At 50.4% G+C, this 286,839-nt stretch overlaps 1 protein-coding gene across 5 annotated transcripts; it reads right to left on the bottom strand.

Annotated features, from left to right (window-relative positions):
* Positions 1-95,008: 95,008 nt before the first annotated feature.
* Positions 95,009-223,406, bottom strand: BCOR (BCL6 corepressor). Of its 5 annotated transcripts, none has more exons than XM_025373027.1 (15): positions 223,018-223,347; positions 121,569-121,694; positions 120,145-120,223; positions 116,041-118,872; positions 115,336-115,389; positions 114,670-114,856; positions 108,094-108,357; positions 107,366-107,608; positions 106,505-106,830; positions 105,894-106,148; positions 100,898-101,064; positions 98,790-98,935; positions 97,696-97,773; positions 97,328-97,484; positions 95,009-96,167 (listed from the first exon to the last, which is right to left on the bottom strand). In XM_025373027.1, the coding sequence occupies exons 2-15, from the start codon at positions 121,652-121,654 to the stop codon at positions 95,876-95,878; spliced, it is 5,166 nt and encodes a 1,721-aa protein (XP_025228812.1). In that variant the 5' UTR covers positions 121,655-121,694; positions 223,018-223,347; the 3' UTR covers positions 95,009-95,875. The 5 variants fall into 5 exon arrangements, with proteins under 5 accessions (XP_025228812.1, XP_025228809.1, XP_025228811.1 ...); XM_025373024.1 differs by lacking the exon at positions 223,018-223,347 and adding an exon at positions 140,859-141,573 and having other exon boundaries at positions 107,366-107,710; XM_025373026.1 differs by lacking the exon at positions 223,018-223,347 and adding an exon at positions 140,859-141,573.
* Between the last annotated feature and the right edge of the window lie 63,433 nt (positions 223,407-286,839).

Raw genomic sequence — 286,839 nt, 5'->3', positions numbered from 1 at the left:
AGGTGAGTAATCTGAGGACTGGGAAGCTACAGCAGTGAGCTGCCTTTCTGTGGGAACCACTGTCCCGGAGGCCCAGCTGGGGCACACGTATTGGGAGAGGAATGGCTTCCTGAGAGCAGGCAGAGTGGGGACAGGGCCAAGGAGTACCTCAGGCCTTTGTCATGTCTGAGGCCCAGATATGTGAGTGCACTGGGATTTGCCAGCTCACAGTAGGAGCCTCCCACGCTATTAATGGGCCCTGAGTTCCATACCCACAATTCCATGGTGCAAAGTATTTATGAGCCTCCCGAAGACTTCTCTCTTCCCTCAAAGCCCTGAACAGGGCTTTACTCCCCACCCCAGGTGTCCACCTGAGGGAGCGGGAACTATGAGCCCTCTGAACTTTGTTCCCAGAAGCCCCTGCACTGAGGCCTGCCCTCATGCCCACGCCAGGGCTCCCAGGCTGCCCACTAGCCTATCCAAGAGGCAGCCTGCAGACAGGGGCAACCTAGATGTACCACCCGCAGCCTGACTGTGCCCCAGGAGCCCCCTTCTCCCCCAAACCCACCAGTGTTTGTGGACCTCAACACTCCTATAGCACTCCTCACTCCTAAGATGGCCCACTTCTAGGAAAACCCTGGCTGTGGCTTCTACATACCTTCAACCAGCAGCAGAACCCATAGGGCCAGGCCTTGGCTAGCTGTGTTTCATTCTACAGCCTCAGCCTATCCTCTTCCCTTCAGTCTCTTGGAGCATCCACAAGAGTAGATATCTCAGGCCGGGCGCGGTTGCTCACACCTGTAATCCCAGCACTTTGGGAGGCCAAGGCAGGCGGATCACGAGGTCAGGAGATCGAGAACATCCTGGCTAACACAGTGAAACCCCATCTCTACTAAAAAAAAAAAAATACAAAAAATTAGCCGGACGTGGTGGCGGGCGCCTGTAGTCCCAGCTACTCAGGAGGCTGAGGCAGGAGAATGGCGTGAACCCGGGAGGCAGAGCTTGCAGTGAGCCGAGATCACGCTACTGCACTCCAGCCTGGGCAACAGAGCGAGACTCCATCTCAAAAAAAAAAAAAAAAGAGTATATATCTCTGCACCTATGAGCACAGGCCTACTGGACTTCTTTTTTAGGAGAGTGGTTCCTCACAGCCTGAATCAGCAATTTACCCTCAGAACTCTGAGAATGACAGTAGTCCCTGGTAGGCACTCAACAGCCCTCATTGGCAGCCATGTTGGAACTGGTGGCCATGTTAGAACTAACTGGTGGCCCTTTCACAAAGGGTCCATCCAAAAGCAGGCATTGAGATCTCATCACGGAGGACATAGAGCTCTTTGCAGAAACGCTGCTGCCACTGTATCTCCTCACAACCCCAAACTCGGTCTCAGGGAGTCTAGGTGTATTCAGCTGGGTGCAAAAGGCACTGCCTTTGACTTTAGAGTCTATTCCTAAATCCTCCGCAACAATAAAGTTTAGTCTCCCTGCTTGCCTTATGAAAGTCGACACTTTTGTACTCTACATAAAGTTGAATGTTAAAAATAATAGCTTTTGTGTCGGAGTATACACTTTCAATATTCATTTTCCATGCTTCAGGATAAAATATATGACCATTAAGTCACTACAATAAGTTGAAAAACAAGATTACTGCTTTCACATCTTGTGTGAGTTGCTAATAATCTTGCTGTTATCCTGACATTATGGTCAAAAGATATTGCTTTTAAAGTTATTGGGATGCAGTGTGCCCAACATGATGGGGTTTTTTTCTTGAAAACATACAGCAGGGAAAGATGAAGGAGGGGGAGTTTTTATTTTATTGGGGGGCGGGGGTGATGTCTTTTTAAATTTTTTATTACGGAGAATTTCAGACACATGCAAAAGTCCCGGGAATCGTATAAGGAATACTGTGACCTCATCACCAGCTTCAACAACCTGCAGCCTGGGGCCAATCTGGCCCTACCCTCACCCCATGTCCCAGGAGGCTGTGAAGTAAGCCCCCAACAGCACAGACTTCACCCAGACGGCACCCATTTGGCTTAATAACGTAGAGGATTATTGTTGAGGGGTAAGATCCTTGTTCCTAGGCTTCTCTCTGTACTTGGGTGAAACAGAGATGAACTTCATCCTGGCCAATCCCCGGGAAGCCTGGGACATTGCTTCCTAGACCTTCATACTGCCTGGACCTTTGTGGCAGCTGCTGGAACAGAAGATGTGTCTGCAGCTTAATGAGGGCCCGAGAGGGGAGCTGGGAGGGAGACTGCATGCAAGGCCTTGCTGCCAGGGCCGCCCTCCATCCCTGCTGCCCGTGGGAAAAACACTCCATCTGCAAGAAATGACCTTTTGAAAAAAGCTCATCTGACCCCTTCGTTTAATATCAGCTTAATATTATTTATGGGACTTTCCATGCCCCTCAGGAGAAAGGCCAGAGAGCCTGGTGTGCTCCAGCTCTGACAGTCATTCCCCCACACCATCCCTCCACCTTCATCTCTACCCTATGGGCCTCCCACTCCGACACACATTGAACAGGTCACTCTGGGCACCTAGCGGAGGCGCTTTGGCTGGGTCCCATGGGCCAGGTTCCAGGACTTTCGCATTTGCTAAGCTCTCCATCCAAAATACACAAATCCCTTCCCACTAACTGTATACCTCCTGGTCCATCAAAGCTCAGCTCCTGTCACCTCCTCCAGGAAGCCTTTACTGGGCTCCCAAAAGAAGAACCAGGCCCACTCTCTGTGCTCACAGAACACCCAATATTGCTCGTCACTGAACTATTTTTTCCAACAAATATTAACTGAGCAGCTACTATATTTCAGGTACTGTTCTAGCCACTAGTGATGTAACAGTGTCAGGAAAAACTATAAATAACTGTGTTCCCTCAAGGAACTTCTACTCCAGGGGTGAAGACAGAAAATAAGATACTCATACAACAAATAAGATAAGCTGGAGTGGTGGCTCCCACCTGTAACTCAGGGGCCTCAGGAGGCTGAGGCAGGAGGATCGCTTGAGGCCAGGAGTTTAGGACCAGCCTGGGCAACATAGTGAGACACCTCCCCACCCCACATCTAAAAAGAAAAAAAATAATAACCTTACCAAGTGTCAACAGGATATGGAGTAACTGATGATGGGGGTGGAAACTCTCCAAGAAGGAAACGCCATTCGAGGTCAGGTAAATAGTCCAGTGTTGGCCGGGCGCAGTGGCTCATGCCTGTAATCCCAGCACTTTGGGAGGCCAAGGCGGGTGGATCACCTGAGGTCAGGAGTTCGCGACCAGCCTGGCCAACATGGTGAAACCCCATCTTTACTAAAAATACAAAAATTATCCGGACATGGTGTTATGTACCAGTAGTCCCAGCTATTCGGGAGGCTGAGGCAGGAGAATCACTTGAACCTGGGAGGCAGAGGTTACAGTGAGCCAAGATCGCACCACTGCACTCCAGCCTGGGAGACAGAGAGAGACTCTGTCTCGGAAAAAAAAAAAAAAAAAATAGTCAAGTGTTGCTTCTCTCATGAGGTCCCCAGGAGACACTGGCTGTGAGGGGCAGCATGCCATCCATGGCTTCTCCCTGAGCACCTCCTGGGGCCTCTACCTCTGATGGTCTGCACACCTAGGCCAGCCCATCAGTGGCGCTAAGCAGTCTGCATTTCCCTTACCTTCTCACCTTCTTCACTGCCTCTCCTCTTCCTCTTTTCTCACCTGTAGCCCAGGTGAGCAAAAGCTTTCTGCCTTCATCTTACTGCCTCATTGCTCACTTGACCTATGACGTCAGCCTCCCCACAAGTTTGCCTTCCTCTACCCTTCCCACACATCCATTCTCCATACAGTTGCCTAAGAGATTTTTACAAAGAAACTTTTTTTTTTTGAGACAGAGTCTGGCTCTGTCACCCAGGCTGAAGTGCAATGGTGCAATCTCGGTTCACTGCAACCTCCACCTCGCGGGCTCAAGAGATCTTCCCACCTCAGCCTCCCGAGTAGCTGGGACTACAGGCACATGCTACCATGCCCAACTAATTTTCGTATTTTTTGTAGAGACTGGGTTTCTCCACATTGCCCAGGCTGGTCTCAAACTCCTGAGCTTAACCAATCCACCCACCGTGGCCTCCCAAAGTGCTGGGATTACAGGTATGAGTCACTGCTCCTGGCCAAGAAACTTCTAATTGAAGCAAAATGTACATAAAGAGAAGTGTACATGTCACAAGTGTACAGCTTGATGACATTTCACAAAGTGAATTTACACCCCTGTAACCAGCATTCAAATCAAGAAGCAAAGGAGGCTGAGGTTTGAATCCAGGAGTTGGAGTCTGCATTGAACTATGATTGTGTCACTGCACCCCAGCATGGGCAACAAGAGTGAGACACTGTCTCTAAAAGAAGAAGAAAAAAAAAGAAGCAATGGAGCCAGACCAGCACTCCAGAAATACCCTGGGGCCCCTTCTGGAGACTCCTGCAAAGCCAAGGATAGCCATTATTCGACCTTTCAACATCATAAATTAGTTTTGCCTGGTTTTGAACTTTGTATCAATGGAATCATACAGCATACAGTATACGCTTGTCTTAGTCTATTCCAGCTGCTGTAACAAAATGCCATACATTGAGTAATTTATAAACAACAAAAGTGTATTGCTCACAGTTCTGGGGACTGGGAAGTCCAAGAACAAGGCAGATTCTGTGTCTGGTGAGGGCTCATTCTCAGTTTCATAGATGATGCCTTCTCCCTGCATCTTCACATGGCAGAAGGAGTGAGGGAGTTCTCAGGGGCCTCTTTTAAAAGGGCACCAATCTCATTCATTAAGGCAGAGCCCTCATGACCTAATCACCTTCCAAGGGTCCCACCTCCTAATACCATCATATCTGGGATTAAGCTTCAGCATATGAATTAATGAGGGTGACACAAACATTCAGCCCATAGCAGTGCTCCTTTGTCTCTGGCTTCTTTTGCTCAACATGATGTTTCTGAAAGTTTCCATGTTGTCCTAAGGGGCAAAGTTTGCTCATTTTCATTGTCATTATTACTCTATTGCATTAATATGCCACATGATTCATTGATTCAATCTGTTACTGATAGCAAGCTGTGTAGTTTTCATGTTTTTTACTTGTGTCACAAGTAGTGCTATAATCATATATGGACCCTGAAGGAAGCTGTCTCAAGGAGGGCTATGATTTGAATGTTTGTCCCCTCCAAAACTTATGCTGAAATTTAACTGCAATTGTAACAGTATTAAGAGGAAGGACCTTTAAGATAAGATCAGATCATAAGGGCTCCACCCACATGAATGGATTAATTCCAAGATAAAAAGGGCTTTGGGAATGGGTTTGGCCCCTCCCTTCCACTCTTCTGCCTTGTGAAGAATAGCGTTTCTCCCCTCTGGAAGATGCAGCATTCAAGGTGCCATCTTGGAAGTGGAGACTGGGCCCTTACCAGACACCAAGCTTGATGATGCCTTGATCTTGGACTTCCCAGTCTCCAGAACTTAAGCCAATAAACCTGTTATTCATAAATTACCCAGTCTGTGGTATTCTGTTATAGCATCAAAAACAAAGACAAGGTGTCAGGTGACATGCAAAAAAAAAAAAAAAAGCCAAGAGATTGTCAGATAAATGGAGTTGGAGCCCTGATCACACCACACCTGAAGCTCAACATACTGCTGGGTTTTTTAGTTACTTGAGCTTTTACATCCACTTTATTGTTTAAGCCAGGCTGAGCTGGATTTTCTGTCGTGTGCAGTTGAAATCATTCTAGTTGGTACAGAGTGTAGGAAGGAAAGAGCCTTAAGGAAGTATAAGAAAAGCATATATAGGATGGGAAAAAGTTAGAAGTCTTGGGTCAAGATAAGTAGGAAAGAGGCTATAAGGGTTTATTCCAAGGCCAGAGCACCTCTAGAAAGGGTGGTCATTTCAATTACAGTTTAGTAAATAGTCACCTCCTCTCCCTCCCTCTGTGGGGCAGGGTATACTGTCCTTCCCCATTGATGTTGTGCCAGACCTTGAGGCCTAGTTTGTCCAATGAGATGTCAGAAGACTCTAAGGTTAGCAAAGGCTTGAAATGTGCTGGTGCAGCTGGGCTTGGCCTCTGATGTTTCTGCCATCAGCATGAGAAGAAAGTGCCCTAGGTGGTCCAATGGTCTTGTGAGAATGAGAGACACAAGGAACAGACCTGAATCCAACACACAGCCTGGAGCCAAAGCTAGCTAACCAGCAGATGCACAAGTATAATTAAATGCTTGGGGTCATATGCCACAGATTCTGGAGGTGGTTTGTTACACAGAATGATGACAATAGCTGACTGATACACAAAGAAAGAAGAAGGATCAATATAACCAGGGGAAATTTGCCTAGGAGAGTGGATTTGCTTGCTAGGGCTGCAAAACCAAGTACCACAACCAGAGTGATACACAATAGAAATTGTGGGGTGGTAAGCAATGGAAGTGTATTTTCTCATAGTTCTGGCAGCTAGAAGTCCAAGATCAAGGTGTCAGTAGGGTTGGTTCCTTCCGAGGGCTGTGAGGGAAGGATCTGTTCCACGTCTTTCTCCTGGGCTTTAGATGGTTATCTTCTCCCTATGTCTTTTAACATCATCTTTTCTGTATGCATGTCTGTATCCAAATTTTCCCTTCTTATGAGGACACCAGCTATATTGGATTAGGGCCCACACTAACAACCTCACTTTCACTTGATCATCTCTGTACAGACCCTGTTTCCAAATAAGGTCACATTCTGAGGTATTAGGGGTTAGGACTCCAACATATGAATTTTGGAGATACACAATTCAGCCCATGTCAGTGAGAATGTTTATGATCATGGCAAGAACACCAACCCCAATAATAAGGAAAATTCTCTCTGCTACCTCTGGGTCTTATGTCCAACATTGGTGTCCTGCTCCATATACTAGTGTCCACCACTGGGTTGATGTAGTGGGTTCTCCACTGCATGGAAGAAGTCAGTATAGAAACGGTTTACAGTCAAACAGTCCTGCACTCAAAACCCAACTCTACAACTAACTAGCTGTCTGACCTTGATTATTAGAACCCTCTGAGCCCTGGTTTCCTTATCTATGAAACAGAGTTTCTAATTCTATCCCATTGAATTGTCCTAAGGAAAAAATTGTGTGTGTCCTTTAGATGAGCATTTGGTCAGTGACAGAAAACACAACAAACCATCGCTTAAACAAGTAGAGGATTTGCTTGCTTCGTACAAAAAGAAATGGAGAGGATGGTGATCTCAGACTAGTATGGCAGCCCAACAATATCTCTAAAGACCAGATTTCTTCTCTCTTCCTTCTCTAGCATCCTCAACATATGGCTTTTGTCCTCATGAACACAATATAGCTGCTGCACCTCCTGGCATCAAGTCTGCATTCCAGACAGGATGATAGGGGGAGGGGAAAGTATAAGGAGCTGAAGGGGCATGCCAGCTGAGATGGCCTTTTGTCAAAAGGTTCCTAAAAAACCTGCCCTGCAGCTTTTGCTTATAACCAATTGGCTGGATCTGGGTCATGTGGGCACCACCAGCCTGCAAGGGAGTCTGGAAGATTGCATGTTTGTGCTTTCCAGTCTCTATAATAGAAGAGCACAAGGGAGAAGGCAGTGTGTACAGCCAGTCCACAGTGTCTGCCATGTCAGATAGACCAAAAATGCAAGCATAGCACCAATACATACAGGTTTTTTTAAATAAATGTTTGCTGAAGCTTATTTTGCTGAATAAAACATCTGGATGAAGTACGGGATGCCATGTGATCCACACCCCCTTATTCACTGTAATACCTCCAAACCCTATACCAAATTCACTGTAATAGCTCCAAACCCTATACCAAAATGTCCTCATCACCAGTTAGATTAGAGAGTTGCAGAGACAAGTGTGAACATCCTTGAATCTGATTCCAACCCCTCGTCTCCTTCAAGCCTGGGGTCACCAGCAGAGGTTCTGGATGCTACAAAAGACATTGCAAAACCCTGTCCCAGAGTCTAGAGACAGCATCCAAAATCTGCAATTGCCAGCCAAGAGCCGGGGACATTTGAAGGTGCTGGGCTGTCGTAGAAGGGGCCCCACCCACAGAAAACCAGCTGGCATCTCCGAACACCCTTCCAGACCACAGGTGTTGGCTGACCTGACACGCAGACTCACAGTAAGAGCACAGTCCCCAACCAGAAGGGGTCGGCTCTCTGAACAGGGCTTCCCAACCTTCTCATACCCAAGGCCCACTTTTTGTAAGGTCCAAAAATTCCCCTCCTTGCTGCACTTTTAGTATATGCTAAGAACAGTACATGGTGACATAAAGCAACTCAGAATTCTGGACGACCTGGTAATGACATATTTTACTCATCACAGCAGCACTATAGACGTTTAGAAAATAGTCGTATTTCCACATCCAGGACATAATATTTATTCAGCCTACATATGTAGAGGCTGCCTAGCACAGATATGGATTTGAAGACCCCTTGCTCTAAGCAGACAACCTAGGCATTGAGTAACGAAGTCAGCTGCCAGGGAGTCCCAGGAGGCATGGGAGGAAGAAGGCAGCTCATAAGACGAACTCAGCTTGCTCTCAGAGAGAAGCCAATGTGTGTTGGGAGGCTGAAGGCTGCAGCGAGCCCTCGTGTTGGAGAAAATGTCTTCCAAAAGCTCTCTTGGGAGAGGTGTGAGATTGCACTTAATATGTCAATAAAGGTCAGAGACCAAATAATGAGACTGTGGCACACTACATATGTAGCTCCTTGATTAATGAACACCACTTTCTCAAAAATGTTCTGTGCTCACCCCTGTGCCTTTTACCTTTCCGGATTGGTGGAGTAGCCTGGGGAAAGTCAACTCTTCCAAATGCAGTTTGAGGAGATGACTCCGGGAAAGACAGCACGTCTGCTGCCACCACCTCTGCCGTCTATGCTGTGGAGGCCAGGATCGCCTTTGTGTCCCTCCTCTGTGAGTTGAGTCATTTCCCAGGTTTACAGCTCAGGCAAGTTTCCCTGCTACAGGGGGCCTCTTCCCCTTCTACTCAAACCAGCTGGGGCCAAATTGGCAAGGAAGAACCAGGTAACTATGAGGTGGCAAAAAAAAAACAAAAAACAAAAAAAAACCCAGGCACACACTCACTAGTGACCGAGAAGCAACCTTGCATGTTTTTTTTTTTGTTTTTTGTTTTTTTTTGCGGGGGGACGGAGTCTCGCTCTGTCGCCCAGGCTGGAGTGCAGTGGCGCAATCTCGGCTCACCGCAAGCCCCGTCTCCCAGGTTTACGCCATTCTCCTGCCTCAGCCTCCCGAGTAGCTGGGACTACAGGCACCCACCACCGGGCGCCCGGCTAATTTTTTGTATTTTTAGTAGAGACAGGGTTTCACCGTGGTCTCGATCTCCTGACCTTGTGATCCGCCCGCCTCGGCCTCCCGAAGTGCTGGGATTACAGGTGTGAACCACCTCACCCGGCTCCTTGCATGTTTTTTTGTTTTCTTTTTTTTGAGACATAGTCCTGCTCTGTCACCCAGGCTGGAGTACAATGGTGTGATCTCAGCTCACTGCAACCTCCGCCTCCAGAGTTCAAAAGATTCTCCTGCCTCAGCCTCCTGAGAACCTGGGATTACAGGCACCCACCACCATGCCCAGCTAATTTTTGTATTTTTAGTAGAGACAGCTTTTTGCCATGTTGGCCAGGCTGGTCTTGAACTCCTGACCTCAGGTGATCCACCTGCCTCAGCCTTCCAAAGTGCTGGGATTACAGGCGTGAGCCACCGTGCCCAGCCTACCTTGCATGTTTAAATGCAGCTGGGTCTCCAGGCGCAAGAGCTTCCCTTCACCTCCTGTCCTCAACCCTGATCCAGGCCTAACAGGTCATTCTGCTTTTAGTCTTCCTTGTCCTTCCGCACACTGTTCTCTTGCAGTTATTTGAAATGTACAACTCATTACCTCACTCTTGGCTTAAAACCCCAGCCTGGAAAGCCCATCCCATAGTGCTCATCTAGTTAACCCCTTCTTACCCTTCCAATTTCAATGCAAATATGGCTTCTGCAGGACAGACTTCTTAAGCAGGTGCCTCAGACCAACACCTCAGACTGAGTCAAGGCCTTTACACCGTCTTAGCTATCCCTCCCCCACCCAATCTCCCATGTCATGGACTCATGGCAGATGGCAAGTTTCTACACTCCTAGGTCGCCTAATGACTGTCACCCTGAGGCTGTCAACTCTGGGAGGCCAGACATGGGCTCTATAGCCCCAATGTCAATGAATGCCTCCTATATGGTTGGCACTCAATACATATTTATTGAAGGGATAAAAGTAGAAAGAAAAAGACATTCATTTTCTTTTTTTTTTTTTTTTTTTTTTCCTTAGTCGGGGTCTCACTCTGTCACCCAGGCTGGAGTGCAGTGGTGCAATCTCGGCTCACTGCAACCTCTGCCTCCCGGGGCTCAATCCATCCTCCCACCTCAGCCACCTGGGGCTACAGGAGTGCATCACCACGCACGGCTAACTTTTGTATTTTTTGTAGAGATGGGGTTTTGCCATGTTCCCTGGGCTGGTCTCGATCCCCTGGACTCAAACGATCCTCCCGTCTTAGCCTCTCAAAGTGCTGGGATTACAGACGTGAGCCACTGCGCCCAGATCCAATACGTTCATTTTCAATTACTTTTTCCTAATTTCAAAAAGTAATGTGTTCCTGGCCGGGGGCAGTGGCTCACACCTGTAATCCCAGCACTTTGGGAGGCCGAGGTGGGTGGATCACTTGCATTCAGGAGTTCGAGACCAGCCTGGACAACATGGTGAAACCCCATCTCTACTAAAAATACAAAAAAATTAGCTAGGCAGGGTGGCACGTGCCTGTAATCCCAGCCTCTCAGGAGGTTGATGCAGGAGAACCGCTTGAACCTGGGAGGCAGAGGTTGCAGTGAGCCGAGATCACACCGCTACACTCCAGCAGGGGTGACAGAGCAAGACTCTGTGATAAAGAAAAGAAAAGGAAGAAAAGAAAAGAAAAAAGAGAAGAGAAGAGAAGAGAAAAGAAAATCAACGATATGTCTAGAGATGAACACTGACAACAATTTTATGTGTTTCCTTTCATCCTTTCTCTATATACTTTTTGTTTTATAAAACTGAGATTCTATTGAACATAGTACAGAGCATTATAGAACAATTATTTCCCAAAAACACGAGTGTACATTCCCTCTATTCTTTTTTCTGTCACTTTTTTTTTCAGATTTAACAATAGTACGTGGCCACTGTAGAAAATTTGGAAATTATCAAAAAAAAAAAAAAAAAAAAAAACATAAAAAAGAAACATGAATTACCTATAATTGAATGCTAAGGATTTTCTATGGGTAAAGTAGCCCTGTGTTTCCTTTTAGTATTTTTTTCTATGCACAAATTTTGCTGCATTTATTTCTGATAAAATCACAACAGTAAATTTCCAGGTGTTCCTCACCCAGAAAGGGAAAAAGGTGTTTCTTCTCCAAGCTGCTTAATGTGAAGGATGTCCTCTGGGGTGAGTGGGCTACTTTAGGGCCCTGGTGGGAGTGGCTTGCTCTGCCTCAGCCTCCACCTTCACTCGCCTCTGGCCGCAGGGCCTTTTGTGTGTCCCAGGCCTCCCATGAAGCCATCAAGGCCTGGAGTGCTTTTGTAACCTGATCACCTTCAACCCTAACCATCCCTGCAGGTTTTCTTAACAAGGCCAAATTTATGCGTCCCACAGGGAACCCAAGCTGCCGACCTCCCCCAGCCCGGAGCCCACCCACCGCCGCTCCCAAAGCCACAGGGCATTTACAAGGGGGTCGGGTGGGTTTTGATGAAACTGAAGTAGCCCCTGGTGTCAGGTCGGACGCCCCACCTCTCTGAGTTCTGGATTCATAAGACACAGTCATAAACAGGAAGCATTTCCACCACGCCTAGCGGGAAGGCAGGCGGGGCTGCTGGATGGATTCAAGTCTGAAAAATAAAGAGGGGCTAGGTAGGTGCTTGAGGCCACCTCAGTCACAGAGCTCTTGTCCTGCAGGGGATTCCAGTTGTCGTTTAGACAGACTTGGCAGTTAGGTGACATCAGGGGAGTTATGATGTTCAGCTCAGCCAGCAGGCAAAGAACAGGGCAGGCAGACAGCTGCTATCCACCCCTGGGGTGTGGGGATAGCTGGGCACTGTGGGCATGCAGATATGTTGGGAGTGAGGGTAACCCCAACCCCCAAAGCCCTGATTGAGTCTTCAATGGCCGGTACCTGGCTCCCAGCCTAGAGAGAAGGGGAAAGGCCAATGGCACCATGCCAATGCCAAGAAAGGCTGTCCCAAAGTCAAGCCTCCAGAAAAAGTCTTCCTGGAGTAACAAAACACAGGAAAAATGAATTTCCCGGTCCAGCCCGACAGTTCCTAGAACTATGCCTCTCAGGAAGTAATGCTTCCGGGAGGGCTCTGCTCACCCCCACCAAGGGCCGGGCAAGACTCGTAGGTTGAGGTGAAGAAGATGGGCATCACAGGGCGAGCTGGCAGGAAACCCTTCTGAAGGGAACTTCCCGCAATGGACCGTCAGACTCAAGTTCTACCACCACCTCTGGTCTAATTCCATCCAATCAGAATGATCCAGGTTTGCTATCGGCGCCTTCCTGAAACTACTCAGAGCGCAGAATCAGAGAATCAGAACTGCAAATGACTTTAAGGATTGCTAGGCTGGTGTTCCCCGAAGCATGTATTGTGAGATCCAGTCATATGAACAAAGGCATTCCTTGGTCAGGAGACTTTGGAAAACACTTCATGGTAGAGCACCTTGATGTCCCCAGTTTTTTACCCCTCCCGGAATCCACGCCCTTTGCCACAGAACTTTGCAATGCACTCCCGTCATGGGCGGGGTGACCTACTCCACCCCTTGACACTGCCTTATGATTTGACCAACAGGATGCAAGCAAGCATGAGGGAAGCAGAGGCTTGCAGTGAGCTAGGACTCTAGGACAGGTTCTCTTGAGCATCTGCCATCACCAGGAGTGCATGCCAAGGTGGCCTGCTAGAGGCTGATAGACAGGTGGAACAGAGCAGACCTACCCTACTCATCCCAACCAGAACCAGCTGAGATGGACCTCCGGCCACATGAGCATACCTCACCAAGAGCTGTAGAGCTGCCCACACAAACCCCAGGTGACTCCAGACACAGGAGCACTAACTATGCATTGTTGAAGGCCCTACCATTTGTGGTTGTTTTGCAGCATTGTTGAAGCAAAAGACAACTGAGACAATACTGCATACCATTACCCTCCTTGAGGAGAGTCACAACACACATTAGTGTAGTAAAGGTCCTGAGAAGACCTGTAGTAGAGAAACCTGTTCGACTCTGCTCAACCCAGCATTTCCCAAACCCATTTGCTCATGGAACCTTCTTTTCTCTAGTAATGCCTTAAAGAAGTAGTTAGTGTTCAGATGAATGCACAGCAGGGAACACTAAAGAAGACCCACCCTTCGTTTTATAAGTGAGGAAACCAGACCCAGAAAGTGAGCTGTGGTGGCTTCTGGGCCACAATTTCTTTTCCTTGGTGATGCTGCCATTTGCTCTAAGCAACATTGCTATCTCCCTTTACTGTATTGAGTTTTGAGCCACACAACTTTGCATTTGACTATTTGCCATACGATATCTTCTAATTCAACAAGAACTTTTTATTGAGTACCTACTGTGCTATGCAAGGAACTGTGCTGAGCACCAGGCACAGCAGGAGGAAATATTGTTCTTACCCTCCAGCAGCTCACAGTCTAGTGGCAGAGGAAGGCAAAGAAAAAGATGATGACAATCTAACGTGAGAAGCACTGTGATGGGAAGCTTTGGACGGTATGGGGCACAAGGGATGGGGAGGTTACACATATCAGAGAAAGCTCCATGGAGGAGACAATATCTGAACTGCATCGTGAAGAATAAGTAGGAGTCACCTACACGAGAAGGATGGCATAGGAGGAGACAAGGTAGGGTGGAGCCATGGGGAAGATGTTGGAGGCATTGGGAGTAAAAGCTTAAATGAGCAGAGCTGTTAGGGGTCAGGGATCAGTTGCAGAGAATAAAATCCACTCCAGCTAGTTGAAACAGACAGGGATTCCTTGTGGGGTATTAAGGGGCTAACAGGATTATTTGGAGAGCTAAAGAGGCCCACATGGTGCTGAAAGTCCCCCACAGCCACACCCACAGAACTGAGCTGCCAGCACCAGGGAGCCCTGACACAATTGGAAGCCATCCCCGCCAACTTGAGAACCATGTGGCCTCTGTGATGACCCATAGTAGCAAAGTGTGATCCTCTCTCTCTTTAACTGGGGTCCAAACTCCAGTTTCACACAAAACATCTGATCAGGTGAACCTCCTTATACCTGGAACCCTAGCTGCAAGGGAGTCTGGGAAATATGTGATTCAGCCATCTACAAGAGGTTGAAATGGATGCCTAACATCAAGCTGTTGTATCTTTCTCAAAAGCACATTCTAAGGAATTTAGGGCTTATCTTCATAGAAATATTCTCACTCCTTAGGGCTTCTTTTTCCTGTCTCCCTCATGGTGCCTCCCTCAACTTCTGGGCATGCCATAGGCACTCATTAAAGGCCTCCAGAAAGCCTGAGCTTATTAACTGGCCTCCTCACTACTTGATCTCTGGGGTGGGCAAGTATCAGGATGAATAAAGACAAACTTTTTTTTTTTTTTGGTCTTGCCTAGAATAAATTGCTGCTTTCCTGAACACACAGAAGGCTGTATTATTACAAAGCTGTTCTATATTATTACTGAGAACAATTATTCAGAAGCCAGAAGCCCAGAGCTGACTAGGGTATAGGGTATATTCTCAGAGGAGAAATTCCAGAAACCATTACTCATTAACTTTTGAGCTTGTGAAAATAACCTTTTCCTTCCCTCTTCATGGCTCTCCACCCCAAGGAAGGACTCAACCCTCCATGGTCATGCTGCATGGGAGAGTTCAGGCTAGAAGGCAGTAATCTCTATTCAGAGCCCAAACTTACCAGCAGTCCCCGGATGTGCTCCACAGAGGAGGACTCTGGGAATAAAGCTTTGGCTTGGGAATACTGAACAACTGTTTTTCCAGAGAACTCCCATGAGCATTCCTAATGAGTGAATCCCCATTTGCCCCAGCCTCCCTGGCAGTGACAGGTCAGGTGGTATGACACATTCCTCACCGTCCAACCAAACCACCCTCACTCTGCCATGGTATCAAGAAGGTGGCACCCCTGGAATCAGACATCTGTCCAAACCCCACAGGAGGCACAGGAATCCTAATTAATTAATGTCTGTGGGGTACCTATACGGCCTCAAATGAGAGGTGTGAGGTGACCACAAGCCCAATTAATTACCACTACTGATGGAAGCTTCTAGCCCCACCTCCTCTTTCATTTCACCCAGCTTGCACTGTCGCAGGGCAAAGTCAGACAGAAGCTGAGGAGGCTACTGAGTGGGAAGAAAAGCCAGCCGAGAGAGCGTGGCCAGAGTCTCAGCTCCACCTGGCAAGGGGCCACTAGCTCTTGAGTCCTGGAGGTTTTCTGAATTTGACCTTTTTTCCTCAGAGAAAATGACTATATTCCTCAGAGAATGAGTTTCTTCTTTCACGTGTAAGCCTTTTTCCTCAGAGAAAGGCACTAGCGCCAAGTGGAGACATGTACCTAAAATTCTGGCCCCTCCTTTAAAGTGAACTAGAGGCCAGACATGGTGGCACATGCCTATAATCCCAGCACTTTAAGAGGCCGAGGTGGGAGGGTTGCTTGAGCCCAGGAGTTCAAGACCAGCCTGGGCAACATGGAAAAACCCTATCTCTACAAAAAATTCAAAAATTTCCTGGGTGTGGTGGCACACGCCTATAGTCCCAGCTACTAGGGAGGCTGAGGTGGGAAGATGGCTTGAGCCCGGAAGGCAAAGGTTACAGTGGGCCAAGATCACGCCACTGTACTCCAGCCTGGGTGACAGAGTGAGGGAAAAAAAAAAAATGTGGACTAGATCTCTCCCGGATGTCTGCAAAGTCCAACCAACTCCAAGGACTGTGTTTAAATTCACCAGAGTCAAATGCAGATTCCAACACACATCTATTTCTCTGCTCTTATCTTCTATATTTCTTTCCCACGCTCCAGCATCACCCCCTGGGGAGAGGGGAGGAAAAGGAAAAAATGTCCATACAGGAGAACACAGTTTTATTAAAGCAAAGTGAATGCACAACCATCCATAAATGGAGTGTGGAAAACAGGGCTATGTCACATGTGATTCCTTGTACATTTTATTGTGTGAAAGATCTTTGGTTGTTTAATTTTTCAGCTCCAAGCACAGGCTTCCGCCGGCTCAACTCCCTGAGTGGAAGTTCAAGGTTGCCTTGGCCTTCCTTTGTCCACAGGCCACCGGGGCTAAGCAGGTCTGGCGGCTAGCAGGGCTGACACTGGAGCATGCAGGGAAGGGAGCAAGGTGAGGGTCAGCAAGGTCAGGGAGTGTGAGGCCAGGGCTTGCACGGCCAGGGGCTATGTGGCCCAGGGTTGCATAACCAGATTCTGTCTGGCCAAGGTCTGCATGGACAGAGTCTGTGTGTCACGGCCATTGCCACCCACCTAAACCAGTCTGAGGCCTCCTGACCCAGAAGAGGGAGATGCTTTGCAGGCTCTACAAAGCTTTGTAGCTAGAACTACAAAGCTGTAACGCAGCGGGAATGGGGGCCACACTGGGGAGGTGTTAGCATGTATCTAAGCACTCCCGGGGAGTGACGACCCCCTGGAGGACTCCCAGCCCCTCTTCTCTTTAGGCAAGAAGCCTTGCCTTGGACCTCTGAGGCTGAGGTGGTTTCCTTCCCAGCCCCACGGTCCATTCCACCTTCAGCATCCACCTCCTGCTTTTCCCTCCACCTCCCCCCACCCCACCCCCAGCTGCTTTCCTGTCGACATGGAAGACAATGAGCTAGGAGCTGTGTGCGCAGTGGCCTGGGCAGGCAATCCTGCCTCTCTGGGTGACAACAGAGGGTTGTTTTCCTTACCTTCCCTGACCTCAAAGCAAAGGGGGCTCCCGCCACATTGCTCTGGCAGGGGAAGGGCCGGGGGCCTGCTGGGCTTGCAGACTGGGGAGAGACATGCTCTGAAACACCGCGAAAGGAACTGTCAGCCTTCATTATTAATACCCAGTGTTAATATTTAATGTCAGAAAACTGCAGCTCCCTTCTCTGCACCGTCATCAGACCTGCATGGGTCACACCAACCAGAACTCTTCCAACTCAGCACCCTCTGTAGCCCCGTGCCAAGACCAGCAAAGCAGTTTAGGCTTACTTGAAAGAGTAGGTGCAAAATGAATTCTAAACAAAGAAAATTCATATGAAATAAGACTAGGAAATTATTTTCTTACTTTTGAAATCAACGCTATTCTTTAAACATCTCTAATACTCTGTGTTCAAGTGCGAGAAAATTTAGAAATGGGGTAAGGCATAAGTGTAACCCTTAATACAGGAAGGTTTCCACTCCTCTGAGTATTTTGTCTGTTGTTGATATTCCAGTCGTATTTCTTAATCAGCAGCAGCAGTACAGTATAGATGCAACTAACAAAATCCAAAGGATCAGGAACTGACAGACATCCCAAGATGAATGCGAGATATTGAAAGAACAGGAATATCTACCACTTAAGCAATCAACTAATTCTTACCTATTAAAACTAACTTGTTTCTCAACTTGGGGCACCATCAGCATTTGGAGAAGAATGTTCCTTCATGGCACAGGACTGCCCCACACACTGTCCCTGACTACTAACCCCAGAATGGCCCTCTGACATTGTGACTACCAAAAACCCAAGGACCCATTCATTTCCAAATGCCCCTGAGCGGTGCCAGTGCAGCCTGAGAGTGGGAAGCCCAGATCCAGGTGACTAGGCTGCCGGGGTGAATTTTTTGGCAGGCACAGAGGTAGAAAGGCAAACTCAGAAATGATCAAAGCACAAGGGAAGGCCAGAAGGTCTGGATCATCCTCGCGCTGAGGCCCTGGGAAAGGCAGAAGGGTCTGGAGCTTGGCTCCACAAGGTGAACTGAAGTGGTACCCCACCCCCACTCCAGGGCAGTGGCCTCCTCCCCTGTCTGCTGAGAGCAGGCTGCCACCTTCATCTGCGATGGGGAGTGGCCATGGCTTGCAAAGCTTTCATCTTTATGACTTCAAAGAACAGCCTCAAAAAAATGCCCAAGGCATAATTTTCCAGGATCCAGGAAACTGAATGACTCACCTGTGCTGGCACCAGCCTAGCCGCCCGGCTTGCCTCTCCAGACTCGAACCGCACCTACCAGGCCTCACCTGGCCACCAGCTCGTGGCAGTCATTCTTTTTTTTTTTTTTTTTTTTAGATGGTCTTGCTCTGTCACCCAGGCTGGAGTCCAGTGGTGCAATCCTGGCTCTCTGCAAGTTCAGCCTGCTGTGCTCAAGCGATTCTCTGGCCTCAGCCTCCTTAGTAACTGGGACTACAGACCCAGCTAAATTTTTGTTTGTTTGTTTGTTTGTTTGTTTGTTTGTTTGTTTGTAGAAATAGGGTCTCATTATGCTGCCTAGGCTGGTCTTGAACTCCTGGGCTCAAGCAATCCTCCCTCCTTGGCCTCCTGAGTAGCTGAGACTACAGGCGTGAGCCACTGCACCCAGCTAGCAAGCTTTTTGTTTTGAGACAGAGTCTCGCTCTGTCGCCCAGGTTGGAGTGCAGTGGCACGATCTCAGCTCACTACAACCTCTGCTTCCCAGATTCAAGAGATTCTCCTGCCTCAGCCTTCTGAGTAGTTGGGACTACAGGCGCACGCCACCATGCCTGGCTAATTTTTGTATTTTTAGTAGAGACGGGGTTTCACCATGTTGGACAGGCTGGTCTTGAAATCCTGACCTCAGGTGATCCTAGCAAGCATGTTTTAAACAGCCTGTTATCAGAGCTTGTCCCTGACTTGGTTGGGAAGGCCATTTAGAGAGCTATAAATAGATGGTAATTTAATTTCAAGGGAATCTTCTCCCTGTAAAATTTTTATGGTATTTTATTGAGAAATAATTTACACACAGTAAAATGCAGAAATCTCAAATGTGCAACTTGATAATTTTTACATATGTATACACTCACTTGCCTTATAAAGTTTTAAAGGACCTAAAAAGAAATGTTAATTAAAATACACACAGAGACCAGCTGGAATCACTAAAATCAAAAAGAATGACAACACCAAAAGTTGGCAGGCAGGCAGAGCAACTGGAACGCCCATACATTTCTGATAGGAATGCAAAATAGTACAACCACTTTGGAAAATAGTCTGGCAGTTTCTTATCAACTTAAACATACACCTATCCTATGACCTAGCCATTCCACTCCTAGGTATTTGCCCAAGAGAAAAGAAAGTATATGTATATAAACGTGGTGCCCAAATGTTCATAGCAGTTTTATTTGTAATAGCCAAAACTTGGAAACGACCCAGATATCCAGCAACAGATGAAGGGATAAATGAATTGTAGTATATCTGTACAATGCAATGCTTCTCAGCAACAAGAGGGAACGAACACAATGCATGCAACCTGGATGAATCTCAAAGTCATCACACTCAGTAAAAGAAGCCAGAGTACATGCTGCATGATTCCATTCACATATAATTCTAGAAAATGCAAATGACAGAAAACGATCAGTGGCTGCTTGGGGATAGGGGACAGGGAGAGGCAGCAAGGATCAGAAGGGGGTACAAGGAAACTTTGGGGATGATGAATATGTTCATTATTTTGATGATGGAGATGATTTCACGGTTGTATGCATATGTTAATCCAATTGTATACTTTTCTTTTCTTTTTTTTTTTTTTTTTTTGAGACAGAACCTCACTCTGTCACCCAGGCTGGAGTGCACTGGCGCGATCTCGGCTCACTGCAACCTCCTCCTCCCAGATTCAAGCGACTCTGGTGCCTCAGTCACCCGAGTAGCTGGGATTACAGATCTGTGCCACCAGGCCCAGCTAAATTTTTTGTACTTTTAGTAGAGAGGGTTTCACCATGTTGGCCAGGCTGGTCTCGAACTCCTGATCTCAGGTCATCTGCCCACCTCAGCCTCCCAAAGTGCTGGGATTAGAGATGTGAGCCACCGTGCCCAGTTCCAATTGTATACTTTAAATATGTGCAGTTTATTGTATATCCAGTATACCTAGATAAGGCTGGGGTTTTTTTGTTTGTTGGTTTGTTCTTCGAGACAGAGTATCACTCAGTCTCCCAGGCTGGAGTGCAGTGGCGCAATCTCAGCTCACTGAAACCTCCACCTCCAGGGTTCAAGTGATTATCCTGCCTCAGTCTCCCAAGTAGCTAGGACTACAGGCGCCCGCCACCACATCCAGCTAATTTTGTATTTTCAGCAGAGACAAGGTTTTGCCATGTTGGCCAGGCTGGTCTCGAACTCCTAACCTCAAGTGATGTGCCCGCCTTGGCCTCCCAAAGTCCTGGGATCACAGGCGTGAGTCACCGTGCCTGGTCAATAAGGCTATTTTTTTAAAAGAGATATGTGTTCTACTGTATGAAAAATACACCTCCATTTTTTTTAGGTGCTGGAATCCTTCACCAAGCCCCTCAAAAAAAAAAATCCAAACACATACAAAAAATGCAGTTTCCAAAATTCCTTATATCATCCCTTCTTTGGGATAGAGCAAGAAAAATCCTACTTTAAGCCCAAGGCAGTGATATAACTGTCGCCGCCACACTGCAGCAGTGACAGGAAGGCAAGTCTACACAGCTGAGCCCAGACCTGCCTTCCTGTGATGTGGCCCTGGCTCTCACTTACATCACAGGCTAAGAGCACGTTAAAACCAAGCAATTATTCCCAGAGTTAAGCACATATAATGCACACGTTTCCACCTTTTCTTCTCTCTGCCTCTTCCTGTGGCCTTTCCTTTTGGGTGACTATTCATGGCAGGAACTCCAAACCAGCAACCGAAATACTGCACCGTGACAACTTCATCTCTTAATTACAGTAAACATTTACATAATGCTTAGGCCCAGCCAGTGAAGAAAGATTCGTTAATGCAGAGACATGCCCTTTAACCATCCCGTTTTATTACACAAACCCCCCGGGACCTGAGCAGCCCAAGATTTGCAAAAGATGATGGAGAAATTGGCTGAGATATTAAGCCCCTTTCCAGGTGCAATTAAAAGTGGGACCGAGAGACTCCTGTTCTCACAGATATATAGTATTTTTTTTTTCATTCTGAATTCGCATTGTAAGGATTCCAAGTGCCTGGTTGCCCATCAGATTTCTGACATTCACTGGAGATGGGGCTGTGTTTTTATTCTCATCTTTACCTCTCCATTTCTGAATTGACAGCCCTGCAAGTTTTGCCGTGGAGTCTAATATTTCCACAGCTGCCCAAGCACGGGGCCTATGAAATAAGCCTGAGTGGCAAAGATTCCCATAAACAATCTGAACATTCTCTTTGCTTGAAACCTTCAATTCCTTAACACAGACCCTCTCTGGAGGGACCAACTGTAATCAGAATTCCTAGAGCAACACCCAGCTAGCCCCAGGCCGGGCTTAGAGCAGGTGAGGAGGTGCTGGAATGCAACAGTGGGCTCCCCACTTTCAGGAGGATCTAGAGGGCTCTGGGAAAAGTCAAACCGGAGCTGTCTCGTAGGCGCCCCAACTTCCTCCCCACCCCCAGCCTCTCCCTGGCTGTGTGGCCTTTCAAAAGTGACCCCTCCCCGCCTCTCTGTGCCTTAGTTGCTTCATCTGTAAAGGACCGATAATGGTACCCACTTTGCCAGGATGCTGTGTGGCTCTAGTGAGATGGCTCTGTATACAGCCTGCAGCCAGGGCTAGCGGGTCAGCCCCATGCCGGGCTCGCTGGCTGCTCAGAGGTGCCATTAGTATTTTCTGACTATCACCGATATTATTGCCGTATATCTTAAACCTTAGGCAGCAAAAAGGATCCTGCATGTCACCTTCCTAGCAATGAACTGACAGTCGAGTGCTCTTGCATCCCCCTTGAGAAATCCTTGAGGCTTAAAAGATGGGGCCTACAGCAAATCAGCTTGAGAAGGCTGAGAGGGTCCCCACCCAGGTTGGCAAGAGAGACTCCTGGGCTGAAGCTGTGGTGGAAGAGGTGGCTCTGAGCCGTGGGCAGCTGGGGTTGGGTATGGCCATCCAGTGGGAGAGTGGCTAAATGGAAGAGGGATGGAAAGGGAGGAGAAAAGACTGAGGACAAGGCCACCCAGGAACCTAGAGAGAAATTCAGGACCTTGGAAGAGACGGGCACGGTGACTTGCACCCATGAGCCCAGCTACTCAGGAGTCTGAGGCAGAAGGATCAGTTAAGGCCAGGAGTTCAAGACCAGCCTGGACAACATAGTGAGCCCCTCAGTCTCTACAAAGAATTTTTTTTTAATTTAGCCAGCCTTGGTGGCTCATGCCTATAGTCCCAACTATTCAGGAGGCTGAGGTGGGGAGATGGCTTGAGTGCAGGAGGTCGGGGCTGCAGCAAGCTATGATCATGCCACTGCACTCCAGCCTGGGCAACAGAGCAAAATCCTGCCTCTTAAAAAAAAATTAAAGAAAATAAGACCCCAAAAGAGCAGGAGTGGCCGAGCGGCAACACCCAAGGACAATCCTTGGGAGAGGCAAGAGCCCTGGAGGTGGCTTTGATTCAGGTGCAGACACATGCAATTGGGGATTCCCTCCCCTTTGATAACTTTCAGTTCGGTAATTTATGGCACAGACATTTATAAAGCACTTTGGCTGTGCCGGGCACTATTTTAGTGCCTACAAATCCTCATAACTCAGACGGATGCGGTGGTTCACACCTGTAATCCTAGCACTTTGGGAGGCCGAGGCGGGCAGATCACTTGAGATCAGGCATTTGAGACCAGCCTGGGCAACGTGGTGAAACCCTGTCCCTACTAAAAATACAAAATTAACCAGGCGTGGTGGCACACAACCTGTAATCCCAGCTACTCGGGAGGCTGAGGCACGAGAATCACTTGAACCAGGGAGACGGAGGTTACAATGAGCCGAGATTTCACCACTGCACTCCAACCTGGGCAACAGAGCAAGACTCTGTATCCAAAAAAAAAAGAAAAAAGAAAAAATCCTCATAACTCTTTGAGACAGATACTGTTATTATTCCCATTTTACAGATGCAGCAGCTGAGGCTCAAAGAGGTTCACTAACTTGTCCAAGATTGCAGAGCTAGGAGGTGGCAGAGTTGAAATTCGAATCCAGGGAGTGTGGCTCCAAAGCCACACACTCTAAACTATTACAAATATCAAGGTAGAGGCCCAGCCAGCCTAAGCTGGAACTGGAAGGATTGGATAGGATGGATGGGGGAGGAGAGAGAAGCAAAGGGCTCTGCAGGTGGGAGGAAGAATGTGAACAAAGACTTAGGGCAGAAATGAGGGTTACTGTCAGGAAGAAAGGGGCTAGGGTGGAAAAGAATTTGTGTCATTGGGTGGGGGATGGGAAAACGGATGTCATAGATATTTTTGACTACAAGTTACAGAAAACCTCCACTCAAACTGGCTTAAACCAGTGGCTTTAGAACTCTTTGGCCATGACCCACAGTAAGGAATACAGTTTCCACTTTGGCTCTGAATGCACTAGACAAAAGTTTCACAAAGCACTACTACATGTGACATACTCTGATATTTTCCATTCTGTTCTTCCCTATTCTAGCTCAATTTTTTCATTGGTGATTGTGAGCCATTTAATTGATTTCATAGCCCACTAATTGGTTCTGATCCACAATTGGAAAAGTACTGGCTCAAATACTAAGGAAATTGATGTCAGTAACATGGAGTGCATTGGTGGGCTGACTCCAGGTAGAGGACATTGAGCAGCTCAATGATGTCAACAAGGACCTGGTTGTCCCCATTTGCGCACTCAGCTGGCCTCCTGTCAGCCTCATGCTAAGACTGGTTTCTCTTAGCATGATTGTGAGGTGCTCACAGCCATCCCAGAGGACACATCTAGGCAGACACAAGTCCAGAGGAAGAAAAGTGTAGGCTAGCCAGGCATGGTGACTCACGCCTGTAATCTCGGCACATTGGGAGGCCAAGGTGGGTGGATCGACTGAGCTTAGGAGTTTGAGGCCAGCCTGGGCAACATAGTGAGACCTCCGTCTCTATTAAAAATAATAATAATAATAACTGGGCATGGTGGCGTGTACCTGTAGTCCTAGTTACTCGGGAGGCTGAGGTGGGAGGGTTGCTTGAGCCCAGAAGGTTGCAATGAGCCGAAATCATGCCACTGCAGTCCAGCCTGGGTGACAGAGTAAGACCCTGTCTCAAAAGAAAAAGAAAAGAAAAAGGGTAGACTAGACTCTGACCTTTCTTCAGAGTGAGTCACTATTTCCCCAAAGCCTCCATCCAGTAAACCCCCACTCATTGGTCAGGGTTGAGCCACAAGTACATTCCCAACCCAGTCCCCAGCAAGAGAAATAGATGGAGCAGGCAGAGGGGTGATAAGTGTCAAAGAGTCAGTCACCATGCCCTCCACAAGCCCACAAGGACATTCTCTCATTATAGATGCCAGCCAAGAAATGCAACTCATGGGGTTTTCAGCAGAGGTGACTGACAGGGTTAAATGTGGCAATAGACAGGGATCCACAATGGCCGCTCTGAGATAATGCTGGACTGTGGGTGTGGAAGGCATGCTGGGTATCCACCAACATGGAGTAGGGCTGTGAACCAGGAATGGGCAGAGATCAACTTCCCCCAGGGCCACCCTGACCAATACATGGAGGCTGGCTCTTGGAGGGCAGCCTGGGACTGTGTGCATGTTGGCACACAGTCCCAGTCCTACCTCTGGGAAAGACCTGCAGGGAACATCCAGTTGAGGCAAGGGAGTCAGGTGTCAGCTTGTGGGCAATTGAGAGCAGAGAGCTGTCCAGAGGGATCAGGCCTGAAAAAGTAGGGTGGGAAGAACTAGGTTGAATTTGAAGGGGGGCTCAATCTGCAAGAAGGAACATGGAAGACATCTTAGCTTTCTGCTGCTATAACAGAACACCTGACATTGAGTAATTTATAATGAACAAAAATTTACTTCTCAGTTCTGGAGGCTGGAAAGTCCAAAATCAAGGCACTGGCATCTGATGAGGGCTTTCTTTCTGTGTCTTCACAGAGTGGAAGAGCAGAAAAGAGAGGAACCTACTCCTGCAAGCCCTTTTTATAACGACATAATCCATTCGTGAGAATGGAGCCCTCATGACTTACACACATCTCATTAGGACCCACATCCCAACACTATTGCATTGGCCATTACGTTTCAACATGAGTTTTGGAGGGTACAAAAATATTCAGACCATAGCAGAATAAGATTTTTGGAGTGTTCCCCCAGAGGAATACATTAAGACAAGGATTCCAGTGCAAATAGTGCATACATGTTTCAGTTATCTATTGTTGGGCAATGAACCACCCCAACACTTGGTGGCTTAAAACAAACAACAGCCATTATTTGCTTACAATTTTACAACTTGAGCATCAGCTAGGGCAGCTCAAGTGGGGCTGGAAGGCTTGTTTTCTAAAGAGCTAGCAAGTTGGCGCAGGCTGTTGCCTGGCAGCTTGACGGGGGCTATGCAGGCCTCTCCATGCAGTTGCCTGGACTCCCCCAACAGCACAGCGACTGGGTTGCAAGGCAGATGAAGTGAAAGCCACCATGCCTCTCAAGGTCTAGGCCCAGAACCAGCACAGCATTATGTTGCCACATGCTATTGCTCAAAACCATCCCAAGCCCAGCCCAGGTTCAAGGGAATGGAGAAAGACACTTCGTTAGTTTGCTAGGGCTGCCTTAGTAAAGTGCCACACAGACTGAGTGGCCTTTTTTTTTTTTTTTTTTTTTTTTGATCATGTCTTGCTCTGTCGTACAGGCTGGAGTGTAGTGGTACGATCTCGGCTCACTGCAACTTCCACCTCCCGGGTTCAAACGATTCTCCTGCCTCAGCCTCCCAAGTAGCTGGGATTACAGGCGCCCGCCATCACGCCTGGCTAGTTTTTGTATTTTTAGTAGAGACGGGGTTTCACCACGTTGGCCAGGCTGGTCTCGAACTCCTGACCTCAAGTGATCCACCCACCTTAGCCTCACAAAGTGCTGGGATTACAGGCATGAGCCACCACGCCCGGCCAATACTGAGTGACTTTAAACAATAGAAATTCATTCTCGCACAGTTCTGAAAGCCAGAAGTCTGAATCCAAGAGGTCAACAGGGTTGGTTCCTCCGTGGGGGCTCTGAGGAAGAATCTGTCCCAGGCTTCTTTCCTGGCTTCTGTGGTTGCCAGCAATCCTTCGCATTCCTCGGTTTCAGTAGCATCACCCCGTCGCCACCTCTGCAGTCACGTGGTGTGTCTCTGCGTCTGTGTCTGCCTTTTTGCATGGCCTTCTTCTCTCTTTGTGTTTGTGTGTCTCTGTGCCCACATTTCCTCTTCTAATAAGTACATTCGTCCTTAGATTCAGGGCTGCTCGCCCTAATCCAGTATGACCTCATCTTAACTCGATTACATCTGCAAAGAGCCTGTTTCCAAACGAAGTCACATTTACAGGTACTGGGGATTGAGATCTCAACATATCTTTTTGCGGGACACAATTCAATCCATAACAACACCCGACCTCTTAGTAGCGGGGGATGACAAAGAATTTGCAACCATCGCTATTCCACCCCAATCAGAATGATCCCAGGAAAGGAAGCGAGGAAGCCAGCAGGGAAGGGAAGGAAGCCAAGAAAGCTTATGTAATCAAGGCAGCTGTTACTGTGGGCAACTGGGGCTCAATCCTACCGGGGATCTCTGGGAGACGGCGTAGAACACGCCTCAAAGTTTCCCCAACAGAAGGATGAGGCAGCTGGAATATTTATCTGCTGATCCCCCCATCAGGGCTGCATTTCTGGCCTGCCCTGCGTGCAGGAAGAGTGCACAGCCAACAAAACTCCCTCAGGCAGAGGCATGGGTGTTTGAGCGCAGAGGCCAGGCTACAGGCAGGCGGGTGGGGCACCAAAAGTGTCTGCTACAAAGAGCAGGTCAAGGCAAGCCACCAGGAGGAGCAGAGATGCTCCCTGGCAAAATTCCAATCCCACAGGTTGAACCACTAGCGAGGGCTGCGGGGTACATGGGGCTACAGAGATGAACCCTAGGGGCCACCCCACAACCATGTAGCTAGGGAACCAAGGCAACCAAGCTCCAGGCTGAGCCTTAAGGGAGCAGCTTCCCAGCCTGGGAAGACAGAGCAGGGCAGTGGGGAGCTGGGTCCGCCACAACCACATCCCCTACTGTGGGGGCTAAAGTCCGAGATGCGTCAGATCGGAGCATGGCTGTGCCTCGACATTCACCCTAGCAGCTTTTTCCTGTCCCAAACAGCTCTTATGACCTAAGTCTCAGGAAAAAAAGAGGAGGCGGCAGGTCACAGAGAAGAGAGCTAAATGTTTTTCGCTCCCTGTTTGTCACCTCCCCTTGCTCACCCCACAAACCCTCGCAGGCTCTCGTGGCCTGCAAAGCCGCCTGCAGAAATCACAGCCATGAGTTTCTCATGAATGATTTTAAATGATTCTTGCTCTGTCCATGGAGGGAAATCACTTATTGAAAATCCAGCAAAAGCCTGGCCAACTGAGGGCTGCTCTGTCAGCGTGGCCACTGGCGTTCAAACCACAAGGAGTCCTGGGAGAGAAAGGGGATCCATGGGCCAAGGCAGGCAAGAGCCCGAGGCCATACCCTCAGAAAATCAGGCCACTGTGCCCCCACTCCGTGCCTCGCACGCATGGTCTCATTTAATCCTTCCAACCCGTCATTCGCTGGCTCAGTCATTCGTTATGCAACGAATAATCACCCAGCACTTGCTATATGTCACTCGCTGTTGTGGGCCCTGGGAAACTGTGGTGAGCAAAACAGATTTTTTTTTAAATCCCTGCAGTCAAGAGCTTACATTTTTGTGGGAAAGAAAGGTAGCAAACAAATAAATAAGCCAAACATGTAGTTTTAAGGTGGTGAATGGGAAGGAGAAAAGGAGACAGGGAATATAGGAGCTGGGGGTTTGGGGAAAGGTTGCAGTTTTCAAAAGAATAACCAGGGACTGACTTACTGAGAAACTGACACTTCAATGAAGACCTTGAGCAGTGCAGGAGGGAGCCCTGCAGACAATACAGAAAGAGCAGGCCAGGGAACCGCATAACAGCAGAGGGAATAGCCGGTGCAAAGGCCCTGAGGGAGGAGTGAGCTCAGTGTATTCCAGGAATGGCAAAGCAGCCCATGTGGCTGAAAGGGAGGAAGGGAGGGGAGGTGAGTGGCCTTCAGCTCAGAGAAGGGAGGGGGGTAGGAACCAGACCAGCCAGGGCCTTCCTAACACCCTTGACTTTCACTCATATAACACAGGAAGGCTCTGGAGGATTCTGTGCCAAAAGGGACAGGATCTGACTCGGGTTTCAGGGCATCCCTCTGGCTGTTGTTTCCAGAACAGACTGTAAGGGGTGAGGACAAAAGGGAGGACCTCAGTGACCAGTCATTCTCCATATCCAGATACTCTGAACCATGAATGTAGTCATAAATATGATTTTAGCAAGAAGTATTTTTTTTTTTTTGAGGCGGAGTCTCCCTCTGTCGCCCAGGCTGGAGTGCAGTGGCTGGATCTCAGCTCACTGCAAGCTCCGCCTCCCGGGTTTACGCCATTCTCCAGCCTCAGCCTCCCGAGTAGCTGGGACTACAGGCGCCTGCCACCTCGCCCGGCTAGATTTTTTGTATTTTTTAGTAGAGACGGGGTTTCACCGTGTTAGCCAGGATGGTCTTGATCTCCTGACCTTGTGATCCGCCCATCTCAGCCTCCCAAAGTGCTGGGATTACAGGCTTGAGCCACCGCGCCCGGCCTAGCAAGAAGTATTTTTAACTTCACTACCAGCATTCTACAAAACCTACCTTCAGTATTCTCATTTCAAAGATAAAGTAACCGGCCATTTGGTGGGTACTTTAACCAGGAAAGCTCTGGTATGAATTTCCCATGAGGCCCAGGAATATGAAAACCCAAATTTCTGACTTTTTTTTTCCCCGCTGCTTCCTCCTTCCTTCAGGTAAAACACACCCACACCCATAAACACACACACACACACACACACACACACACCTGTTTCATCCCCTGGTCTTTGAGTTCATGCCCAGTTCCTTCTGGTCTTTTCCTTGGGAGGCAAAATGGCATGAACACCAGCTGAGGAATCAGATAGGCTGGGCCAAACCCCAGCTCTGCCACCACCCATGGGCAGGGCAGTTTACAGAAACACGAATCTGGGCTTTACCTCCTCCTGTTGTAGGGTCCTTTCCCCTCCACAGCCCTAGACAGAAGCCAGACCTCCGTGTTCCCCTGCCTTTGGGCTTTATGGGCAGGGCTGCATCTGATGTTCTCAGGCACCCACGAGCCAACCCTCCTTCCCAGGCTTTTGTTTTCAACTGAAACCAAAGCATCAAAAGGATTATATGAGATCAGCCATTCCCAGAGCCTGTTTTGTATACCGATGGAGGTACACGGACCCATGTGTGTCTATGTATTTGTGTGTGTGTGTGTGTGTGTGTATATATAGAGAGAGATATATATATATGTTTGTGTGTGGGGCGACCTTGCTGGGATAGACCTTTTTTTTTTTTTTTTTTTTTTTGAGATGGAGTCTGGCTCTGTTGCCCAGGCTGGAAGGCAGTGCTGCAATCTCGGCTCACTGCAGTCTCCGCCTCCGAGTTCAAGCAATTCTCATGCCTCAGCCTCCCGAGTAGCTGGGATCACAGGTGTGCACCACCACGCCCATCTAATTTTTGTATTTTTAGTAGAGACAGGTTTTCACCATGTTGGCCAGGCTGGTCTCGAACTCCTGACCTCAACTGATCCACCCGCCATGGCCTCCCAAAGTGTTGGGATTATAGGCATGAGTCACCACTCCCAGCGAACTTGTATTTTTTAATAATTATAATTATGTATTTTGATGTGCTAGGAGAAACAAATGGAACAGCAAACGCATAACTTCATGAATATTATTGCTCAGGAGGAGGCTAAAGTATTTAGGGTTCTTCCTTTTTAAGAGAAAAAGGTGATTATAAAAAATATTATGTTAATAATAATATATGTGGTACAAGATACAGCAAATATCATGGAAGAGGTAAAGAAGAACCTGTGGTAGGTTCAGGAGAAAGGGAGAAGATGAAAGGGAGTGCTTTCCACCCAGTTTTCTGAAAGATTTTTTTTAAATCTCCTTTTCAGGCCGGGCACCGTGGCTCACGCCTGTAATCCCACCACTTTGGGAGGTGGGCAGATCACAAGGTCAGGAGATCGAGACCATCCTGGCTAACACGGTGAAACCCTGTCTCTACTAAAAATACAAAAAAAAATTAGCCGGGCGTGGTGGCGGGCGCCTGCAGTCCCAACTACTTGGGAGGCTGAGACAGGAGAATGGCATGAACCCAGGAGGCAGAGTTTGCAGTGAGCTGAGATTGCGCCACTGCACTCCAGCCTGGGCGACAGTGCAAGACACCATCTCAAAAAAAAAAAAAAAATTTCGCTTTCAGGCCAGGCACAGTGGCTCATGCCTGTAATTCCAGCACTTTGAGAGGCTGAGGCAGGAGGATCGCTTGAACCCAGGAATTCCAGACCACCCTAAGCAACATAACAAAACCTTTATCTCTACAAAAAAATTAAAAATTAGCCAGATGAATATACAAGCCTGTGTTCCCAGCTATTCAGGAGGCTGAGGTGGGAGAATCGCTTGAGCCTGGGCATTCGAGGCTGCAGTGAGCTGTGACCACGTCACTGCATTCCAGCCTGGGTGACAGAGTGGGAAGCTGTCTGAAAAAAAAGGCCTGGCATGGTGGTTCATGCCTGTAATCCCAGCACTTTGGGAAGCCAAGGCCCAGGGATAATCTGAGGTCAGGAGTTCGAGACCAGCATGGCCAACATAGTGAATCCCCATCTCTACTAAAAATACAAAAATTAGCCGGGTTTGGTGGCAGGGGCCTGTAATCCCAGTTACTCGGGAGGCTGAGGCATGAGCATCACTTGAACTCAGGATGTGGAGGTTGCAGTGAGCCAAGATGGTACCACTGCCCTCCAGCCTGGGGGACAGAGTAAGACTCTATCTCAAAAAAAAAAAAAAAAAAAAAAAAAAGAACCTTTTAATATAACAGAAGAACAAGCACACTGTTCTAGAACATTAGCAAATATAGACCATCAAAAATATTAAAATAAAAATATCTCACTGTCACCTCCCAGGTATCCCCACCATCAACACTTTAGTGTATAGGTATCTTTCTGTCTGCTGCTGTATAACAAATTACTACAAACTTAGTGCTTAAAACACCACCTATTGCTGGGTGGGGTGGCTCACACCTGTAATCCCAGCACTTTGGGAGGCCAAGGCGGGCGGATCACGAGGTCAGGAGATCAAGACCATCCTGGCTAACACAGTGAAACCCCATCTCTACTAAAAATACAAAAAAATTAGCCGGACGTTGTGGCAGGCGCCTGTAGTCCCAGCTACTCGGGAGGCTGAGGCAGGAGAATGGCGTGAACCTGGGAGGCAGAGCTTGCAGTGAGCCGAGATCTCGCCACTGCACTCCAGCCTGGGTGACAGAGCGAGACTCTGTCCAAAAAAAAAAAAAAAAAGCACCACCTATTTATTACCAGTCCCGTAGGTCAGAAGTCTGGGTGGTTTTCTGCAATGGGTCTCAGAAGGCCAAAGTTAAGGTATCAGCCAAGCTGGGCTTTCATCTGGAGAGGCCGGGGGAAACCCCACTGCCAAACACATTCAGGCTATTGCCAGAATTCAGCTCCTCATGGCTGCAGGATGGGAGTCCTTATTTCCCTGCTGGCTGCCGACCAAGGACTGCTCTCTGCTTTTAGAGGCCACTCTCAGGTTCTTGCACATCTTCAAGCCAGGACCAGCACTTCTAGTCCTAATGCTCCAAATCTCTCTGACTTCTCCTTCTGCCTTTCTGGTTTCTTGTTTGCATGTTTTGTTTTTGTTTTTTAAGACAGGGTCTCACTATGTTGTCCAGGCTGGTCTCAACTCCCAGGCTCAAGTGATCCTCTCACCTCGGCCTCCACAAAAGTTCCAGGATCCCAGGCCTGAGCCACTGCTCCCAACCAATCTTCCTGTTCTGCTACCAGCCAGAGAATATTCTCTGCTTTTGAAGGGCTCCTGTGATTAGATCAGGCCCATCTGTATAATCATGCCACTGAATATAACACAGTCACAGGAGTGAAATCTCATCACATTCACAGGTTCTGGGGATTAGGGTGTGGAATCTTGAGGGACTATTTTTTGGAATTCTGCCTTCTACAATATCTTTCCAGATCTTTATCTGGACAAATATATTTATAAATACATATATGTATTACAGATACAATAAATAACGTGTTTTTCCCAGTCAGTGATCTCCACTGGCACCCTCTCACCTCTAAGAGGAATGTCTGGGGTGAATTGAACCATACAAGTTGTGGGCTCAGGAGCCATGGCAAAGATCCCCATCAATGAGCCCAACAGGAAAGCACGCATGGTGGCTAAATGCCCCGGCTCCATGCTCCTTGGGTGGGTCAGCTTTCTGCTGACTTCCACAAGTCCCAGCTAGACTGGGCTCCACCTGGCCACAGTAATAACTTGCCTGATAACCCTCTGATATGGCTTGGCTATGTCCCCACCCAAATCTCATCTGGAATGGTAGTTCCCATAATCCACACATGTCATGGGAGGGACCCAGTGGGAAGTAATTAAATAGTGGGGGCAGTTACCCTCATGCTGTTCTCATGATAGTGAGTGAGTTCTCACAAGATCTGATGGCTTCATAAGGGGCTTTTCCCACCCTTCACTCTCATTCTTCTCCTTCCTGCCACCATGTGAAGAAGGACATGTTTGCTTCCCCTTCCACCATAATTGGGTTTGCTGAGGCCTCCCCAGCCCTGTGGAACTGCAAGTCAATTAAACCTCTTTCCTTTATAGATTACCCAGTCTCGGGCAGTTCTTTTTTTTTTTTTTTTTTTTTTTTGAGACGGAGTCTCGCTCTGTCACCCAGGCTGGAGTGCAGTGGCCGGATCTCAGCTCACTGCAAGCTCCGCCTCCCAGGTTCACGCCATTCTCCGGCCTCAGCCTCCCAAGTAGCTGGGACTACAGGCGCCCGCCACCTCGCCCGGCTAGTTTTTTTGTATTTAATAGAGACGGGGTTTCACCGTGTTAGCCAGGATGGTCTCGATCTCCTGACCTCGTGATCCGCCTGTCTCGGCCTCCCAAAGTGCTGGGATTACAGGCTTGAGCCACCGCGCCCGGCCTCGGGCAGTTCTTTATAGCAGTGTGAGAACGGACTAACACACCCTCCTTTATGGGTTTCCTTCCTTTTCTTTCCCTTCCTTTTCCCTGGTCATTTATTTGTCCCCCTCATTGGTGCATCTTGATGCTACCACCCAAATAAATGACTTGCACTCATATTCGTATGTCAGAGCCTCCTTCCTGGACCCAAGCTAAGATAGAAGGGTGCAAGAGATTGGACTTGGCATGAGATAGCTTCAATGTTTTACATTTTTTTTATGCTGGCATATATTCATTTATTATTAATGCAATTAGAAATCAATTTTAAATAATAAATGTTGTAAGAGGAGAAACTACAGCTGGAGGACACAGAAACCACTGAAAGAGACCACACCCTGCATCCTCCATTCCCTATCCTCTTGCACTGACTGAGACCTCACAGACCCACTGACTCCCACACCTGCCTCCACACACCCTTGGACATGACAATAGCAGGTCATCATTTTAAGAGGAGCTGACATTTGTGGAGCAGATACTGTGCAAAATGCACTGTGCATGTTATCTGTTTTACATACTTGGGGCACATGCATTTATCTCCCTTCTCCCTCCCAAGATCCCTATAATAGGATGGTGAAGAAACAAAAAAAGTATAAAGCCACAGCAAGGAAGGGGAGGTGTCAGCAGATGAGCGATTTCAACATGTTTCTGGAAGACAGAGAACAGAAGGAAGGGTGGCGACAGGTGAACAGAGCAGGGAGAGCCACAGCTAGAAACTTCCCAGTCAGGGAGATATGAGGAAGAGGTTCCTGGTTAAGATCTGGGGGGGTCCCTGAGGGAAGGACTGTGCAGTGTGGCTGGAAACTGGACTAACCAGGGGCCTTCAGCTGGATTGGCTGGTTACCCTACCACGGTCGCCATCTGCCTGGAGGAGGGGGACACAGAGAAGAGCCAGGAGCAATCTTCTTGGTTTCTTGTTTGGTTTCGTTTTGTGATGGTGTCTCACTCTGTCGCCCAGGCTGGGGTGCAGTTGCCCAATCTAGGCTCACTGCAACCTCCACCTCCCGGGTTCAAGTGATTTTCCCGCCTCAGCCTCCCAAGTAGCTGAGATTACAGGCATGCACCCTGTACCCTACACCCTGGCTGATTGTGTGTGTGTGTGTGTGTGTGTTTAGCAGAGACAGGGTTTCACCATGTTTCCCAGGTTGGTCTCAAACTCCTGACCTCAAGTGATCTGCCTGCCTCAGCCTCCCAAAGTGCTGGGATTACAGGCGTGAGCCACCGAGCCCGGCCACTTCTTGGTTTCTTAGTCAACCACTGGAGTCTATGCTTACACTTCCTGATAACTGCAACAACAAAAATGGGAAAGACACTTTTCTGAAGAACTGGAACACATTTTCCAAGAACTGGAACCACCTGTGTGTTTCTTAGTGCCTTGAAAGAAAGCTCCCCAACAATCCATCATTTGGGAGACCCCAGCTCACCCACCAGCGCTCCCCACCCCCGTGCACATGACGCTTATGGTCCATGTTCCTCTTGCTCCGCAGGAAGTCGCAGCCACCATGGTTGCTCATCTAAAGAATGCCTGCAACATAAAAGAGAAAGACAAAGGTGAACAACAGAAAAATTGATCCTGGAAGAAACAGAGATAATTTAAAGCACAGAGGAGAACTGTTTAAAAAAGAAGAAAGCTTTACACAGTACCCTCAGAGAGATTTGTGAGGCTACTGCATCCATAAAACAAGAAGACGGTGCTAACAATTAGAAAGAAAGCAAGAGCCCTTGGAAATTAAAAACATGGAGACAGAGTGAATGACATCGATTGAAGGCCTGACAGAAAAAAAAAAAAAAAAAATCAAGAGACGCTTCAAGAGCATAGAGCATAAAGAAAGAGACAGAAAATGTAAGAGAAAAGATAAGAGACATAGAGAATCATTCTGGGAGGTCCAACATGTGACTAATAATAGGATTTTCTGAAAGAAAGAATATAGATGGCAGAGAGAAAGAGCCTGCGGACGGTACTGGGCAGGCTCTGTGGGGCTGGGTGTGACCCCTGTGCTTTGTAAGCCAGGGTGCTTTTATGTTTTTTGTATTCTGTGTCGATTTCCCTTTTGTCCTCTCCCTCCTTCCCTATTTAGTGGTCTCAGCTGAGCAAGGAGGAGCCAATGAGGGAAGAGTGCGTCCATGCAGGGGACCCAGCGTTGTAGTATCAGAGGAGCTGAAAATGAGGGTCCCCTAGGGGAAGGGGACTCTGGGGGGGGGCACAAGGTCGGAACTGTTCACTTTTCACCCTGCTAAGAGATTGTCTTTCCCAAGCTAGGTCCTGGAGGCCCTCGGTTTTGTCTAAAAAAGGAAAGCCTGGGTTTTCCCTCACAAGCTATCTTGTGGGTAGGGAAGTCAACTTCTTCTCCACGTCTTCTATCCAGAGGGCACTAAGGTCAGTAGATGGACCTGATGGGAATTGATTGGAGCAGAAATTATTTTTTAAAAAAACCTTTTTAACCACGTGATTTTGATACTGGAATGGGATGTCTGCCGAAGGACTGAGCCCTCTGTCACTGAAGGTATTCAGGCAGAACTCATACAGACATCTGTCAGGAAAACTGTAAAAGGACTTGGAACCCGAAAATAAACAAATTCACAGACAGAAGGTAGAATAGAGGTTACCAGGGATTGGGGCAAGGGAGAACGAGGAATTTTTGTTTAATAGGTATAGAGTTTCTGTTTGAGATATGGAAAAGTTCTGGAAATAGATAGTGGTGATAGCTACACAACATTGTCAACAGACGTAAAGTCACTGAAATGTACACCCAAAGATGGTTAAGACCGTCAGTTTTGTGTTATGTATGTTTTACCCCAATTTTCAAAATAAAAAACAGAAAGATGCCGGGCACGGTGGCTCACGCTATAATCCCAGCACTTTGGGAGGCCAAGGCGGGCGAATCACGAAGTCAGGAGTTCGAGACCAGCCTGGACAACATGGTGAAACCCCGTCTCTACTAAAAATACAAAAAGTTAGCTGGGCACAATGGCAAGCACTTGCAATCCCAGCTACTCGGGAGGCTGAGGCAGGAGAATCGCTTGAACCCAGGAGGCAGAGGTTGCAGTGAGCCGAGATCGTGCCACTGCATTCCAACCTGGGCGGCAGAGCGAGACTCCATCTCAAAAAAAAAGAAAAAAAGAAAGAAAGGAATTGGAGCTCACATACACTACTGGTGGGGATGAAAAATAGTACAACCACTGTGGAAAACAGTCTGGCAGTTTCTCAGTGAGTCAAACATAGAGTTGCTATATGACTCAATGATTGCACTCCTAGGTATAGACGCAAGAGAAATGAAAACATACATCCTGGCCGGGCACGGTGGCTCACGCCTGTAATCCCAGCACTTTGGGTGACTGAGGCAGGTGGATCACCTGAGGTCAGAAGTTCGAGATCACCCTGGCCAACATGGCAAAACCCCGTCTCTACAAAAAATACAAAAATTAGCCAAACATGGTGGCAGGCACCCGTAATCCCAGCTACTGGGGAGGCCGAGGCAGGAGAATCGCTTGAACTGGGGAGGCGGAGGTTGCAGTGAGCCGAGATCGTGCCACTCCACTCCAGCCCAGGTGATATATAGTCACATAAAACGTTTATACAAATGCTCATAGCAGCATTATCCACAATAGCCAAAAAGTGAAAACAACCCAAATATCCACTAATAGATCAATGGGTAAACAAAATGTGGTGCATCCATACAATGGAATATGATTCAACCATAAAAAGGAATGAAGTACTGATGCGCACTACAGCACGGATGGACCTTGGAAACACTGTGCTGAGCTAAAGAAGCCAGATACAAAATGCCTTAATTGCATGATTCCATTTATATGAAATGTCCAAAATAGAGCAATCCATAGAGATAGAAAGTAGATTAAAGGTTGCCTAGGGCTGGGGGTTTGGGGGCAAATTAAGAGTGACTGTTAATTGGTATATTTTGGGGTGATAAAAAGTGGTGATGGGTGCAGTGGCAAGTGCCTGTAGTCCCAGCTGTGTGGGAGAATCCCTTGAGCCTAGGGGTTCAAGACCCACCTGGGTAACATAGCAAGACCCTTTCTCTACAAAAAAAATAAAATATATTAGTTGGGTATGGTCCCGGCTGCTCGGGAGGCTGAGGTGGGAAGATCACTTGAGTTGAGGCTACAGTGAGCCATGACCGCACCTCTGCACTCTAGCCTGGGCAACACAGTGAGACCCCATCTCAAAAAGAAAAAAGAAAAAAGAAAAAAAAAGTGGTGATGGTTGCACAATTCTGAATGTACTAAAGGAAATCCCTGAATTGTACACTTTAAAAGGATGAATCATTCGGTATGTGAATTATAAACTGTTTTAGGTTTGTTGTTTTATTTTTTGACAGGGTCTCACTCTGTCACCCAGGCTAGAGTGCAGTGGTACCAGCTCAGCTCACTGCAACCTTCACCTCCTGGGCTCAAGCAATCCTCCCACCTCAGTCTCCTGAGTAGCTGGGATTACAGGCACGTGCCACCACGCCCAGCTAATTTTTGTATTTTTAGTGGAGACAAGGTTTCACCATGTTGGCCAGGCTGGTCTCGAACTCCAACCTCAGGTGATCCTCCTGCCTCAGCCTACCAAAGTGCTGATATTACAGGCGTGTAATGCTGGGTTTAAAAAAAGGGGGGGGGCGGGGGGAATAGGAGCTTCCTACCAAGATGGAGGTGGGGGCAAATGTAACGTCTTTCCATTCCAAGGCTCCTGGATAGATCTCTCATGTCTCTCCCTCCTTCAGGTTCCGGGCTCCTGGAGAGCTTTCTCAGCAGCGCCCCATCCCTCCCTGCCATGGTGCCTGCTAGCGGCCAGGATGGAAGCTTCAGCAGCACCAACAAGGTACACCCTGCATCTCATCATCAGCCTGGCCCCCCGGGTTGGTTTGTTTTTCCAGGGCATAAATGTATTTTATGGAGAAATAAAATGCACAATAATAAAAAGGGGGAGGGGAGTGTTTCCACAGGCTCACATTTTATCCAAAGGGGCTGTGATTTGGCATCCCTGGCTCGAATATGAAATTATTACACAAGAATTGACTCTCGGTGTCTCCGATGCTCCCTGGGATGATTGCTTCTATAACTTATGGAGACAGCTGAGCGTTTGTATTCAAGTGATCACATAAATTAATATCCATATGTGGAAATGGTGTGCTGGGAGCTGGCCTGGTTTAAGAATGCTTTCCTTGTAATGATCGTTGCACCTGAAGAAAAATGCCCATCCAAGGGCCCCGAGCGTAGGTCTGGAATACTCTCGTCATGGCTCAGAAGGTTTGAAGTAAAATAAGGCGTGCAAAGTGTTACCCCTTTAAAGTGGTGAAGAACTGGGTGCTGTTTTCAGCAGTGATGTCATCAGAGGGAATGAAGGGAACTGCTTTATTTAAATAAATAAATACGCATGTGCCTTAAAATGTAATGTTTCGCTCCTCAGGGATGGGTTTAGCCCAAAGTTCTAATTATACGTGTGGCAGCAAAGGCCTCCCAGTCTTCATGCTTGCCAAAAGCTTTTATTTTGCTACGTGACAGAAGACAACATTATTCCTTTCTCCTTAGGAGATTGCCAACACCATGCCAAAGGATCAACGGGGGTGGCAGCAGCACCAGCAGGAACTGATGAAGGCCTTTGTGTGGGCCAGGCAGGGGACGGGGAGGTAGAAAACCCAGGCCCTACCCTTAGATCACGTAGGTGAGGCCGCAAGCCACAGCCAGGCAACACTGCGCAATCTGGGGCCCAGGGATCCATGGAGGCACGGCGCCTGGCACAGATCCAAAAATATTTACTGAATGAAAACACAAAAGAAAAGGAGCGGAGTCATCTGAGGCTCCTTCCACCCTCACTTGCTCACTCATTCATTCATTCACTTATTCATTCAGTAAACGTTTCTCGGGCTCTCACTGTGTGTCGGCAAAACCCTAAACAGTCCTGACTTGAGATAAAGGGGTGTGAGCCAACAGAGCCCTCTCACATGGCCAATGTTTAATTTCACCCAATTCATTCTGGAGCCTTCCAATGCTGGGTAGATTTATAGCCTTTCCAGGTGATGGATGATGAACGTGTGCTCAATAGAAAAAGATGGCTATGGGTGGCCCCTACAGATCTGGCCACTTCTTCCTATTCTTCCCCAAACAAGTCTACCTCTGTCCAGGGCAGCCAATCAGCCTCAAATGGGACTTGGCTAAATTTAAAAATAAACTGTTGCTGGGCACAAGGACTCATGCCTATAATCCCAGCACTTTGGGAAGCTGAGGATGGAGAATCACTTGAGCCCAGGAGTTTGAGACCAGCCTGGGCAACATAGCAAGACTCCATCTCTAGAAAAAAATTAAAAATGAGACAGATGTGGTGGTGCACGCCTGTGGTCCCAGCTACTCAGGAGAATGAGGCAGGAGGATCACTTGAGCCCAAGAGATCCAGGCTGCAGGGAGCTGTGATCTGCCCCACTGCACTCCAGCCTGGGTGACAGAGCAAGACCCCATCTCTAAATAAATAAATAAAAAGTGTTTGAAGGCTTCCTTTTTGTATCAAGAGCCAGACAAACCTGGGATAGTGGGACTTCTTCATTCACACACACACACACAATCACACACACACACACACACACCTTGGTTCTCCTATATCCATCCCTTCACCCCACCCACCTCCATCTCACAAACTTTCACTTTGCCTTTGCAAGGAGGACGGCAGACTTCTGAGAAACCTTAAGAAAGACTCTTCTAAGGTTTCAAGGCCATGGACTTTTCCCTCAGCAGCAGCAATGTGCCGGTAAATATTAAACAACTGAATCTCCAGCGTGTGGGGTGGGGGGAAGCCCGATTGTAGCATTTGCTGATTTCTGTGGTGTAAATACTCCCACCAGGGCCGATTCCAAGCTACCAACATCACATCACTGACTGCAGGGGTTGGGAAGAGACATGTGTCATCAGCTCTCATCGTCTGGCAAGCGCCAGCTCCCACTTGAGAGCTTCAGAAACAAGCCTGGCATTTCCCAGATGCAGCACGAAAGCAAAGAGGAGCGAGGGAGCGTGCTCGTCAGTGGTCAGAGGGCCAGGTCTCTCTTTCCCCGGGACTCTGAGATGCAATACAGTCATCTCAGGGGCTGCCTTACTCCCCCGTGAAATCTGTTCCCATGAGAAAGAGAAAGGAAAACCTGGGATCACTCCAGCAGAACCTCAGCTACTCCCTCCAGTGCAGACAAGATTCCTGGCTTCTCTCTCTTCTTGCTCTCGAAGGACCCAAATGGTAAACACCCAGGAGAGAAGACTCCACACTCCAGAAACTGAATTGTGAATTGTGATTTCCTTTAAAAGCCTATGCATTCCCACAGTGCAATATTTCATAATAAGAAAATGGGAATCAAAATTCTTCCCCACTAAGAAGGAACAGTGGAATGAGAGACGGAGAAATCACTGAGGTGGAAAAATTGATTTGCAATATCCACAGCAGATTCGGCGGCTTTAACAGCACCTGGATGAACCTAGCACTTCTGCCGGAGCCGGGATGTTTTTAAAGCAGTGTGCAGCTTCACTACAAGCGATTTGCATCCAAGCCATAAAGGGTATGTGGCGGGTTCCAATGCCAGCCTCCAGCTCCTCTTCACTGGCAACCTGCTGATAATCTTTACCGGGCCCCTCTTCCTTTTGGAATTCCTTATGTGGTCCCAAGCAGGTTGGGACCACCCCTCTGGCTTCCAGCCCTCGTAACTGGAACCTTGGTTTTTGCTCGTGCACTCTGGCAGACTGTATGGTTGCTCAGCAAACTTTACTTCCCTGTCCCTACTCCGACCCCTCCGTGGAAGAAGTATACTTCCCAGCCCCATGGACATTAGATTCAATTCTATTACTTAATTTGGCCAATGGAATACAAGTAAATGTGATCCAGCTGTGCACAGTGGCTCATCTCCATAATCCCAGCACTTTGGGAGGCTGAAGTGGGAGGACGGCTTGAGCTCAGGAGTTTGAGACCAGCCTGGCCAACGTGGCGAAACCCTGTCTCTACAAACAATACAAAAATTAGCCAGGCGTGGTGACTGACACCTGTAGTCCTGGCTACTTGGGAGACTGAGGTGGGAGAATCACTTGAGCCTGGGGGAGTGGAGGTTGCAGTGAGCCAAGATTGCACCACTGCACTCCAGCCTGGGTGACAGAGGGAGACCCTGTCTGGGAGAAAAAAAAACAGTAAATGTGATCCAATTAGAGGTTTTTGATGTACTTGCTTTGTTGGGCCTGGCCTCCTACACTCCCACTGTCTGCCATGAGAAGAACATTCCCCTAAGGTAGCTGCTGCTACTTGAACCTGGGACCGACCCTGGAATGAGAGATGGATGGTGCTGACCTAAATCCAACCCAAAGTCTGAAGGAGAGAAGCCACAGCCATCCATGAGTGAGAAATGAGTGTCTGTGGTAAGCCACAGGGATTTGGGGTCATTTGTTAGGCAGCTGGTTTGCAGTGATAGTTATTACATCCACTCCAGGTTATGTTTAAATATAGAGCCTTTACCAACTTGTTTCTGCAGAAGACTTGGCCTCTCACCAATATAGTGTCAGAGACCTTGCAAATCAACTTCCAAATATACCAGTACTTCAAGGATGTATGCGTGCCTTTGGCTACAGTAATTACACACACATATGCCTGCCTGAATTAGCAATGGTGTTTGGTTTATGCTTTATCTCTGACAATGAATCATTTGCTAAGCACCTACTGTATACCAGACACTACGTGTCATGTACCTGGACCCTATAATCAAGAACTCATGGCTACAGTTGGGAACTCGAGTTCATCAAAAAGAGAGTATTTTAAGGCCCAAGTGAATTACACAGAATACTGAGAATTCAAGAGGGGAAAAAAATCACTTCTAGGATTAGGGAGAGTGTTGGGAACCAAGAAAGGTTCCACAGAAAAGGAAGAAATTGAGATAACCCTTAAAGAAAGAGTTGGTCTCAGATGTAGGCTCAGGACCAACATTCCAGGCAATGAGTCCAGGTGTGCTCACGGAAGATTTAAGGCGTGCTGCATGGAACAGACCAGTTAAGGAAATGGTAAACTGAGCCAATTCACAGAGGCTTTCAATGTCAAAAGGCTCACAATTCTGTTCTGTGGGCAAGAGCCATTAGCAATTTTCAAGCATGACAAAGCAGTCCTCCTATACTTTGGGTTAATCTTGTGGTAACGTGTAAAATGTGGAAGGTAGAGCAGACCTGGACATCAGGAGACCAGATGGCAGCCTCAGACAATAAGGCCTAAATACAAAGTAGAGACAATGGAAAAACACAGAAAGCTACGCTTATAAAATCAGAATAGGCCGGGCACGGTGGCTCACACCTGTAATCCCAACACTTTGAGAGGTTAAGGTGAGAGGATCACTTGAGCCCAGGAGTTTGAGATCAGCCTGGGCAACATAGGGAGACTTCATCTCTACAAACAATTTAAAATTAACTAGGCATGGTGGTATGCACCTGTAGTCCCAACAACTCAGGAGGCTGAGGTGGGAGGATCACTTCAGCTCAGGAACTCAAGGTTACAGTGAACTCTGATTGCACCACTGCACTCCAGCCTGGGCAACAGAGTGAGACATTGTCTTAAAAAAAAAAAAAAAAAAAATCAGAATATATTAGAGTCAAAAAATCTTCTAAAACAAGTACTCACAAATATTCCCTTTACAAATGAAGAAACAGAGGCCCATAGAGGTGAAGTCACTTTCCCAGGACCACATAGTGAGTTAAGAGCTGAACTGGGAACAGAGTCCAGGAATATCAGTTAAGAATGCTAGGGCCTGGGCACAGTAACTCATGCCTGTAATCCCAGGACTTTGGGAGGCCAAGGCGGGCAGATCACTTGAGCTCAGGAGTTTGAAACCAGCTAGGCAACATGGCAAAACCCCACCTCTACAAAAAATACAAAAATTAGCCGGGCGTGGTGATAGGCGCCTGTAATCCCAGCTACTCAGGAGACTGAGGCTGGAGAATCTCTTGGACCTGGGAAGTGGAGGTTGCAATGAGCCGAGAGGGAGCCACTGCACTCTGGCCTGGACAACAGGGTGAGACCCTGTCTCAAAAAAAAAGTCTTCTGGCCAGGTACAGTGGCTCACACCTGTAATCCCAGCACTTTAAGAGGCTTTGGCGGGCAGATCACTTGAGTTCAAGAGTGCAAGACCAGCCTGGCCAACATGGTGAAACCCCATGTCTACTAAAGAATACAAAAATTAGCTGCGCGTGGTGGTGGGTGCCTGTAATCCCAGTTACTCAAGAGGCTGAGGCAGGAGAATCACTTGAACCTGGGAGGCAGAGGCTGCAGTGGGCCGAGATGGCTCCACTGCACTCCAGCCTGGGCAACAGAGCAGGACTCCGTCTCAAAAAAAATAGTCTTCTCCATTGAAGGTTTTGCCTTATTTGGGAAGGGAAACCCTTCCCAGTGATTTTTGCTTACCTCTAATTGACCAGCACTGAATCACATGGCTACTACTAGCTCTAAAGGAGCCTGGGGACTTGAGAATTTCACTTACGTAGCCTCTGTGGTAGAGGATAAGAAGGCAGAAAGGAGCTGGAATGGGTGTGAGTAAGACTAACTAGAGTATTTGCCTGACGCCAGCTCTCTTATCTCCTGGTCCAAGACTTGTCATATTTTACATCATGACAGGGCTGGCTGCAGTGGGGTAAAGAGGAGAGGGGGACCACACACATTTATCTAGACCAGAGCCAGGGAAGATGGCCACCTCTTTCCTAGATGTTGATAACACCCCTCTGGGGACATTAGGAACTGCTCAATAGAAGGGAGACAAGTTGCTAATGTATGGTGGACAAGGAGAAGGAAGCAATGTAATTCACCCCACGACAAACTAATGATTACCAGGCATTTACTACTATGTGCTAAGCACTGTATTCAGATCCAGATCTGAGTAGAATATAGAAGATCAAATTAACAGAAATGGCCGGGCATGGTGGCTCACGCCTGTAATCCCAGCACTTTGGGAGGCCAAGGTGAGCGGATTGCTTGAGGTCAGGAGTTCGAGACCAGCCTGACCAACATGGAGAAACTCCATCTCTACTAAAAATGCAAAATTTAGTCTGGTAAGGTGGCAGACACCTGTAATCCCAGCTACTCGGGAGGTTGAGGCAAGAGAATCGCTTGAACCCAGGAGGCAGAGGCTGCAGTGAGCCAAGATGGCGCCACTGCACTCCAGCCTGGGCAACAGAGCGAGACTGTACCTCAAAAAAAAAAAAAAAAAAAAAAATCAAAGTAAGATACTGGATAGAAGTCAAGAATATGTCCTTGGAAAGAGGGCAAGAAAACAAAACAGAAAACCAAAAGAAGAGAACTTCATCTTAGGAGAACAGCTTAGGAAAGGGTTTGAAAGCAAAGCATGAAATCCTGAACAGGCTCCACCAGAAATAAAAGCAAACATTCTCCTTGGCACCAACTAGGATAAAAGATGCCCCAGCACACCAGGCTCCCTTCTGGGTGGGTCCTTCAGAAAGATGTAAAAGGACCAGAAAAACAACTAAAATAATGACAAAGCTTCTTGAGCTATGCACTGTGGTAGACAGAGAGATCTGGCTTTTCATCCAGGTTCCATGCCTCTTAGATCTCATTTCTCCAAATCTCTACATTTCCCTGAGGTGGCAGGTAAATCAAGACTCTGTCAACTGCAAGCGACAGAAAACTTAAGTCAAAGTGATGTAAGTAAAGAAAGGGAATTTATTGGCACAAGTAACTGAAATATCCGGGGACAGGGCTAGCTTCAGGTTCAGCTGGATCCAGGGGCTCAAACAATGAAGAATCTGTTGCCGGCCTCTACTCTGTCTTTGTTGGCTCCGTTCTCAGGCTGCCAGTCATCCCAGGCTTATAGCCTATCTTTTTGGTAACCCCAGTAGGAAGTGCAACTCTCTTTTCCACTAGAAACAGCAAGTTCTGGCCAGGCACGTTGGCTTATGCCTGTAATCCCAGCACTTTGGGAGGCCGAGGCAGGTGGATTACCTGAGGTCAGGAGTTCGAGACCAGCCGGGCCATCATGGGGAAACCCATCTTTACTAAAAATACAAAAAATTAGCCAGGCATAGTGGCAGGCACCTGTAATCCCAGCTACTCGAGAGGCTGAGGCAGGAGAATCACTTGATCCTGGGAGGCAGAGGTTGCAATGAGCCGAGATCATGCCATTGCACTCCAGCCCAGGCAAAGAAAAGAAAAGGAAGGAAGGAAAGGAAGGAGAGGAAGGAGAGGAAGGAAAGGAAGGAAAGGAAGGAAAGGAAGGAAGAAAAGAAAGAAAGAGTGAGCAAGTTCTGAAATTGTCTCTCTGGGACCCCCTTGGGGCCCACACCCACCTCTGAGCCAACTGTTGTGACCCAGGGTGGGGTGAGGGAGCAGGTTCAAATGCTCCATTCATCCCACTTCTTACAGCCAGGAGGAGTCGGTTCCCTCCCCACAAAGCACAGAGACTGAGAGTCACAGAGCAGTAGTTCCCCCAAAGTGTGGGTTCTGAATCTAGAAGGGGGGCCAAATGTTAAACAAGCAAAGCCAAGGCTGTCTGCCACAGAGGAGTTGCCAAAAAAGCCATAAGTACCAAAACCTCCCAATCCATCAAAAGCTGCCATTCGCCTCTACCCAGCTACATCCAGTTTTGGGGATTAGAACCCTAGCTACATCTGGCCTTATCAAAGAGAATACCAGAATGTCTAAGCTGAAAAGGCCCTTGCAAATCATCCCCCTCTGCACCCCTCAGCTCAACAGGGTACAGAGAGGGGAGGAGGCCTGCCTAAGTGTGCAGGAATAGCTCAGCTGCAGAACAGGACAAGAACAGACCTACAAAATTGCAGCCAAGCGTTCTTTCACTTCCTCCTGTAGCCTCCTAGGGAATGGTGCATAAAGGACTAAACAAAACCCCAGAGAATGTCACCAGAAATGGGAACAGGTTCTGGCCAGCCTACTGTGATAGCTCAGTGAAGAATTTCTTTGGGGAAAACAAAATCCTCTTGGACTGAAGGAGGCCAGGGCTGCACAAAAGGCTGGGATGTCCAGGGCCCTTCCGGCCTGGATCAGGAACGGACCTAGCATTTTTCCACGACAGGCTGATCTGGGTGGAGGAGGGGAGGTCCAGGGTTGAAAGACCCCCTCATGGATATCATAAAACATACACCAATGAGAAAGAGCTGGCTGAAGCAGCTCAGAAAACCACACACCTTCTTCCTGAGAACAGCAGTCCTGGTATCTGATCAGTAGTATCTCAAAGGCCTACCACTCTGACCTGCTCCCTGCAATGACATCTGTTTTCCACCTGCCCCCAAGGAGGCCACACGTCCCCTTCATGTTTCCACCAAGAGGGAAAAGATGGTCTCTCACCTGGCTTCCCTTTGATCTTTCCCTTCCTGGCCAACATCCAGGCCTGGCAGTAGCATTTCTCAGAAACCTGGGGACAAGGTAAGTTTATCTGAGCACCATATCCATGTCAGGGGGGATGTTTTCAGGGAGATGTGTTGCAGTGTTCTTTATTACATGCTTTTTCTCTCCTTGTCTTTTTTTAACAAGACTCCAGTGGGAACACCAAATGGCCTCAGACCCTAAGGAATTTGAAAGGATTATCATGATTACTTAAGCAGGGGTTTTCTGAAACTCCCAGCCAAGTGGGAAAGAGAATGAAACTTCTAAAGTTATATCCCTTCAGCGATTGGTTAGATAAGTGTGGGGCCTGAGCAAACAGACAAACCAGGAGCAGCATTTCTCCAATTAACTCTTTCAAGGCCTAGAAAACACACACTGGAAGCCTCTGAAAGTCCCTCGGGGCACTGGTACTCTATAATTTACCAAGACAAGCCTTCATTCCTTAAATAAAAGTTCATGAACCGATCCTTTCTTCATCTGCTTTGATGCCTGCCCGATCCCCCAAAGCACTACAACTCCATCCACCCCAGGCCATCTCATTCTTCCAAGCAGAAAGCAGTCCCTGAGGGAGGAAGGCAGCTGCTGCAGGGCTGGCCAGAGACTGTCCGAGAAGTCTCAGATCTCGTGGCCATGAGAGGCATCCCATCTGCAAGTCACCCTAGTATTGGAACCAGACGGAAGGCCTGGCCTGGTGGCCATTCTGGTCTGGCCTCCCAAGATGGCATCACAGACCTCCCCTGGGTCTGAGAAGCACCTGTGAGAAAGCCTCAAGGCACATACAGTGACAGGAGCCTTTGCTGCTAGAAAACTGCAGGAGACAAATCTCCCTAGTTCCAGAGATATCCCGGATCAACATGACAAAGGTGGAGGTGGTTGCTGGCCTGTGCCCAGGCATGCAGGCCCCAATGTCAGAGCATAAGAGCAGGGAATCTCTGCTTTCACATTCCCATCGAGTTTGCAAAAAAGGAAGAAAATATCCCACAAAAAGTGACACAAATTTGTGTAAACCCGAGGATTCAGGATCCAGAGTCCTGGCCTGTCTGGATCTGGGGGAACCCTGGTTAGCTCACGGGACAGGTTTTATCTTATTGAGGGCAGACCCAACCCCTGCAGCTTGGGTTTGGGCAACTAAAGAGAAATGGGTAAAAGACAATAATATAATAATAACTGTATAAAAACAGGTGCTTTTGAATTCTGGAAACAATCCCTACAAAGTACGAGGGGCACCAAGACAGGCTGGAGCAATAACTTTTCCAGGAATTGACGACCCCCCTGAGTCTTGCCAATCCTGGACCCAGGAAAGAGGATGGGGCAGGAGGGGTCTTAATCTGCCGCTCTACAGGCTTCCTACGAAGGGAACCACCCAAAGTCAGCCCCAGCCCGCCCGCAGGCCTCCCTCCTACCCTACAACAGCCCCGAGGGGCCTCAAGTCCCACTGCCTGGGACTCCACAATCCACCCCCGCCCCCGCGCCATTTCCAGTCCTCTGGGCGACGGGGGTCAATGTCGTTCAAGTAATTTCTCTGCGAACACAAGATGGCAGCCTTAAATAAATGCAACCCTGCGCAGCTTTTAATCTTACACATCATTAAATTCCTAATTTACACATTATGTTTTCGTGGGCCAACCCATAACTCATTAGTGTTGAACTCACGAGGTATAAAGACCAACGCACGACGGGCGCCGGGGCGCCGTCACCTGCCTGGGTTAACAGTTCCTGCCGAGGGGGCAGGGAGGAAAGCGCTAGAGGGGCGCGGGGTGCCGGCGGGGCCGAGCCCGGGGCGCGGGCGAGCCCTGGGTGCCAGGCCCTGAGCTGCACGCCACTCTCGCAGCGCTGCCGCCGGGAAAGTGCCGGCGCTGGCTCTCCCTCCCCTCCCGGGAATAGCGGGCGCAGGCACGCACATCCCCCCCCCCCACACACACACATACACACACACACACACCGCACACTCACACACCCGGGTGGCCGCGCGGGGCTCCGAGCCGCGCAGGCCTCCTTGGCAGACATCTTCCTGTGGGAGGATTTCAAACGAGCCGTGAAAGCCAGAAACTACACGGGTTACAAACTCCGGAATCCCTGGCCTGCCCCGGCCTCCCTCCCCACCTCCGGCCCGGCCCCCTCCGTTCGGCCCGTGGCCAGGAGCCCCACCAAAGGACAAAGCTCACAAGCCGAAAGCGTGGGGGAGATCCGGGGGCGCAGGGACTGCCTCGGCGGCCCTTCTGCCTTCTGACCCGGGGACCCACGGCCAAGTGCCGCGCAACTGAAGTCGGCCTTGCTGATCTGTGGTGGCCCAGGGCGACCCGAAGCGCACCGGCTTCAGGGTGCGCCCTGGCCAGGGCGCGGGGCGGAGGGTCACATAAGTCACCTGGCATCCGAGGGTGGCCGCCTCGCCCCCTCAACGCCGCTCTCCAGGGAAGGAGGCAGCGGGGTCACCGGGGTGCAGCTGACAGCCCCAGGCCCCGGCCAGGGCGCACCCTAAAGAAGAGGGAGGCTACTGCCTGAACTGGCCTGGGGGCAGAGGGAAGTGGGCCCCGCGCTGTGGAAGGCCCCAGGCTGGAGCGCCGGGGACAGCTGTCCAAGCGGCGAGGGCTAGGAGTGGCCTCGCCTAGCGCAGAGCTGGCCAGGCCCTGGAGGTGCTCCGCGCCTTCTCAGCCAAAAACCACCTCCGCGCCGCCGGCGGAGTCGGAGGGAGGAGGCCGGGTGAGCGCCCCGCCCTCGCCGCCCGCGGTCACAGGGGCAATTACACTCCTCGCTGCAGACGGTTACCAGCTCGCCCGCGCATCCCTCTCTCGGCTCCCCTCTCCTCTCCTCTCCTCCCCTCCCCTCCTCCGCGGAACTGCTGGCTCCATCTTAGCGAGGGCGCCGTGGCAGCGCGGCCGAGGCCAACTGCCCCTGGGGACCTTCCCGAGGCTCCCCGCACCCTGCACACCCTCAAGATCGCCAAGGCGAGCCTACCGCACCCCACAGCGCGTCCCAAGGGCACCACAGCCGAGGAAGCGACTTTCGCGGTCGCGAAAGGGTGGCAGTACCCATCTCCACGGGCTGCAAGACTCTAGCAGCCGCGCTTCACCCCAAAACTCTGCCCCTAGCCAGCACAGCTCCCCGAGCGCCCCAAATCCCCAGTGCGCCTGTTTCTCTGGCGTCCCGCCGGCGTGCTTTGCTATTCGCAGCTCGACGCCTAGACCTTCTGACTGCAACCTCCGAGGCCTCTGCGCTCCCAGGCGTCCTCTGCTGCAAGCAAACAGCCCCCCAACTGCCCCCTATGGTTTGTACTCTTCTGGAAGGTGTCTTTGGCGCTGTGAATGCAAACACAGGCTTTGGATTAAGGGCTTCATTTTCAACTAACTGTGTGATTTGAGGCCAGTTTCTTAACCTCAGTTTCTTTATCCACAAAATGGGAGGGATATTCGTGTAAGTGTGACTACGAGGTTTAAAGAAGATACAGGTATATGTCAAATGCTTAGCACAAAGTCCTGGTGGTTAGCATTATTATTACCATATGGCCAGAACTGTGAGGACATTAAAAGTGAAGTGGGCTTTTTCCCACCAGGGGTAAGCCTCGCAGAGTCCTAGGACACATCTCACAAACCAAGGTGAGCCCAAGCCACGGGCTACGTCTGAAGGGAGGACCGACGAGGCGAGGGGCAGCCAACTGAGCGAATCACTCTGCCTTCCGCCTTTGCAAATGAATAGGGCTCTGTCTACCGCTTCCGCCATTCCTACGCCAGATCTGCAACGCCTAAGGCTTAAACTTGGCGCGGCGGTAAATTTAGCCTGAAGGCAGCAGCTCCTAAGGGGCGGGGATGTCTCCTTGGAGGAAGGAAAGGGAACAGGGTAAGAAAATGGAGTTGCCTCTAGGAAGAAGAATCAGGGAGAGGAAATATTCAGGGCCGCTGGCGGACCACTGACAAAAAGAAATCGGACGCAAAAGAAACCTCCCCAGAAGAAACTGGGCCACCGTGGGAGCCGTGTGAGACAGACTTCCCATCTGGGAAGGGCTGCCTACGGGTAATTGGGTTTGCTCGAGTTGCCTCTATAATTAATAAGTGATTTGACTTGGAGATTGGAAATAGTCATGAAAGGAAGCCGCGGGCGTAGGGGTGTGAGGCCCAGGAGCCTCCCTCCGAAATCCAAAGACCGCGGAGGAGGACGGTTTAAGGAACAGGACGAATGTGATAATATTGGCATCTAACCTTCTAGTGTTTGAGTAATTCGTTGCTTAGCTACTTTGGATAGGCCATTATTTTGCAAACTGGAAACATTTGCAAGTGGTGATATTTTGCTCTTGCCTGACGCAGGGGCTGCAAACCTACGCCGGCTCTGCTGAACTCTTCGAAATATATATGCATAAATTGTTCCTAATGAGACCATCTGTTTTTTATGGCCCCTCTGGAAGCAGGAGGAACCCGAAGCCTGCTCCGTCTTGCAGAAATCTGTGGCCAGGCAGGCCTGGGAAATAAATAGGGGAGATTAGAACGGTGTGCGTGATTTAACAATACGCAGAACGGCAAGTTCGGTGGTCGAGATGTGTGCTTCGATTCCCGGGGGTGCGGGTCATTTAGGGTGACTCCAGACATGGGGGTTCTTCCTAGGAGGCCCAGGGACTTGGCAGAGTTTCACGGCACACAGGAACCTCGTGTTTCCATATCTGGAACATCGCCAGAGCCACAGCGCGAAACCAGGAGCCTGTAGCTGCTCTGGGGACCCGGAACAAGCACCCAGGTTGTAGGGGGTCCCCGACGTCGCCCGCTATCTAGGGCCTCCTTCTACGGTGGTGAAGGGAGCCGAGCCTGGGCGACAGAGACAGAGAATGAGCATCACTCCACCCCATACCCGGGTCAGAGCACAGAGCTCATTCCGGGCCTGTCCCAAAGACTGAGCTGCTCCGCGAGAGTCTGGCAGGCCCAGCGCCCCGGCCTGAGACCGCACTGAGGGTGGCAGGGCAAACACTTTGCACATTACCGCGTGGCTGTTAATTGGGGCAGTGCAAAAGACGCCGTGGCTACCTCTTTGCGGCGGGGGAGGGGGAGGGGAGCGGGTCAGGAGTAGGCGGTGGGGGCTGTTTATAATAGAGGGGCTGCCCTGGGGAGCCTCAGATATCGGTAACCCCCATGATTAATTCATAACTCTCCACTGCGCCTGGCACCGTCTCGGGTCTTTAATCGGTTCTGAATGTCAGCGAGGCTTCCCCGACAGCCTGAGCACTGCCTTTTGAATGTGTTGAAAGTCGCTGAGCGCACACCAGGAGACAAAGTTGCCATCTGCTCCGGGGACCAAGGCAACTGGGCGCTGGGAGGGGCCTTCCTCCCGCGGCTCCCGCTGCCCCGGGCGGCCTCCTCTTCCTGGCCTGCCCCAAAGCCTCACTGTCACCCGGAACGTCCCCGCCCCCCGCCCCGGGTGCATGCATGGTGGAAACTCCGGCTTGCTGCGAAACAGAGCGCTGCGCGCGGGCGCGCAGGGAGCCTCGCGGTCACCCAGACCGAGGCCTATGCTAATAAGATTATGCGCCCGGGTTGTTTGTGTGCGCGGACATGGAAGGGGGGGCGCAGATAAAGTGTGGAGACCGGGATGACTTGGAGGGGGGAGGAGAAGGGAGGAGGGGGGAGGGGAAGGGAGGAGGGGGAAGCCCCGGGAGAACAAAGCTCCCGGCCGTCGGCCTCCAAAGAGTCGCAGAAGTGACCGCCACTGGCTCGTGCGCAGGCGGAAGCGGGGGAGGGCGGGGGACGCCAGGCCTAAAGTGCCTCGTGGGTTTAGAGAACTCAGAGAGGGCACCGGGTGGGGGTGGGGGGAAGGCTCAACCCGTAGCTAAATGTTTGGCCTTTGGCTATTTTTTAAGGAAACGAATCTCAGGGAGGTCGGGGCGCGGGGGGTGGGGGCATCATCGCACCCCGGAGAAGGAGGCGAGTTCCCCTCCGCTTTCTGGGAAAAGCCTTGTCCCCCTTCTTTCCCCTCCCCCCATCTCTGCAGAAGGTTTGCGTTGACCCATCTCTCCGCTCGTGGCCGGTAGGAGGACGGAGCCGCAGGGGGCTGACCGCGGCCCAGAGGCGGCCCAGGGGTCGCGCTGCTGCCGGCCTGCGCTTCTGCACTCCCGGGTTCGGTGCGTTGCCTCTTGCGGCAGCGCCTCGCTTCCTCCAGACTGTAATTCCACACTCCCGCAAGCGCTAGGGCTGCGGAATCGTTTGAGGGAGTTGGAACTGCATCAGATGAGCACGCCGGGAGGTGAGATCGGGAAGGAAATAGCCGAAACTTTGAGTTGTGCGCCACCCCACCCCCCCAACACGCACGCACACACACACACACACACCATTTACCCTCCTCCTTCCCAGCCGCCACCTCCCCCACCCTCTCGATTCTTCAAGGTTTGCAGCCCAGTCCTGTCATATGGTTTTGTTTCTGTGCTGCTGCTTTTTTTCAGACACGAAAATTGGACACGTGGAGAATTAGCCCTGCTGGAGAAGCGCTGGGTGCAGACTCAAACAATGGTTTCCAGCGCCAAAGCTGAGGCAGCACCTTCCCCACCTCCACCCTCAAATGTCAGCTGCCTCTATATACAGCGGGCTCACCCCTTCACTGCCCACCCCCTACCCCAGAGCCTGGGAAGGGACCTACGTGGGCTGCACGCTCTGGAACCCCTTGCCCGGACACCAGCCCTAGGTGGGCCTGGGCTGCCGGCTGAGTAGGTCATTGTGCCTGGGGTCCCCTGGGATTTAGAAGTATAGGGCTCTCTATTTTCCCTAGAAAGGTCCTGTCTCAAAGATACCACCCCCAAAAATTAATGTTTAATAACCTAACCAAGCTCACCAAGCTCCAGACTCTATGTCCTTTGGCAAATCTATCTTTCCTAGGGCATACTTTCCTAAGCTGCTGGGACCTTGCCCCCCATCTGATAAGCCATACCCATGTGGTCTGGCCTCTTCAAAGCAGCTTCCTTTAGCTATTGTCTTCTACAGAGGCCCCATCCTCCACGGCAGCCCTAACCTTAGCCCCCCAGCCTCTCTGAGCCCTCACCCCACCCCCACACTGCACTGAGCTGGCAGAAGCCACAGCTCCCCCAGGCAGTTCCTCTCTCACTGCTCGGCCTGTGCATCTCACTGGGGCACACACACCGCACAGAAGCTCCCTTGCCTCCTGGAGCTGGTTTCCTCTTACAGGCTCCCCTTAGAGCTGCTGGGGCTGTGGCAACGCCTGCATCTCTGTGTCTCCCTGCAGCGCTGCGAGCTGTGAATCTGCCTTCTCTTCCCTTCCTGCAAAGGTCAAGCTGCCTCCTTCTCTCGCAGGGCCGCAGTTCAGTTCTGGCCTGCAGAGCTTCTACACTGCAACTTGAATACGAGAATGGGGTGGGCATCATGCAAGGGAGCAGTCACACTCAAGCCAGGGGGCAGGGACAAAAGGGTGTGTGATTCAGGGAGGGAAACACTGAGGACAATCCTCAGAAAGCAGTACAGGATTTGCAGCTAAAGACTCAAAAGAGGGAGAGAAAACCAGGAAAAGACTGTTATTAGGTCGTGAGTCCTGAAGTGTAGGCCTTTCTCCTCCCACTCCCGTGTGTTGCCCTAGGGGAAGGCCAGAAAAGGCCTCGAGTGTCTGCACTGTGTCCTGTGCAGTTCCTAGGGCCATGCACTTCCGGTGAGGCTGCACTTTATTCCAAGCAAGAGTCAGAAGCATGGAATTCGTGGCCGCAGGAGCTCAAGTCCGCTGCAGCCCTTTCAAAGAGGGACCCTGAAGAGGCCTTTCTGCCACCCCAGCCCCGGGAGAGGCTATGAGGCTCTGCAAGCAGCAGAGAGAATGATGTGGAGAAAAATGAAAGGAAACGCCATTAAACTTGCTTCCTCCAAAGAGCGCTACCCACCGTTTTCTCTGAACTGTACCTAAAAAGTCAGGAGAGAACTCGTTAACTTTTGTTTGGTTTAACATTGCCAGCTTCAAGTCAACCGTAGGCCCCCCGAAGGTTTTGTAAAATATTTAATCTAGCTCAGACAATTTCCTGCAGTCCCTAACCAGACCACCCCACTTACTGAGCCGCTGCCAAAAAGGATGCTTGACTGCAGACTGGCAATCAGAGGCCTTCCAGTCGCCTGGCTGGCCTTGACCTCCATGAAAGACCCTTCCCGGAATCCAGAGAGACCAAGACCTGGGTAACCCTGCAGGTCTAAACCCGAGAGGAAGAAGCCCAAGAAATGGAGTTAAAGACCCTTTTCACACAACCGATTGTTGTCTGCGTGACCTTCTGGGGCCCTTGCCCTCTCTGAACCCTCTAAAATGGGCGTGAGGATGTCTCACCTTCCTCTGGGTGTTATGCATTTTGAAGCGTGGGCACTACGGGAGAGGCTGACACTGTGTGTCCCCCAGCGCCCTCCACTCCCACCCCTTCACTGTTTTCTTCGACATTATCTCCCTAGAGAACACAGCAAGCGGGAGTGGGATCCTTCGACTCGGCTGAGTCTCAACTCCTTCCAAACGTGAGGCTGACGGGGAGAACTCCTGCTCTGCCCAGTTTCCATTCCCGCCTCCAGAATAACGAGCCGAAAACATGTGTACTGTAAATAAAGCCTGTCTAAATAAAGCACTCGGGTAAAGGCTACCGAGAAAACACTCCGCATCGCTCTGTGCTCAGAGCGTGAGTCAGCTTCCCAGCCCCGGGGGAACAATGGGGACCTTGCCAAGGGTCCCCTTCTGTCGACCCCTGACGGCCCCCAGGCCCGTTTGGGTGGCTGCAGTGCCGGCACCCTGGGACCTTCCGGCCCGAGGTTCGGGAGAGCCAAGGGCGCTCCTGACGACCAGGGTTGGGGTCCAGCCCCAGGATTAGCGCGGCCAGGAATCCCTCTGCCCGCAGCTGCCGCGGAGGGGTTGAGGGTTAAACAAACACTGGGCAGAGGAGCGAGCCTGTCGGCTGCGGCCGGCGCGGCGCGGCGCGGCGCGGGGAGGGGGCGGGAGAGAAGGGGGCGCACGCTACCGAGCCTCCGGACGGGAAGACGCCTCCTCCCCACGTCAGGCTGGGCTCTCGCCCACTCGGCTGGCCGCCTCTGCTCCCTGGCCTCTCAAGTCTCAGCGAAAAGAAACGTAGCGGCTGCCAAAAGCACCCCACTCCTTTTAGTGTCCCCATAAGTCCATACACGTACACTAGCCACCCCTCCACACACACACACAACACGCACACGTGTGCGGGAGAGTCGAGGATGCCCTGCCTCCGTCGCTCGCAGAGTGAGCACCAAGGCCGAGCGAAACGGCACCCCTTTGGTGGAGGACACAGTGTTGGGCCTAGTGGTGGCCTCCCCGCTAAAGGTCTTCTATCGCGACCTCTGGGTTTCCTTTGCATAACTGCACACCCCAGGGCAGAGGCCATGTGGAGACCTGCGGCTTGGTCCCGACTGGCTCAGTAGCCTCTGCTCTGGTGTGGGCTGGCGGTTTCCCCGTGCCCGGTGACCTTAAGGGTCAGAGATCCACCCGGCAGGCCCGTGGTTTCCGGAGTCGCGCGGCCAGCCCTTCCTCCAAGCCTCTCCGGCCAAGGCCGCCCTCGGCCGCCCAGCCTGGTCGGGCTCGGCTAGCGGCTCCTCGCCCCGGGCAGGAGCGCGGTTGGCGAAAGCACCCGGGGCTTCACCTACGCTCTGTGCACACGCGTCCCGCCGGGGCGGGAGCCGGAGCCGCGCTCCAACAGCCTGAAATTGCCAAATGGTCGGTGGGCAGGGTTGGGGATAGAGGCTTTAGGAACCGGGTTTGAGCTAGAGAAGACGAGGAAAACGAGTGAAACGGGAGAGGCGGGGTGGGGTGACCGCTCATAAATCATCCAGCCCCACCCTCGGGCCTCAGTGCAGAGGCGCCCTAGCCCCGCGAGGAAGAGGAGGTTCACTCGGCCACTCCTGGCCGACCTCTGAGCTCTCCGGGAGCCAGCGCCCCACCCTAGGCTCAGGCCGCGCTAGGACCAGATCCCGGCCCAGATCGTAAACCACCCGCCCGATTCGGCAGAAAGCCGCCCTTGGACACAGCGCGCATCCGCCCAAGGGGAAGTTTATTTATAGCTTGTAAACGTAAAGGAAACCAGACCGCGCTACCTCGCCGCGCTCCAGCTCCTTCGCTCCCCACCTGCCCACCAGGAGGGCGCGACGGGAGGAGGGGGATGGGGTTGGTTCTATGCACCCCTCCCCCACCTCCCGCTCCACTGCCAGGGGAGGACAGGGTTCTAAGAGGCTGGCAAGCCTTACATTCCTCTCGGGACGCCTATCCAGTGCCATGAAAGCCGAAGGGGGCTGAGGACAGGGCCCGGGCACCGGAGTGGTTAGAGTGGGGGTGGCCGAGCTGGCCCACTTGGCACGCAAGGGCAGGCAGGCCAGGCGACGCGGCGTGGGATTCCACAGCTCCCACTCCGGACCGGGGGAAATCCTGGAGTGCCAGCGAGCCCGGGGAGGGGGCGCTCCGGGAGCCTCTCCTTGAAAGGCGGAATGCTTTCCCCGTTCCTCCCGCGCACGTGTCCTCAGCGGAGCAGGCAAGCGCTGCGCGCATGGGGCTGCGATCCTCGGGTGACAGCGACTGAGAGCGCGCCCTCTCCACCCCCCACCCCCGCCGTCGCCGCCTCTCCCGGGGAGCTCCAGTCTCCAGGGTGCGCTTGGGGCAGAGGAGCCAGAGAAACGGAAAAGTGCTGGGGAGGCGATTAGGAAGAGAAGACATTAAAAAGCCCAGTCCTGAATAGACAGGCAGCCGAGCTGAAAAAGACGCCTGCGAGACCCCACCCCGCCGCCCCTCGCGCCCCGCGCCCCGACGGCCCCTCCCTGTCCCGGCTGAGCGCACCCCTCACCGGCCTCGGCCGGGGCGAATTCCTGTGTGTGTGTGTATGTGTGTGTGTGTGTGTGCGCGCGCGCGCGCGCTCCAGTGCCGGGAGGGCAGTTGCGAAACAGGCTCTTGGCTGCAGCGCGGCATAATGGAGGTGGCTGGAACAATGCGCGCTTTGTGCGCGCGGGGAGTTGTTTTCCACCCGCCTCGCCCCCCTTGCTCGGGCCGTATGGCACTTTAATCCCCGCCACGGCTCGGCACAAATGCACTTGTGTCCTGCGGGTCACTGGGGGCCGTGCGGCTGGAGCCGCCCCCACCCCGACCCCCGAGGACCCCACTACTACCGGCTGCCCCATCTTCCCGCCTGAGCACCCCCCACCACCACCTCAATTCCCGGCGTGGGCCGGTGAGCTGGCTTGGAAGCTTCCGGGCCCGCCGGCCACTTTTATTTTCCGTGAAGACAGCCCCTCCCCCCCCTCCGCAAGCAAGCAAGCAAGCAAGCGCGCACACACACACACACACACGCCGCCCACAGGCCCCACACTCGCCGCCCTCTCTGGCCTAGCCTCTCCTCGGCCCGCCCGCCCCCGCCCCCGCCCCCGCCCCCGCCTCCGCCCCGCGCTCCGGACTCCTGCGAACAATAGTAAATGTCAACAGATTCCGCGCGGCGAGTGTCTGACTCGGCCGAGATAAGGGCGCGCGGTTGGCCCCGCGCTCCTCGTCGCCGCGGGGGGAGCCCACCCTGACCCCAGCTGTAAAGAACCGGCTGTGACTAAACCCGTGCCGGGGGAGGGGGGCGGGAGGGCAGGGCACCAGTCCCAGCTCGGTGGGGCAGCCTCGCCAGGAGACCAGGCCCTGCCCCACCCCCACCCCGCTTAACCCGTTGCCGATAGGGGAACCGATGGGCACCGTAAAAGCCACGGGGTCGACGTGGCGGTCGGGCGTGCTCTCGCCCCAAGACTACAGTCTCCAGAGGATGCCGGCAAAACGCTGATCCGCGTGAGGACTCAGGCAGTTTTCGACCTGCTGGGAGCCGGCACCTGAAACGCAAAGGATTCGAGTCCTGATGTCCGGAGACTCATTAAAATATTTTTCTAAGCACGCACATACTTGCAGGTCCTCCTCCTTGGTCGTCGGTAACCCACCACCCAACCGAATTAAAATTCGCAAATTGATTCCCACGCGTTGGTATTAATGGGTTGTTCCTCTTAAATTGTTGCCAACTTTGCTAATGGATTATTATTTAAATGATTTCTTTTTCATAAAGTACGTGTTGTTTTATAGATGCGTATTTACTTAAAGAAATCAACTGCATGTATTAACATATTAAAGAGAGAATAAAGCATCGGGGCCGGTGTAATGTACTGTTCAGCCTTACTTTGGGTGCTCTCGAAGATAGGAAAATCTTATTTGTTTAATAATAAGTCACTCATGAATATGCAAATGACATCGGTGCAGTACCTCACTTCTGTCACTATTAATGAGTTGCAAATTAATGTGACAACAAAAGGAAAATCTATTTAGTGGAGGTACTCGGGTTCCTACCTGGGGAGATCACAAGCAAGCGTGGAACTTGCGTCTCCAGGCAGGAGAGGACTGGGGATGGACACCTCCTCACCTAGCGTTTTCCTGGAGCCTCCACTATTTGGTTTCAGGGACCTGCTTTGTCAGGAACCCCTTAAAATTCCTGCTCCAGACCAGAGGAAGAAAGGCTGCTCCAAGGTAATCAGGGCCAAGTGTGATTAATGGAAATCAACCCACAGTTTGAAGTAAAGCAGTTGGTCAAGCAGATTTTGGGGGGTCTCCTCCCCCCAGCTTAAAGATTCCCCAAAGCCTTTTTGACCTCTGTTGCTTTGGACAGGGTTGAGGACGTAAATAGCGAATTAGCCTTCACAGGCCTGATCACAGGTATTAAGACAGCACCCTATGCACTTGAATTTTACGAGGTGACTTTGCTGATGGGAGATTTAAGAGCAGATCAACTCATTTTCCTGCCGACCTCCTTCCCAGAGGTTACAGATTGAAGTCTGGTTGTCTTCCATTAGAGCCTTCGTTCTTTTCTGGCCTACACACCAGACCTTATTTTTATTTCACCGATGATGCTGAAGAGAGTGTTTCTAATTCACTTAAGTTTGGAAACATCGCTGAGAAAAAATAAATGTTGAACTGCCCAGAACTGTGAACGAATAGTTCAGGTGCCTGTACAGCATTTCAAAGAAGCTGTTTGACTAGGGAAACTTCTGGAAAGATGCACATATTCTATATCTAACCTGGTTAATGGTTACATGGTTTTATACATATGTAAAAATTCATCAGGCTAAGCATTTAAGATCTGTGCACTTCACTATGTCTAATCTATGACTATGTAAAGCCACCCCAAAGCTTAGTGGTCTAAAACAACAAATCTAAAACAACAATTATTTTGCTCAAAAATCTGCAGTCTGGGCAGGGCTTGGCAGGACAACTCACCCGTGCTCCAAGCTGTCAGCTGGGACAGCTCAACTGGGACTCCACTTTCAAGATAGCTCACACACATTGTTGGCAGGTTGTTGCTGACTGTGGGTTCTCCATGTGGGCCTCTCCACAGGGTGATTTGGGCTTCCTCACAGCATGGTGGCTGGGTACCAAGCATCCCAAGAGAGAGGAAATGAAAGCTGTCAGTTACTTAAGGCCTGAGCCTGGAAGCAGATTTTTGGGGGGATTTCCCCCACCCAGCTTAGATATTCCCCAAAGCTTTTTTGGCCTCTGTTGCTTTGGACAAGGTTTTGGACTATAAATCCGGAATTAGACCTAACATGCCTGATCACACCCACTCAGACAACACTCTATGCACTCTATGGCAGTACCATATCTGCCAAGTTCTGCTTTTCTAGTCTTTCTTTTTTTTTGTCTGTGTGTTTGTTTGTTTTTTTGAGGCAGAGTCTCGCTTTGTTGCCTAGGCTGGAGTGCAGTGGCATGATCTGGGCTCACTGCAACTTCCACCTCCCAGGTTCAAATGATTCTCCTGCCTCCGCCTCCTGCATAGCTGGGATTATAGGCATGCGTGACCACGCCTGGCTAATTTTTATATATATATATATATATTTTTTTTTTTTTTTTTTTTTGAGACGGAGTCTCGCTCTGTCGCCCAGGCTGGAGTGCAGTGGCCAGATCTCAGCCCACTGCAAGCTCCGCCTCCCGGGTTCCCGCCATTCTCCTGCCTCAGCCTCCCGAGTAGCTGGGACCACAGGCGCCGCCACCTCGCCCGGCTAATTTTTTGTGTTTTTAGTAGAGACGGGGTTTCGCCGTGTTAGCCAGGATGGTCTCGATCTCCTGACCTTGTGATCCGCCCGTCTCGGCCTCCCAAAGTGCTGGGATTACAGGCTTGAGCCACCGCGCCCGGCCAATTTTTATATTTTTAGTAGAGACAGGGTTTCACCACATTGGCCAGGCTGGTCTCAAACTCCCGACCTCAGGTGATCCGCCTGCCTCAGCTCCCAAAGTGCTGGGATTACAGGCGTGATCCACCGTGCCCGGTCTTTTTTTTTTTTTCCTTTCTTTTTCTTTTTTTTTTTTTTTTTTTTTTTTGGCAATCTCACTCTGTCACTCAGGCTGGAGTGCAGTGGCAAGATGGTGGCTCACTTACAGCGTCAACCTCCGGGGCTCAAGCAATCCTCCCACCTCAGGCTCCTGAGTAGCTAGGACTATAGGCGCGTGTGACCACGCCCAGCTATTTTTTAAATTTTTTTTTTTTTTGTAGCGATAGAATCTCAATATGTTGCCCAGGCTGATCTCAAACTCCTGGCCTCAAGTGATCCTCCTGCCTTGGTCTCCCAAAATACTGGAATCAGACATGAGCCACTGTACCTGGCCCACATCCGCCATATTCTATTGCACAAGTAGTCACAGAGCTCAAACTCAAGGAGGAGAGGACATAGAACCCTCCCTCCCACTTCTCAATATAAAGTGTATCAGAGATTTGAGGGGCTATTGTTTTTAAAACTACTACATATCTCATTTTAAAAGAAAATAGAATATGTGACATTAGCCGGGCATGGTGCTCACACTTGTAATTCCAGCATTTTGGGAGGTTGAGGCAGGCAGATCCCTTGAGACCAGGAGTTAGAGACCAGCCCAGGCCACATCTCGAAAACCCATCTCTACAAAAAACAAACAAAAAATTAGCCGGGCATGGTGGTGCCTGCATATACTCCCAGCTACTCAGGAGGCTGAGGTGGGAGGATCCTTTGAGCACAGGAGGTCAAGGCTGCAGTGAGCCGTGATGGCACCACTGCATTCCAGCGCCTGGACGACAGAGAAAGAGTCTGCCTCAAAGTAAACAAAAAAAAAGAATATGTGACTTCATTTCTTGCTTCATGTCCCAGCCCACTTTGACTTTCTTCCACATCTCTTTTCTCCCAGTCATCAATGGGTTGCTATCCCACTAAATTTGTGTGGGTGTGTATAGAAAAAGACCACTTACATTTGGGTTTTAAGTTGTTATTAATTTATCAAAGTTCCAAATTTTAAAATCTAGACTTTTACAAGTCTTAAAATTGAGTTTATTTTATTATTATTTATGTATTCACTTATTTGAGACAGGGGTCGCACTCTGTCACCCAGACCAGAGTGCAATGGTGCAATCACTGCTCACTGCAGCTTCCACCACCCAGGCTCAGGTGCTCCTCCCACCTCAGCCTCCCAGGTGTGTGGGACTACAGGCTTGCACCACCATTCCTGGCGAATTTTTGTACTTTTTGTAGAGACAGAGTTTCACCGTGTTTCCCAGGCTGGTCTGGAATGCCTGGGGTCAAGCAATCCACTCACTTCGAACTCCCAAAGTGTTGGGATTACAGGCATGAGCCACCACGCCTGGCCAAATTCAATTTATTAACTTTGTTATTTTTACATAAAATTAGAACAGTCATTTTTCAGGAGGGCTTTCTTTTTGTTTTTGAAGACAGGGCCTTGCTCTGTCACCCAGGCTGGAGTGCATTGCCACAGTCATAATTCACTGCAGCCTCGAACTCTTGGGATCAAGCAGTAACATTTGTAAATTAAATAAACTAAATACTTAAATATTCTGAATATATAGTTATCTTAAATAATGCAATTCTGCTATCCAAGTCAAATTGCAATTCATTTTACCTTAAAATCACAAATGTTACACAATTTTAAGGTGGAACCATAAGGATAATCTATCAAAGTCTGTTTTTTTTTTTTTTTTTTTTTGAGACAGAGTCTCCCTCTGTCGCCCAGGCTGGAGTGCAGTGGCATGATCTCGGCGCACTGCAAGCTCCGCCTTCCGGGTTGCTGCCATTCTCCTGCCTCAGCCTCCCAAGTAGCTGGGACTACAGGCGTCCACCACCACACCTGGCTAATTTTTTATATTTTTAGTAGAGACAGGGTTTCACCGTGTCAGCCAGGATGGTCTCAATCTTCTGACCTCGTGATCCACCCGCCTTGGCCTACCAAAATGCTGGAATTACAGGCGTGAGCCACCGTGCCCAGCCCTCAAAGTCTTTAATACACACAAATTGTCATAAACACTGGAAATTAAATCACAGACATAGATTGTTCCTGAACTTAACACTAAAATATCATTACAGTATATTTGATTCATTTCATCTTCTCCATATTCAATTCTCAACCTTCCCAAGGTTAAAAGGACACCCTCTGAAGAATGTGTTTTGCCATCTCAAGGGAGTTGAGGTTACTTGATGTAAGAAAAACTTTAAGGCTTTGGAACAAGCAAAACAGATTACCGGCTATTTTTTCAATGGAATGCTTCGTGGGGGTAGAGGGGTAGATTGTCTGAGCCTACAGGGATATAAGTCTTTGTCTTTGACTAGGCTATTTCACAACTCTGGAAGTGTAGATAACTAATAGCAATGTGAATACTTCTTGCTCTAGACAAGCAAATAACTTCTATCTAGGGAGAGGAGAACCCCCACCCCCACTCCAAAAGCCAGTTTTTCATCCATATGCAAATTTATTTCAATATTCTTGATGTATAAATATGGCTGTTCTTTGAATTCCTCTTTGAATTAGTTGTACTATCTTACCCATTCCCTCATTTAGTTAATGGATTAAACAAAATCTTTGACATGTGCTCATTTTATATTTGTATGAAAGTCATGATTTTGCCTTTTTGGTGAGAATTATCAGCCAGGCACACTGGCTCATGCCTATAGTCCCAGATACTCTGGAGGCTGAGGTGAGAGGATTGCTTGAGCCTGGAAAGTGAAAGTTGCAGTGATCACGCCACTATACTCCAGCCTGGGTGACAACATGAGATTCTGTCTGAAAAAAAAAGAAAAGTATCCTTTAACATTGGTCAGGCAGGAGGCGGTGTCTCACGCCTGTAATTCCCAGCACTTTGGGAGGCCGAGGCAGGCAGATCACCTGAGGTCAGGAGTTCAAGACCAGCCTGGCCAACATGGTGAAATCCAGTCTCTATTAAAAATACAGCAATTAGCCAGGCATGGTGGCGGGCACCTGTAATCCCACCCAGCAGCTACTCATGAGGCTGAGGCAGCAGAATCTCTTGAGCCCAGGAGGCAGAGGTTGCAGGTTGAGATCGTGCCACTGCATTCCAGCTTGGACGTCAGAGTGAGACTCCGTCCCAAAAAAAAAAAAAAAAAAAAAAAAAAAAAAAAAAAAAAAAAGGTCAATAGGTTATCATTCCATATAGATAATATTTATAGCCAGCTATAAATTAGAAGCCAAGATGTGGGATATGGGACCTGTAAATATTCAAGGAGGCTTTTCCTATACCCCAGACAGATCAACAGAGCTCTTTTTATCCTGTTTATAGTTGCTATGACAATTGAAGATCCAAGGTCATATCCTTCAGGTGGAACGTTTTTCTCAAGCTCAGGTGCTCAGTTCAAGGTAAATCTTTTTTTTTCTTTTCATTTTTTGGAAACAGGATCTCACTTCAACACCCAGGCTGGAGTACAGTGCCACAATCACAGCTCACTGCAGCCTCAACTTCCTGGACTCAGGTGATCCTCCCACCTCAGCCTCCTGAGTAGCTGGGACCACAGACATGCACAACCACCCCTGGCTAATTTTTTGTATTTTTGTAGACACGAGGTTTCACCATGTTGCCTAAGCTGGTATCAAACTCCTAGGCTCAAGCAATCCACCTGCCTTGGCCTCCTAAAGTGCTGGGATTATAGGCATGAGCCACCAAGCCTGGCCCAAAGTAAATTTTTACCTGATTCATTCTAACCTCTTTTCTCTCTCAGCTCTGTCATCTAATGGGTGGAAAGGAAAATATGTAGCTACTACCCGTATTGTTGCAACACTTTTTTTTTTAGAGACAAGGTCTTGGTCTCTCACCCAGGCTGGAGTGCAGTGGTGTGATCACAGCTCACTGCATCCTCGATGTCCTGGGCTCAAGGGATTCTCATGCCTCAGCCCCTGAGTAGGTGGAACTACAGACGAGTGCCACCACACGTAGCTAAATTTTTTAAAAATTTTTTTGTAGAGATGGAATCTCCCTATGTTGCCTAGGCTGGTCTCGAACTCCTGGGCTCAAGTAATCTTCCCACCTTGGCCTACCAAAGTGCTGGGATTGTAGGCATGAGCCACCACACCTAGCCTAGCTGTCGCAACTCTTGATTGGATTCCAGTAACCTATTTACCACCTGTAGTGATTTTTAAATACGTCCACAAGCTATTTGATACTCCTCCCTTCAAAAGGTGGAGACTAATTTTCCTCCCCTGAGTTGTGGGCTGTACTTAGTGACTTACATTTAATGAATAGAATGTGACACAAGTGATTGTACTGACATCCATTATTAGAATATAAAAGGCATTGTGGCTTCCTCCTTGCTATCTGAGGGAAGCCAGCTGCCGTGTCAAAGAGGCATTTAAGTAGCCCTACGGAGTGAGTAATGTGTCAAAGAATTAAGGCCTTCTGGCAACAGCCTTGTGAGTGAACCATCTTGGAAGCAGATCCTGCAGCCTCAGTCGAACCTTCAGGTGACTGTAGCCCTAGCCAACATCTCAACTGTAACGTCATGAGAGACTGAACTAGTACGATTTAGCTACACTCCTCCTGAATTCCTGACCAACAGGAACTCTGAGATAATAAATATTTGCTGTTTCAAGCCACTGAATTTTGGGGTGACTTGTTACACAACAATAGATAACGATAATAATACAGAAGTCAATCTTGCATTTGGGCATAGCTCTAAACCAAATAACACTGAACACAGTTCTATTTTGCTCAGGGGATTGGCTATCCCTTTTCCAACCTCCAAAGCAAGACATTCACCTATTTTTCTCAACCTTGAGAACCATTTTCTAAAATCCTTTAGAAATAACCTAAATTACATTGCTAGGAGCAAGAGAAAAGCATGAACATGTATAGCAAAATAAAGTTTCCAGCAATAACAGTGACGGTAAACTTGCAGAAAGAGTAAAACAGTTTTAAATAGTTCTTTTGATCACTTTGCAGTTGAAAGTCAGAGCTTTGTAAGAATTCATTAGCATTTTAACTTAAAGAAAGGAACCATCCTTGTGGGTAGAGTCAGAACGAAACCAAACACACATTCATACCTTATAAGAAGCCCCAAAGGTGTGAAGAGCAAAACTAGGATGATTAAGTTCTGGAGGAGTGAATCTCCCATAGGCATGCCCTGAAGAGTTACTTAAAGATAAAATAACTTCCTTTCTATCTGCATTGGTATTTTTCAACAACTGAAATGGTAAAACATTTGGAGTGTGACCTAAATGACTCAGGTTCCTTCCTGTCCCAAGAGCAGGGACATTGCACTCTAGCTAAGACATTGTCTTCTAGCTAAAGAAGTAGGTAGACCATCCCATATTCAAATTACTTAGTCCCACTCTTTCTGTGAGCTCAGATGGAAAAAGGGAAATCGTGTGTGTGAGTGTGTGTGTCAGGTACTTCCACAAAGGATTTGAGTAAATATATAATAAAAATGTAACAAACTGATATAAAAGTATACGTAGTAAAAGTCCAAAATCTGGGTGAATTTAACTAGGAGTAGAAAGATGAGACAATACGAAGGCCAGAAGAGGAATACTTTTTTCCTAGCAATTTGTCAGCATTCAGTATTAATTTATTTGAACACTATTAAGCAGCTACTACAAACTACAAACCAAAGATAACAAAAAACATACAAAGCACAGCCCATTGTTAAAGATGCTTGCTGGACACAGTGGCTCACGCCTGTAATCTCAGCACTTTAGGAGACTGAGGCTGGTGGATGCCTTGAGCTCAGGAGTTTGAGATCAGCCTGGCCAACATGGTGAAAACCCCATCCCTACAAAGAGTACACACAGATTAGCCAGGCATGGTGGTGCATGCCTGTAGTCCCAGCTACTTGGGAGACTGAGGTGGGAGGATCACTTGAGCCAGGGAGGTCAAGGCTGCAGTGAGCTATGATCATACCACTGCACTCTAGCCTGGACAACATAGTGAAACCCCATCTCCACACAAAAATACAAAAGTTAGCCAGGCGTGGTAGTGCACGCCTGTAGTCCCAGCTACTCGGGAGGCTGAGGCAGGAGAATTGCTTGAGCCCAGGAGGTCAAGGCTGCAGTGAGCCGTGATTGTGCCACTGCGCTTTAGCCTGGGCAAGAGAGTGAGACCCTGTCTCAAATTAAATAAATAAATAAATAAATAAGTCTTGGTAGGTTAGTCAGCATATGTGCCCCGAGAATTGTATATACCTGTATAGCATCACACCTGACAGCAATTAACTTAAGCATAGCTTAAGCACTCTTAGACTGAAGGGTCATGGTCTAAGAAGAATGTGTGTTTGGAGCTCCGAACTAAGGAATCTGGGAGTGGCCAAACCTGAGATTTATTCCTTATCTATGAAGGACATCTGAACCCCCAGCCCATCCCTTGGAATGCAGGCTGTACAGCGGATCGAGGCCCTTCGTTTGGGGTTGGATGGAGGTTGCTAGGTGGAGGGTGCTAGGTGGCGGGTGCTAAGTGAAAATGCCATATGAACAGCATGCTTGTTACAAATTGTGGCATTACAAGCTTGTTACAAGTTGTCCTGTCCAGCCCGCAGTCACTGGACCACCCCTGTATGTAAGTCCTCAATAAGCCCTATGACTCGTTTGCTAGCTCCGAGTCTCTTCTTCAGCCTCTAGGGCATGGTACCATCCCTATTGGAGTCAACAGGCGTCCAGCACGACAACATGTTCATCAACAAACATGTTCACCAAAAACCTGCACTATGGGTAATGGCCTCAAGCTGGCTTTTATCTCAATGCCCACCCATAGCAGAACACGAGAAGAAACTGCGGTGTCGACACAATGAGATATTGCACAGCAGCAATGAGAAGAAACAACCTACAGCTACACACAACAACCCAGAGGGATCTCATAAACATAATATTGAGTGGAAGAAGCCAGATAGAAAAAGGCACAGTGGCCGGGGACCGTGGCTCTCGCCTGCAATCCCAGCACTTTGGGAGGCCAAGGAGGGCAGATCACCTGAGGTCAGGAGTTCAAGACCAGCTTGGCCAACATGGCAAAACCCCATGTCTACTAAAAATACAAAAAAAATTAGCTGGGCGTGGCGACAGGCACCTGTAGTCGCAGCTACTCCAGAGGCTAAGGCACAAGAATAGCTTGAAGCCGGTAGGCAGAGGTTGCAGTGAGCCGAGATCGCACCACTGAACTCCAGCCTGGACGACAGAGTGAGACCTTCCCTCAAAAATAGATACATAAAATACAAAAGGGCACAGACTGCATGATTCCATGCAGATAAAGTGTGAGACCAGGCCAGACTAACCTATGCAGTTAGAAGTCAGGAAAATAGTTACCCTTTGTGGGGAGGGGTATAGTGATGGGAGACAGCCCAAGGAGCACCTCTGGGAGACTGGGAATGTTCTGTTCCTTCATTTGGGTGTGGCTTATGTACAATTGCAACAAGTCTCTTACTTAGGAAAGTCTGTTGAACCATACACTTTTTTCACCTTTTTCTTAATTTTTTTTTTTTTTTTGTTAAGAGAGACCAGGTCTCACTATGTTGCCCAGGCTGACCTTGAACCCCTGAGCTCAAGCAATCCACCTGCCTTGGCCTCCCAAATTACTGGGATTACAGGTGTGAGCCACCAAGCCCAGTCTGAGCGATATACTTAGAATACTTGCAGTTTTATGTACATGTGCAGTACTTCAATAAAATGTGCTAAAAAAAAAAAAAATGTCCACCCTTCAATAGAGTGGGTGGGCCAATGAAGAAGGAGTGGTTAGGGTGGAGAGCACGGGAAAAGCTTCCTGGAGGTGGTGAGGCAAGCCTTGTCTTCACAGATAAGTCCACCTTAGCCTTGGGGGTGGATAAGGGAAGGTGTTCAGAGAGAGGGGAAGCACAAAAGCAAAACCAGAGAGGCCAGAACAGACTGAGCCCCAGGGAACTGTAAGGAAAGAGTTGCAAACTAACAGTGACCAGGACAGAGGGGCCAGCCTCTGGCAAGCGCTGTCAGAGAAGCTGCTCCTTCCCCATGCTTACCAGTGTCCACTAGGGTGTCAGAGCTGGAGGGGACAGAGTGACATTTGTGCTCTCAAAATTTCCCTCAATGGCCCGTCGTGGTGGCTCATGCTTATAATCCCAGCACTTTGGGAAGCCGAGCCAGGCAGATCAATTGAGGTCAGGAGATTGAGACCGGCCTGGCCAACATGGTAAAACCCCATCTCTACTAAATATATAAAAACTGACTGGGCGTGGTGGCACACACCTGTAATCCCAGCTACTCAGAAGGCTGAGGCAGGAGAATTGCTTGAACCCGGGAGGCAGAGGTTGCAGTGAGTTGAGATTGCGCCATTGCACTGCAGACTGGGCGACAGAGCAACACTCCATCTCAACAACAACAAAAAAAGCCAAGCCCAAGCAGTGGGGTGGGTGGCAGGTAGCACCGGGCAGGACTGAAGGCTTAGAGAACCTCCCAAAGTGAGGTCCAGGCCAGAAGCAGGGGGGTGTGGCCTGCTGGGTGGTGGAGCTGGAGAGGAGCAGAGAACACGAAGGAACTCGAAAAGGAGCTATAGAAGCTTCCAAAGAACATCAGGGAGCAAGGAGGAGCACGAAAGGTGGGGTATTTTTAAAGCTTCTGGTTACACATAAAAAATATGGTCTGTTCAGCTATCCATAAAGGCAGCTTCACTGAATTCTTAAGGACAGAATCAGTCATCAAAGGGATGCTCTGATTTCTCTAAAATAAGGCTTCCTAACTTGTGATCTGTAGATAGAATTTTGGGGACTTGTGAATTTGGATGGGAAATACTGGTATTTTTCTTTTCATTAACCTTGAACTGCAGTTCTGCATTTCCCTTGGTCACGCATGTAAGCAACAAATACAGTTGTTTTAGCAGCACCTATGACTGTCACCATTCGAAAGCGCAGAATTTTCATATTCTATTACAGTTGATGCTAATATCTCAACATACTGATCGCACTCACCACTAATTCAAAATCATATTTATCAGGCCTGCCGTTAGATCTTACTATTTAATTCACAATTGATCTTTGCACATCTATTAGTGTTGTGGTTATCTATGCCATGTAACAAATTATCCCCAAAACTTAATGGCTGAAAACAGCAACAATCATTTCTTTACCTCCTGAACCGGCATCTGAACAGGGCTTGGCAGGATGTTTCCTATCTGCTCCAGGCAGTCAGAAGCCTCAGATGGGATGACCCAAATGACTGGAGGCTCCTTGGGCATCTCCACGGATCTGTCCCTCTAGGCAGTCTCCTGGCCTCTCTCTGTTGTCTCTTCAAATGAGCTCTCTGGCATGGTAGCCTCTGGGTAAACAGACTTCTTACATGATATCTTACAGTCCCCAAAAGAGTGCTGTGGCAAACAAGGAAGAAGCTGCAAGGCATCTTCTGACCTAGCTTTGAAGTTCCAGAATGTCACTTCTGCCATGTTCTATTGGTCAAGTAAATCTCTTACTAAGCTCAGCCTAGATACAAGGGGAGGAGACACCTCCCCTCTTACCAACCTCTTAATGGGAGAAGTATCAAAGAATTTGTGGCCACAATGATTACATCACAAATATGTGATTTTTCAGTTTTTTGTTTTTTGTTGTTTTTTGGTTTTTTTTTTTTTTTTTGAGATGGAGTCTCGCTCTGTCACCCAGGCTGGAGTGCAGTGGTGCAATCTCAGGTCACTGCAACCTCTGCCTCCCAGGTACAAGTGATTCTCCTGCCTCAGCCTCCCGAGTAGCTGGGATTACAGGTGTGCGCCACCATGCCTGGCTAATTTTTGTATTTTTAGTAGAGATGGGGTTTCGCCATGTTGGCCAGACTGGTCTCGAACTCCTGAGCTCAGGTGATCCACCCGCCTTGGCCTCCCAAAGTGCTGGGATTACAGGCATGAGTCACTGTGCCCAGCTGTTTTTTTTAGTATTTCGATAACTGTATTTCAATATAATTGGCTTTTTTTTGTAACCCTATTCTTTTATTCTATGCATTTTTTTTTTTTTTTTTTTTTGAGACAGGGTCTCGCTCTGTCTCCCAGACTGGAGTGTAGCAGCGTGATCACTGCTCACTGCAACCTCCACCTCCCGAGCTCAAGTGATCCTCCTGCCTCAGGCTCCTGAGTAACTGGGACCATAGTTGCAGGCCACCATGCCTGGCTAACTTTTTTTTAAAAAGTTACTTGTAGAGGCAGTGTCTCGCCATGTTGCTCCGGCAGGTCTTGAACTCTTGGCTTCAAGTGATACTCCAGCCTCGGCCTCCCAAAATGTTGGGATCACAGGCGTGAGCCACTGTGCCCAGCCCATATGATCTCATTTAAACCTCACAGCAATCCTGTGGGGCAGGCATTATTCTTATTCTGGTTTACAGAAGAAGAAACTGATTTGAACCCAGATCCCAGTTGAAGGGTAGATCTGATCATTATTCCCTTTACTTTTATTTAGTTATTTTTTCCTACTACTCATTTTCAAGTTAACTTGTGATCTTCTCCTTGTGTGCGTATGTCTACTATATCAATTAGTACTAGGGTTGGTTATGTGACATAGAAGTCCTATAACAATAATTGCTTGACAAGAGAGATGCTGATTTCTTTCACTGAAAGATGTATAGGGCTGATATGGCACTCCATATCAGGGACCTGTCTTGTATTGCTCCAGCATCCTAGGCATGATGTGGCTGCCCGAGCTGCAGCCATCATGCTCGCATTCCCATCTGTAGGATGCAGAAAAAAGGTGTTACTGTTTCATTTCTGCTTCTTGCCACTTGCCCTCAAATCCAGCGTTTTCTGGGATCTTCTCCCTGTGCTATCATGAAATATATATTTGGTGTTCTCCCCATCTCTTGGCGTACAACTCCTACAATACTTGGAATCTCCAAAGCAATGGTATCTTTTTGTATGCTAATGAGATGACTGCTGTCTGGTAGCCCCTGTGTAGCTTTGGAATAGGGGCTGGTCACCAGAAAGACCAAGACAGGATTAGAGGGTTGGGACTTTCAGCCCTACCCCCAACCTCTGGGGAGGGGAGAGGGATTGAAGATTGAGTTGACCACCAGTGACCAATGATTTAATCAATCACGCCTACATAATGAAGCCTCCATAAAAATGCCAAAGGACAGGGTTTAGGGAGCTTCCGGATAGCTGCACATGTGGAGGTTCCTGGAGGATGGTACACCTAACCCCATGCCTCACCCTATGTATCTCTTCATCTGTATTCTTTGTAATATTCTTTATAATAAACCGGTAAATGTGTTTCCCTGAGTTCTGAAAGTAGTTCTAGCAAATTAATTGTACCCAAGGAGGGGGTCATGGGAATCCCGATGTACAGCCAGTAGATAAAACAACCTGGAGCTTGCAATTGACATCTGACATGGCAGTGGGGACAGGGAGCAGTCTTGCGGACTGAGCCCTCGACCCGGTGGGATCTGACGCTGTCTCTGGGTAAGTGGTGTTGGAACTGAATTGGAGGGCACCCAACTGGTGTCCACTGCAGGGCTGATTGCTTGCTTGCTGGTGGGGACCAAGCCCCACACATCTGGTCACGGAATTCTTCTGTGCTGATTGTTATGGTGTGAGAGCAGAGGAAAAAGAGTCTGTGTTTTTTCCACTCACTCTCCCACTAGACGGTAAGCTCCAGGAAGTTGGGAACTGTGTTTGACATTGTACCCCAGCTCCCAATATGTTGCCTGACCCCTAGTAAGTGTTCAATAAGTAGTTCTGGAATAAAGTGAATATCAGGGTGCAAGCAGCTCTGCGACTTGTATTCTATTGACTGCCTCTGTCTCTTGCCTCGTGCGTCTGCTTACAAGGGCCCTTCTCCCAGGCTTTGCTTTTGAAATGCCATTGTCCTTCAAGACCCATGTATTTTGTCGCCTCTCTAGAATACATCTGCTGTGAGTTGAATTGTGTCTCTCCAGTACTCACATGTTGAAGTCCTCACCCCCAGTACATCAGAATGTGACCACATTTGGAAATAGTAGGTTGCAGATGCAATGAGTTAAGAGGAGATCATGCCAGAGTAAGGTGGCCCCTAATCCAATGTGACTGGTGTCCTTATAAAGAGGGGGAATTTGGAGACATATGCACACAGAAAGAAGACCACACGAAGATGAGGGCAGGGCCGGGTGCGGTGGCTCACACCTGTAATCCCAGCACTTTGGGAGGCCGAGGCAGAAGAATCACTTGAACCAGGGAGGCAGAGGTTGCAGTGAGGCAGAGATGGTGCCACTGCACTCCAGCCTGGGCGACAGAGCAAGACTTTGTCTCAAAAAAAAAAAAAAAAGAAGAAGAAGAAGAAGAAGATGAGGGCAGAGATCAGCTTGATGCTTCCACAAGCCAAAGAACCCCAAAGATTGTCAGCAAGCCACCAACAACGGGGTGAGAGACATGAACAGATTTTCCCTCACAGCCCCCAGAAGAAACTAACCCTAGCATCACCTTGATCTTAGACTTCCAGACTCCAGAACGAAGAGACAATAACTGAGACAATAACAAAGTATCATAAATATGGCACTTTGTTACAGCAGCCCTAGGAAACTAATATAAAGTCACACACCAAGCCATTGAGAGTGCTGGGCTCTCCATTCCCCTGGGCCCTTTCTTTACAAGCAGGTAGCGAAATTAGCTTTGGACAGGGGCCTGTCTGACTTAGTCCTTTATGTAAGTTCCTGAGGAATGGGCATTGTGGATCCTCCAGCGTGTAGCCATCTTTGCCTGATACCCTGCAATTCACAGATATTTATGAATTTGGCAGAGTCACACGATTGTGCAGAGCCCCAGGACTTAGGCTGTGTTTGAGGTGGTAGTGTGACTTAGCCATATTTTTCTTCCTTTTAATTAAAAAATAAAATCAAGCAGGGCACAGTGGCTCCCACCTGCAATCCCAGCTACTCCATGGGCTGAGGAGGGAGGACTGCTTGAGGCCAGGAGGTCAAGGCTGTAGTGAGCCATAATCACACCACTACAGTCTAGACTGGGTAACAGAGCAAGACACTATCTCAAAAAAATAAAAAATAAAAAAAAAAAAAATACGTCAGGCAAGGTGACTCGCACATGTAATCCCAGCACTTTGGGAGGCCGAGGCAGGTAGATCACCTGAGGTCAGGAGTTCGAGACCAGCCTGGTCAACATGGTAAAACCCCATCTCTGCTAAAAATACAAAAATTAGCTGGGCATGGTGGTGCGTGCCTGTAATCCCAGCTACTTGGGAGACTGAGGCAGAAAAATCGCTTGAACCCAGGAGGCAGAGGTTGCAATGAGCCGAGACTGAGCAACTGCACTCCAGCCCAGGAGACAGAGCAAGACTCCATCTCAAAACAAATAAAATAAAATAATAAATAAATAATAAAATCAGCAGCCTCCAATGCAAGAGAAGTAGTGTCTTTTTAACTGTTTTAAAACCAAGCAATACAATCCAAGGAAATCTTTTTTTTTCTTTTCTTGTGGGGTGGGTGGGGGTGGGGTAGTATTACAGCTTTCAAGAAAGATTTGTCTGCTTTGTGGATTGCCCAATTAAAATGACAGAAGCCTGGGCAACATAGTGAGATCCTGCCTCTACAAAACAATAATGGTAATTTAAAATATTAGGCAGGCATGGTAGCACATGCCTGTAGTCCCAGCTACTCAGGAGGCTGAGACGGGCGGCATGAGCCTAGAAGGTCAAGGTTGCAGTGAGCTGTGACCGCACCATTGAGCAGCAGCTTGGGTGAAAGAGTGAGACCCTGTCTCCAAAAAAAAAAAAAAAAAGAAAGAAGAGGAGAATAAATAAACTTGGGGAAATGATGCAAGAGGACTGGAAAGAACAGAGGTGAGTGTGAAAAGAGCAGCTCAAAATCCAGCTGGAGAAGAGAATGGAAACGTTCTAGGTATTGGTGAGCTGGCAAATACAGCACACAGCTCCCAAGGTCAAAGGCACTGCTGCCTTGGCATGGGGACCTCAATTCTGAAATGGCTGAGCCTCTTCTTTCCAGAAAGATGATGGATAGTTTAATTAACTAGTTCATAAACAAACAAACAAACATAAATAAAAGTGAAGGCATTCCTGCTTTACGCTTCTCAGAGGGACCAGTGACTCCCTGTGATTTCTCTTTGCTGAGAGGGGAAGGGTACAATTCTGCACTTTATTTATTTATTTATTATTACTATTTTTGAGAAGGGATCTTGCTTGCTCTGTCGCCCAGGCTGGAGTGCTGTGGTGCGATCTCAGCTCACTGCAACCCCCCACCTTTCCGGCTCAAGCAATCCTCCCACCTCAGCCTCCTGAGTAGCTGGGAATATAGGCACCATGCCCAGCTAATGTTTGCACTTCTTGGTAGAGATGGGGACCTTGCCATGTTGCACAGTCTGGTCTTGAATCACTCCTGACCTCAAGCGATCCACCCGCATCAGCCTTGGATTACAGGAGTGAGCCACCACACCCAGCCATTTCTGCACTTTTAACCAGGGCCGTCCCTGAGTCAGGCCTGGTACTAGGGCTGAGGGAATACAAAGAGAACTCTCTTCAGCCTGAAAGATCTTGCAATTTAGTGATAGACAATACAAATTCCTCCAGGTAGGTTGCCTGGGATACAAAGTGGCCAGTGTATAGAGCATGTACAGAGAGTGGCGGAGGGCTGAGAGACGGGATTGTCTCCCTTCTTTTAACCGGTAATTAAGGAACCCAGGCCAAGTCTGCCCACATCGTTGATGGAGGGGCCATTGTGTGCAGAGGGTTGAGGAGGCCTTGGTGGCTGTCCTCCGGGAACTTAGAACACACCAGGGCAGAAATACAGTGCACCTGTGCTGCTCCCAGACCTGAAAAGAAATCGGCCAAGACACCCCACCCCCGCCTCCGTTTCCAGAAACTTCATTTTAAGCATGGTGGCTTAAATTTCACTTGATTTTGTTTTGTGTATTTTTAGAACTGCAGGGTTGGGAAGGGTTTCCAAAAGGGCTAAGAGGCCAGTTTGAGGGAGAAGGTGACATTTGGAAAGTTTTGCGCGGAAGAGATGGTGGTAGTGGTGCCGCGCAGGAATTTGAAGGGAAAAGGGGCTGTGGGAGTGTGTATTTGAGGCCACACAGCCTTGCTGCCCGGCCCAGAATGGCCTGGGTTTTGGCTTTTCTGGGGGCTTGGAACTGGGGGAGGAAGAGGAGGGCAGTTCTCAGGGAGGTGTCTGCCAAACCCAGGTTGGTTTGGAGGATGACCTGGAGGGCCTCAGATATGAATACACTATGAGGGGAGCTGACAGCTGGGATTGGGGGACGTGTAAAGGAGTGGAGGGACGTCTGACTGGGGATTTCAGGAAACAGGGAGTCTTGAGCTGGGAACTGCAGAGCGTCACATGGGCCATAGGCGGGGAGAGGCTGGAGTTGGATAAAGGGGAGTGGGAGGAGACTGGGCCTAGTGTGTGGAAAATGGGGCTCTTCCGGCCTCCAGAGAGTTTTTCTCAGCACGCAACTCTCCCCACCATACCCAGCCACCTGGCCCACCAAGGCCACGCTTATACACACCTCCCTCCCAGCCACTCCTTCAGCCTACCCTTAGGCATACCTTTCCCTTTCAATATGCTAAGACCTTGCAGTCTGACATTAGACTGGGGACACACAGTGAGACAGAGCCAGGCCTAACCAATGGGCCTGGCAAGGTGGCTCACACCTGTAATATTAGCACTTTGGGAGGCCGAGGTGGGTGGATCACCTGAGATCAGAAGTTCGAGACCAGCCTGGCCAACATGGCAAAACCCCGTCTCTACTAAAAATACAAAAATTAGCTGGGCATGATGGTGGGTGCCTGTAATCCCAGCTACTCGGGAGGCTGAGGCAGGAGAATCACTTGCAGTGAATCAGGTTGCAGTGAGCCATTGCACACCAGCCTGGGTGACAATAGCGAGACTCCGTCTCAAAGCAAACAAACAAACACAAAAAACAGGCCCAATGGAAGTCTAGAAGCAAAGGCAAGAGGGCAGGGCTAGTGGTTGGAGATTTTGGTGGAGAACAGGGGTTTTGTGCAGGGCAGGGACAGAGGAGAGGGGAAAGGCAGAGAAAGGAAGGAATCTGAGGGAAGGCAGAAGTTTCTAGAAGACCCAGGTGACAGATCTGTCAGGGACTAAAGGGCCTAAGGCTAAGCCACATTTTAGTCCAGAAAGTGGGGACTTTAGGGCTCTCATGAGCTTTCAGGCCTAACCATGTGTCCTTGTCCTTTGTTCCTGGTTGCGGCTGTGTCTGATCTTTAGTCTACATGTTAGGTGTGGGAAATGACCCTGATGAGCCATAGAAAGGGTCAGGGTGGTGGTAGTGGGGTGAGTGTGGGGAAAGGATCCAGGACTCAGGGGACTAACATTCTTTTTTTTTTTTTTTGAGACAGAGTCTTGCTCTGCCGCCCAGGCTGGCATGCAGTGGCATGATCTTGGCTCATTGCAACCTCCACCTCTCCGGTACAAGAAATTCTCCTGTCTCAGCTTCCTGAGTAGCTGGGACTACAGGCACATGCCACCACACCTGGCTAGGTTTTGTATTTTTTGGTAGGGACAGAGTTTCACCATGTTGGTCAGGCTGGTCTCGAACTCCTGACCTCAAATGATCCACCCATCTCATCCTCCAAAAGTGCTGGGATTACAGGCGTGAGCCACCACACCCTGCCAGGGGACTAGCATTCTTATAATAAAGTGAGAAGGGTAATTTACGACCCAGCATTGGGGTAAATTGGTGTGTTGAAGAAGCCAGATCATTTGTCTCGAGAGCATTCTCGAAGCTGGGTTTTGCTGATGGCATTCCTCAACATGGTGGTTGACATGTTCTGCTGACATGTATTTCTTAGAAACTGGTATTTAGAATGCAAGGTTTGCTCACATTTGGATTTGAATTCTCATTTTCATTTCTGGCAAGACTACATCATAGATGCTGTTATGTTCCATCAAGTTGTCATCTCTGGCCGGGTACGGTGGCTCACACCTGTAATCTCAGCACTTTGGGAGGCTGAGGTGGATGGATCACTTGAGCCCAGGAGCCCAAGACCAGCTTGGGCAACATAGTGCAACCCCGTCTCTACAAAAAATACAAAAATTAGCCAGGCATGATGGTGCATGCCTGTAGTCCCAACTACTCTGGAGACTGAGGTGGGAGGATCCCTTCAGCCTAGGAGGTAGAGGCTGCAGTGAGCTGTGATTGCGTCACTGCACTCCAGCCTTGGTGACAGATCAAGACCCCGACTCAAAAAAAAAAAATAAAAATAAAAATAAAGGAAGAAAAAGAAAAAGAAAAGAAGTTGTTTCTCTGTTTTTGCAACATTAGGCCCTTTGGTAATTACTGCCTGGACTCCTAGTTCATCAGGAGCTGCCAAATGGTGATCTTCTATCACTTCATATATTAGCTAAGATACTTCTATAAAATACAATGGCTCTTCATCACCTGCTTGGTTAGCCTAAAGAAAGGAAAAATAAATGCTTGGTTCTTTCTCTTTATTAGCCAGCCTTCAAAATAATCAGTTTGCTCCCAGGTATCCTGCAAAATGACAAATGGGGTTTCTCTCTCTCTCTCTCTCTCTCTGTCTCTCTCTCTCTCTCCCCCCCCTCCCCCCCTTTCAGTTTCGTCACCACTCATGAAATTGAACATATGCAATATGCTTCAATTCATTGCAGTTGTTCTTATTGATGTATTGATGCTCAAATTGTACTATCTTTAGCCAGTGAAAACCCCTTCAACTTGGGTTGGCTCCTGGTCCCTCCCCCTTTTCATTTCTGAGACAGGGTCTCTCCATGTTGCCCAGGCTGGACTAGAACTCTTAGACTCAAGCAATTCTGCCTCAGCATCTCGAGTAGCTGGGGCTACAGGCGTGCACCACTACACCTGGCACCTGAGCCTTTTCAGCTTAGCTTGTACTTTTCCTGACCCTGATCTTGAATCAGCCAGTTCTCCAAAGAGTACTGATGCTTTCGGTGGAAAATGATATTTAGAGGCCACACTTCAGCCACTAGGACTTCTTTTTGTTGTTGTTGTTGTTTTTGTTTTAAGATTGAGTCTTGCTCTGTTGCCTGGGCTGGAGTGCAGTGGTGCGATCTTGGTTCACTGCAGCCTCTGCCTCCCGGGTTCAAGCGATTCTCTTGCCTCCTCAGCCTCCTGAGTAGCTGGGACTACCGGCGCCCACCACCATGCCCGGCTAACTTTTGTACTTTTAGTAGAGACGGGGTTTCCCCATGTTGACTAGGCTGGTCTCGAATTCCTGACCTTAAGTGATCCACCCACCTCGGCCTCCCAAAGTGCTGGGATTACAGGCGTGAGCCACCACACCCAGCCTGCCACTAGGATTTCTAAAACAGCACAGGACACTCAGAAAAAAGACTACATTTCCCTGCTTCCCTTGAAGCTAGATATGAGGTCTGGTCAGTGGGGATATACAGTCATGTGTTGCTTAATAACAGGAATATGTTCTGAAAAATGTGTGTCATTAGGTGATTTTGTTGTGTGAACATCATAGAGTATACTTACAAACGGAGATGGTATGTCCTACTCCACACCTGGGCTCTATGATGTAACCTATTGCTCCTAGGCTATAAACCTGTACTGAATACTGTAGGCAGTTGTAATGCAATGGTATTTGTGTATCTAAACATATCTAAACATAGAAAAAGGTACAGTAAATAATCTTACAGGACCACAATTGTACATGTGGTCTATTGTTGACCAAAATGTTATGTGGTGCATGACTGTAGATGGAGTTGTTGGAGATGACTTCTGGGAAATGTCCTAAAAGAGGTAGCTGTGTCTTTTTGATCCCTTCCTCCTCCCTGCTGGCTGGAATGTGGATATGATGGCCAGAGCTCCAGCATCATTGTTGTACCATGAGGTAAAAGCTCATGTGCTTTGAGAGAGACAGAGCCAAGAGCTCAAAGGAACTGGGTTCCCTGAATGGTCTACTTACCACACCAACACTATACTGTTCTCTTCTCAACTCCTCCAATGGGACTGAGACTAAACTTCTACTTCATTTAAGCCACTAGCATACATTTGTGTATTAATTAATTAATTAATTAATTTTTGAGACAGAGTCTCACATTCTCATCTGGGGTTGAGTGCAGTGGTGGAATCTCAGCTCACTGCAACCTCCTCCTCCTGGGTTCAAGCGATTCTCCTGCCTCAGTCTCCCAAGTAGCTGGGATTACAGGCACCCACCACCACGCCCAGTTAATTTGTCGTAGTTTTTTTTTTTTTTTTTTTTTTTTTTTTTTTTTTTTTTGAGACGGAGTCTTGCTCTGTCGCCCAGGCTGGAGTGCAGTGGCCAGATCTCCGCTCACTGCAAGCTCCGCCTGCCGGGTTCGCGCAATTCTCCTGCCTCAGCCTCCCGAGTAGCTGGGACTACAGGCGCCTGCCACCTCGCCCGGCTAGTTTTTTTGTATTTTTAGTAGAGACGGGGTTTCACCGTGTTAGCCAGGATGGTCTCGATCTCCTGACCTCGTGATCCGCCCGTCTCGGCCTCCCAAAGTGCTGGGATTACAGGCTTGAGCCACCGCGCCCGGCTAATTTGTCGTAGTTTTAGTAGAGACGGTTTTTCACTATGTTGGCCAGGCTGGTCTCAAACTCCTGACCTCATGATCCGCCTGCCTCGGCCTCCCGAAGTGCTGGGATTACAGGCGTGAGCCACCGCGCCCAACTTCATTCATGTTTTGTGACTGTTATTATTGTTCTGATGGTCTTTGTTGTTTACTTTTTTGTTTTTGCAGTCAAAGCCATGGCTATTCCTGACTGGTAAAGCAGGGCACTGATGAAATAAATCCTGGAGTAGTCAAATACCATGTTAACCATCAAAAATAATAACAAAGGCCGGGCGCGGTGGCTCACACCTGAAATCCCACACTTTGGGAAGATGAGATGGGAGGATGGCTTGAGGCCAGAAGTTTGAGACCAGCCTGAACATAGCAAGATCTGTCTCTACAAAAAAATTTTTAAATTACCCGGGTGCAGTGGCACGCACCTGTAGTCCTAGCCACTTGGAAGGCTTCGGTGGGAGGATCACTTGAGCCCAGGAGTTTGAGGCTACAGTGAGCTATACTTGCACCACTGCACTCCATCCTGGGCTACAGAGCAAGACCCTATCTCGAAAAAAAGAAAGAAAAAAAAAAAAGAGCCAGGCATCCTAGCACTTTGGGAGGCCGAGGTGGGCAGATCCCTCGAGGTCAGGAGTGCGAGACCAGCTTGGTCAACATGGTGAAACCTCGTCTCTACTAAAAATACAAAAATTAGCCAGGCGTGGTGGTGGCTCCTGTAATCCCAGCGACTCGGGAGGCGGAGGCAGGAGAATCGCTTGAATCCGGGAGACGGAGGTTGCAGTGAGCCAAGATCGCACCACTGCGTTCCAGCCTGGGGGACAAAGCGAGACTCCATCTCAAAAAAAAAGAAAAAGAAAAAAGAAAAAAATAGTAATGGAGGAGTGTATTTATGGGCTTGGAAAGGTATTCATGATATATTAATTTTTCTTTTTTTGAGACGGAATCTCGCTGTGTCGCCCAGGCTGGAGTACAGTGGCTCGATCACTGCTCACTGCAACCTTTGCCTCCTGGATTAATGCGATTCTCCTGCCTCAGCCTCCTGAGTAGCTGGGATTACAGGCACCCACTACCACACTTGGCTAATTTTTTGTATTTTTAGTAGAGACGGGGTTTCACCATGTTGGCCAGGCTGGTCTCGAACTCCTGACCTCAGGTGATTCACCCACCTCAGCCTCGCAAATTGCTGGGATTACAGGCGTGAGACACCACGCCCGGCCAATATATTAAACTTCAAAAGCTAGGTATGAAACACTTGTCCAATATTAAAAAACAAAGCAAAACAGATATATGCATAGAAACAGAAAATTGAAAGGATATTCACCAAAACCTTGCCTTTTCCTTCTCTCTTTCACGAGCTGGTAGTTTATTTGTGTAAAAAAGAATGAAAAAATTTTAAATTAAAAACATTTTGGCCAGGTGCGGTGGCTCACACCTGTAATCCCAGCACTTTGGGAGGCTGAGGCGGACAGATCATCTGAGGTCGGGAGTTCAAGACCAGCCTGACTAACATGGAGAAACCCAGTCTCTATTAAAAATACAAAATTAGCTGGGCATGGTGGCACATGCCTGTAATCCCAGCTACTCAGGAGTCTGAGGCAGGAGAATTGCTTGAACCCGGGGAGCGGAGGTTGTGGTGAGCTGAGATCATGCCATTGCACTCCAGCCTGGGCAACAAGAGTGAAACTCTGTCTCAAAAAAAAAAAAAAAAAAAAAATTAAATTCATGTTCTACACTGGATTCACTTATTAATTTACCAGGTAATTAACCAAGACCTGACGCTCAATGAACTCACTGTACTGTTTCTCTAGGGAGCATTTTAGATGGAGGCTCTTGAAATGAGCTCCTTGCCCCTACACAGGTGTGAATAATCTGGATCAAGGACGAGCACATTTCTGTGAACTTTCATTCCATATTTTCATGAGTGAAAAACTCTTCATAGATTGACACGAAAGTTTACAGTCTGGTGGGCCCCGGGCCTAACCTACTTTGGAGATGGTTTTGTTTGGCTTTCTCGGTGTTTGATCAGTGTCATGAATAATTGTGAGGGTTCACATCAAAGTTTACATTACTGACTTCTCTTCTGAAAAGTCCGAAGACCTGGCAGCCCAGAGTGCCATTGCAGCAATGGGCTGGGGCAAAGCAGTGCCCGGTTCCTATAAACAGGGCACGTGCTGTTCGGTTTCGCACAGTCTGTCTCCGCTATCCTCGGGGATAACCGTGAGACAGATGCAGGGGATCTGTTCGCTCAAGTTGCCTATTTACGTGGCCTTGTGGTCTCTGCAGGCATTTCAGTGGGGTACCCTGGTTTCTACGTGCTGTCTGGGTTCCCCTCTGTAAATATTTGTGATGTGTATGGGGAAAGCAAGTGTAATAAGTGTAATGTTTTTAAAACATGAACGCAAATTCTCTGATATTCTTCCCACAAAAGGTGGGGTCTAATTCATCTCTTCTTCTTCTTTTTTTTTTTTTTTAAGACGGAGTTTTGCTCTTGTTGCCCAGGCTGGACTGCAATGGCACAATCTCAGCTTACTGCAACCTCTGCCTCCCTGGTTAAAGCGATTCTCCTGCCTCAGCCTCCCAAGTAGCTGGGATTACAGGGATGTGCCACCACGCCCGGCCAATTTTGTATTTTTAGTAGACATGGGGTTTCTCCATGTTGGTCAGGCTGGTGTCGAACTCCCGACCTCAGGTGATCCACCCACCTCAGCCTCCCAAAGTGCTGGGATTACAGGCGTGAGCCTCCGCATCCGGCCTCATCTCTTCTTGATTATGGGCTGCCCTCAGTTATTGCCCTCTAACAAACAGGGGACGATGTGTGACCATCAAAAGTAGGTCATAAAAGGAAGTACAGCTGCGTGTGGTGACTGATGCCTGTAATCCTAGCTACTCAGGAGGCGAAGGCAGGAGGATCACTTGAGGCCAGGAGTTTGAGACCAGTCTGGGCAACATACTAAGACCCCCGTCTCTTCTTAAAATTAAAAAATTAGCCAGGCGTGGTGGTGTGGGCCTGTGTTCCCAGCTACTCGGCTATGGAAGGAGGATCACTTGAGGATAGGAGTTTGAGGCTGTGGCAAGTCATGATCGAAGCACTGCACTCCAGCCTAGGTTACAGAGCGAGACCACATCTCCAAAAATAAAAAATATATCAAGGAAATGCAGCTTCTGAGTGGCCCCCTGTCTTTTCTATGGATGCTTATCCTTTCTGGAACCCAGCCACCAGGTAGAGAAGAGTCTTAGGCCACACACAAAGTGAAAGTGTTCTGGCTGACAGCCCCAGCTGGAGTCCCAGCCCATACCCAGCTTCAGTCACCAGACATGTGAGTGAATGAATGAACCAGCCCCCAGAGGATTCCAGCTCCAGCCCTTGAACCATCTCAGCTGACGCCGAGTGGAGCATAGGTGAGCTCTCCCAAGGGAGACCTGTTCAAACTGCAGATTCACGAGGAAATTAATGTTCTTGCTTTGAGACACGAAGTTCCTTTTAAAAATCTTTATTGAGATATAATTCACATACCATAAAATTCACTCATTTAAAGTGTACAATTAAATGGTTTTAGTATATTTGGAGTTGTGCAGCCATCACCACAACCAACTGGAGAACATTTTCATGACTTCCCAAAAAGGGTCCAGAATCCTCCTTCTCTCCACCCTCTTACTGCCCCTGGGAACCATTAATCTACTTTCTGTTTCCGTGGATTTGCCCATTTTGGAGATTTCGTATAAATGGAATCACGCGATATGTGATCCTTTCTCACTGACTTCTTTCACTCAGCATGATGCTTTTAAGGTTCACCCATGTCGTAGCGCAGATCAGAACTTCATTCCTTTTAGTGTCAAATAATATTCTTTGCATGTTTACACCACATTTTCTTTTTAAACTGTTTTTTTATTGCCAGACGCGGTGGCTCACGCTTGTAATCCCAGCACTTTGGGAGGCTGAGGCGGGCGGATCACCTGAGGTTGGAAGTTTGAGATCAACCTGACCAACACGGAGAAACTCCATCTCTACTAAAAATACAAAATTAGCCGGGTGTGGTGGTGCATGACTGTAATCTCAGCTACTCAGGAAGGCTGAGACCGGAGAACTGCTTGAACTCGGGAGGCAGAGGTTGTGGTGAGCCGAGATCACGCCATTGCACTCCAGCCTGGACAATAAGAGTGAAAACTCAGTCTCAAAAAAAAAAGAAAAAAAAAGAAAAAAATTATGTTATTTTATTCTTTTTTTTTTTTTTTTGAGACAGAGTCTTGCTCTGTCACCCAGGCTAGAGTACAGTGGCATGATCACAGCTCACTGCAGCCTCTGCCTCCTGGGTTCAAGCCATTCTCCTGCCTCAGCTTCCCAAGTAGCTGGGACTACAGGCGTGTGCTACCACACCCAGCTAAGTTTTGTGGTTTTTTTTAGTAGAGACGGGGTTTCACTATATGTTGGCCAGGCTGGTCTCAAACTCCCGACCTCAGGTGATCCGCCCGCCTTGGCCTCCCAAAGTGCTGGGGTTACAGGTGTGAGCCACCATGCCTGGCCATTGTTATTTTATTTTTAGTTTATTTTTTGAGGCAGGGTTTCACTCCATCATCCAGGCTAGAGTGCAGTGATGTGATCATAGCTCACTGCAGCCTCGACTTCCTGGGCTCAAGTGATCCTCCAACCTCAGCCTCCTGAGTAGCTAGGACTAAAAGCTTGAGCCAACACACCTGGCCACATTTTTCTTATTCATCAGTTGATGAACATTTGATTTGTATCTACCTTTTGGCTCTTATGACTAATGCTGCTTTGAACACTCATGCACATGTTTTGGTGTAGACATATGTTTTCATATCTCTTGAGTGTATACCTAGGAGTGGAATTGCTGGGTAATATGGAAAGTCTGTATTTAACATGTTGAATGTACTGCCAAACTGTTTTCCAAAGTGGTTGCTTCATTTTGGATTCCCACCAGCAATATATGAGGTATCCAATTTCTCCATGTTCTCACCAACACTTGTTATTATGTGTCGTTTTTATTTATTAGAGCTGTCCTAATGGGTGTGAAGTGCTGCTTCATTGTGGTTCTGATTTACATTTCCCTAATGGCTAATGTTGTTGAACATATTTTCTTGTGCTTATTGGCCACTTATCTATCTTCTTTGGAAAAATGTTTATTTAAATCATTTACCCATTTTTTAATTGGTTGACTTAATTTGTCTTATTATTGGGTTGTAAGAGTTATGCACATGCGCACATACATATATATTTACAGATGGGGTCTCTCTGTGTTGCCCAGGCTGGTCGCAAACTTCTGGGCTCAAGCAATTCTCACACCTCAGCCTCCCGAAGTACCGGGATTACAGGCATGAGCCACTGTGGCTGACCTAGAGTTTTTGTTTTTGTTTTTGTTTTGAGATGAAGTCTTACTCTGTCACTCAGGCTGGAGTGCAATGGCGCAATCTCGGCTCACTGCAACCTCTGCCTCCCAGGTTCAAGTGATTCTCCTCCCTCAGCCTCTCTAGTAGCTGGGATTACAGGTGCCAGCCATCATGCCCTGTTAACTTTGTATTTTAAGTAGAGACAGGCTTCACCATGTTAGTCAGGCTGGTCTCGAATGCCTGATCTCAGGGGATCCACCCGCCTCGGCTTCCCAAAGTGCTGGGGTTACAGGCGTGAGCCACCGCACCTGGCCTAGAGTTCTTTATATATTTTGGATACAAGTTCCTTACCGGATACACGATTTACAAATATTTTTCTCCCATTCTGTGGGTTGTCTTTGTTTTTCTTTGTTTTTTAAGAAACGAGGGACTGGGTGTGGTGGTTCATGCTTGTAACTCCAGCGCTTTGGGAGGCCAAGGCGGGTGGATCACCTGAGGTTAGGAGTTGGAGACCAGCCTGGCCAACATGGTGAAACCCTGTCTCTACTAAAAATACAAGAATTAGCCAGGCGTGGTGGCACATGCCTGTAATCCCAGCTACTCAGGAGGCTGAGGCAGGAGAATTGCTTGAACCCGAGAGGTGGAGGTTGCAGTGAGCCAAGATCACGCCAGTGCACTCCAGCCTGGGTGACAGAGAGAGTGCCCCAACTCAAAAAAAAAAGAAAAGAAAAGAAAAAAAAAGAAAAGAAAAGAAAAGAAGGAGGGAGGGGGAGGGGAGGGGAGGGGACAGGAGAGGAGAGGAGAGGAGAGGAGAGGAGAGGAGAGAGATCTCACTGTGTTGCCCAGGTTGGGCTGGGTTCAAGTGATCCTCCCACCTCAGCCTCTTGACTAGCTAGAACTATAGGTACACACCACTGTGTCTGACTGACTTTCTCGATGATTTCATTTAAAGCATAAAAATTGTTAACTTTGAGAAAGTCCAGCTTATTTTTCCTTTGGTTGCTTGAGGTTTGAGTGTTATAATGTCATATCAAAAAAGCCGTTGCCTCATGGAAGATTTACTCCCATTTTTCTTTTCTCAGAGCTTTATAGTTTTAGTTCTTACACTTAGGTCATTGATCCGTTTTGAGTTAATTTTTTTTTTTTTTTTTTTTTTGATACGGAGTCTTGCTCTATTGCCCAGGCTGGAGTCCAATGGCACAATCTCGGCTCACTGCAACCTCTGCCTCCTGGGTTCAAGTGATTTTCCTGCCTCAGCCTCCCAAGTAGCTGGGATTACAAGTGCCAAACACTACACCCAGCTAATTTTTGGATTTTCAGTAGAGATGGGGTTTCACCATGTTGGCCAGGTTACTCTCAAATTCCTTTTTTTTTTTTTTTTTTTTTGAGACAGAGTCTCATTCTATTGCCCAGGTTAGAGTGCAATGGCGCGATCATGGCGCAATCTCGGCCCATTGAAACCTCTGCCTCCCGGGTTCAAGTGATTCTCCTGCCTCAGCCTTCTGAGTAGCTGGGATTATAGGCACGTACCACCATGCCCAGTTAATTTTTGTATTTTTAGTAGAGATGGGATTTCACCTTGTTGGCCAGGCTGGTCTTAAACTCCTGGCCTTGTGATCCACCCACCTCAGCCTCTCAAAGTGCTGGGATTACAGGCGTCAGCCACCACACCTGGCCCATTTTGAGTTAATTTTTGTAGATGGTGTGAGGGAGAGGCCCAACTTTATTCTCTGTGTGTGGATCCAGTTCTTCCAACATCATTTGTGGAAAAGACTGTTCTTTCCCCATTAAATAATTTTGGTACCCTTGTCAAAAGTCAGTTGATTTTTGACAGTATTGTCAATAATCAGTACTGTATAATTAGTTGATTATATAGTATGTGTGAAGGTTTATTTGTGAGCTCTCTATTTTATTCTAGTCTATTCAATCCATTGGCCTATATGTCTGTCCTTATGCCAGTAAAAGCCATGAAGTTTTGGAATAACTCTTATGCCACCATTGTAACTGGAATAGGGAGGCGTCAGGGATTAAGTGAGACATGGGGAGGGAGAAAGGTGAATGAAAGGAGAGACAGGAACCTACCTATTATTTGCCTACATTTGTTTTTTTGTTTTTCTGTTGTTGAGATGGAGTTTCGCTCTTCTTGGCCAGGCTGGAGTGCGATGGCATGATCTTGGCTCACTGCAACCTCCACCTCCCAGGTTCGAGCAATTTTCCTGCCTCAGCTTCCCGAGTAGCTGGAATCACAGGTGCGTGCCACCATGCCCGGCTAATTCTTGTATTTTTAGTAGAGACGGGGTTTTGCTTTGTTGGCCAGGCTGGTCTCAAACTCCTAACCTCAGGTGATCCTCCCGCCTCGGCCTCCCAAAATGTTGGGATTACTGGTGTGAGCCACCGCACCCAGCCTATTTGCTTAAATTTGAATACCCTAAAAGTACCAACCTTGCACAGGCATAAGCAATCATCACCCCAGGGACTAGACCACGAGGACTGCTCGCTTTTGGAGAGCTGAAATCAAGCGGTGGAACAGAACAACTAGACTGACTTCCTAATGTTTGGGACTTGTCCTTCTCAGTCCCACCCTTTTAATCTGAAGCCTTTAGTTGGGGACATTGCCAGGACTTGTATGGACCTTGCAAATTTAGCAGAGTTGGGGTTGGGGTGGTGGAAGCAGAAATAAGTTTTGGGTCAATCAGCGAGCCTCTCAGTTGCCTCCTAAGTGTGTTCAGGGTCAGGATCCCACTCCCTGGCAATATTAATCTGTAAAAGAAAGCCAGCGAGTTAAGGAATAATTGCAAACTCTTACAATATTCCTTCTAGGACTGCAAACATAGGATGTTTCTGGAGACCAGAACCGCTGTTTACTTCTGTTATTTTAAGTACCACTCAGGCTACAGTGAAAAAAATGTTCTGGTACCAAAGTTCATCTCTTGGCATTTTCTGCCTTTCCTTGTCCCCTTCTCTCTCCCTCAAAGTTCATATCTTGGCATTTTCTGCCTTTCCTTGTCCCCTCTCTCTCCCTCCCTCCCTCCCTTCCCCTCTCTCCCCTGCCTGGCTCCTCCTCCTTCTCCTTCTCTTAACCATTTCCTGCCCTCCACTGCCCACTCACCCAGATGTATCTACTGTCCTGGATTTGGTAGAGATCACTCCTCTTCTTGGTTTTATATCTTGACTAATTAGTCAGAAACCCATTAACAGTATAATGGTATTTTTGCCTACTTTAATATTTTATATAAATGTGTCACATTACATGCATTCTTCTGCAATTTACCTTCTATTTTGGTCAATGTCATGTTTGTGACATTTATGTGTCTTGACTGGAGTAGCTGGGGTATGGCATCTTATTGTTTGACTACAAGGCAATTTATCCACTTGTCCTGCTCAAAGGCCACCTCCCCAGAGCAGCCTTCCCTGACCTGACCATTCATCCAAAGTAGACCTTTTACTGTCCTTTTCCTCTTCTTCTTCCTTTTCCTATTCCTCTTCTTCCTTTTTTTTTTTTTTTTTTTTTTTTTTTTGAGACCGAGTCTGGCTCTGTTGCCCAGGCTGGAGTACAGCGGCCGGATCTCAGCTCACTACAAGCTCCGCCTCCCGGATTCACGCCATTCTCCTGCCTCAGCCTCCGCACGAGCTGGGACTACAGGCGCCGGCCACCTCGCCCGGCTAGTTTTTTGTATTTTTTAGTAGAGACGGGGTTTCACCGTGTTAGCCAGGATGGTCTCGATCTCCTGACCTCGTGATCTGCCCGTCTTGGCCTCCCAAAGTGCTGGGATTACAGGCTTGAGCCACCGCGCCCGGCCCTCTTCTTCCTTTTAATAGAAACAGACACTGAGGGCTGGGTACGGTGTCTCACACCTGTAATCCCAGCACTTGGGGAGCCCGAGGAGGGCTGATTGCTTCAGCCCAGGAGTTCGAGACCAGCCTGGGCAACATGGTAAAATCCCATCTCTACAAAAGAAAAAAAACAAAAATTAGCCAGGTGTGGTGGTGTGTGCTTGTTGTTCCAGGAGGCTGAGGTGGGATCACCTGAGCCTGGGAGGTGGAGGTTGCAGTGAGCTGAGATTGCACCACTGCACTCCAGCCTGGGTGACAGAGTGAGAAAAAAGAAAGAGGAAGAAAGGAAGGGAGGAAGAGAGGAAGGGAGGAAGGGAGGGAGAGAGGGAGGGAGGGAGGAGACACACTGAGGGAAAACACCAGCTTCCAGAAGCACATCTAGCCCCTGCTAACTCTGGCTCTAGCCCTCTTTTATTGGACATGTGGCAGAGAAAAAGTGTGCGCGTTTAGGTGGGACAAGAAGCAGAGGCCAAGATGGGCTTAGACAGGTAACATCCATTGGGAGAGAAAGCAGGAAAAGGTGGGGAGGACCTTCACACTGAGATGCAGGTCTGACTCCTGTGGAAGGAGAGAAGGAAGGAGGGGTGTGGTGTGTAGGAAGATTCAAAGTCTGCAATGTAGCTCCAAGAAAAGTAGCCAAGCTGATGGTGAGTCCTCAAGCCAAAGATGCACATCCTGCCAGAATGAACCCACCTCACTGCCCCTGTGATGCCCACTGCATGCTGAAGAGGAGCCACAGGAAGTGAGACCTCTTTGTGAGTGCGGTGATGGCAGAGCAAGGACAGCAGGGCATTCTCACAGCCGGCCCTGCCATTCTAGCCAGTGGCTTCCTTCCTGCTGTCTGGCCACAGGTGCTTAACGAGGTTGAGACCTGGCTGATGAATCCACCCTCAGAAATCCTTCCACTTATCTAAATCAAAGTGCTTTCGCAGAGACGATGACTTCAGAGTGAGGAGAAGAGACCCCCCGCCCCAATCCACCCCAAACAGACCCAAATCCAAACCCTGAACTCTGAACCCAAGTTTTGCAGGGGAGAGGCTGCCAAACCTCTTGGGCCCTGTGTTTTTGACAGAATATTACTTTTAGAAAAAGGAGAAGAGTGACAAGGTAATAAATGTTTTAACCTGTCTTTGTTTCACCCTTCTCTGAGGAAGCAGTAATGAGGTATTGAAAAAAAGTGTGAGATGGAAATTATGATTTTTTTCCCTCAACATTATTTCGAAAAATTCCAAACCTATGTAAAAGGTGAAAGAATGGGCAGTCACAGTGGCTCAAGCCTGCAATCCCAGCACTTTAGGATGCTGAGGTGGATGGATTGCTTGAGCTCAGGAGTTTGAGACCAGCCCAGGCAATATGGTGAAACCCCATCTCTACTAAAAATCCAAAAGTTAGCTGGGTGTGGTGGCACATGCCTGCAGTCCCAGCTACTTTGGAGGCTGAGGTGGGAGGATTGCTTGAGCCCAAGAGGTCGAGGCTGCAGTGAGCTGAGATCGTGCCACTGCACTTCAGCCTGGGCAACACAGTGAGACTCTTAAAAAAAAAAAAGGGCCAGGCACAGTGGCTCACGCCTGTAATCCCAGCACTTTGGGAGGCCAAGGTGGGCATATCACCTGAGGTCGGGAGTTCAAGACCGGCCTGACCAACATGGAGAAACCCCGTCTCTACTAAAAATATAAAATTAGCCGGGCGTGGTGGCGCACGCGTGTAATCCCAGCTCCTGGGGAGGCTGAGACAGGAGAATCGCTTGAACCCAGGAGGTGGAGGTTGCGGTGAGCTAAGATCGTGCCATCGCACTCCAGCTTGGGCAACAAGAGCGAAACTCCGTCTCAAAAAAAAAAAAATGGTGAAAGAACGATTTAATATACCCTTTACCTGGATTCCCCAATTATTAATATTTTTCTATGCTTTATCTGTGTAATAATAAACATATTAGTATTTTTCTGTGCTTTTCTTTTCTGAACCATTTGGAAGTCAATGACAGACCTCCAATAATTCATCACTGAGCACCCCAGCATACATATATCTCAAGAGTATGAACATTCTCCTATATGACCACAATGCCATTATCATTCCTAAGAAAATGAACATTTATTCAATAATACCCTTTAATTTACAGTCTTTATTTCAATTTCCCCATTGACTCTATAGTGACAGAAACCACATCTGTGGTTGCCTGGGGTCAGGGAGGTGTTGAAAGTAAAGGGCACAAGGGAACTTTCTGGGGTGACAAATGTTAGATGCTTGATTAGGAGTGGTAGTTACATGTATGTAAAATTGCCGAAACTCAGAACTGGATGCCTTTGATTTGATATAAATTATATCTTAATAAGATTGATTTTTACCGATTTTACCAGTAGTCCCTTAAGTGTCTGATAGGAAATTTTACCCCAATCTAGGATTGTATCAAAGTTCCTGCATTTCATTTGTCTTCTCCTCAGTCTTCCCTAATCTAGAACATTCCCTCCTGCTTATTTTGTTTTCATGGCATGGATTGAAAAAAAAAAAGGCGGACGTGGGCAGATCGCTTGAAGTCAGTAGTTTGAGACCAGCCTGGCCAACATGGTGAAACCCCTTCTCTACTAAAAATACAAAAATTAGCCAGGTGTACGTGCTTGAACCGAGGAGGCAGAGGTTGCAATGAGCCGAGATTATGCCACTGCACTCCAGCCTGAGTTAACAGAGCGAGACTTTGTCTCAGGGGGGCGGGGGGAAGCCAAGTCAGTTGTCTTGTCTTCCAGAATGTCTGTTTCCTCATTACTGGATTCAAGTTACTTTTTTTTTCTTTTTTTGAGACAGGATCTCACTCTGTGGCCCAGGCTGGAGTGCTGGAGTGCAGTAGCTTGATCATGGTTCATTGTAGCCTTGATCTCCCAGGCACAAAAGATTCTCCCAGCTCAGCCTCCCCAGTAGCTGGTACTATGGGCATGTGCCACCATGGCTGGCTAATTTTTATTTTTACTAGAGATGGGGTATCGTCACGTTGCCCAGACTGGCACATTTTCTATAATACTGTAGAGGTAATGCTGGGTCCTTCTTATCACCCCAGGCGCCATATGGAGCCAGTCTGTCACAGTACTGGCTAGGCTCACTCACCTTGTATGTTCTCTGCTATAGACTCGGGTCAATCATTCCTGCAGGAAGCCCCTGGTTCTTGACAGTAGGTTGTGACAGGTATAACTAGAACAGCCACATTCTAGCCATGAAGAGGGAGGACAGGGCAAAGGAAAGCATGTCCTGATCCTAAGGGACACCTTCAGAACTGGAATGAACCACTTCTGCTGTCTACCCGTGGTGAGTTCCATTGCACTCAACGTTGACCTTCATGGAAACCCTTCTACGTTGCTGGTGGGTTCCTGGACGCCCAAGTGAGGGCCTATAAAGGTCTGCTCTGTACCTCTGGTGAGCTCTTCTAAACCCATGGTATTTCTATACGGCCAATACGATCTCATCTATACCTGTGGTGTCTTCTACACCCACAGTGAGCTCCCTTCCCTCCAGGAGGAGTTCTACTGGAATGGGCTCTCTACCTGCAGTGGGATCTCACTTATACCTGTCTTAACATCTTCACCTGTGGAGAGCTCTTCAACGCCCGAGGTGATCTTAGATCATGATTGCTCCAAACCTGTGGAGAGCATTTGAAATACCCATACTGAGTTCCTCTCCACACACAATAAGCTCCCCTGCCTTCTGGTGATGCATCCCTCTCCCCGTGGAGTGTGATCTGGTCCATGTCTGTGGCCTACTCTATGTTCACGGTGAGCTCTATTACCCATGGAGAGTTCCTAAGCAGGGGTGGGGCATTGCTTTTCATCCAAACCTTTCTCAGCCATGGGGATCTCATCTATACCCCCAGTGAGTTCTACGTCCATGTTTCCAACCACCCTGACAGTTCTTGCACTAACTGTTCTGTCTACTAGCTCCCCCAACTGCATGAACCACAGCCTTAAATGTCTCCTGCACCAAGCTGCTTCTTCTGCACACCCTAATCTTGTGGCTCTCACCTGTTTTCCTAGCTTAATTAACAGAATGACCTTCATCCAAGATGGAAACCTCAGTTGGCCTTGGGCTCCCCCTTTGCCTCCAACCCCAATACAAAGAGCCAGATGCCCTCAAGTTTTTATTATCTTTTAAATCTGGGTGTGTAGGATCTCTCGTAGCTTTGATAGTAGTTCAGGTTTACCAGTCCTCTTTTGCTTAAATCATTTCTACAGGTCTGTTTTACTGGTCTTGTTATCTGTTTTTCTGGTCTTGTTATCTGTTTTTTTCACTTCAACACTCCCCTCTGCTTTTTGAGGGGACTTCCTATAAAACAAAAATTAAGCAAACTGTTAATAGTGGTTAACATGAGTAGGGGAGGGGAGGGGATAATAGGAAACATGTCTATTTCTGACATGATTGGACTTTTTAAATAAAAAGGTATACATTTTCTATTATCAGAAAAATTAGTAAATAAGACAGTAGGCTGCCTTTTGTCTTCAGGATACACTTCAAACTTCATTTGTAGCCAACATTCCCCTGAAAAGGACTCTTGCATTCCTCGCATGGAATTTCTTCATTCCCAACAATGCCTCACTTTTCCTGTTGGGCCACAGTGTTTGCTGGCCTGACAAATACAGTGTCCTCACAGCCTTTTTCCTCTGCTTTCGCAATCCTAGTGTTCCATGCAGGATCAGAAAGCACTGAGGGCATTCGGTGCACAAATGGATTTGACAAAAGTACCCAGATGAATAGGTCTTTGGAAGGGCTGGGGGAATAGGAGTCAGGGACAACTCTGGATCCACAGGGTTCAGGAACAATCTGCTGAAGCTGTCATCCAAGAATTAGAAAGCTGCCACTGCCACAACCACTACTGTATCTCATCACCCACGAAGCTGAAAACCAGACACTGGAATGCTGGTCAGTCATTCCAACTGGCTGGCATGTCTCTTCAAATTTTCTTATCCACAGCCACTGTAGTAGGAAGGTGCCCCTACCTCATGCTGCCTTCCAAACTGAATATGCACTCAGAAAGCTAGCTGCAAGGGAGTCGAGTAGTTTTCAGCTTTCTAGCCTCTATAGTGAAGGACAGGCACAAAAGCAAGTGAGATGGAAATCAAGGGCCAACTGATAGTGCCCAATGCAGATACTGCTGGGAAAAGTCAAGAACAGAGGAAAGGTTGGCTCTATAGGCCTTGACTCTCAGGCCATGCAACAGAAGGGCTGCAGAAGTGACATAACAAATGCCTAGTTTCAGAAAAAACACTCCTAGAGAGTTGGCCATGAGGTGGGACTGAAATAGGTCAAGGCCAAAGGCAATGCAAAAGCCTCCATAAGCATCAAAGGAAGACAGGAAAGAGAAGGTTCTAAGAGACAGGAAATATGTCCAAGAATTGGGCGTTCAGAATAGGACCCCAAATTATATTCTGAGTATAACTCCTCCAAAACCCTCCAGTCCGCTTTGGTTTCTAGAGACTATAAATTGCTCTAAAGTTACCTATAGGGAATACATCACCAGCACCATTTAAGAAGAATCAGGGACAACAATAATGCTTTAGGAATACATAGGACACAAGGTACTTCAATTTTCTCCTTTCCTCAACAGTTTTATTGCCTTTTAAGAAAATTTTTGTAAAATATAAATACAAAGGCAGAGAATTTACTTACAAAGTTAAAACACAGATTTCAAACATAAACACACGATTCAGAAAATTTTAGTTTTATGTACATTTCCGAGCAACCTCAACATATTATGTTAGTTTTCAATATTTTACAGGGTACAGAAAAAAATAGCTCAAAGTCTTCTTTAAATAAGAGCATAAAATGTTTAAACATATAAACAATCCGGTTTGATGCGTGAAAACTAATTTCACAGCTTTTAAATTAGGATATAAAAGTTTCATACAATTAGTTGTTGTGTGTGGATATGGTTTGAATTTATATTACACACTACTGGATTACATCCAATAGCATATACCTGGCCCGAGCAGGTACTCTGTAAACAAAACAAAGTTATATCACCAAGTGCCTTCCCCAAATTCGCTCCCTCAAACCAGCCACACAGTTCTGACCACTCTACACAGTCATGGCCTCTGTCATCAGAGCTTTGTATGAAATTAAGTCAAAGTGTGGAGCTTCTTTTACTCATTTTTTTTTCTCCTTAAAAAAGAAAAGAAACAAATGTTCCAAGTAAAAACAAACATATCCCAAAGCATGTGTGCATTGAAAAGTAAAGAAACATTGTAACAACTTCATAAAAACTGACTTAAAAGTTTAAAAGGAAAAAAACATGTTTCTAAGTCCTTCTGACTGGAGTAATTTCTCTTATATAAAGAAGAGATATTTTCATATGTAATAGTGTCCTTTCTTTACAGAAATAGTCGTATTATGACACATATGCACAAGGATTAACACTATAACACACTGTACACGGTGGGTCTGGCTTGCTCACCAGTAGTTGTCTGAGACCAGGTCACTGGGGTGGAGCCACTCTACAGAGGAGCCCAGCAGAGTCTGAATTTCGTTCGTGAATTCCACCAGATCTAACAACTCCTTACTTTCAGGGTTGAAGGCTTCCAGGTCTTTGGAGCAAGAGAACAAGAGACTTGCAGAAACCTGCCGATAAAATTCTGCCTCTGCAATGGTGACAATTTCCACGTTTGGAAAATTGCAGCGAAATATGCGAGAGGACATTTTCAATTTCTTAAGGACATCTGAAAGCAGTAGCCAGTTTCGCGGCCTACAAAACAGAAAGGAAAATGCTTTGAGTTTTCAGTAAAATGAAAAACGCTCCCAATATTAACTACCAGCCTGACTGGACCAGCCTCTAGCTATGTCCTTTCATTCTGCTCCCACTCCTCATTTCTCACCATACCTACTCTCTGATTGCCATTCTTTTTTAAGGTGAGGGAGAGTAACTACTTCTAGCAGTAGGAACTCTGGACTCATCTGTCCATCTAGGGAGGACCATCTGAATAAGCCCCATTTCTCCCCTTTCTGGTGGTAAAGTCCTGCTCATTCAGCTGTGACCACAACTCGGGTCAAGCCTATCCAAGTGCCCTGTTATCAACAGTCACTGGGGGAGTAAGTCTGTATCCCCACTTCTTTGATCTCTTCTCTCTTCAGACCCTCACTAACAGCATTATAAAAACAAAAGGCTGTCTCTCCTTTCCATTCAGGCATGTCCACTCCCATCCTTCCATTGTTTTGGGAGTGACACTTTGGAGAAGGAAAGTATTACATTCCTTGCATACAACCTACCATACTTTGTGATTTCCATCACTGTTTGTAATGGCATACATGTTTATAGCTTTGGGGCTGAAGAGGATGTTACTCATCAAGCAGCTCTGTCAACACACAGCAGAGCAAGTACACCCAAAGTGACTGGTCACTGGCATACAGGGGCTCAACCACAGGGGGCAGAGGGGATTAACTAAATCTGACGACACACCAATATCCTAAGTGTCATGTACAATGATTGTCCTAACCTTACACAAGGTGTTTTATCAGTGTAGTCCAGTACATCTCAAAACATTCTACAGTGGCCTGTTGCAGGGAGTCCTAGGGAGGACACCTTCTCAAAGTGTCTAAGGATTGAAGTATTCGAGGTGCTGACCCTTCCATAAAGTTCCAGTCACCCACTTCTCTGGGGAGTGACAAGCCTTGGTGTTAGTGATGAAGGCAGGTTTATACCATGCTGTGCCCCACCCCTCACCACATTGGGTATAAGGAAGCTGATGTGTACCCTTTCTGGAAAATATCTACTGCATTGTGTGAGGTTCATGGACAGTTAAGGAGTTCACTCACCCACCCACCCTCATCTGCTTAAAGGGCATTTCTAACTCCTGTCACCTCAAGAGCAGCTCAGCTAGTTTTCAACCACATGATAGCCATGCTCACCCTTGAGCCACAGATACTTGGATGTTATAACATGGTAACAGGGGGGTCTCTGAAAATTCAAATTCAAACACATCGCTATAGGCATCGTCATCATCATCCTGGTCTTCTGGTCCTGGGGGGTTGGCTAAAACATCATAGCCACTTTCATCATCTGGTTCTAATGGAGGGCAAATAAGAGAGGAAGGAATCAGTAAACTACACAGCACGATGTCCACAGTTGTCAACAACAACAAGGACTTTAACAAGATTCTTTCCCAAGTGAGTCCTGTTTCCAGTGCCCACCACCGGCTTTCCCTCACCCATACCAGACATAAATGGACTTGAATTTGTTCACCTCCTACTGAACTAGAGCAAACATTGCAGCTTACCACAAACAGAGCTGCCATAGAAGTCCCAAGTGCCACTGGTGTCATCATCACTGCGACCCTGTAGGTCATTTAAATAATCTGGAGAGAGAGAAAAATAAAAAAACAAGATAAAACCTACTGCCAAGAACAAAATGATGGCAGAGTCACGTGGCATTTTTTCCTATAAATTCATGACAGGCTGGCAGGTCATTTCCTGTCTTCCTATTTCTCAGCAAAATAAAGTAGCATTACACTTATGTATCTCTTTTGTTTTTTGGACAGAGTCTCGCTCTGTTGCCCAGGCTGGAGTGCAGTGGCACGATCTCGGCTCACTGCAGCCTCCACCTCCCGGGTTTAAGGGATTCTCCTGCCTCAGCCTCCCAAGCTGGGACTAGAGGCGCCCACCACTACCATGCCCAGTTAATTTTTGCATTTTTAGTAGAGACAGGGTTTTACCATGTTGGCCAGGTTGGTCTGGAACTGCTGATCTTGGGTGATCCGCCTGCCTAGGTCTCCCAAAGTGCTGGGATTACAGGCGTGAGCCAACTGTGTCCAGTCTACTTATGTATCTCTTCTTTGACAGCCTAACTAAGCTGCTTCTTTCAACAAGTGAGCGTAATTTAAGGTAAACAAGGGCGGGTCACCAGTGAGTTAGTGGCATTCTTTGGCAGGAAGTGCCTGACAAGGAATTTAAATGCAGGTGCCTGACACTCATGAAAACCTTGTGCTTCTGCTTTAGGGATTTTGTAATGCCCGGGGCTTAAGTCATGGGTTATCTGATGACCTAACACCATAAACCTGTCCAAATAATTTCATGTATGGAAGGTTTGAGTCATTTTTCCCAGACTCAGGATGTAATCCTATGAGCCATACCTAAGTTAAGAATGCATGTGTGGAAAATGAGAATAACTTTAGGAAATCTTTTAAAACATTAGGGTGAATAGATGACTTAGCTTCACTAGAATAAAGTCAAACCACACAAAAGTTCAAACACTCGGCTGCTCTCCTTTACAGTTTTGGCCTTTGTGATTTCTGCCTAGTCAAATTCCAATCATCTATTGTATCGAGTTACCATCTAATTTTTGAATAAGACCATTTCTTGAACTTTGTCATACCTGTTAAGAACTTTTCCATAAGTTCACTGTGGGTCATTTTCATGATGGTTCTACCTGAGTACGTAGCCAAGGTGGGGTCAGCACCGTAAGAGAGAAGTAGTCGGACAATTTCCAAGTGATCGTTCTCAACAGCATCGTGCAGAGGCCTAGGAAGAGAGGCGCAATAGAATTATGCTCACACAAGCCACACTTGCTTATAAAGCAGTTGTCTCCTTTAACAGCAACAGGCAAAGCTGGGTGCATGTGTACCTTGTGTACTGAGCCTCCTAAGAACAGTATTTCATCCAAGAGGTGTGCACAGTCACCACCACTGCACAGATAGGGAAACTGAGCTACAGTGACTGGCTCAAGGTCAAGCAATGAATCACTGTTATTTTGATGACTAACCCTTTACAAGGCAGATGAAGAGACTATTTCAGGCCTAAATCTCAAACCCAAATCTATCTTTTCTGGTGGGGAGAGGAGGTTGGGGAGGCGGGGGTGGACAGGGTCTCACTCCATTGCCCAGGCTGGAGTGCAGTGGGGTGGATCATGGCTCACTGCAGCCTCGATCTCCTGGGCTCAAGTGATCCTTCTGCCTCAGCCTCCTCAGTAGCTGGGACTATAGGCGCGTGCTACCATGCCTGGTTAATGTTTTTATTTTCTGTAGGGACGGGGTCTTACTACGTTTTCCAGGCCGGTCTTGAACTCCTAGGCTCAAGTGATCCTCCTGCCTTGGCCTCCGAAGTGCTGGGATTACAGACAAGAGAGCCACTGCCCAGCTGCAAACCCTATCTTTTTTTTTTTTTTCCTGAGATAGAGTCTCGCTCTGTCGCCCAGGCTGGAGTGCAGTGGCACGATCTCGACTCACTGCAAGCTCCGCTTCCCGGGTTCACAACATTCTCCTGCCTCAGCCTCCCCAGCAGTTGGGACTACAGGCGCCCGCCACCACACCCGGCTCATTTTTTGTATTTTTGTAGAGACGGGGTTTCACCATGTTAGCCAGGATGGTCTCGATCTCCTGACCTCGTGATCCACCTGCCTCGGCCTCCCAAAGTGCTGGGATTACAGGCGTGAGCCACCGCACCCGGCCTGCAAACCCTATCTTAATCCAAGGCCTAAGAAGGAAGTCAAGCCCAAAATGAAAACATTTTCAACAAATTTAAGTAGTCATGGACCATGTGAAGGTAACTTACAGGGGAAAAAAGAGATCCCATCATCATGGAAGCCAATACAACAAGCAATTGTCACACTATTAAAAACAAAAAACAAAAAACCCACCTCTGTTTTTAAAAGAAACTAGATGCAAAGAGATTAGCAGAGACTCTCCTGAAAGCCTGATCCCAGGACCTCACACAGATCAGTGATCAACCTCTGGCCCAGAAGCCAAGGGAACAGTCGGGAGAAGAAACAGGCCTGGTGGGGTGTGTTCTCAGCAGGGTACAGAGGCCTCCTACCTGTGTCCATGGAGCTGGGGGTTGGGGTTGGCGGGGAGAAGATGGGTCTCTGCCCAATCTGAGGGAATGCTATTTGCAAAGTGTGAAAGACCAAATACATTTCCGTTTGGCTATTTCTGTCACCTTCAGGAAACCCCCAGTGCCCAGCCTCGTGGCAGCATCCCACTCACACAACCAGGAAGATGTTCGGGCTGACTCAGACCTGGGTCTCTGACCAATAAACCAGGGTCAAGGACAGGGTGAGGGCCACGGCTGGGAACGTGGGTGGCAATGGCAGGTCCTGCTGAACCAGCGGAGGGGCAGCTGGCCCTGTGTGTGTACTCCTGGGACTTTCAGCTCAAATATATTTTAAATACAGTGACTTCATAGATGGTGATGAAGAGTCCAGGGTCTTAAAAGGCAACACCCCCAATTATTCTCGTAGGCCTCAACATTTTCAGAAGCTTTGGTTCATAGGAACATTATAGGACTGACCAAAATTGGGAGCTTTACATCTACATTTGCCAGAAAGGTCTGCTGGATTCAATTCTAGAGGACCCAGTGGTCAGTGTGCTTGCAGTCGCCCTCTGTCTTTCCTCCTGGAATTTCCTGCATACCCTGAGAACCGCCACCGCACAGGTAGGGAAGCTTGGTCTCAGCAGAGCCAGGCTGAGAACAAGACACATCACTGACCTGGTTCCATCCTGGGCACTGCAGTTGACATCAGCGCCATATTCAAGGAGGTGTCGCACAATGTTGAGCCAGCCCCTGGCACAAGCTTCATGCAGGGCGCAGTAACCTGCGTTGTCCCGATGATTTACGTCACAAATCTTGTTCTCCAAGCAGTACAGGACCACTTCCTGTGGGGAGGGGAGGGGAGGGAGGAATGCCATCAGATCACTGCACAATGACCTTGTAAAGTGGACCTCTCTGTAGCTTTCAAAGACATACACCTTCAGGCCTGAGAACCCACTACCTCTCGGGCAGGCTGTGGATGTCTTGGCGAGGGGCAAACACATGTGCGAAGCGCCTGATGACAGGGACAGCATCATTTAGAGGTCTGCTGCCCAGCTGCCTGGCCCTGGGCAAGTTATGCTCCGAATTCTCCAAAGCTTCCTTTCCTCCTCCGGAGGAGAGTGACAGAGCCTACCAGGGGCTGCTAAGAAACTAATTAAAGACCCACATAAGCCCTTAGCTCAGTGCCTGGCACAGTGAGTACAGAGGGATTTGGCTGCTAATGTTTCAGACGACGCATGAATAAGTTCAAGGACATCCTCACTCAATCGATTCATCCAATAGGTAGTAGTGGATGGCGACACAAGTTTAGATAAAAGCAAGGCCAATCAAGGCATAATGAACAATTAAATGAGCTGGAGAACATTTCTGAACTTCACAGAGAGGAGGATGTGCAAGAGTTTAGGCTGGTCCTCATGCCCCTTGGAAAGACCCAGAGTCGGAGCCTGGGTGGCAGTGCTTCTGTTGGTATCATACACATCATCAACAAATGACATCAATGCTTCCAATAACCCCACCCTCTTTTTGCTTCACTCTCTGCCCCACTTGGGGCTGAATCAATATATTTTCATATTTACTTAAGTTAATGACAGGAATCTAATACACCACTTACCACAACCTACACATTTCAAGAACGAAGTAAGACAATCCTACCCTTCCCCCTTTGCAGAACGTGTTCCGCATCAACAGTCTGCATGAGAATCACTGTTATTAATCTCACTTCTTTGGCGTGTTAATACATTAAAATGAACCGCTCCCAGTAAGCAAAGCAGTAATGTAGTCCATGTTTCATTAAGAAAGTGTTCAAACACATGGAACAGTATCTGCCAGCAGACAACAGGTTACACTGTTTTCCTAGCAGTCATGGCCAGCAGAGAGCTGTCAGGTTCTGAAGACTAGGGGGAAAGCCAGAACATGTGGGGTAGCCCAACACACATTCCACTTGGCAAGGGGGGAGCTCGATGGGTCATAGCAGGCTCTCCTTTGTGACAACTCCTAAGTAACTCATCCGTAACCTAAAATAGGCAGCATTTGAGCCACCCATAAACGTAAGGTGAGTTCTGAAAATTCTTTTATGCCCTTTCTAGGACACATCAGTCAAAGGTGATCACTACTTGAACACTAACTAGAATGTTCTAGATGCTCCCCCTGTGAACCTAAGGCTGCACGCTGATAACCCTGGCCACCCATACCCTGTTGCTTCAGGCCACTGCAGCAGCTCCATTCCAAATCAAGGGGAGGAAGAGAGAAGGCATGCCCACAGAAGCGTCTCTTGCTTCAGGCCCTCACCTGCCAGAAAGCCCACAATCCTCTGAGCTCCCAGGCCACCTGCCCCGAGCACTGGTATCCAGGATACCGCATGAAGCTGCTGCTCTTTTAGGAGGCCCTCACTAGCCAGACTCGAGTGGACGGCTGCAAGCTAATGAGTTGTGTGCCCAGCCAGGGAGAGGCCCTGTCATGTGACTCAGGGATCAGCTCTAAGCGCCACCAACTGCTGTGCACAGATCAATCTACCCGGATCCCGGCAGCTGGCCTGGTGTCCTATCAACCCAGGGTTTATTTGCTCTGACAATTATGGCCTTCACCTGGAAACCTTCATCACTACTGGGGCTGATTTGAGGGAACCTAGCAGTGAAAGATGTCGAGGCTGAAGGGTAAGTAACTGTTACCCTGGAGAATGGCAGGCAAAGCAACAGTAAACCAACAACCAGGTCAGACGTTTTGCCATTGGCCACCATAACACTTCTGATGTTCCCAAATGTGTATGTCATATCCCACAGTGACCTGTGAGATCTCAGGAAGGAAAAGTGGTTATGATTCTCATTCAACACTTAAGGAAACTGAGGCCCAGACAGGTTAGGCCCCAAATTCAATGAACACAAAATATTAGACCTGTAACTCAGGTCTTTTGGCAACGGGTCTGCTGGGAAGTTTCCAAAGGCCCAGTCAAGGGCCCTGGCTAGAAGGCTGCAATCCAGCCATGACCAGCATCCCTTGTACATTTCTGTTGGGGTGAGGCAGACTAATGACACTCTCCTAGATGGGAGGGTGATGGGATCTTAAATGGGTGGCAACTGCTGTCACCAACAGAGAGAATGAAGAAGCCAGAGAAGTCTGTCTACCCAATACATTACTTGGTTTATTCTCCACGCTGGAAATGGGAGTGTTTGAAGGGCAGCCCGCCCATTCCCAAACAAAATCAAACTGTTTTTGTTGGACAATTCTCTGTTAAGCAGCTATAAGCTGAATGCCATTAACCGCAAAATGTAACCATAAAGGCCATAAACCCGACATTGTTAATTAATTAAATGCCTCATTAACTTTTTTAAAAACATGATTTATTCGATTCATAGAAAATTTAACCATCACCACTAAATGCACACGCACGCGGTTCCACATTGGCATTTTAGCCTAAGAACAGACAGGGAAAGGTTCAACTGTAACTGGCCTTTCAGGTGGTCTATTACAGATCTGAAGAGACAGGGTGTTTCTAAACCTCAAGAACCAGCTTAAGAGAAAACAAAGCTTGAGCAGCCTTTTTATTGCATATGGTATCTTTTTAGCTAAGCAGAAGACTACAATGATAAAGAGGGGTTTTGGGAAACCCCTCCCAAAGCTGTGCCTTCATACCGCACCTTATCCTGTTAAGCAAACTATTCTTTTATTTTAAAGGGTTTACACTGCCACATCTGAATGGACTATCATCCTAACATTGTAATTTCTGACTAAATAAATCCCAGAAAGTTGAACTCAAAGTTGAAAGCTTTTATCTAGTAATTAAAACATTCAGCATTAAAACTGATGACCTGAGAAAGTTCTATAATGACATTTACATTTGAAGCGGAAAAGTTGTCCTTCCATAAACATTCTCAAGCCTTCTTGTACCAAAGGCCTGGTAGCCTAAGAAAGCATGGATCAGTGTTCCTTAGTCCAGGCCTCAGACCCACCTGCCATAGGAAAACCACCAAAATGGAAACTGTTCCTTAGAGCACCCACAAGGGTCTCTTGAAGCATCTGGGCTCAGAAAGGTGAGACTGGCAGAAATGAAGCCAAGATCAAAGACCAGGCCAGGAGCCCTACCGCCCCCACAGCACCACCCATGGTCAGCGAGTTTGCTGCCCTGGAGCCCTCCCTTACCTCTGGTGTTTGCTGGAAGCACAAGTCCATTTTCTCAACCATGTGTAGGAATGAGTGGCCCTGCCTGGCACGCTGCATCTACCCTGTCCTCATAGGTGCTGCTGCTCTCAGCTTACGCAAAAACAACTGGCTGCCACTTGGGTTTAATCTGCAAGTAACTGAGCTAATTTCCAAATCCTTCTAAAGAGTTCTCTCAAAGACAATCCAGAGATACCAAAAAGAAACAAGTTGGTATGAACAGACAAAGGCACATACAACCAAAAATACCCAGCTAGTGCTTCAAAGGACCATCCCACAGGTGTGAGCCGGCATCCCAGTTCCCACCCACACAATCATGCCCCAGAGTGGGCTCTGGGTCAAAGGGAGACTGGCAGCTGGGTCCCCCCATCAGGAAAGGCTCAAGGCACAGCAGACTGCAGCCTGGTTAAGGTGCGCGAGCCTGGGCTCTGGCTGAATTCCGGGAGCCCACAGCTGAGCATGGGCCGGCATGGATCCTGTCGCCCGAGTGCTTCTCCACACTTCACACTCAGCCTGCTGAACCGCATTTTATTTTTACCACGACTCCTAGAGAGCTGACGCCAGCATAAAAAAAAGTCTTTGCCTTGTGGGCTATTACATCACAATCTCAACTGACAAGTGTGTGGTGGGGAGATGCACAGGGGCAGACGTAGGTTTTGAACTGTGAAAAGCGTGATTCCAATGGGAGCCAGTCCTGGAGAGGAGCCGAGTTTGGCGGGATGGGGGGAGACTGGGCTTTGGAGGCAGGCTGCTGGATTATCTGTTCAAATCATGTAACATCTCTGGGACTCAGTTTCCTCATCTGAAAGCGGGAATAATATTAGTTACTACCGCACACAGATGATGAAAAGGTGAAATGAGTTACTCTGGATCTTAGGGGCTCTGTTAATGTAAGCTATCATTGTCATGGACCATGCTGGGAGGAGGACGGGCACGGAGCCTGGGGAGAAGCAGTGAGTTGAGGGAAAAGTCTCAGTCCCTCCTCCAGAGCCCTCAGCCCTGAGGCTACTGTACCCCCTCTATCAGAAAGAGACCTTAGGTCTGCCCCACCCCCCATCTCTGTGACCTGCACAGCTACTTCCTGCCTACTCCCCCTACACGGCCACCCCTCCACCTGAAACAGTACAAACAGTCCAAGATAGAGCTAGTAACTTCTCTCCCCCTTGCTAATCAGAATCCAAAAGGGCTCATTAAAATTCCCCCAGTCGCCAAGCCCTGGGTTGTGTCAGATTTTATATCAGAGATAAGTGAGCGAGACTGGAGGATGCAGCAGCAGCCTACCTGCCTGAACACGAACTGAACATCAGAGAGGCCTTTCTTTCCACACCGCGACTGAACAAGCCACCAAAGAGACAGCAGCGAGAGTGGGGCTAACACAAACATCCTGCTGGAGCACCGGCCCTGCCCCCTAATGCGGAGGGGGCTGAGCTCTGCTCTCCGTGTCCCTCCCCTTGACCACCGCAGCCCGCGGGCCCCGCCCCCCAGCCCACAGCCCCGGGGAGCGCCCACAGGGACACACCTCATAGCCAAGCCTGGCTGCCCGCTGCAGAAGGGTCTCGCCAGCGTTCTTATTGACAATAAGTCTCCGTGCTTCCGGTGGCATCGGGCGAGACTGGGTGGTCTCCTGAGGGGAACTTGAGCATGGCAGCTGTGTAGACTGGGAGGCCGGTAGCAGTTGCTGCAAGCGGTCGAAAGGCTTTGGCTCCTGCTTGGCTGGTGACAGATCATAGTCCGAACTGGGCTCCGGCCGCTTTCTGAATCTCCGGACAGTCACCTATCATAAAACCAGGCAGCGCACACGGTTAAGCCCATGTCCTTCTAACAGCCGCTGCTTCCCCTCCTCCCCTCCACGTGACAAACCTGCGTGGAGAGAGGCACTTTACTCCTTATCTGTTTTGGTGGGTGGGGGGTGCCTGTCAAAGGAGGGTTTGGGGGAAGGGGTTTCATTCTTACTAGTCTGAAACTTCACTGCCACCCAGAAGACACGCTCCTCTAGGACAGGGGAGTGACGTGTGGTATGGGGGAGGAGTCCAGGAAAAGGAAAGCTTTGTCCCCACAAGCTGGGAAGCAGGCAGGCAGGCGGGGATGTGCTCGCACAGGCCCTAGAGGGAAGCCGGGGTCAAGAGGTACCTTGCCATCGGCATTCTCCACGTAGTATTCCCCTGTCAGTGGCAATCCCCGCCTGGGCTCCTGAGGGATCAAGTGTTTGGTTTTGCACAGTCTCTTCCCGGATGGCTTCTCGCTGTTGTCGGTGTATTTCTGCAGCAGGGAGGCAGCCTGGCAATCCTCTTCTTCGTCTGCACACAGCACATCTGTCTTCTGGTTTTCTTTAATTTTCTGCTGTTTGGCAGGCGGCCTGGAGGCTGGTGCGCAGCTTGGCTGAGCCTGCTTTTTGCCGCCTGCACTGGTGGATGAAAGACTCTTCATGGGCGGAGAGCCGGAGAACATAGGCAAGCCTAAATACGGAGGGGGTGATGGGGTGGCGGGTGGGTGAGAGACGGGAGAAGAAGCGGGCGTTACACAGTTGTAGCCAGTGCAGGAAGAAAAGCCCATTGTTAACACTGATCACTGGAGCAGCTTCAGTTTTTAAAGATATACCAATTACGTTTTCAAAGCATTAATATTTTAATTATACCACATTCAAACGGCACCTAAGTTAACCCACAAAACGCCAAGTGGCAAGTTGCTTCAAAGGGCCTGGAAGAGAGGACAGAAGCCGGCTCTTCCTGCTCTCCTGCCCCCTACCCACTGGGTCTGGGTGCTCATGACCCAGAGACTGGAGACAGCTTGAGGCTGGAATGAAGGTGCTTAGACTTCCTTCCTGTGCAACCACAGGCAAGGACATCAAGAGAGAACTCCCTGCCTGCCACATCCTCCTTGAAGTCAATTGCTATGGCCTTCTAAGGTCCCCTCAAAAGCCCATTCCTACAGAGAGTGGATGACCCACCCTCCAGGAGCAGGGTGAACACTCAAGGGGTGGCCCCTGCATACCTTGTTCATTGTCACTGGGTTTGAGAGCCTCTTCCGACCAGTTTCTGTTGCCTTTGGCCTCTGCCCTTTTCCTGCCAGGTTTCTCTTCAGTGATGTTAGTCCCCTGAGGAATGGCCTCAGGCTGAGTGGCCTGGGTCACTTCCTTCCTGCTTTGCCGGCCAGGTTTGCCGTCTGCTGCTGACACCTGCTGCTCCCACCGTTCTCTAAGGTGCAGCAAGTGGCGTTGTTTTTTAGGATGGAGCCCTGTTAATTCAATGCACACCTTCAGGTTGGTCAGCTCACTATAATGTGGGTCTTCTAAGTGGTTAGAGGAACTGTTTGTCATTTCCCTCTCAGGCCAGTCATCTAATGGAGAAATAACTACAAATTAATCAAAAAGCCCCCTGGGGGGGAACAAACTGTCTTACGCATCACTAATGGGGTGGGGGGGGGGGTGTGTGGTCACTGGTCTCTGCTTTTGGGAGGGGGCCTGATAGTCTTTGGCCATCTGGGTTCTGGCTTTGGGGGAGGGGAGGTGTGGGTGGCTCCCCCCCGGGGTCTCCAGGGTGGGAATCTCACGAGGCAGTGTGGGAATGGAGAGGTCCGCTCCACTGCTGCGCCCCACGGCTTCCCCTCACCGATTCTGTCTACAGGGGCAGCGCGCCGCACATCCACATCTCCTGTCCATCCACTGTGGCCGCATGCACAGGCCCACCCCCCAGCAGGCGGGCGAAGCAGACAGGGCTCACCTTTAGAGACTCGTCGGCGTTTGGCTTTCAGCAGAGGGTCCTCTGGCACCTCCTCCGCAGTGGTCTCAGTGTGGCTGCTGTCACCTGAGACTTTGCGTTTCCTGTCCACCCGGAGGGTGGGGCTGTGTGGCATGTCCGAGGCCACCTGGTCTGTGGGAGGCTCGCTCAGGGGCTGCCTCTCCACAAAGTACTTCTCCGCAGAAAGATCTTTGTTCTCTGGGGCTTCAAAAGGATCGTGGTGCTTGTTTCCAACAGTATACTCACCTGGGGGAGGGGAGACAAGAGGGCATTAATGAAGCCCGAAGGTCGCCATGAGAAGGCAGGATTTGGGGAGCACGTGGGACCACCGTGCCCAAGGTAATCGGCTATTGACAGCTGCTTCTTTGGAGACTGGTGTCCTCACACATAGCACAAAACCCTCAGAAACAGAATTTTCCAGAGGAAGGGTACATTGAAGACAAGTAAAGCAGAGTGAGATGCATGTCACACTCGTGACTTTCTCCTTCTCCCTTCTTATGGTTGGGAGCAAGAGGGAACCAAGAAAGATGGGGCGTCAACGCTACGTTTTTTAAAGCACTATAGTCCTTTTAGCAGAAGATGCAACCAAGCTGGGGCTGACCTAAAAATCTTCATGGGAACATCTACTGAGGTCATTATTTTGAAACAAATGGTAGGCTGATGGGATAAAAACGACCAAATATCCCCAAAATGTCATCTATCGAAGGGATAACACCAATATTCACCTAGGCCAACCGGGGAGATGAAGAGGGACAGGAGACAAGAGTGTTGAAAGAAGGCTTAGGTCCTTGATGGGCAGCAGTGATCCTCACTCCTGGGGGGCTCTGAGCCTACAGTCCAGGCCAGAGGGAGGCAGCGAATCCCGGCAGACCTAGGCTGCTGGGAAGAGGGGCCTGGCAAAGCCAAAGGCAAGGTTTCCTAACACATACACGAGTTCAGAGAAAACTTCAAAGAACTCGATTTGCTGGATGCACAGATGTGAAACCAATGGGTTGGGTTGTTCTCATTTCCTGTCCAACACAGGGGAACCCCCTTGGGGATGCTGGCCATCCCAGCTGACACTCCTCTTCACACCCTCTGTCACAAGCAAGCATCTCCAGACATCCCCTCATTGTTGGTGTGTCTTTCCCATGCCAGGCCAGCGCCTGCAAAACTGCTCATTCCAGGACCCCTGTGCTTGGCCTATCACGGGCTGTGGGGCTTTTCCTTGAATCACCTCAGCCCAACATCACTTCCTACTTTTGCTCTAGCCCACAAAATAGCTCATTAACTGCTTTGCTGGTCACAAGTTTTCTAATACACAATGAATATAAACGATAACTACTTAATGACCACTGCGAGGTTAAGGTGTCAGCCCTTGGCCCGCTGAAATGATCCCTCTCATCACCAGGGTTATGAGTCTAGTGTCTTGGTAACTCTGAGCTAGGCACACAAGTCAATTTCTAGATGAAATAAGCACACACCTCATCCGCTGATCTCATTCTTCCTCTCCCCAACCCACTTCAAATATTACTCCCACTCCTGACCAGCCCCGCTCACCCGCTTCTCTCGGGGGCATTCCCAGCGGTTCACGGCAGTCAGCTGTGGGGGTGAGCTTTACCGGGGTTGTTGGCTAGCCTGTGCTCTCAATGGTGTGAGGACCCATTCACCTCCTCTTCAAGGGTGTTCTAAGGGGGAACAGATGGGGCTGCATCTATTCTTGCAAAGGAATGGTAGAATGTCCCCAACCGTTCCTCGTCATCCTCACTCACCACAGAGCACTGTATGGACAGGGACGGCTGGGCCTGGGACTCGGCATCCAAGCCTCCACCACGGAATACCACCCCAGGTCTCTGTAGGTACAACTGGCACTGGATGGACACCCAAAAACCTGGCCAAGGTGGTATTCTGTCACAGCAGCAGCAGAAGAAAACACACAAGCTGCCCAAACCTTACACTATGCAGAAGTGGTGACCGCTGCGCTCAGCCTGGCCTGGGGATGCAAAGTGTGTGGGCTGCTCTGTCTCTTAACCACTCTGGCAGTAACAGCGTCACTTTACAGTTTGGCCCCCTTGAGTTGTAAAGTGGGACTATTACTGCAAGCCACCTCCCCGGGTGGGCTTCATAAACACGGTGCGGCAGGGCAGAGGGTAAGGCTGGAGAAATTACTTACAAAAGGACGCTAAGATCCCCAGACCAGCTTGATTTTTAGCCCTGATATTTATGAAAGTTTAAGACGTGAACTGACTGTCCTAGTTATATACCATTTGACTTTCTGGGGTCAATCAGCCGCCCCTGAAAGCCCTGTGGGAGGAACTGGGGGTACAATGTAAAAATGTAAAGACTGCGTTACGAAGCGCCACATGTCAAAGTTAAAAGTGTACTTTTATACTTTTAAAGTGTACTCATTTCCCCTCCCTCTAGGTAGGAGAGACGGTTCGAGCCAAGTGGTTTGAAAGCAGAAATGACTGGGTAACGTCACCATGCCTTCCTGGGTCAAAATGAGGCAGCAGCTTAGCCAGTGTGGGGCCCCACCCAGAATGAACTGCCCTGTCTTGGCACCCTTCCCAGAGACACCCCCCATCAAACCCCCATCAGATTAAGAATCTCTCAACCCTAGTGCTTTGGATTTGACTTCCACAGCTTCCATTTGAACTCCAGGTCTCACACAGCCACCTGTATTTGTAACAATCTCAACCAAGTCTAAGGCATCTTTCTCAGGGAGAAAGTTTTCCATTGGAGTTTTGACCTTCACTGCAAACTTCCTAATAGTGAAATGAGTTTATATTTCACCTACCTGGCCTTGTGCCCAAACTACCAGTATATTTTGTCCACAGAAAACCACCTAGAAGACATGTGATCACTTATTTCACAGACTAGCATCAACAGGCAGTGACTGACTGGAGACCTAGTCGCTCTGCTAGGGAGCACCCCCATTGACATGGGGAGGTCTTGCCATCTGTCTTCTCTGGGGCTTCCCATCTAGAAAAGCTGCCCAGTGCGGGTGGGGAGGGCTCCCCTGCACACACCACCTTCTGCTCCCTATTCATGGGAGGCCAGCAGGCTAGGACAAGGGATGTGAAACACACATGATTCCTCCAAGTCCCCACCATTCCCCATTCAGCCAGAGAGGGCCCCCTTTTGCCTCCTGAATAGTCCAGAACTATTATCAGGAGCTCTCCACTGCTGCATCTGGGGTTCACTGCAATCATGCCTGCTCACACACAGCGTAGATGCTTCTTGTCCGCTCTCAAGAGGATCTTTCTGCAAACAAGGCCTATTTTCCTTCCTCCAACCCCTGAGCCTCTCATTGCAAACATCCCAATTCCGCTCAGTGAAGGCCCCCAAACCTTATGCTAGGGTTTCCCTCCATGGGCCAGTAATAATCCTGAAGAACACCCACCTTGACTGCCAAAGATATGCATGGCAAACAGCTATGGGGGCCCATCATGTCACTTTCCTGTACACTTCACTTGGACCTCCCTCAAATGGGGCTATTCTTACCAGTACCCACAGAAATTACTCGAGGGCAAAGGAGATGGGTGGATAGACAGAGATGGAGGGATAGATAGGGGTCCTAACCATCAGGGTCCTCTTCCATTGCAGTTACTTACAGCCCTTCTATGAGTGGAACGCCATGTGCCTTTGGTCATGAGATCTAGGCAGATGTGAACACAGTTGAGTCCTATACCATCTACCACTTGCTCCCTGAATCATGGCCTTGTAAGACACAGCACATATATCCCATAATTTACCATGGCTATGCCATCGCAATACCTCATAGAAGCATCGCCATGGCAACATTTACAAGTCACCGTGGCAACAAAGCAACTTCACCACTGTTATAACCATGCGCAGTAAGCCCTAAACAAGATGGCAGAGGACTGAAATTTTTGAGGACTGCCCATGACATCTACTCCCTCTGCAGGTAACATCACCTCCAACAGAGGCCAACCATATTATAACTTCTACCCTCTCCAGCACAGGCATTGGTAGTCATCTGTCTGCCCAAACTCAAAGTAGTTTACAAAGTACATAGGGGCTGCTGTCCTGAAAGAGAAGTTTCCTGAGCCAAGAAGTCCCATGAAACCCTTTCATTTTCACTCAATGCTTTCTCCAGCTCCCACTCAGGCATTGCCACTGAGTGAGTCCTAGGTCCACACAAGTCAAGTAGCTGCCAAGGGAGACAGACACCCAAATTCAAGAAGGAAGGGCTAATATGCACATCTAATATGTATCAACAAAAGTAAATCAATCAGTAAAAATAATAAAACTGAAAAAACAAAAAAAAAAAAAGGAAGAGCCCAACACCTCTGTGTTCCCTACCCCGTCTTCAAAATGCCACTGATCATTCCTATTAATGAACCTTCAATTTCTGAATGAAAAATTCAGCGACCCATACTATCACTAAGAGTCAATGAAAATCCTAACCACGGTGTTGTCCAGTTAATTCAGTTTTCCTAAACAAGCCCTCCCAACAAGATGCACCCACATGCAGGCAGCTGAGGCCATATAGGCAGCACCTGCCATCTCAGAAGCTACCGATGCTGCAGGAGTGGAAGGGAGAGGCTTTGGGGTGGCATCCTCTACCCTCTTTGTGACCCCTGCCTGCCCCAAATCCCCACCCCAGTTTCCATATGCTCACAACTTGGCTCTGGGCCACAATGACACCCACGAGAGACGTGATGGCCGAGACGGCTCAGTGAATTTGCAGCTGAACGGATCCAGCGCCTGCTGTCCCCTGGATGAGATGGCAGTGGCAGCAGCAAGGACAATGTTTCCTCTAGGTTTCTCCTCTCGATCAACCACAAACCAATGGTGCCCCAGCTCTTCCTTGGCCCCAGTATTTAAAAAGGAGCCTTCACCCTCCCCCACCCCTTTTTCTGCTCTCCCTGCCATGGCTCATTACCTGAGGAGCACTACGTGGTGACTTATGGCTTGCGAGGCCCCGGGTGCTCCAAGAACACAGCCTGTTGGTACGAAGCTTGGAGGGACTTACAGAAGGGGAAAGGGAGGCTTTTCTAAATCATGTGGGGCTCGAGCCCTGCTCCCCATTAGCCACACCGAGTTACTCAGATGTGAATGGAGGGTCTGGCCACGTTACTCAAAAACCAGAGCAAGGGCAAGAAGGCTGGAAGCTGGCTAAGTTCCTGTCCCTTCCTCCAGGCCCCCAGCCATCTACTCAGAACAAAGAGGGATTCTCATGTATGGCATTCCCTCTTAGAAGCACCTTCCCCCTCAACTCGGCCTTGCCCACTTCTCCCAGGTCCCTCTGACAACCTTCCCAAGAGCTGGTGTTGAGGCAACTCAGAAGGGGGGCTGCGAGTTGGCAGCAATCATCAGGGAGGGGCAAGGCTTTCTTTGCCACTTCTCCCAAGAGTGGCTTGGACTTCCCGCCGCCCTGTAGCCACCCTTCGAGGAAGAGTGAACAACTTCAGGTACATTGAGTCCTTGTCACTTGAGTAAGGCCACCACCTACTAGCAACAGAAACTACCTTCTTCAGCAATGACTTACAACAAATCAGTCCTGGTTTAGCTTACCCAGGATCCTGGCAGGTGGCCTTAGTCTGCTCCCAGGGATGAGCTGGAAGTGGAGGGAGGGGTGTGTGCTCCAAGTAGCAAGAAGCACTCTCTCCCTGATCACACATTCTTCCCAAACTGTGTCGGGCACCAATGAACTGCGTTGTGAATGTCAAACCTCCGATGACCCATGGTGGGGAGCTCTCAAACATACCCAACACTTTCAAGTGTCCTGTCTCAGGAGGACTTTGCACCCACTCCTCCAGTTAGTTCACCCAGACACCCTAATTCCCCTTCGCCCAATGAGGTTTCTCATGTTGCAAGCAGACCTAAAGCTTCAAGCTTGCACATTTAAAAAAGAAAGAGGAAGACCTTCTCCACTTGCTACCGACACACCTTACCACCCTGGAAGACTCCTGGGCAAATCCCAAAGTCAACCCTGTTGGTTGGGGGAGCGGTGGGGCCGGGACCTGCTGTAAGAACCAAAGGGAGTGTCCTGAGGAAGATACTAGCTTTCTCTTCACATCACTTCCCCTCCAAAATGCAAGTTGCCCTCTGTCTGGTGAGAAGAGCCCCCCTAATGCATGCCAGGCTGTCTTGGATTCTGTGGCCAATTCTCCAATTCTCCCCCACCCCCTATGGTAAATCATCATGCTCTTCTTTATGGTGACTTCACCATGTTCATTCTACTTCAACAACATCTATGCCTTTGGAGGGAGAATATAAGGACTCTCCATTCCACATCAGGCTGTCACCACAGGGGTGGGCCAGGAGATGGCTGGGAAGTGTCATTCCACTGCTACAAAATACAACCTGTCCCTGTACCAAATTTGCTACTGTCATACCTCTGCTACATTGTGTTACATTAGACTGTTATCAGCTCTAGAACCAGTGCTTCTTTGGAAAAAAAGATGTGTCCCAGGAAACTGTCTTTCACAGACGCCTCATTCCTGGTTGCCACCATTCATAAGGACAGTCGGCCCTTCACTCCATGCATGGCAAAAGCAGCCCATTTCTCCGAGTAGACGCCAACACAGCAAACTGCTCGGGTTTACTTACATCTCTCACTTTCGTTCTGGTCGGCAATGGCCTCCTCCAGGGCGACCGACTTTGGCTTTTTGTCCTGATTTCCTTTCAACCTTTCCCAGTCGGCTGGGCTGAATTTGCACATCTCGGAGTCTTTGGTTGCTGGGTGGCCACCTTCTCTTTCTTTCATCTCCAACTCTGAGAAGCGCATCATTGCACGCTAGAAAGAGAATGGAGATGGGGAAAAAAAAAAAAACAACACCTTACCATAAAAGCTATTTCATTTGCCTTATCTTAAAGGAAAGTATTTTCAAAGAAAAGTGCCCAAAACCAACCACAATTTATGAGATGTAACTCAGATATTTTAAAGTTTAACAGATAAAACTTAAGAGTATCTATATGTAAGTAGTGACACATTCTTTATTCATAAAGTCATGTGTATATAGATATATATGCGGTGTGTATGTATATCCACACATACACTATTGCATACAGACAGACATTCTCTTTTGAAGGTAAATAAAACAAAACGAAAACACAACGCAAAGAAAACAAAACAAAAACACAACAGAAAAGAAACAAAATACACAATGAATAAAGACGACCATGGCCCACAAACTTCCCTTTGTATATTTGGAAATGAAATTTAACTCAAAAGGTTTATGTAAGATTCTAGTAATAAAAATTTGAAGAACTGACCTCACAGTAAGCAGCGGGTAGACATAAAATACTGTCCTCTTGTAATCCTTCCATCTATGTAATTAAAATGGGCACTCAATGGATCATTTAGATAACTTCATCCATTTTTATAAGCATAAACCAATTTTTTTCTTAACATTGCAAAACAATTTGGCTTTATTCATCTTTTAATTAAAAGTAAAATATCTTAAGGAAATTCCTATACAACATCTACCATAATTCACTAGCAAATTAAATACACACTGTATCCCTTTAAGCAACCTTTTTTTTTTTTTCCTTTCTTTTTGGTGAAAAATTTGCATGAATCCCACAGACATGCGGCTGCTACACATCACCAGGTATCAAGTAAGGCATTCTAAGGAGCACTTCTAGGTATATTTGTTATCTTACAGGCAGAGAAATCAAAGCAATTGATAGGTAAACGTCATGCAGTCTTTAGATACCCTTCACAATAATTAAAACATCTGTTATCAGCAATTGAGTGGAGTTCCCTTATAATCTACAGAATAACTTAAAGCATCCAGACACGCCTCAGTGCTACCGCTCACGTTCTCTTACTGGCCACATTGCATACATTCAAATTACCACAAGCTTCATTCACCAAATCTGCCTGGTGCCCTGCCCTACCATACTCCCCCAGTCCTCTTTACACATTAAAAAACTGACAACCGGTAAAGTAACTGAAATTCAGGTGGGGGGGCTCACCTGCAATGCCCGCTGCTCCCGGCTGAGCTGACTGGAATCTGCATACAGTTCGGTAGTGACACATTTGAATCGGTCACCCACGTAACCCGCTGAGTTGGCGATTCTCTTTGCCAGCTTAGATGGCTTCGGTTTCAGAACTTTGCCATCATTTGATTCAGCCTCATCGGCTCCATCTTTGGTGTAGGTGGGGGTCACGTCCACACTTGGTGGGGCACTGCCCACACAAAATGGTTTGGGATCCTCCTGGGTTTTACCAAAAGTTACAGCAGGGCCATCGCTCCCCAGAGTTGGCTCCAGGAATGGAGTCGAGACTGGCAACCCTAGGTTCTCTTTGTTGGTACCTGCCACAACACTGTCCTTGCTTACGCTGAAGACTGGTTGTTTGAAAGTGTAAGTTTCGTGGAAGTCACTGATGCGCCCCAACTCCTCTCTCAGGGCGATGAAATCACGGTGCTGCTGCAGGGCCGGCTCAGCTGAAGGCTTAGGGGGCTCAGCGCTCTGGCCAACGCTCTCTGCTGCAAAGCTGGGTTTGGACACGTTTGTCTCAGTTTTAGCATCTGGTTCTTCTCGGAGAAGGTCTACGTAGACAAGCTTGTCGCTTTTGACAACAGTCTTCCCTTGATTCCAGTTGGGGTTTGGCTTTAGGTTCTTGTCGGTGGGGACATCTGGATGTAACTTGGTGCTGCTCGTTTCCAAAATCTCGGAAAACCGATTCCGGAGTGTTGGGTCCTCGTAGCGTGCTCTCTCATGGGACCGGGACCTCCTCTCTGGTTTCTCCTCTTTAGTGATCTCTATGGGCGTGTGTGGTATCAACATGGGATGCACCATGCCCAAACCCAGGGCATCTTGGTAGGTCACAAACTCTGGACGGCCGGTGGGCAGCCCATAGGGCAGTCCAGGCTTTGGGGCAAGGTGCCCAGGAAACAGACTGCCATTGGGTAACAAAACTGGATGAGGGTAGACAGGTCCTTTGCCATGTAAAGAGAGGGGACTTACGGCAATGCCCTCGGGGGCTGGGTAAGGGAGGTAACTCCTGGGGTAGGGAATTGGTGGGGACCTGAATGCCTCATTTGGAGACAGAAATATAGAGCTTGGTGGAAGGCCGTTCTCGTTTGCTTTGAAACTCGGTTCTGGGTTGCTGGCTTTGGCGCCCTTGCTGCTGGTGCTGCTACTGTGCTTGGCAGGAGTGGCCGGGGGCTGGCCCACGTGCTGAATAACGGATGGTGTGGCATCTACGGAGCTCCTGCTGGTTTTGGTGCCATCGGCATTGGCATTGGGGGCGGGTGACGCAGAGGCTGGGCGGCCTGCACTCGACACTGACCCTGAAACGTTAGTAATGACGGCATCCGTGCCGCCCATGCGCGGACATGATGAACTCCGCTGCTGTGGTATTGCCCAGTCCAATGCCTTGTTTTTCAGTGACATGCTTTTGCCATTGTTCTCTTCGTTAGGACTTGGCCCGGGCACCACCCAGGATGAGGGAGCAGTGCTGATGATTTCAGATCTATAGATAGCACAACCATTTCCTGGAGGAGATAGTGTTTCTTTCGGAATCTCACTTCCGGAGAGCACTAAGCCACTTCCAGCCCTGCTGTGAACCAGGACTGTGGGAGCCATCTTTTTCATGTGGTCAGCTTTGGAAGCATCTACATCCACCACTTTAGAAGACAAGTCTAGTGGCTTATCTGTGACATCTTTGGTAACGGTCTGCTTCTCCAACAGTGGAGGTGAGCTGCCGTCTTTTCTGTCTTGAACCGCTGTCTTCCGGGCATGCCCGGGCACTGGCTGGGCACCTTCGCCCCCTTCCGGAGCCTTGGGATACTTGCCGTTGGAGAGCCTGGCCGCGGGGAACTCGCTGCTGACTGTCATGTATGGCTTCGACAGGGCAACTGAAGGAGAGGTGGAGATCCTGGCATAGTGCTTGTGGAACTCCGAGTAGGTGTCTGCAGAAGGCTGGGTGGGAAGGTGGACTCGGGGTGAGGGCCGAGGCGAGGGAGGCAACAGGAGAGCTGTGTCCCCCGGCAGGCCACTGGTGACCGCCTTGGCAGAGGGAACCCTGGGCTGCTTACTGTTCTGGATGTGAGGATAGGCGTGGGAATCAACGGGATTCCCAGGGCTGACGCCCATCTTCCACGGGAGGCTTTTGTCTGCGCAATGGACGAGAGGCGGGATGGCTGGGGAGGCCGAAGGTGTCGAGAGCCTCATGGGCGATGCCAAGGACGATGGGATGTGGGGACCGACGTAGTGAGGTGGTGGCAGGTAGAGAAAGCGCTCCCCGTTGGTGCAGACTGGAGAATACAGCGGCTGGGCCAAGCTGTAGGACTGCTGAGGTAGCAAGGCCTTGTACATGTTCAGTGAATACTTATTTGGCGAGTCGAGGAAAGGGTAGATGGCTGGCGTGGCACCCTCCATGTAAGGATTGACCCAGGGCAGCCGCAGATAACTAGCACCATTGATGTTGAGAGGGCTCTGTTTGTCACTGGCAGGTCTGTCCAAGCCCAGTGTTTCTGCTGTGGCTACAGCACTTTTTTGTATTCCAGGCGGTGTTTTGTATATAGCACTGAAGCCATTTGGGGGTTTTCCAGAGACGGCGGAAGCCTCCACTGTCTCGGGTGTATTCGGTTTGAACTGCATCTCTGGATTTCTTTCCGAAGAAAACCCAAGGCCACCTAGGGTGCCCGTGGCAGCCTCCCGACCTTTCTCTGAGCCCAGTCCACACAAGCTAGAATAGACGATGTTTCCGGGGACCCGGAGCCCTTCTCGGATCAGGCCAGTGCGGTCCATGCTCAGTGCTGCCAGGCCATCGATTCTATGGGCCGTGCTCGCATCCACCTTTGCAGAAGAACAACACGGGTGTTACTGGGGCACTCCTTCAAGGCAGCAGTACCCGAAGACACTGCCAACTAGTTCAACGTGCCATCAGCCTTAACATTCAAGCAGAAAGGGTTAAAGACAGGCTTCGGGGGGGGGGGATCTGTTTCCCCTTCCCTTTATCCAAACCCCTTTGCTGCCTGCCTGCCTTCTCACCTCTCAACTAGTATCCTGGAAGCAGGGAAAACGTTGGTCCCTTTGGACTGGAGGCCCATACATTAATTCAGTCATCTATTAAGTCTGAAGATTTTGGCCAGGCACGGTGGCTCACGCCTGTAATCCTACCACTTTGGGAGGCCAAGGCAGGCAGATTGCCTGAGCTCAGGAGTTCAAGACCAGCCTGGGCAACACGGTGAAACCCCATCTCTACTAAAATACAAAAAAAATTAGCTGGGTGTGGTGGTGTGCGCCTGTAGTCCTAACTACTCGGGAGACTGAGGCAAGAGAATTGCTTGAACCCGGGAGGTGGAGGTTGCAGTGAGCCAAGATTGCACCACTGCACTCCAGCCTGGGTGACAAAGCGAGACTCCGTCTCTAAAAAAATCGAAATTAAAAAATAAAAATAAAAAAGTCTAAAGATTTTTACCTTCTCAGCAAAAATTATTTGCTACAACTGAGAAGCCACCAACTCCAAAACTCTCAGCATCACCCTCATGGAGTACAGAATTCACACTAACCCTCCCTGGGCTTGTCAGGCTTGGGGGTGGGTGTTCACTTCATTTCCCCTGGGTGCAGGAAGGCATGACTTAACAGAACAAGAAACAATCTTCGATGGGACAACAGGAACAGAAGACTTTAGCAGCCTCATTTCTAAATCAATAAAGAGGCCATGGGTCAAACTGTGGTTGTGTCTTCTGACTTCTTCTCCCTTGTGTCTGAAGTGACAGTCCTGTGTTTCTTATTTTACTGGAAAGGTAAACCCTAAGGGGCTACTTGGAGGCTGGAAATTTATCCAGCTGGGAACGCTGATGTGGCATTCAGCTTATGGAAGAAAAGACAGTACACATCCCACCAGTCACTAGGGGACAGGGACATGTGTGGCGAGGCAGGAAGGCAAGACAGGAAGAGCTTGGGTGGGGGCCTTGTCCTGTCGCAGAGGCCTCCGACTCAGCCCTGCTCTGAACCGCCACCCCTACCCCATTCCCCACCCTTTAAAGGCCTGCAAATTAATACGATTGATTACAGATCACTGATATGCAGATATGGCATCAACAGAAGCTGTTAATCTCTTACCACGCTGTGGTTCAAGGGATTCTCTTCCCTCAGTTCCAGTCTGGCTTTTGAAGCGTCACCATCATTTACAAGGATTTTCCTATTTAAAAGGATATACCAACTTCATGAAAGCATTCCTCACTAAATCTATCTTTCACAGATCTCCCCAGAACAGACTAGTTTCTACTAACCCAATTCTTAAAACTGTCCTTAACCCTCCGTCCCCACCAGCTGTCAATGGCCCATATTGAAAGTTGCCCCCAAATGGTGATTCAACTTGACCAGGAAAAACAAAGGAAATGCAAAGCTTTCATGAATCACAAATATGATGTCCCCAAGGTAGGTAAGCCAGAAATTAAGCAAAACCACTTCTCCCTCAAGATCTTTTTCTCTAGAGGTCAAGTAGGCCAACTGGAGCTCGGCTGTCCCAGCCAACCCTTATAAACTCTCCTGGAGGGTAGACATGAAGTGGTAACACAGCCAAATACCAAACGGGGCTGGAAGGCTGGAGTCTACGGGCTGGTGGCCTCAACCACTTCCGTTTTACCCAGGAGGGTAGGCTTTCAAAACTTTTCCCAAAACAAAGTTAGGGACCATGTCCTAACCATGGAAACTGGTTTCCATGGTGATAAAAAAGCCATATTTGACTGCCTTTGTCAAAATGACAGGGGGATACACACTAGTATCATACAAATGTCAGCTGTTCCAGGCTGAAGAGGAAGTTGCACATCTGTGCCAGGCTGCTGCGGCTGCCCTGGGACTTGTTATCAGAGAGCATCGATAAAGAAAGTGCTTGGTGCCAACTTCCAAATCCCCAGGATAAAAATCGCTGACAAGCAGCAGAGGAAAAGTTTCCTCATTACCCCAAAGAGCAGCTTCAATCATCTACTGCTTAGCTGCCTCCACCCCACACTCCAAAATTACTGATTAGGAAGCATAACAGAGCTGTCTGGCAACCAAAAGCAGGTGCCAGTGGCCTCCTGGAACACGCAGCAGAGGACAATGAGAGATCCTGGGCTTCAATGAAGGAAAAGGGTGGCGCTCTCCCCATTTATTACTGAGCAAACTATTTGTTTTAAAAGCACATCGAATGCTGCTCCACCTGGGCCCACACTCCTGACATTTAGAGTTAAAGCAGCATATAGACTGGGATTAATTCTCCTTCATAAATATGAAATAATAAATTAAGGACGAAAGTGCACTGAAAGGCCGCTTTAGGGGCTAATCTTTTAAAGGGCGGCAATGCTTCGCTGAGCCAGGTTGCCTGTTAAAACTGTAAATCAAGAGCGGACGACTAGGCAGGAGCTCTTTCTTTCCCACCCCTTTTGGGCCCACGGTGGCTGTGAGAAGGTGAGAGGGGCTTCAGCATGGACATGGGCTCCACTAAGGAGCGTGAGGAAGGTGCCCACTCTCCCCTCAGGCCTGGCCCAGGTGGGCGCATTCACCTGTCTTCGCTCGCCCCACACATGCGGACCCTCTCGCTGTTCATCCAGCTGTGAACGTTCCCATACAGGGGGGTTGCTGAGAGCATGTCGTCTTCTGGGATGGCAGCTTTGCTTCAAGCGTCTAGTCTGTTTAAAGGAAAGAAAAAAAAAAATCCCAGGAGGTTCAGTAAAGGAGAGCCAAACAGGGCGCTTCTTTCTAGGTGATTCATACAGGATGCAGATCGGGAAGGCAGGCTGTGCCTGCTGTCTACAGTGGTCTGGGAGCCAAGGACAGACACCTGACTCGAAGGGACAGCGAAGGGGCAGGCAGCTTCCCTGGTAGGAGGTGCTGGGGCTGGGGAAGAAGTTTAATTCGAAACAGGCAGCCTCATCCAAGGCACAGAATGCATCCAGGACACACCACAGCACCCGCCCACCCCCTTTCCTCTGAAAGTGTACAGTGGTCATTCATTCTTGCCACTTGTTAAAGAAGGTAGAGAAGACTTGATTCAACAAGGGGAGGCTCTGACAATAGGTTCAGGGATGCTGCATCACTGGGAGGCACACAACTGATCTTTCCTGGGGCCAAAAGGGTGCAAGAAGGGTGGAAGGCACAATAGCGAGGTGAGCAGCAAGTCCAGGTCTCAAACTACCTGCGTTTCTAGGGCTGAATTTCCAAGGCTGTCGTGTGTGCAACTTACAGATTGAGGGTGAAAAAGAATCGGTGGGCTGGTGACCTGTCCCACCGGAGCCCTGGATTAGATTAAGCACCTAACCCGGGTGGTTTTGCCTGGAAGCTACAGAGGGAGGCGGCTGAGTAATTCAATGACGCCTGCTCGCTGGGGACGAGAAATCATTAGCGAGCACAGAAGTCTTAGCAGCCCTGGCTGATGGGCTCCAAGCCGCTGGCACATGGAGAGCCAGCAGAAGCCACCCATTTTCCACCTCCTGGGAGGGGGAGGTTGCCAAGGCAGAGGAGCTCACACCACCTCCCACCCCCTCTTACCTCCTCTGCCCACCGCCCCCACCCACATCACATTCTAGTTTGCTGCATGAGTGAAGGGTCAGGACAAGCTGCATTTTATTAACAGGATTATCACGGCGCGTGATTTATCCTCGTGCAGGATTTTAATTGCTCTTTGGAGGTTGAGCCGTTTCTTTTGACTGCGCTTCAGCCCATATCCTGCTGTTAAATGCTGGGTTAATAAGTAGGGGAGCCTTTAATGCCTGGGACCGATGGCCCTCGGCAATTCCCTGCTCACAAACACATCTCAGTGTCCCTTGTCCGGACTGGCCATGGCATTTTTCCACGGGACCCAAACCTGGGTGTGAAATAATTGGTGTGCAGATCATCAGGGGAACTTTCTTCTCCTCCCTCACACACCCACCCACACAGTTTCCGAAAGCCCAAATGTTCCCTAAGTCGACACATTTCCTTTGTTAGAAGGAAAAAATATGCAAATGCTTGCTTTTACACTTTAGCACACGGAGCAGACTGCCAGGTCGGTTGGGTTGGAGGCACCAGGTCCGGGGACTTTTCTGTGAGAGTGACTGAGGGTGGGGGTTAGGGGAACACCTGGGGGATGGAATCCCAAAGCCGGTCTGTACTTCCTCATTTCTTTGTCCTAACTAGGTCTTTTGTCCACCAGCATCCCCCATGGGCCCCCATCCATAGAAGAACGTCTGTTAATCAAAATCCACATACACCGACACACCACGTATAGTTAGAGCTCAACAATGAGGCTGGAAGAGAGAGAAAGGGTCCAAGAAAAAGGCAGAAATCTGCAGAGGCATCAGGCATGATGGGGTTCTGGAAAGCTACCTCCCTAGGAAGGGTCTCCAGACAGCAGCTCTTCCAGTGGGCTAGCCATAGCGCCCCCAAAAGACTGACTCAGCTGTTGGGGAAGGTTCTATAAGGGTTCGTGGGCTTTTCTTCCATCTTGCAAATACACAAATCAAGTGGGGAAGGCCACCACTAGTGCTGGGCAGACCACAAGACACATTCAATGTAGTGGCAGTGTCCCCTCTCTGGCCCCTGCTGCCCCTTCTAACAAGAGGAGGACATCCTGGGTAGGATAACAGAGAAGGTGGAGCATCATTCCCGGGTGCCAGTGTGTCCCCGTCATCAGGCTACAGCAGTGGGACTGCACCATGCCATCCCCTCACTGTGCCATGATGAAATGCAGAAATTACATCATGCACCAAAGGGTCACTCAATCAAACCCCCAAGAAAAGAATGAGGGAAGAAGTGTGTGCCTAATGAGCCTCAATCTTCTGGTGTCCCCGTTCTTAAAAATTGGCCTCCCCTTTAAAAAAGCTGCCTCCGGCCGGGCAAGGTGGCTCACGCCTGTAATCCCAGCACTTTGGGAGGCCAAGGTGGGTGGATCACCTGAAGTCAGGAGTTTGAGACCAGCCTGACCAACAAGGTGAAACCCCGTCTCTACCAAAAATACAAAATTAGCTGGGCGTGGTGGCACGTGCCTGCATTTCCCAACTACTAGGGAGGCTGAGGCAGGAGAATCGCTTGAACCTGGGAGGCGGAGGTTGCGGTGAACCGAGATCGTGCCACTGCACTCCAGCCTGGGCAATAAGAGCAAAACTCAAAAACAAACAAACAAACAAACCTGCCTCTTACCCACCTCCCTTAAGTAGACACCTCGTGCTAAGGACCTCCCGGCACCTTCTTGGGAAACAGAATCATTATACTGAGGCTCAGCCCCGAAAAGGCCAGCGGCTGCTTCCCTTCAAAGGGCCTTTCTTCAGCAAAGGCCACCTGGACTTAGCAGAAATGTGACTGCGGTTTACAGGCACCTGGACCTACTGGGTGCTTTCAAAGCATCTCCCCTTCTCCAGGGCTCCTCCTTCAGGGTTTTCCATATTTATGGTGCAGAGATAAATGATACCAGCCATCAGAACGAAGTGTTCTCAAATGCACAGGGTCAGATGGAGGGTTGAGGCTAGCAGAGCGGTTCACTGTCGTGTGTGTGTTTGCGTGTGTATGTGTTTTGGGAGGAAAGGGGTGGAGGATGGGGCTGAACATAAAAGCAAAAGGGGGGAACACATTGTTGGATCCTGCTGTGGACTTGTGCACACATGAGCGCGCGCGCGCACACACACACACACACACACACACTTATAATCTTTAGCTGCCCCATGAACTTTTTGTGAACTGTTTAAAAGTGGAGGTCTGTTGAACAAACAGCGGCGCCACTGCCAGCCATAATTTCATTGCAACAAGCTAAAGACTTTTAACTCTTCGGGTTCCTGGCCAAAGATGGAGGAGTGGAAAGGGCCAATGAGCAACGGCCCTGGCTCGCAGGAGGCCCTCCTCCTGGGTGACAAAGAGCAGTCCAAACCCACAAAAGCAGGGGCCTCCCTTGCAAAGGCCATACGGCTCACACCAAGCCTCTACTGAAGAACAGGGGTCACCCTTACCTACACCCCACCCTGGTTTCTCTGGCATGTACAATGAAGGGGACATTGCAGTAAGAAACAAAAAGAGACTGGGAGGCAAAGTATAGGGACATCGAACTTCTAGAAGCTGCTGTTGAAGGCTGGGGCCTTTTTTTATACCTCTAAGGCCAAGTGCTTCGAAACTGATGTTGCTGACCCTTGGCAGCAGAATACGGTGGAGAGGGCAAATGATCTGATTTCAATGACAAACAGCGCCTCAGGGTGCTTTGCAGCTATAGATGAAGCTCGTTTGCTTTTATTTTTCAATGCCCACCTCCACCCCCCACTTCTTCCAAATGCAGGCTATGCTTCCAGAAGTGCCAAGATGTGTGAAGTCACTCATGAAAAGCACTTTACAAGCACCAACCTGTTCCACTGTGAGCTGCGAAGCTGCACCTTGGATCTGGGTTTTAACCCCTTTTTCTAGTAGTGGAGAGAAGTGGATAAAGGTGCTGGATAGGGATGAAGGGGAAAGAGGGCTGAGAAAAGGTCAGATGGGGAGAATGTGGGTCTCTAAAGAACAGACTGGGAACTGTTCCAGCTGCCTGCTGGAACATCCAGGGCCAAGTGGAGAGAGCTGGCTTGCGAGAAGCAGGCATGCACACTGCACACTGCGTGGTCTCTAGCTCTTAGCACCAAGGAAATGGAACGCATAGGAGAGCTTGGGTCACCCTCGACAGACTCTTGAGTAGTCATTCGCTCCACAGCCAAGGGTTATCGTGAGCGCACTGAGCTTGGCCTGGACACTGGGGAGAAGGGCCTGATTGGCAGAAGGGAGTCGAGGGACCAAGATCATAAGCCATCACTCCAACCTCGGCATCCTTCAGTAGGGGCACACCCACCCTCTGTGAAAAGATGTGAGGGCAGACCACAGGTCCCAAGTCTTGGCCCCTTTCCTTTCCCCCCACCGCCGCCCCCTCCTGCACTAGGCCACTTTCCACTGCCCCCACCCTTGAGGCGGCGACCAGTTAAAAGTCTGCGTATTACACTTGTCAAGTGGCACTGACAATATGGAAAGCATGGCCACCAAACTACCTCTGCTCACGCCTCCCTGCTGTCCACACAGGCATTGAGAGGGTGGCCCATCTCAGGGTCTTTTCTTGGGATCTCTCTCACTAGGTTCCCCTTGTCCCCACCGGCAGCTATCCAGCAGTTAATGGCCAGAAGGACTGGAGAGGTTCGCAAGCAAGGGCTTCCAGCTCAGGTGGCCAGGCAGGCATTCCCAGCCAGTGTGCTGGGGTCCTGTGGCCCAGGACTCTTCAGGGGAGGGGTCTCGCTACTGCATGGCTGGTTCTCTGTAGAGAACATGGTCACCACAGCCTCCCGGCTCCCACCCTTACCCACCGCGTGTCTCTGGGCAGGTGGCCGAACCTCTCCAACCTTGGTCCCCTCTGTAAATATTTGGCATTGTGTTTTCCAAAGGATTAAGCTGCACTATGGACTTGAGTTTTGCCTGGCAATAGCTGGTGCTGGCCACGTTTAACCTCACTAAATAGCATCTGACTCTACTAAACATACTGTGTAGTAAGCACCAGAATCACAGCGCTGTTTCTTTGGGGCAGTACCACCTCATCCTGCGGGGGAGACTGAGGCAGCAACAGAGAGGGGGTCAAAGCAGGGAGGGACCTTCAGCAGAACTGTGTAGATTTTACAGAAGCCCAAAGCTCACCACCCGCCAGCCCTTCCTGGGGTTGCTCCAAACACAGACTGCGTCACAGCAGCAGCGCTGTGCTCCGGGTTTCAAGGAAGGGACGGGTGAAGAAGTTCCTATTTTAGGATGTGAGGGGTGGGGGTGGGGTGTGTGGGGGTGGAAGATGAGAAGAAAAAGCTCTTCCGGATGTGCAGTGTGGCATGGGTCCTCCAGGTCTGCTGGGGAGTAAGAGACCCCAAGGCTGCCCCCCAGGTCCCTGGGAGGCAAAACCGCAGGCTTCCAGGAGTGTGGTCGAGGGAGGTGGCTGGCCTGGTCCCAGCCCCTCCCCCGAGAGAGTTGGGGGTGAGGGAAGTGATCCAGCCGGCCCAGGTGCTGCCTCTTGGCACACTCCAAGCCACAGCCGTAGCCTGCAAGGGCATCCCCGCCCACACCTCCAAGTTTTGCACTAGTAAGAGGGAGGGGGAAGGGGAAACTCGCCGGCCCGGACCATTCGAGCACCCAGAACCTTCCCGGCCTCCTCCCGGGGCGTCGGGGTCAGAGCGGAGAGCCACATCGGCTGGGAGCGAACTTGGCCCCGGCGAAGAAGAAAGGGGGAGGGGCGCCCCCTCCCCGGGCTGAGGCGCTTCAGCCCGGAGCGTGATCGGTCGGCAACAAAGGGATTTTCTCTCCCACCACACACACCCGTGCTGCTCGGGGCTCGCCCGCTCCTCCTCGCCGCTCCTCGGCGGAGGTCCCAGCGCTCGGGGCCGCACCACGGCACACACCCACGCCCTCGCGGCGCGCCCCCGCCGAGCCTTCCAGGAACTCCAGCAGGCTCCCCGGAGGCGGCCCGACCTCCCCAGTTCCCGACCCTAAGTAACCCCTCGGACCCTAAGACCTGGCGCGCCCTCCGTGGTGCCCCTTCCCGAGGCCCCGCCGCACCTTCTGTCCCCATCAACGAATCTGACGAAAGGAAACTTTGGGTGGGCGCAGGGAGAATCCGAGACCTCCCGGGAAATGCCGCCGAGTCCACCGGGGGAATGGGCACGGCAGACCCCTCCTCGCAATCGTTCTGGGTTCCCTTCCGATCATACTAGAACGCTGCTGCTCTGAACGCTTCCCCTTACAAAGATGTGAGCCAAGTGTCGCCTACTGTAACGTGGGAGGGGTGCGAATCTCGGGGATTGAGGTCCGGGGTGTAATCTGCAGGGACTGACCCTAAGGGTCGCTGCCGAACCTGTAATGCCCGCTACACTCCCCTCCTCCAGGCAGAGCCCATGGCCCGGGGTCAGGTGTCCCCAACCTCTCTCTCACAGGCCAATGGGGGACACTTGCCCTTCTCCCCGGATAATCTGTCCAGGCCACCCCACCAGCTTTTTGTTCCTTTCACTTTCCTTCATGGTTTTGCCACAGGGGGAGTCAGGGAACCACGTGTGTATTCAAGAGAGGGCGAATTTAGAAACAGGTGTCCCCTCACAGGAGGCCACCCAGCAACAGAAACCCAAGTCAAAAGCCAGGAATCCCTCCTTACTCTTCTCCCCACTCCACGCAAAAAGAAACCACTTGCCCCCTTTGGTCTAGTCCTTGCAGAACTGGGTCCCCACTTGGGAGTCTACACAACCTGGGGGCAAATCCAGAATAAATGTTCCACACCACGCCTCCAAAGGCTGTGTCAATGAACTTTTGTTTTCACCAGGGCTTTGTAGGAGTAAAACAGGAATGCCTTCGCCGCCATCCCCCACCCCACCACCGAAGGGAACAAGCTATACCGTAAGGCTAATAACAACAGCTTATCATTAGTATACAGAGGAAGCACAAAGGAACTTTTAATGCATAAAAGATGCCTAAAAGGCAGGGGTCCTGCGATCTGCAAGTGAGTCTCTCGCTGACTGTGCAGAGCCTGGGAGTCCCAGAAAGGCTGGGATGAGGGTCAGAGAAGGAGAGGGGCACCCACTTTCTTTACAAGGAACAATAGGAATCCCATGTCTGCTACTCAGTCATGGAACTCAGAGCACCCAAAACAAAGCCATGGAACAACTGCGGTATAGATGGGGGCCCATGAATTTTTGTAGCTGTTCAGGGCTTAATTACTCCTCCTTGATCCGTGGGACTAGACACGACACCGCCAAGGTTAAAATGCCCCGAACAGCGCCGAGCAGATGTGAGCGAGCTGGCAGACACGCAAATGAGGCCTGCCTCGGAGCACGATAACAAGTGACTAATACATTGCATATCGTTGAAAGAAAATTATTTTTCTCTAATTTGCATTTGCTTGGGGGAAAAAAAGCCAACGCGAGTCCCTCCTCACATGCACAAGTCTAATCCTGGAAATACAGCCCGGCTGCTTTAAGAGAGCTGGAAGGAGGGAAAGACTGCCAGTGTTTTGGCGTTGCAGGCTTGTTTATCTTTCCGCCTTTCCTCCAAGGCGAAACTCGTTTTGCAAGCAACATTCCTACAGAAAATGGCACACGTCATAAAAAGAGACCAATTTATAGAACTGGCACCGAAGTTCATGTCTCACTCCAGAAGCATCTCCCAGCTCCCCATCGGAAACCCAACTAGATGTAGAAGTCCATGTTAAAACTTAGAGAGTAGACTTGGGGAGGGGGCGGTGCAGGGCGGGGGGAGGAGAGAATGAACTAGATTTGCAGATACCCTGTAGGCTGTACATCCAGAGGCCAAAGTCATGCGGAAGGGTAGAATATAGAATTAAGTCAGCCCTAAATGATCTTCCAAAACGCAGGGAGGACCAGGCAGGTGCCAGGGCTTGGAAGGCTTCAACCTTGGGATTCACAGGGGAGAGGAGTGAATTTTTACACCCAGCTTGCCCCAGGACGGTCCAGAGGCAGGTCCACATTCTTTGCCATCCTAAGTCCACCTGCTTGGGCCAGCCACGAACCTCCAGGACTGGCCTAGTGGGTAACTGCCGCCACCAACTGCTCTCCCTCCCACCCTGGCGCCTCTCTGCAGGGCCTGGCAGGGTACCAGGAACTCAGAGAAAGCCTGTGGCTGTGGGCATCTAGTTGATGAAGTCAGAGTAGGTGGTGCTGTGGGCAGGCTTCAGGACGCACCTTTGGGTCCTGCAGTTGAAGGCAAATGTGTTCTTGAAAACGGGAAGGCTTGGGAGAAAAGATTAAGGCATGTGGGTAATCAAAAGCCAATCTGACCTCCCTTCCCCCCAAAATACACCCCCTTTAGGGTACTGAACCTGCACACTTGCATTTCCAAGCTGGAAACAGTGCCGAGTGCACAGAACACAGCACCCGCCTGTCTCTAACTTGTCTGAATAACAGGGCCATTTCAGAGGGGAACAACGGCCTTCAGAGCCTCTGCAATTTCCAGAAAGCTTTCAGTTAATAACACATTCTTTCCAATAAGCTTACTTAGGGCTGAAAGTTATTTTCCCAAATCTTAAAAACTCTGTCACCAACAGCTGAGGACCCAGTTCAACGGATCCTGGCCAAACCCCACCAACACGGTGACACTCACAGCCCCGTGGGCCTTCTCCCGCCACCTCTGCCTCACCACAAGTTCCCTAAACCACAACATACAAACCATCCTGCACCCCACCACAATCCTGGGAAGTCATAAAGATGTGTATTGGGGATGGGGGGTGGGTGTGCCGTGGAGCTTTCTCTCATCTGGGGATGCGCTGGCCAGAAAGTGGCCGCCACCTCTGCAGCTCGTCCATGGGCCTGCATAGTGCGCGCTTTGTGTAAGTGCTGAGGAGGCGCAGCGCTGCTCGCGCGCCAACAGCTGTCACATTATTTGCACTCGCTGTAAACAGCCTTCACATTCCCCCCTTACCACATAGTTAAAGCCAGACTAACAATCCACAGTTAGAGATCAAACCAACAACAGCAGCATTGTGTCTGCCTTCGCTGCCTTTGCACCAAGCCCAGCAGCTGGCAGGTTTCTCCGGAACAAGGGACCCCTTCTCCCCCTACCCCTCCAGGCTCCAGCCAAGGCTAGCCAAGGAAGCATGCGTTTGTCAGCGCTGTTTGTTAAAGCAAAAGAGCACCGCCATTTCGCAGAGATTTCCGTGTGGCTCATCAGCCCTCTGCGAGAGTTTACTCCTTCTGGAAGCTCAGGGAAGCATCATGAGAATAAAGGTTACGGAGACTCGCAGGGTTGGTTTCCATGCTCAGCAAAGTGGGGTCTGGCCAGGCTGGGGCCGGGACAGGGAGGTCTGCCCCTCTCCATGCCATGTCACAGAGGCCAGACAGGTCTGCGCTTTCTGCAGCCCTCAGCGGAATGCTTCCTGTCTTTCGGAAATTGCCCAACTCACTGAATACTTACTGGCCGCCCCACTGATCAAAATGTCTCCTTTATGATTTTTGGTTAAGTTGAACATTTCCATAATCGTCATTATTAGTGCAAATTACACGCCTAATCGGTCCTTAAATAGATTTTAATTAAATAAGCATACAAGGCTCATTTTATGACTTAAGAAAGGCATTACTTTTCGTTATAAACTTTCCACCAGGATATCGAATAACGATAGCAGACAAATACTTATTCTTTGAAAATCACCAATAACCGATGGGCAGAGTATCATGAAACATACCCTGTTCTACCCTCTGGAATCAAAGCTGAGACCAGACATATCACAGTGGTACAACTTTCCTCCTGGGATGGGAGAGACGATTTCTTCCTCCAAAGCACTATGTCTGTCTTCCTTGTGGCCAGTAGAAATAAACCCCCAGTGCTGCTTTCCCTACCCATCTGATGAGATTTCTCTAGCTGATGTCCTCTAGCAACCACTCCTCCCCCACCACCTCCATCCGTTTTCCACCCCTTCGCCTGCTTAGAGTCCTGGTGCAAAGCGGGCAGGCTGTGCTTGTTAAATGCTGTGTAAAATGCTGTTAATAAAATAATAAATACAAAGGATGGAGGCTGCTGGTTCCACTGGTGTTTTGACTGGAAATGCCTTGGCACTTGTCATGTGTTTATGGGAGGGCAGACAACGCTAGGATTTACACAGTTTGGACATTTCTGTACTTCATTTATTCTTTCCTAAATGACGTAGGCCTCGAGCTATTTCAAGTTTGCATTTGTACAGAACTGTTAAATGCCTAGGAGTTTCTCCAATTAAACCAAGTTTAAAATCAGACCCAAAGCTGGAACAGACACTCAGACTTGCCCAACTCCACCTTCAGCCTCGGTGGCTGGAGAGAACAAACAGATCCTCGAAAACAATCAGTCCTCGAGCTCCCCACCTTCACCCCCCTCTCCAGGAGGGCCCCTAGGGCAAAGGTTAAGGCGTCTCTAGATTCCAAGCCTGGCCCAGGCTACACACTGAGGCAATCATTGCAGTTAGGCGCATCTTGTCCATAGACTACCTTTAAAATCGTGGGCTAAAATCGGGGGGAAACTGCTGGCCTGGTAAAACCCACTGTTCACAAAACAATGTCAGCAAAGGCTGTAAGGCATTCTTTAGAGAGGGACCAGGGATTCGTGCCTACTGAAGCTCTTTCAGCACAAAGGCTTTTAGGGGAAGAAGGGAAAAAGAGGGAGGAGGAGGGGGAGAGGAGGAGAGAAAGGGAGGGAGGGCTCCTGTTTCAGAGCAGGCATCCCCTGAGAGTCAAGAACCAAGTGTAGCTTCAATCAAACACTGACTTTCCCTCTGGGAGTCGAGTAGGAAACCTGATCACAGTAGCTTACTACCGGCCTGGATCCATACAGGTCTGGTTTTCTTCTCATGCTAGTAATTTTTTAAAATACATATCGATATAAAAGAAGCAATCCCTGGCAGACTTTGTTGAAAACCACATTGAGCCCTCATAACATCCGGACTTAATCCTTATCAAACAAACCACAGCACCTCTGGCCTCTGCACCAGGCCACCCCCTCTCACCTCTTCCAACCAGGTCTTGCCCCTCTAGACACCATCGTTCCCCCCTGAAATAATGCCAGGAAGCCTTGCCAAAGGGTACCCAGATACCGGCTCTGAAATAAGTTCCTAACCATATAATGATCCCACTTGGGGGGCAGGGGAGAAGCAAGTCTTTTCATATGGAATCCTTTAAAAGGCAGAATGCAAACTACGGTAACAAAGGGAAAGAGGAACCCAGGAAGACGGACCTAGAATACCCTCGTAGGGGAGATTAAATCTGCATCCTTGGGTCCCAGGACACAGACCTAGCAAGTCTCAGGGGGTCTCAGGGGCAGCAGGGAATGGAGGAGCAACCTATAGGAACATGACAAGTCATTCAAAGCAATTATTCATCCTTGAGGCCTACTATGTGCCAAGTATTCTATTTAGATCCTAAAGGTGGATAATTATTCCCAGTCTTACAAATGAAAAAACTTACTGGGGCTCAAAGGCCGTAAATAACTTGCCCCCAAGGTCACACAGCTAGTAAAAAATGGGCCACGGTCAAACTCAGTCCTGGAGTTGCGGAGAGGAGCCAATTATTGGTCTAATTGTGCCATTTGAAATCCTGATTTTCACATACTGTCTCCTCTGAAAAGCTTCCTTAGGCCTTATGTACCCAAGAACGAGATAGAGTGTTTAACACTTATGTTACTTGGTCTACAGTGAGCCTCGAACACAGTTTCTCCTATATCTAGTCATCTCCTGGTCCACTCAAAGTCTTTCACCATTTCCCCCTACATCCTACAAATCTCCCTACGTTGTTATACCCTGGTGTAAGGCCAATGCTCTCAACAAGCCTCCCCTTTCCCATCCCTCCAGCACCCCAGAATAGACAGGGGTAGGTGGGTCGACTCCTTTCAGGTCTCTGGGAAAAGTGCTGACTACTGGTACTAGGACCTAGGCTTGCCACCCCAGTTTTGCCACATAAAGCAATAAATCAAATTATCTAGATAGAGCAAAAGCCATTTGGAGGAAGCTCCTCTATCTACCTTTCCTAGGATTTAAAGGAAAAACCCCAGGGAACAAAGTAGTGTGGCAGAGGGAATTAAGATGGAAGACGCCAGCAAGATGTTCTATTGGGCCACCCAGAGTCCCCACAAAAGCGCAAGCCGGGGGATGGGCTATCTTGTCCTTTCCCCAACCTTTCTTCACAGAAGCGCCCGGCGGCAAACCTCAGGGCCCAACATCCCCTCCCCATCTTATCCCCAATTTCCGGGTCTGCCCCAGGCTTTCAGATGCTCCGGGAACTACCTACACCCGCGGAGCCTGCCAAAGCCACCTCCGGCTCTGCTCGATGGGGAAGGGCAGGGGCACCAGACACTCGGGCTTCCCGGCCCTGGACTGGTTACTCCTCCAGACGCTGAAGCTCCGGATGTGCGAAATGGCTGCGCAGTGCGACCGGGTGTGCAGGGGCCTCGGCGGCGGGAGGGACTGAGGGGAGACGGCGGCGCCGGGGCGCTCACCCTGCTAGCCAGCTGAGCACGCCCCCGCAGGCCGGCCGCCCCTGGCTCCAGGCCAGCCCTCTGCAAGTGGCGTTCTTTCTCTTTTTTAAACTTTCCGGCCGTGGCGAACCGGCAGGGTTTCCAGCCCTCCCCGGACCCCACCCAGTTCGGGGCGGGGCGGGGCGGGGAGGGGCGTGCCCGGCCCTCCCAACCCCTCCGGGGAGGCGATTCCCCCCCCCCAGTCCCGGGCACCGCTAGACTGCGGCCAGGGCAGACGCCTTTCTCCACCCCACCCCACACCCGCCTACTTTGGCCACCTGGAGAGGACGGCTTGCCGAAGCGATGGCCGTCCAGCCAAGCCTGGGACCGCAGCGTCCGGGGAGGAACTCCCTACAGCGCCAACGGTCCTGGCCTGCCCGCGGTGCGCTCTCTCAGAAAGGTCTAACGCTCCGGGAAGGGGGAGGAGGGGAGAGAGCGAGGCGGGAAGGGGGGGACGGGCTGCTTTTTTTTTTTTTTTTAACTCTTCAAATGCAAGAGCTTTTTGGTGTCCCTAGCACGATTGCGAGCGCCTGGCCAGGCAGAACAATAGAAATGGAGGGGGGACGCCGGAAATGGTGCTGGAAGACCCCTATAACCCTATAAACCTCTCCTCCCCCTATTAGTTCCTATTAGCATTGAAAGATCCTAGTGACTTCAATGCAAAATTGTCTTTTTATAACTTTTTTCCTAAACACATCCCCCCTCCCCACATGAAATCACAAGGGCAAAGATCGCTTCCAAAGTTGCGACCTTCCGAGGCTCCAGGGCCTCTTACCCGCTCCGCCCCTGGCACCCTGACCTGACTCAACCCCATCCCCCAACAGTTCCCCTGGTTTGCACCTAGACAATAAATTTAGTTTAATTTAGCTTCCGGTCTTTAATTTTAGCAGGTCTCCTTTTTGCATGCAAATCAATATGGCAATTACCATCTAAAAGCTCGCCCAGCCCCGGGTCAATGTAAATTGATCATTGTCCGCCTTCCACAAAATAACATCGGGAGTCTGTGGTGCATAATGAGATTATACTGGAAACTGTCTTTTAGATCACAAATTATTTTTTATGCTGTCAGTATCTTCTCCGAGTGGACTTCCCCGCTTCTCTAATCATGGAGAGCCGAGCCCGTGGGTGCCGGCTGGGGAGACACAGCTCTATAACAATGACGGAGTGAAGACCCCAGTTTCTGAGACCCTCGATTGTAAACACTTGGAGGTGAGCTTGCGCCCCAAAAGGGGGCCTTCTACAGAAATAGCGCAGAAAGGCATCGTTAATGAACTCCACCCAACAAAAAGTCAGATATCCCTTCCTGAGGAACAAGTTGAGGGCAACCAGAGAAAGCCGTCGGGCAGGGCTGGAGACCAGTGGACGCCCCCGGCCAAGTGCGTGCGACAAACGCGGCTCAGCTACCACCCGGGCGGCCGCGGGGAGACCATTTACTCCCGCCCCGGCGGGTTCTCCTGGCTCCACCACCTAGGCCTCAGCAGCGCGTCCGGTTTTGCAAACAGACGGAATCCCGTCGGCCATAAACACTGGCAAAGAAGCCGGGGCGGGCCAGGGCCGGCCCAGGCCTCCCCACCCAGATCTGGGCGAGGCCCCCACCGGACCCGATCCAGAAGATGGGCTGGGGCACCGAGGCAGTAAGAAGGCTCTCTCTTGACCCGCTGCACTACTTTCTCCCACCCATCGGCGGCCCCTGGGGCACGAGTGTGACCTCGGGGCCTAACAAAGGGCCTTCTGAGCTCCTTTCGGCCTCGGGCCGGAGGGAGGGGGTGGGGCGGGGCGGCCGAGATGGACCCACGAAGTTCTCCGCCCCGCCGCGCCTCTCCGGGCCCGCCGGGCCCGGTGCCCTCGAGAAAACCACCGGGGTGGCATTGTCAGGGCTGCCCGCCGCTCCGGAGGACCGTTCTACCGGCTCCGAGCCTCCCGTCCAGCGCGGCCCGACCCTGCCCCACTCGGCCTGGCGCGGGCCCCACCCAAGTGCGGTCTTCCCAATAAAAGCTGGAATTCCCGGCTGGTCTTAGACAAAGAGGGACGGCAGCAAATCGACGCCGCGGGCAAGCCATACCCTAGCCGGAGTTCACATGCGCGTCTGGGGTCACCGAGGCGCCTGATAATCCACCCAACACAGGCTGTCCCCGCCACGGTCTCCTCCAGAAAAAAAAAAAGAAAAGAAAGAAAGCATACCTCCCTTTTATTCCTCCCAGAGGCCGCACTTCTTCCTGTTCTCCTTCCCAGCCCACTGGGGCCCTGCTCCACCTTAGCAAATTGGACCCCAGCAGTGCAACAGCCATTCCTCCTGACCACAAAGTGGAAAGCTACCCTTCTTGTGGCTACACGATCCAGCCACTCAAGGTCAGGAGCTCAAAATCTCTTCAGAAAGGCTCCTACCTGCTCATCACCAACCCGCTGCCCACTCCACCTCACCCCTAGAAGAGAAATAAACTATAACCAGAGGTAATCCTAGTTCACTGCACGCCATCCATCCTTAGGCTGCTAGCTTGGTCATCAGTTTCCTTCAAGCCAAAGACACATTATTTCCCTGTGAATAAGTGTGTGAATGTGGTTGTGTGGCCCACTCTTCCATACCCAAGTCGGTCTCACTCACTCGGCAGGAAAGTCTTCGTGAGGCATTGAGGAGTGTTTGTCATTCAGCCTGTGTATCTAAGCATGGATGTATGCATATGAATGCTTTTTGTGTTTCCAAGTGACCCTCTTCACACCTTTAAATGGGCTATTGTCTCTGGAACGCACTTACAGAAATTCTGCCCCCGTTTCCAGCTCAACAAAGTCTGGGATTTTTCTCTCAGAATATCGCTATACATCTCTGTATTTGCATACCCATGTTTACATTCCCCTTGGCCAGTTCTTTATCTCTTATGTATCTCTTGTTCCATTAGGGCATCGGAGCCCAAGTGTCTTGATTTGTCTCAGCACATGTCATTCAGGAGCACATCTTAATCTGAGCATTCCTACTACTTCCATTCTTCTTGCTTTGCCTGTAACGTGGGTCTTTCCCAGGCCAGACCAATATGGGTTTGCAGTTTAACTGTAAACAGAGGATCCCTTAAGACCACAAACTCTTAAAGAAAGGAAGAGGAGGGAGGAGGAGACTGGAATGTTAGTAATAAGTTATTTATGTATAGGGTAACCCATCCGCCCATTTCGAGCTCTAGAAAGAACTAGATAAATGTCTGCAAAGGTGTATTAAAATTTTAGACCAATTTAATATTAGCCCCTAATATATATACACAAATGATGGATCTCATAACACATCAGTGTCCAACTCCTCTTTGAAGGCTGTCTCCTTGCACATATCTAACTCCCCACAAGTTCATGGTTAAAAGTGTGTCTATTTATATAGAGACAACTCAAAGACCGCTTTGCTCTCTTCAGTGCATACCTGTACATGCTAGCGGGGCATTTCAGGCTTTGGTCCTTGGTCTGCAGCAGTCATGGTCAGAGGCCCCACCCGACTATAGCTATGTGCAGACCTTCCTGTCCTTGAACACCCGCATGAATTCTCTTTGGGAACATTGAGTCTACATCTGTCTTCCAAACTCAGTTTTTAAAGTGAGGGTGTTCTTTGTGTGTGTTCACAGCTCGCCGACTGAGAACTACCTGGTCAATCTAGATCATCTAGCAGCTGCGTTTGGTTTGTGGAAAAATCGAGCCCGATGCACCAGGATGTGACAACCCTAGGCCCAGACTCACAGCTCCTCCCCAGTGCGAGCTACACTGCCTCCAGGAATTTCCACTAGGCTCTTTGCCCCCCGCTTTCCCTGTTACACTACCCCACCACGGCCTTCAAAGGGTTAAGAGAAACCCCACGGCCTTCCCTCCACCCAGCTCGCTGGGCCCGGAGGCTAGCTCGCTCACTCGCAGCTCACGGAGTCTGCTGCCGTCTCCGCGCCCCCCTCTAGTCCTTCAGCCGGGAGGGAGCCTGCATGCCTGTCTAGACCGATCTATCACCGGCACACCAACAACACCCGCGAGAGCGCGGAGACCCTGCCCAGGTCCCCCGGCCCGCACGGTTCACGGCGGACAGAACCCGGGAAGCGTGACGGCGCCTGCGGGGTGGGGGTAGGGGGCCCACAGGGGCTGGCCGCTCCGAGCGCTCCACGGGTCCTCCCCAGCCCCGGGCCCCCGCGCTCCCACCAGCCTGGCTGCCGGGGCACAGTCACAGCTCCGCGCGCTGGGCAGTCCTATTTTTATCTTGTCTAATCCCAAACTGGGCGGGGAGCACAGGCGTCGTGCTTAGAGAACAAGAGATAGGCGAGGGAGGCGGGGAGGAGCAGCCAGGCAGCGACGCGAGCGGGAGCGAGTTAAAGACACAGTGGAGGCGACCGCGGGCAGGAAGAAAGAGCGGGCTGCGCGGGCCTCGAGGCGCTGCACGCAACGCGCCGCCCCGCGAAGTTACACTCGCTTACCCGCCGTCCCTCGCTACCGGCCCCTCCCCACTTCCCAGCGGCGCTCCCCGCAGCCTGGACCGCGGGGCCCCGGCCTGTGTGGGAGGCGGAGGCCAGGACGGCCCTGCAAAGGGCTGGAGAGAATCGCTAATGAGCTGTGCAGCCCATTGATCCGGAGAACACTTCCTAATTAACTCTCAGTCACCTACTGGTGACAGCGCCTCAAAGGACAGCGCTGGGGCCAGCCGAGCCCCAGCCGCGACTTGCCGGCCGGGCGCCTGCTGCCCGAAACCCGCGCGCTCCCCTAAACACCCCAAGGCAATTCGTGTGCGTGGCGGTGTATACCCTCACACTGAAGGCCAGCCTCGGATTAAACCTGGATGGCATATTAATCATCGCCTTCTCCCCCGCCCCCCTCCGCTCTACGCGCTGAAACCGTGCTCAAAATAAACACGAAAACCAACACTGCAAAACCCAGACCAGACAACAGGTCGAGGGTGGAGTGGAAAGGGTCGAGGAACGAGCGTATTCCCTAAGTGTCCACGTACAGGAGTCTTTGAGGCTGACAATTAAAATGCCTTCCACGCAAGCAATTCTGTTGGCAAAACCGAACCCAACACTTCGTAAGGATTGATTTCGGCCCGCGGTGTCCGTTTCCAGTGCCACAGGAAGTGTCAGATGGCTAGAAATACCCAAGTCTGTCTGCACTCACCACCCACCACCTTCTGGGGTGGGCCATTTCCTCCTAGTCCTTACTCCTAGGCCATTTTAAGGATCTTTCTCCAAGAGGCTACCCCTAGAACCAAATACCACACTCCCCCTCCCCTAGCCTCTTCTCAAAACGAAAAAAGGGGGGGAAAACACAGCTAAAACCCCGAGCTGTCTAGTCTAGACGCAGCGAGGCTGTGCGAATACCTATTTGAAGCGCGTTGGTTTCTTTTTAAGGTTTGTTTCTAAATACACATAACCCTCCTCCTTCCTTCTTCGCTCTTCCATTCCCCCCACCCCCACCCTCCAGACGCTGGCGGCGCGCGCCCTGGCGCGCGGGCACTCACAGCCTCTAGCTGGAGATCGCGGACTTTCTGGAAAAGATTCATTAACAGCAAATTACGCCTCGCCCGGCCACGGCCTACACGCTGCCAGACTCGTCCGTCTCCGGGACCCCGGGACGTGCCCACTCGAGCGTGCGAGAGGCGGGAAGCCTGCTGGGACCACGCGTGACTTCGGCCGCCCTACTCCACACACGGCGCCCCAAAGCTTGCTCCGTAAACAGCAGGCGCTCGTCACCGCCGCCGCGAGCCCCCGAGTTGGCGGAGGCTCTGCAGCGCAGCCGCCCGCCGGCTCCGAGCGCGGGCCCCGCGGCGCCTCGCCCTCCCCGCCTTGGCCGAGCATCGTGCCCCGGTGCGCAAGTTCCTCTTCGCCTGGAGCCTCCGTGCCACACGCCCTCCGAGTGGGACCAACTTCCTCCGGCCGCAGACTTTCACACGCCCATCAGGGTTACCCACCAGACTCCCCAACGCCCAGCGGAGGGCCCAGGTTTCGCCCGCCCCCGGCCTCCCTCCGCGCCGCCGCCCCCGCACAAGCACATTCTACACCCACGCCTGGGGGCTCATAACTTAAAACCTACCCGGAACAACGCGGAGGGAGAGGAGCGGGGAAGGGGGGTTGCAGATTATAATCTTAAAAGAACATTTACAAAACAAAGCGTCTGACCTGGCTGGCGGCCGGGCCAAGTCGGAACCCCACGCTCTGCTCGATTTCTTAGTTTTTTTTTTTTTTTTTTAATCCACGTGATTTGCGCTTTGGGGCAAGCCAAGAAAAAACGGGACTCCCCTCCCGAGTTGCGCGGCAGCGGCGGCAGGTCGAGCTCGGCTCAGCCCGAGGCACTCGCCACACACCCTCGCGCACGCACACGCCGACGTTCCACTTGGAGGAACGACCGGCCCCCGGAGAGGCGAGACGAGGCGGCGGCGGCTGGGGGTTTTTACAGTTCTTTCCCGAGTCGAAAAAGAAAGCAGACGGCAACCCGCCGCCCTCCCCTTCCTGCTCGCGAGCTAACGCCGAACCCAGCTTCCCAGCTTCCAGCCCCCCCCCCCCCCCACTCCGCCCGACTCGCGGCGCTCAGCGGCGACCGCGCTCCCGCGCACAGACACACACAGGCTGCAAACTTCCACTCCGCGAACTCCCTGCTCTCCTCCTGGCCCCCCGGGGGGCGCCAGGCCCCCAGCCGCGCCCCCTCCCTCCCTGGTGCCCACGCGGGACCGCTTAAGTTGGCTGCATTTTTAATAACTTACAGCTATGAAATAAAAACGAAAGCGAGCAAGGAAGCCAAAGGGAAGCGCGAGGCAAAAGCTTCGCGGGGTACGCTGCGGGCGGGGGCCCCGGGGGAGTGGGCTGACTGCAGCCCTCAGCGCGCCCGCCCACCCGTCCGCGGCCTCCCGGGGGAAAGGTGTTCCGGGCACTGACCTGAAATCCCCAGTCGGGGAGTAGGCAGGGAGCCTGCGATCCGGCGCTTTGAAGTTTTCCCCCGAGCGGACTCGAGGCGGCGAGGAGGAGCGGGGGGCGGTTGGGTGGGTGGAGAGAGATATGAGGGGTGGGGGGGCGGCGACGTTAACGAGCGGAGAAGGAGCCGGGCCGGAGAAGCGCGGCGAGCAGCAAAGTTTGCAGTCCCCGGCTGCCCGCAGCCCGCTCGCGGCGCCGCGCTCGCTAGACTCCCTCGCCGTCTGCTGCCAGCCGGCTGCCCTCGGGGTCGGCCCCGCCGAGGGGTGGGCTCTGGGCCGGGTGGGGGCGGGGCGGGGCGGGTTCGCAGCCTCCAGGCAGGTGGCGACAGCCCTGTGCGATCCTCTGGGCTCCCGCAGCTGGACTGGGCTTGGCCGGGCTCAGCAGCTCCCGCGCCGCCGCCGCCGCCCGCGCTCGGGCAGGAGCCCCAGCGCCATGTTGACGGTTCGCCGCGAGCGCCCGCTCGGGCTGGGTGTGTGTGAGTGTGTGTGAGTGTTGGCCAAGTCGTCCCTGCGCGGCGACAGCGCGGCTTGGGCTCTCCGCCCGGCGGCTCGCGGGCTCCCCCTCCGCCGCCGCCGCCTGCCTAGCTCCCGCTCTCGGTCGCGGTCTGGGCTCCGGCGCGTCTCCCCCGCAGCCGCCGAGCTCGGCCCGCGTTCAGCGAGGAGCGCAGCTCTGCCTCACCTTGCCGCTGGGAGCCCAGGCTCCGTCTGCCGCCGCACGCCGCGATCCCAACGCGTCCCCCCTCCTTGGTTCCCTCCTCTTCCTCCTCCCCCTCCCTCTGCTCGTCCTCCCTCCCGCCCGCCCTACCTCCCTCCCTCCCTCCCTCCCAACAGCCGCCTCCCCTCCCCCCGCAGGCGCAGCGCTCGGGCGACAGCCGCCCGCCCGCCGCCGCCTCCAGCTCTCGCAAGTTTGAGCTACCCCAGTCTCCGCTCACCCTCCGCTGCGGCGCCTCCGCGGTGGGGTTTCGGGAGGGGTGATTCCCCAGGAAAGGTTTGCCCGAGTTTCCCCGGCCGTCATCGATGCACGGCCCGGCACGTTTTGGCCTCTCCGGATCCGAACCCTGGACCACTTGGGTGGCGCCCTCCCTCGTCCCTCGGCCTCCCCTCCCCAGCTCGGGCCGAGTTGGCTGCGCACGCCCGGCCCGGGCGCACGTCCTGGGCGAGCCGGAGACCGACTTGGGCGGCGGCAGCGGCGAGGGCTGCCGGCAGAGCCAGAGCCGAGGGGATGGGGGCGGCGGGGGCGGCTCTCCCAGCCGCGCGCCGAGACTCCCCTCGCTACCCAGAAGGCCAGTGGAGGACCGCAATTACCATAAAGCGCCTCGCACTCCGCTCAGCCAAAGCTGTCAAACCCCAGCGGCAGCAGCCGCTGCCGCCGCCTCTTGCCACCAGCGCTGCGCTCTCCCGGCCTCGTCCCCTCCGAGACCCAGCGGAGCGTGGCCTGTGCGCGCCCGCGCCCACCCCCACCCCAGTTCGCCCCTTCCTCCCAGAGGAGCCCTTTCCCATTTCGGTGTTAAAAGCTACCTGAAAACACCACCCCAGGCAACGGTGGCCGTTCCGCCTGAACTCCGCGCCCGAGTTCCCCGGACGTTTCAATTGTGTGGGAATTGTTTGGAGGTGGGGGAAGGGGGGAGCAGCCCGTGGAGGCACCGGGAGGTGTGGGGGGCGGTCGGAGAGCGGAGATCCGCCTGTATTTCTCCCGGTTCTGGAGCATTTTCACGGTCTGTACCTCTGATGGTTGGAGGGGCTGCCCTGGCCCCTCACCCCGGCCTTGGGAGATTATCTCCCGCGTTTTATTTTCCTTGGCAGGGAGCAACTTTTGGCTTACACCGTTCGCCCCATAAATTTCCACTCGGTAACGTCGTGCTGATCGGTGCTCGGCGGCGGCGTACAGCCTGCGCCCGCAGCAGTTCAATTCAATTGACACGTATTGAGCTTCTCCAGCGCACCCGGCGCGGCGCTGGGCGCGGGGGGAGGGCGGGGGCCGGCGGGAGGGAGGGGGAAGCGGAGAAGCGAGGTTCCGGCCTCCCCGGAGCGCAGAGCCTCAAGGGCGAGCCGAGAAGCCCTAGTTGGTGAAGCTGGCGGGAAGGGGTAGGAGTGGGGGAGGGGGTATTCCGGACTAACCGCGCCCAGACTGCGGGCCCGGACTTCGCGGCCAAAGGTGACCCCATTCGGCTGCCCGCTAGGGTCTTTTTATACTGCGAAGGGGGTGGGGTGTCTCTTTCTGCCTAAGGACAAGATGGTGCAGGCTCCATGAAACATAAATCTGAAATGGAGGTGGCTTGTAAATCCACACGGAAAGTTTTTAAAATATCCTGGAGTGTCCCCATGCCAAAAATAATCAAAAGCATCTCAAGTTGATTACTAAGTCAAGGTCAGGGCCAAAATCAGCTCCAGCTAGCAGATATTTTCCCTTTTAAAAATTAGACTCACTACTGACTGTGGGACTGGTATTAGGTGCTATTTTATTCATTCTGTTTTAGTTCTCAGCACATAGTTATAAAAACAGCCCTTCTCAAAGCAGAAGTGAAACATCTCTACCGTTTGAAACCCGAAACTTCGGCAGAATTAAATCTTCATGCTCCAGAGCTGCTTATAACAACTGATGCAAAAGACAGGCGAGCAAGTGCCCCCGCGAGCAGTGCCCAGCCGGGCTGGGCCGCGAACGCTTCCAGGACCAGCGCCTGTAGAATGGAATGCACGCTTTTTTCTTCCTGGTCTTTCTGGGGGTGGATATCTCTGCAAGCCAACCCACACATTTTTTTAATCTCCGGTAACAAGCAGAAAGACACCTGGACTATTATGCTGTAAAACTATTTTTTATAAAGACATTTTAGGACCAGACATTAAAAGTTATTAGATTGAACGCATGCGAGTTACAGACACAGCTGGAGAAAAGGCCTCTGGTTGTGTGTTGTAGCAACATTTCTTTTTGAAGCGACTCCTTTTATTCAAAACAAGTCAAAAATAACCGGGAAGGCTGAAGTTGGGTATTTGTGGGGAAACTCTGAACGTGGTTCCAGGCGAGGAGGCCGCTCTGCTGCTGCAGGTTGGACGCGAGAACTGGCCTGGGCCAGTGTGGAGCCGTGCCAGGCTCTTCCGGCTCGGTTAGGCCGAACCGCAGAGGCCATGGCCTGGTGCCCAGCCACCTTCTATCCCCTCCCCTCGTCTCCCCAACTCTGCCCCCAGGCACAGGCTTTTCTCAGAGTTCGAAGTCGCATGCAAACGTCCAGAACTTTTAGAAAATCCAGGAACCGAGCTCGGGACCTGCAGCCTCTCGGAGTCTTACGGCCTCCCAGGGCTGCCGACAAAGAGGCCTGTTTGTCTAACTTTAAAAGTCCTAGAGTTCGGGAGGCTGAGCCAGTAGAATCGCTTGAACCCGGGAGGCGGAGGTTGCGGTGAGCCGAGATCGCGCCATGGCACTCCAGCCTGGGCAACAAGAGCGAAACTCCGTCTCAAAAAAAAAAAAAAAAAGAAAAAAAGAAAGTCCTAGACTTAAAATGAATGGGGGGTGGGGGTGCTGTAAATGCTATGGGGCCGCGGGGAGGGCTGACTGGGGAGAAATTTGATGCTGGAGACAAACAGGCCAGTAAATTCGCCTTTGACGTAATTTGCAACATCCTCCCCCACCTTTTTTAGGGATCTTGCCTCCACGGTAGGCTGGTAGGATTAAAGGGTTTCTCCTTCATCTCCTAGGGATACATTTTTCAACTCCGTGGGATTTTAAAAATACCTTATTAAGGGAGTCCTAAGAGGCACGAGTGGTGGGGGGATTCGTGACTCACTGGGAATTAAAATGTGGGATTCCCCGAGGCGCTATAAGGCAGAGGGGGGAGGGGAGATTACACCTACTGGCCCGACTAGTTTGAATTGTTCTGGGGAAAACAAGCGAAAGCTGTCGAAGGGCAGTCCTATCTTGTGTCCCCACTCAAGAAGGGGCTCAGAGAGCTGGGGATGCCGCGGGGCCTGCAGTGTGTGCCGGCGATTTGGCCCTTCTCCTGCCCTCCCACGAGCCCCTCGGGAGTTGACCCAGGGGTCAGGCCGCTATACCCAGCACTCAGCAAGGGGAGGATTTCAATGAAAACAGAGGAGGAGGAGTGAGTGAGCAAGGAGTGCATGAGATGGGAGGCCGTGTAGCCCACAGAGAAATAAAGAAATAGGTGCCGAAATGAGAGGTGCTGCGGGTGGAGCAGCGGGGGCTGCCCCTCCGCCACCAGTCTCCCTCGCCATGGAAGGGTCTCCTGATTATAACAAACCACTCGACCTCAGGCTAACCAGGCCTTGCAACTGGGCAATCGAGCTGGCGCTTCTAGGAGCAGGCCTCGAGCCTGGCTGCCCTTCTCAAGGCAGGTTGACTCTGCAAGACCCGCTAGGGCCTCTCCCACACACCTCCAGCTCCACCCTGGCCTAGGGGAAAGGCCAGGCATCCTGTGTTTGGGGGGACGCTGGCCTTCTAACCTTGTGTGCAAGATTCACTTATAAAGGATGTGTAGGATCCACATCATAAAGCTCTGTAGGCCTCCGATGGCCCTCCTTGGAGGCTGTTCTCAGGGCGATGACACGCGGTACTGGAACAGGTGGGACTTGGATGAGTACAGATAATGTATTTTTACATAATGTGAGGTAGACTTTCTTTAAAAACACACCCACACTTATAGTCTTCTGGTCACTTTGTACAAGAACTCTGGGCTTATCCAATGGCACTTTTAAAAAGATCCGCTGCCCCATCCTCCAAGCACAAGGCACAGCTGGCTTTCCCTCTGAAACTCAAACCAGGTAACAACAGGAGGCGCATCCTCCTCCCAGGATTTCACTCATCTGGAAACATCTAAAGGTAGCTGCCTCCCAGGGCAGAAGACTGCTGGACTTAAGGGTCGCCAGGCTGAACATGACTGCTCTTTCTTCTTCCTGGCCTTTGGAGGGTTATTGGGTGTTTGGGGAAGGAAGGCCCTAAGGGCAGGCTCTCCGTGGTTCCTAGCAACTATTTGGAATTTCTAGTCTGGGGTCGGTTTGGGTCAGGCCCTGAGCTCCCCAAACGCAGGCACGTGTGGGTGAACTAGCATCTATACTACGGGGGCCCGCAGGGTGGTTGGGTGTCGACCAAATGGGCATAAATAAGGGAGGTTTCTGGGAGGCCGGCCGCCTCTTGCGCTTGGCAAGGGCTTAAGAGCCCTCGACGCTGCCGCGCTGGGCCGGATGCTCCAGCAGATAAACCCGGACGCCACGTCCCGCCTCGGCTGCTTATTTAGCAAGGCGCCTCCTGCGGATATTTTACCCGGCTGGGGGCAGTGAGTGGGAACCGCCGGGAGAGGGGGCGGGGAACCACCAACTACTCGCCTTCGGACCCAGTGTGTCGGCCTCCGGCCCCTACCATTTTGTATCCAGCTTCCCTCCTCCACTCCCACCGGGTCCCTGCGAAGACGCACCACCCCAACCCCTTCGCGGTGCCACTCCCGAACTGGAGGGGGAGAGAAGGCTCTGCCAGCCCCTCACCTGCAGCACGAAGGTGGGCACCGACCAGCGGAAGGGAACACGGTGCTGATCTGTCTCTAAATACCTCTGCCCTCCCGCCCCCAACAAAGTCGGTCACAGAGGTGAGCGGCGTGGGCTGGTTGCCTCGAGAAGGTCGCAGCCAGGAGCAAAGTTTTGGGGCTGACAACGGGCTGGGGATTCCAAACGGCGTAATCTTCGGCACATTTCACCCGCTCCCATTCCACTTTCCGAACCACTCTGCTCTCGGTGCTCATCCTCCTCTCCATCCCTGCGTTTCCAGCGCGTTAGCAGCCGCGCAGCCCCAGGCCCTGAGTGCGGGGGGTGGGGTGGGGGGGCTCCGGGTGGTTTGTGTGGTGCGGCCTGACAGAACCTTCTGTGTGCGGCGGAGGGAGGAGGCTAATGCATAATGCACAGCGCCTGGAAGCCCGGCCATTAGCGGCCTGTCGGTGACACAGACAAACGACTGAGAGGGAGGAGATCCACCTCGCTCTGGAGTTTAAATAGACCAGCGTGGAAGGGAAACGCCATGATTTAAAAGTGTGTGTTTGCAGACACTGGCATATATTTTAATGATTTCCAGCAGGCTATGCGTCCCAGCCTTGCATCCCCCCCCTCCAAAAGGAGGATGTGTCTAGTGGAGGGAGGATGAAGGCAGAGTGAGAGGCCTCAACCCAGACCCACGAGCAGCTTTTGAGAGATGGAGGGGAGAAGTTCAGAAAGCGAGGCCTGGGGAAGCCACACGACCCAAGGCCAACCCCAGATTTTGTTCTTAAAATAATAATAATAAAGAACCATCCAGCCTTCCACCCTGGACTACACCCTCTGTGTTGTAGTAGAAAGGCCTGGGGGAAAGAATAAATTCTGCCACCTTTGCTTCCCCCGGGAGCCCACATTTTTGAATCTTCCTTTTCCACTGACACTCCAGAGACCTCCTTCCTCCCGGTTTAACACACCAGTGTTTTTTAGCAATTAAGGCGAGAAGGGGGTGGGGATAAAGATAAGCCAATTTTTTTTTCCTCCATGCAAGTGTGAAAGATAAGATAACGCTAAGCTGGGGCAAAGCGGCTGCTTACAACCTCCCCTCAGCGATTTTGATCGGTCATTTCTTATCTCGCAAAAACGCTCTTTTCGAAAACTGCATCAAAAAAGAAAAAGAAAAAAAGAAAGAAGAAAGAGAAAGAAAGAAAACATTTTCATTTGGAAGTGACATATAAAACCCACCTCCCCTCCACCGACAACCCACTCCCCATTGGCGGGGCTCCCCAGGACAAGTCGCACCTCGACTGCAGGATTTCAGGCTTTCTTGTAGGGGGCAGGATTACTAGTGTAATTAGGCTGAATAAAACCAGGGATGCGTGATGAGGATTTATCCTGTATCCAACCCAAGCTCGCGGCCGGGTTTTCCTTCTCTTAGTTACTGGTCGATGTTTGTGTTTCGCCATCGCACTCAGTGTCTTGAAACTAAACAGGTAGTTATACTTGGGAGGGTCATATAACTATGTCAACATGAAGTGGTTGTTAATGCGAAATAAGAAGAAACACTTCTGATATTTATAGGCCCCTATAATGAGAGAAAAAGGAAATCACACTCCCTAGAACCCGAAAGCTCCCAGCCGAACCGGACCCTCGGGGAGTTTTAGAAATCCTTCTTTCGGCACAGGAATTTCACGAAGGGGTTTCCGGAAGACTTTGTTGAGGAAGGTTTTGGTATTGGACTCCACGACCTCAGGGCGCCCTGCAAATTCCCCCCGGCCCAATGGCTAGCCCCAGAACGCAAACCTCAAGGCGGGCGCCCCAGACCAAGCTGACTTAGCCTCTGCCCACCTCCAGCTCACAACCCCGAGGCTCCCACCCGGTCCCCAACCGGGTCGGCACCGTGGCGTCGGGCACATGCTGAGTCTACCGTCTCCGGGCCAGGCTGCGAGATCCAAAGGCTGGGGCCTGCCGCGGCCGGATTGTCCCTGGGGAGCCGAAACCGCCCAGCGGGGAAACCCCTCCTCTCGCCCTTCCCCGAAAAGCTTGGCCGCGGTCTAAGCTCCGAGCAAGCGGGCATCCGCTGACAGCCCGGCCTCACGTAAGGCCCACACGCGTCCCATTAGTCAGCCCGAGTTCCCCTCGGGCGAGCCGCCTGGCGCGGCCCCAAGGCCGGGCTCAGGCGGGGAGGGGGTGCCGGGCCGCAGCGAGCTGGGGGCGGGGGTGCGGGCCTCGCGGGGCCCGGCCAGGCTCGGTTCCGCGTTCCTGGGCCCGCGGGTAAGCTGAGCCGGCAGGGCAGGCCGCTCCCTGGCTGGCGCCGGGGCGCCGAGCTGCGCTTCACGTGCCCGCCATATCAGCGGCGGCGGCGAGGAGGGGGGCTGGGAGGCGCGCGGCCGTTCCCGCAGGGTCTCCGGCCCCCGCCTCCCCGCCCCTCCCCATGGGGGCTGGGCCGGGACCACCCCGCGGCCCCCATCCCAGCGCAAGCCGAGAGCAGCGCTGCCAGACGCAGAGAGGCTCCTAGGGCGCTGCTCCGAGAGCCGCGCGGCGGCGGCAGCTAGGGGAGGGTGCTCCTCGCAACCGCCCCGCCGCCGCCGCCGCAGTCACGGGGACCGGAAGCCCTCGCGCCGCCCCGAGCGGCCTCCGCTGGCCCCAGGGCAGTTCCAGACGAGGGCTGGCCGCGCGTCACCCTTGATCCCTCCTCGTCCCAGGCGACCGCCCGGGCCCTGCGGTATCCCGGTGTAAGCCGGGAGGACCCTTCCTGCGGTCCGATGAGATGTCCCTGTCCCTCTGCTACCACCATAAGCACGCCCTCCCGCACCGCTCGCAGCTCCGCAGCTGGGACGGGAGGGGCGCGGAGCCGCCACTCCGGCCGGGCAGGAACACCTGCTCCCAGGCCCTGCAGCTGGGCGCGTGGTGCTCTGAGAGGCTGCCTAGTGTTGTGTGCGGAGATCGCGGATGAGAAAATAGGGCTGCGAAGCTCAGGGCCAGGAGCAGCCAAGCCTCGGCCACCCCCATCTCCCACCCACTGCGGGCGACAGAGCGCGAAGCCAGAGGGCCTGCTGCGGGCCCGGGTCTCCTTTCGAAGGTCGAAGGGCCGCCACCCCTGGGATCCGGCTTCTGGCCTGAAGAGGTCGTTCGTAAAACAGATGGGGCAAAACCTGTTTTGGGAGCCTTCCCAGTGTCCGCCCCCGCTCTCCAAACCAGACACACTCATCTCCCCCTCAGCCCTACTCTAGCCTCCGGCGGGGGACGAGAGTAGGTCATGGCGGCACCGGCACTCCCGCCCCTACCCACGTAGGGACGTAGGGTCGGCTGCGGGGCTCGGACTTTGCCACTCCACCTAGGGGAGGGCCAATGGACGCTCCCGGTCTCCTCCGTGTCCGGAGGAGATCGGGCGGCGGAGCTGACCTGCAAGGTTTGCCCTGCCTCACCGACCCCCCACCTCCGTCCCACCCTCCCCGACTCTCCTGGCCCAGGGCCCGGCCGGGGAAGGCGTTGTTTTGCCAGCGGGAGCCGAGCGAGTGCACAGAGAAAAGCCTCCCTGCTCTAATGAGAGTGCACACAGCGCTGCAGCGAGGAGGATGATTACCCGGCGGGCGGGGGGGGCGCGGGCCCGGGCCGCGGGCGGCGTGTGCGGCGGCCCCGCGGGCCTGGAGTCTCCGCCTGTCTGGCTGCTAATCGCACGCTTTCTGCTGTTACGGAGGCAGGCGGGAGCCGGCGGCCGAGCCCAGAGCCGGCGACTCGGCGGGTGACACGGAAACATGGCGCAGCGCCCCTCCCCCGCCCGCGCTCCCGCCTCCCGCCCTCCCCGCGCTCCCGCCTCCCGCCTCGCACTTCCTCCCGCCCGCGCGGCTTTTGCAGTTCTAATGCTCTGCTTTCGGCCTGGCACCATTACGCTAGCAGCCGCTTCTCCGCGGCCCCGGGCGTCTCTTTCCCCTTTGTTTTCGGGATCTATAGAAAACGTTTGCTTTTGTCCCGAGCTCTCGTTAAACCAAACTTGTGGTGGCAACGGAAGGCGGTGCAGGCGGGGAGGGGTCCGGGGATTTTGGCAGCAGCCGACCGGAGCGTGGTGGAAACTTCTCTCGCTGGGTTCTCCGCTCCCTCCCACTCCCCCTCCCCAACAGAGTCGCCGGCCTCCCAACGCTTCTCCCTACGCCCCCGAGAGGCCCCAGTGCTCCAGGAAGCTCTGGGCCACAGAGACTGTGACCAGGGGTGAAGAGCCCAGGGTTCGTGTCTGTGAGCCCGGAGGTTTTGGCACTCGATGACCTCGCTCCCTGCAGCCCCGACTTACCTCTCTTTTTCCCTTTGGTCATTCGGGGCTTTGTATCAGTCGGTGAAGAAGGAAGGGGAGGGAAGAGAAAGTGTTTCTTTCGTGCGTGCGGTTTTTATTTTAAGGATTTGTTGGAATCTGTCACCCCCAACTGCGCAGCCCCCTCCTGTATAGGATCTAGGGCGAAAGCAGGGAAACGTCGGCTTTACGGGGAAAGGGTCGGGTCAGAAACAGCCCTGGAGGCTGGATGGTAGTCTCCTGGCGGGCTCAGCCACACTTGCTCGGCACGCGGGGCGGGGCGACCCAGCAGAGTGGGGGACGCGAGGGCCAGGTCCCTCGGTCCAGGAGACGCCAAACGTTCCATCCTCGGGGCGAGAGAGCAGAAACCCCCGCCCCCCCCCCCGCGCGCGCTCCCTAGCTCGACGCGCAAGCCGTGGCTCTCCGCGCCAGAGCTGCTCAGGCGGCATTTTTTTAAGCCTGCAATTAAGCGAGGCGTCGCCGTGTCCTCTGCTAGTGTCGGTCCTGTCAGTCGCACATGGCCTTGGTGCTCCGGTCCGAGGCCCCGCGATTAGTCACAGGCTCGCTTCGCTCCTTCCCTAATCCGCCTCTGCAGGCAGCCTGGGGACGCGGCCGACTTGGCGGCGCTGGCAGGGAGCCACTGCCCGCGGGGCGGGCCGCCTGGCCAGTGTCAGCCCCGCTGCGCCGGAGCCGGCGCGGGCCCTGGGGTGCGGGTTTGGCGTCCCTCCCCTCTCACAGCCCCCCGGCTGGGGCGGCGGCTCCCCTCCTCCTCCCGCCCCTCTCCCGGGCTTGCGAGATCTATTTGTGTGGTGTCATTTGCATAAAAATAGGACAAGTGTTTCTGTGCGTTCGTACGCGGGAGGCGAAATCCTTATTGATGTGTCTGTGTGGAGCGTTCGGTTGTTGGAGCGGTTTGATTTAGGGTGTTGGTGTTGCCTTCTACAAGAAAGGAGAGAAAGTCCTTCGCAACTCCTTCGGCGGCCTGGGCCCCCCGAAGCATGACCCTCTGCGCGGCCGGAATGGTCCACCACTTGGGCCTCAAGCGCGCCGGATCCACAGCGAGCAGGTTGAGGGCCAGGCGGGCGGCCCTTTATGACTCATAAAATCGGGCGGCCTAATCGCCAGCTGCCAACCCATTTACATGTGGAGCTTCCCAATGCTCCCTTCGCCCGGGCCCGGCTTCCTGAGGGTTCGCCCCGACACAGCTAGAGCCGCCAAGTGGGAGCTAAGCTAGTGGCCTCTCCTTCCCGTCGGCAGCGTGGCTTCCCTTCCCCGGCGACCCCCGCTCTCTTGGCCTCTGCGCTGCTCGCCAGCAACTCCTCAGCTTGGACAAATAGCTGGGAGGGCGCCGGCCGCGCGGAGCCAGTAAATCAATCATTAACTCCCAGGCGAGGCCTGGGCCAGGGGAGGGAGCGGCGGCCAGAGCCGAGTCCGCTGGGCGAGCGCAAGGCCCCCCCATCCGGGTTAGGAGCCATCCACGCGCCAACGAACCGGGTGCGTGAAGGCTGGTCCCGCCACGGCCTCCTGGGCCCCTCCGCCCGCCGGGCCTTTCCAGCCCGCACCTAGCCTGGCCAGGCAGGTCGAGTTACGGCGCTGCCCCTGGGAGGGCTTGAACATTAACTAGCCGCCTCGGGCCTCAGCTGCCTGCTCTTCACGTCCCGCGCTTGGGCAAGCTCCTAGGATCCCGCCGGGCTCCTCCTGGCTCAGGCTTGCTAAACCAAACTGATCGCACCCCGTATCGACCAATCTCCCAGCGGCACCCTCCTCCCTGAGCCCACGATGGGGCCGGCACGCAGGGGGTTAAAAGCCCCGGTTCGCTCTGGCTCCTCGGCTGCGAGGAGAAAACGCCGATCAAAGTGCTTAAGGGAAAGCTAACACATGAACATTCGGTCCCGGGTCGAAGGAGGCCGACTGGAGACGGCTCCCGAGCCACCCGCCTAGACCCGCTTCCCACACTCCCGGGAACGCGGCGGCGGCGCTGGCCCGCACGATTCGCTCGGCGGAGCGCTGCGCGGTGGGGCTGGGAGGGCGGTAGGGAGGAGAGACGAGGGGGCGGGAGGCGAGCCCGGGCTGCGCGCCAAGAGGCCCGGAGCCGCAGATTAGTCACCGCTCGGCTCTGCGCTCCCGGGTGCGCCCGGGAACCGGGAGGGCAGGCGTCGGCCCCGCTCAGCCGGGCTCCCCGGGCCTCGGCGCCACGGCGCGGGTGTCCCCACCCCCGCGCGCTCCTGGCGCGACTGGCTCGACTCTCGGGGACTCGCGCAGTCGAGATCCACTTGTCAGGTCAAGGGCAGGAGAGAAACTCTGCAAGCGGAGTCTTGCGAACAGGAAATTTCTCCTTGACAAGGTGCTGCCCCTCCCCCACGCCGGGCTTCAAAACAAAACTCCAGAGCCGGCTGCCCAGGCACCCAGCCTCGCTCGCCACGGCCGGCTACCCCCGCTCCTCGGCCCCGGCCCTGGGCGGCGGAGCCAAGCAAACAGAGCCAGCGGACGGACTCGGCGCGGACCCCGCGGAGGGCGCCAGGCTGCCACCCTCCGGGGCCCGGGCGGGGTCGGCGGGGGTGCAGAACCCCGGAGTCCCCGCGCCTCCCCGGGTTCTACAGCCACCGAGCGGTTTTGCGGAGCTGCCCGAGGCCTCCGGGTCATCGGCTCCCCGGAGGGCGTGGGGGGCGGGGAGGCCGCGCGGCGCCGCCGACTCGGCGAATCCCGCTGCGGGGAGCCCGGGAAGGCTGCGAGCTCGGCCTGGCAAAGTTCCTTGTGGAAACTCCATGTTTTGAAACTCCAGCGGCGTCGCGGAAGGAGGGGGAGAGGGGAGCGCGGGAAGCGCGCGGGGGCGGTCTGCACCCGCCTCTCCCCGCCGGGGAGTGGGTTCCGCGGCCCCCCGGGCCTCCTGGGAAGGCTGGAGGGCGGGGACGGGTCCCCGGGCCGGTTCTTTTGTGTGTTCCCCTCTCCCTCCACACTCTAAGAGAAATTTATAAACCCGTTTCATTTAGTGAATTCACCCGGGAGAGGAAGGCTGCCTTTTTAGGGACCATGATGTTCAGGGTAATTTCGTATTTGACACATGTAAATACTTAGTACTCTCAGGTAAGGTCAAATTATTTATCATCTTAATTTATATTTCAATAGGCCTACAATTTAGAGGCGAGAAATGCCTCCTTATGAATCATTATGGTCTATTAGGGGAAGTAATGTATAAACAGCACTATTTGGGAGGGAATCACTTATGTTGACATTTAAATAGCTCTTCAATAGTTTTAAAAAAAAGACATTTGAGTGCCTTTGATTAAATATACAATTTACAAGACCATCAGCATAGCCATCAGGAATATAAATTCTTCTTGGGATTTTTACTTATTTATTTCCAATTTTTGAAACCTTCCAGGGCATGCATGTCATTGAATCCCCATGGGGAAAAAAATCTTAACATTTCAGGCAAAATATGCTTCTCTCCCCCAGCTTCCTGTCTTATGAGGAACTCAGGGAACTTCTTGGAACTCTGAGCAGACTTCACCAGCAGGGACCACAGTGGGAAGTTTGTAGATCCTGTACCTCTAAGAGAATCAACCTTTTTTTTTTTTTTTTTTTTTTGAGTCTCTGTCTCCCAGGCTGGAGTGCAATGGCGTGATCTCGGCGCACTGCAACCTCCACCTCCCAGGTTCAAGTGATTCTCCTGCCTCAGCCTCCCAAGTAGCTGGGATTACAGGCTTCCGCCACTACGCCCAGCTAATTTTTTTGTATTTTTTAATAGAGACCAGGTTTCACCATGTTGGTCAGGCTGGTCTCGAACTCCTGACCTCAGGTGATCCACCGGCCTGGGCCTCCCAAAGTGCTAGGATTACAGGCGTGAGCCACCGCGCCCGGCCAAGAATCAACTACTTTCTAACAATATTGCAGCCAATTTGTTTAACAGCCCAGCTTCCCTGCTGGAGTTGAACCTTCCGGAAGGCCAGTGTCTGTCCATCCATCTTGATGTTCCCGCAGCGCCCAACATAGGATCTCACACTGTTTTAAGTCATCGTTTCACACCTGCTAAAATATCACCTTCTTAGAGGTTTTTCCTGGGTGCCTCCAGCCTCACCCCCATACCCTTTCTTGAAAGGCCCCCTGTTACGCTTTTTTGCTTGAAGCATCCCCCATCTTCAGAATGGCCCTTCTTAACTTCGTATCTCCTTTGCTGGTTCCCTATTTATCTGTTTCCCAGCTGGACTTCTTGAAAGAGGTGTCTCCATCCATGTGGAATTTCTGCGGGCTTACCTCAAGTTCACTCTAAAAATCAGCTAGTCTTGAAGTTGTTTTAAGACACTGGGATAAGTGCAGCTTTGTTTATAACAGCATAGGATTATAAACAACCTAAAGAGCCAGCAGGGACATTGATGGCACATGCATACAATGGAATATTCTGTAGCTGTTAAAATAATAAAGAAGATCTGCTCTGTGTATTGATATGGAAAGACCCCCAAGGTCTACAGTTAAGGGAAAAAAAAAAAGGTACAGAGCAGTGTGTACCGTCTGCTACAGTTTGTGTAAAAACAAAGTAGGGGGGAATACAGACACATATTTGTGTGTGCATTAGATTCCCAACACTGCTGGGGAGTGCCCCCTTCCCTCCATTTTCTTTGTACACATGTGTGTCCTCTGGTCTATTTTCAGAAATGGGAAAACACTGCACAATCTGTTCTGTACCTCACCTATGAAACTTATCTCTATATCTTACTTTTCTACCAGCACATGTAGATGGGCCTTGTCAATTTCCAGCCTGGTGGAATTTCACTGTATAGACACATGGTCATTTATCTCACTCCTCAGCCCCTCCATCCTCCCTGGCCATTCTGCAGAAAGTGCTCAACATCATCGGTTACTACCTTGTTGCCAGGAGTGGGGGCGGTGGGGGGGCGTGGCATTGTTTTTCAGTCGTTGCCTTCCTTGGCCTCCCAGAAGCATTTAACACGCCTTGACCACTGCTCCCTTGAGCTGCTTGCTCACAGGGTTTTCATCCTAGCTGAGAACCTCTTTCAATTTCTTTGTGGGCTTTTCTATGCTCTACCAGTTGCCTTGGGCCTGGATCCTCCCCCTCCTCCCCACCAATCTCATCCAGGTTTATGGCTTTAAATACCACCTACTTGTTGATGACTCTTACATTTGTTTTTTTTTTTTTTTTCCTAGTTCCAAATCCCCATATCAGACTTCAAACTTGGTATCTCAACTTGGCATCTACATTCAGCTTAGTAACAATAGCAAGCATTTACATCACACCTGTTAGGTTCAAGTTCTCTTCAATGTGCTTTCTATAAATTAACTATTAATCCTTACAACTGCCCTATAAGGTAGGCAGAGTTATTATGTACATTTTTTCCAGATGAGGAAACTATCAGAGAAGTTACTGAACATTCCTAGAAAATGGTGGTGCTAGGATTCAAATCCAGGCAGTCCTATCTTCAGAGTCCATCGTCCTAATCACTTTGCCACACTGCCTTGTGGCATGTGTCTCGAACTCCTGACCTCAAGTATTCTACCCGCCTCTGCCTCCTAAAGTTCTGGGATTACAAGTATAGCACCGCGCCCAACCACAACTGAATTCTTTTTTTTTTTTTTTTTTTTTTTGAGACGGAGTCTCGCTGTGTGGCCCAGGCTGGAGTGCAGTGGCGCCATCTCGGCTCACTGCAAGCTCCGCCTCCCGGGTTCACGCCATTCTCCCGCCTCAGCCTCCGAGTAGCTGGGACTACAGGCGCCCGCCACCACTCCCGGCTAGTTTTTTGTATTTTTAGTAGAGACGGGGTTTCACCATGTTAGCCAGGATGGTCTCGATCTCCTGACCTCGTGATCCACCCGCCTCGGCCTCCCAAAGTGCTGGGATTACAGGCTTGAGCCACCGCGCCCGGCCTGAATTCTTAAAAGAGGAATTAATTTACAAATATTTGGGGGCATTTAATAAATGCCAGGCCTTGTACGGGTGCTAGGGAAACAGTGGTGAGCAGGACAAATGTCTCTTAGATAGAGAAGAGCTTTTTCCTTAGAACCTGCTCTTTGCTCTAACTCCCTTCCTCATCACAGAAAATGGCTCACCCACTCTGGTGCTTAAAGCAGAATCCTAGGGGGCCATTCTTGACCCATTCTCATTCATCTCCCCCTCACCTTCCTCCAGTCCACTGGCAAAGCTAACCTATTCTACTTCCAAATAGTCCATCCAGTAAGCCTGCTACTTCCCATTTTCCTACAGCCACCTGAGGCCAGGCCACCATCTTGGGCCTGGATTATTACACAGAATGATTATTCTAGCAATCTCTGTGCTGCCACTCTTGCTATCCTCCAGTCTACCTGCAACGTGGCAGCTAGAAAGATCTTTTATTTTTATTTATGTATTTATTTTGAGACAAGATCAAGACCTCACTCATCTCCACTTTAAAAACAAAAAACAAAAAACAAAAAAAACCCTAGCCAAGCGTGGTGGTGCACGCCTGTAGTCCCAGCTACTCAGGAGGCTGAGGTGGGAGGATTGCTTAAGCCTGGAAGGTCCAGACTGCAGTGAGCCATGATTGCACCGTTGCACTCCAGCCTGGGTGACAGAGGGAGACCATGTCTCAAAAAAAAAAAAAAAGTGTTGAATATTACTACCCCACTAGTTCCCACTGCACTTAGAACAAAATCTAAATGCCTTAACAAGGCCACTTCATTGCTTGTCACTGTCTAGCTCACCCTCTGAAGGCCAACCACACAGGCCTGCTATCAGCTCCTGAATAGGCTCTGCAGGTTGGTCCCTGGGAGGTCATCTCCCTCAGCAAGACTGTATCGTCCATAACGGTACGGTGTACCATCACCAGGTGCTAAGCTTGCATCAATGTCCAGCAATGTACATATATCCATAATGTTCTCAGAATTTTGTTTCTGGCTGTATCCTCCCAGTGTGTAGCATGGTGCTCAGCACGTATTGATGGAAAAAAATAATAATCTGATAATAAATGAAGTATTGCATGCCTAATACTTTTTTTACTTTTTTTTTTTTTTTTTTGAGATAAGAGTCTCACTCTCTCACCCAGGCTGGAGTGTAGTGGCGCGATCTCGGCTCACTGCAACCTCTGCTACCGGGTTCAAGTGATTCTGCTGCCTCGGCCTCCTGAGTAGCTGGGATTACAGGCGTGCGCCACCAAGCCTGGCTACTTTTTGTATTTTTAGTAGAGACGGAGTTTCACCATGTTGGCCAGGCTGGTCTTGAACTCCTGGCCTCAGGTGATCTGCCCACCTCAGCCTCCCAAAGTGCGTGAGCCACCGCAGCTGACCACTTAATACATTTTTGCTAACTGAATCAGTATTCTATATCCTGGCCAGAGAAGAAACCAGGTTCAAGAGAACAAGACAGTTGTGGGGAGGGTGCTATAGGAAAGGGGATACCTGGACTGGTGGGGAGTGGCTCTGTAGTTCTGGTGAGGATTGGGGCAGAAGAAATTAGGAAAGTGAAGCATGAGGCTGGGGGAGCCACTGTCTTTTGGGGAGGCCTGTGGGAGTATGGAAGACCTGTGTACAGGTCTGTTTCTGCTGGAGAAGCCAAGTGACCTGGTGTGCATGCTGATAGGGAGGCCTTGGGAGTCCTATCCTTAACTAAGTCCTGCAGAATATCATCCCCAGGAGATGAGAAAGCCAAAAGCAAGACAAAACCCAAACCAGAGTCTTCTCAGAGTACTTTGCCTATTGCCAATCATTTGGTCCTTAGTGGCAGAAGATTGAGACTGTCTTTCTCCTTGAGATCCTGAGAAACCAGAAGTGTAGGTTCTTCTCACAGCTGACCCTGGGCAATTGGAGTTTTCTGAATTCCATGCCATTTGACCTGTAACAGTAACTCTGTCCCTACGCTGCTTTTGATAGCAAAGCAAGTCTTTTAACAATGAATAATTCCTATGTGATTAAAATAGCCACTGTTTATTAAGGACCTTTGTTCGTTTCAGTTACTTTATCAGGTACTTTTCCAAGTTATCTCACTCACACCCCAAAATAACCCTATGGCTTAGGTATTACTATTCACTATTTTACAGTTGAGGAAACTGAAGCCCTTAGAGATGTCCCACCAAACACATGGCTAATCTAGCAGAGTGTGGCTACAGGGATTCTACCTGACTCCAAACCTAGGCCCTTTCCCATAGGGTATATTGTTTGTCTGTCATGCATATGCACTGTTTCCCCAAACCTTAAACTATTTCTGGGATCAGATCCTACATAGCTTCTGCAATCGCATCCTTCTGGGTCCATCCTGGTAACTCGCCAACTGCAGTAAGTATCATAAAAGGAGTTTCTTTCTTTCTGGGATCAGCAGGCCTCAGCTCATCTGTTGTGTTCACCATGGAAACCTAAGAATTGATCATCTGAATGAAGAGTTGCCTTCCTTCCAGGTAAGCCTTGAAAAAGTGTGGGGTCGGCCCGGGCTCGGTGGCTCATGCCTGTAATCCCAGCACTTTGGGAGGTGGAAGTAGGCGGATCTCTTGAGGTCAGGAGTTCGAGACCAGCCTGGCCAACTTGGCAAAACCTCATCTCTACTAAAAATAAAAAAATTAGCTGGGTGTGGGGGTGCACGCCTGTGATCCCAGCTATTCAGGAGGCTAAGGCACAAGAATGGCTTGAACCCAGGAGGCGAAGACTGTAGTGAGCCGAGATCCCACCACTGCACTCCAGGCTGCGTGAGAGAGTGAGACTGTGTCTCAAATAAATAAATAAATAAATAAATAAAAAGCGTGGGGCCAAGAAGTTCAACGGAAGGACTTCCTCCCCAGAACAAATAGATTGTTTGAAAAATACCTGTACCTCCACCAATACTAAATTATGGCTCAATGTCTGGCGAGATTATAAGCTACCTTGTCCTTTCATATTCCTGGGCGACATTTTTCCCTGTTTTGAGCTTCCATAAAGACTACTCTTGCCCTTACCATGGGAAAAGGTAGTTCACGAAGGGGTAACATGGGAAGAACTCATCACACAGCTCTTCTGCTTCAGAAGAGCTGTGGGGATTTGAGGAAAAGAGAGTCACTAACATTCTTCAGCTCCTAGAAGAACAATAGCTAGAATTTATTAAGGGCTTTCTCTCTGCCAGGCACAGTTCTAAACACTTTATACACATTAATAATCTCATGTCATATAGAAAACTGTCCTATAATAAAGGTACTATTATTCCCATTTCACAGATGGGGAAACTGAGGCTTAGAGGATAATTAATTTGCCTGCTTGCCTGGACGCTCACTGCCCATTCCCAAAGCCCAGACTTATTCATGCCATCACGGCCCCTGCCATCACGGTGTAACACTGGCAACTAAATTTCAGACTTTCCAGGCACCTGTGGTCAGCTTCATTACTCTGCCAATTGCACAAGTTCGTGCTAATTGGGTGCTTCATTGGGATCTGAAAGCAGTGGCCTTACTGCACCCTGGCATGCAAATGATGTCCCCTGAGGACACGATGGGCAATGAATTTGTCCTGCAGGTCCCCGTGAGAGGCCTTTTCTCTTCTGTAGCTTCCTAAGCAGAAGCTATGGATGATCCACTGACAGAAGGTGGTCATCTCTAACCTGTCCTCTGACAAAGCATGCTGGTCAGCCAGTGGATGCCCCCGTCGGTTCCATGCCAGTGGCTGCACCGGGACCCCTGCTTGCAGGCACAGGGAACGCGGAGGAGAGAAGATCAGTCTCCAAGATAATTTAGGTTCAGTCTTTCTTCAAACCAACCATTGTCCTCTGCTCTAGATCTGACGCCGATGATTAATGCGCCTCGTATTTGAGTATTTCTTCTTTTCGGCTTCTTCCTTGCTTTGGGGTTTATTTTCCAGCTGCTGCCAGAGTTTCTCCTCAGAAGAAAGTAAATACAGACTGGAGCACTGCCCTTGGTGTTGCCCTGAAAGCGTCCCAGGTGTCAGATCGCACTGGGCCATTCCTGGAGTAGGTGATGTTACTGTTTAGAGTTCAGTGCTAACCCACCACCTCCACCAATCGAGACCTAAGCCTTTAATTATTCTGAAAATACCAAAAATAAAGATTGCAGGGAAGGCAATTAATAGGATCATACGGTCTATTCCTCATTTGTAATTACATATTATTATTTTTCTCCCTACTTTGTTCCAATAATGATTTAAGGCTGCTTCCAAAGATACACAAAACCCAGCAAAGATAAATAGAAGAAGTGGAACATGAATTATAATGTCATGCCTGCTCACAACATCTCTGCCCCATTCCACATAATAGAAGTGAATTCATAACGCCTTTCAAAAATGAGGTAATTCAGCTATTTTGGTGGCAACACTAGGCTCTTTGTAAAGTGAAAGGGTGGTACACAATCATGGAAAAACCATGGAGGGGACGCTTGATCCCCTTTCTAATGCTGGCTCTCTTGGTGTGTGACCTTGGGCAAGTTGCTCACCCTCTCTGGATTTCAGCTTCTGAAATTCTCAAATGTCTCTGCCAATCCCTGAGGCTTCCCTCCTCTTTCTGACGTCCAAGGGCACCATCATAGGCAGAAACCAGCACTACTGCCCTCTGGCATGAGACTTCCTAGAACTACTATTGGAGAGATAGGTTCCCAGGAAGTACACTATGCTCACACTCTTTCTCTTTCTCCCCGCTCCCTCCCTCACCCCTTTTCCTTCCCCCCCCCCCCTTCTCTCTAACACACACAGGCACAGAGAAATCTTTCTGAAAGACTGAGATAATACAACTGAAATTGTCTCTTCCCCCAAAGCAAGGACCGCCCCCTTTCAGGAAAGTGACTTTCAGGGTAGCACTGAGGGGATCTTTTTGGGAGGCGGGGAATCACAACCCTCCTGACCTTTCTGTCCTCCCCTCAGGTGTGAGGTTCCACTTCCTTTCCTCTTCTTGCGGTTCAAGACATTCTTTTATTTATTTTATTTATTTACTTTTTTCTCAGACGGAGTTTCGCACTTATCCCCCAGGCTGTAGTGCATTGGTGCGATCTCGATCTCAGCTCACTGCAACCTCTGCCTCCCAGGTTCAAGCTATTCTCCGGCCTCAGCCTCCCGAGTAGCTGGGATTACAGGCGCCCACTGCCATGCCAGGCTAATTTTTTTGTATTTTTAGTAGAAATGGGGTTTCGCCATGTCATCCAGGCCGGTCTCGAACTCCTGACCTCAGGTGATCCGCCCATCTCGGCCTCCCAAAGTGCTGGGATTATAGGCGTGAGCCACCGTGCCTGGCCCAAGACATTTTTACAACCTGGCCGACTCTAGATCCAGTCTTATATTCCCTTCACCCCCTCTTAACCACATCTTCCACTTTTGTATCCAGGCAGCATCTAACACAATGCTTAGCATGTCATTTGCTTAAAACACCAATGTTGTCCTCTGCCCCACACAAAGTCTCCACTGACCCCCTAGCGCTTCTACTGAGTATTCCACAGGCTAGAGGGGCCTCCTGAGGCTGGGCCCTGATCCCTCACCTCAGGTGGGAGGCTGCTTGGGAGACTTTGTTGTTGTTGAGACGAGTCTCGCTCTGTTGCCCAGGCTAGAGTGCAGTGGTGCGATCTCAGCTCACTGCAGCCTCTGCCTCCTGGGTTCAAGCAGTTCTCCTGCCTCAGCCTCCCGAGTAGCTGGGATTACAGGCATGTGCCACACCTCCCAGGTAATTTTTGTATTTTTGGTAGAGACGGGGTTTCACCGTGTTCGCCAGGATGGTCTCGATCTCCTGACCTTGTGATCCACCCGCCTCGGCCTCCCAAAGTGCTGGGATTACAGGCTTGAGCCACCGCGCCCGGCCCATCTTAAATAACAGAGTCTCAGGCCGAGTGTGATGACTCACACCTTTAATCCCAGCACTTTGGGAGACCGAGGTGGGCGGATCACCAAGGTCAGGGGATCGAGACCATCCTGGCGAACACGGTGAAACCCCGTCTCTACTAAAAATACAAAAACCTAGCCGGGCGCGGTAGCGGACGCCTGTAGTCCCAGCTACTCGGGAGGCTGAGGCGGGAGAATGGCGTGAACCCGGGGGGCGGAGCTTGCAGTGAGCCGAGATTGCGCCACTGCACTCCAGCCTGGGAGACACAGTGAGACTCCGTCTCAAAAAAAAAAAAAAAAAAAAAAAGATGCAAGCACACAAAACACCTCGCAAATGAAAAGAAGCCAGTCTCAAAAGAATATGAACAATAGGATTCCATTTACATCAAGTTTGGGTGTTTTCTTCTTCTTTTTTTTTTTTTTTGTGGTGGTGGGGGACAGGGTCTCACTCTGTCACCTAGGCTAGAGTGCAGTGGCACTTGGCGTACGTCAAGTTTTAAAGTGGGCAAAGGTTTTAATCTGAGTTGTTATAAATCAGGATGGGCCAAGTGCCGTGGCTCGCTCCTGTAATCCCAGCACTTTAGGAGGCAGAGGTGGGTGGATCGCTTGAGCCTAGGAGTTCCAGCCCTGCCCGGGCAACATAGTTGAAACCCCATCTCTACACAAACTACAAAAATAAGCTGGGTGTGTTGGGCGTGCTGTAGTCCCAGCTACTCAGGAGGCTGAGGGAGGATCTCTTAAGCCCAGGAGGTTGAGACTGCAGTGAGCTGTGATCGCACCACTGCACTCCAGCCTGGGTGACAGAGTGAGACTGTGTCTCATTAAAAAAAGAAGAGGAGTCAGGACGGAGTTATTCTTGGAGACAGGGAGCACAGCGGGGCTCCTTGGGGGCGGGGAACACTGCAGGTTGATCTGGAAGCTGGTTACATGGGTGTGCTCAGCGTGTTAAAATTCATCAAGATGTACTCTCAGGATTTGTACACTTTTCTCTCTGTGTGCTGTACTTCCAGAAAATAAAAAATAGCAACTAAAAAAACCAATAAACCGGGGAGGAATCAGTCTTAAAACTGCAATCACACTCTGGGCAGATGACCTGATAGCAGGAGTGTGGGGGTGCTCTGAGCCGAGTCGGGGGATGGGGAGAGGGCAGTGCGCTGCTTCTAGAGACAGCAAGGAAGCAAATTTTGTTAATAAAATCACGTGAATAGAAGCAAACTTACTGCTCCACAGTTGGGGTGGGAGGAGGAGCAGGGTGAGAGTGATGCGCCAGGCAGATGCGCCGTGTTGGTGTGGAGGCTTGGCAGCATTTCATCACGGCAGTCCTAGGCACGGCCCAGGCTTCCAGAGTGAAAGCGTGGAGTCAGCAGCATTCACGGGTTGGCTAGGCCCCCACCCTGTCTTCCTCACCTTCTCTGCAAGAACTTCCACTCCAACCTAAATTGGATATGTCACTATGCCCAGAACAGACACAGCCTTTCCCCATTGTGGCCCATGCATGTCCCCCTGCAGGAATGCCCCTTCTCCCTTCCTCCGCTTAAAACTGCTTATTCTCCCTGGTCCCCACCAACCACCTGGTTACACATTCCAGAAACCTGAGAATCACCGTTGACCTCTCCAATCCCTTCACTCCCCAAACCTGACCCTTCACCAAATCCGTTTTCTTTCCTCTGTGCAGTTTTAGGAGTCCATCCATTTCCCCCACATCCAGTGCCCTGCACCACCCAGCACAACTCACCTACGCCATAGCAATGACCTCCTAACTGGGCCCCCTCCTCTGCTCCTACCCCTCTGCAGTCCATGGCCCCCACAGCAGCCACCAGCCACCAGCCACAACCACACTCGCAAATATCCACTGCTGCTGGGTGCCAGGTGCTGCTCCAGGCTCTCGACACACCCCAGGGAACAAAACAAAATACCTGTCCTCGGGGCACTTGTATTCCAGAAGGAGAGAGATGGGTGATAAGCAATAAAGGTAAGAGGTCACAAAATTACCTTGGATGGTGGGCAGTGATGTATGCCATGGAAAGAAAAGTGGGAGCAGGAAAGTAGCAGGATGTGGGGAGAAGGATTTGCAGTATTAAGGTGCCCAGGGGAGGTCTCCTTGGGAAAGTGAGATGTGAGCAAAGACTCAACGGAGCACATGTTCTCGGTGCACATGTCCACTTTGCCAGGGGTACATGCAGCAGAGTCCCAGAGGGCCTCAGACACCCAAAATGTTGATGAAACAGGACTCCCAAACCCCTCACTTCGCAGATGAGGAAAATGAGAGAGTAAGCCAAGATTTCTGGGGTGAGAGTATTGCAGCAGAGGCACAGCCAGTGCAAAGGCCCTGTGGTAGGAGACTGCCTGCTGTGTTTAAGGAACAACCAGGATTCTAGGGCGTTCAGATTGCAAAAGAGGAAGAATGAGCAGACAGGTAAAAGCAGGGGCGGGGGTTGATCCTACAGCCAGAGTGAGGGTGCTCCAGTGGCTTTCACTATTGAGATAAAGATGAAAGCCCTCAGCCAGCCCACTGGGCCCTGCCCCTCAGACCTTGGCTCTGGGCTTCTCAGTTTCCAGCCCCTTCCCACATCCAGGCATTGCCCGGAGCTGGCTTATATTTGCAATCCCTCCACCCGCTTCACTTAGTCATTCACAACTCTGTTCAAACAGCACTTCCTCCAAGATACCTTCCCCAAACAGTCATCCAGACCAGTTTAGTCGCTCAGCCTCACCCTCTCAAACCACCCTGCCCTTCCCCTACACCACAGGCTTCCCCAGTGCACAGCCATCTAGCGTTAAGGCTATAATTACTTCATTTGGTTCATTGCGAATTTGGCAGTTGTTTACTCTGTGCCAAGCACTGTCCTGGGTGCCAGGGCACCGTGGAGAACAGGACTGACAAGGTCCTTATCCTATGGGAGATGGACCATAAACAGAGCAAATAAGGTAACTTTTTTTTTTTTTTTTTTTTGAGACAGAGTCTCGCTCTGTCGCCCAGGCTGGAATGCAGTGGCTGGATCTCAGCTCACCGCAAGCTCCGCCTCCCGGGTTTACGCCATTCTCCTGCCTCAGCCTCCCGAGCAGCTGGGACTACACGGGCCCGCCACCTCGCCCGACTAGTTTTTTGTATTTTTTAGTAGAGACGGGGTTTCACCGGGTTAGCCAGGATGGTCTCGATCTCCTGACCTCGTGATCCGCCCGTCTCGGCCTCCCAAAGTGCTGGGATTACAGGCTTGAGCCACTGCACCCTGCCCAAGTTAACTTTAGATTATGACATGTGCCACACAGATGAAACAGAGCAGTGTGCTGAGAGTAGTGGGAGGGAAGGCAGCGTTAGCCAGGATGGCTTGGGAGGCCTCTTTGAAAAACTGACTTTGAGCTGAGAAGGAACCAGCTGCATAAGTATGGGGGAAAGAGAATTTCAGGTAACCGAGCAACAAGGGCACAGGCCCTGAAGGAGGACCAACCGTGGACTATCTGAGGAAGAGAAGGACAGCCCGCATGGCTGGAGCAGAATGGGCTGTCTCTCCAGCTGGAAACGGTGCTGCACACGACTCCAGACCCTCTCTGGTCTCTCTGTCATCGCATCCATCCCTTGGGCTTGCTGACAGTTGAAGCTTGTGGCATTCATTGAATGAAGGTGTAGCCATCTCATTTCTGCCCATCCTTCAATCCTGCTTTCTCCAGGAACTCTTCCCAGCCGCTTCCAGCCCTCCAAGAACACTCTCTCCTCTATACCAAAACTTCAGAGCCCTCACTTGAGATCTGGGGCTGTCTACTCGGGGCTGGGCACCCCTGGAAATGCTGTGAAAATGGTGGCCCTCGGTGCGCATGTCCACTTTGCCAGGGGTGCATGCGTCAGAGTCCCAGAGGGCCTCAGACACCCAAAATGTCGATAAAACAGGACTCCCAAACCCCTCACTCTGCAGATGAGGAAACTGAGGGCTAGAGGGTAGAATGTGTACCCTGGGCCTGCCTGACTTTCTGTCAGGCGGCCAGCTGCCAGGCCACAAGAACTACCCTATCTGGCTATGGGAAGCCAGCCTGGGGTCCCTTGTTGGCACTTGGTGTCTCAGAGACTGTTCCCTTCTGCATGGTTGTCCTCGTTTTGATCTGTTAACGCACAGTAAGTACCTCGTGGTAGGTAAATGTCTTCCCTTCTCAGATTACTCCTTGAGGGCATGATCAGGTGGTTGGTTTTCTTTAATGTTATTTTACTCCTTACTTTGTGTCTGCACAATTCCAGTTGAGGGACTCCACAAGCACTGGCTGCCCAGTCTGCTCCTTCTTACCATGCCCTAAGGACCATGGAAGCTGCCACTCGGGGCGTTAACTGGTTTGTGGTCAGGCCTGTGGCTGGATATTCTTAGCAGCCTTCGGTCACCCGTCCCGAAGATTTAAACTTCCCGGTCACTGGGGCTTAGATCTCTCACTGCCAGGGGAGAGATGTTTTCTATAGTATTTTCAGGCAGTCAGCTCAGTACAGAGCCAAGTGCAGTGTGCTTTTGCCATCAAAGGCTTAAGCTTTGGGGCAAGGCGGAGCATCACACTGTCGCTACCCACCACTGCCCTGGGCCTGCCTGATGAGCCAGACTGTTTGGAACTGCTTGGCATGATGGAAGTTTTTGGCCACAGCAGAGCCGTTATCACATCTGACCTCATTCCTGGGCCCTGGGGCAGCTCGGAGGCCTGGGAGTCTGGGGCACTTACTGGCCTTTCTGTAGAGATGTCCGCTGTGGGTCAAATGGCAACTTAAAAACAGGGGCATGGGGATTAGAGATCTCCGTTTGGGCCATTTCCTTAACCCGCTAGCTGAATTCCCCTTCTAAATGCAACTGCTTCTCTCACTTTCAAGGAGATACCATATTCAGCTTGCCATCAAACTCTGTGTGCAGTGGCGGGGAGTGAGAACAAGGATTGAGAAAGGGTCTCAGGGACCCTCCAACAGAGCAGTATGGAGGGGAGTGTGGTATATAGTCAGTAGGGGTGCAGTAGTCAGTTAAGCACACTTTTTTTTTTTTTTGAGACAGTTTCACTCGTGTCACCCGGGCTGGAGTGCAACGGCGCCGTCTCGGCTCACTGCAACCTCTGCCTCCCAGGTTCAAGCGATTCTCCTGCCTCAGTCTCCTGAGAAGCTGGGATTACAGACATGCGCCACCAAGCCTAGGTAATTTTGTATTTTTTTTTTTTTTTGTATTTTTTTTTATTTTTTGAGACAGAGTCTCGCTCTCTCGCCCAGGCTGGAGTGCAGTGGCCGGATCTCAGCTCACTGCAAGCTCCGCCTCCCGGGTTTACGCCATTCTCCTGCCTCAGCCTCCCGAGTAGCTGGGACTACAGGCACCCGCCACCTTGCCCAGCTACTTTTTTGTATTTTTTTTTTTAGTAGAGACGGGGTTTCACCGTTTTAGCCAGGATGATCTCGATCTCCTGACCTCGTGATCCGCCCGTCTCGGCCTCCCAAAGTGCTGGGATTACAGGCTTGAGCCACCGCGCCCGGCCGGTAATTTTGTATTTTTAGTAGAGATGGGATTTCACCACGTTGGCCGGGGTGGTCTCGAACTCCTGACCTCTGGCCCCTCTTTTTTTTTTTTTTTTCTTAGACGGAGTCTCTCTCTGTCACCCAGGCTGGAGTGCAGTGACGCAATCTCGGCTCACTGCAATCTCCGCCTTCCAGGTTCAAGCGATTCTCTTGCCTCAGGCCTCCCTAGTAGCTGGGATTATAGGCATGTGCCACCATACCCGGCTAAGTTTTTTATATTTTTAGTAGAGACAGGGTTTCATCGTATTGTCCAGGCTGGTATGGAACTCCTGACCTTGTGATCCGCCCGCCTCAGCCTCCCAAAGTGCTGGGATTACAGGTGTGAGCCACTGCGCCTGGCCTTCTTGTTTTCTTCCACGCTTTCTGATTTCTCTTGGGGTGGCTACATCTGCAGCTGTGTCTTTTCTCCATTTATCTGGCTATGGAAATACGAGAGCACAGACTGGGAGGAGACGTGGGCTGGGGGAAGAGAAGTTTTCCTGGTGTGTGTGTGTGTGTGTGTGCACGCGTGCGTAAGAGGGTTCAGAGGAAGCAGAAATGTTTCCTCTCTCCCAGCACTACCATTCCACTAATCCATAGCAAGCAAAACTCAGTCTCAATGTTCAAACCCCATGCTTTTAAGGATGCCACATGGTGAGAAAGGGCCACCATGTAATGAATCCTGGGAAAGGGCCAGGGCCCTTGGGATTACAGACATGCGCTCATGGGGAGAATGAGCACCAGAGAAGCTATGATAGGAGAAACCTTCAGAATCCCCACTGGCCTCTTTGCAACTCTGGGATTTGGGAGAACTCAGGGGAATATGGTGAACTACGGACTTAAGGGGACCATAAAGATTTTGAACTCCTGGTCAGGCAGGGTGGCTCATGCCTATAATCCTGGCACTTTGGGAGGCTGAAGCAGGAGAATCGCTTGAGGCCAGGAGTTCACGACCGGCCTGGGAAACATAGCAAGACCGCATCTCTATATACAATTTTTTTTTTCTTTGAGACAGGGTCTCACTCTGTGACCCAGGCTGGAGTGCAGTGGCATGATCTTGGCTCACTACAACCTTCGCCTCCCAGGCTCAAGCAATACTCCCGCCTCAGCCTCCCAAGTAGCTGAGACTACAGGCATGTACCACCATGCCCAGCTAATTTTCGTATTTTTTGTAGAGACGGGATTTTGTCATGTTGTCTGAAACTCCTGGGCTCAAGTGATCCGCCCACGTCAGCTTCCCAAAGTGCTGGGATTACAGGCGTGAGCCACGTCACCTAGCCCTTATAATTTTTTTAAAAAAGGTTCTAAAATCAATTATATTCCACAAACACTTTTTTTTTTTTTTGAGACGGGGGTCTCACTCTGTCACCCAGGCTGGAATTCAGTGACGAGATCATGGCTCACTGCAGACTTGACCTCCCGGGCTCAAGCCATCCTCCTACCTCAGCCTCCTGAGTCGCTGGGACTACAGGCACACACCACAACAACCTGGCTAGTTTTTGGGTATTTTTTTTTTTTGTATTTTCTCAAACTCCTGGGTTCAAGTGATCCACCTGCCTCAACCTCCCAAAGTGCTAGGATTACAGGGCCACTGTGACTGGCCCACAAACTCTTCTGAAACACCCCTTACATATATGTACAGAGCTATGAAAATAAGTAAGACATACCCTTAAGGGAGGCCGCCCTGGGAAAGACACTCTAGGCATCTGGTGGGGAGTGTCCGGTCAGACAGAGGAGGGAGGGGCGTGTGTGGCGTCGGGGGTGGGAGGGTGGGGAAGTGGGAATAAAAGCAGACGTGGTCAGCCTGCTTTGTCCTGTTCTGGAAGGCCATCCAAGCAGTCCGCTCAAGGGCAGCTGAACAAGTGGGAAGAGAGGTGGCAAAGGCAGATGAGGTGGTCCCTGCAGTCTGCTGTGTGCCAGGGAGTGATGTATTAGGGGCAGCAGCTCCAGCAGCTGCCTGGAGAAGGTGGTTTATTATGGGAGAAATTGACTGTGGAGTCTCACTCTGTCACCCAGGCTGGAGTGCAGTGGCGGATCTCAGCTCACTGCAACCTCTGTCTCCTGGGTTCAAGTGATTCTCCCACCTCAGCCTCCCTAGCAGGTGGGACTACAGGTGCACGCCACCATGCCTGGCTAATTTTTGTATTTTTACTAGAGACGGGGTTTCACCATGTTGGCCAGGCTGGTCTCGAACTCCTGACCTCAAGTTATCCATCTGCCTCGACCTCCCCAAGTGCTGTGATTACAGGCATGAGCCACCACGTCTGGCCCTCTTCAGTCTCTTCTAATCACTACATTTTTCCTCCCTCACCCCCAGCCAAGTGAATGAGCCACGATGGAAATGTATCATCCAGCATCCCAGCTTCAACTCCTCCAGCTGAAGCCCCAAACATTGTGAGCAGAGACAATCCATCCCTGCTGTACCTTATCTGAATTCCTGACCTACAGAAATCAAGAGATAGAATACATTTTATTGTTGATTTAGGTCACTACACTTTTGGGCAACTTGTTATGTAGCATTAGATAACTAATATGGGGGTGGGTGACTTCCCAGAGAGCTGTCACAGCTGAGTGTGTTCACAGAAGTTAATGGCAAGCCTAGAGGGCACATGTCTCACAGCCTACAGGCAGACAGAAGAAGTCATTAAAGAATCATCTGGGGCTGGGTGGTGGCTCACGCCTGGAATCTCAGCATTTTGGGAGGCCGAGGTGGGCGGATCACCTGAGGTTGGGAGATCGAGACCAGCCTGGCTAACAGGGTGAAACCCCATTTCTACTAAAAATACAAAAAATTAGCTGGGTGTGGTGGCGCATGCCTGTAATCCCAGCTATTCGGGAGGCTGAGACAGGAGAATCATTTGAACCTGGGAGGCGGAGGTTGCAGTGAGCTGAGATCGTGCCATTGCACTCCAGCTCGGGCAACAAGAGCGAAACTCCGTCTCAAAAAAAAAGAAAAAAAAAAAAAAACGAAAACAACAACGAAGAAGGAATCATCTGGCTGGGCGCGGTGGCTCACACCTGTAATCCCAGTACTTTGGGAGGCCGAGGTGGGCAGATGGCTTGAGCACAGGAGTTTGAGACCAGCCTGGCCAACATGGCGAAACCCTGTCTCTACTGAAAATACAAAAATTAGCCAGGTGTGGTGGCGTGTGCCTGTGGTCCCAGCTACCCAGGAGGCTGAGATGGGAGGATTGCTTGAGCCTGAGAGGCAGAGGTTGCAGTGAGCTGAAATGGCACCACTGCACTCCAGCCTGTCTCAAAAAAAAAAGAAAAAAAAAGAGAAGGTTAGGACACAGACACACACACATGGGAAGACCATGTGAAGACACAACAAAGAAGGCGGCCATCTTCAAGCCAAGGAGAGAGATCTCAGAAGGAACCAACCCTGCTGACAACTTGTTGTTGGACCTGCAGCCTCCAGAACAGTGAGACAATATATTTCAGTTGTTTGAGTCACCCAGTGTATGTTACTTTGTCATGGTAGCCCCAGCAGACTAATGTAGGGTGTAATCTCCATCTCTTCCTCGGGGATCTGGGTTGGCACAATGACTTGCTCTGACCAATAGAATGCACCAGAAGTGACACTGTGTGACTTCTGAGGCAAGGCCTTAAGACACCTTGTAGCTTTCTGCTTCGTACTCTCAGGCAGTTCTGAGGCTGCCACGCAAGGAAGCCAGTCTCACATACTTGAGGATGTGAGGCCACAGGGAGAAGAGTGACAGTTCACTGCAGCTGACAGCTGGCACCAACTGCCACACTGTTCATGAGGCCATCTTGGATCTCCCCACAGCTGCTGGCTAGCTGACTGCAGCTGCATGAGTAAACCCAGGTGTAACCAGCAGAGGAACAGCCCAGCCAACTTACCCAATTGTGACAGAAGAAATTGTTGCTGTAAGCTACTATAGTTTAGAGTGTTTCGTTATACAGCAATAGTAAACTGATATATCTCATTGAAACATACTCCAGAAGAGTTTCCATCCAAAAGTCTTAGAAGCAAGTCTGTTGACTAGGCAGTGGCTCACACCTGTGATCCCAGCACTTTGGGAGGCTGAGGCAGGACGATCACTTGAGCCCAGGAGTTCAACACCAGCCTGGGCAACATAGTGGCACCCTGTCTTAAAAAAAAAAAAAAATTAAAAACTAGCCAGGAGTGGTGGCTCTCGCCTGCAGTCTCAGCTACTGAGGAGGCTGAGGTGGGAGGATCCCCTAAGCCCAGGAATTTGATGCTACAGTGAACTATGATCGTGCCACTGCGCTCCAGCCTGGGTGACAGAGCAAAACCTTGTCTCAAAAAAAAGCAACAAGAATCTTGGGAAAGAGGCCGGGCGCAGTGGCTCACGTCTGTAATCCCAGCACTTTGGGAGGCCGAGGCGGGTGGATCACGAGATCAGGAGTTCAAGACCAGCCTGGCCAATATGGTGAAACCCCATCTCTACTAAAAATGCAAATATTAGCCGGGAGTGGTGGCATGCACCTGTAGTCCCAGCTACTCAGGAGGCTGAGGCAGGAGAATCTCTTGAACCTGGAAGGAGGAAGTTGCAGTGAGCTGAGATCATACCACTGCACTCCAGCCTGGGCAACAGAGTGAGACTCCTTCTAAAAAACAAACAAAAAAACAAAAAAGTGGCCGGGCGCGGTGGCTCACGCCTGTAATCCCAACACTTTGGGAGGCCGAGGTGGGTGGATCATGAGATCAGGAGATCGAAACCATCTTGGCTAACATGGTGAAACCCCGACTCTACTAAAAATACAAAAAATTAGCCAGGCGTGGTGGCCGGCGCCTGTAGTCCCAGCTACATGGGAGGCTGAGACAGGAGAATGGTGTGAACCTGGGAGGCGGAGCTTGCAGTGAGCCGAGATCGCGACACTGTACTCCAGCCTGGGTGACAGAGCGAGACGCCATTTCAAAAAAATAAAAGTAAAAAAACCAACAACAACAACAAAAATATATTGGGTTAGAAGCCAGGTGCAGTGGCTCACAGCTATAATCCCAGCACTTTGGGAGGCCGAGGCAGGCGGATCATTTGAGCTCAGGAGTTTGAGACCAGCCTGGCCAAATGACAAAACCCCGTCTCTACAAAAAATACAAAAATTAGCTGGGCTTGGTGGCACGCACCTGTGATCCCAGCTACTCAGGACGCTGAGGCTGGAGAATCGCTTGAACCCGGAAGGCAGAGGTTGCAGTGAGCCGAGATCATGCCACTGCACTCTAGCCCGGACGACAGAGTGAGACCGTCTCCAAAAAAAAGAATATTGGGGAAAATCTCCAATGGCATCTGTGCTTACTGATTCCAGTTCTAGGGCATAGCATAGATGTAACTCAGTAGATAAAAGGGAGCAGGGGCCACCTTGCCTGAATCATCAGGGGAAAGAAAAGGAATATCTCCTTATATCGGCCCTCCAATAATAAGTGGCCCCCTATGCAAGTCATACCCTCAGATGGCTTTTTGTAAAAAACTATGTTGCCCAGGCTGGTGTCGAACTCCTAGCCTCAAGCAATCCTCCCGCCTCAGCCTCCGGGGTAGCTGGGATTACAGGCATGCAGATGTCTATTAATCAAATACTCTCTGGATACACAGACCTAGAATCCATGGAAATACCTGCCATTTATTAAGTACCTACTATGTAGTTGTTGCACATTCAATGCATTCCCTTATTCAATCTTCATGGAAGTACGGTGAAAATGAGGCACTAGTCACAACTAAATTACCCTATTTTGCACATGATGAAACTGAGACTCAGAGAGGTTAAGCAGCTCTCCTGAGGTCACAGAGCTAGTGTGCATAGACTCCCAAATGAACAGTCTTTCCTCTTAGCCAAGGTGTGATGTTTAAGGAAGGTGACAGAGGAGAACGGGGATCTCAGCCCAAGTGAGCAGAAACAGGAAAAGCTGGTCACATAATGGGGGGGGCCAGGCCTCAGGGTCAGGCCAGGTATGTAAGGAGAAGGGAGAACTGTGGGCGAGAGCTTCCAGGAAATGTCTTAGGGAGAAGGGGAAACAGTCCAGACGGAAGGAGGGAGGAGCTGCGGGGCCTTAGGTAGGTGGGGGCTGGGGTATGGGCGAAAGCTGCTTCACTGTCCTTTCCTCAGGAGCAGGAGTGGTGGCTCTACCTCTAAGAACAGACTCCTTACCGGATGCGGTGGCTCATGCCTGTAATCCCAGGAGGCGTGGGAGGCTGAGGCAGGCGGATCGCTTGAGGTCAGGAGTTCAAGACCAGCCTGGCCAACATAATGAAACCCCGTCTCTACTAAAAATACAAAAATTAAGGCCGGGCGTGGTGACTCACGCTTGTAATCCCAGCACTTTGGGAGGCTGAGGCGGGTGGATCACAAGGTCAGGAGATGGAGACCATGGTGAAACCACGTCTCTACTAAAAATACAAAAAATTAGCCGGCCGTGGTGGCGGGCGCCTGTAGTCCCAGCTACTCGGAGAGGCTGAGGCAGGAGAATGGCATGAACCCAGGAGGCGGAGCTTGCAGTGAGCCAAGATTGCGCCACTGCACTCCAGCGTGGGCAATGGAGTGAGACTCCATCTCAAAAAATATACATATAAAATAAAATAAAAATAAAAATACAAAAATTAGCTGGGCGTGGTGGCGCATGCCTGTAGTCCTAGCTACATGGGAGGCTGAGGCACGAGAATTGCTTGAACCAGTGAGCCAAGATCATGCCACTGCACTCCAGCCTGGGGAACAGTGAGACTCCGTCCAAAAATAGAATTAAAAAAAAGAACAGACTTCACCCGTGCAGCAGGCACCTCCTCTACCACCCTCCGGGCCTTCTCCTCCATGGCTCTGCCTCCCCTGCCCCAGCAACTCCCTATGCACCTGCCATCCTTCCCTGTCTCTCTTCATCTAAATCTTCAACAGGTGGAAAGCAGCCTGATTAAGGGTGCACCCCAATTCCCTCCTCGTGGCCACACTATGAGGTGGGCACTTAGTTACTCTCCTTTTACAGATGAGGAAACTGAGGCATGGCGACGTGAGGGGAGGGCAGCCTGCACTATGACCTAGCCTAATGACTCTATCTGGGAGGTTTCCCCTGGCTTTCCTGGTCCTCTGAGACCTGCTCTGCCAGGGATTCCAGGGTGCTGACTTGCACATCACTCCTTCAGCCTGGTGGTATGAGTTCGTCAACGAGATCATGGAGACATGTGACCATTTTTAGCCCTTGGCTTGGCGTGGGGCACACAGAAGGAGCCCCATCATGTGTCGCATTGCTGTGCAGCTCCAAGCCTATCCCCGTCTGCTCTGAGCAAGGCAGCTGCTGCATGTGAGACTTGGTGGTAATGAGGGGAGTCATGTCGGTGGGGAGGTTCAGGAGCCCCAGAAGGAAAAGGAAGAGGACCAGAGAGAGCAGGTTCCTCAGAGTGCTAAACACAGGCCCAACTGCCTTTTTCAGGAATAAGGGTGTGGGCCAGAGGGGCAAACGACCCCCTCCACAAATGCCAGTGAATTGCAGCAGGCACACAATGGCTCCTCCCTCTTGTGTCCTGCCTTCCCAGGGTACCCTATTTGGCAAATCCTACCCACTCTGGCAGCCCCTGGAACCCAGCCACCCTCTTTATGCCCCTCATCCTGAGGCATCTGTCATGCAAGTCACCCCCCACCTTCCCTGGGGAGCTGGCTTACTGGCCCCAGTGGTCTCCATGTGACCTTTCCTCAGCTCCTCCACTGTCTTCAGACCTGAGGTAAAGAAAGCAAGGTCAGAGAAGGGGCCCCACTCATGACCGTGAGACAGAAGACCCACGCCAACCGAAGCCGCTCTCTTTCTCCAGCTGCCTGTCAGGCCACCATTGCAACAGTTGACCCTCCTGGGCCCCAAACCAGGTTGTCTGACCTGAAAACACTCAGTAGTCAACCAGGTGTTCCTATTCAGAGCCCAGTGAGCTTGCACTTGAGATCAGGCACATGGGTAAGGCTGATATGGGGGTGACAGTGAACCACAAATCTTTTTTTTTTTTTTTTTTTTGAGACGGAGTCTCGCTCTGTCACCCAGGCTGGAGTGCAGTGGCGCGATCTCGGCTCACTGCAAGCTCCGCCTCCCGGGTTCACGCCATTCTCCTGCCTCAGCCTCCAGAGTAGCTGGGACTACAGGCGCCCGCCACCTCGCCCGGCTAGTTTTTTGTATTTTTTAGTAGAGGCGGGGTTTCACCGGGTTAGCCAGGATGGTCTCGATCTCCTGACCTTGTGATCCGCCCGTCTCGGCCTCCCAAAGTGCTGGGATTACAGGCTTGAGCCACCGCGCCCGGCCACAAATCTTACAGACCCAACCTCCTGAGAGAGCTGAGCTGGTCAGAATGAGAAGGTGCTCGCACTGCAGCCCTGCATTTACTATCCAAAGGGACTAGAAATGACTAGAAACTGAGAAAAACAGGCCAGTCGCAGTGGCTCACGCCTATAATCCCACCACTTTGCAAAACAGGCCAGTAGCAGTGGCTCACGCCTGTAATCCCAGCACTTTGCGAGGCCGAGGCAGGCGGATCACCTGAGGTCGGGAGTTCGAGACCAGCATGGAGAAATCCCATCTCTACTAAAAATACAAAATTAGCCAGACGTGGTGGCACATGCCTGTAATCCCAGCTACTCAGGAGACTGAGGCAGGAGCATCGCCTGAACCTGGGAGGCGGAGGTTGTGGTGAGCCAAGATCACGCCATTGCACTCCAGCCTGGGCAACAAGAGCGAAACTCTGAAAAAAAAGAAAGAAAGAAAGAGAGAGAGAGAGAGAAAGAGAAAGGAAGAAAGGAAAAGAGAAACAGAGGAAGGAAGGAAGGAAGGAAGGAAGGAAGGAAGGAAGGAAGGAAGGAAGGAAGGAAGGAAGGAAGGAAGGAAGGAAGGAAGGAAGGAAAAGAAAGAAAGAGAAAGAAAAGAAAAGGAAAAACGGTCCCTATGGCCCAGTAGACATGAATAACTGCAAGCGACTGGAGACCTGGTGCCTGGCACTGGCTTTACCCTGTGAGCTTCCAGGCCTCAAATTAGAAGGAGGAGGGGAACTCATGTTTGTCCAGCACTTCGGCAAGATCATCTCACTGACTCCTCATAACAACCCCATGAGATACTGTGGTGGTTTTAAACACACCCGCTAGTTATTCAACACTCTTCCCACCAAGAGGTGTGGTTTCTGTCTCTACTCCTCGAAGTCTGGGTGGGCTTGTGACTGCTTTCAACACAACAGAAGTGACACTCTGAGACTTGTAAGGCAAAGCCAGAAGAAGCCATGCAGCTTGCTCCTGGCTCTTTTGGGGCACACGCTCTGAAAGAAGTCAGGAAGAAGTCTACTGCCATGGCAGAGACTCACAACATAGGTGCTGCGGTCAACAGCACAGCAGAGCTCCCAGCCAATAGCCAGCATCAACTGATTGCTACAGGAGTGTGCCATCTTGGATATCCTTCCGATGGCTGTGGCCCCTGTTGATGTGTGACTGCAACCGAATGAGATACCCCAAGTGAGAAGTACCCAGCTGAGTCCGTTCCAGAATTCCTAACCCACAGCACTGTGAACAAAATCAGAGTTGTTTTCTTTGTTTTTGTTTTTGACACAGTATCACTGTCACCCGGGCTGGAGTGCAGTGGCGGGATCTCAGCTCACCACAGCCTCAACCTCCAGAGTTCAAGGAATCCTCTCACCCTAATTTTTGTGTTTTTGTAGAGACAGGGTCTCCCCATGTTGCCCAGGCTAGTCTGCAACTCCTAGGCTCAATTGATCCATCCACCGCGGCCTCCCAAAGTGCTGGGATTACAGGCATGAGCCACCACACCCGGCCAAAGAGTTGTTTTACGTGGCAAAGTTCTGGGGTAATTTGTTGCATGGCACTAGTCATCAAAACAGATCTGTGGTGTTCCACTTGAAACTGAGGTGCAGGCCGGGCGCGGTGGCTTAAGCCTGTAATCCCAGCACTTTGGGAGGCCGAGACGGGCGGATCACGAGGTCAGGAGATCGAGACCATCCTGGCTAACACGGTGAAACCCCGCCTCTACTAAAAATACAAAAAATTAGCCGGGTGAGGTGGCGGGCGCCTGTAGTCCCGGCTACTCAGGAGGCTGAGGCAGGAGAATGGCGTAAACCCAGGAGGCGGAGCCTGCAGTGAGCTGCGATCTGGCCACTGCACCCCAACCTGGGCGACAGAGCCAGAATCCGTCTCAAAAAAAAAAAAAAAAAAAAAAAAGAAACTGAGGTGCAGAGGGGCTGAATAACTTGCCCATGGTCACACACCTGGTAAGTGGCAGAATTAAAACTCAAACTTGGTCTCTCAGAATCCAAATCATAGCCCCTTCTCACGGTGCCCCCTGACATTTTCTCACTTCCAAGAAGAGAACATTCTTTTCAGACTCGACTAGTTTCCAAACCTGGCTGTGCGTCAGAGTCAGCAGTGGCGTGTTAAAGATAGAGATTTCCAGGCCCCACCCCAGGCCTACTGAGTCAGTATTTTCAGGAATGGGGCCAGGACTCCGAATTCTGAACTGGCACCCCAGGTGACCCTGAGGCAGTTAGTGTGTGAACTGTACAGTGAAACCCACTGCTCAGCCAGGTTATTACAGAAAACTGGAGGGGACCGGCAAGGTTTTCTTCAAAATATAGCAGTTTCAGAAAATCCTTCATGATCTGAGGTCATCTGCTTCAATTTCTTTTCTTTTCTTTCTCTCTTTTTTTTTTTTTTTGAGACGGAGTCTCGCTCTGTCGCCCAGGCTGGAGTGCAGTGGTGCGATCTCGGCTCACTGCAAGCCCCGCCTCCCGGGTTCATGCCATTTTCCTGCCTCAGCCTCCCTCCCGCATAGCTGGGACTACAGGCACCCACCACCATGCCCGGCTAATTTTTTGTATTTTTAGTAGAGACAGGGTTTCACTGTGCTAGCCAGGATGGTCTCGATCTCCTGACCTCGTGATCCGCCCGCCTCGGCCTCCCAAAGTGCTGGGATTACAGGCATGAGCCACCACACCTGGCCTCAATTTCGACTTTCTTGGCCCTAACATCTGGGAAGTCTTTTCTACTCCCCCACCACTAAGAGACAGAAATTGATGGGAGGCTATCCAACCAGTAAGTACATTCGTGTGTGTTAACACCTTGCTAGGCTCTGTGGTCCCTGTGCTCTAAGAACTTACAACTGAAGCGAGCAGATAAGGCGTAAAGTCGTTTCAGAGCAACCAAATGATAAGTTTTGTGGCTGTGACAACAAGCACAAAGGCATCTGGGAGAATTAGACTAAAATGTAACTCCCTAGCAATTTGGGAGGGGCTCCGCAGAGGAGGTGGGGCCTGGAGCTGGGAGTCAGGGTGAGCAGGGGGATCACTCCAGGCAGGGGGCTCAGGGGCTGAGGCTCCCTCTGAGGGCAGAACAAGCAGGAGGGCATGAGTGGGCAGAGGGACTCACTGGGCTGCCCCAGGGGTGTGCTTTGTGGCAGCTATGGAACCAGAGGAGAGGGGAAGACCAGGACCAGATCAAAGAGGGGTCAGGGGACTTGAAGCCTGATCCAGAGTTTTATTTTCTCAGTTTCCAAAAGCTACTGTCATATATAGATCAAGGACATGGCCAGGTGCGGTGGCTCACACTTGTAATCCCAGTACTTTGGGAGGCTGAGGCGGGAGGATCACTTGAGCCCAGGAGGTTGAGGCTGCAGTGAGCCATGATCACACCACTGCATTCCAGCCTGGGTGACAGAATGAGACCCTGTCTCAAAAAGGAAAACACCAAATACCAAAAACTAAAAAAGGCAGTCCCCCTTCCAGATCTAGGATAGGATTACTTACAGAAGATGGATCAACTCACACACCTTTGGAGATAGGAGCCAGAATCCTCCCAAATTAGAGACTGAATCCCCATGGGGCCCCGCCATAAAACATATCTGCCCCAGTGCCCCAGTCTCTTTGCTTACAAGAAGTAAACCTTGATGCTGCTACCTTGAATTTTTAGACAGTGGATTCCTTTGATTAGAATCACTCTGGGCAACGGTGACGAGATTCCATTAACCACTGGAATCAATTGAACCAAGAGCTTTCTTTCCTAAAGGGAAGGGCTAGGTTCCAGTACTTGGCTGACTGCAGAGCCCTGGAGGAATTCATTGAAAGGAGGCCCGAAATTAGAAATCATCACTTTCTGCAGAGACACTTAGGAATCCCTCCCACATTATTCAAGGACAGCAAGAGAAAGGTGGGCAGAACTGAAGGGGGGAAAGGAGCTGCAAGGAAGAACGGGAGTCTTTGACCAGCTCACATAGCTTCATACAACAGATGAAGGTGTGTCCTGCACAGCCCGCAAGACCAGTTAAAAGTCTAGCTTTTAGTCACACCTCCTGGATCCTATCCCACATCTGTGCCACTCCAAGACATGCTTAGAGGTAAGCAAGGAAACTTGCTCAGTCTGGGGTCTCCTCTGATCTTTCCCATCTGTACTCTCCCTGCAAGGGAAGCCCCTGTAGGAAGAAAGGTCTCCATTCCATCATGGCTTTTTTATTTTCTTTTTTTTGGAGAGGGGGAAGAGTTTCATTCTCGCGCCCAGGCTGAAGTGTAGTGACACAATCTCGTCTCACCACAGCCTCCGCTCCCGGATTCAAGTGATTCTCGTGCCTCAGCCTCTCGAGTACCTGGAATTACAGGCGCGTACCACCATGCTTGGCTAACTTTTGTATTTTTAGCAGAGACAGGGTTTCACCATGTTGGCCAGGCCAGTCTCGAACTCCTGACCTCAGGTGATCTGCCCGCCTCGGCCTTCCAAAGTACTGGGATAACAGGTGTGAGCCATCGCGCCCAGCCCTTCATGGCCTTTTTGTCTCTCAGCATTGGGATGGCCGGTGGCCCATCTTCCCAGGTTTCCTGAGATTGGCGGCAATGACCGAGAAGCCTCTGGTGACATCATAAACCATCTCGGGGCGGGTAATGTAATTATTGCATGGATTTATTCAAATTTAATCTAAAACAGAAGGTTTCAACAAGGGTCGTTTTATCATTTGATATATGTGTTTGTATATATAAATGTCACAGCTAGAGATACATAGCTTTGGTTTGAACCATCTGTTTCAGATTGCATTACTCTTCCCAGTGCTTCACCTCGCCCTGTGTCCACACCCTTTAGAGGTAGAGCATGTCTCCTCATCCCACCGATGTCAGGTCACATGACTTCTTTTGGCCAAAAGATGTAGGCAGAAGTAACAGCGTGCAAATTTTGAGTCCCGGACTTAAGAGTCATCGCATTTGCACTCTACCCTCTTGCACTTTTGCCACTGTCACGAGAAGAACATGTCCCAGGTAGCCCACTTGTCCATAGAAGATGAGGGACACGTGTAGCGGCTTTAGATCCAATCCACACTTGGAGTCAAGCCCTGTTGAGCACATTCTAGACCAGTGAACCACAGGTGACCCACGGACACGTATGTAAGAAATAAGTGCTTACTGATGTTTTGAGGTGGTTTGTGATACAACAGTGTTGTGGCAAGAGCTTATTGATACATTGCCTGAGCACGTTACTCTGTCAATCCAAGACTCATACTGCACAACCTACCATCTAAAAGAACACTTGTTCTACCTGCTGTAGATTGAAATAACTACATAAAAGAACATTCCATCTCTCTCTAGCCCCATACCCTTCTTAATTCTTCCGAGTATTTATTACAACCTGCAATATTATATATTTTTATTGCTCATGTACTTTTTCTCTCCCTAGTAAAATGTAGTTTTATGATGTCCAAGATACTGTTTTTGTTCCTGCTATAAATGTCCAAAGCTTTAGTAGGCGTATAGTGGGTGTTAAATAATTATGTGCACAATAGATGCATAGGGTCTTTTTTCTCCTTGGTTCATATGCCTCTTATCTAATTTACGTTCCTGTGTGCAGCTTAATGACTTTGCAGTAAGCAAAGTTGAGGAAGAAGAAAACTTTTTTTTTCTTTTTTTTGAGACGGAGTCTCGTTCTGTCGCCCAGGCTGGAGTGCAGTGGCGCAATCTCGGCTCACTGCAAGCTCCGCCTTCCGGGTTCATGCCATTCTTTTGCCTCAGCCTCCCAAGTAGCTGGGACTACAAGCGCCCGCAACCACTCCCGGCTAATTTTTTGTATTTTTAGTAGAGACGGGGTTTCATTGTGTTAGCCAGGATGGTCTCGATCTCCTGACCTCGTGATCTGCCCAGCTTGGTCTCCCAAAGTGCTGGGATTACAGGCGTGAGCCACCGCGCCCGGCCTGAAGAAAACATTTTGTGGAGCAAAATGTGCAAACAGGAGACCTCCTAATTTTGTTCCTGATGAAGAATGAGTTCTTCTTCCCCAAGGAGCCACTCTTGATGGTTTTGGCCCTTAGAAACCACAACAGACCTCCAGAACTGTGGCAAACCAGCAGGTGGCTTTGCCAGTGCCATCCAATATAACCACCACGCAGCTATATTTCCGTATACCGCATCAGGGGCTGTCCTCAACCATAGGAGGTTTCTGTGTGTCAGTTCACTGGGGGGAACTTCAAAGGGACTTATGTGGCTTCCAAGAGCTGTCAGAATGTTTGACTCTCTGGCATTGTGCCAGCATCACATGTTAATTAAATTATATGGCAGATACGCCACAATGTCAAGGTCACATATTATAGCCGTCAAAGCCTAACATTAGGTGCAGTATTTTATAGCACAGAGCAAAGTATACCTTTAAACAAATTTCTGGCCGGGCACGGTGGCTCATGCCTGTAATCCCAGCACTTTGGGAGGCCAAGGCGGGTGGATTACCTGAGGTCAGGAGTTTGAGACCAGCCTGGCCAACACGGTGAAACCCCGTCTCTACTAAAAAAATACAAAAATTAGTCGGATTAGTCGGGTGTGGTGGCACACACCTGTAATCCCAGCTACTGGGGAGGCTGAGGCTGGAGAATCACTTGAACCCAGGAGGCAGAGGTTGCAGTGAGCCAATATCGAGCTATTGCACTCCAGCCTGGACGACAGAGTGACACTCCATCTCAAAAATAAAATAAAATAAAACTTAAAATAAAATAAAGAAATTCCTTTATCTTTCCCAGTCCTTTCTTGCCTCTGGCTCTTAAGACATCCACCATTCGACGCTTCCTATGTGAAGAACATTCCGGACAACTTTGTCAGACTCTCTCTGACTTGCCAGACAGTGGAGGTTTCTGGGGTTGCACCTACTTGCTCTGTCTAACCCTTCTTGACTTTCTGACCTCAGGCTTTCGTGAGCCTAGGCTTCACCCTGAAGGAGAAGATCTTCTTACCGGTCTGTGGGTACAACAAATGCTAGCTCTTTCTTCGAAGATGGTTCTATTAGCAGGGCAGCAACTAGCCGGGCTATAAAAGGGAAGTGGAGGGGGGAAGACATTCCCTCCAAATATCTTTTTTTTTTTTTTAGAGTTTCGCTCTTGTTGCCCAGGCTGGAATGCAATGGCGCAATCTTGGCTCACGGCAACCTCCGCCTTCCGGGTTCAAGCAATTCTCCTGCCTCAGCCTCCCGAGTAGCTGGGATTACAGACATGCGCCACCACACCCGGCTAATTTTGTATTTTTAGTAGAGACGGGGTTTCTCCATGTTGGTCAGGCTGGTCTCGAACTCCCAAGCTCAGGTGATCTGCCCGCCTCGGCCTCCTAAAGTGCTGGGATTACAGGCGTGAGCCACCACTCCCGGCCTCAAATATTTTTTTTAATAAGCACAGCTAGAAACTCTCCATGAGTGGAAACTGGTCACATTCAGAAGCCCCTGCTACTTATGTGCTGAGTGTGGGCAATCCTCTCACTAGAGGGACGACTATGAAGTCACATTCCTGGTTTTCTTGGGTCTCTGACGGTTACCAAGGAAAACTCGGAGCCCATCAACTCGGCCAAATGACTTACATGCAATCACCAAAGCAAAGTTAATATCAAATGTGTTTCAGTCTCAAGTGTCCCTAACACCTATTAAGCACTTTCTAGATGCCAGGCACTGTTTTGTTATTTATTTATTTATTTATTTATTTAGAGACACAGTCTTGCTCTGTCACCCAGGCTGGAGTGTAGTGGCACCGTCTCGGCTCACTGCAACCTCCGCCTCCTGGATTCAAGCGATTCTCCCGCCTCAGCCTCCCAAGTAGCTGGGGTTACAGGCACCCACCACCACGCCTGCCTAATTTTTGTATTTTTAGTAGAGACAGGGTTTCGCCATGTTGGCCAGGTTGCTGTCGAACTCCTTACCTCAGGTGATCTGCCCGCCTCGGCCTCCCAAAGTGCTGGGATTACAGGCGTGAGACACCGTGCCTGGCCCAGGCACTATTTTACATGCTTTACGTCCATCAACTAATCCTCCCAACATCATTAAATATATTGTATCATTACCCTCCATTTCAAAGATGGGGAAAGTCAGGTGGCGAGAGTAACTGCCTCAGGTCACACAGCTGGTCAAGTCGTAGAGCCAGGTTTCGAACCCAGGCAGTTTGGCTCCCCCATACTAACTACAACATAGTCTTCGCTATTTAATCCTGCAAGCTTTAGGAAATGCCCGCTATGCACAAGGCACACAAATAAGGTGCTGGGGGCTGGGAGGAGGGGGATGAACAAGCAGGCAACATGTCTACTAAGGAAAAGTACTCCTAAGTAACAGTTTAAGATAAAGTTAAACTAATTCAGATCTTTGAAGGGGTTTTGAATTCTTTCCAAGGGTAGGCGTGTTGAATAAATATAGTGCCTTTGAAAACCTGCCTTCATATATGGGTGTTCGTTGTACTGCTCTTTCAAGTTTTCTGTGGGTTTGGGATTTTTTTCAAAATAAAATTAATATATATATTTAAAAGAATCAGCCTTAATAGGCCAGGCGTGGCGGCTCATGCCTGTAATCCCAGCACTTTGGGAGGCCGAGGCGGGTGGATCACGAGGTCAGGAGATAGAGACCATCCTGGCTAACACGGTGAAACCCTGTCTCTAATAAAAATACATAAAATTAGCCCAACATAGTGGCACACACCTGTAATCCCAGCTACTTGGGAGGGTGAGGCGGGAGAATCGCTTGAACCCGGTAGGTGGAGATTGCAGTGAGCTGAGATTGTGCCACTGCACTCCAGCCTGGGTGACAGAGCAAGATTCCGTCTCAAAAAAGAAAAAGAAAAAAAGAAAAAAAAAAAAAAAAGAATCAGCCTTAATAGACTATCTTGGGAAGGGTAAGCAATAAACTGGGAGCAGTGGTTGCCTTCAGAGAGGCAAACTGAGTGACTGAGAAATGCGGGCAGGAGAGGCACCAAACATCCTTTTATAGCCTTAGAGCTTTCTGCCAAGTGCAGGTGTTACCCATAACATCTGCCGTGAACTTGATGTCACCTGAGCGGACCCTTTGGCGAGAAAGCATGGAACTCCCAGCTCCCAAGTCCCATTCAGCAGGTCAGCCACTGGAGTCTGAGGGAGTCTTTAGTTTCCCAGCTTTATGTGTAAAGTGGTCAGAAACACACCATCAGCCCTTTGGCTTAAATACATATATTTATATATGCCTAAGTGGGGTGCAGTGGCTCATGGCTGTAATCCCAGCACTTTGGGAGGCTGAGGTGGGAGGATCACTTGAGCCCAGGAGTTTGAGACCAGCTTGGGCAACATGGTGAGACCTAGTCTCTACAAAAAAAAAGAAGAAAAGAAAAATGAGCCAGGTGTGGTGGCACGTGCCTGTAGTCCCACCTACTCGGGAGGCTGAGGCGGGAGAAGCACTTGAGCCTGGGAGGTCAAGGCTACGGTGAGCTGTGATCACCTCACTGCACCACAGCCTCGGCAAGAGATAGATGGAGACCCCATTAAAAAAACAAAAACAAAACAAAACAAAGCAAAAAACTAAGACTGAGGAGTAATACCAGGGATTGCTCTTTCTCCTGGTTTTAGTGTAAGCACAATGAACTTTTCAGCTCCATGGGGCTTATCTCTCTTGGGGAGACTTTATGTCCTCTAAGGAGGGTCCTGGGTCCTGTTAACTGGGGGTTTCCCCGAGCCACCCCCAACAGCCACAAGCATAGTGCAGGACAGACAAGAGAGGCTTGAACGAACGTTTGTTGAATCACTGACTATGCTGTGTTCACCATCCACGAAGGACCATGTGGTCCAATATCCTTTCTATTCGTATGTGTGGGTAACCCTTGGAGCATGGATGTCACACTTACGACAAGTGAGCAGTGATTCTCAGCACAGAATGTGGTATTTTTCTGTTGCACAAGGTTAAACAGTGACCAAGTGTCCACAATTGCCCAACGTGGCCTGAAGCTGCCAGCCAAGGAATTGGGTCACCCCCGGTTCACTCTCAGGGGCTGGGGGATCCCCGTCTTGACCCACTGGCAACCCACTCACTCTTGGGAAACTCTGGATGAAGGGATTTTGGAAGCCATTCCTTGGCTCTTGGAACTAGCAACCCACAACCAGAAGGGGGAGGGGGTGGTCTGAGAGGGCTGCCAAGGGGCAGCAGGGCTTCCTGGGGCTTGGGCTTGCTCTGGGGTGTGCCCAGGTTTTTGGGGGGCGACGGGGCCTGAGCAGTGGGCTGAAGAGGGCATGCTGCCAGCTCTGGCTGGCCCAGAGCCAGTAAGTCTGACTGAACTTGGGCCAGCCCTGTTGGCCCACAGACTCTGGAAGCTGAACTGCTCCAGCGCTCCTTGGCCTCTTTGTTTTCACTTCCCCACAGCTCTCTCTTAGTGTTTAGGAATGTGCTTTGAAGGTTCCAGCGTGTTTCGCCTCTGCTTAGGGAAACCAAGAGCAGAGACTGGGTCCAGGCCAGATGGCTTGAGGAAGGGCACCTGTGATCACACTGAGAGCGCCCCAAGGGGCAGGTGGAATGCAGGGGGCACTTAAGCCAGCCTCCTTCTCTGCTGGGAGACTCCATGTGCAGTGCTAAACCTTGGAGATTCTCAGGTTTGTTTTGTTAAGGGAGGCAGTATTCCCTTACCGGCTCCCCCAGAGAGCCTACATTTGTCCAGGAGCTTTTGGGAATAAGCTGTGCTCTTCTGCTTTTTCAGGGCAAGAGAGAGAGCTGTAGTGTGTGCTTTCCTGGCTAGAAAAGTTGCCTCCTTCGTTCGCGTTAGAATAAGTTTCCTGGTCTGCCTAGGGCAACAAAGTCAGGCCCTCCAAGGAAGGGGAAGTGAAGACGACCTCTCTGGCACTCCCACCATGGGGAGGACAATCATCTTACAGGCGCAGATGCTTAGCCAGATAGGGTTTGGCTCAGGGAGGCCATAGAGGGGTCCATTGCTACAGGTTGCCCTCTGGCCTCAATGCCCACCTGTAAGCCGCTATCTTCAAAAGTGGAGCCCAAAATGGTTGGCTTCCTCCTCCCATTCCCCAGCCCCTTCACCCACTGTCTTTCATGGCCTTTGTCACCAGACACATATAAAGGGAAGGGTCTTCCCTGCTCAGTTCTTTGAGGGCTCATAGTGCTGGTAGCCCCCTTTGATGCCCAGCATAGTGCTTTGCACACAGCAAGTGCTTAATAAATGCCAAATGACTGAAATACCAGGCCTCTTCAGCGACCAAGAGCACTCTGGATCTTTCTCTAACCAGAAGTCACTTTCCTCCTCTGGCTGTTTTCTGAAGCTGGGAGCTCTGGGTTCTGGTCTCACTTTTGCCACTAACATGTCACCCTGAGCTAGTATTTTCACCCTCTCAACTGATTTCCTCCACTGAGTTAAATGGGGCTCCATTCAAGCCCTGGTGGCTCTTGTATGACATCTGCACACATTCTTGTTTACCGGCTGACATTTTAGCGCCAGGTTGGGTCACTTCGATCCTGCCTGGGCCCAGGTGCTAGCAGGATCTTTAGTCTTCAGCTCAGGGTTCTCCCCTGCTCCTCCACCATCTGTCTGGCTTCACAACACACACCTAGTCCTTGGACTCTTGACACAGCTGTTCCTATCTGTCCCCATGGCCATTTATACAGCTCCAGCTCCTGCATGAGGGGGCCGTGACACATAAGCAATAACTCCGATGCCACAAGGGCACCTGAGTCATTTTTCTGCAGCCAGCACTGTCTGTTTGGAGCTACAGCAGACCTCCCTCCTGCCCTGTGGTGACATAGGCCCTGTTCAGGTCTGTGTGGGCTATGGATTTTTTCCCCCTGATTTCCATTTCTCTTTGATTTCAGCACCCAAGTGAACATGCACTCCAAGGCTCTGCTGAGGGTAAACAGAAAGCACCATCGCAGGGGTCCTTCCTCCTCTCTCTCGGAAGATTCTTTCTCTTCCTAGGTAATGACTGCTTTTTCCTCCCAGCTTCCTCTCAGCCTACGTATATTTAGTGCACGTTGCCCTGGATAGAGTTTAATTAGGCACCAATGCACCCAGGGGCAAAAACCAAGGACCCCTCTCGGGTTGAGCAAATGGGGCCAGCCTCCCCTGGCTGGTAAGTGATGAGCTGCCGGCAGGTAGAGGAGGTTGCCCATTCTCAGCTAATGATCGCCTTAGGCGCCAAGTGATGGAAAATCCAGGAGGACTGGCGAGCTGCAGGGGGCAGCCAGGGACAATTGTATGGACCAGTTTAACACGGCTTCCGGAGGGATGGCAGGAGGAATGCTGTGTGTGTGTGTGTGTGTGTGTGTGTGTGTGTGTGTGTGTGTGTGTTTCCTGGTCTCCTTTCTCTCCCCTCCCTGACTCCTTTCCCTCTCTCTTGCTTTCGGTTTTCTCTTCTGTTTCTAGCCCACACGAGTTGAAATTAGAAAGGTCTTTGAATTCATTTATTTGTTTTAATAAAAGCAGCCTTTTTAAGCAGCATATTTGTAGCAATTGAGTGTTAAACTAAACACCAACCCAACTAAATGTGTTAGGGGGAAATGAAAAGTCGGTTTACAAGAAACATATAATTAACACGTCCTTTGACTTTCCCTAAGCCTTTGTCTGGCTGGGGACAAGACAGAGGAACCATAATCAACTTTAGTAAAACGAAAGATCGTATCGAGGCCAAAGGGGAACAAAAAACTTTGGAGTAGGAAACAAAGGCCGAAGAGGGGATTCTTGAGTTATAACAAATATGTTTAAAAAATACATCTTTTGGCCAGGCGCGGTGGCTCACCCCGGTAATCTCAGCACTTTGGGAGGCTGAGGTGGGCAGATCACGAGGTCAGGAGTTTGAGACCAGCCTGGCCAACATGGTGAAACCCCGTCTCTACTAAAAATACAAAAAATTAGCCAGGCGTGGTGGCGTGTGCCCGGTAATCTCAGCTACTCGGGAGGCTGAGGCAGGAGAATCATTTGAACCTAGGAGGCAGAGGTTGCAGTGAGTCGAGATCAGGCCATTGCACTCCAGCCTGGGCAACAGAGCAAGACTCCATCTCACAAACAACAACAACAACAACAAATCTTTTGTTTCCTAATTTTTGGTAATCAGCCATTTTCTCCTTCCCAATAGGAATGCTCCGGTTTGAACTCTACCTGTTAACGGGGACAGATGGTGAGACCTGGAGGGGGAGAGGGAAGGTGGTACAAGGAACCTGCAGGAGACACGTGGCAGTATCAGGAGGCTGATAAATCCAGGCTAATGGAAATTACTATTGCACAACACAAGAGTCTTCACGTGGCCTGACTTTCAATAAACTGTTCCCCTCCTCACTCTTTGGAAAAAGTGAAATAAGACATTAGACTTTCAATAATCTCATATGGTGATGATCAACCGAAACCTGGAGAAGGCGGCCAATTTATAGAAATTGTATCTGCTTCACTGGGTGGCTGGAATCAGGGAGCTGAAAAGAAAAAGGTGCTCGCCTTTGATGTGTGAAGTTGCCCCAAAATCACAAACGCCAAAAAACACTGGCTGTACATGTGGGGTTTTCAAAGGGAGAGGGTACTCGGGAGAGGCCTGTGTTAGGTGGATCATTGCCGGGACCTGACCAAAGACATATGTACATGTCCAGGCCACATAAAAGCGATTTATTTTTATTATCTTTTGGCTATTTTAAGTTGGAGTTTCCATCTTTCTTATATGTTTTATCACCAATGAAGTTTATTTACTGAATTAACTTTTAATGGACCCTCTACTTTGTTCTTCAGAGTTGGCTTCCAGGACTTGCCCCTTTTTAGCCAGGATTCCTCTTGCCTTTGTGACCCCCCTCCCCTCCAAATCCCAATCCTAGAGGTGAACGGCTCAATCTCTGTTAACTCCTTGCCTGCTGGTGTCTTTTCTCTGTAGCTACTAATCACCTCCTTTTGATCACTGCCAAGTTCTCAGGTTGAAGGAAGGAGAAAGGACCTCTTGACCATTCTGGCTGGCTTTCCACATGAGCCTGAAAATGTCGACAAATTTGAAACATCTGCCGGGCTGCTTTGGTCTGATTGCTAAAATATGCCGACCTCAACCCCCCTCCCCCCGCCCCTTTTAATCTGTTTCATATTCACAAATTAAGCATTTAGTCTGGGTAATAAATCAGGGCGGTTTACGAGACTCACACGAGACAAACAAGCGAGAAGGGCGCAACACAAGCCCCTGGAAACGGAGTGCACAGAGCTGCCAGGAGTCGGGAGCTCCCAGCGCTCGAACGCGGAGAGCAGCCCAGCGCGTCCTGACACGCCGCCAGCACCCACACTCTGGCCGGTCCCAGAGCCGGCGGGGTGGAAGGCGCAGGGGAACAGCTTCGGCCTGGGTCCACACCCCTGGAACCTCCCGCGCGAACACGCGGCGCCCGGCCCGCCCCAGCTCTGGGCAACTCGGCTCCCCCGCCCCGCCAGGGAGTGGCCGCTGGCAAAGGCGACAACCTCACCCGGCACACACCCTGTGGTGGGCCCATTAAGCCTCTCCCAGCCGAGTCGAGAAGGCTGAATCCCCCTCCCCCACCTCTTCCATCCGGCAGGGCTCGGCCTTAAAGATCCCAGGCCCACACTCACCAGAGAGGCAAAAGAGTCCCCGTTTAGGTCCACGTGTGACCTCCACTAAGCCTGGAGGCTACCCCCTCCCCACCCCAATCTCTCCGTGCTGCCTCCTCCCAGGTTTCGGTCCCAGCAGCCACAAAGCTACTTTCAGATTCAGATAGGGGTGGGGGTCTCCTGGAGAGCGGATCAAGGTTTAAGAGCGGCTGGGGAGGGTAGCAAAGGCACACACAGGGTCCAGGCCCCCTCTGCAGAAACCCCGGCCCAGGCTTTTGCGACCACCCAAACTCAGGGGGCTCCAATCTGTGCGTTTCCCGCCCTCCCCTGTGCAGCAGCGAGAGGTGGACCTGGATTAGGGGTCTGGGACCACTCGCAACCTACGAGCTTGGGAGACCCGGGTGGGGAGGGTGGCTCCAGGGTCACCTCGACCGGGCCTCTGTCGCCCGGCTATGCTCAAGTTCCCTGTCGACTGGCGTTCTCGATGCTATCGTGGGACACGGCGGCGGAGAGGCGGAGGGCGGGAAATCGGGAAGCCTGAACATGTAGCCCACCCCGGACCTAAGGGGAAGCGTAGGAACAATTCCCCACCCTGCAATACAGTACACGTCGCCCTTCCTCTTCCCCAGCACACATTCCGACTGCGAAAGCCATTACCGCCAGCGCGCGAGAGACTTTTTAAATATTTACAGCCCGCTCTCCGCACGGTAGCCTGATCCATCTTGTGGGCGCGGAGGCGGGGCGCGGGGCTCCGCTCCCGCGGAGGCACGGAGCCGGGGCTGGGGAGCCCGGCGTCTCCCCCCACGGTCCTGAGGTCCCCCCTGCGCCCCCACCGTGTTTAACCCCCAGGTGGGGAGAGGCCCCCGAGACTGCACACGGCGCGCCCGGGGCCCTGCCGGGGCCTGAGCGGGCGGGGGACAGTGTCCGGGAGGAGGGAAGGCCGGGAGGCTGATTTAAAGGTTCTCACCGGGAAGCGAGCGAGGCACAGACCTGAGAGCCGCCGCGCGGTGAAATCCGAGGAGCTCTCTTGGCGAGGAGGGGCTGTCAGAGGCCATTTATCTCTCGCCAGAGTGGAGGCTCAGCTCCCACACCGCCCGCGAGTAACAATGGCAGCGATCAGCAGCTCTGCACGCGCTTCAGTGCATGAATGGATTGCGGAAGATGCCTGCGCTCCGCTCGGCTCAGGAGGCTCTAGGAGCGCCCCCTCCCCGCCCGCCGCGCCTGCCCCCGCGGCCTCCCTCGGCCCTGCGGGCGCCTCGGGGTTCGCAAGTTGGGCCCCGCGGCGCGGTCACTCTCACCCAGAACCCCCGCCGCCGTTCCCAGGGCCTTGGCACCTCGCCACGGAGTGTCATTAGGGGCTGAAATTTGACACAAGCCTTCCTGGCCTCCCCAACGCAGACACCAATGTCAGCCCCCTCCTTCCTTCGCGCCCCTCGCCCCGGGCGGCAAGTTTACTTTCAAGGAGTTGGACCGTGTTTCCGCCGCCATGGCCGGCGGCGTGCGGGCCCGGGAGGAGGGAACGGGCTCGGAATGGTTCCTTCACCTGCTCGGCCCCCTGGGGTGTTTGTAGGTCCCCGCTGGCCCCCAGCCCTAGCGTCCATACGCGGCGCTCCCCCGCTTTTGGCGGCTAATCCACCGAGAGTCCCTGCGATCCGCACATGCACGTGCACTCTGGACACCCTCGTCCCAGCCCACATCAGCAGCAAAATCATGTACCCAAATTCTCTTTCTCGGCGGCTTTACAGTCTTGAAAGTTGGGAGCGCGCCACAGACCTCGAGGTCTGCCGCAGAAATGTTCCCCCTCAACTCTGCAAAGTAGGTCTCATTAAAAACAAAACCACCCCTCCAGTTTCGGCCTAGGGCTGAGAGCAGCGAGAAACGCAGTAAAGGATACCCCAATCCCTCGAGTTTGTTTTGGTGGAGCTAAACCACAAACCCGGGGATATTTGTTTGGGGGATCGCCAAGCCCGGGATGCGTCTGCCTAAGGCGAGGTGGGGAGGAGGGGAGCGCAAGAAGTGGACTCTCGCAGCGATCCAAAGGCAAAGCCAAGTACCCCGCGGGAAGAGGCCGAGCTGACCCAGGTTGCAGGAAGACCGCCACATGTGCGCAAAGACGCACACAGAGAGGCAGAGCGCGACCCGCCGACCTAGGAGACTGGCAAGGACAGGCGAGAAGCTGGCAGCAAGACAAAGCGGGAGGAGAGACCCAGGGAGGCTCGGCCGAAGACCGGAAAACGCAGGCAGCAGCAGCCGCCCGAGTCCCGAAGCGGAGGCGTGCGCAGCCAGGCCCAGCCTGGCATAGCCCCATTCTCACACCTAAGGACGCGGACACAAACTCTTGGCATGACCTCCTGCCAGGGCTTCGGCCTACAGTCGGCTGGGGCCTTCCCAGCAGACAGTGGGGTCCCCAGGGGTGGTCTTCAAGAATCCGGGCCCTTCTGGTTTCCGCCCCCTCCCTGAGCCCAGGACAAAGGTATCGGGTTTGAGGAGCTCGGAATGTTCTCAGGGCGCCTACAAGGCCATCAGAGAGCTGGTGCCTCCACTCTCAGGACCTCGGGCAACTTTTTATCTGACTTGGCGGCGCTGGAGGGCTGCCACTTTCCACCGCTTTTCCATGTGGCCTTCCCAACTGCAATACCCTGAAGGCACTGCCCACACCCTAGCCTTCCAGCAATCGGGATTCAGGCTGGACTTCCCATAACCAGAAACGGTGTAACGTGAAGAGACTCCCAGACTCAGGTTCCCCTCGACCCCTCTCCCGCTTGTCCGCACACGGGGCCGATCAGCGCCCCCCACTCACGGCCCCTCCCCGCGGGCTCCGCAACCCAGGGCCGCAGCCACCGAGTGTGCTTCTCCTCCCTCCCGAGGCTGTTGGCTTTGCACACGCTTGCTGCAACCACCCCCACCACACACTCAGTCGTTTTCACCCTTCCTTTCTCCCTGCTGGGCCTCCTGCAAACCTGATTGCCTAGCCTGAATGCAGAGTCCAGGCAGGGCAGGAAGCCTGGGAGATCAAGCAGAGGTGGCCGAGGAAGCAGAAGAGGGGGCCCTTCATGGGGGAGGGGGCCCATGTCTCAGAGAGAAAGAAGGCAGCCAGGAGACACAGCCTGCAGGAGAGAGGGAGTATAAAGGGAAAGCCAGCACTAATCCCTCAGCCTGCCTACGTGGGGCCTGACAGTTTACAAAAGCCTTTTCCCCGAATATTCTCATGTGCCGCGGCAGCCTCACCACCAGGGCTGTGAGGGAAGTAGGGCAGATAGCATCACCGCCATTGGCAAAGAAGGGAAATGGGGCCCAGCGGGTTGAGAGAGGTCTGCGCTAAGGTCACGGAGCGAAGAGTGGTGGAAGAAGCCCGAGGCCTGGGGTTTCCTGCCCCAAAGTTAACTTTCCTGTTCCATCGTTGTGTATGTGTGTCTGGGTGAGCATCTGCGTGGAGGGGAAGGACTGCCGGACAGGAATGCACAGTCCTTCCCCTGTGTTAGGGAAGTCCAGGAAGGAAGAACACAGCCCCACACCTCTTCCTCTGCCCGGGTCTCATACAACAGCCCCTGCTCTTTCCAGAGCAGCCTGGAGCCGGCCCCCCACCCGCCTGCCTGGGGGGAGCTGTTAGTGCCTGGCTGTGCCTTCAGCAGTGCCGATTTCAGAGATCTCTTATCCTCTGCTCCGCTCCGCTCAGCCCTCTTCTCAGCCTGTCATCCCCGCCCCCAGCCTCGGCTGCAGGATGCCTTGCGTCCAACTGTGGTTTCCGGGCAATAAAACAACTATTAAAGTCTCAGGCACGGCTGGTGATTTGCATCACATCCTCTTGTGCATGGATTCAATGTTTAATACACAATATTGAATACGGATATTAAAAATCAATAGCTGAGGACCCCTGGGGAGGCAGCACAGTGCGATCCTGCTTCGGGAACACAACCAGCTCTTCTAAAAAGACAGGAAGGGCAAGTTCAGCCAAGCTGAGCCCAGCGCCAGGGGAAGAGAGGAGTAGTGGATGCATCTCAGCTTCCTGATATGCTTAACTGCGCCATTCCCAAGTCGAGCTAAAGGGAGGCCAAAGGAATGGTGTGCCCTTAGGCTCTACTAGCTTTGAGATGGGAGAGTGGGGAGGTACGGTTTGTTTCCAAGCAGGGTACCAGCCAGGTGCGCGGAGTTGCTTTTTTTCCTTGCTGTTTGCACTTTGGTTTGGTTCGAATCTGAGTCTTACATGCAGGCACTCAACTCTTCCCACCATGATGGCTCCTTCCTGGGCCTCATGACATCCATCACCATAGGCCCCATGGGGAGTTCTTGGCATAAGCTTTCAGAGAGATGGAACAGAAATCCCAATGGCTCCGAATATGCTTTGCACAGTAAAAAAAAATGTGAATGCATGATACCAGGCTCTGAGTTGCAGAGTCTTCTGAGGCACTCCGAACCTTCAGAACAGAAATCCTCAGGCCGTGTGACCCGCCTAAAGGCCTGGTGATGACTGAGTGGTGACAGAGGAAAGAGGATGAGGAGAAGGCTGGGACATCGAAGGATTCCTGCTCCAGAGCCAGAATCCAGACTGTCCGTTAAACAGCCAGGAGAAAAGTAAGCTCCCAGGATGCATAATTATCTTTTCAGGCCTGAAGAGGAACATACATTACTCTCTTCTTTATCAAAACATAGAAATATACCTTACCCTAAACAGAAACAAGGTTCTCACAGATTGATGGGGTAGGAGTGAAGGAGAATAAACATCTTTGACAGGATTCAGTTTTTTTTCCACTATGGAAAGGGAAGAGAAACTGACAGTGGGAAACACACTTAGGTTATCTGATTGGAATGGCCTAGGGGATTTTAGATGCCAAAAACTATGTGAACTTGGACCTACTGAAATGTCATCTTAGATACCAAATTATAATAATAATTTTGTAGATTCATTTTTTATCATAGTTTAAATCAATAACGATTGAGTTGGAAATCTTGCTCTGGTTATAAATAGATGGAGAGAACACCTCAGGAAAACTCTAAAGTAGTAATTTGGGTAAAAGTTAGAAGTGGAGGAAAGACGTGGAAAATGACAGTTAATGAGCCTGTGGCCTCCACTCTTTGTTCCCTAACAGTTGTCAGAGAACCATCAAAGGGAGGGAACAGGCGCCCTTCTCAGAACTGTCACAGGAAAAGCAGACATTCTCTGGCTGCTACAGATCCCCTTGATGGTGGTTCCTACACCCAGCCTCCTGGGAGTTTGCCTATGTGTATTTATGTGTTTCCGGGCTGGGGAGTGTAGCTACTTTCACAAGATTGGGCCCTGAGCCTGTGAAACCACTAGCGAAAGTTCTACTGCAAGGAAAAGCCGTTCTATGGCAATGCTGGAGACCAGGAACTGCTCTGGCATCATCAACAATATCTTTGTGATTCCTGCACTAGCAAACTGCTTCACATCTTCCCACCTCAGCCATGGGGCTGAGCTCTGGGCCTCTTACAGATCCATACAGGCGAGACCTTTTGCAGCTAGCATAGATGTGTGGCTAGAGCACGAGACAGCTGGCCAAGAGGAAAGGAGGCTAAGGCTGGGGATGGCAGGGGAGGACCAAGGCCCAGGGGGGCCTCCTGGTACAAGCTTAGAACTGACCTAGCGTGGGGGAGTTGTACCTCCAGAAGGTACTAAGGGTGGTACGTACCCCCTGGACCCACCAGGTACTCCAAACCAAGAGGAAAAGCATCCTTGTGGCATGTGGGTGGGTTAGGCCCAAGGCGCAAGTGAACTCTGCTGCAGGTGAACTCTGCTGCAGGAGGAACCTACACACCTAGTCCCAAATGCCCAAGCGCGGAGGGGGATTTGGGGCAAGTAGGAGGGAGGGGGTTCTTTCTGCCTCCCATCACCTCACCCTTCTGTAATGTTTTCCTGGAATGAACAGAAGTTGCCAGCAGAGTTGTTCCTGGAGCCCCTCCGGGACTGTCACTACCTCTTGGTGTAAGACAGGGAGGACCATGGCTTTCTGCCGGGAGGATCCTCTGGCTAGTACCGGAGCCTTTGGATTCTGGCCCGAAGCCTCACTGTTCCGTTAAGACTTTACCTCCCTTCCCACGTCTCGAAGAAAAACACCCCCTGGAACTGCTGGGGTGAACTCGGAGCCTGAGGCCAGGGTCAGCTGTGGGACCGGTCCCCACCACCAACAAGTTGCTGGCCGAGATAACAGCTGTGGGAGGGGGAGGGGAACGGCAGGCAGCCACGACTGAACGGTTGCGATCTAGAAAATTCAACAAGAGGCCGCAGCGGTGGCGGCGGCGGCGGCGGCGGCTCCAATTAGCTGAGCCAACTGGGGAGGCAGAGAGCGAGACGGCGGCCCCGCCGATCGTGCCCCGGGCGAGCAGGCAGGCGGGGGCGCGGGGCCTCGGAGCTGCCCCGGCGGCCCTCGCTCGGCCCCTCCCGCGGGCTCTCGGAGCGCGCCTGGTGTTTACACACTGTCCTTTCGACATGGGATCAAGTTTCAGGCCGCGCTGGAGGCGCCAGGGGCCGGCCACAGGCCCAGGAGAGGGGAAGAGGTGGAGCGGGATCTAAGGCAGCGCTGCGACGACAAGAAGGCCTGGCGCTCGTGGGCAAAGCTAGTGCAGCGGTCCCCACGGGGTGGAGTGGAGAGAAATCCACTGGGCAGGGTGGGTAGGGGCTAATGGGGTTGCAGGGGGTTATCCGGAGGGAGAAATACCTCCAAGTCACGAGAGTATCTGTCTTTCGCTCACTCGGGTGGGGGAATTTAGTCCTGCAAGGGGACAGGCGGGGGCGGGGGTATGCTCAGAACCCAGGCGCTTCGACAGCCTCGAGAGTCTCTTGTGCGCTCTTCACCTCTTCCCACCCCGTCCCTTTGATATACTACCCGATCCAGGCCATTGTTACGGGGAGGGGTATGTGGGCCGAAGGAACTCGAGGTTGGAGACCTGGAGCTTCCCAGCGCGCCCTGGCCCTGGCGCTGCGGAAGCATCGGGTGGAGTGCCGGAGGGCTCGCCGCTGCGCATCTCCTCTGAGCTGGCAGCCAGAGGGTGCCCCACGCTGTCAAGCGGCGGCGGGTGAGCTTCCAGCAGCACAGGCACACTGTAAACAGCCGCGTGCACGCCCTCCCCGCCCGGCCTGGGAACCTCACCCAAACACCACGCCGCTTTCTCTCGGGCTACCGGGCGAGGCTTTTGTGGCCAAGCCTAGGGGAAGGGGGTCCCCACCCTACCCCCCGGGCCCGGACCGGGGACCCAGCGTTCTGAACCTGCAGGAGTGCGGGGTGCTGCGGGGCGGGGAGGGAGTCAGCGCCTGCCCCCTCCTCACTGAATGTCTGCTTTGTTCCGCAAAACAAGAGAAGCATTAGGCGGCTACCCCCAGGGAAACACAAAACTTCTTTTTGAATCTCGGGAAGGGCAGTTGACTGCGTTAGGGAGCTCCCGAGACAGAATGAGGAAGGGAAAAGCCGAGAGGGCGGGAGAAGACACACTTCTGCGGGAGGCCGATGGTCAAAGTGGAGGGTAAAACCGCTCAGGGTGACCGGGCTGGAGACCCAGGAACCCGACTCGGCGCGAAGGTGCCGCGCAAGTTCCAGCGAGCAGCCTGCCCGGCCAAGTGGCGCCTGCCCAGCCGGCGGCCGTGCCAGCTTCCTGCCCTGCCCAGGACCGCGGAGCAGTCGGGGACGCCGCCGCAGGCTGGCTCAGAATCGCAGGACGACAGCGGCGGGGGGAGGGGGTAGCCAGGCCGCAAATAAACTCGGACTAGAGCTTTCTACACATCTCCGCCCTAGACGGGGGCCCGGACCCCGGGTCTGTGAGGCGTCGGCTTTGGCCTTCCAACCTGGGGGTGCGCGGGGAAGCCAAGGCCCAGGGGGCACCCCCACCCTCGCTCGAGGCCCGAGGGTGGGGGACAGCCGAGATGTCTTTGGTCTTGTTTGATGACCGCTTGGCGGATCTGCTTCCATCCGGGTTCTGCCGTTCCGAGGGTGCCAGGTCAAGGCTACCCAGGCCGGTCTGAGCAGGCAAGTGGATGAGCAAAAGCAAATCTGTCGCTCCTCCGACCGCCACCCCTAACTTAGCCCTTCCCGCATCCAAGGAAGGGGAGGGCACCCAAACTCTACTCCACCCCCCGCGGGGCGCTCCCTCTGCCTCGGAAGCTGAGACTGAGAGCGAGGGTTTTCCCCCTTCCCCTGGGCTCGCTAGGTTTCTAACTTCCTCTAAACCTCCCTCCTCGCTCCGAAAAGCCCCGAGGAGAGGAGCTGAGAGGAAGCACGCCGCTAGTGTGCAAAATGAAGACCATGTGTGAGGACGGCGGCATCAGAGTGCAGCTGCGAGGGTTGGGGGTGGCAAAGGCCCCCGCGCGGCCGGAGGCTCGGGGCCGCTGCAGCCAGAGCCTCTGCTCTGCGTTGGGGACTCGGAGCTGCAGCGAGAGGCAGTGGAGAGGCAGGGCTGGCCTCGTGGCGGGAGGCGAGGAGGGGGTGCGAGGGCTGCCGCGCCGTGGGGGGCAAGGGGCGGGGACGCAGCCCCGGCTTCCTGGGCCGCAGCTGCGACCGAGGGCGCAAGAGCAGATCGTGCTCTGCGGCGGCGGCGGCGGCGGCTCGGGCCCGCAGCGCTCGCAGCTGAGAATCAACAAAGGGAGGCGGCGGGCGAGCGGGGGAGGGGCGCCACCGAGCGTTCGCTGGCTGCTGTGGAATAATAAAAAATTAATAATGATAATAAGAGAAAAATCCCCCGGCTTTCATGGCTCTGGGTTTCCGTGTGGCTGCAGTGGGAAGCGCGCTGTCCTTGAGGCGGCCTCTCTCGCCTGGCCTGCCCGCCCCCCCCCCCCCCCCCCCCCCCCCCCCCCCCCGGACCCCGGGAGAGAAAGGGCTGCAGCTGACAAATATTATCCATTCTCCCCATCGATCGCGGAGTGTACAGATGTGAGCGCTTGATGTGCCCGCGGAGCGGCGGATCCTCCCTGCTCGCTCGCTCTCGCCCAGGCTCCTCTCGCCGTCCCCCTCCTCCCCCTTTGTTCTCCTCCCCTTTCCCTCTCTTTAAATAGATTTCAGGGCGCTGCCTGTTGGAGAGCAGCTGGCGATCTCTCCCGAGAGAGGGAGCGAGCGAAGCCCGAGGTGCCCTGTCACCAGCCTCCCCTCCCCCACTCCGGCTTTTCGCTACGTTCCCCCCCCCCACCCCACCTTTCTCCAGTTTCCAAAATAGGAAACACCGGGAACACCCACGTCCACTGCATCGCGAGTCTCTGGGAGCCTTTGGACCCCTCGTGCTGTTCCTTGTGTCTGTCTGTGCAGAGGAAGGGGAGTGCAGGGAGGGGACCCAGGGCCGCGGCAGAAGAGCCAAGGGTCCGGATCTTTCCCTGGCAGCAGCAGGGACGCAGCCTGGGTCACGCTAAGAGGGTACAGTTTACCCATTAGGGAAAGTCGGCGGAGACGGCCCTTTTATTCCTCTTCTGCAGATGGCAGATTAAGCCGGCAGCGCCCGGCCTCAAAGGGACCGGCTGCTCGGGAAAGGGTTAACCCGTCGGCCGGTAATCGTGGACACGCGCGCACACACACACACACACGCACGCGCGCGCGCGTCCTCCCCGCCTGCCCGAGCGCCCGCCGCGGCCCGCAGTGCGCCCGGGGCTGGGGGAGTAGCTGCGGGGGGGGTGGGCCGGAGAAGGGGCGGGGCGGGCTTAACCAGGCCGCTCGACTGAGCCGGGGCCACCTCGCCGTCTGTCATTTAAATGATTGTCCTCCGCTCCGCTCAGTGCGGTCAGTACGGGCTGTTAACAGGCAGTTGCAATCAGTTTCCGAAAGGTCAGCCAAGGTCCTCCAGCTCTCGCAGACGGAAGGCATTACGAAACCGCTTTTGTATCTGCAGGCACTTTAGAAAAAGAGGCGAGAAGGGGCGCACCGCAGTGCCGCGGCTGCTGCGACCGGGGGAGAGGGTCGGGGGCTGCGGGGCGGAAGAGTCCGCACCCCCGCGGCCAGGGTCAGGCGGCGTGGATATCACCCGCGGAGTGACCCAGGGCCTCCAGGTTGCGGTGGGGAAGCAGGAAGGGGGTGGGGAGCAGGCGGCAAGGGAAGGAGGAGTGGGAGGAAGTGGGAGAGGCGTCCTGGCTCCTCTCCTCACCCGGCCAACAGCCCACACCCGGACCCAGACGGGAGCGGGCGGCCTTGGGCGCGAGGAGACCACACTCGGACTCCCAGGCCCTCCTGGCGCCTGGAAGTAGGGAGGGGGTGTGTCGGGGGGGAATACCCTCGCCGAGCAAGCGACTCCCAGCGCGGCGTCTGAAGACGCCGCTGCCTCCGCCGCTAGAAGTCGTCCATCAGCAACCAGTCCAACCTGCCAGTGATAATGTGCGATCAACACCAAATCACCCCCGCCAGGCGCGATCCATCATCGCAGCGCGCCGCGGGCCCGCGTGAGGCTGACTCGCGGCTGGGGTGGGGGGGCGCGGAGCAGGAGGCGGTCGCCCAGCAGACCCGGACTCTCCATGCACCTCGCTGCCCCTCCTGGAGGCCTGCACCCAGGCGCTCATAACTCTCCAAGTTCCCCAGCTACAGAGCGAAAACCCAGTGGCTCCGAGTTCCCGGGCACAGGTCACTTAGGGGTCCGCGCGTCCTCCGCGCCCTGCTATCGTGGTCACACCCTGCAAAGCCATCCCAGTCTCGGAGCTGCCCTACCCATCCCCTCCCCCTCCTCCGAGAAACCGTGGCTGGCAGGAAATTAATATTTAATATCGTGAAATTGATTAAAGGGCTGGAAGCCGGCGATGGGTTGGGGGGAAGGGTAGGGACTCCTAGCGTAATTAAAGATCTGAGAGTCGTGGCCGTTCCTTGTCCGCCCTGGCCGCACGTGGCCTTTGTGAAGCCGAGGCGGGGTCGGATTGGGCTGAGCCTGGCGAGCCGGGGTCAGGAACCCGTGCAGCCTAGGTTCTGGCCCGCGCGGCCAGGTTTTTTTTTTGGGGAGGGGGCGAAGGGCTGGGGCAGCACAGCAGCGGATGGGCCTTAGGGCACCCGGGGCTGCGCGCAGAGCCACTCTTCCCCTGCCTGCCTGCCTGCACCGTGGGCCGCTGGAGCCCGAGGGGCGGATGCTACAGCTGTTTGCTTGCTCGTACGGCGCAGAAGCGCCTTTACTGACCAGGTGGCCTTGAGGGCGCACCGCCTCCCCCCACAACCCCCCCTTCTGCAGCCTCACTTTGGGCCCCGCTTCGAGGTGCCTCCCCAACCCCTGACAGAGGTCTTCTGGGCCCCCCACGCAGCCCTTCGGGAAGGGAGAGTCAGGTTCACCTTTCCCCCTGCAAATTGGAAATCCTTGGGCTGATGCGGCCCGGGGCCCCCCGCCGGTTCTCTCCTGTCCAGGCCCCACCCTGGTCCGCTCACGCCTGGGGCAGCTTAACTCGTTCAGCTGCGCTGCAGATGGGGCCTGCTCCTCGAAGCCGCTGTCTCCAAGAAGTCGTCACCGAACCAGCTCGGCCAGCCGCCTGTCCTGCCGTTTAAGGTTACCGCGCCTCCCGGGAGGGGCATCGGGACTGGACCGGGCAGGAGGTGGGTGCAGCTGAGGCTCCCTGGCCACCCGAGCTAGCCCTAGGAGAGGAATTCGGTGTGCAAAAGGTCAGCGGTAACCCGTTGGCCCTGGCCACAGTTTAGAAGTCGAATGGTTGGCTTGGTGGTCCGGTGACCCCAGCTCACGGAGGCCTGGCTCCAAAGGGCTGCTTTGAAGTTTTTCTTGTATCTGATTTTTTAGTGAAGCACTCTGAAAAGTACCAAGTGTGCAGAGGGGAGAAAACACAAAACACATCAAGCTGCGTTCTTGGCCCTAATCAGGGGAGCAGGAAGGCCCTCCAGACTCCAGGGCCGCTGTGGGGAAGGTCAGGACCACAGAGGATTAGGCCCAGTCTTGAGTTTATTGCTATACTTGAACAAAGTGCCGGGGGCTGCCTAAACTGGAGCAAGAGAGAGGTAATTAAAAGAGGGCCTGCACAAGGAAGTAAAGGCTGGTGTGGCTGCTGCCCAGGGTAGGTGGAGGAAGTGTTTTCCATAAGAATAACAAGCTGGTGCAAATGTCATGCAGAAAGACTATTTCACCAAAACAAAACCAAAAAGTTCACATTCTGCCTCTCAAGCTGAGCTGATAAACAACATGCAAACTTTGGATGGAACCTTGAACCAGTGGGAGGTGTCAACCCAGTTTACAAAGGGTAATGGGGAAGCGTTTCTGGGTACTTCTCTGTTTCTACCATTGTGATTCTACCTGCATCAGCTGCTCCCTTTGGGGGCCCTTCTGACCTCCCAATCTGAGCCCAGCGGGAGATCACTCAGAATGCACCGCATTCATCAATGCCATTTCTGGTAAATTGGACCTCAGGTTTTGGAGTGTCCTAGGAGGCAGGCAGCCTACACAGCGCGCATACCGATGTCACAGCAAATGTGAGGAACCGCACATATTCTGTAGCCTTTACTAGAGAATACCGTGGGTTTCACAACCAGAAGTAGCAGATTTTCCAAGACACTCCTGATTTCAAGAGCTTTGAACCCTGTGTCTTTACGGGGCGTGAAGCCCACCTGCAGTTACTAATATCGTCGAATTGCGCACCAGAGGTGTCCCAGGGCTGGAGGAAATGGCTTGGGTGTGGGGCTGGCACCCAGTGGTCCCCTCTGGTCCCCTGTCCACCATGTCTAGCCAGGCGGCCATCCTCCAGGCCGTCCCGATCCCAGCCGGGGCCCTTCCAGGTAGGGTTCCGGGAAGGGGGCCTGTCAGGACGAAGTGGCAGGACCGGGCCCTCGGGGTCCCCGTGAGTAAAGGAGGACACAGCGCACTCCCCGGCCAACACTGGGCTGCCGCCGCCTCTCCCCCGGACGCGGGCGGCTGCGCGCCGGCCGCCATCTTGGCCGGGCTGCGCAGGAGGCGCTGCCCCCGGCGGTGGGACCGCGGAGCCGCAGGCCCGGCCGGGGCTGCCGCGCGGATGTTCCCGGGCTGCCGGGGAGCGCTCCCTTTCGAGGCCCCCCCTCCCCGCTGCGGGCCACGCTGACCCCAGGTCGGGGGCGATAGGGCGGCCGTCCCTGGTGAAAGCGAGGCCTGTAGTGTCGCCCCTCCCCGAAACGCTGGAACGGATCTTAATCCTGAGAAGCAATCTCTGGTTCCCGGACTCCCGCGATGGTCAACGTGTTATCACCTCTCCCGCGCACCCCAGAATTCGGTCCCAAGCGGCAACCTGCGGAGGCAGCTGGGGGTGGGGGGCGAGGCCTACCCACCGTTCACAGGGCGCTCTTGGGGCCAGAGAGGATTTGAGAGTCACCACGGTTTAGGGCTCCTGATTGGAGAAGACTGGAACTTTTTTTTGTCCACTTTTTGAATTTAACATGCATTTATGGAGAGCTTGCTAAGGGCGAGGCGCTGTGTTAGGACCTAGGGGGATCCAAAAGTACAGAAGTGAATTTTTTAAAGACACCTCTGGCCCCCTCAAGTAATTTACAATCTAGTTGGAAAGGCAGACTTGTAAATGACTGAACACAAATAAAAGGCACCGTGAGGTGAACGTAAATAAAGGGCATGAATCTTGCAGTAAACGGTCTGAGTAAAGGCCAATTATTTTTAAAATAACCTTTATTTCTAAAAATGTAGAATCAGTTCGGCGGGGAGAGGGGAGGGTACAAATACTGAATATTTCCAGGGTTCCCGGGGCTAACAGTCATTGCTTCTGAAAGGTTGTTGTTTAGGAAAAATGATGAAAGTTTATTTCAGCTAAGCAAAATATCAAATATCAGAAACTCTGGATTCATTTCTCAGCTCTTGACATTAGCTGGGTGGGACAGACACAATTTTCCACCAAAACACGATACCCCATTTGAAATCAGTAAAAACTCCCACAGCATTTCATAAAAGTTTCAGAAAACAAAACTAAATGGAAGATTGGAAACTTTTTGAAAAAGGTTTCAGATTTAAAGAAAATAGGGATTAAAAAAAGAAACACAAAACAAAAAAAGATCAGCCCATTTGCAGATGGTCTTCAAGATTTGGACATGCAGAAAATTGTCCTGAGATTAATTGTACAGAGGTTGGAAAGTATGGGGAAAGTAGTCATAGGTCAAAGAAAATTAGGCAAATATAAAAATGAGGCAATTACTAACTCCAGGAAAAAGAAAATCTTACAAGAAAGGAACTGCAATCACTGAAGCTCATTTGGCTCAGCAATGAATGATATATACGTGGTTACAAAGTAAACACTGGATATGAATTTAGTAAGACACTGTGCTCTAGTGCTATGGCAAGAATGGAGAAGGGAAAGTATGGTACAGAGATCTGAAATCCCCCTCCACGATCAGATGGTTGACATGGATTACTTTTTTTTTTCCTTTTTTTTTTTTTTTTTGTTTTTGAGACGGAGTCTCACTCTGTCACCCAGGCTGGACTGGAGTGCAGTGGCGCGATCTCAGCTCACTGCAACTTCCACCTCCTGGGTTCAAGCAATTCTCATGCCTTAGACTCCCCAAGTAGCTGGGATTACCGGCGTGCGCCACCACACCCAGCTAATTTTTCTAGTTTTAGTAGAGACAGGGTTTTGCCAAGTTGGCCAGGCTGGTCTCGAACTCCTGACCTGAAGTGATCCACCTGCCTCGACATCCCAAAGTGCTGGGATTACAGGAGTAAGCCACCACACCCAGCCTACTTTTTTTTTTCTTTCTTGAGACTGTATCTTGCTTGGCTGCCCAGGCTGGAGTGCAGTGGTGCGAGCTCACTGCAGCCTTCAATTCCTGGGCTCACACGATCCTCTTGCCTCAGCCTCCCATGTAGCTTTGACTACAAGCATGTACCAACACACCCGGCACCTTTTTTATGTTTTATTGAGACAGTGTCTCACTGTGTTGCCCGGGCTGGTCTCGAACTCCTATCCTCAAGCAGTCCTGCCTCCACGTCAGTCTTTCAAAATGCTAGCATTATAAGCATGAGCCACCTCACCCAGCTGGCATGAATTACTTGAAAGAAGGCCACATCTATATATTATTTAGAAATATGATGGTGATAGTATCTACCAGAAGAAACAGGTAAAGAGGGAGGTGCCCACAGGGGACTGCTTTTTTGTACCAGGCCTTTACATACTATTTGGCTTCATAAACTTTGGGCAAGTGTGACTTTGTAAAGAAATACAGGCCAGGCACAGTGGCTCATGCCTGTAATCCCAGCACTTTGGGAGGCCGAGGTGGAGGGATCACTTAGGCTCAGGAGTCCAAAACCAGCTTAGGCAACATGGTGAGACCCGTCTCTAATAAAAATACAAAACTTAGTCAGGTGTGATGGTGCACACCTGTGGTCCCAGCTACTCGGGAGGCTGACATGGGAGGATTGCTTGAGCCCGGGAGGCAGAGGTTGCAGTGAGCCGAGATCACACCAGTGCACTCCAGCCTGGGTGACAGAGTGAGACCCTGTCTCAAAAGAAAAAAAAAAAAAAATCAGTCAATCAACAAAAAGAAGGCTCCCAAAGACCTCCTCAACCAGCCCATTACTGACACTAGAAAAGCTCCGTTTTGGAGTTAATTTTGATTGGAATTTCTTCAGATGATCCTCTACTTTTTTTTTCTCTCTCTCTCTCTTTTTTTTTTTTTAGATGGCGTCTTGCTCTCTTGCCCAGGCTGGAGTACAGTGGCACAATCTCGGCTTACTGCAGCCTCCACCTCCCAGGTTCAAGCAATTCTCCTGCCTCAGCCTCCTGAGTAGCTGAGACTACAGGCACACTCCGCCTCACCCGGCTAATTTTTTTTGTATTTTAGTAGAGACGGGGTTTCACCATGTTGCCCAGGCTGGTTGTGAACTCCTGAGCTCACGCAGTCTGCCCACCTCGGCCTCCCAAAGTGTTGGGATTACATGTGTGAGCCACCACACTCGGCCCTGTTTTTTTTTTTTGTTTTTTTTTTTTTTTTTTTTGAGACAGGGTCTCACTCTGTTGCCCAGGTCGAAGTGCAGTAGTGCGATCTGGGCTCATTGCAGCCTTGACCTCTCGCTCTCCGGCTGGAGCGATTCTCCCACCTCAGCCTCCAGAGTAGCTGGACTACAGGTTCATGCCACCATGCCCGGCTAATTTTTTGTTTGTTTGTTTTTTGGGGTTTTTTGTTTTTTGTTTCTTTGTTTTTGGGTTTTTTTTTGGAAACATCATCTCACTCTGTCACCCAGGCTGGAGTGCAGTGGCACGATCTTGGCTCACTGCAACCTCCACCTCCCAGGTTCAAGCGATTCTCCTGCCTCAGCCTCCTGAGTAGCTGGGATTACAGGTGCGTGCCACCATGCCCGGCTAATTTTTGTATTTTTAGTAGAGACGGGGTTTCACCATGTTGGTCAGGCTGGTCTGGAACCCCTGACCTCGTGATCCGCCCGCCTCAGCCTCCCAAAGTGCTGGGATTACAGGCGTGAGCCACCGTGCCCGGCCAATTTTTGTATTTTTTGGTAGAGAAGGGGTTTTGTTATGTTGCCCTGGCTGGTCTCAAAGTCCTGCACTCAAGCAATCTGCCCACCTGGCCTCCCAAAGTGCTAGGATTACAGGTGTGAGCTACCAAGCCAGGCCAATTCTCCACTTTTTTTTTTTGTTTTTTGAGACAGAGTCTCACTCTGTCGCCTGGGCTGGAGTGCAGCGATCCAATCTCGGCTCACTGCAAGCTCCTGCCCCAGCCTCCCGTGTAGCTGGGACTACAGGCGCCCGCCATCACGCCCAGCTAATTTTCTGTGTTTATTTAATAGAGATGGGGTTTCACTGTGTTAGCCTGGATGGTCTAGATGGCCTGACCTCGTGATCCGCCCACCTCGGCGTCCCAAAGTGCTGGGATTACAGGCGTGTAATCGCGCCCGGCCGATTCTCCACTTCTTAATGCAATTTATCCTCATCCATCACACATTAGCGTGAATTTTAGTTCACAGGTAGCTTATAAGGATGTCAAACTCTATTGTACCAGCTGTTAGGTTTTTTTTTTTTTTTTTTTTTTTTTTTTGAGACGGAGTTTCGCTCTTGTTGCCCAGGCTGGAGTGCAATGGCGCGATCTCGGCTCACCACAACCTCCGCCTTCCAGGTTCAAGAGATTCTCCTGCCTCAGCCTCCCGAGTAGGTAGGATTACAAGCACGCGCCACCACGCGCAACTAATTTTGTATTTTTGGTAGAGATGGGGTTTCACCAAGTTGGTCAGGCTGGTCTCGAACTCCCAACCTCAGGTGATCCGCCTGCCTCGGCCTCCCAAAGTGCTAGAATTACAGGCGTGAATTACAGGCGTGAGCCACCGCACCCAGCCCTGTTAGGGTCTTACTCCTTACACTCAAACACCTACACTAAGTACATAACGGTCTGCAGTGAACAGCATGCCTTAAAATCTTCATATTCATAAATCAAACTCCCTTTGATTTATGAAATAAAAAACAAATCCCACCTTGCTGGCTAAACAAGACACATAAGTAGGGTGACACTCCTGTCCTTCTCCCACCCATACTCCAAATAAAGCCTAGGAGGGACCCAATAACTTATGAACCAGTACCTGCAGATGAGAGGTAACAAAACAAAGAGGGTGTATATAGGCCTACTGCGCCAACATGCTGGGTCAACACTGGCTTGGCCCAGTCAGGCTGATCCATTGTGCTCCCAAGAGACCCTTTTAACCTGTCTGTCCTGTGTCACCTTCTCTTTTCTTCTGGATCAGAAACAGAATCTCTTTCTCCTTTGCCCTGAGAACAGAGTTGCCAGTAGCCTAGTCTGTGTTTTGGCTGGGGACCTTTGTGCAGTACACAAACTGTACAATGTAATACAGTGACCCTGCCTGAGAAGCCAGCTTATTTCAAGGGCCACCCCCTGAATGTCGCTTAGTTCTGACCCACCTGCTGGATCTGGGTTTCTTTGTTTGCAACTCCCAGGATAGGAGTTGGCCCTGCAGACCCAAAATCACCTCACGGGAGGCTAGGGTGAACCAGATACATTCTGGGAAGTCGCGGTGAGGTCAGGAAAGGGGCAGGTGTGGCAGAGTTCACCCAGGTGTATTACACTAATTCAGGGCTCCAATCTGCATTGAGATCTAAAATCTGAACGTCATGCCCCCAAAGTCTTGCTGAAAATGAAATCTTCAGGAGGCAACAGGAAAGCAGGCCAGAGGGTACACATGCCTTTTGGATTTTCAAAAATGGGAAAATGATGAGATTTTGGATTTAGTGAAGATGTGTCATGTTAAGGGAGCCACAGAAAATAATAACTGCCAATTCCCAAGCAAAACGAAATCATGTTTTCCACCACGTTTCTATCTTTGTCTCCTAGTCGAACCACAATAAAATAGCAGATCAAATAGCAGATCAAAGGCAGAGGCAAATACAATTATGTTGCCTGTGAAACCCCTAGCATGAAATTAGAAGTCAAACTCTCCATTCAGGGGTTAGAGACAAGGATAATGGGAACCTGGGGCCCTAGAGATGTACCCAGGCCCTTTCAGTCACAACACCATCCATGCTGGATATTTAAAACCACACCTCGGGGAGGGCACAAATAGTAAGTATTAATTTTTTTTTTCCATACACACTTCAGGAAATGCATTGACTACATTCCTAGCTTTGTACCATATAAAGATAGCTGTACACTGGTGGTAGAGGGGGAGGTGACTTGTAAGGCAATAGTGAAAATAATGTTGTTGGGAGCAATGAAGGGTTACCAGATTTTCCCCAAGACAGTAGGCTAAAGATGGCGGCAGATAGAATGCTAATCTTTTACCTGCTTCCCTTTCAATGCAGAAGAGCCTGAAACCCATCCGATCCCACCACTCAGTTCTCCCTCAGTCCTTCCCACACTGGACAAGATCATAGAGACAGCTGTCTCGATATATTTTCTATTTTTCCTAAAATCCATATTTGCTTTATAGGCTCTATTACTTTTACCATGGCCTAATTTTAGCTGAGTCCCCCTGCTCCCCATATAATTTATGAGCCCTCTTGAGGGTAGAAACCCCTATTACAATGTAGACTAGTTTAGAGCCACTGCTAATTAAGCTTAGCTCTCAAAGGTGCCTGGTATGGCTTCCCCTACCACCTTCCCACCTCCCACCCCCACCCCGCCATGGACACAAGTTCTTTGACTCTCCTCCCAAGTGAGAAGTAGGGTCTCTGTCCCTTCCCCTTGAATCTGGGTGGGTTTGTGACCACAATCACAACCAATGAATATAGACTTCAAGGGTGGATTAGAAAAGGTGATGCAGCCGGCCGGGCACGGTGGCTCACACCTGTAATCCCAGCACTTTGGGAGGCCGAGGTGGGCAGATCACCTGCGGTCAGGAGTTTGAGACCAGCCTGACCAACATGCTGAAACCCCGTCTCTACTAAGAATACAAAAATTAGCCAGGCATGGTAGTGTGTGCCTGTAATCCCAGCTACTCAGGAGGCTGAGGCAGGAGAATCTCTTGAACCCGGAAGGCGGAGGTTGCAGTGAGCCGAGATGGCGCCACTGCACTCCAGCCTGGGCAATAGAGCAAGACTCCGTCTCGGGGCGGGTGGGGGGAAGGTGATGCAGCTTCCGCCTTATTTACTGCAATGCCAGTTTTCTGGAGCCCTGAGCTGCCGATTTGTAACTTAAAGTCCTACTACCCTTAAGACGAAGGCACTATACCGTGAGGAAGCCCATGCCACATGGAAAACCCTGTGGTCATGCTATGGGACACAGCTGAGGTCCCAGCCAACAGCCAGACATGCAAGTGAAGATGCCTCCGGATGCTTCCAGCCTCCAGCTGTTGAGTCTTTCCACCAAATTCAGGACCCACAGATTCCAGGAGCAGAATTAAATTGTTTCTGAGCTCCCTTGCAGCTGACATGCTATAGGGGAGATCAATTTCATAACATATTGCTAAATCCATGGAAGAAGGTGAACTGGGTTAAAAACAAAAGTGTGATGGGCAGGAATTTTCTTTTTTTTAAGGAAATTTCTGATCATAACCCAAATCCCTCACCTTTGATAACACAATGTCTTATTCTTTCTGAAATCCCTGTAGGACAGTGACCTGTGTCTTCCTCAAATCTGATCTCACATTTTCCCTGAAGGATCTGGGTAAAGGACCCTAACTGTTGTCCCCTCCTGACCTACATTGGCTGCACAAGGGAGCCAGTTCCCTAGGCAGGAAAGGAGAGGGGCAAAGCATTTCCACCAGGCTGGTTTTGCTCTCCCTTCTCTTGTCTTCTTTTCTCTCTTGTTTTTCTTGCCTCTCCTGGAAGGTGCTCATCTCAAGGATAGGGAGGGATGAATTATGCAAGAACTGTTAGCTTACTTCAGTTTCTTCCCAATTCCCCCACAAATCCCACACCTTTTCATTCTGACCCCAACTACCAGACTTGTGTCACACACCAAATGCATGAGCTTCCATTCACAAAGCTAGGAATGGGCAGCAGTGCAGCTGGCCTCTGTCCCCCACCCTTTCCTCCTTCTCTGAGCCAGGCACTCACAGGCCCCTGATGCCCAGGCGGCCCACGGACCCTGACCCTCAGGCTGCCCTCCTGGGGAAGTGCCAAGCTCAGGGAGACCGGAGGAGGGGCTGCAAGATATCTGGAATGTGATGGACCGAGGAGGAGAATGGGGAGAGCCCAGGTCTTACCCCTACTCTCAAACAAGCAGAACAGCCAGGGAACAAGCAGAAATGATAAAGCAGCTTGCAATGGGGAGAAAACCAGGTTACATTGTGTGGGGCGGGGTGAGGGGGTGAGAGGTAGGGAGCTACTGAGCAGACCAGAAGGAACAGCAAAGAGACGAAGGCAACCCTCCTTCCCCTCCCCACCCTGCCAAATGCCGGAGGATGAACCGGCCAAAAATAAAATACAGCCATGATTACTGGAGCAGAGGTCAAGGCTGAAGGGGCAGTTCTCCTCTTGACCACAGAAAGCCAGCACCAACTGGGATTATCTGCCAGCCACTCATCTCCAGCAGCCTGGCCCGCAGTGCACAACTAGGTCCCAGCCACAACCAGCCCTGTGCAGGAAGAGTCCAAGGGTCTAGGAGCTGCCCCTTCCCCAGAGCCTGAGACCAAGGCTGGCATGTCTTCCCAAGGTCACAGCTTTGGGGCTACTTGCCCTGTTGGACAGTGCAGTGGGGTCCTGTGGCTTCAATTCACACAGTTTAGAAGCAATTCCTTCTTCTGATCCAAATCCCAGTCCAGACCTGTGCCTAGCTAGGGTGTAACACAAACCTTCCTACTTACAATTCAAACAATATCAGCCCAAATCCTCTCTTCACTCCTTCTAGAGCAAGGGCATGAGATTATCTATCTATCTATCTATCTGTCTGTCTGTCTGTCTGTCTAGTTTTGCTTTGTTTTGTTTGAGAGAGAGTCTCACTCTGTCACTTAGTGGCACAATCTCAGCTCACTGCAGCCTCGACCTCCTGGGCTCAAGCGATCCTCCCACCTCTGCCTCCAGAGTAGCTGGGATTACAGGCCCGAGCCACCACACCCAGCTAGGGCACAGTATTTATTGAAAACTTTATTATCATCTTCCTGGTACTTCACCTGCAACTACTTCATCGAATCTTTCTCCAATCTTTTGATTTTGCAGATAAGGAAACTGAGGCTCAGATAGGCTACACAACCACTGGGGGCAGAGCTCCCATCTTAAGCCTAGATGTGTCTTGATTCAGAGTTTTCCATCATAGCTTGTGATCTCCCATTTTGATTACTTATTTTGTGCCAGGTCCCGGGCTGGGCCTGCAAAGGTGAATAAGATAGTCCCTCCCCTTGGGGAGTTCACAGTTTAGTAAGGGAGACAGATTGCAACACAGTGGGACAGCAGCTCTGACCTCTGAATTTGGGTTGGTGGAAGTACCATGGGAGCCTTTCTGAATATCTCCATCATCACTGCCCCTTCACCCCGGCTGTATTTCCTAGCCCCTCTGGTTCCTTCTCACAGGCTGCTCCTTCTTGTCCTTCCTTAAGATAGGCACTAGCTGCTGGCTTCCTTCCCATGCCTTTCTTTCCTCCTGTTAACGAGGTCTGCACCCACACACCTGGCAGGAATCTTGGCACCTTACCTGCTTGGAGAGGCTGCCTTAGTTGAGTAGATTTCGTTGGCTTCTGGGGCCCCAGGGTAGAGGCTAGACCCTGACTGCAGCCCCAGGCTGGCTCAGCTGGGAAATGGGCACAGGGGCCCCAACGCTGAGCAGGCTGGTTAGGCCCTCGGAAGGCTTTTATTGAAGCCTGTTAAAGGGCTTTAGGCTTCCTCTGATGAAAGGCGCTTAAGTGCATCTGGTTATGATTACAGGGGAGGAGAAAGCCAGGCGGTCTCTGGGGGGTTGGACCAGTCATCTGGCTCTGCCTTCCTCAGGGCAGAGCTGGCTGCTGGTGAGGCCAGGAGGCCAGGTGTGGGGGCAGGCAGGAAGCAGGACCAGTACAAAACTCTCCAACTCTCCGAGGCTCCTGACCTCAGCCTCTGGCTTTGTCAGTCTGGACTCCCAGAAACAGCATCGTGGCTCAGAAGTGCCAGGCTCCTTTGAGAAAATCAAGTTCAGAGTGGCTGCTGACCACCCCCGACCCACAGCTCTTCACTGATCTCTACCTCCCTCCATCTCCAAAATATCCTCCCAAGAACCCCTGACCCTCCATCTACCTTCTCCACTGCTCTTCTCCCTCGGAGAAAGTTACAATAAGCTTTTGCCACAAGAGTTTCTGAAAGTGATAAAAACTAAGGAAATGCAGACTTTCAAAAGTTAAAAAACCTCAACGTTTGCTTTCTCCTTTTCAACTAGCCAGGTATTGTTTCCCGTAAAACAGACATCGTTAAGGATGTTTCACGTCACTGTAACTGACAACCATGCTGAATTAAGGGAAGAGATTAATATGAACATAACGTGTCTGCCCTGGAACATCATCGGGCAGTCCCAGGCCACTCTGTGCCCGGCACCTGTCCCTGCGCAAAACTCCACGTGGGCACAAAACGCTCTGGGGAGGGAAGGATCGGATGGGTTAAACACAGTCCGCGATTCTAGAAACGAAAATACATTTTCTTATTCCCGCCCTGATTTAATCCTGCTGCGTGTTATTATTGTCAAGTCTCTTCGCACCACTGTTTCTAAAAAGAAAACCCGTGGGTCTGCGCGGCCCTCCGCCGCCTGCTTGGCTTTTATTGTGCACGCAGCCTGGTCTGCGTGGATCCAGCACGTCGTGACCGCCTCGCAGGCGCGCACGGACACCCTCGGATTGGCATTTCGATAAGAGCTGGGCGCATTGTCTCTGCGGCGACACCCACACAGATAATAAAGGGCCACGGACTCCTGGCCAACCCTCCTCGCAACCCATAATTAGAGATGACCTTTACGAAAGGCAATTAAAATATGGTAATGATCGATGGGCTCGCCTGTTTCAAAAAAGGAAAATACACAGGTGTTGGCTTCAGGAGGCTCCACCTGGCCGGGCCGGGACGCCTCCTACAGCTCATGAATGAACTCTTTCTCCTGGGAAGCTTCGATTCCCCGCTACCTACGCTAGCGCTGTCGCCTCTCCTCCCTTTCCCCTCCCCCACCAGAGCTCTGGCAGCCAGGAGCTTGCTGGCGGCGGCGGGGCTTTGTCATCGGAACGCACACACAGACACGCACACGCGCGCACCCGGCCACAACGGGACCGCGGCGGCCGCGTCCTTCCTCGCTGCGCTTCCTTCCCTGCCCCCTCTTTTAAAGAGCTCCTCCAGACCCTTTCTTCCGTCCTTTATATGTGCAGTCCTTTGCATAGAGGAGCTCAGGAAGCATTTTAGGGGGGCCTTCCGCGGAGCGCCGGACAGCTCCTGGGAGGGAGAAATCAGGACCCTACACGCGCGGAGAGGACGCGTGGGCAGCCGGGCTTTGTTTTGTCTCTTGCCTCTGCCGGGAGGGCGGAGAAGCCTCGGCCGAGCTTGGGCCCACTGGCGAACTGGCGGCGGCAAACACCCCCCTCCCAGCCTAAGTGGAACCTGAAACACCGGACTTGGTCCAGGTGGGGCACAAAGCCACGTGGAGGGTCTCCCAGTCCACAAGTGGCTCTCCCCACACAGACAAATGTGCAGTGTCATTATGGTGGCTCCTGTTGCTCGAGGCCTCGGGGGTGCTCCGGCGGTGCGCGCACACCTCACCTCTACAAGGCACGGAGGGCGAGAGGGGGTCCCAGGGGAAGGGGCTCCCCGGGGGGCTGCCTGGAAGAGACGCCACATCGGGCCTTCCCGCACCCCCGGCTGCCTTCCTGGACCGCGAGCACGGAGCCAGGGCGGCCTCTCGCCTTTCATTACAGGGCCTGCGAAAGCAGCAGCCCAGGCAAATATGTAGCTATTAAAATTAATCGCCCCGCGTTGTCAGCTGAACATAATGCAAATTATTTATGGGCTGTCTGCGCAATATTTATCATCGTGCAGGCTCCAGGCGCTTCGTGCCTACTGGCCTCCCCCGCCCGCCCTGGCCCGCGCAGGGCGAAGCTGCGCGCAGGCTGCGGCGGCCCGGGGGCTCTGGGAACCCGAATGGGGTTCCAAGGGTGAGGCCGTGCGTCAGGCCGTCTTCCAGGCCGAGGGCCTCACTTTAGTTTCTGCCATTCAGTACACATCTATCGGAGGCCTACTACGTTCAAAATTAGGAGGTCCGCGAAATCAGGGGATGAAAACCAATTTGGAGAAATCTGAACCAAACAGACGAGCTCGGGCTCGAGGGGCGATGCAGGCAGAAGCTCCTCAGCTTCCCAAGAATTTTCTCTGGCTCAAGTCGGTCCTCCAACCTGGGAAACCCATGTTTGCTAAAGCTGGATTCGCCCTAGAAGAAACCGGGAGCATCTGATGTGCTCAACGGATTCGAGTACAACGCTGTCGACTGGAAACAGGAATTCGGTGTCCTTCGAGCCTCAAAACTTGTTTGCTGATCGCAGATAACAGATTAACTGCTAATTGTCGAAATCGGCCAACCATTTAGTTTATCACTGTTGGGGGCCCCTTGGTATTCGCTGCACTTTTTATATGTAAAAACAGTCTTGGTACCTCCTAAACGGCTTTTGTGTGGCTTTTGTTTCTTTTAAATACGGTGTTTTAAAAAACAGCAGCAACACGCCACCCCACCCCCTCTTCAACCAAGCCTTCTGGTTTAAAAAAAACAAAAACAAAAACCAGGAGAAATAATCTATAGGACAATCCCCCCCTACTGGTCGGCGCTGGCGTTGGGGCTTTTTACGCAGATCGAGTCGCCCAGGGCTGCGGAGGTAAACAGGCTTTCTGCACCGCTGCTAAATGAATCACGAGGGGGAAGAACCGAGACTGCGGGGCGAGGGAGGCCTCGGGATCTGGGCCGGGAGCCAGGGCGGGGAGGGCGCTGCACGAGGGGCAGTGGCGTGGAGGCGGGACCAGGGTTAACCCTGGTCCAAGGCCCCAAGGCCAGGGAAGGGAGAGGAAGGCCGGTGGGCGGTCCAGCCGGAGGCCCCTGCTCGCTATCTGTGAGGCAGGGTGAACGCGCAGCCTGGGCCTCCATCCCCAGCGCGCCTGGGCACCACCTGGGGCCGGTCACGCTGCGTGAGCCCATCTGCGAGGAAGGAGGTCAGGAGGCACCCCCTCCCACACAGTTTTAACAACTCCAGGCCTTCAAGACGCAGTAGCAGGCCTGGGTCTTCTGATGTTCATTTAAAGCAGAATGATCGCCTTTCTTCCCTGTCCCCATCCCAGACGCCACCACCCACCTTGTACCTCGCAGACCAAACCTGAGTCAAGACCGCCTTCGGTCCTGGGACTGGAGGAGTGGCTACCAACGGGCATCTCCTCTCCAGACTAACAGAAGGGGATATAGCCAGGAAGCTACTATGAATTTATATTCTTCTTCCGGTTTTCTCCTTTTTTTTTTTTTTTTTTTTAGACGGAGTTTAGCTCTTTTGCCCAGGCTGGAGTGAAGTGACAAGATCTCGGCTCACTGCAACCTCCGCCTCCCAGGTTCAAGTAATTCTCCTGCCTCAGCCTCCCCAGTAGCTGGGATTACAGGCGCCCGCCACCTTGCCCGGCTAATTTTTTGTATTTTTAGTAGAGACGGGGTTTCGCCATGTTGGCCAGGCTGGTCTCGAACTCCTGACCTCAGGTGATCCACCCACCTCGCCTCCCAAAGTGCTATGATTACAAGCGTGAACCACCGCGCCCGGCCTTATTCTTAAAATGTGATTTGACTCAATTTAAAGCCTCCCTTTCTTCCCCATTAACCCCCAGTTTTTGACAGATTTTTCTTAGAACATTTCAAACATTCTCTCATTACTTCAGAAACTTATCTTGAAATGATGTAAAAGAAGGTTAAAAATATTAGGTTGCTTTTGGGTTCCCTTCATCTCGAACATTGTTGCGTAGATTTGAGAAAGGGCTGATTTTTACTTTGTTTTCTAATCAGCAAGTCACTGGTTTTTCTACCTAAGAGAGACCGAACATTGACCACAGTGAAGCGGAAGGGTTGAGCGGCATTTACAAAGTGCCTTCACATTTTGGTCCTCAGAAACCCATCCGAGGTGGGTAGAATAGGTGTTACTGTTCTGATTTTACAGATGAAGAGACTGGCCACTCGCCCCCACAAATTTCTGGAAGCTAGTCTTCCTCACTGAACCAGGTGAAGCCTGCCTGCTCTTGCCTACACCCTCCTTCCTCCAGGTCAATGTCATTTAGAACATATTGCATCCTTTTCTGGGATCTGTCTGCTAGGACCCGGGCCACCCTCCTGCTGGAGACAGCCCCGACAACCCATATTTTAGGCAGCTCTTTCCACAGCCTGCAAACCTCACGGATTGTCTCTTACAACTGTCTGTTTACTCACTTCCCTCCACCCAGTCAATTCTGACTCCAGACCCGGGAGGACAATTTTTAAAGTGTTTCTGCAGACGGACCCTCTGGCGGTCCCGGAAGTGTTTTATGGACCTGTGAGCCGAGTTAATCCCAGGAGGCGCGGCTGGATTAGTCCCGGGTGTGGGTGGGGGATTCATGTGTTTACGTTTAATCCCCATGGTGTGTGGGGGGGGCGTAAGGAGAATGGGGGTCTGGGGGCTTCAGCAATGAGTGCCCCCCTCCCCATTAAACTCCGAGATTTGAGCTAGAGCGGATGGAAACCGAGGCATGCAGCCCTCGACCCCCGGCCAGGCGTGGAGTAGGGGGGCAGGGAGCGCCCCGCGTGGGTGCACCCTAGGAAACCCGTGCTTACATGGCGATCGAGACCAGAGCGCAGTTGTGTGTGGTTTTTCCCCAGGTTTTTATTCTTCCAGCCCTATGGAAAGGAGGAGAGCCGCAACCCGGGGAGAGAGCCGGAAAGAAACACTTAATCACCGGCGTCTCGCTGCTCGTCACGCGAAGATGGCAGCGGCTCCCCTGGGTTTCAAGGTTCCGGGAAAGGCGTGTGTTCTGCCTGGAGGCGCACGGACTGATGCGCTCTCTCCCTCGGCTCGGCGGCCAGCTCGGGCTCACAGAGCCTCTCTCAACACCGGCAAGTGCAGCCGGGCCGCCCAGCCCCCAGGCCAGCCTGGCCCCCTCCGGGCCTCGGGTTGGCGAGGGCAGCTGGGCGTCTGCGCTGCCCAGCCCAGCCGCGGATCCATGGGGTTTCGCGAGCTGAAAGTAAAGGCCTGAGGGAGTGGGGACACCCACACCGGCCCGCGGCACGCAGGGGAGTCAAGCTGCGGCCAATGCAAGACGAGCAGGGTAGACCCCTACTAGCGGTGGCCGGAGGTTCAGCCACCTTCGCGGGAGAGGGGATTTACCGCCACCCTCATCCACGCGCAGGCCCACCGCCCGGCCCTCTCCTATGATCCCCGGGCCATTGCGAAACACGGAGCGAACAGGTCCTCGCCAGCAGCCGTCACTTCTCGCTAAGATGGGAACCCACAAGCCTGACTGTGCTTCCCAAGGGTACTAGCGTGCACGCAGACCTTGGGGGGAAGAGGGCAGCGCGGTCTCCCCAACCCGGACTCTTCCCTGGCGCAGCACACAACCGCCACGGGCTTCCGAAGCGCCCGAGCGGGGAGGAGGAAGGAATAGCGGAGGCCCGGGAGGCGGGCTGCGCGCTTGGAAGCCGTTTGTGTTTGTGTGTCTGCGCGCGCGCCCTGGCCGGACGGGTGTTGAGGGAAGAGTGATCGTGAGCAACCCAGAACCAGCAGTCCCAACCTGGACTGAGGAACTGGGCTCTCCAATCCTGGGCCGTGGGGCTTCATGCCTCGGGCTGGCGGGGCAAGTGGCGGGGAGCCCGGAGCTTCGGAGCCGCCGCCGGGCAGCTAGCCAGCTCCGCCGGAGGAGCCCTGGGGCGCGTCGGGATCCAGGGGACTGGTGTGAACCAGCCGCCCCCGCAAGCGGACGTTTAGCTCCGGCACCCGGGAGCACTGACACTAGGCGATAAGGAGTTCCTCGGCAATCGGCTGTCCCCAGTCCCCAGTCACCTCCGGCGGACGTGACCGCCGGATGCTATGCGGCTAGGTGGGCCAGGGGGGCCTTTGCACTGCCTTCCCTGACCTCTTCCTTGCCGCGGGAGAGTCACAGTAACATGCCGCCGTACAACTCTACAGACCTTTGTTTTGCAAAATAAAGGCCAAATGTTGGGCCTTCTGATCTCTTCATATTTTCCTTTGGAAGGTTGGGGTCCAGGCAGTCCTTTCGAAACACCTCCCAAACAGCTCACTTTCTTTATAAAACGCTAGAGAGGCAACACAGCCCTATCTCTCCCTCTGGTCAATCAGGCCCTATCCCAAGCTGTGCGGCTTTGGGCAAACCGCTTAACAGTTCGGAACCTCAGAGTCCTCATCTGTAAAACAAGGCCAATACTAGTATCTACCTCGTAGGGCTGTTCTGAGGATAACATGCCTCCCTCCATACATAAGGCGCTTAGAACGCTGCCTCCAGTACAATACTACATGTGCTTGTTGCTATAATCTGGTACTCCCTTTGGATGGGGAGGGAGTAAAGAACAAGGTCCAGGTTAAAGTTCCTGGAGGTTTACATGGAGCCAGTGGTCTTGGCAGGGTGGAAAGGACACTATTGTATGGCCACTGAAAAGTGAAGGCCAAATGCCCTCAAACTGTCTCCACTAGACCTTCCCGTAAAGGCTTGTGTGTGTGGTGGTGGATAGGAGGGAGAGTCCTCTTTAATGGTGCTCATTTAGACTGGATTAATGGCAAGTTCCGTCAGGGCTCAGGCAACATTACCCACTCTCTCCCTGCAGCCCTGGGGAAGAGCGCCGGTTTCCAGGACCTCCAGCCTACTCTTCCAGGCCACCTTTTTTGATGGCTGAAGGCCACCTCTTTAAATCAGTTCTCCGAGGAGTTGGCCAAAAGCCATGTCCTCTGGGATGTACTTTGGTCTAACACTGGTCCAGGGCTGGCGTATGGCAGGCCTTGTCCCTGGGCTGCTGGCTGGCCACATTTTACTGACGCACAGATGCAAATACCACTTCTGTAGACAGAATCCGTCAGACTTCTAATTTCAAAACGCTTCCCATTACCTTCGAAATGGGGACTCTGGCACAAAGGGGAGGAGTTGCGGCGTATAACAGCCTAAGGAGGCCTCGGCCTCCCCTGCTTGGCCTCTCCAGGGTCACCCATAATTCATTAGGTGAGGCTGCCTTTTGCTTTTCAAAGACAACGCAAATGGCCTTTGCCTTAAGTGGCTACCGGCGTTTGCCTAATCACTGAAATGTGCTGGCAGTGCGCTCTAGCTCTCAGTAGATCCTTATCGGACTGTGCGTGCCAAGCTGCCAGCCCCGAGAAAGACAAAGAACACGGGCGCCTCCAGGTTTGCTCCTGAGGCCTCAGGGTCACCTCTGGGGCTTCCCCTTCACAGCCTCCGGCCCCTACAAGCCGCTCCCAGCCAGCCTCCGGAACAAACCCGCAGCCCTATATCAGAATTCCAGTTCTCGAGCGCCACCCGGAGAGTTCACATTTCCCCTCCTCCGAGGCCGCGTGGTGCGCAAGTAAGAGCCCGAAGGCGGCGGCAGCACACGTCTGGGCAGCCCCCTCCCCGCACCCAGCAGCGTGTACACAGGAAAAGAAAAAGCCAAGAGAAAAACGTGGACTGTAAAAGCCAAAACGCAGGACCATCTACTACTAACTACCAACAACCCCAGGCAGGAGTTTGCAAGGATTAAGCAACCCCCAAATAGAAACTACAACTAAAATAAATCCTCTCTTCGCGTTCTATTAAGGTCTTTGAAGGTGGAACGCAAAGGGGACCCTGTCTCCTGAGGACACAGACTGGCTGCGCCGGTAGTGCTCAGCCCCGCACCTCCTGAGCATACATTTAACACCAGGCAAAGAGCAAGTTTCCTATCTATCGTTTGACCAGTTCTCACAGTATTTCTAATTGACTCAACGTATATTAGATTGAAACAAAAATGATCTTGGTTGGAATATACATGGGCAACCTGTATTTAGATGGGGTAAGTTCCTGCAGCTGTCTGACCACATTTGTCTGGTTCCTCTGAGAATCCACGTTTTCTAGCCCGGGAAGAGGCAGGCGGCCCTCATGGCTCCTCCTTCGGCGGTTTCCTGGCGAAGCGCCCATCCTCCCCAAGCACCGGGAACGGAGGCCGCCCGCATTAATACTCGCGGGCAGCCTGTTCTAACCTATACTGTCATTTTTTCCATCGGTCGGGATCGGGCTGGGGGTGGGGTGGGGCGGGGACTCTCCTCCGAGGGGCTCTGCACGGATCGTTGGGTTTTCCCCGGCGAACTTAACACGGAGGCAAAAGGGGCAGATGGAAACCAGGCCCCGGCTGGCCCCGCGCGCGTAAGCGCGGCACTCAGCAGCTCGACGCAAAGCCAGGGCTGGATTTTCGCGGCCCGGGCCCGGCGGCCTCCCAGCGCCGGCGCGATTCTCTCTCCTTCGGGCTGAGCAAACGTGGTCGCCTAATTCCGCCCTGGAGACAGCAGCTGTGCGGCGAGAAGGGGAGAAAAACCCGCAACTTTTCCAACAGAAAGTGTGTGCGCAGAGGAGAGGTGAAGGCCCACCCCGATTCTGTGCACGTATCGACACAGCATCTAATCAGTGTCACTGCCAGGAATACGCTTCCGCGGCGGGCGACACCGCCGCCCCCGCCAACCTGCAGGAGGGAGGGGGGATGCAAATGGCGTCTCGCGTCGTCCTAGACTCCGCGCAGCACCCGCTGCCGCGACTCCGAGCAGACGTTGCAGCAAACTGGGGTGCAGCGTCTGGGGACGCGAACGCGCCGGCTGCCCGAGCGATCGCGGGGAAGAGGAACTAGCACCACTCCCTGCTCCGAGGCCGTTCCCCGCCCCCACCTCCGGAAGAGCCGCCCTTCCTCGACTGGGGTGAGGGGCGGGAAACTTTGCAAGAAAACTGTTCCGCGCCTTCCCCGCGCGGCACCTGAGAATAACGTGGGTGGGTTTCCCATCCGAGGCCAGACCACGCGACCCTACTTTTCCAGGCCTCGGACTTGAACCTCGTGGACTATGGGAGGGAGAGTACATTTCGGGCCACTGCGGGGGGGCGGGGGGACACCAAAGTCAGGCGTCCTCAAGGGTTCTGGCAGATGGCCAAGTTTGTGTCCTTTCCCTCCCACGCTGGAGTAGCGCGCGCCACTTTGGGGAAGCGTGAGACCGTTCACCACCGGCCACGAGGCCACCAATGTCTTCCAGGTGGAGTCGATGGTTTCTCTGCAGCACCCCCTCCCGCTTTGCGGTCCCCGCCTGGCTCCCACAGTCCTGGGGAGCCCCCAGAGCTAGCCCGCGTCTTCCCTAGCCCGCTCTTCCTGGGGAAGGGGAGACTGTTTGTGTGGTGTGCAGCCCCGCTCCGGCTCGCACACCCGCGAGCCACCTCGCAGCCCTCCCCGGCCTCGGCCTCACGGATCCCCTCTCGGAGTAGCCCCGCGGGACGCACCCTCCCCCATGCGTAATGGGGCGCCCCTGGGACGCAGGCGGGGATGGCGGTTCCGGTCGTTCCGGGATTTGCGTTCAAGAAGAAAACAAGGCCGGCGACTACAAGAGCGGCGCCTCCATTCTTGGGGTTCAGACGCCCGCGCAGCCTCCGCGTCGGTTCCGCTCTCGCCCAGGGAGCCCGCTTCCGTGTCCCTGCCCCCGCCCCCCCACGATTCCTTGTCCCGCCCGTGCCGCACCACGCGGAGCTCCGAGCGCCCTGGCTCCCACACGGGTCCCTCCATAACTAGCGCGCCTCCCTCGCTCCGGGCTTGGGGAGCCGCTCGCTCCCAGCGCCCAGAGTCAGCCAGTTCCACCTTCGGCTGCGAGAGCCGCCGCCCCGCGCCACCCCCGCCCGGCCCGGCCCTTGTCCCAGCCCGGCTCCCCCGCCAGCTGCGCCGCCACCGCCGCACGTGACCCGCCCCCGTCGCGGCTTCCGCTGAGCTGACTGTTCCGGAGCACAAACAGTTTTTGCTCTGACGCGGGGTCTCTCGGGGGCCCTGGCGTCCTCTACTCCCTGCTCCCCACCCCACCCCCTACCTTCCGGGTAGGAGAACTCAAAACAACTCGCTGACCTTCGGGCCGACCAGCTCCGTCTTCCACTGACTCCGGCATTCCGTTCAAACCCAGCAGCCGCGGCTTCTAAGATTTCACTCCGCGCTGGGCTTGGGGGGAGGGGGCGAGTTCTCCGGGAGGGGGTGTCTCAGATCGAAAGAGCCACTTCACGCTCTTTCCCCTCCTCCGAGGTGAGTTTTTAGACTCTCTGGAGGCCTTGGGGAAACGCGAGCAGCCGCGTGCAAAGGAGCCCCCCCCCGCCCCGCCTTCTCCCCGCACATGCAGCCTTGTCTAGTGTGACCCGATTTCCAGGGTCAGCAGCAGAGGGCCTGGCCAGCTTCGGAAATACCACCAAGCGGTGGACTGTGGCACCAGGCAGAGCTGGGGTGGGAGGACTGTGCTAAATAATGGTAGCTCCCACTCCCATGGTCTGTGCTAAGTTCTTCACAAGCCCTCAAACTTTACAGAGTGAGAAACTGAGGCATAGGGAAAGGTCAATCGTGTAAAACTGGGTAAAGCTCAGTTACTCAGCTAGGTAAGTGACTTAGGATTTGAACCCAAGTCTCTTGAGTTCAGGGTGGCTAAACATGCTGTAAGTATGTTACAGTGCATACCTTGGTATCAATAGTACAAACCTGTCTACAAAACCCAGTGTTTGCTTGAGAGTTGTATATTTGGTGTGTAACATTGTAGCTGGCATATAGTAGGCACTCAATAAATATTTGTGGAATGAATGGGTGTCAGAATAAATGATTGACAGAATCATTGATGACAAGTGATGAGAGAAAACAGCCGGAACCCTTGTTCTTCCTAAGAAGAATAAAAACCTCTAGCTCTTTTTTGAGTGTTTGCAGGTAACAGGAAACTCTTATTCAAAAATATATTAACCTCCTACCCCTATCTGCTAGCCAACCATCCTGGTAGTCATTTGAACTTGCTGGGGACACATAGCCAAAGCAGCTTCTACTTGGTCCCGGCCATTTTTTCCCCACCCTGTTCCTGTTCTGTAGGATTCTGCTCAGGGTCAGGCAGCCAGGAACTGCAATTGACATGATTCTGAACACATAAGCAACAGGGGATGAAGGTACACCCACCAAACGTGCTTCTTTGGCTTCCCTTCTATCGGCTGGTGGGGGTTTGGGGGAGCGTGGCTTATAGCTCTGTGGTTATTTTTTAATTCACGGACCACCCTGTGCAGCTGGCTTCAACCCTCACCAGCTGTGAGGTTGCATCTCGAAGTGTAGGCAGTCATCTACTTTAACTGACAGCTCCGCAATCCCAGTCAGTGGGACCACATCTGTGATTTGAAGAGCTGCCACTGGTGCTCTGTGCTGTCCTACTCCTCCTCGTGGCCCAAGAAAGGATGCATTAAAAACACTTATGTTTAGATAGCTCAATAGAATAGATTTTCATACCATATATTGGGAGTAAGTAGTACAAAGTTTAGACAATCTCCCCTCTCCCTACTTCATTTTCTAAACCTTACCAGTTATCCTGTGTTACTAGTTGGGCAACCTGAAATGAGGCCAAATTCCACTTCAGGTTACCTGAAAGTGAACTTTTTCCTTTCCAATTTGATCCATTCACTATCTATTGACTACTATCCTTCCCTCCCTCACTCCTTCTTTTTTTCTTTCCCCATCCTCATAGTTACTTATTTTTGCTCACATTCCTATGATTATCAATGGAGAAATGAAAATGTGTATTTTCTCCAAGTTACAACCCAATCTTTATTATAAGGCTGGGGTTTCTGCCACCTCTTTTTTTTGGGGGGGGGGAACAGAGTTTCGCTCTTGTCACTGAAGCTGGAGTGCAATGACGCAATCTCAGTTCACTGCAACCTCTGCCTCCCAGGTTCAAGCGATTCTCCTGCCTCAGCCTCCCAAGTAGCTGGGATTACAGGTGTGCACCACCATGCCTGGCTAATTTTTGCATTTTTAGTAGAAATGAGGTTTCACCATGTTGGCCAGCCTGGTCTCAAACTCCTGACCTCAGGTCATCCACCTGCCTCAGCCTCCCAAAGTGCTGGGATTACAAGCATGAGCCACCACACCCAGCCTCTGCTGCCTCTTTTACAGTCTGGTCTGGAGTGACCAGCAAGACCTCATGACCTCAACTTGTGGCCAGCCCAGGTTGGAAGCATCTGATGATTCCCAAGGAGGTCACAAGCCTCAATCCCACATTGCTGGGTTGTAGTTGAGAACAGCCTTGCCAAAACCCACCCCTCATGCCGAGGGGCTGGTGTCAAGTGATGCTGAACCAGAGGTTCGGGATGCTAATTTGATGTATTATCTGTGTACAGCCTGGGGAGGAGAAAAGGCTCACAAAAGTGTTCTAGGCTGGTCATTCTGAATGTGAGCATTTATTTATCTGCAAAGCTGCCGAATATCCCTGCAGGAAGTCGCAGGCGCAGCAACCCCTGACTGCACAGACAAAAGTCTCCCCTTTACACAGGGCTGCTTTTATTGTTTCCAACAGCTTTGTGCTTTCCCTGGGGGAAGAGGAGAGTCACATAGCGAGTGTTCTTCCTCTTTTCTCACACTGCAGAGGAAGTGATGTTGTGGAAACAGTGACATTAACTTGGCCTTCGAACCACACGGGAGCCAGAGTTGGGAAAAGCTCAGTGCAGGCAGGTACTCCTATGGCTCATTTAGGCCCTGAGAAACTCCAGTCTGGGCCTGGGTGTGGGGATGATGGGTGCACACAATGCAAGAGAAACCATACTTAGGAATTATTCCCCGGGTCCAAGGGGCCCCTGAGGTATGGATGTTCTTGACCCCTTGAACCTGCTTCCAATTAGGAGTAAAGCCCCCAAGGGATGTGTGGAGCATGTTTCATTCTACATTGATTAGACATTTATTGATTGACCACTTTGTGCCAGGCACTGTACTAGGCATGCAATGGTAAGCAAGAGACATGGCCCCTGCCCTCATGGAGCTTACATTCTACTTTTCTTGGCACACAAGAAAACAGGGTAGAGGATACAGCCCCTATCATCAAATCCTGCACTGTCTATCTTCTTAATACCTATCCTGTCCTCTTCCTCATCCAACTACCCTTCAGATCCTTTTGGACTCTTCAATAAACAGTTGAGCCCCACCCCTTCCCAAACTCATCTCCTCTATCTGATCATTCCACTCACTGCTTTAAGTCCTAGCAGCAAGGAGAGGGAAAGGGGCGCTCCCAGCTGCATCAGCCTCTTTTATAAAGATTTCCCAGAAGTCCCACCCAATGGTTTCCACTGACATCTCATTGGTCACCTCTTTGTTTCTCTTTTCTTTATTCTCTTTGAGACAAGGTCTTGCTCTGTCACCCAGGCTAGAGTACAGTGGTGCAATCACAGCACACTGCAGCTTTGACCTCCTGGGCTCAAGTGATCATCCCACCTCAGCCTCTCAAGTAGCTGGGACCACCATGCCTAGCTAATTTTTTATTTTTTATAGAGACGGGGGTCTCACTACGTTGTTCTAGCTGGCCTCGAACTCCTGGGCTCCAGCAATCCTCCTCCTCAGCCTCCCAAAGTGCTGGGATTTACAGGCATATGCCACTGTGCCCGGCCTGGCCACCTCTTGCTGCAAGAAAGAGGCTGCATGTCCTAGTAAGTTCAGGCTGTTACAACAAATTACCAGTTTGGGAGGTTTAAACAAACAAACAAAAAGCATTTACTTCTCACAGTTCTGCAAGTCCAAGATTACGATCAAGGTGCTGAGAATTGCTTGAACCCAGGAGGCAGAGGTTGCAGTGAGCCGAGATCTCGCCACTGCATTCCAGCCTGGGTGATGGAGTGAGACTCTGTCTCAAAAAAAACAACAACGACAACAACAAAAAACCCAAGGTGCTGACAGATCTGGTGTCTGTTGACGGCCTGCTGGAGCGGTCTTCTTCTCATTGCATCCTCTCATGGTAGAGAGCAGGGAGAGGAAGCAAACGCTCTCCTGTCTTTTTTATAAGGACACTAATACCATTCATGATCTAATTATCTCCCAGAGGCCCCATGTCCTAATACCATCACATTGGGGTTAGGATTTCAACATACGAATTTGGGAGGGACACGAACATTCAGTTCATGGCACTGAGAAATGTCATCTTTTAGCTTGGGTACGTTGTTATCTCAAATTACGAAGGAAGAGTGGGGAATGAATACTGGTGTAGGCAACTGGCCACCTCTGCTCCTAGTCTCACAGAGAGTATGAGAACATTAAGCATGTGGGTGGAGAAGATTCAGCAGAGACCTTTTGGGGTCTAGTCCTGGTTCACACCCCTGTCGCTGGGGGTTGGGATGCCGACAGCTTCTATGTAGCTGTAACTACCACCAGATGAGCTAGTTCCGTTTTTTCTCCTGGAAGCGGTGAATTGGGAGAGAGAAGGCTGGTTAGTCAGGACAGGGCTGGCTCCATGGGCAAGGGACCCGTGCAGTCACATGGGTTCCATGCTTGGGGTTATTGCTCTGTAGCTACCATCTTGAAATTCTGGGAAAAAAGCCTGGGCGCGGTGGCTCACGCCTGTAATTTCAGCACTTTGAGAAGCCGAGGCTGGTGGATCACCTGAGGTCAGGAGTTTGAGACCAGCCTGGCCACCATGGCGAAACCCCGTCTCTACTAAAAATACAAAAATTAGCTGGGCATGGTGGCATGCGCCTGTAATCCCAGCTACTTGGGAGGCTGAGGCAGGAGAATCACTTGAACCCAGGAGATGGAGGTTTCAATGAGCCAAGATCGCACCACTGCACTCCAGCCTAGGCAACAAGAGTGAGACTCCATCTCAAAAAAAAAAAAAGAAAAGAAAAGAAAAGAAATTCTGGGTAAAATGATGTCTATGTTTTGTAAGTAAAGTCTGATGAGACAACGAGGCATACACCAGAATCTTGGTGCTTCTGCTCATGCAGGGACCTACCTCCTGCTGCTTCCTGGCTCACCTCCCTGAGATGGGTCCTCTGATGCCCACTCCCCAGTTCCTGGAAGGCCCTGTGCCCTGCCCAGACTCCCACACACCACCCTAGCCTTGGGACTGCTACTGCCCTCTGAACCGGGCAGGGTCCTCGGTGCTAAAATTGGGAAGATCAGGGTCATGGTCAGATATGTTTCATGGCATCTTGGGGTGGGACAAGGTGGTAGCCTTCCCTCCCCAGGCTGGCAAGGCCACACACATTTGGCAGGGGCCTCTCCCCAACCTCTGCGCCAGGTGCACAGTGTCCCAGCACGAAGGCTGTGATTTCTTGGAGGCTGCCTGACTGCTATAGATTGGGGCAGTGGGCCTGGAAGAAGGGGAGATTGATTTCTTTGCCTGGGGCCCTGCTTATTTTTATTTTTATTTATTTATTTTTGAGACAAGGTCTTGCTCTGTCTCCCAGGCTAGAGTGCAGTGGTGCTATCATAGCTCACTGCAACCTTGAACTCCTGGGCTCAAGTGATCTTTCCACCTCAGCCTCCTGAGTGTCTGGCACTATATGCACATGCAGTCATGTCTGGCTAATTAATATTTATTTATTTATTTATTTATTTATTTATTTATTTATTGTAGAGACAAGAGTCTCACTGTGTTGCCCAGGCTGGTCTCTTAACTCCTGGTTTCAAGTGATCCTCCTGCCTCGGCCTCCCAAAGTGCTAGGATTACAGGCACAAGAGCTACAGTGCCTGGCTGGCCCTGCATTTTAATTTTTTTCTGGGCTCTGCAGATTATGTAGTCAGTTCTGACCACAGAGTCATTGTGTTTGAGTCTATGTATGCCAGGCCAGGGAAAGCCAGTCTGCAGAAAAGCAGGGAAAAATTAAGCCAAAGTGCAATAGGGCTCCTTCAGAAACATGTGGCTCCAGAGAGGGGGCAAACATAGGCTCCTGACACGGTTTCAGTGCCTGGGTCCTGGCCCTGGGAGGCCTGGCTGCACTTTTGCTCCTGTGTTCTTCCAGTCAGTTCCATTCTCTTCCTTGTGCTACCATGAATGGATTTCCCTGATTGCCGACTAAAAGTTTCCTAACCAAGACCAAAATAAAAAAGAAAGAGCTTGGCTTGCAGTTCCAGCCCTAACTTTGCCATTTAACTAGCTATGTGACTTTAGGCAAATTAGTTATTCTCTCTGAAGCTTTGTTTCCTCAGCCTTAAAAAACTACTGGGCATAATAGTACCAATGTTATCAACTGCGATGAGGTTTGTCTGTTTTGTTTTGTTTTGTTTTGTTTTGTTTTGTTTGTTTTATTTTTTTGAGACAGAGTCTCGCTCTATTGCCACGCTGGAGTGCAGTGGTGCGATCTCAGCTCACTACAACCTCCGCCTCCCAGGTTCAAGCGATTCTTCTGCCTCAGCCTCCCGAGTAGCTGGGATTATAGGCACCATGCCTGGTTAATATTGTGTTTTTAGTAGATACGGGGTTTCACCATATTGGCCAGGCTGGTCTCGAACGCCTAACCTCAAGTGATTTGCCCTCCTCGGCCTCCCAAAGTGCTAGGATTACAGGTGTGAGCCACTGCACCCGGTCCCTTCTTGTTAATAGAAGGATTGAAGGCACAAAAACATGCAGGACATTTAGAGTGAAATGACTTCCTTCTCGCACTGTTTTCCCGATACTTAAATACTGTTTATTTGAATATGGTTAACTTCAGTAGGTAGAATAGGGCTGCATAAAATGGGTGTCATATGTTTGAACACTGGACAGGTTTGCTTAGTGCATTTCTAGACTACGGACTAAACCTATAAGGTAGATATTCCAATTATCTATTGCTGCCCAACGAACAATCCCAAAGCTTGGTGGTTTACAATAGCACCCATGTCAATATATCTCATGGTCTTATGGGTCAGGAATTGCATCAGGACAAAGATGAATGATTCTTCTCTTCCACATAGGGTTAACTGGAGTCACTCAGTGGTACTCAGGTGGTGGATGTGGTCTGGACGGGGCCAAATCAGCCTCATGTACATGTGTGCTCCTTTGGTGGGGAAGGCTGGAAGTCTGGGCCCAGGTGGAACTGTAGAGTGTGGTGCCCATCAGTGGCTTCTCCAGCATGGTGATCTTAGGGTAGCAGCACATCTTCCATGGTGGCCCAGATCTTGCAGAGTGAATCGAAAGACCAAGACAGAAGCTAGCCTTACACGTCATTCAGTATTTTTTCTGTTGATTCGATTAGTTACAAAAGAATCACAAGCCCACCCATATTTAAAATCAGGGCATTGCACAAGGGTGTGAATACCAACAGGCATGGGTCATTGGTGAAGGGGCATCTTTGGACACTGGCTATCACAGTGGACTGATCATTCATAAAGTCTGTGCCTTTAGTCCTGGGTGGCAAAGTGTGACTGTACATGGGAGAGTTCAGATCCATTCCCATTCATCATCGAAAGGGTTCCAATAAATCCTGAGTGAGGACCAGGAGATGGAAAGGCTCTGGGGAACATCAGCCTCTGCAGGGTATCTGAGAGCTAAGCGCCTGGGCTTTGGATGTTAAACCTTAGTCCTGGTTCAAAACCAGCCTCTGGGCTCTTGAACATATGAAGAGTCTCAGATTCCTATGAGGGAGTTACTATAATTATCCCCATTTTCTATAAGAGGAAGCTTAATTAAATTGCCCAGAGTCACAGCTAGAAAATGGCACAGCTGTAATTTGAAACCAGATATTTCTAACACCAAAGCAGTAGGACGTTTTACAGTTTACAGTTTTAAGTAACTTTTCTAAGGTCACACAGAAGCCATAAATACAATTTAACATTCGTTCATGGTAAAAGCGCTTAGCAAACTTAGAAGGGAATGGAAATTCCTACGTCTGATAAGAGTATGTGTAAGAAGCAAAACTTGCAACAAACAGTATACTTAAAGGTAAAATATTGAAAAATTTCCCCCTGAGATCAGGAACTAGACAAGAATGCTTGCTATTACTCCTTCTATTCATGATTATACTAGAGGTCATAGCCACTGCAATAAAGCAAGAAAAAGAAATAAAAGGCCTCCTGATTGGAAGGAAGATATGAAAGTGTTATTATTTGCAGATGGTATGGTTGTGCACACAGAAAACATAAAGAACCTACAATTCAACTATGAGAATTAATAAATGAATTCATTCTGAATAGCATTTTTGTCAGAAAAAATAATACATGGATTCATCAAGGTCACTGAATTTAATGTAGAGGATCTATTGTGAGGATTCAATGAGAAATTTATATCAGATACTAAACCCTTACCTACTTGCTCCTCACAACCACCTCTCTTTGGCCTGTGATCCTGGTCACTCTTCTTCCCTGACACTGTCTTTTCTCTGGCTTCCTTCACACTGTTCTCCTTGTGTCCTGTCCTTCTAATCACCCTCCAGATTCCTTTCCCAGTCTCCTGTTCAGGTGTCCGCTCCTATAGTGTCAGGCATGCTTAGGGTTCTGTCCACAAGCAGTGCTGTGGCAAGCACAGCTCCTTCATGTTCTGTGTGGATGGCATCTCCTGTGGTTGTCTGACACCTTCATCATTTCTTCCTTGGACTCTCACTGACCTAGTCTTTAGCTCTCCTGTCTCCGGTCTTGTTCCCTTTGCATCCATCTGTCACACAGCCCCCAGAGTGACCTTCCTAAAATGCACAGCTGATCTTGCCATCCTCTCCCTGTTTAAATTCTTTCAAGACCTTGAGACACCTTGACTAAGTTTAACATCCTCTGTGCAGTGGTCTTATAGCCCCCATGATCACTCTGCTGCTCACTGCTAATGTGCCATGTTCTCACTTCCACGCCTGTTTTAATTTGGGTACCTCTACAAGCCGATTCTGAGCCAAGGGTTTTTGAGCATAAGTGAGATGATCCCAGGAAGCACAGTGAGGGAATGGGAATTGAGACAGGGCAGGCAGGAAGGCCAGTAAAGGGTGCATTTGTGAACAGGTTACCTATGTGGGCAATTGAGGTTCAATCCTGCCGGTGACCTTCTGGGGTCCTGTGTAGCACATCCTTTAGGACAGTCCCAGCAAGGGGTGAGGAAGTAGGAGTATTTATCCACCAACTCCCACACAGGGGTGTGCTAGTAAACCAGCTTTCTGGTAGAATTTAAAAAGTTCCAATTTGTAGTGTTTGCTGATTGTTGTGGTATAAATATTCCTACTGGGGCTGATTCCAGGCTATCAGTTTTAGCAGTTGGCTGGCAAATTTTCCACATATTTAACAATCCGGTTCTTCAGAGCTAGTACTGCTGCCCCAGCACACCACTGCCCTCATTCCTCATGAGTTGAGGGTTATCTCTGGGAAGCTGAGCACTTAGGATCTGCCCCCACACACGGTGTCTACCTGAGCATGCTTCTGAGTCAAGAGAATATCCTCAGATGGAGTGGCTGGAAGTCCTTGTTGTACTTGGGAAGTCTTTCCAGGTGCCTTCCAGAGTGGATGGAGGGAAATGGGTGGGCACCACAGATCGCTTCAAGGGCTTTGCACAGGCTCTTCACTCTGCTTGGAATGCTTGCTCCTTTTTTTATCTCTCTCTTTTTTTGAGACAGGATCTTGCCCTGTCACCCAAGCTGGAGTTCATTGGCATGATGACGGCCCACTGTAGCCTTGCACTCCCTGGCACAAGTAATCCTCCCATCTCAACCTCCCGAGTAGCTGGGACTATAGGCTCACACCAACATGCCTGGCCAATTTTTTAAAAAGTTTTTTGTAAAGACGGGGTTTTGCTGTGTTGCCCAGGCTGCTCTCCAACTCCTGGGCTCAAGCAATCCTTCCACCTCGGCCCCCCAAACACCCAAAGTGCTGGGATTACAGGAGTGAGGCACCGTGCCCAGCAGCCTGCTCCTTCTTTCTTTTTAATTTTTTTTAGACAGGGTCTCGCTCTGTCACTCAGGGTGGAGTGCAATGGCGCAATCTCGGCTCACTGCAGCCTCAACCTCTCAAGTTCAAACGACCCTCCCATCTCATCCTCCAGAGTAGCTAGGACTACAGGTGCACACCATCATGTCTAGCTAATTTTTTTTTTTTTTTTTAGAAACCGGGTTTCACTGTGTTGTCCAGGCTGGTCTCAAACGATCTGCCCGCCTCAGCCTCCCAAAATGCTGGGATCACCGAGCCTGGCCGCCTACTCCGTCTTAATCCCCTTGTTGATCTCCTGCTTATCCTTTGATCCTCAGTTATAGTGTCACCACCTCTGTGAAGCCCTCCTAGAGTTCTCACTTGTCCTTTCTCTCATTACATCACAAAATCATGCTCTCAGCTTGTCAGCTGTTACCCATCTTTCTCTTCCACTAGATTGCAAGCTGCTGAGGCCAGGGATGATGTCTATTACTTTCTGTACTAGGAACCTTGTCCTATAATCTTCTGTATCCTCAGTGTTGAACCCAGTTTAGCTACTTAATAAATAGATAAGCGGCCCCACACCACCCTGACACACAGTAATGGTTGAGTCAAATGAGCATTCTTCCTCCCCACTCCGCATTTATCCATCAACTGGTCTCGCTACAGCTTTATTGCTTATTCCCATCCATTTCCAAAGAGGACTTTAGGCAGCAAGCAGGTGCTTCCTTTCCCATGAAGGTGTGAGCGACCATATTTTCTGAAGCAACGATCAAGACACGTGATCTGACACATGTTCCGACACATGGTCTGACAATGGGACAGAATATTTTAAATCCCCACCGTCTCGACAAATCTGGGCTGCGTGGCTCTGCATAGAAGAGAGCCAGGAGCCACGGCCTCGTAATACACACCCAGAGCAGGCAGGAGTTCTGTTTTAAAGACCTCTGTGATTTTATGAGCGGCATGTGAAGAGAGCTGAAGAGAGAGGTTGATTTCTGCAGCACTCTAGCTGTAGTGATCATACGGAGCAGGGAAAAATTTGTGGTAGAAACAAGCTCTCATTAAGACCATATGCTCTCTTTCTAATCGATGGCTCTTAGAAGTAATTCCCCGACATTTCATTCATTTTTACTGCCTCCCCTTCAGGGGCAGGAAGAACAGCGTTGTTAGCCTGCATTTATAGATGAGGGTATTTAGAAACAGAGAGGTTAAATGGCTCAGCCCCAGTCACAGAGTGAATCAGAGACACAGCCAGCCTCGAATCCAGAATTCCGACTTGAGCTTCTGTGCCAAGATCCCTCGGGGCACATTTCCTCTCTAATTTGCATAAATCATCAACATTTTTTTCCAAGCTTGTGCTGAGAAAGCCCCTTTTCAAACAGCGGAAACTCCCTTTGCCTTCTGTCGCCTTAGTTTTATTTTATGAACCAAATTCTTTTACTTCAACACGTAGACTTGCTATTTTCTCTTCCGTTGAGCCCTTTTCAAAAGAGGTCGTGACCTTTGCTTATAGATGCAGTGGAAACGGGCGAACCCAAATGAAATAAAACAGATGATCTAGAGACCATATAAAGTGTAATTTCAACTAATGTTCAAAATACCATGCAGTTGATTATAAATCTTCGATCCTGGCAGGTTATCAGAAAAATAAGAATGGCTAAATGCCGCTACCAGTGTTTGAACCCTGTTGGGTGTAAGACACATCTCCGATTTGGGGAGCAGATTCATGGGATTAGAAATGAGAAGCTGGACATCCCAGAGCTATACAAGTTCTGAGAAATTTCAGTTTGGAAATATGTATGGACTCATACCTGAGATTGACGATATGTGAACCCGGGTTTTTAATCACCAGCATAATCACACAATTAGTCTAGATTATTTCACATATTTAAAAAATTCTTAGCGCATGACCTCATGTGCCTGATGGTCCTTGGGTGACTCTAGTATTAAGGTTTCTGGGCATGAACTGCACTTCCTGGGATCCCAGGTCAGCACTTAGCACGATCCTGCTGCTTTAGGAATAGTAGTAAGCCTCTTGAGAGTAAAAACATATGCAATGTGCTTGGGAAAAACTTCCCTTCCCTGTCAAATATGTTAGAGAATCAAAATAATTTATGACTCGTCTGTTAAGCCATTAGAAAAAAAGGAATTCTGTCTATTTAAAATCTTTCATAAAATACAATTCAGCATATAGAAAAAAGCTTTTTGTCTATATGGTATAGTCATTTTTCCCTTTATTTTTATTTTTTTGAGAGAGAGTCTCACTCTGTTGCCCAGGCTGCAGTGCAGTGGCACGACCTTGGCTCTTTGCAGCCTCCACCTTCTGGGTTCAAGCTGTTTTCCCGCCTTAGCCACCCAAGTAGCTGGGATTATGGGCGCGCACCACCACACCCGGCTAATTTTTGTGTTTTTAGTAGAGACGGGGTTTCACCATGTTGCCCAGGCTGGTCTCGAACTCCTGACATCAAGTGATCTGTCTGCCTCGGCCTCCCAAGGTGCTGGGATTACACATGTGAGCCACTGTGCCTGGCCCTCGTCATTTATTTTATTACTTATTAAATTAGTTAGCTATTACTACAATAATGCTGCATAACAAAAGTTTTAAACACACCAAAACTCAGTGACTTCAAGCTTGGACTTCCTGCTCCTTGGTGTGAAGGTCCGCTGGGGTTCCGTTGCTCTCAGCGGAGTTTGGCGGCACTCTGTGGCTTGAGTCCATGTCTTCTCCACGTGTTCCGTCCTTTGCCTTGGACCAGCAGCTTCCTGGACCGTTCTCTTCTTCTGGAAGATCAATGGAAAGCAAAAAGCAGGCCAAACTGTGCAAGCACATGCATAGCCTGTGCTGGTAATGCACCTGCTCATGTTCCATTGGGTAGAGCAAGTCACGCAGTCAAGCCCAAAGTCAATGGGACAGGGAGACACACCAAGAGGGAGGGGAGGGGGAGTGAATATTTGTTGAAAGATACTCCAGTCACCTGTAATTATCATCCCTAATAGCCTGTGGATCCTGGCTGGTTATCAGAAATATAAGAATGGCTATATGCTGCTACCAGTGTTTGAACCCTGTATTGGGTCTCCTCAAACATCATATGTTAAGGCCCTAACCTCAGAGTGTGACTATATTTGGAGATAGGGACTTTATAGAGGTGATTAAGTCAAAATGAGACTGTTAATGCTGGACCTAATGCAATATGACTGCTGTCATTATAAGAGGAAAAATTTGGTAACACGAGAGATGCCAGGGCGGTGCCTGCACAGAGGAAAGACCATGTGAAGATACACCGAGAAGGCGGCCATCTGCAAGCCAAGGAGAGAGGCCTCAGGTGAAACCAACTCTGTTGACACCTTGATCTTGGACTTCCAGCCTTCAGAACGATGAGAAAATAAATGTCTGTTGTTTAAGCCCCTGAATCTGGCATTTTCTTTCTTTTTTTGAGATGGAGTATCACTCTGTTACCCAGGCAGTGGTGCAGTCTCGGCTCACTGTAACCTCTGCCTCCTGTATTCAAGCAATTCTTCTGCCTCAGCCTCCCAAGTAGCTGGGAACACAGGCACATGCCACCATGCCTGGCTAATTTTGTATGTAGAGATGGGGTTTCACCATGTTGGCCAGGCTAGTCTCAAACTCCTATCCTCAAGTGATCCACCCACCTCGGCCTCCCAAAGTGCTGGGATTACAGGAGTGAACCACTGTGTCTAGCCTGGTATTTTCTTATGGCAGCCCGAGCAGACTAATACAGCCTGCAAACCCCTTGTGGGTTAGGGCTGTGTCTTACTCATTGTGCTGTCTCCCTCCCTAGTTCTTAGCACATTACCTTGTTATATATTTCCTTTCTATTTGTTGAATGAATGAATGAATTAAATCTTCTCAGTTTCAAAATCAACAGTTATTTTTTTCAGTCAGAACTCATGATTGCAAGTGTTAGAAACCCACCTAAGCTTGTTTAAGCAAAAAACAAATCTTTTGGGTCAGATGGTTGGGGATGTTCTGGGGTAGTTTCTAAAATCTGAGGAGTGAGTCTGGGAGCCAGGGCCTCAGGTATTGGCACAGGAGACCACACACCTGCCAGATCCTCTCTCCATACCGTCTTCCTGAGGCAGTTGGCCTTGTTCTTGCAGAGGACGTGGCTACCAAGAGAATGGCAGATTGCATTTTCCAAAGATGGCAGCAAGAGACTCCCCTGTATCCCAGATATTCATCTTACAATGTGACTTGGACACTCCAAGTCACATTGTGGGGTCTGAGTTCTCTGCCCTTGAATCTGGGTGGGCCTGTGACTACAGTGGAAGTGACACCATTTGACTTTCAAGGCTAAGTGATAAAGGATGAAACAGCTTCTGCTTTGTCTGCTGGAATGTTGCCTTTGGCATCCTGGCAAATCTGAGGCTGCCATGCTGTGAGGAATCCCAGGCCACATGGAGAGGCCACATGAAAGTGTTCTGGCCCAGAGCCCCAGCTGAGGCCCCAGCTAGCAGCCAGCATCAACCACCACATGTGAGTGAAGAGGCCTCTAGATGATTCCAGCCCTTGGTCAGCCAATCTCTTGGCCTTCAACTCCTCCCTGTGGAGGCCCCAGATATTAGGCAGCAGACACAAGCCTTCCTTGTGTGCCCTGTAAGGCTTCCTGATCCTTACAGAATCTAGGAGCATGACAAAACGGTTGTTTCATGCTGCTGTTCTTTGACATAATTTGTTACAGGGCAATAGTAAGTGGAATAAAGACCCCAGGATGTTGGGAGGCCAAGATGGGAGGATTGTTTGAGCCCAAGAGTTCAAGACCAGCCTGGGCAAAATAATGAGACCTCTGTCTCTACAAAAAAAAAAAAAAAAAATTAGCTGGGCATGGTGGCGTGTGCCTATAGACCCAGTTACTTGTGAGGCTGAGGTGGGAGTATCACTTGAGCCCAGGAGTTTGGGGCTGCAATGAGCTATGAGTGTGCCACTGCACTCCAGTCTGGGAGACCTTGTCTCAACAACAACAACAACAGCAAAAGAACCCAGGATGTCATCCTCATAGCTACTCCTCCACTTCCTCTTTAGAAAATTCTGGGACATCGGCCGGGCGCGGTTGCTCACGCCTGTAATCCCAGCAGCACTTTGGGAGGCCAAAGTGGGCGGATCACAAGGTCAGGAGTTCGAGACCAGCCTGGCCAATATGGTGTCTACTAAAAATACAAAAATTAGCTGGGCGTGGTGACAGGCACCTGTAGTCCCAGCTACTCGGGAGGCTGAGGCAGGAGAATCGCTTGAACCCGGGAGGCAGAGGTTGCAGTGAGCCAAGATCACACCACCGTACTCCCGCCTGGGTGACAGAGCGAGACTCCATCTCAAAAAAAAAAGAAAATTCTGGGACAGTTCTTCAATTGGCCAAGCTTGGATGACAGGCCAACCCCTTGAGACAATAGCTCTGTCCAGGAAGGAGGATAACTATAGCTTATGCTCCTTGTTAACCCCTCAGGATGTGTTAATTCCTGAGGGGTTAGCTGGGGATGTCATTACTGCCAGCCATACCAGAGCCCCATGACTGGACTTCACTCCCCAAGGGTGATGGAGGTGGTATCAAAAGAAGAGGTATGATATTCTGTGCGGGCTAAAATAATAGCCACATTCTATCACCTCTACTTTATTTAGTAACGTTTTCAATTGTTTCTTTGGAGGTTTAAGATGGTTTTCTGTAAAAGAAGACTGGAGACCAGACTCCATTACCTATAAGCTGTGTCACTTTGGAAAAGTTACTTTGCCACCCCGAGCCCAATAACAATATTTTTTATACCTGTTTGGCAAGTTGTTAAGAGCTTGTTAGAAACACTTTTTATTTTAGTTGAAAATCACATTGTCGTAAGTGAATTAACGCAGGAACAGAAAAACAAATACTGCACGTTCTCACTTATAAGTGGGAGCTAAATATTGGGTATTCGCGGACATGAAGGCAACAATAGACACTGGGGACTACTAGAGCGGGGAGGGAGGGAGGGGCGCAAGAGTTGAAAAACTAACTGTTGGGTATTTTGCTCCCTCCCTGGGTGATGGGATCATTCATACCCCAAACCTCAGCATTGTGCAGTAGAGCCAGGAAACAAGCCTGCACATGTACCCCCTGAATCTAAAATAAAAGTTGAAAAAGAAAAAAAATCACATTGCATCAGCCACCACTTGGAAGCAGGGACTTCAAAGTCCTACTGAAGTGTCCACGTTGTTGTATGCATTAATTTCAACATGGCTGCCATCTTCCCTTTTCCACCCCAAATACACACACGTACACATTGGTCACATATGTGCACATGCAATTATTAAATATATTTTCATATATTCCTCCAAAACCCCCAAACTTTCTTCTTTTCTAAAAGCCAGTAACAATTTTGCAGCCTAGAGATTTTTTATTTTTATTTTTATTTTTATTTTATTTTATTTTTTTGAGACAGAGTCTTGCTCTGTAGCCCAGGCTGGAGTGCAGTGGTGTGATCTTGGCTCACTGCAACCTCCACTTCCCGGGTCCTGGTTCAAGCAATTCTCCTGCCTCAGCCTCCTAAGTAGCTGGGATTACAGGAACTCACCACCATACCTAGCTAATTTTTGTATTTTTAGTAGAGACGGGGTTTCATCATGTTGGCTAGGCTGGTTTTGAACTCCTGACCTCAGGTGATCCACCTGCCTCGGCCTCCCAAAGTGCTAGGATTACAGGAGTGAGCCACCACACCTGGCCTTTTTTTTTTTTTTTTTTTTGAGATGCAGCCTCGTTCTGTCATCCGGGCTGGAGTGCAATGGCGTGATCTCAGCTCACTGCAACCTCCGCCTCCTGGGTTCAAGCGATTCTCCTGCCTCAGCCTCCCAAGTAGCTGGGATTACAGGTGTGTGCCACGGCATCCGGCTAATTTTTGTGTTTTTGGTAGAGATAGGATTTCACCATGTTGACCAAGCTGGTTTTGAACTCCTGACCTCAGGTGATCTGCCCGCCTCGGCCTCCCAAAGTGCTGGGATTACAGGCTTGAGCCATGGCGCCCAGCCTGCACCTGGCGTTTTTAAAAAAATTATTTTTATTTTTATTTTTATTTTTTTATGAGACAGAGTCTCTGTTGCCCAGGCTGGAGTGCAGTGGCTCGATCTCAGCTCATTGCAACCTCTGCCTCCCAGGTTCAAGTGACTCTTGTGCCTCAGCCTCCTGAGTAGCTGAGACTACAAATGTGCACCCCCATGCCTGTGGCTAGGTTTTTCTATTTTTAGTAGAGACAAGATTTTGCCATGTTGGCCAGTCTGGTCTCAAACTCCTGGCCTCAGTCTAGTCTCAAACTCCTGCCTTGGCCTCCCAAAGTGCTGGGATTACAGGCGTGACCACCCTGCCTGGCTGGCCTAGAGATATTTTTAAGGTCGATATTTTCTACCAGGGATTGGCAAACCTTTTCTGCAAAGGTTCAGAGAATAACTATTTTAGGCTTTACAGGACATATGGTTTCTATCGCAACTATACAACTCTGCTGCTCTAGGGCAGCCACAGATAATATATAAAAGAATGAGCCAGGCACGGTGGCTCACGCCTGTAATCCCAGCACTTTGGGAGGCCGAGGCGGGCGGATCACGAGGTCAGGAGATTGAGACCATCCTAGCTAACACAGTGAAACCCCATCTCCACTAAAAATACAAAAAAATAGCCGGGCGTGGTGGTGGACGCCTGTAGTCCCAGCTACTCGGGAGGTTGAGGCAGGAGAATGGCATGAACCTAGGACGCGGAGCTTGCGGTGAGCCAAGATCGCACCACTGCACTCCAGCCTGGGCGACAGAGCGAGACTCCATCTCAAAACAAAAACAAAAACGAAAACAAAAACAAACAAACAAAAGAATGAGTGTGGCTATTTTTCAATAAAACTTTATTTACAAAAACAGGCAGCTGGCCAGATTTGGCACACAGGCTGTAGTTTGCTATAGAATCTACAGCAGTGCTGTCCAACAGAGATATAATGCAAGTCACTTTTGTAGCTGCAGGGAGAGGGGATATCTCCCCAGCATCAATTCCCTGCGTTCAGTAGAACCACCTCCCCTGATGCAGAAGAAAGCATTCAGGCAGAGCATCAGAGAGAGGTGAGTGCTTGAGGCAGCAAGTTGTCAGAGTACAGCAAATTGTCCATCACAACTTCAGGCAAACTCCTGTAGGCCTAGGGGATAAGGGACAGGGCATCAATAGTGTCTGCCTCAGGTAGCAAACCTGAGAATGAAGCCTGAGCCTTGGAAGGTAGAGCAGTGAAATGAGGAGGTAAGAGGCCATTGGGGATTTAATGGTGTCGCTGGATCAAAGCTTGCCTGAAGCGAGATATACCTCTGGACTTTTAGGTCATGTGACCCAATCTATCCTCCAATCAACAGTTAAGCCAGGGGCCGGGTGCAGTGGCTCACGCCTGTAATCCCAGCACTTTGGGAGGTCGAGGCTGGAGGATCGCTTAAGCTCAGGAGTTCAAGACCAGCCTGGCCAACATGACGAAACTCCATCTCTACAAAAATTACAAAAATTAGCCAGGTGTGGTGGCATGTGCCTATAGTTCTAGCTACTTGGAAGGCTGAAGTGGGAGGATGGCTTGAACCCATGAGGTGGAGGCTGCAGTGAGCTGGGATCCCACTGCTACACTCCAGCCTGGGCTACAGAGCAAGACACCCCTGTCTCAAAAACAAAACAAAACAACAACAAAAAAAACCAAAAGGCCAATAAGTGGAGGTTTCTATGTCTTGTAACAGAAAGCAGTTCTTACTGTTCCAGGAATTAAACAGGTTAATTATCTTGACAATTCTTTGGATGCTGAATATTTTTACTATGAGAATTAAGATTGGCAGAGATACGGATATTCTCATTTAAAGTATTTCTTGAGCCTGGTGTGGTGGTTTGCATCTCTAATCCCAGCTACTCTCAAGGCTGAGGTGGGAGGATACCTTGAGGCCGGGAGTTTGAGACCAGTTTGGGCAACATCATGAGATCCCGTCTCTAAAAAAATTTTTTTAAATTATCTGGGTTTGGTGACACACACCTGTAGTCCCCGCTACTCAGGAGGCTGAGGTAAGAGGATCGCTTGAGCCCAGGAGTTTGAGGTTATAGTGAGCTATGACTGCATCACTACATTACAGCCTGGGTGACAGAGCAAGACCTCATCTCTAAAAAAATAACTCAATATTTAAAAAATAAAAAAATTTAAAATAAGATTGGAGCAGTCCTCCCACAGTCATTTAGCTGTCCTAAAACCACTTTCATCCACCCTGACTCAGATCTGTAGCCCAGGCCACTGTTCAAGTCCTCTGAGGCTTTGTCCTCTCCCATGCTCCTTGGGAAGGTGGCATTTTGTCACGTGGGTAAAGGAAGACTTACATAATTCTGAATCACACAAGACGACACTCAGTTGCCTGTACATGAAACCCAACAACTGTGGTGGCTTAACTGGACTTAATCATATAATCTCAGGCAATGAGAAGTCAGGCTAATACAGTCCAGGTCTGGAATGGTGGTCCACGAAGGCCAAGAAGGAGCCAGGGTCTTTCTGTCTTTCCCCTCCTCCAGCCTTAGCAGTGGCTGCCATATCTCCAGCCCCAGGCCCTTGCTCCAGCAGGAGGAGAAAGTGACAGAAGAGGTGGTGCCAGCTGATTTCTGTCTGCGTCCCATTGGATAGAAAGGAGTCACGTGGTCACTTCTACTGCACAGATGTCTGGGAACGTGGGTTATTAGCTTTAGAATCTTGCCCTAGAGTACCTTCAGCGAGAGAACAGTTGAAGTGGATGTTTAGGGAGCCATCCTACCACATTTACTCCAGTCTCTTTTGCACTGATGGTGTGGACTCTGTTTACATTTTGCTTCAGCTAACATGCTGAGCCTTCCAGTAACCAGACTGCCATGTGCAAGTTAGGATGGCTTTTTGTTTGTTTGTTTGTTCTGAGATAGGGTCTTGCTCTGTTGCCCACGCTGGAGTGCAGTGGGCAATCATGGCTCACTGCAACCTCAATCTCCCAGGCTCAAGTGATCCTCCTGCTTTAGCCTCCTGAGTAGCTGGGACTACAGGTATGCACCACCATGCCTGGCTAATTTTTTATATTTTTAGTGGAAATGAGGTCTTGCTTTTTTGCCCAGGCTGGTCTCAAACTCCTGAGCTCAAGCAATCCTCCTACCTTGGCCTCTGCAAGTACTGAGATTACAGGCGTGAGCTATGCTACTTGGCCTGGTTTTTTGTTTGTTTGCTTTTGGGATGGGGTCTTGTTCTGTCACCCCGGCTGGAGTGCAGTGGCACGATCTTGGCCCACTGCAGCCTTGAGCTACTAGGGTCAAGTGATCCTCCTACCTCCAGCCTCCCAAATATCTGGGATTACAGACACACACCACCATGCCTGGCTAATTTTTGTATACATTGTAGAGATGGGGTTTTGCCATGTTGACCAGGCTGGTCTCCAACACCTGGACTCAAGTGATCCACCCAGCCTGGCCTCCCAAAGTGCTGGGAGCCACCATGCCTGATCTTTTTTTTTGAGATAGACTCTCACTCTGTCACTCAGGCTGGAGTGCAGTGGCATGATCTGGGCTCACTACAGCCTCGACCTCCCAGGCTCAGGTGATTCTCCCACCTCAGCCTCCCCACTAGCTGGGATTACAGGTGTGTGCCACCACATGTGGCTATTTTTATTTTTTTTAAAGACAGGGTCTCACTATGTTGCCCAGGCTGGTCTTGAACTCCTGGACTCGAGTGATCCTCCCTCCTTGGCCTCCCAAAGTGTTAGGATTACAAGCGTGAGCCACCATACCTGGCCCTTTAAGTTGAATTCATTTTGTTGTTTAATGGGGCAAGGGTGTGAAAGAAATTTCCAATTACATATAAAGGAGCTGAGAAATACTTCCTTTTTTTTTTTTTTTTTAAAGAGACAGGTTTTGCTCTTGTTGCCCGGTGCAGTGATGTGAACATAGCTCACTGTAACCTTGAATTCCTTCTTGGGCTCAAGCGATCCTCCTACATCTCAGCCTCTTGAGTAGCTGGGACTACAGGTGTTTGCCATCATGCCCAGCCAAACTTCTTTTTTTTTTTTTTTTTTTGAGAAGGAGTTTCACTCTTGTTGCCCATGCTGGAGCTCAGCTCACTGCAACCTCTGCCTCCTGGGTTCAAGAGATTCTTGTGTCTCAGCCTCCCATGTAGTTGGGATTACAGGCATGTACCACCACACCCGGCTAAATTTTTAAATTTTTAGTAGAGACAGGGTTGCACCATGTTGGTCAGGCTGGTCTCAAACTCCTGACCCCAGGTGATCCACCTGCCTCAGCCTCCCAAAGTGCTGGGATTACAGGTGTGAGCCACCGTACCCGGCCTCAGACTTATTTTTTTTTAAAAAATTTTGGGGAATTCAGGGAAGATCATATAGGTTTGATTGGTGAATCCTTAGGAACAGAAAGTGCTAAGCCACCAACTTCTTGCCCTCACTGATGTAGACCATTGCGGAATCTCTTAGATTCTACTGGAGGTGAGTGAGCCCTCAGAGGCTAAACAATGACACCAAGCATCCGGATGGTGAACATCTTATATTTTTTGAGGATTTTAGTGGTCACCAAACCCTTGTCCCTCATGAAAAAGGCCTTTTGTTTTGGCTTCTTGCACTTTCTGGAATCCCCATCATTCTTACCATTTCTCCTCCTGGTAGTTTATGGTGAAAAACAAAAACAAAAACAAAAAAACCCATCCCAACAAATTTCCTTTTCTGTTTGCCTTTCCAGAAAGAAGCCTAAGTGCTTGCATTATTTTCCACTTTTAATCACTGCTCGACGGAAATGGAAAGTTAAGTCATGTAATTGCTTTTGTGTTGTATAGCTCTTTTCACTATTTTGGAAAAAAGAAATAGTTCAATGGATAAAATGTGGGTTTGCACCAAACCCCAAACATCACAAGCCTTAATGGCAACCATGTGTTATTCCTGAGAATATGCACCTAATTTGTTTAAGAAAAGAAGAAAAACACAGCACTGCTCAACTTGGACAGAGTAAGCCAGAAAGTTCCAAAGACATTTGGGGACAGATTCGCTGTTTCAGGTATCTCAAAATAAAAAATAGGTTTTGTGAAAATTTGAGATGTAGATTGCAACAGGAATATTTGAGGCAAGATTGTCTTCCCAAAACTCTTGAGTCATAAAACATGTGTCTCAGGGTTGGAAGGCTGGAGATGCCTGGAGGCACAGCTGGCCCATCCTGTCGCCTTCTGCCTGAATTGTCCACAAAGCGACAAGGCTGGCATGTGACCCTCTGAGCAGCTGCCAAGAAGAAGAGATATAAACAGGTGGAGCTGCAGCAAGACTGTGCAGAAGAGGTCTAGCCTAGCCCCCGGCCCCGTGCACCTTCTCCCGCTCTGTTGCAACCAGAGATTTCCTGCAGCCCTGGCCCTAGCAGTGCACACCCTGGGAATGGCATGAGGATGGGGCTCTTCATGGAGATCGAGCCTTGGCCCAACACTAATCCTTCCCCTGAGAAGCCTCAAGTGGGCTGGGGGTAGTAGAGGAATGAACTTAGATGCCCACTTCCTTCCCGGGCCCATTACTGGTTTTTTTTTTTTTTCTTTTTTCTTTTTTTTGAAATGGAGTCTCACTCTTTCGCCCAGGCTGGAGTGCAGTGGCGAGATCTCAGCTCACTGCAACCTCCGCCTCCCGGGTTCAAGCAGTTCTCTGCCTCAGCCTCCCCAGTAGCTGGGATTACAACCACCCGTCACCATGTCTGGCTAATTTTTGTATTTTTAATAGAGATGGGGTTTCACCATCTTTGCCAGGCTGGTCTTGAACTCCTGACCTCGTGATCCACCCGCCTCAGCCTCCCAAAGTGCTGGGATTACAGGTGTGAGCCACCGTGCCCGGCCAGGCCCATGACTTTTGACCACTAAATCATGGTTTCCAACTGAAAATGCCCATGCAGAGCTAGCCTGGTGTGCCCTAATTTAGTGTTTGTGCAGGGGCTCGAATCAGAGCTGTGTTTCCAAGTACCCCAGCCTCAAGTCGTAAACTGGCTAGGAATTTTTGCTTGGTCACAAACCCTGGTGTGCAAGGAGCAATGCTCTTTATTTTCCTGAAACTAAACTTGGCTCTTGAGTCCTCATTCCCACCGATGATGGAAGAGGTAAGCATGCCAATTCTAACCAGCTCAAGTGCTGCCAGTTTAAAGGTAGTCCCTTCCAGGGTAAATGGGATTCTCACTTGTCCTCCACCTCCTCCTTCCCTTCTCCCCTGGGGCAATCAAAAGCTGAGCCCTGGTCCTGGCATGAGAAAGGGACTCACCTGCCCCCACTGGTACTCACTGACTTCTGCCTGTCCACGTATCTATCTTCAGCTGCATCCTAAACCACCGCAAAACTTAGCAGCTTAAAACAAGCACAACATTGATTTTTCTCATACAATCTGTCATTTGAGCAGGGCTTGGTGGGGGCAGCTATCTCTGCTCCACGTAGTGTCAGCTGGGGTGGCTCGAAGGGTGGGTGCTGGGATCGTCTGAGGGCTCTCTCTGACAATTGATGCTACTGTCATCTGTGACCTCCTCTGGGGCTGTCAGCTGGGACACATGGCCTCTGCTTGTGGCCTGGGCTTCCTCATAGCATGGCAGCTGAGTTCTAAGGGTCAGTGGACAGAGACAGAGTGGAGACAGCCAGGCAGAAACCAATTTGCCTTTCATGACCCAGCCCTCAGAAATCATGTGGTGTCACTTTTGTCACATTTGTTTGTCAAGGCGGTCACAAAGGCCTGCCCAATTTCAAGGAGTAAGAGAAATAGACCCCACCTCTTGAGGAGGGAGTGGCAAGGTTCTGGAGGAGGATGTGAGGTCATATATGGTGGCGAGGCCACTTTCAGAATCCAATCTGCTACAACCTCTCTTCTCAGTGCATTCTTACCACTGACCCTTTTAGATCTGTTATGGTCTCTGGTTCAGTTCATTCAGTCGGTTCAGTTCATTCAGCCCACTAGGGTTTCCGCACTGCTACCCAGAGGTCTCTTGATTTTCCAGCCTTAAAGCCATGTCTGTGCCCATCTTGAGGACAGGGAAAATTTGTACAGTTTTTTTTTTTTTTTTTTTTCCCGAGATGGAGTTTTGCTCTGTCTCCCAGGCTGAAGTGCAATGGCACCATCTTGGTTCACTGCAACCTCCACCTCCTGGGTCCCGGTTCAAGCAATTCTCCTGCCTCAGCCTCCTGAGTAACTGGGATTACAGGAATGCGCCACCATACCCAGCTAATTTTTGTATTTTTTTAGCAGAGACAGGGTTTCACCATGTTGGCCAGGCTGGTCTTGAACTCCTGACCTCAAGTGATCCTATAGGCAGAAAAGAGGTGGCCGGGCGCGGTGGATCATGCCTGTAATCCCAGCACTTTGGGAGACTGTGGCTGGTGGATCATGAGATCAGGAGTTCAAGACCAGCCTGGCAAAGATGGTGAAACCCCATCTCTATTAAAAATACAAAAATTAGCCAGGCATGTTGGTAAGCACCTGTAATCCCAGCTACTGGGGAGGCTGAGGCAGAGAACTGCTTGCACCCGGAAGGCGGAGGTTGCAATGAGCTGAGATCATGCCACTGCACTCCAGCCTGGGCAACAAGAGTGAAACTCCATCTCAAAAAAAAAGAACAGATATTTTTGGTGCTGCTGCCCCATCTCCCCCTCCCCCTTCCTGCCTTGACCGTGTGTGTTGAGAAAACTGTCTCTAACCATGTTCTTCCTCTACTCTCACACCACAACAACTGTCAACACAGAAGACTTCTGTGACCAAATGTGGGAGTGGCTTCCCCACACACCAAGCAGCGGGCACCAGCTAGGTGTCCTCGAATTCAGTTTTGACACTACCCACAGATAGTGTCAGATCCCACAGGTTGAGGGCTCAGTCCCCAAGACCGCCCCCCCCCCCCCCCCCCCACCAGTTGCAAATCCAGGCCTCTGAAACTTCTGACTGATTGGCTTCAAGTTGGAGTTCCCATGACACCCTCTTTGGGTTTGATTAATTTGCTGGAGCGGCTCACAGAACTCAGAGAAACACTTACGTTTACTGGTTTATTAGAAAGGATATTGCAAAGGATACAGATGAAGAGACACGCAGGCGAGGTATGGAAGAAGATATGCGGAGCTTCCACGCCCTCCCTGGGCGAGCCACCCTCCAGGAACCTCCATGTGTGCAGCTATCCGGAAGCTCACTGGACCCTGTCCTCATGGCTTTTTATGAAAGCTTCATGACATCAGCATCCCTTCCCCCAGGGTATAGCGAGGCACTCTGTCATGGGAGAGTCTTAAGACCCACAATCAGAAAGGTAGGAAAAGATTAGGATGGAAGGAAACCAGGAAGGCAGAAGCCTGCCCCTGAGGCCCAATACACCCAACATTATAACAAAAGACTGGAGCAAGGGCGATGGAGTTATAAGCCAGGATCTGTGGATGAAAACCAATATGTATCATAACACCACACTGTGCAAGAGCTACAGCAGCCATCTTGGGGCCTAAAGGAGAGGCCAAAAGAATCACAGAAATGCTGATCCTAATGTTTTAAGTCACCGAACTCACATCTGTTGAATATCATTTTGGACTTCTTTTGTGAGAAAAATAACCCTGACGCATGTTCAGAATGATGTTCACAGAGTTCTTGGTTCCTTGCACCCTAATGCATTCTTTGTTTTTTGTTTTTTTTTTTTCGGATGGGAGGTCTCACTCTGTCATCCAGACTGGAGTGCAGTGGTGTGATCTCAGCTCACTGCAACCTCCCCCACGTGGGCTCAAGCCATCCTCCCACCTCAGCCTCCTGAATAATGGTGACCACAGGTGCACACCGTCATGCCTGGCTAATTTTTTGTATTTTTGGTAGAGACAGGGTTTCACTATGTTGCCCAGGCTGGTCTTGAACTCCAGAGCTCAAGCAACCTGCCCACCTCGGCCTCCCAAAGTGTTGGGATTATGGGCGTGAGCCACCGTGCCTGGCCACACATTCTTTTATTTTTTTTGAGATGGAGTTTTGCTTTTGTCACCCAGGCTGGAGTGCAATGGCGCAATGCAACCTCTGCCTGCTGGGTTCAAGCAATTTGCCTGCCTCAGCCTCCCGAGTAGCTGGGATTACAGGTGCCTACCACCACACCTGGCTAATTTTTGTATTTTTAGTAGAAACAGGGTTTCGCCATGTTGGCCAGGCTGGTCTTGAACTCCTGACCTCAGGTGATCCACCCGCCTTGGTGTCCCAAAATGCTGGGATTACAGGTGTGAGCCACCACACCTGGCCTGGGCCATGCATTCTTAACTGATACAGTTGTTCAGGGTGCCAGAGTTAGTGGAAGCTGCTTCGTAGATTTCCTAGTCACGGAGCCAGTGAGTCAGGCTTCTCTGTAACAGGCCAGCAAATGTTGGAACAGCACAGCCTCCCCTCGGCTGCAGAGTCCCAGTTCTCCTCTTTCCCCTCTCAGAATTCCATTTCGCCAGCAGGATGTACAAGCCCCCCCTGGAGATGCTGCCTCCGGGTGACTAGCAGGGCTGGAGAAGCTGCAGTCTGCCTCCTGCTTTCTGGAACTTCAAGTGTAAGGAATGCAGGCAGCTTCAGACCACTGGCAAGTCTTTGGACTGAGGCCTGCTTCACTCACTTTCCAGCCTCAATTTCCTTCTTTTTCACTTAGATTTACAAAGAGAGCAAGCCCTGAAGGAAAATGAAAATGATCTATCCACATTTTGGGGACTATACCCTGATTCCCCTGTGAGTAATATTTCCTCTTTACTTTCTGTCTTATTTGGGCTTAGAATGCAAGCCCATGAAAAGTAGGCTTCCGGCTTTTTTAGACTGAGTTGTGTACAGTTGTTAACTGGTGCTTACTGAGAACCTAGATGACTCTTAGCTGGGGGAAATACCAAGGAAACAGATGACCTGTCCTGCCCTAAAACAGCATACAGTTTAGTTGGGGAGCCACACAGAAGCCACCCAAGACAGCCTAGCCTTAGAGAGGCACTATTGCTTTGGGACTATGAGCATATATTTGCAAACCAATCAGCCTGGATTGAACAAGTTACTTAACCTCTTTGTGTCTCATTTTTCTCCTCTGTAAAATGGAGAGAATAATCACATCTAGTCCTTGGGGCCATTGGTGCAGATTAATTAAACTAGCTATGGTGATGATGAGGATGGAAGTTACGTGTTCGTTCTTCGTCTCCACACGTGCTCTGTGCATCCTAAAACTGCAGGGCTGGTTTCCCTCATTCAACACCTACCTGTGAGTATTTTGTTTGTACCGGAGGCAGTGTGAAGGGATCTAGGTACCTCCGGCAGGGGTCGGGTGACCACCTCCTGCAGGCAACAGCCACGTGGGGAGATTAGCAATGGAAGATTAATTTCTCCTTGTCATTTCCCCAGGGGCCTTAAGCAATCTCGGGAGCAATTTTCCTCGCCTAGAACACCGCCCTAGGGAAGCTGGCGGGGATCGACTGCCTGGCGGCGCTGGGTTCCGAGCTGCATCGCCAGCCAGAGAGAAATGTGCCTGCTGAACAGTCAGTGCCATAATGTAATGGACGCCGAACACAACTTTGCTGCGTGGGCTTTCCCTTTGGCTGGGGAGCGTGAAGGACGCCTGAAACCGAGCTCCCTGCCTCTCAGTGCAGACGGCCACGCGGAGCCGCGCCGGGCAGCCTTTGTCTCGGATGAGATTGCTTTTCACAGCTGAGGCTCTGCCTAGAGGGCAGAGTCCTGAGTGCAAGAGAACTGTATCCTCCTCCTGCTAAAAAGGAGGAAGAGAGAAGAGCTGTCGTGTGCTGGGGTCAGGGACCAAATCGCATTCCAAGAGGGGAAGCTGAGGTTAGAGTTTAGGAAGGACTTCCTGGCTGGAAGGGTGGTCTTCAATCTGGATTTTGATTAGAGGATTTTCGGTGAAACACACAAAAAAAAACGTTGTTGGGGATGCATTTGAAGATGCTTAGGCTGGGCAGAGAGGGGATGTTCTGAGGATTGGGACAGGGTGTGCCTCACACGGGATTGTGTTTCTGGGCCCCAAGACGGGCTGTGCCCTTCAACCACTCAGCCGCACCCCATGCTTAGGTGGCCATTCTCCCATCACATATTTGTGGTGCACTGATTGTGTTTAAAATATGGCTCCACCAGTGTGACCTTGGATGGTCAGGTATTGTATTGACCTCTCAGGCTCCATTGCTTCATCCCTCAAATGGGCTTAAGAATGTCTTCCTCGGCCAGGCGCGGTAGCTCACGCCTGTAATCCCAGCACTTTGGGGAGGCTGAGGCAGGCAGATCACTTGAGGCCAGGAGTCTCTACTAAAAATACAAAAATTAGCCGGAGTGGTGTGCGTGTGCCTGTAATCCTAGCTACTCAGGAGGCTGAGACAAGAGAATCGCTTGAATCCAGGAGGCAGAGATTGCAGTGAGCTGAGATCACACCATTGGTAAACATCTCTAAAGCAATTAGTATGTTCAGCGAGGGCATCAGATGGGCTGCCTTCAGCTGCAAGGCACAGCAGATCGAACCCAAAGTAAGTGGCTTAAAGAAAAGGAGACTTGGCTGGGCACGGTGGCTCACGCCTGTAATCTCAGCACTTTGAGAGGCCGAGGCGGGTGGATCACAAGGTCAGGAGATGAAGATCATCCTGGCTAACACGGTGAAACCCCGTCTCTACTAAAAATACGGAAAGTTAGCCCGGCGTTGTGGTGGGCGCCTGTTGTCCCAGCTACTTGGGAGGCTGAGGCAGGAGAATAGCTTGAACCCGGGAGGCAGAGGTTGCAGTGAGCTGAGATCACGCCACTGTACTCCAGCCTGGGCGACAGAGTGAGATGCCGTCTCAAAAAAAAAAAAAAAAAAAAAAAAGAAGAAGAAGAAAAAAGAAAAGGAGACTTTGGCCAGGCGCAGTGGCTCACGCCTGTAATCCCAGCAGTTTGGGAGGCTGAGGTGGGTGGATCACGAGGTCAGGAGTTCAAGACCAGCCTGACAATATGGTGAAACCCCATCTCTACTTAAAATACAAAAATCAGCAGGGCTTGGTGGCGCCTGCTTGTAGTTCCAGCTGCTCGGGAGGCTGAGGCAGGAGAATTGTTTGAACCTGGGAAGTGGAGGTTGCAGTGAGTCGAGATTGCTGCCACTGTACTCCAGCCTGGGCAACAGAGTGAGACTCCGTCTCAAAAAAAAAAAAAAAAAAAAGAAAAAAGAAAAAAGAAAAGAAAAGGAGACTTGTTTTGTTTTGTTTTTGATTCGGGATCTCTGTCGCCCAGGCTAGAGTGCAGTGCGTAATCATGGCTCACTGCAACCTCCAACTCAGGAGCCCAGGGGCTCTGGTTGTCCTCCCACCTCAGCCTCCTGAATTGTTGGGACTACTCACACCACCACACCTGACTAATTTTTAAAAAAGGTTTTAGTAGAGGCGGGGTTTCACCATGTTGCCCAGGCTGGTCTTGAACTCCTGGGCTCAAGAAACCCTCCTCAGCCTCCCAAAGTGCTGGGATTACAGGCATGAGCTACTGTGCCCAGCCAAAAGGAGACTATTATCTCACAAAAGAATTCCTGAGGCAGAATGGTTTCCAGGGGCTTCTAGCAACTAAGAGGCTTTCCATCTCTGCTCTGCTAGCCTTGGCTTACTGGAGGTGACTCTTCATGGTCTGAACACAGCTGAAGCAGTTCCAGGCACTACATGTTCAGCATGAGAGAGATTGGCATTGCCTTCTCTGTGAGTGCTGTATTAGTGGATTTTACTTCAGGTCCCGTTGTTTAGGACTGGGTCACATGGCCATGCTCCACCCATCTTTGGTAAGGGAGATGAGGCCACCATGGTTGGCTTAGACCAAGCATGATTCACCCCCGTATGACTTGAGAAGAGGTCGCCCTCTCTGACCACATTGGAAGGTGAACCCCAGAACAAAATTTGGCCTTAGCTACTGGGGAAGAAGGAGGGGGTGGGGTTACAGGCCTAGGATATAATTGACCATGAAATAGGCAACCTATAGTTTTGACAACTGTTAGTTACCTGCCTGCCTACCTACCTACTTATCTTTTTATTTTTATTTCATTTATGTATTTTTATTTTTTTGAGACGGAGTCTTGCTCTGTCGCCCAAGGTGGAGTGCAGTGGCATGATCTCAGTTCATTGCAACCTCTGCCTCCTGGGTTCAAGCGATTCTCCTGCCTCAGCCTCCCTAGCAGCTGGGATTACAGGTGTGTGCCACCACACCCGGCTGATTTTTGTATTTTTAGTAGAGATGGAGTTTTGCCATGTTGGTCAGGCTGGTCTCAAACTCCTGACCTCAGGTGCTCCTCCTGCCTCGGCCTCCCAAAGTGCTGGGATTATAGGCATGAGCCACCACGCCCAGCCACCTTTTTATTTTTGATCATATGCCATGTTTCCACTAACAGAGAAAATATAAAACCCTTGCTAGCTGGAAGCCTGTTTATCTTTGTATTTCCCAGGCACATAGTAGGCACTTTATGAACATTTGTATTGATGATGATGACATGATAGATAAATTATTGCAAACATCATGGAGCAATAGATTTTGTGCCTATTTCTCTTCTTTTTGAGAGCTATCAAAGACTTTAGGAAACATAAGACTGTAATTTTTTGAAGCAGTACTTAAAGCATTACTCTGAAATTCTTTTTTTTTTTTCTTTTTTTTTTTTTTTGAGACGGAGTCTCGCTGTGTCGCCCAGGGTGGAATGCAGTGGCCGGATCTCAGCTCACTGCAAGCTCCGCCTCCCGGGTTTTTACGCCATTCTCCTGCCTCAGCCTCCCGAGTAGCCGGGACTACAGGCGCCCACCACCTCGCCCGGCTAGTTTTTTGTATTTTTTAGTAGAGACGGGGTTTCACCGTGTCAGCCAGGATGGTCTCGAACTCCTGACCTCGTGATCCGCCCGTCTCGGCCTCCCAAAGTGCTGGGATTACAGGCTTGAGCCACCGCGCCCGGCCTGAAATTCTTTAAGAGAGAAAGATCAAGGATGGTGAGAGAAAGTCAGGAGAAATAACAATAACCAACATACGTCTAAGGGAATATATATATATGCAGACTACCAAAGTACTCTCTATTTTTTTTTTTTTTTGAGACAGAGTCTCACTCTGTCGCCCAGGCTGGAGTGCAGTGGTGTGATCTCGGCTCACTACAACCTCCGCCTCTCGGGTTCAAGCAATTCTCCTGCCTCAGCCTCCCGAGTAGCTGGGATTACAGGCGCCCACCACCATGCCTGGCTAATTTTTGTATTTTTAGTAGAGATGGAGTTTCACCATGTTGGTCAGGCTGGTCTCGAACTCCTGACCTCAGATGATCCACCTGCCTCGGCCTCCCAAAGTGCTGGGATTACAGGCGTGAGCCACTGTGCCTGGCCCAAAGTACTTTATGTTGAGGCTATCCACCTTCATCCACCCAACGCCCCATAGTAAAGCATTTTTGCATTTTGGTCAACCAAACAAATCAATAATGGCACCCAGTGGCTCTAAGGGTTAATCAGGGAATGGCAATTTCTCTTTGCATCCCAGTTCTACCAACTACAGCTGTATTTAAAAATTAAACTGGCCTGGCTTGGTGGATCATGCCTGTAATCCTAGCATTTTGGGAGGCCGAGGTGGGCAGATTGCCTGAGCTCAGGAGTTCGAGACCAGCCTGGGCAACATGGTGAAACCCTGTCTCTACTAAAATACAAAAGAAATTAGCAGGGCACAGTGGTGTGCACCTGTAGTCCCAGCTACTGGGGAGGCTGAGGCAAGAGAATTGCTTAAACTCAGGAGGCGGAGGTTGTAGTGAGTGGAGATCTCACCAGTGCACTCTAGCACTCCGGCCTGGGTGACAGAGCGAGACTCCGTCTCTTAAAAAAAAAAAAAAAAAAAAAATTAAACCACTGAGTCAAACATTTGAGGAAAATGTCTATTTGGGCTTAAACTCCTGGCAGCATTTTGCTTCCCACAAAAGCCTGTCCAACGTTCTCCTTTTCCTTTCAGCAGCAGAGTCTGTGAAGGCCCATCCTCCACCTTGAAGCCCAGGGCTGGTGGGCGAGAAAACCTCAGTAGTCTGGCACAATTATGGGGGTTGTTAAAAGCTTATTTATTCTACCTCCTCTCTAAAATTGAGCAAGTATAATTATATGTATTTGCTAGAGTTCCAGGTATTTCCTCAAGAGGACGTCCCCGAGAAAGTGGCTGACATCTGGTCCTTACCGGATTTCAGGAGGGACAGGAGCCAGAGGAAACCTAGACCTCTGCCAGTTAATGGGCTAATCAATGAACCAAACCAGCGAGAGGGAACACAAAAGTGCCCAGGCCTGGCTTTTGAGTTTCATCTTCATCCTTCCAGCCTACCATTAGTAAGGGATACATGTGATTTAGGCCAGGCCAGTAATTACTTAGTCACCAGGCTTTTCAAGGCTCTGAATCCTATTTATTAAGCTGTGTGGACTGTGCCTCTGACTCAGAAGGGAAGGTAGGCCCAGGTTACACACTGACATAGAGAATGAATTGTTCCTTGTTCCAAACAAGCTGGAAGACCCCCATGGCAGAGGTCGTTAGCTGTCCCTAAATAACTACCTCCCCATTCCCCACATTTATAATAGAATTTTAGCCTGGCACATGGCCTCCTAGAGAGAGAGAAAAAAAAATCCTATATTTCCCACCCTCCTTTGCAAGCTAGGTGTGGCCATGTGATGAAATTCTGGCCAATAGAATATAAGTGGAAGCCTTGCATCCGACTTCTGGGGAGTGGAAAGTATCCTTTTTTTATTTTATTTTTTATTTTTTATTTTTTTGAGAGATTCTTGCTCTGTCACCCAGGCTGGAGTGCAATGGTGTGGTCTCGGCTCACCACAACCTCCACCTTCCAGGTTCAAGTGATTCTCGTGTCTCAGCCTCCCGAGTAGCTGGGACTACAGGTGTGCTACCTTGCCTGGCTAACTTTTTCTTTTTCTTTTTTTTTTCTTTTTTTTTTTTCAGTAGAGACAGGATTTCACCATGTTGGCCAGTCTGGTCTTGAACTCCTGAACTCAGGTGATCCGCCCACCTCGGCCTCCCAAAGTGCTGGGATTATAGGCGTGAGCCACAGCACCCAGCCTCAGGCAGCCATCTTGAATTCTGAGGTGGCACAGAATGGTCAAATACCCACAGAGAAGAAGCCTGGGTCCTTGAGTGCCATGTCAGGTGAATGCTCAGGCCCTAACCCAGACCTACTGAACCAGAGCCTCTAGAAATGTGGTCTAGACATCTATGTTTTAACAAGCCCATGGTGATTCTGATGCACTTTACAGTTTAAGAACCATTGCCTTAGATTTTTTCTTTCTTTTTTTTTTTTTGAGACGGAGTCTTGCTCTGTCATCCAGGCTGGAGTGCAGTGGCCGGATCTCAGCTCACTGCAAGCTCCTCCTCTCGAGTTCACGCCATTCTCCTGCCTCAGCCTCCCGAGTAGCTGGGACTACAGGCACCCGCCACCTTGCCCGGCTAGTTTTTTGTATTTTTTAGTAGGACGGGGTTTCACCGTGTTAGCCAGGATGGTCTCGACCTCCTGACCTCGTGATCCGCCCGTCTCGGCCTCCCAAAGTGCTGGGATTACAGGCTTGAGCCACCGCACCCGGCCAGATTTTTTCTTTCTTTCTTTCTTTTTTTTTTTTTTTTTTTGAGACAGGATCTCCCTCTCTCATCCAGGCTGGAGAGCAGTGGTGTCATCACAGCTCGCTGTAACCTCAAAGTTCCAGGCTTAAGTGATCCTCCTGTCTCAGTCTCCTGAGTAGCTGGGACCACAGGTATGTGCCACCATGTTGGGCTAATTTTTTAAAAAATTTTGAGGCCAGACGCAATGGCTTACGCCTGTAATCCCAGCACCTTGGGAGGCCAAGGTGGGTGGATCACCTGAGGTCAGGAGTTCAGGACCAGCCTGGCCAACGTGGTAAAACCCCGTCTCTACTAAAAAATACAAAAATTAGCTGAGTGTGGGTGGCGGGCTCCTGTAGTCCCAGCTACTCAGGAGGTTGAGACAAGAGAATCGCTTGAACCCAGAAGGTGGAGGTTGCAGTGAGCCAAGATCACACCATTGCACTCCAGCCTGGGTGACAAGAGCGAAATTTTGTCTCAAAAAAAAAAGAAATTTTTTTTGTTGTTGTTGGACAGAGTCTCACTATGTTGCCCAGGCTGGTCTCAAACTCCTGAGATCAAGTGATCATCCCACTTTGGCCTCCCACAGTCTTTGGCCTCCCACAGTCTCCCACAGTCTCTCCCAGCCTGCCCTAGACTATTATTTTCCCATTAAGGTATTTTTTCAATAATTTTCTCCCAAAATCTATTAAGAAAAAGTATTGAGAACCAGGACACTGTAACATTCCTTTGTTTTTTCTTCTACTTATTTTCTCCCATCAGATTTAAGGGGAGATGTTATCAACATCAATAAAATTATAGAAACATGTAAGTTATATATGGATGAGGCCAGGACTCCTTAAAACATCAAATTTAGGACGAGCAAGAGATACACTGGTACTCCAAGCTAAGAATATCCGAGAATGGCTGGGCGCGGTGGCTCAAGCCTGTAATCCCAGCACTTTGGGAGGCCGAGACGGGAAGATCACGAGGTCAGAAGATCAAGATCATCCTGGCTAACATGGTGAAACCCTGTCTCTACTAAAAAATACAAAAAACTAGCCGGGCGAGGTGGCGGGCGCCTGTAGTCCCAGCTACTCGGGAGGCTGAGGCAGGAGAATGGCATAAACCCAGGAGGTGGAGCTTGCAGTGAGCTGAGATCTCGCCACTGCACTCCAGCCTGGGCGACAGAGTGAGACTCCATCTCAAAAAAAAAAAAAAAAAAAAAAGAATATCCGAGAATAAATCAAGTGAGTACAAGGGGGTCAGTGGGATGGTGAATTGTATGTGTCAACTTGACTGGACCATGGGGTGCCCAGATATTTGGTGAAACAATATTCTAGGGGGGAGGTCTGTGAGTGTATGTTTCTGGATGATACGTTTGAATGTGTAAACTGAGTCAAAAAAAAGTGATCCTCCTGTCTCAGCCTCCTGAGTAGCTGGGACCACAGGTATGTGCCACCATGTTGGGCTAATGTTTTAAAATTTTTTGAGGCCGGACGCAATGGCTCACGCCCGGCTTCTTTTTGAGACAGAGGCTTGCTCTGTTGCCCAGGCTGGAGTGCAATGGCACGATCTCGGCTCACTGCAAGCTCTGTTTCCTGGGTTGACGCCATTCTCCTGCCTCAACCTCCTGAGTAGCTGGGACTACAGACTCCCTCCTTCACACCTGGCTAATTTTTTGTATTTTTAGTCGAGACGGGGTTTCACCGTGTTAGCCAGGATATTCTCGATTTCCTGACCTCATGATCCACCTGCCTTGGCCTCCCAAAGTGCTAGGATTACAGATGTGAGCCACCGCGCCCGGCCTCTTTTTTTTTTTTTTTTTTTTTTTTTTTTTTTTTTTGAGACGGAGTCTCATTCTGTCACCCAATCTGGAGTGCAGTGGTACCATCTTGGCTCACTGCAACCTCCATCTCCTGGGTTCAAGTTATCCTCCTGCCTCAGCCTCCCTAGTAGCTGGGACTGCAGGTGCACACCACCACACCTAGTTAGTTTTTGTATTTTTAGTAGAGACGTGGTTTCACTATGTTGGCCAGGCTGGTCTTGAACTCCTGACCTCAGGCAATCCACCTGCCTCAATCTCCCAAAGTGCTGTGATTACAGGCGTGAGCCACCATGCCTGGCCCTTTTCAGTCTCTTCTAATCACTGCATTTTTCCTCCCTCATGCCCAGCCAAGTGAATGAGCCACGATGGAAATGTATCATCCAGCATCCCAGCTTCAACTCCTCCAACTGAAGCCCCAAACATTGTGAGCAGAGACAATCCATCCCTGCTGTACCTTATCTGAATTCCTGACCTACGGAAATTAAGAGATAGAATACATTGTTATTGTTGGTTTATGCCACTACATTTTTGGGCAACTTGTTATGCAGCATTAGATAACTAATATGGGGGTGGGTGAGTTCAGTTCCCTCAGAGCTGTCACAGCTGAGTGTGTTCACAGAAGTTAATGGTAAGCCTAGAGGGCACATGTCTCAGCCTCCAGGCAGACAGAAGAAGTCACTAAAGAATCATCTGGCCCGGCGGTGGCTCACGTCTGTAAACCCAGCTCTTTGGGAGGCCGAGGTGAGCAGATCACTTGAGATCAGGAGTCCGAGACCAGCCTGGACGACATAATGAAACCCCATCTGTACTAAAAATACAAAAATTAGCCAGGCGTGGTGGTGGGTATCTGTAGTCCCAGCTACTCGGGAAGCTGAGGTAGGAGAATTGCTTGAACCTGGGAGGCGGAGGCTGCAGTGAGCTAAGATCATGCCACTGCACTTCAGCCTGGGCGACAGAGCGAGACTCCATCTCAAACAAAACAAAACAACAAAAAAGAATCATCTATTTCCCTTGAATAAGTTCCCATTACCATGTTACTTAAGCTTCCTTTAAAAAATTTAAGTATTACACAAGATTTTAAGATATTATCTACGGCCTTAGCAACATAGTGAGACCCTCTCTCTACAAAAGAAAAAAAAAATGAAAAAATTAGTTGGGCATGGTGGCATGTGCCTGTAGTCCCAGCTACTTGAGAGACTGAGGCAGAGGATCACTGAAGCCCAGGAGTCTGGGGCTGTAGTGAGCCGTGATTGCACCACTGCACTCCAGCCTGGGCAACAGAGTGAGACTTTGTCAAAAAGAAAAAAAAAAAAAAAGTTATTGTCTAAATAAGAAAACCTAAAGATACTTGAGAACTAATTTGTAATTAAGTTGTAGCCTCAGGAGACCAAAGCCCTAGATTTGTATTTGTATCAGGTAGGATTCGTTTGGGATACAAGGGACTGGAAACTCCGAATAACAGTGGCTTTAGAAAGAGTGTTTATTTCTCTCTTTCTAAAGAGAAGTCCAGAGCAGGCAACCCAAAGCTGGTAGGGTGGCATCAAAAAGTTGTCAGAGACTCAATCTCCTTCAGTCATGTGGCTCTGACATTCTCAGCAGGGGCTGTAGCTCATGACCCAAGATGGTTACAGAACTCTGGTTATTACACTCACATTCCAGCCAGCATGAAGGAGGAAGGGATAAAAAAGGATGCACAAGATGTTCATTTAAAAACACTTTCTGGAAATTGCACCTGAAGTTTTTGCTTGCATCCAATTGGCCAGAATTTAGTCTTATGGCCACACCCTGGAATTTAGGGTCTTACTAGGCTGTTGGCTGGAAGCTGTCCTTAACTCCTTGAGGCTACATGCCATTTCCCCACGGGGCTGCTTGCTTCCTCAAAGCCAGCTAAGGAGAGAGAGACTCCACCTCTCCCAAGGCTGCAAGGGAGGTGGGGAAGTATTGTCTTTGCTTCAACAGCTTTCTTTCTTCCTTCTCTTCTTTTCTGAGCTTTGTCGCCCAGACTGGAGTGCAATGGCATGATCTCAGCTCGCTGCAGCCTCAACTTCCTGGGCTCAGGTGATTCTCCCACCTCAGTCTCCTGTGTAGCTGGGACACAGGCACGTGCCACCACATCGTGCTAATTTTTAAAAATTTTTTGTAGAAATGGGGTCTCATTTTGTTGCCCAGGCTGGTCTCGAACTCCTGGGCTCAAGCAATCCTCCCACTTTGGCCTCCCAAACTGCTGGGATTATAGACACGAGCCCCGACGCCTGGTCGACAGCTATGTTTCTAGAATGGATACTGGGGGACTCGGAGTTCATATTCCTACATTTTATCAGTAGGGATTAGTTTCAACTGTCCATGATTGAAAACCCTAAATAACAGTGGCTTAAATGAGATAGAAATCTAGTCACATAAAAGTCTGAGGAAGGCAATCCAAGACTGATATGGTAGCTCTTCTTTATGCAATGCTTCAGATTCAGACATTTTCTACATCCTTCTAGGAATCTGTGGTGCGTGTCCTCCATTCCTAAGGTCATCTTATGGTTCAGTAATTGAACATGGCTGCTCAGGCTCCAGTTAGGACTTGCCACATAAATTGTGGGGCCTGGTGCAAAATGAAAATGCAGGGCCCCTTGTTTAAAAGATTATTAAAGCCAGGCGAGGTGGCTCATGCCTGTAATCCCAGCACTTTGGGAGGCCAAGGTGGGAGGGTCACCCGAGGTCAGGAGTTCAAGACCAGCCTGGCCAACATGGTGAAACCTCCCTCTCTACTAAAAATACAAAAAAATAGCCGGGCATGGTGGCACACGCGCGTAATCCCAGCTACTCAGGGGGCTGAGGCAGGAGAATCACTTGAACCCAGGAGGCAGAAGTTGCAGTGAGCCAAGATCACGCCATTTGCACTCCAGCCTGGGTGAGAGAGCGAGACGGTCTTTAAAAAAAAAAAAAAAAAAAAAAAGGCATTTCAGTATAGCAACAGGAGAGCTTTCAACCAAACATGGGGACCTTTTGAGTGTGGTGCCCTGTGTGGCTTAGGCACCCACGTAGTTGGCCCTGCCATTCCAGCCAGGAAGGAGAAAGGAACTAAGAACGTTGTGGCAGTAGCATGTGGCTACAGGCCACATCTTGCAGAGCACCTTCTGTGGAAACAAAGGTAAAATACGCTCACTGCTGTTGTTTTTGCCTATGCAGCTTCCATTCCCCCTCCCTTTGGTAACAGTACCTCTTGCCCTTCTTCATCACTGCATAACAAATACTCTAAAACTTACCGGCATACAATAACCAAAATACCAGCTTATGAATTCTGATGGTCAGGAATTTGGCAAGGGCATGGAGAGGAGAGTTTGGTTTTGTCCCATTGATGTATGGGACTTCAGCTGAGAAAAGTCGAACAGCTGGGCCTGCAGGATCTGCTTCCAAGATGGTGTCTTCCTTCCTGGCTGAAGGTCTGACTCAGCTGTGACTTTTGTGGTTTTTTTTTTTTTTTTTTTTTTGAGACAGAATCTCACTCTGTCACTCAGGCTGGAATACAGTGGTGCAATCACAGCTCACTGCAACCTCCACCTCCCAGGTTCAAGCGATCCTCCCACTTCAACTTCCTGAGTAGGTGGGATTGCAGGTGTCCGCCACTGCACCCAGCTAAGTTTTTGTATTTTTGGTAGAGATGGGGGAGGGGGTGGTCTCTTCATGTTGCCCAGGCTGGTCTCAAACTCCTGGGCTCAAGCAATCCACCTGCCTCAGCCTCCCAAAGTGCTGGGATTACAGGCGTGAGCCACAGCGCCTAGCCTCAGCTGTGACTGCTGACCAGAGCACCTGCACGTGCCTTCGTCAGGAGGGCAGTCTCAGGCTAGAAGGACATATTCGTTTCCCAGGGCTGCTGTAACAAAGTACCACAAACTGGGTGGCTTCAAACAACAAAAATTGATTGCCTCACAGTTCTGGCAGCTTGAAGTCCGAAATCAAGGTGTCAGCAGGGCCATGCTCCTTCTGAAGCCTCTAAGGGAGGATCCTTCTTTACCTCTTTCTGCTTCTGGTAGTCCCAGGCATTCCTTGGCTTGTGGCAGCATCACTCCATTCTCTGCTTTCATCTTTGGGTGGCATTCTCTCTTCAGCACATGACTCTCTCTCTCTCTGTGTGTGTGTGTGTGTGTGTGTGTGTGTGCGTGTGTGTGTGTCTGCATTCAGATTGCCTTGTTCTTATGAGGACACTAGTCATATTGGATTAACGGCCCGTCTTACACCAGTATAACCTGGTCTTTGCTGGTCCCAGCTGCACCTGTACCCACTTTATTTCTTTTTCTTCTTTTCTTTCTCTCTCTCTCTCTCTCTTTCTTTCTTTCTTTCTCTTTCTCTCTCCTTCTCTCTCTCTTTCTTCTCTTTCTTTTTTTTTTGAGACAGTCTTGCTCTGTCACCCAGGCTGGAGTGCAGTGGCACCATCTCAGTTCACTGCAACCTCCGCCTCTTAGGTTCAAGCACTTCTCCTGCCTTAGCCTCCCGAGTAGCTGGGACTACAGGCAAGTGCCACCATGCCCGGCTAATTTTTGTATTTTTAGTAAAGACAGTGTTCTACCATGAGGTCCAGGCTGGTCTCGGACTCCTGACCTCAGGTGATAGGCCCACCTGCGTCTCTCAAAGTGCTGGAGTTACAGATGTGAGCCACTGTGCCTGGCCTACCCACTCTAATTCTAAGTAAGATCACATTCCGAGGATTAAGACCTCACTACATCTTTAGTAGGGCACAATTCAACCCATAACAAAGGAGTTCTTACTCAAGACTGCAAGAGAGTAAGTGTCCCTCCAAGCAAGGCAGAATCTGTGTGGCCTTTTCTTACCCAGCTTTGGAGGTCAGAGTGTCACCTCTGCTGTTGGTGGAAGCGGTCAGAATTTCATCCATCAGGGGCAGGTGTCCTAGCTTGCTCCTGCTGCCTTAACACAATACCATAGGCTGGGTGGCTTAAGCAACAGATAGTAATTTTGTCACAGTTCTGGAAGCTAGAAGTCCAAGATCAAGGTGCTGTCAGGATTGGTTTCTGGTGAGGCCTCTCTTCCTGGCTTATAGATGGCCGCCTTCTCACTGTGTTGCCACACGGCCTTTCCTGCATGCATGCAGAGAGAGACTCTGGTGTCTTCCTCTTCTCATAAGGACACCAGTCTTATTGGATTAGGACCCCATCCTATGACCTCATTTAACCTTAAATTATCTCCTTAAAGGCCCTATCTCCAAATATAGCCACACTGGGAGTTAGGGCTTCAACATATAAATTTGAGGGGGTTGTGCAAATCAGTCCATAACAGCAGGGGCCGTAGACCTGACCTCTTGATGGCAGAGGTGTTAAAGAATTTGGGCCATATTTTACAACTGTCATGGTCCCTTAATTTTCCTCTGGGAAACCATCCTTTCCACCTCAATTCACATGCTTTGATCAGAGCTTATTTCTGTTTTACCTCTCGGAGTGAGCTATGTATCCTGGTTGGTCAATCAAAGTATCACATTCCCATGGCCACAGTGATAGTTTCTGAGATGGGTATATGACCTTGATTGGTTCAGTTGCCCACAACAGACACAAGTCCAGTTAGTTTAAATAGTGTATCAGTTGCCTATTGCGGCATAAGAGATCACTCCCAAAACTCACTGGCCTAAAACAACAACCATTTATTTAGCTCATGGTTCTGCTTGCACTGCACCAGGCTGGGTAGATCTCAGCTGGTCTTATTCATGAGGCTCTGCGTAATTGGCAGATTGGTTGGGAATGGCTGGTCCCAGATGGCCTTACTCACATATCTGGAGGTTGGTTGGCTAGCAGCTGGGGCGACTATGCCATGCATCTCTCATCTTCCAGCAGGCTAGCTCTGGTGTATTCACACATCAGTAGTGTTCCAAGAATGGCAAGTGGGCAAGCCCCTATGCACAAGCACTTTTCAAGGCTCTGCTTTGGTCACTTTATTAGTACTTTATTTACCAAAGGAAGTCTCATGGCCCACACAGATTTAAAGGGTGGTGGTGGAGGATTTGATAGACAGATGTTTAGAGTGCTCCATGATTCCCCTCCTGGAATTCATGCCCATACATAATCCTCTCTCCTTCAGTATGGACACAACCTGTGACTTGCTTCTAACCAGTAGAATATGGCAAAGGTGATGGGATGCAGGTGAGTATGTGGCTACATTATAAAAAAGTGTAGCACCATCTTGGTGGAGTCTCTCACTCCTTTGCAGGTTTTGAGAAAGCAAGCAGCCATGTTGGTAAATTCCATGTGGCCTCAAGGAGCTTGAGGGCAGCCTCCAGACAACAGCTGCAAGAAACTGAAGTCTGGCTGGGCACCGTGGATCATGCCTATAAACTCAGCACTTTGGGAGGTCAAGGCAGGAGGGGAGGATCACTTGAGCCCAGGAGTTTGAGACCAGCTTTGGCAACACAAGGAGATCCCATCACTACAAAAAGTTTAAAAATTAGCCAGGTGTGGTGGTGCACACCTGTACTTCCAGCTACTGAGGAAGCTGAGGTGTGAGGATCACTTGGGCCCAGGAGGCCAAGGAGTGAGCTATGATCGTGTCACTGCAGTCCAGCCTGAATGACAGAGTGAGACCCTGAGAAGGAAGGAAGGAGGGAAGGAAGGAAGGAAGGAAGGAAGGGAGGGAGGGAGGGAGGGAGGGAAGGAGGAATGGAGAGAGGAGGGGAAGGGAGGGAGAGAGAAAGAAAGAAAGAGAGAGGGAGAGAGAACGAGAGAAATAAAAGAAAGAAGGAAAAAGAAAGAAAGAGAGAGAGAGAAAGTCCTACAACCACGAGGAACTGATATCTGCCAACAACCAATGATCTTGGAAGCAGATCCTTCCCCAGTCAAGCCTCAGATGAAAACAGCCCCAGCCAACATCTTAACTGCAGCTTTGTGAGACTCTAGGCAGAGGCCTCATCTGAGCTGTGCCCAGATCTCTTAACCTCAGAAATGTAGATTGTTCTAAGCTGTTAAGTTTGGTCATATTGTTACACAGCAACAGATAACTAATACAGAGGGCAAGACTCTGTGGCTATTTTTGTTATGTGAGTTGATCATTACATTGTCTGTACTTTATGGATTAGAAGGCTTGGGCTGCCATAACAAAATACCACAGACTGGGTGGCTAAGCAAAAGACATATATTTTCTCACAGTTCTGGGGCTCAACGTACAAGATCTATGTCCTGGCACAGTTGGTGTCTGTGGGGCCTCTCTCTTCCTGGCTTGTAGACGGCTTCCTTCTTACTGTGTCCTCACATGGCCTTTCCTGTCTGTGAGTTTGGAGAGAGACAGCTCTCTGGTGCCTCTTCCTCTTCTTAAGGACACCAGTCTTTTTGGATTAGGGCCCCATTCATGACCTCATTTCATTTTTTTGTTGTTGTTTTTTTTTGAGACCTAGTCTTGCCCTGTCGCCCAGGCTGGAGTGCAATGGCACCATTTCGGCTCACTGCAACCTCTGCCTCCTGGGTTCAAATGATTCTCCTGCCTCAGCCTCCCAAGTAGCTGGAGTTACAGGCGCCCCACCACGCCCAGCTAATGTTTGTATTTTTAGTAGAGGCAGAGTTTCACTATGTTGGCCAGACTGGTCTTGAACTCCTGACCTTGTGATCTGCCTGCTTTGGCCTCTCAAAGTGTTGGGATTACAGGCGTGAGCCACTGGGCCCAGCCAACCTCATTTCATCTTAACTACCTCCCTAAAGGCCCTGTCTCCAAATGCAGTCACATTAGGGCTAGGGTTTTAACCTATGAATTTTGGGGGGACATAGTTCAGTCCATAATGAAGTACTTCAGTATAGATTGTGTGATACGTATGTGTATTTTTGTTGTTTTAATGTATTCTGTAGAAGAGGTGGGTTAACACTAAAACACCCTAATGAAGAACGCTTAGTTAGCATCTGAAAAGCCCAAATCAGAAATCCACACTTCAAAGACAGCTACCACAAGCACATTAGCTATCTAAATCTATACCATAGGGTTGCTAGGCATGGCAGCTCATGCCAATAATCGTAGCTACTCAGGAGGCTGAGGCAGGGGGAATCTCTTGAGGCCAAGAGTTCAAGACCAGCCTGGGCAACATAGCAAGACCCCATCTCTCAAATACACAAATAGATAAATCTATGCCAGTGGGTTCACCAATTAGCATAAAGAATGTTAGAAATAGGCCAGGCGCGGTGGCTCATGTCTGTAATCCCAGCACTTTGGGAGGTCGAGGCGGGTGGATCACGAGGTCAGGAGATAGAGACCTTCCTGGCTAACATGGTGAAAACCTGTCTGTACTAAAAAAAAATATATATATATATATATACAAAAAATTAGCCAGATGTAGTGGCAAGTGCCTGTAGTCCCAGCTACTCGGGAGGCTGAGGCAGGAGAATTGCTTGAACCTGGGAGGCGGAGGTTGCAGTGAGCCGAGATTATGCCACTGCACTGCAGCCTGGCAACAGAGCGAGACTCTGTCTCAAAAAAAAAAAAAAAAAAAAGCTAGAAATAATATTCATTGATAAAACAAGTGGCATTCAAGACATGGGGATTGACTTAAAATACCACACTACCACGTCTGCAATTGTCAGAAGCAGATCTATGAATCCAGCACACGAGACACTCTCAGGAGTCATGTTCCAGGCCACACATTTTGTTTACTCCTTTGGCCTGCCACCCAACAGAAGACATTGAACCTGTTCTAACTGGAGGGTTAGCTGAATCCTGCCACATAAATATTGTCACATCTATGCCCAGTGTACCTTTCGTGCAAGGTACTTGTTGGCATGCCTAAGGGCAGAGACTTGGCACTTCACTAAGTTACAAGAGCATATTGCATGACTGTTTTTGTGCCAGTTTGTAAGAATTGTTGTTACGTGTGACTGCTAATGCGGTTGGAGGCTGGCTATAATTTTTTTAAAAAAATTTTTAACTCTTTAGTTTTTTTAGAGACAAGGTCTCACTCTGTTGTGTAGGCGTGATCATAGTTCACTGCAGCCTCAACTTCCTGGGCTCAAACAATCCTCCTGCCTCAGCCTCCCAAGTAGCTGGGACCACAGATGCATACCACCACACGCAGCATTTTTTTTTTTTTTTTGAGACAGGGTCTCACTCTGTAGCCCAGGCTGGAATGCATTGGTGCAATCATGGCTCACTGCAGCCTCAATCTCCCCAGCTCAAGTGATTCTCCCACTTCAGCTTCCCGAGTAGCTGGGACTGTAGGCACATGCTACCAAACCCGGGTAATTTTTTAATTATAATTTTTGTATTTTTTCGAAGAGATAGGGTTTCGCCATGTTGCCCAGGCTGGTCTCAAACCCCTGGACTTAAGTGATCTGTCCACCTTGGCCTCCCAAAGTGCTGGGACTACAGGTGTGAGCCACCATGCCCAGCCTTGGTTATGATCTTTGGAAAAATGATTTTTAGCAGAACTCCTGGCAGTGAGGTTGGGAGGGACAGGACAAATAGCCCTTACTTTGCTCTAGACCAGGGGCTCTTAACCTGAGGTTCAAGGATCGAATTCATGGGGGAAAATGACATCTTCGTTTTTACTAGCCTCTAACTGAAATTTGGCATTTCCTTCTAATACAAGTGTAGGCAACAAACCACAGTAGTATTAGCAGTACCTGTGAATTTGTCCCTGATCAAAATCATATTCCTGACCAGGTGTGGTAACTCACGTCTGTAATCCCAGCACTTAGGGCGGCCGTGGCGAGTGGATCACTTGAGGTCAGGAGTTCGAGACTAGTTTGGCAAACTGGTGAAACCCCATCTCTACTAAAAATACAAAAAAAAAAAAAAAAAAAATAGCCAGGCGTCGTGGCATGCGCCTGTAATCCCAGCTACTCGGGAGACTGAGGCAGGACAATCACTTGAACCTGGGAGGCGGAGGTTGCAGTGAGCCGAGATCTCACCACTGCACTCCAGCCTGGGCAACAGAGGGAGACTCTGTCTAAAAGAAAAGAAAAAAAATCAAAAATCATATTCCCATTGTTGTAGAATCTTGAAATATCATTTATGCTCATCAACACTAATACATGACTATAGTTATTAGACCGGCTACAGGATCTTGTTATTGAATGATTTAATAAAACAGCACCTATCTTCCTAATCTATCACAACTTTTTTATTTATTTATTTTTATTTTTGTTTCTTTTTTTTTTGAGATGGAGTCTCACTCTGCAAGCTCCACCTACCAAGTTCACACCATTCTCCTGCCTCAGCCTCCTGAGTAGCTGGGACTACAGGCGCCCGCCACTGCGCCCGACTAATTTTTTTTTTTTTGTATTTTTTTAGTAGACACGGGGTTTCACTGCGTTAGCCAGGATGGTCTCGATCTCCTGACCTCGTGATCCGCCTGCCTTGGCCTCCCAAAGTGCTGGGATTACAGGCGTGAGCCACCGCGCCCGGCCTCACAACTTTGTTTTGATAATTTGATAAGGCTTTCAATGTCACTGGTTTCCTTTGTAATCCGATATATTTATTTATGGATAAGGACTGGATTCTAGAGGCTTCTGCTGTTCACCAGATAGCCCCAACATATGAGGTACACTCAAGGCCAGGCTGATTAAAATGGTGGGATTGGAAGCTCGTGTTTCAAACTGTCTTTTGATTTTCTTCAATTTGAGGGCCAGTTTCATCTCAGATCTGATTAGATTATGGTTGCTTTTGCCTCATAATGTGGCTGAGAAAGCTCATACTAGGCAAAACATCTGCTCTGCCTCCATCTTGTTCGGGCATGCTTGTATTATTATTATTATTATTATTATTATTAGAGATGGAGTCTCGCTGTGTTGCCAGGTTGGAATGCAGTGGTGCGATCTCGGCTCACTGCAACCTCTGCCTCCCGGGTTCAAGTTATTCTCATGCCTCAGACTCTCCTGTAGCTGGGATTACAGGCGCTGGCCACCACGCCTGGCTAATTTTTGTATTTTTAGTAGAGATGGGGTTTCACCATGTTGGCCAGCATGGTCTCTATCTCTTGACCTCGTGATCTGCCCGCCTTGGCCTCCCAAAGTGCTGGGATTACAGGTGTGCGCCACCTTGCCCGGCCATTAGTATTTTAACACATGGTTTCTTCGCAGGAATCCCTTTAAGCTCCATGGCTCATTTGGGAGTTAAGTTAAAACTAGGTCATATGATCAGTAAATCTGCATCAGTAGGCACCTGTAAGCTGCAGTGCGTCACAGTATGCTGACAGTGGAGGAAGAAGCAGGCTTCCAGCTCTTCTGTTACAGTCAAGCAGGTGCCACCTGTGACCGCGACTCACAGTTTATGGGCCAGATAAGGGCATTCATGAGTGGCAATCTGCAATGGCAAGCATAAATGGAAGCTATTCACATTGATTTGAATCTACAAATTAAAAAGGAATTAATCTCAATTAATACTTACATTACAACTTTATGTATAGTTCTTATACTAAATAATAAGAGAGAAATTAAAGTTGTAAGGTTGTTCGCACACCTCAATGGACAGCATAAGCCTTTGGTATTAGCATTTTTTGGGCAATCACATGACACAATAACTTCATGTGGCATTTACCAAAGCCCCTAGGTCATATTCACTCATGTATTTATTTTATTTATTCATTCACTTATGCATTCATTCATCAAGTATTTATTCATCACTGTTCCATGCTGGCTTCCTTGCTAGCTGCTCAGATTCCAAGATGAATAATCTATATTCTCCACCTTCCCTTTGCCACGGTCTAGAAGGAAATGAGCAGTGACCAGTCCTGGAACACTGGGAGGAGGGTGCCTACATAGGTGGGTATGGGGACAGGGAGGCCGCTGGCCTGGGCATGGGCTTAGTCAGGAAATGATCCCTTGTCTGGATGGAGGGGATGCATTGGGAGTGGGTTGGGAAGTTGGAGACAATCTTCCAGACTCACAGAAGGAACTCACAGTGGGATGTTGGGGCAGTTGCTCATTATGGCTGCTGGGTGCAGGGTGAGTGGCAGGAAGCAGAGTGGGGCCAAAGCCTGGAATACAAAGCTGTATTCTCCTCTGGAGGACTCAACTATACCATACAGCAGTGGTCCCCAACCTTTTTGGCACCAGGGACTGGTTTCGTAGAAGACAACTTTTCCATAGACGGGGAGGTGGGCTGGTGGGGAGATGGTTTCAGGATAAAACTGTTCCACCTCAGATCATCAGGCATTAGATTCTCATAAGGATAGCACAACCTAGATCCCTCACATGCACAGTTCACAATAGGGTTTATGCTCCTATGAGAATCTAATGGCACGACTGATCTGAAAGGAGGCGGAGCTCAGGCTGTAATGCTTACTCGGCCACCACTCACCTCCTGCTGGGCAGCCCAGTTCCTAACAGGCCACGGACCAGTAGCAGTCCTCAGCCCGGTGGTTAGGGACCCCTGCCATGGAGTGATGGGATAGACTTTTTGGTGCAGAATATAGTTTTTTTGTTTTGTTTTGTTTTTTAATCATAGACAGAACTTGTCATTTATTTTAACCTGTTGAGATATTTTTCTACCTATCTTGATTGGTCCTACATGTTACACCATGAAAGGGATTGACTGGGATTGTGCTACCTAATGCAAATAACTAAAGGCAGCAAATTCTACTGAAGGGAAACGTATAAGGTGACAGACGCTTACCTGTGCTTCGGCTTTGGGGTAGTGGTAGGGAGAGAACAGTTGAACCACTTTCTCTCCATTTTGGTGTTATTTCAACTTCAAATAAATCGCTGAAAGAGTCAAAAATCCCTGGCCAGAAAACACATTCTGCCACGCTATGGTGTAAAAGCAAAAACCTTCCCTATAAAAACAATGAAAGGCCAGGCACGGTGGCTCACACCTGTAATCCCAGCACTTTGGGAGGCCAAGGCAGGTGGATCACGTGAGGTCAGGAGTTTGAGACCATTCTGGCCAATGTAGTGAAACCCCATCTCTACTAAAAATACAAAAAGTAGCCAGTGCGGTGGCTGGCGCCTGTAATCCTAGTTACTCAGGAGGCTGAGGCAGGAGAATAGCTTGAACCGGGGGAGGCGGAGGTTGCAGTGAGCCGAGACTGTGCCATTGCACTCCGGCCTGGGCAACAAGAGCGAGACTTTGTCTCAAAAAAAAAAAAAAAAAAAGAAAAGAAAAGAAAAGAAAAAGAAGAAAAAGGAATCTGTGGCATCTAATTTTCCTCCAGGAAGTTCTTGCTCAATAAAGCAATGTCCATTGCCAATGACCAGTTTCTCTTCTACACATGACAGTGTCCAGATTTGGACATTTGGAATTTCCCACTTGGGAGACTCTGACACCATTTAAAATAATGATAGGGAGTTGAAAAGTTGATGTTTCTTTTCCCTTTTTAGTATGGTAAAATTGGCCCAGGTATTTTTGTCTTCCCAAATATGCATGAGGATGTGGCTGCTGGTGGAGGAAGACAGAGGCGGGAGCCAGGCCTTTTCATCTTTGTATGGACAATTGGAATTCCAGCCAGGTTGTGGTCACTGAGCTTTACTCTCATCTTCTTCTGTTTTGTTTTGTTTTGAGACAGAGTCTCGCTCTGTCACCAGGCTGGAGTGCAGTGATGCGATCTTGGCTCACTACAACCTCCACCTCCCGGCTTCAAGTGATTCTCTTGCCTCAGCCTCCCAAGTAGCTGGGACTACAGGTGCACGCCACCACGCCCAACTAATTTTTGTATTTTTAGTAGAGACAGAGTTTCAGTATGTTGGCCAGGATGGTCTCGATCTCTTGACCTCGTGATCTGCCCTCCTGGGCCTCCTAAAGGGCTGGGATTACAGGCGTGAGCCAATATGCCCAGCCTACTCTCACCTTCTATCTGCCGCTGAGTTAGAGAAGATTGCTGCAGTGCAAACACCCTCCCAGTGTACCAGCTCTCATCTCACTGTGTCCCAACACACCTGTTCTTGTTCTTGGGGATGCCTTACCAGGAGGCTTCTGAGTAGCTCCAATGGAGACTGGTTGCTTTTTGTTGTTGTTGTTGAGACGGAGTCTCGCTGTTACCCAGGCTGGAGTGCAGTGGTATGATCTCGGCTCACTGCAACTTCTGCCCCCAAGGTTCAAGTGATGCTCCTGCCTCAGACTCCTGAGTAGCTGGGATACAGGCGTCTAATTTTTTGTATTTTTTAAAAGTAGAGACGGGGTTTCACCATGTTGGCCAGGCTGGTCTCGAACTCCTGACCTCCAGTGATCCACCCGCCTTGGCCTCCCAAAGTGCTGGGATTACAAGCATGAGCCACCATGCTGGGCCTGGTTGCTTCTTGTGATTGGGGCATAGCTGTCATTCTGAGGCCTCTCTTCTTCATTGTGGAGATTCCCTCTGACTCCATCTTCCAGGGGATGCCCAGTTTCCTGGATCTCACATTTTCCCTTTTCTTGATTTTTCCTAACATTTTGGCAGATCATCTTTTCCAGTAGCTTCCTGAAAAAGAATACATGAGCGGCAGGTTTCTGAGACTTTGTGTATCAGAGAAATATTTTTCTATACTCAACTGATAGTTTGGCTGGATATAGAATTCTAAGTTGAGTCATTTTCCCTTAGAATTGTGAAGGCATTTTTCCATTTTCTCCCAAATTCATGTTGCTGTTGAGAAGTCCAAAGTGATTCTGATTCTTGAGCCTCTGTATATATAGTTTTTTCTTTAGAAGCTTCTATGATCTTTGTTCCCAATGTCCTGAAAGTTCATGATGATATGCATTTTTTTTGAGACAAGGGTCTTGCTCTGTTGCCCAGGTTGGAATGCAGTGGTGCAAACATGGCTTACTGCAGCCTCAATTTCCTGAGCTCAAATGAGCCTCCTGCCTTAGTCTTCCATGTGGCTGGGACCACACGCACGCACTACCATTTTGGCTAGTTTTTTAATTTCTTGGAGAGATGGGGTCTTACTGTGTTGTCCAGGCTGGTCTCAAACTCCTGGACTCAAGTGGTCCTCTCACCTCAGCCCCACAAAATGCTGGTATTACAGGCTTGAGCCACTGTACCCAGCCAACGATATACATTTATATGGGTCTATTTTTCCATTGTATTAGGTATTCAATGGTCCTTTCAATCTATAAAATCATGTCCTTTAGGTATGGGAAATTTTCTTGAATTTCTCTCTGTTTCTCTGTTCTCCCTAAAACTTTCATTTGGACTAGTCATTTTTTTTTCTTTTTTCTTTTTTTTTTTTTCAGTCAGAGTCTCTGTCACCCAGGCTGGAGTGCACCGGTGTGATCTCGGCTCACTGCTACATCTACCTCCCAGGCACAAGTGGTCCTCCCACTTCAGCCTCCTAAGTAGCTGGGACCACAGGCATTTGCCACCACACCCGACTGATTTTTGTATTTTGGGTATGTTACCCAGGCTGGTCTCAAACTCCTGGGCTCAAGTGACCTGCCCACCTCGGCCTCCCAAAGTGCTAGGATTATAGGCGTGAGCCACCGTGCCCGGCCTGGACTAATTACTTTTTTAAAAACTTTTCCATTTCTCATCTCGCTTTCTTTTCTCTATTTTTTGGGAAATGTTCCCAACTTCACATTCCAATGCTTCTACTTAATTTTTCATCTCTGCTGTCATATTTTAAATTTCTAATAACTAAAATTTTATTCTCTGAACGTTCCTTTATATTCCCTGAATGCTGCTTTTTACTGCTATTAAAATAATGCCTCTTCTGGGACCTTATTGATAGATAGGGGTGTGTGTGTGTGTGTGTGTGTGTGTGTGTAGTTTACATTTCTTAGCAATAGTCTCTGTTTCCTCCAGCATGCCTTATCTGCTTGTTTGGGTCTTGATCATGTATGTTAGAGGTTTTCCTTAGATTAGATGCCTGGTGACTCCCAGTTACTAGTCCACATTTTACAGCAGGGCACTTAAAAACTGAGGGGAAGCTTATGTGTGTGGATAAGCCTTGCCGATTCAGACTTTACTCTAGAGCAGTGCTTTTCAAAGTGTGCTCCCGGGATGGGCAGCATCAGCCGCAACTGGGAACAGCTAAGAGATGCATTCTCAGGACCTACCCCAGATTTACTGGATTAGACATCCTGGGGGAAGGGCCTGGCAGTCTGTTTTAACAAACCCTCCAGGGGATTCGAATGCAGCCTCACATTTAAGATCCCCTGCTCTATGGTGATCTGGACAAACCTTTTCCTTGGGAAATCTCCGATGTCCGTATCAACCTCCTTCTGAGAGGGTCTAAGCCTGAATGTCAAGTTCCTAGGAGCTGAGGGGGCAGGAGAACTTGGCTGCGGGCACAATATTCAGTATGACAACTTACACCTAATCTCCCTGTTTCCAGTTGGGCATCCTACCCTTAACTATGCCTAGTCTCTCTGTCCAAAGACACTCCCCCTTTAAAAAAAAAAAAAAACCCTCCACATAATAAAAGTCCAGTCTTCGGTCAAGGGCAGGAGGTGGGGGTGAAGGAACAGTCCCTCGGGTACACAAAGCAGGGAATAGCATCTGAATATCTGACTGCTGCTTAAATGGACTTTCAATGGATCCTCCTGTTTTGGGTCCTGGTTTCATCTTTACTTCCAGAAGCACCTAGTGTTGCTACTTCTTTTTTTTTTTTTTTTTTTTGGTGAGACGGAGTCTTGCTCTGTTGCCCAGGCTGGAGTGCAGTGGCCTGATTTCCGCTTACTGCAAGCTCCACCTCCCGGGTTCACGCCATTCTCCTGCCTCAGCCTCCCTAGAAGCTGGGACTACAGGCGCCTGCCACCATGTCCGGCTAATTTTTTTGTATTTTTAGTAGAGACGGGGTTTCACCGTGTTCGCCAGGATGGTCTTGATATCCTGACCTCGTGATCCGCCCGCCTCGGGCTCCCAAAGTGCTGGGATTACAGGCGTGAGCCACCGCGCCCGGCCGGTGTTGCCACTTCTGAGTCTTTGGGAGGGGAGAGGGGATTCGAACAGCTTCTCACCTATCCCCAATGCCACATTGAGTGAGCTTTCTCAGCCCTGCTATAAGTTAGTCACCCTGCAACTTTCTGCTCTCCAGCTTCCAGCACTCTGGGCTGTTTTCTCTTTTCCTGTCCTCCTTATATTTGCACGTGAATGCCCTTTAAAAATCCCTTTCCTGGCGGGGCGCGGTGGCTCTTGCCTGTAATCCCAACACTTTGGGAGGTTAAGGTGGGCGGATCACGAGGTCAGGAGATCGAGACCATCCTGGCTAACACGGTGAAACCCCCTCTCTACTGAAAAAATGCAAAACAATTAGCCGGGCGTGGTGGCGGGCGCCTGTAGTCCCAGCTACTCGGGAGGCTGAGGCAGGAGAATGGCGTGAACCCAGGAGGCAGAGCTTGCAGTAAGTCGAGATTGCGCCACTGCACTCCAGCCTGGGTGACAGAGTGAGACTCCGTTAAAAAAAAAAAAAATCCCTTTACTATTATTTTAATGAAGCTTTGGAATGAAGCAGAGGAATGAATGCATGGGTTCAATCCTTCATCTTTAACTAGACATACCGTTATATCTTTTTGGGGCCGGGAAACTATAAAACATCAATGAGAGAACAGGGTTTCCAAAGTTGCTCTGTGCTGCTGCTACTGTAATCAGGGCTGGGGGCTCTGGCTGTACTGTGGCCTATCTGGGCCTCCTGGGTACAAGGGCAAAGGATCTAGGGCCTACTGTCATTTTGGCAGAGGAAGCTTCTGAATGTAAGGCTCTCATCACTTGCTCAGAGGTCGAGCGTTGCCTCTTGCACCCCCAAGCCCCTCCATACACCTCCCTGCTCTCACCTCCTTTCTCCTGATCAAAGGCACTGGTGCTCCTTCCCCTACCTGTTCCCTCATCCTTAGAAGGGCCCCTCTCTCCCCTTTGCCTGCCCACGCCTGCCCAAACCCTGACCAATCCTTAAAGTCCAGACGAGGCACCCCTCATTCTCTATGTGTGCTTCGGCTTCTCTCTGACTTCATGAACTCGTTGTCAGCATCACACAACTTAGCCCTACAGCATCACTCCACTAAAACAAGAGCCATCTCTGACCTTTCTTCTGGGCCCAACATTGTGCTGGGAACACCATGGATACTAAAAATACTTTTTTCATAGATTGGTGAGGACATACTGTGATATACACACACACACACACATATATTTTATATATATAATATATATTTTATATATATAATATATATAATATATAATATATATTTTATATATAATATATAATATATATTTATATATATAATATAATATATATACACACACACCTATGAGATTATATATATAATCTCATAGTTGTTTGTTTTTGAGATACAGCATTGCTCTGTCACCCAGGCTGGAGTGCAGAGGCGTGATCTCGGCTCACTGCAACCTCTGCCTCCCAGGCTCAAGCAATTCTCTGCCTCAGCCTCCCGAGTAGCTGGAACTATAGGCTTTTACCACCAAGTCCCAGCTAATCTTTGTATTTTTCTTTTTAGTAGAGACGGGGTTCTGCCATGTTTCCCAGGTTGGTCTCAAACTCCTAGCCTCAAGTGATCTACCCGCCTTGGATTCCCAAAGTGCTAGGATTACAGGTGTGAGCCACTGAACCCGGCCATCTCTTATATTCTTATCAATATATATCCATTATTAATAATGTATTAATATATGACACATAATATGTATTTTAGAAGCATTCTTTTTTTTTTTTTTTTGAGACAGAGTCTCGCTCTGTCACCAGGCTGGAGTGCAATGGCACCACCTTGGCTCATTGCAACCTCCATCTTCCGGGTTCAAGTGATTCTCCTGCCTCAGCCTCTTGAGTAGCTGGGACTACAGGCACACGCCACCATGCCCAGCTAATTTTTGTATTTTTAGTAGAGACAGGGTTTCACCATGTTGGCCAGGATGGTCTTGATCTCCTGACCTTGCGATCCACCCACCTTGGCCTCCCAAAGTGCTGGGATTACAGGCGTGAGCCACTGCACCCTGCCCCAATTTTTTTTTTTTTTTTTTTTTTTGAGACGGAATCTCTCTCTGTCACCCAGCCTGGAGTGCAGTGGGGCGATCCTGGCTCATCGCAACCTCCGCCTCCTGGGTTCAAGTGATTCTCCTGCCTCAGCCTCCCAAGTAGCTGGGATTATAGGCATACACCACCATGCCCACTGCATAATATGTATTTTTAAAGTGACAAGCAGTATCGTCAATTTCTCTTTCCTCATACTTTTTTTATTTTGAGACACAGTTTCGCTCTGTCACCCAGGTTGGAGTGAAGTGGCAACTGCTGTCTCCTGGGCTCAAACAATTCTCCTGCCTCAGCCTCCTGAGTAGTTGGGACTATAGGTTCACGACACCACTCCTGGTTAATTTTTGTATTTCTTGTAGAGATGGGGTTTCGCCATGTTGCCCAGGCTGGTCTTGAACTCATGGCCTCAAGTAATCTGCCCACCTTGGCCTCCCAAAGCTCTAGGATTACAGGAATGAGCCACCATGCCCGGCCCTCTTATACTTATTCTCTTGGTACAATCTTGCCCCAGAAGTCTTAAGAGTAGTTAACAGTGTGTTTTTTATAATAGAATTTCTACCTGACAGGTTTTTCTTAAACGCATAAAGGAATACATTGTACAAACTGTGTTTGAACAAGTTTTTCAGAAACCAAAATGAATTCACTAATAGTCCCATTATAACACATTAAACAGCTTTCATTTTTCCATGTTTCCTTTCAATCTCCTTCGAATCCACTGTTTAAAAAAATTGAGGCAAGCCGGGTGCAGTGGCTCATACCTGTAATCCCAGCACTCTGGGGAGGCCAAAGTGGGAGGATCACTTGAGCCCGGGAGTTTGAGACCAGACTGGGCAACACAGTGAGACCCCATCTCCACAAAAAATTAAAAAACTAGCCGGGTGTGGTGGCATGTGCCTGTACTCCCAGCTACTTGGGAAGCTGAGGTGGGAGGATGGCTTGAGCTCATAAGCTTGAGGTTATAGTGAGCTATGATCACACCACTGCACTCCAACCTGGGTGACAGAGTGAGACTCTGTCTCTAAAAAACAACACAAAACTGAGGCAAAATTCACATAACACAAAATTAGGCATTTAAAAGTGAACAATTATGGCATTTAGTGCATCAAGAATGTTGTGCAACCATCAGCTCTTTCTAGTGCCAAAGCATTTTCACCATCCCTAAATTAAACCCTGCACCCATTAAGCTGTTATTCCCTATTCCCTCTCCCTCAGCCCCTGGCAATCACCAATCTGCCTGATTCACTTTAAAAAGTAGTTTCTGATTGTAAAGGATACGTAATGTAAAATTTAGTATCCTAACCATTTGAAGTGCAGATCTGTGGCCTAAAAGTACATTCACAAAGTTGTGCAACCATCACCATTATCCATCTCCAGAACTTTACAACTTCTCAAGCAGAAACTCTATCCCCATTGAAAACTAACTCCCCAATGCCCCCTTCCTCAGCCCCTGGCAACCACCGTTCTATTTTTTGCCTCTATAAATTTGCCTATTCTAGGTACCTCGTGTAAGTGGAGCCATACAGTTGTTGCCGTTTTGTGTCTGGCTTATTTCACTTAGCACAGTATCCTCAAAGTTCCATCACGTTGTAGCATGTGTCAGAACTTCATGTGAAGGTCGAGTAATATTCCATTGTATGGTTACACCATTTCTTGTTTATCCATTCATCCACTGGTGAATACTCAGGTTGCTTTCACCTTTTTGCAATTGTGAATAGTGCTGTATGCTTGAGTCTCTGCTGCTAGTATACTTTTGACATAGCTGTGACAGTACCTTGGACAGTTTGGAGTTCTGATATTTCATTTAATGTTATAGCACTTATGCCTTTTTCTTTTTTTTTTGAGACAGAGTCTCGCTCTGTCTCCCAGGCTGGAGTGCAGTGGCTGGATCTCAGCTCACTGCAAGCTCCGCCTCTCGGGTCCACGCCATTCTCCTGCCTCAGCTTCCCGAGTAGCTGGGACTACAGGTGCCCGCCACCTCACCCGGCTAGTTTTTTTTTGTATTTTTTAGTAGAGACGGGGTTTCACCGTGTTAGCCAGGATGGTCTCGATCTCCTGACCTCATGATCCACCCGTCTCGGCCTCCCAAAGTGCTGGGATTACAGGCTTGAGCCACCGTGCCCGGCCACTTATGCCTTTTTCTAATTTGCCATGCGGTCTTAATAACCATCCTTCTCCATAGCTGCATAATAGTCAATTTGAGTAACTCATTTTTTTTTTTGACAGAGTCTCACTCTGTTGCTCAGGCTGGAATGCACTGGCACTTAGTTCACTGCAGCCTCCACCTCCCAAGTTCAAGTGATTCTCCTGCCTCAGTCTCCTGAGTAGCCGGGTTTCCAGGCATGCAACACCACGCCCAACTAATTTTTGTATTTTTAGTAGAGTCAGGATTTCTCCAGGTTGGCCATGGTGGTCTCAAACTCCTGACCTCAAGGGATCCACCTGTCTTGGCCTCCCAAAGTGCTGGGATTACAGGTGTGAGCCACTACGCTCAGCTTTTTTTTTTTTTTTTTTTTTTTTCTTGGCAACTCAATTTTCAGAAAGAAATGAAGGGCCAATTTAGACAACTCTTACAGACCTTTGCATCCATTCAAAAAGGTTTAGAGTGGGACATGTTGTGTATGATTTTTATTTTTTATTTTTATTTTTGAGAGGGGTGTCTCGCTATGTTACCTAGGCTGGTCTTGAACTCCTGGCCTCAAGTGATCCTCCTGCCTCAGCCTCCTGAGTAGCTGGGATTACAGGTGTGTGCCACCATGCCTAGCTGAAAGTGGGGCATATTTGAAAATCTCTCCCTAGAAGTTTGAGCCCATAGCACAGACACCCCTTGCAGAGCTCTCTTCCTCTGATCCTCCCCCAGCCCCATCCTATCCCCATCAAAGCTCCAGGAAAGCGAAAGGAGACAAAACATAACAAGCTGAACAACAGAGAGGAGTTTCTCTGAAGTTCAATGCTGAAAATAGGAGGGGAGAAAAAAAGGAGGCAAGAAAAAACTTTAAGAAAAGCAGAAGTGAATTCCAATCAGTTTGCATTCAGCTTCAGTGAGTAGCCGCGAGGCTTGCCAGGGAAACAAGCTGGGTGCCAGGCCCTCGCTATCTCTGCCTTCACCCGCGCCCTTCGTGCGCATCCGTGGGTAGCACCCGTAACACAGCGGGAAAGCCGACCTCCCGGACTTGCCTCTGCTCATGTCAAGTGATATAAGCAAGACTCAGGCTCCTTCAGGTAGCAGGGAGCAACAGAGGCATACAACAGCTTTAGAGAACCCAGGGACCCCTGCTGACAGCCCAGGGTGCCTGGTAAGGAAATAAAGTGTTTTGTTTGGCTTTGTTTTGTTCTGCACAGCCTACTCTCCCAGCCCCATTCACCTCTACAGTATCACTTGAAGCAACAATGTAGCTTAATTATGCTGCCTTTATAAAACTTTGAACTAGGCAGGCTCCTTTCCTTGTGCTAAAATCCTTTCCTTCCTTTCAGAGCTGAAAGAGCTTCCCTGCTCAGTCTGGTTTTAAAACCCTCACATCAAGCATGGAAAATTCTATAAATACCAAATGCATACCTGGAGTTTAACCTTTAATTATTCTAGCCTCCAGCTCAACCTCCTGATTCTACCATTTTCTTTCTGCACATATGTCCTCTTTAAGCTCTGTCCAGAGTTTGATCAGCATTAATAATAGTAAAAAAAAATCTCCTTGGAAAGACTTTCAGAGCTGTCTGAAGAGGAACAGAAATTGTCAAAGTGGGTGCAATCTTTGGAGAAACACTCATCTGGCAGCCTGTGGTGCTGTATTGATGCTGGAGGTTTGGCTCAGTTTGGCGGCCTGAAATCACCACAATCCAATGCAAAGGAGGTAAGGCAGGTATACACTGACTTGGCTCCATTTTCCCCCAAGCAGTCTCCTGGATGCATTTGTTGTGATGACCACTGTTCTGGTTATTTATTGCTGCATAATAAAGCACCCCAAAATTAGTGTCTTGAAACACCAAACATTTAGTTTTGAAACCAACCAATAGTCCCATAGACAGTTTTGTTTTGTTTTGTTTTGACAGAGTCTCACTCTCTTACCCAGGTTGTAGTGCAAGTAAGTGGTGTGATCTTGGCTCACTGCAGCCTCTGCCTCCCCAGTTCAAGCAATTCTGCCTCAGCCTCCTGAGTAGCTGGGATTACAGGCACACACCACCACACCCAGCTAATTTTGCATTTTAGGTAGAGACAGGGTTTTGCCAGTGTTGTCCAGGTTAGTCTCGAACTCCTGACCTCAAGTGATCCACCCACCTCGGCATCCCAAAATGCTGGGATTACAGGTGTGAACCACCACTCCCAGCCGACAGGTTTTTTTTTTTTTTTTTTTTTTTTTGATAAACATAGAAATGGACCCTTCTGGTCTTAAAGCGGAAACCTTTGTTCGTTTTATCCCAGTTCCTTCCTCAGGAAAGGACCTACAGGCCTCTCAAAAAGTATCAAAGAACTGAAACTCACCAGATCATCACATCCAGACAAAGAGATGCCAAGCTGCTCATCCCATCATGATTGCTTCCTTACCCCTCCTGGGTTCCTGTTTTCTCACATATAGTTACATTTCTTCCTTGCTAAATAAACCCTAATTTTAGTAGGTCAAGGAGATTTTTTTTTTTTTTTGGCGGGGAGTTTCACTCTTGTTGCCCAGGCTGGAGTGCAATGGCGTAATCTTGGTCACTGCAACCTCTGCTTCCTGGGTTCAAGCGATTCTCATTCCTCAGCCTCCCAAGTAGCTGGGATTACAGGCGTCTGCCACTACGCCCGGCTAATTTTTGTATTTTTAGTAGAGACTGGGTTTTGCCATGTTGGCCAGGCTGGTCTCCAACTCCTAACCTCAAGCAATCTGCCTCCTCAAGCAATCTGCCTCCTCAAGCAATCTGCCTCCCTTGGGCCCCCAAAGCGCTGGAATTACAGAGGGGATGGATTTGACACTGATCTCCCATCTCTTCGGCTGCAGCACCCTATTAAAGACTTCTTCCTTGGCAATACTTGTTTCTGTGATTGGCTTCTCGTGCAGGAACAGCAGGACCTAGACAGAACCCCTGGTGTTTTGGTAACAGATTGCTCCCCAATTTGTGATCTGGACAGAGTCGGTGGGCCCAGTTTGTCGTTGCTCCATGGAGCATTCTCTGGGGTGGCTTAAAGGATGGGGAGTGCTCGATGGCTGGGGGCCAGAATCAGGCAAAGGCTCTGTGATCTGATCTCTCACAAGTCTGGTGTCGATGCTGGCTGTTCAATGGGACGCAGCTGGGGTTGTTGACTGTAGCCTGTCCATGTGGCTTCTCTCTGTGGCTTCTTGGCTTCCTCATAGCATGGAGACTGGGTTCTAAGCATGAGTGTCCCAAGGCAACAAGGTAGAAGTGCATGGCATTCTCATGGCCTAGTTTCATAAGTCACATGGCTTCACTTCTAACATGTTCTAGTGGTCCAGGTAGTCATGAAATCCTGATTAGGTTCAAGGGGAGCAGGAGTAGACCCCACCACTGGAAGGGCCATTGTCATTGGGGTGTCATTGTTGCATTGTAAGAAGAATCTGTGGGATGGGAGGTTGTGGTAGCTGTCTTAGTTTGCTTGGGCTGCCATAACAAAATAGCATAGATGGAGTGGCTTAAGTGACTCACATGTATTTCTAAGTTCTGAAGGGTAGAAGTCCAAGATCAAGGTGTCAGCAGGGTTGGTGCCTGTGAGGCCTCTCTTCCTGGCTTGTAGACAGCCGCCTTCTCATTGTATCCTCACATGGCCTTTCCTGTTTGTGTGCATGGAGAGAGAGATCTCTGGTGTCTCTTCTTATAAGGACACCAGTCCTATTGTACTAAGGCCCCACTCTCACGACCTCACTTAATCTTAATTACCTCCCTAAAGGCCCTGCCTCCAAATATAGCCACATTGGGGTTAGGGTTTCAACCTATGAATTTTGAGGGGAACACAATTTAGTTCATAACAGTGGCCATCTTTGGAAAATCCTATTTGCTACAAGCCCTGAGCTGTGTTCCTCTCTTTGGGTCTTTCAAGCTGAAATCATCCTTTTTGAGTGATAAGCAGGTCAAAAGGATAGTGTTGTGCTTGACCTGTAGGTGAGCTTTGGAAGATGTTACTCTGTAAAGGTCTTTTTCTTCCTGAGCCAAGTCTACCTGCCAAGCCTGGGACAAAGAAATATTTGAGGACTAGTAGCACAGTCTTCCTTTCTAAACTAGCTGTGTCACAGGGCCACAGGGGACACTGTGTTGATCAGTTCAAACCTTGACTCCTGTCGTGATTTTGTATTCTGTCACCTTGCCTAATCTGGAGCGATGTTTCCCAGAATCCACTTCTTTTTATGGCTCCAGATTAGAGTTGGTCAGAAGACAAACTTGCACAACATTTAGAAGGTGGAGGAGAAGCAGCTGTCACTCCTCTCTGGTCATCTGGTTAGATACAGTGAAAGACAGAAGGTGCTGGAAGGTACTAGCATGTCCTTATTCTCTCCTGCTCTGCATCCAGCTCTCTTTCCCAATTACCAGCCCTGCTGAGCCACAGCCACTGCAGGTCACCACCAGACATAGAGCCACAGTCTCTACGGGCTTCTTTCTCCTTGAGCCCCCTCAGGCAGCTGGACATACCTGGCTTTGAGAGGGCTGGCTAATGAATCTTTTCTGATCCTCCAACTTCTCCTTTTAGACCCTTCCTCTCCCACACTCTCCCAGAATTGTGTAGAGGTAAAGTCTTAACTCCTACTCAAAACCCTTACTGCATAATAGTCATAGAATCTGTTTGCCTGCTTGGACCCTGACTTGTACAACTCTCTTCATCCTCTCTGCCTCAGTCTCTTCACAGAAATGCCCAGGTATGGGTGGCTTTCCATGAATTTGATGAGAATTATTCATAATGGAGACCTCAAGGGCAACCATGTCCCCCCTCCACCTGCAAACCACAAAACCACCTTTTGATTTGTTTGTTTCTTTTTGAGACAGGGTCTTGCTCTGTTGCCCAGGCTGGAGTGCAATGGCATGATCATGGCTCACTGCAGCCTCGACCTCTTGGGGCCAAGGGATTCTCCCACCTCAGCCTCCCAAGTAGCTGGGACTATAGGTGCATGCCACCATGTCCAGCTAATTTTTAATGTTTTGTAGAGATAGGGGTTACCCAGGCTGATGTTGAACTCCTGGGCTCAAGTGATCCTCCTGCCTCAGCCTCCCAAAGTTCTGGAGCTGGGATTACAGGCATGAGCCACCACGCCCCAGCCCTTCCCCCTCACCCTTTTTTTTGCACACAATCACGTTATACTTGCAGTAGTCCCAGGAAAAACCTAGGGAAAAGGATCACACACATGCACCCCATTCCCTCAATAGGTTCTACCCTCGCAGGACTATAAGACACTGGTTCTCCCCTCCCTGAGGCCTGGCCATCCTTGAGCTAAGATACACACACCTTTCACTTTAAGTAAGGATACTTGAAGACAAAATGGATTCAGCCTTGTACAGGAGAAAGTACACAGCAGGGGTTCAAGGGAGAAGGTGTAGGCTGGTGCAAAAGTAATTGCGGTTTTTGCCATTACTTTTTTTGTTTGTTTGTCCTTTTTTGTTGTTGTTGTTGTTTTGAGATGGAGTTTCACTCTTGTCGCCCAGTCTGGAGTGCAATGGCGAGATCACAGCTCACTGCATCCTCCGCCTCCTGGGTTCAAGGATTCTCCTGCCTCAGCCTCCCTAGTAGCTGGGATTACAGGCATGCGCCACCACGCCCTGCTAATTTTTGTATTTTTAGAAGAGATGGGGCTTCACTATGTTGGTCAGGCTGGTCTGGAACTCCTGACCTCAGGTGACCCACCTGCCTCAGCCTCCCAAAGTGCTGGGATTACAGGCCTGAGCCACCATGCCCAGTCCACATTATCTTCTCTTTATGTGTGTCTGTGTCCAGATTTTCCCCTTTTATGACGACATCAGTCATATCGGATTGGGGTCCACCCTAATGACCTCATTTTATTATTTTAATTTATTGGTTTATTTATTTTGAGATGGAGTCTCGCTCTGTCGCCCAGGCTGGAGTGCAGTGGCACGATCTCGGCTCACTGCAACCTCCACCTCCCGGGTTCAAGCGATTCTCCTGCTTCAGCCTCCTGAGTAGCTGGGATTACAGGCTCGTGCCACCACGCCCAGCTACGTTTTTGTATTTTTAGTAGAGAAGGAGTTTCACCATGTTGGCCGGGTTGGTCTTGAACTCCTCGATCCACTCGCCTTGGCCTCCCAAAGTGCAGGGATTACAGGCATGAGCCACCGCGCCCGGTTACCTAATGACCTCATTTTAACTCAGTTACCTCCTTAAAGACCCTATCTCCAAATAAGGTGACATTCTGAGGTATTGGGTTTAGGACTTCAACCTAGGAATTTAAGGGAGACACCAAGGCAGCCCCTAACAGTACCACTCCAAGGGTTGTCTTGCATACCACTTTGCATGTGCGTTCCCCAACCCTGGGGACCTTCTGGTGTAGTCACCAGTGCAGAAACTTCTCTTGCCTCTCACTTTCTCTTTTGCTGGTCATGACTAATACCTCTCAGCCCAGGTTTGAGCAGAGGACAAGGGCACCAGATTTAAAGACCCCCCCCCCACAGCCCCATGGTGGATCAGGAGAAGCCCTCACCTCTGACCACACCACACCCAAGCCTTAGGTTGAGTTCACTAACATGGCTCACAGTTGCTTTGCTAGGGGAAAAAAAAAAAACCTGTTCTGTTGGCTGTAAGGTGTCACCAAGGCAAGACTTGCGTGTGACTCTTACCTCCTGTGAAATGAGTAGTTTGACTCCCTTTAATGGGGTGTTGTGATGTTTAATGTTTGCCAGAGAAGCCCCAGAGAAAAAGGGTAGAATAAATCCCAACGATGATTCTGTAGAACAATCCTGCTTTTCTTATTCATGCTCAGGAAGGGGTCTGGGACAAATGACTGAACTCAACACAAGTTCGTGTTCCAACGAGCAGGGCCGCATGTACGCACGCAGTAAATATCTTTAACACTTTACAGGAGAGCAAAAGGAGGCAATTCTCTTAGCAGACTGCCCTGTAATGCTGGGCTGATTCATTCCTGACTGATGTGGCCCACATGTGTTCCCTGCGACAGCAGAAACAAGTGGCCTTTGTGCCGTGTCAGCGTTTTCCGTCCTGGCGTAAATTAGTTACACTCCAGCCATTTCATTAAGAAATTATGTCTCTGATGTGATGTGTCAGGTTTCCAGAGGTGGACAGAAAAGCCTGCTTGTGGCTGGGGACGGCCTTTTCCCCTGAATACAATGACTGCTCCTGTGCCACTTGATCATTAGGGAGAGAGGGGGAGGGACAAACAGCCAATGCTAGACACGCCATTACCACAGTGGAGTAGGACGAGAATGTAGCAGAATTGTCGGAGGCTTCATAGTCGTCCTCCTCACCCCCACGCCTGGGGTTAGAATATTACAGACATCTGGAATTATGACTGGTTAAATGCAGTCAAACACAGATTTCTTTTTGTGGAAATATTCTGATCTAAGACCCAGGAGGGCAGGGAGATTGGGTAATTGCCATCCTTGCAATAAACATATTATGGAAGTTTATAAACTTGGCCTATCTCTTGGCTGCTTTAGGCTTCTGGTGCGCCTGGGATGGCTTTGATTTTGAAATTACTTAGACGATAGGCAGACTTTTCCTCTCCTCAAATTCGCAGTTCAATCTGATAAACACATCTGCTGCAAGTCCTGTTTTGGCTAGTTTGAGGCACACCAAAGGACAGCGTACTTTTTACGAAATAAATAGCTAAAAAGCATTTATGTGGCCCAACTGGAGTTGGGAAGAATGGAAAGTATCACAAGATATTCCGTGCACACGATATCTAATCTCCCTTTTATATAGAAGAAATTCAAATGAGCCTCTGCCATTAAAA

Source organism: Theropithecus gelada, chromosome X (genome assembly GCF_003255815.1).
Source record: "Theropithecus gelada isolate Dixy chromosome X, Tgel_1.0, whole genome shotgun sequence".
Lineage (NCBI taxonomy): Eukaryota > Metazoa > Chordata > Mammalia > Primates > Cercopithecidae > Theropithecus > Theropithecus gelada.
The sequence above is the reverse complement of the archived record's forward strand: the minus strand, read 5'-3'. Positions and strand labels throughout refer to the sequence as shown.

What these genes read in the sequence shown, in the direction of transcription:
- BCOR (XM_025373024.1), bottom strand. Translation starts at nt 121,654, where the DNA reads ATGCTCTCAGCAACCCCCCTGTATGGGAACGTTCACAGCTGGATGAAC. An exon ending in TGGAGAATGCCGATGGCAAG is followed by an intron (nt 106,149 to 106,504) that starts GTACCTCTTGAC and finishes GTTTTATGATAG; the next exon opens with GTGACTGTCCGGAGATTCAG. An exon ending in TATGGAAAAGTTCTTAACAG is followed by an intron (nt 97,774 to 98,789) that starts GTATGACAAAGT and finishes CTCTCTCTCCAG; the next exon opens with ATTATTTAAATGACCTACAG.